This window comes from Indicator indicator, chromosome 7, assembly GCF_027791375.1.
Source record: "Indicator indicator isolate 239-I01 chromosome 7, UM_Iind_1.1, whole genome shotgun sequence".
NCBI classification, from domain to species: Eukaryota; Metazoa; Chordata; class Aves; order Piciformes; family Indicatoridae; genus Indicator; species Indicator indicator.
Genome location: NC_072016.1, coordinates 10889657 through 11110140, shown reverse-complemented (window position 1 = coordinate 11110140; position 220484 = coordinate 10889657). Strand labels below are relative to the sequence as shown.

The 220484-nt window shown below is 44.2% G+C and overlaps 3 protein-coding genes across 3 annotated transcripts; 2 read left to right on the top strand and 1 right to left on the bottom strand.

Moving 5' to 3' along the window:
* The first annotated feature begins 3051 nt into the window (after positions 1 to 3051).
* On the top strand, positions 3052 to 129842 carry CNNM2 (cyclin and CBS domain divalent metal cation transport mediator 2). Its single transcript, XM_054382304.1, has 8 exons — positions 3052 to 4633; positions 105519 to 105662; positions 112135 to 112272; positions 114314 to 114483; positions 119581 to 119674; positions 122316 to 122381; positions 127266 to 127450; positions 129633 to 129842. The coding sequence occupies exons 1-8, from the start codon at positions 3052 to 3054 to the stop codon at positions 129840 to 129842; spliced, it is 2589 nt and encodes an 862-aa protein (XP_054238279.1).
* Positions 129843 to 143776: 13934 nt separating this feature from the next.
* Positions 143777 to 184153, bottom strand: NT5C2 (5'-nucleotidase, cytosolic II). Its single transcript, XM_054382108.1, has 17 exons — positions 184053 to 184153; positions 172755 to 172828; positions 156473 to 156590; positions 155049 to 155144; positions 153315 to 153406; positions 153086 to 153143; positions 151699 to 151792; positions 150670 to 150723; positions 149076 to 149159; positions 148335 to 148376; positions 147533 to 147640; positions 147117 to 147183; positions 146286 to 146456; positions 145404 to 145455; positions 145094 to 145154; positions 144378 to 144554; positions 143777 to 144142 (listed from the first exon to the last, which is right to left on the bottom strand). Exons 1-17 carry the CDS (start codon positions 184151 to 184153, stop codon positions 143885 to 143887), a joined length of 1707 nt encoding a protein of 568 aa, XP_054238083.1. The 3' UTR covers positions 143777 to 143884.
* Positions 184154 to 209341: 25188 nt separating this feature from the next.
* INA (internexin neuronal intermediate filament protein alpha) lies at positions 209342 to 214632 on the top strand. Its single transcript, XM_054382381.1, has 3 exons — positions 209342 to 210283; positions 213640 to 213764; positions 214359 to 214632. Exons 1-3 carry the CDS (start codon positions 209342 to 209344, stop codon positions 214630 to 214632), a joined length of 1341 nt encoding a protein of 446 aa, XP_054238356.1.
* Positions 214633 to 220484: the final 5852 nt, after the last annotated feature.

The window sequence follows — 220484 nt, the reverse complement described above, 5'->3', positions numbered from 1 at the left end:
CTATCCTGTCCTTTTGGCTTTAGACAAGACTACGAGTCTGACCTATTGGGTGTACAAAACATGGTAAGTTTAGAGCTATACCATGACTGAAAAAGAAGTAATCCTTGGTGTTATCTGGAATCAACAGGATGTGTTGATTATCTGGTTTCAGGTAGGTCTCCCTGGAAGACCAGCCTTGGAGGTGGCTGTGACTCAATAGGTGAGAGGAGCTCTGAAATTGTGTGGAGTAACCTCACTGATGTGACCTTAGGAAGGATCTGCTGAAAATCCAACTAAGATGTAGTTTAATCCCTTCCCACATAGTCTTCTTCTGCAGTTACTTACAAAGACTTTCTCAAAGTCCTCAGACAGCCCATCTCAGCAGGTCTGCAGCAATTAGCTCCTGCTATCAAAGAGAAACTTCCCAGCATGAATGGAAGAGCAGATGAGGTGCGGGGGTCCTACCTGCAAAGCCCTTCATTAAAAAGGCATAATTCCCTGCCAGGGCCTTTCAGCACTTTTCAGCATGCCTGGGGAGAGAGGCTCCTGCAGTGAGGTCCCCCCTCTGGCATGCATACGAAAAAAGGTCAGAGCTAAATACCACTGCATTTGCAAAGCATTCACTTTTTCCAGGTTCTCAGCATTTCTGGGAGGAAGCAACTGAGAGCACTAGACTGGTTTTGAGCACTAGAGTAAGGGTCCTTGCTAGGCTGTTGGTGTGGGGGTGACTTGCCTGGGGGTTTTTAGCCTTCAAACCGTGTAAAAAGGAGGTCCTACAGCCTCATCCCATGTGAGGAACCCCAAAACAACCTGTCCAAGAACTTGGTCAAAGTGTTTTGGTGATTGTAGAGATGGGCCAAATCCCCTTCTCCCTGTGCAAAGCTCTGCAGCATTTGTAGTCTTCCCTCTTCCCTCCCACACAGGTGCTGTGAGGGCAGGAGCTGTAAATCTGATTCACCCTGAAGTGAGAGGGAAGTGATTCCTGAGTCTCTGCTCACTGACTTGAGTAGGGAGTTGCTGTGGCTCAGGGTCATCTGTTGTCTCCTTGGGAAAGCAGACCTGCAGAATTCGTCCTGACTGAGTTGAATGAGCTCTGGGGTCAGGAAAGATTTGCGGCTATAGCCTCCAGAGCTCTGCTTGCCACCATACTGGGTTGTGCTGCATGGTCCTCTATTCTTCCATTTTCCGAGCACTTATACGGCAGGGAAGCTGTTCTGTCTCCTCTAAAGGTTCACCCCAAAACCCAAAGTGCAGTCTCAGCCACCACAAGCCATACTGGATGCTCCCACAGCTGTTAGTATCTGGCTGTCTAGGATGCTACACTATGTCCTGTGCTGTATGTTGCTAATCACATGGTGGAGTGATAGTCATAGAATCATTTAGGTTAGAGAAGACCTTTAAGATCATCCTCAGCATTGTCAAGTCAAGACAATTAAACCACGTCCCTAAGCATTGCATGTAGATGTCTTTTAAGTATCTCCAGAGTACCTAAGTACTTTTAAGTACCACCACTTTCCTGGACAGAGTATTCCAATGCTTGACAATCCTTTTGGTGAGGAATTTTTTCCTAATATCAAACCCAAACCTCTCTTGGCACAACCTGAGGACATTTCCTCTTGTCCTGTCACTTGTGTGGAAGAAGAGGCTGTCCCCTACATTGCTACAGCCTCCTTTCAGGTGCTTGTAGAGATGTCTAGCTGGGATTGTGGCACAGCAGCCGAGGCCTTGGAAGCAGAGTGGCTCTTGGTACTGAATTTAAGCACACACTGAAATTATGTTTTTTTTTTCCTGAATCGGGGCCCATCAGCCCATCATGCATTCATGCACTGTGGATGAGCAGAGAGAAGCAGACAGCCTGAAGAGGTTTTGATGGTCCCTGGTGGGAGCTCCACAGTCCCAGCCCTACTCATGCTAGGGCTTGTCATAGGGTTTTGTCTAATTTTAGGAGGCTGAAGGTGCCCCAGGCAGAAGAGCAGAAGACGGGGGTGAGAGAGAAGAGTGGAGCAGCCCGTTCACATTTAACGTAACGTTTCGTTTCGCTCGCAGGAACGACCTAGCCCGGGAGATGTCGGCGTGCTAGACGGGGAGCTCGGAGGGCGGAGCGACGGATGAATGACTCCCCGCTGTACCGCACCGACGGCGGCTCGCGGCAGAGCCAAGTACGAGTACGACGAGACGGTGCCGGTTTAGCCATCGCCGTCTCCTGCTGCCAGCAGAACCAATGCCAAGGGCGCGACCCCGAGCACACAGGGCAACCCCGAGGAGCCGTTGTGTCCGCTGCCGGGGGAATGGCGCCGAGGGGCGAGGGGATGCTCTCCGCTTGATCGGACTAGGATGGGCAGGACAGCGCAGCGCGGGGCCGCCAGGGGGCGCTGCATGATCGCTTACTTGTGTGGGGGACTTGGGCGAGCGGCGGCGCACCGGGACCGCCAGCGGTCTGGTGAGGTCCCTGGGCAGCGGCAACTGCAGCTGCACTGCAGCGGGCTGAGCGGAAAAGGGGATGAGAGGGGAGCGCGTCTAGTCTCGTCCGTCCCGTCTTGTCCCGACCGCTCCGTCCCGCAGAGCGGGGACTCGCGAGCCGCCCTGCCGAGCGCCGCACGCGCCGGCCCGGCCCGCCGGCCGCACCGCGCCCCCATTGGTTGCGCTCGTCCGAGGCTCCGCCCAGCCGGCCCCAGACCTCGTCGTCATTGGCCGCGGCCTCTCTATCGGCCCCGCCCCCACTCGCCTGGCGTACACACCGGAGTCACGCGCCCCCCGGGCTGGGAAGGTGGTGGTGGGTGGCGGGGCGGGACCAGGGTGCCATTGGCAGAGAGGCGGACGCTGATTGGCAGCCCACGGCCCCGGCCCCGCCCCGAAGGGCGGGCGGGGAGGGGCGGGGAGGGCAGCGGATTGAGGCGGCTCTCGGCTCGGCTCGGCCCGGCAGTCGCCGCCTGTCGGGTACTGCGGGCAGCCGTGCCTGCCGCCTTCCCCGCCGCCGCGCCTGCCGCCACCGCCGCCGCCGGGGGAACCGGGGCACGCCGCAGGCGCCGCGCGGCAATGCGGGGCCGTGGCGGCGCCGAGCCCTGACTAAAGATGGCCGCGCTGCCCGGTGGGAACATGGCGGGGGGCGGCCGGGGGGCGCGGGTGGTGGTGCTGGTGCTGCTGCTGCTCGGCGGCTGCCTGGGCCGGCGACCCCCGGCTGCAGCCGCTGCCGCGCCGCCTGCCGCCGTTGTCGTCCCCCCCTCGGCGGCGGCGGCAGAGGAGACGGTGATCATCGGCCTGCGGCTGGAGGACACGGACGACGTCTCCTTCATGGAAGGGGGCGCGCTGCGGGTGAGCGAGCGGACGCGGGTGAAGCTGCGGGTCTACGGGCAGAACATCAACAACGAGACCTGGTCGCGCATCGCCTTCACGGAGCACGAGCGGCGGCGGGGCGGGCGGGCGGCGGCGGGGGCGGCGGGGCGCGGCGGCGGGGGCGGCGGCGGGGTGACGGGCGGCGGCGGCGCCCCGCAGCGCTGCGGCATCCGCACCTCGGACATCATCATCTTGCCGCACATCGTGCTCAACCGCCGCACCTCGGGCATCATCGAGATCGAGATCAAGCCCCTGCGCAAGACGGAGAAGAGCAAGTCCTACTACCTGTGCACCTCCGTCTCGGCCCCCGCCGCCGCTGCCCTGGGGCCCGGGGCCGCCGGGGGGCTATCGGGCGCCGAGGGGCCAGCCGGGCCCCCGCCCTGGGGCGAGACCACGTGGATCTACCATGATGGTGAAGACACCAAGATGATCGTGGGTGAGGAGAAGAAGTTCCTGCTGCCCTTCTGGCTTCAAGTCATCTTCATCTCGCTCCTCCTCTGCCTCTCGGGCATGTTCAGTGGCCTCAACCTGGGCCTCATGGCCCTGGACCCCATGGAACTGCGCATTGTGCAGAATTGTGGAACGGACAAAGAGAAGAACTATGCCAAGCGCATCGAGCCCGTGCGCCGCCAGGGCAACTACCTGCTCTGCTCCCTCCTGCTAGGCAATGTCCTGGTCAACACCACGCTTACCATTCTTTTGGACGACATTGCCGGCTCTGGGCTGGTGGCCGTGGTGGTCTCCACCATCGGTATCGTCATCTTCGGCGAGATCGTGCCGCAGGCCATTTGCTCTCGGCACGGTCTGGCCGTGGGCGCCAACACCATCTTCCTCACCAAGTTTTTCATGATGATGACCTTCCCGGCCTCCTATCCCGTCAGCAAGCTGCTGGACTGTGTCCTGGGCCAGGAGATCGGCACGGTCTATAACCGTGAGAAGTTGCTGGAGATGCTGCGTGTCACCGACCCTTATAATGATCTAGTCAAGGAGGAGCTCAATATTATCCAAGGAGCCCTGGAACTGCGCACAAAGACTGTGGAGGATGTGATGACTCCCCTCCGAGACTGCTTCATGATCACTGCTGAGGCTATGCTCGACTTCAACACTATGTCTGAGATCATGGAGAGCGGTTATACCCGCATCCCCGTTTTTGAGGGTGACCGCTCCAACATTGTGGACCTGCTCTTTGTTAAGGACCTGGCTTTTGTGGACCCTGATGACTGCACCCCACTTAAGACCATCACTCGCTTCTACAACCATCCGCTGCACTTCGTTTTCAACGACACCAAGCTCGATGCCATGTTGGAGGAATTCAAGAAAGGTGGGCTTGTGGCGGGGGTGGGAGGTGCTGCTTGATGGTTGTCACTTTCTTGAGGCAAGAGAGCCCTGCAGAGAGGGCTCTTGGGTTCCTGCTCATTGAGAAGTTTGGGAAGGTGCATTCAGGACAGCCAGCGGCCAGTGTTTAGGTATCTTTCAGATCTGCTCATTCCCCAGGCCAGAAAGCTGATACGTGGCTGGTATGTGCCCCCGGCCTCTTTTTCCTACTGCACTGGGATGTGTGTGTGGGCATGGTGCCGAGCAAGGTTGTTTTCTTTCTTGCTTTTTCCACTCATCTGTCCGTTATGGTGAGAACCGCTGACGGGAATTCGCGCCTGTTACTTGGCTGTGTCTTCTCCATGCTTTTTCAGCTGGCCTGCCAGTGAGGAGCGGGTGGGCTGCTCGGGTGTCTTTCAGGCTTAGTGCGTACACACGTGCTGAGATAAACAAGGCGTTTTCCCTCCATTCATAGGCTCAGCCGGCTGACCTCAGCTTTCTGGTCATGTTCCAGTTAGTTTGATTGATGCTTTGGTCTTGCAACTCATAAATAGTTTCAGGGTCTTAAAGCATATTCGAAAACACCTGTTGGTGCTGTGCTTTAGGGTTGCAGGTCTTTTTCCCTAGGCTTCCCTCTGCCTCCAGAACCACAGGCTCAGCAAAGATGTGACTTTTTCTGCCTCTCCAAGGTAGTGTACATACTAGTTAGGTCAAAATGGGACTGAAGTTTTCCATCCCTGTCTTAATTGTAGGAGGTGTTGACATGACAAATACTTCTTAAATACATCTTAATTCCTGTTAGAATATTTTGCTTCTTTTTTTTTTTTTTTGTGTTCTTCTTTCAAATCTGTTCCTCTCTGCAAGCCAAACAATAGTGCTATACAGCCTGTGCAGGAGAGTGATTTCAAAAAAATAGTTAAATAGTTAAGTGAAATTTCATGTGGATGTGTGGATTCCTGTGTTGGAAAAGTAAAGGCCGTTGGAGTCCCACAGAGCTGGGTAGCACTAATCAATATACTGCTGAGCAGTTCAGTCCCTCAGAGATAATCTGTCTGAAAGATCTTACATCTTATGGATATAAACTACAGCACAGGAGGCTCCACCTCAACGTAAGGATGAAGTTCTTCACCGTGAGGGTTGCAGAGCACTGGAACAGGCTGTCCAGAGAGGTTGTGGAGTCTCCTTCTCTGGAGACTTTCAAGACCGTCTGGATGCATTCCTGTGCAACCTGCAATAGATTCTGGCAGGGGGGTTGGACTCGATGATCTCCAGAGGTCCCTTCCAGCCCCTAACATCCTGTGATCCTGTGATTTTTACAGCTGCACTGACCTCACAGTTCAGCTAAAGGGGAATATCTGAATTCACCTTTATCAACTGAAAAAGTTACCTTGAAGAACTTTGTAAATTGGTGAATGGGCTTTCTAGGTAATAAAATGAAATTGGCAATTAAATTTCAGGTGCTGTTTTGTCCACATGCTGAGCTTTGACAGTTTGATGTTTGATCTTTATTCCTGCTTAATTCAGTTTTGAGGATCTGGAGAGTTACTCTGCTGGTGTCCTCATCTTTATTTCATCTTCATGGATAGAAGGTGAACATCCATTTGTGACATAGCCCAGTCACTGGTGGCGTTCCCCAGGGCTCAGCACTGGGGCCAGTTCTCCTTAATATAGTTATCAGTGCTCTGGGTGCAGGCGTTGAATGCACCCTTGGTAAGTTTCAGATGACACTTATGATGGGAGGGTGTGTTGATATGCTTGAGATTAGTAATGCTCTACAGAAGGACCTGGACAGGCTGAATCAAGGGGCTGGGGTGAGCTGTATGAGATTCAATGAGGCCAGGTGCTGGGTCCTGCATCTGGATTGCAACAACTCCAGCCCCAGGCAATGCTAGAGGCTTGGGGTAGAGCGGATGGAAAGCTGCCCAGCAGAGAAAGGCCTGGGAGTGTTGATTGACAGCTGGCTGAACATTAACCAGCAGTGTGCCCAAGTGGTCTAGAAAGCCAACAGCATCCTGGCTTGTATCAGGAATAATGTGACAGGCAGGACCAGGGAAGTGGTCCTACCTTCTGGTGAGGGGTCTGGAGCACAAACCCTATGAGGAGCAGCTGATGGAGCTGGGGGTGTTTAGCCTGGAGAAGAGGAGGCTCAGGGGTGACCTCATTGCTGTCTACAACTTCCTGAAGGGAGGCTGTAGCCAGGTGGGGGTTGGTCTCTTCTCCCAGGCACCCAGTGACAGAACGAGAGCACACAGTTTCAAGCTGCACCAGGGGAGGTTTAGGCTGGATGTCAGGAAGAAATTCTTCACAGAAAGAGAGATTGGCCATTGGAATGGGCTGCCCAGGGAGGTGGTGGTGGAGTCACTGTCCCTGGAAGTGTTTAAAAGAAGACTGGATGAGGAACTTAGTGATTGTCCCCCTGTACTCATCACTGGTGAGATCAGTCTTGAATACTGGGTTCAGTTTTGGGGCCTTCACTACAAGAAGGGCACTGAGATGCTGGAGTGGGCCCAGAGAAGGGCGGCAAAGCTGGTGAAGTGTCTGAAGAACAGGCCTTCTGAGGAGCAGCTGAGGGAACTGGGATTGTTTAGTTTGGAGAAAAGGAGGCTGAGGAGAGACCTTACTCTCTACAACTTCCCGAAAAGAAGGTTGTTGAGGTTGTTCTCTTCTCCCTAGTAACAACTGATAGAATGAGATACCAGAAGAACCTTCTTGACCAAAAGGGTTCTCAAATACTGTAACAGGCTTTTCAGGGAGGTGGTTGAATCCTCTTGCCTGCAGATGTTTAGAGGTGGCATAGATGTCACAACTGTTGTCTGATTAAGATGGGTTTTGCTGCATGTGTAGGCATAGGGCAGTTCTTCACTCTCCTGCAGCTGTGCTTATTTGGACTCCAGATAGCACGATGGGGTTTTTAACCTGTAGGGATATGTGGGTTTTGTATAGTTTTGCTTGTAGCAATGTGTCTGAAAAAATTAATATTAAGTTGGTCCCTATTTTCTTTGTCTGAAAGAGATAAAACACACTCCTGTGTCTTAACATAGGAGCGCTTTAATAGCTGGGAGAATTAGATGTAGATTTTAATCCTGCAAGTGTGACTAAGCCAAATATGCCTCCTTACAGTTCCTGAAACTTGTGCTTAAAATAGAGTTCTTAAAAGTCCTCCTGGGTGGCTTAGAAGGTGCAGACCACAGATTGCTTTCCCTTGCCTGCACTAGGAAATGTCCCAGTAGAAGAAGTTTAGGATAACTTCCTAACACATATGTTCCCTCCTGACATTGCTGTGTCCTGGAAGAGTCTCTGTAATTATAATTAATTGAGAGTTAATTATTGATCATGCTTCAATGTTTACTCCAGAACATTGGTTGGTTTGTATTGACAAGCCCTGGTACTACAGGCCTCATCCTAACGGCTTTCTCTTCACAAGTGTAGATATGGTGGAAATAAATGGCTTCCTTTGTGTCCTTTGAAATGAATGTAAATAACTGATAGCTTGCTTGATCTGGCATGACGTGGCGTCTTTTGCCAGAGTTCCTCAAACTTTCTTCTTCAGAGCAACCTTGCCAAATTCCCATGAGAATGTACAAATTAAGGGTGAGAATCAGATTGCATGTTACTCTCTGCTAGACTGTTGAAAATAAATAAGCTCACAGTTTTTAATCATTCATTTCCCACCACATTAACCTTCTGCTGCAGTAAACTTGTCTCCTGTGTGCTTTTTTTTTTTTTTTTTTTTTTTTTCCCACCCAGGTCCCTTCTACCATTACTTGATGCAACAGGCAGCTTGTGTGACAGTGCTGTCAGTAGAATACTTTGACTGGTTTAAAGAGAGGTTTGGGTATTGTGGTTTGGTGTTTTTTGTTTTTTTGTCTTGGAAATAATTTTGTTAATTAGCTGGGCAGGTGGGGTTTTGAAGCTCACATTATGGGTGGGAGCAAAACATACTTAACCTAAACAGAGAATGAAGATTTGGGAGGAGACAAAAAGCCAAGTGTGGCAGGGTATATGTCCTTATGCTGTTGCAAAAGATGAAACAGATAGATCTACAGTTGTTCTCTTGCTCAGGCTGAACAGCTGGAGAATTTGGTGGTGGGCTTGTTATTAGTGTTTCTTGCCCACAAATGCAAAATAAGTATCTGTTTCACTTCTATGCTGCCAGGCAAGAAACTTAATTTTGAGAGAAAGCTTCTGCACATTCCCACTCCCTTGTTGCTCTAATCTGTTAAAGTATGAATATGCATGATTTCTGAAACAGTCTGCAAAAAGGTTTCTCTTTTAAAAGGCATCGTTTACTTACAAATCAATAAATAAATAGCTTTTGAAAGCGTGTTAAACCTCTACCAACACTGTCAAATCTTTTTGCCCACAAGTTGAGCAAACCCGAGTGTTTAGCTTATTTAATTGGAGCATTCAAATTGAATGCAAGGAAGTGTAAGGTACCCTTTACACTGGCTTAGGAGATGACCTGCCTGGCTTTGCTCAGCACAGAGATCTCACGTGGGAAAAGTCCACTTTCAGCTGATCTGATGCTGCTTGTTGCTGTAAGGGGGAGCAAGACATTACCTGTTCCAGGACAGATTTGTGTCCTGGCTCCTAAGCTACAGCTGGGAGTGAACAAGCAACAAAGTAATTTTTGGAAAGAAGCTAGTGATGTGTCTCCACTGGTCTCATCTCTGTTGTTGGTGAGTGTGTGGGCTTGTTCTGTTGTGCCCCCTGCCCCTTCGGCCCCCACTTGTGACAGCTTTCCGAGGTCTCTGCTCAAACGCTCTCTGGCGCTTGCTCTTGGTGTTTTTCACAGGCAGATCTCTGCGTGTGTGATCCTAAATCCAAAGTGCTCTATTTCTAGCTCCCTGCCTGCCAGAACTACAAGAATTCAGCTTGAAAAGCCTCATGTTGTAATACTAATATTTTAAGATTGGCTCACTTTCTACAGGCCATTGTATGGCTGCTTTCCTGGTGGCCTGAACGGCTTCAGAGGGCAGTGGTTTCTCAACCAGAGTCTTCCTTATCTGGGGATTTTGAGTCATATGTTTTCATCTTATATGTCTCCACTATTATGTTATACTAAAGATCACAGTTAATAACCTGTGACAAAGAAGTCACAGTAACTGTATGCAGCAGTTCTGAGCTTGTTTCTGAATCACATGGCAGCCTTGAGAAAATTCCTAGATTCTTTATTGAAGTTATTATCAACTGGACCCTAAAAGTTGGTTTATTTTAATTTTTTTTTCTTTCTTAAAAATCTTGCCAGATTTAACTTGATCTGCTCTTCAGGCTCTGTTAGTCTTGTGACATTTATTTTTAATAGCATGTGTGTTTGGTGGCTATATTTAGTGTGGACATAGAACCTGGAGGGAAATGTGTGCATTTCTTTTCTAGTTCTTCCCCCTTCGAAGAAAACGAAGCCCCAGTAACCTGAACCATAAACCCCTTTATTTTGAAGGAGAAGAAAAGAATACCTAGAGCTTCTTACTCCTTTCTTAGGTGTGTAGGTCCTGGTTTCTGGAAGCAGGTAGGACTGCAAGTGATTGGTAGCCCAGAGATTCAAAGTTCTGCATTACTGTTGGTTGTCAGAGTTGTTTCTATTTTTGTTGTTGTTGTTACTCGTTTTGCTTTTTTTTTGTTTGTGTTTTTGTGACTAGGTAATTTACCTTTCTGGTAGAGCTCTAACCTAAGCTTGCAGGTTGCTGGTCTCTATCAGTTTTTGTGGGTTCCCATCTTGCTGAATCTAAGTCCAGACCTGCCATAAGTAACTTATTTAATGGATCTGAATGCTCTCTTTCTGGTTTATCTAATAGCTTGTCTGTCTCCTGAGCCCTTTTTCTGTGTAAACCGGTGACTGCAGCATTACCAGAAACTGGAAGAAATTAGCTAAATCCCTTCTGGGATTATGAAAGGCATGTAAAACTCCTTGGCAAACAATACAGTTTTCAAGACTGCTTGGCTAAAAAAAGGTGCCTGATCCTTTTGGAGGAATGAATATAAAGGGAAAGGTGTGGAGGAGGTCCAGCGTGGAGAATCTTTTGTGTAAAGAGACTAGAGGAGCAGCAGATGGAAGGGAGGGAGTTTGCCACCAAGATACAGAAGACTTAGCATGATATGCCTGCAGATTTATTCTCTGAACAAAAACTGCATGTAGGAATGGGGGGGTTGCCTTATGACAAACTATTTCTTGGCTGTCTGACAGTGTAGCACCCGCAGGTACTGCGCTGCCAAGACCTTTGCTGGCTTTGCATTGCTCCTGGAGGGATGTGTGCTTGTTCCACTGGAGAGGAGCGGATGTGGGTTACTGCAGGCAGCCCTCTTACTGGTATGCTGTGGGGCAGGCATCACGGGGAATGCATTAGAGGAAGCTCCAGTTCTTCCTGGGCTACCTACTGTGAAGCTTTTTTAGGGATCAGAAGTAGAGATGCTGCTGGAAAGCAACACTGCTTCTTCACCCTGGCCTTAGTGAGGAGCGCAGCTGGAGGCTCTGTTCTGCTACTGAGAGTAGAAAGAAATGTGGTTCAGGTGGCTGGCAGGGAGAGGAGTAGGAGAATTAAATGGCTTGAGCAGCAGTGGTTTGAATCTGATGCTCTTGTTGGGTGTGTTTCTTTGATTGCTAGCAACACTTGTCATTCAACAGAGACATCAAGTTGCCTTTTCTTCCTCCCATCAGGTTGCTAAGTTAGCAAATGCTTTCCTGCACTGAAGCTGACAGGGGTGAATTCCACCACAAGTGAACCATGCTCCTCTCTGCTTTCTCTGTGTCTATAAAGGTTATCTGTAACGGCCAGAGATGTAAACTTCAGGTCGGTCTGTGCAGCCAGCAGCCTTTCATGGCCAGTTTTGGAGTATAAATAGAGAGAAATAGCACAATGTTAACTTCTCAGCAAATTCAGTAGTGCAGGAAAAAGATCAGGTAGTTTAACCATGGGAGTTTAGCCATTGCAGTATTCTTCCATGGCTGAAGGGTTTTTTTTGAGCTTCAGTATTTCTCTGTCAACATGAAGTTCTGGTAAGCAGAACACTTTCACAGTGAACTTCAGTTGACTCTAAGGGTGTAAGAACAATGACAGTGAATCATCTGCAGTACTGTGTGTCTGACAATGGCTGAGTGCTTGGAGAAAGTATTAGAAGAGAGTAAATTTATTTTGTTCCCCACGGAAGCTTACTGATCTCATCAGGCTGCGATTCAGGAATTTCTGGAACTAAAGATACTGTCTTTATTAAATAGCCCTAGGTGCTTATTTCTTTCTCAGTGTCTGATCAACACTGAACCTTTGTCTGCTCTTGCACATAGACAAACAGCAGTCATGGGGTATCTCCTGTCAATAGCTTTGTAGTGCTAGTGGTAGAAAGAGATGGATTTAAAGGTTGTGTTTCTGACTTCTGTATGAAGCCATCCAAAAGTAGGTGCTGTTTTGGCAGGCTCTGACATCACTCTAGGTGGTAACTGTGGAAATGCAGGGGTTAGCCACTTCATGCTTCACATGAGCCCCCAGTCCCTTCCCTTCTTTACTGAAGGAATCATCATAGTGAGTGGGGTTAGTGGGGGGCTGTTGGCTAGGTCACTTAGCTTGGAGCATGAATGCTATTAAACTCTAGAAGATATCTGTCTTGTGTTTAATGCTCACTTGGAGGGCAGACATTCTAGTGCACAGGAATTAAGTCCTGGAGAAATTGGACTCTTGCTACTTCATTTATTCTTAACACTTTGCAATGTATGCTTAATATTAAGAGTTACAGGTTGGTTTTACAGATCTTTACCATCAAGTAGGCCTAGAATGAAAGGAGTGGCCAGGCAGTGGGTTGGATTAGTTTATATTTCATCCTGCCTTGCTTATTCCATAAATACTTAACAAGAGCTCACTTTTTCATTAACTTATGTGGCTCTACAGGGCTGTGGTGCAATTTTCAATCTAGGTAGACCAATTGCATTTGTAGTATTTGAGTCCCTCCCAACAGAGCGCTCTAGTACTCTGAACCATACCCTGATGAGCATGACCTGGCACCCTTGTTAATTTGACAAGGTCCTGAAATACAGCCTATCAGCTACAAATAGTAGTGTAAATACTTCGTGCTAATGAGCTGCAGTCAACAGCACATGGCTAAGAGTCCCAGGTCAGGCAGCTGATCCAGTTTGGCTCCTGCAGAGGCCACTGACTCACTTCAGAACTATCTAGTGATAGGGTTTTGTTTCACTTTCCAACAGTATATAATTAGAGGAAAAAAGATGCATAAATCTATCAGTAATCTTCATGTGGATTCCCCATTTTCCCTTGGCCTAGAAATTGGCATGGCCCAGTAGTTGCTGGGAGTAGAAGCTAGGCTGGGAATAAGTCAGTACTAAGTGTGATGGTATACAAAGCATCTGTGCAAAGGGTATGAAAAGTAAAGCTAGTTAAGGAACTATAAGGGGAGGAGATGACCTAGTCACTTCAGTGTAGGTCTTCTTACAGAGAGGTAGGTGTGGGGAAGAGAAAGCGATGTCCTGGTATTTGAGAAGCCCATTGGTGCTCTAAATGGCTTTTTGAACAAGATGGAGTAATGAAATTCTGATTCTTCAAACCATGTTGTTATTGACTAAGACACAGAAACTACAAAGTCTATTAAAAGAGCTCCCATAGCTTCTTTGAAGACAAAAAAATTGCTGTGATTTCAGGCTGTGAAACCTTACTGTGTCTTTCACAAAGTAGACCTGGAGGAACTAGGTCCTTATTTGATACTGCAACTTGAAAGACAAAATTGTACTATTGAAGGGTAGATAGCAGAGAGATCCATCATGCTTGAAGAGAAAATGGATGTTATTTTGGCTTGCCACTGGAGTTGCACGTACTGGATGTGCTTAACACAGCAGCCAGCTCAGCTTATCTTTCCATTCCTGGTCCACAGTTACAAAGAAGCTTTAATTCTTTACAAACTTGTCTCCATTAACTCTTTCACCATAAGGGTGGTGAGACATTGGAACAGGTTGCCCAGGGAGGTGGTGGAAGACCCATCCCTGGATGTTTTTAAGGCCAGGCTGGATGTGGATCTGGGCAGCCTGGTCTAGTAGAAGGTGTCCCTGCCTGTGGCAAGGGGGTTGGAACTAGATGGTCCTTGAGATCCCTTCTAACCCTTACAATTCTGTGATTCTGTAACTCTTTCTTTTTTTGCTCTTTTCCCTGTTATGGCTCCATCTGTAGTAGCTTTCTGCCCTGAAGAGTCATGGTTAGGGGCCCTTGTGTTTTGTGTGAACCTTCTAGAATTTTGGTAGTTAGCTAGCTTTCACTAAGAGATGACTTGGGATTTGCCACATGTCTGTGTTGTCTTTGGCATGTCATATGTCCTGTCTGTCTTTGCGTTTTAGTACACAACCTGTAAATCCAAGAGATACTTCTCTGTTGGGGTTGGCTGGCATGTTGGAAATTAGGATTCTTGCATGGGTGTTTGTAGTTATTTTTGTGACATAAAAACATGAGCCAGTATTGTGCTTTGCCTGCTGGTGATGAGGACTAGTGAAAGAATGCTAGAAAAGCAACTCATCTTGTAACTAATTTGTCTTAGAATACCCCAGGCCTCGATTGAACAGAAAAGTCAAAGCTGAGAAAGCTGCTGTGAATGAGACTTCTTGTCTCTTTGTATTGAAGCATTTGCTTGCAAATTATTTGGTATAATAATTTCAGTGTTTAAATATGAAGCAACAGCCATTCTCATTATGGATCTGTGCTTTGAAGGGCAGGAGTAGGTGTGATGCTTGTCAGTCTGGGAACTGAAACCTGATGATTATTGAGGCCTCAAGAGTTACAAGTTAACGCGATTCTGCTGCAGTTACTAATTAACCAAGCAACCAAGAGCTTTGCTCCAGCCAAAGGAGCTGGGGCCAGAAGATGAGCACATAGGTTTAGTACAAAAGACCTGTATGGTTCTGCTTTCTGTAATGCTTTCCACTGGGGTTGCACCATCCTTTTGCTGGCAGTCCTAAAAGGATCTGGTCTTCAAATGAGAGCAATGTTTTAACGTTGCTCTCTGGAGGGTGAACCACACCATCAAGACCGGGCTCCTGCTTGCTTGAGGTTCTCTCCCACAGCAAACATGAATAAAAGTTATTGGTTTTTTATAGTGAGGTTTTTTTATGGTGGTATAATCTCATATAGTGATATAACAGAGCCACCCATGACTGTTGATCTTTGTGGAGGTGAACAAGGCTTTATTTTCCTCACTTGTCCATGGGTAATGAGGGGAGCAAAGTGCTGACTCTGCTGTAGTTGGATGCACTGCTGACAGCAAACAATTTAAAGAAGGATCTTGCCATTTCTAGTTTTCTTCCAGTACTCCACCTCCTCCTTTCAGAAGATTGTCCTGCCTGCCCTTTGTACTGGGGGGTTCAAAGTGCAGCCCTTGGCCAAAAGGACCCTTTTCCAGGCAACAGTCATGTAATGACAGGAATGATCAGTTGCCCACTTGTGAATTGCGTGTCAGCAATTTCTAGACAGAAAAGGAAGATCTGCCAGTGTGAACTTGCTCTCGATGAAGATTTACAATCTGGCACTGAAAGTAGGTGTGGCTGTGGGTTTTAGGCAAGCTACAAGCTTAGTTCTTCCTATCAAGCCTAGTACATCTTTCCATTGGAAGCAAGTACAGCTCTTACAGTTACAATTCCCATACACAGCAAACGCAGACAGGGGCTTTCAGTTGCTATTACAGGGTATCATATCAGTCAGAGTCTTCAGCTGAACTTTGCACTAGTTAAGAGAAGTCTAGATTGTGAATTAGAATTATTCAGCAGCTCTAACTTGAACTCCAAGGGACATCACAAAGTTTTTGCTGTGAGGTGGATGAATTACTGTGATATGTTTTGCTATGTGACTTTTTGTGTTTTTTCCCTGCTGCTGTGTAGCTGAGGTTTGTGTACAGATAAAGCTTTTTGACTTTCAGCTTTTATTTTAGTGCCTTGTTGCAGTATGTGGGGAGGGTGGGGATGAAGCATTTCTTAAGATACCAGTTATATGGAGACTTGCTTTTCCTTCAGCAAAGGAGTAAGTGGTGTCTCATCAGAGGCTGGCCAGTGGTCCTGTCAGTAACTCACTGCATGGACTAAATGGTTGTAGTAGTGTGGGACTTGTGCTGCTGTTCAGATGTGATCTGATCTTTTTTGCATGCTGGTTCCCTGCCGTCATGGAGAATAACATCTATGTTTTATCACTATTCTGGTTTGCCTGGAGCCTTTTGGGGTGGTTAGGCTTGAAAATATTGGTAACTTGCAGATAAATTCAGAATTTCCCACTAGTCACTGGCAGTATTTTTTTTCCATCTCTTAGTGTTGAAGAATTGCTTGTGCTGTTGAATTTCTCCCAGAGAAATCAAAATCCCTGTCAAAATAATGGTCTGTTTCTTTCAATGAAAGTCCTGTACAGTGTACTTGAGATTTAATATCAGCTACCAGAAGTTTGAATACTCACTTGCAAGATAAATAAGCGACTTTCTTGTGTCACATGTTAGATGAAAGCCTTCTTCCTTTGCTGTTATACTAGTGTGTGTTTGTGTTTCCCTGTGACCCTTGCAGACATGACACCACTCTTAAAGCTTTATTCCTTTTACATATGCTGGAGTCTGCACCTCTTTCATGGTTAGGACTGACAGTTCTGTAGTTCTTTCTGTTTGGTCGATGAAAGCCCAGGGGGGATTATGATCACTAATGTGGAATTCTTTTGCCTGCAGTTTACTGTTCTAATCCAGCTTGTGTTGTGTTTTCTGAAGGCTCCCAAGGAGAACCTGGAAATGGGGAAGCTGCACAGTTCACTTTGTAGGCAGTCTCTGTGGGGGGTGAAGCTTCCCAACGTGGGAATCCCCTGAGGTTAGAGCTTGAGGAAGGCAGCTGGGGCAGTGCAGAAACTTAATTACCTACATAATGGATGCAGTCTCCAAGAACTACAGCAATCTGTTGCTTGATGCCAATCTAAGGGCTGAACCTGTGAGTGCAGTTGTAGTGTGTGCAGCCAGTGTGCAAGCAAATACAGCAGCTTTCATTTTCCTGCCTTCTCCATTGCCTCTAGGTTTAGGGATTGAGGATAAAGGAAGGTTTTCCTGTACTGTGTGATGCACCACAGATGGGAATCCCAGGCTCTCCTTCTTTCTGCAGGGGCACACCTGCTGAGCATAGGACCTACCAGGAGAGCTCTGATATCAATGGCTCTATTTTGCTAATGTTTCCAGAACAGCTGTTTTGAATTTCCCAGGTTTTTATGTAGTCTTTGAACAGCCTTATTTTTTTTTTTTTTTTTTTTTTTTTAATGAGAGAGAGACCAGGAAAGGGTTTTGGGTGGAGGGAAGACACACATAAATTTGCATGTCGAGGGCATTTTCATTTCTGATTCCTGGCTTGAAAAGTGGTTTTAAACTTGTTGCTTGCCTGCTGCTTGAACATGGTCCAGTGGTAAGAGGCTTTAATACATTTCTTCTTTGCAAATCATCAACCTCACATCTTCCAGTAAAGGAAAGAATTTGGGAGTATAGCTTCCAAGAGTAATAGACCTTTCAGCTTCATGCAATGCACAGGGTCCAACCAGAAAGTTCCAAGGAAAATATTCGGAAAGGGGGAAGTTTTCTGGCTGCATCTCTGATAGTTTTTCATTTAAACTGTTGGGCTTTGCAGAGAGATCAGTATGCTGGGTCGTTGTTTTTTGTTTTTTTTTTTTTTCTTTTTTTCAGATAGGCATGCAGCCATACTGGAAGTAGTAACTATGCTGGAATACCTTAATCCAAGCATGGGATAGAGAAATTAACAAAATGTTATTTCCCAAGTTTGTGTGGATGATCTTCTGTAGTTTGCCATTTTTCATGCTATCCAGTTATCTCTAAGTGAACACACACTGGAAGTATTCAAAGCTGCATCCAGGTACCCTGCTTTCTACTTGCATCTACCTCATGATCATTAGTAATGAATTGAGTACCATGAAGTGCATGAAAGGCTTAAAGGAGGATGCTGAGCAAAGAAGAGGAAACTTTTCAACATGACCATTCTTTTGGAAGGGAATGAATTGGTTTAAACTCAAGATGTCCTTTCAACAAATGAGGTTATTTTAACCATTCTTCCCAATGTAGCTTTGAGAAGGAATGTGTGAACTGTGATTAAACATGTACTCCCACAGCCAGAGCCAACATACAGTTTCTGGGAGCAAGAACTCTTGCTGTGGTAGTGTTTGTGAACAATTATAACAAAAGGATTTCTCATCTCTGTGTTTTCTGTGGCTTTGAGGATGATTTGAACATAAAAAACCTGAAGAAGTGACTGGCCACAAAAGTCCATGCAGATAGGAGTAGATTATTCTTTTTAACCTCATAAAACTGAGTTTAAAGCATACAGGAGATTTAATTTCCCTATTCTTCATTTGTTTCCTCCAAACTGGAAAAATGACCCAAGGGAAATCAAGAGCATAACTTCTTCAAGTGAATTCAGAGTTGGATAAGGATATAGTGGAGGATTTGATCTTTTGAATTTCGTAGTGCTGTCTAAAGTTTTGTATAGATGGTGGTGTGGCCTTCTTGTGCTTCTTCACTCTAGAATGAGGACAAAATTTCCCCCTTTCCTTTGTACCAACTGAATGGTTTTGTGGAAGTCAGCATTTTTCAGTCTTTCTCCTGAATTCAAGGTATATAGCAGGAGTTTGGTGTAGTCTTCATCTAATAGCTTCCTTGCATGATGATTGCAGCTTTTAGACTGACAGTCCCTCCAATGACTCCTTTTGTTTTTCATGCCCTGAGGTCCTTGGCCATCAATGTCATTATTTACAATTTTCACTCTCCTTTCTACAGATGAATGTGTAGTTCTCCTGGCACAGTTTGTTGGCAGAAAGTGAGGAAAATTGGGGAGAGACTAGAAGACAGTAGCAACAGATGAGATGAGGCCATCCACTAGACAAATGTGTGGAGACATAGAATTACAGAATGGTAAGATTTGGAAGGGGCCTCTGGAGATAATCTAGTCTAACCCCCTGGCTGAAGCAGATTTGCCTGGAGCAGGTTATACAGGATCGTGTCCAGGCTGGTTTTGATTTTCACCAGAGGAGAAACTTTACAACCACTCTGGGCAGCCTATTCCAGTGCTCTGCCACCCTCATAGGAAAGAAGCTTTTTCTTAGACTTAGGTGGAACTTCCTGTGTTCCAGTTTGTGCCTGTTGCCCCGTGTCCTGTTGCTGGTAACCACTGAAAAGAGACTGGCCCCATCTTCTTGACACCTGCACTTTAGTTACTCATAAACATTGATAACATCCCCTCTCAGTCTTCTCTTTTCCAGGCTAAACAGCCCCAGGTCTCTCAGTCTTTCCTTGTAAGAGACATGCTTCAGTCCCCTAGTCATCTTGCTGCTCTTTGGGGGACTGTCTCCAGTAGTTCCCTGTCTTTCTTGAACCGAAGGGCCCAGCGCTGGACGCAATACTCCAGCTACAGCCTCACTAGGGTAGAGGGAGAGGAGAACCTCCCTTTACCTACTGACCTTGCTCTTCTTAGTGCACCTCAAGTTATCATTGGTCTTCTTGGCCACAAGAGCACATTGATAGCTTATAGTTAGCTTGTCCACCAAGACTCATAAGTCCTTCCCTGCTGAGCTTCTTTCCAATGGGTCATCCCCTAACCTGTGCTGGTGCTACGGTTATTCCTCCCCAGCTGCAGGACTCTACACTTGCCCTTGTTGAGCTTCATGACATTTCTCTTGCCCAGCTCTCCAGTCTGTCCAGGTCTTGCTGAAAGGCAGCACAGCCTGCTGGTGTGTCAGCCACTCCTCCTGGTTTTGTAACACAGCAAACTTTCCGAGGGTATACTCTGTTCCTTCTTCCAGGCCATTGATGAATGTGTTCCCCAGGCCTCAGTACTGTCTTGTTTAATACTGCTAGCTACAGACCTCCCATTGGACTCTGCACTGCTGATCACGACTCTGAGCTTCTCAATCCACTTGACTGTCCTACTCATCTAACTCACTTCCTAACCTTACCTCTGAGGAAGTTGTGGGATATGGTGTCAAAAGCCTTGCTGAAATTTGAGGTAGACAACATCCACTGCTCTCCCCTCATCTACCCAGTCAGTGAGGCCATCACAGAAGGCTATGAGATTGGTCACACAAGATTTCCCCTTGATGAATCCATGCTGACCACTCCAAATAATCTTCCTTTCCTCCACATGCTTAAGAGATGATCTCTTGAATGACCTGTTCCATTGCCTTTCCAGGGATGGAAGTGCAGATGACCACTCTGTAGTTTCCTGGGTCCTTTTTGCATTCTTTGAGTGACATTGGCCTTCCTCCAGTCCTCAAGCACCTCTCCTCTTCTCTGTGACCTTTCAAAGATGATGGAGAGTGGCTTATCAGTAACATCCGACAGCTCCCTCAGCACTCCTGGGTACATCCCCTTGGGCCCCATGTTAAGGTGAATGCCCCAATAGTTAATGCTTTGTTCAGTTTAGTTTTATGGGTACTAAAATTGCTGCTGTAAAGGTCATTGTCAGGTGCTTTCCAACTTCTTTTCTGACACAGGGGTATTTAATCTGTTGGGTTGGTTTGTTGTTTTTTTTTTTTTTATTACCGTGCCAGAGGTGCCATTTATCCTATGCTGCATGACTTCTGTTTTCAGATAGTTTTAAAGTAATGCCCAGTTTAGAATTGATGATGAAGTGAATATTTTTCTGTTTTGCTGGGCTGAAAACATAGTAGGTAAGTCTTTGAAGGAGATGCCTGTTATTGCATCAGTTCCCAGTCTTGAGGGATATGCAAGTAGCTCTCCTTTTTCCCTGTAGGTGATCAAGGTCTGATTAAAAACCTCATGAAGGGAAGCCAAGAAGTTTCAAGCTCTATTCCTGGTGCAGCTGGAAAGTTGTTCTTCCACTACGGACAGGATGGTTACACTCGAGGCCAACACAACAGTGTTCCTCATTGCATCCATTTGAAGGAGTCTTAAGCAGGCTGGGTAAAAGGGATGCAGTGACATAGATCCAAGCCTGTTCTTACTGCTGGTGAAACTTGGGATGGAAAGGATGGCTAGGTTTGGGTTTTCCCCTTACTCTGTGTGTGATATTGTGATATGGGGAAATATCAGCCCAACAACCTGCTATCCATCAACAGTGAAGTGTGTGCAGGATCTGTCCTTTTGGTGGTCCAGCCTTGCTCTTGGGTGGTGCAGCTATGCCACTCTGTCCTGCTTTTTCTGAACGTTTGGCAGAGACTGAGAACCACTGCTCTGATGGTTGTATTGGCCCATGTACACATCAGGGTCTAGGCTGGACTTGCCTCCATGACACAGAGCTGAATGAGCCTGTGTGCTGTTGATACCATTATCACTATGTCTCTATGCTTCCATTAGTGACTGATGTCTGATTGAAGTGTCTGTTACTGCAGAAGCTCGGTGTTTGGAATCATAGTCAAGGGCACCATTGTGTTGTGCTAGCATTAAGAATTTTGCCATGGTTATGATCATCCTGGTTCTTTATTGTTTTCCTTGACATAGGAAGTAGGAACAGGATGGAGGAGCTGAGAATTTTGTTGCTTGTCCCTTTCAGAAATCGAATGAGTCTGGAACAGTTGCAGACATGATTCGTTTCCTCATCTCACCTTGCCTGGAGGTTAGGATTGTGCAGGCAAGGGGTGGACAGCAGTGGTTCATCCTTCTTTCCTTAACTGACTAAAAGAAAAGGTGAATGAATGGTGTCCTCCACTAAATTATGTATCTGGAAATCTCATTGGAAAAGCTGCTGTCAGAAGATATACAGAAATGGATTTCTAGCTTCAGAGAAAAATACTTTAATTGTTAAACCCTTTGAACAGGCACACAGACAGAGTGATGGTAGGACTAGGTTGGGCAGCCTTTGAAGGCTGCAAAAGGAAGAGATGGGAGTGTCAGCAACCTTTGAGTTGTTAACCTTTTGAAGTGGCATGGGGCAGATGTCTCATTACCCTTGCCCCAATGCATGCACATTTTTACCCGTGACATACCAAGCAAATTGCTTTCTGCCTCAGAGATGGTGAACAGTTGTTAAACCTGTTTGGCTTCAAGGCAGTCATTCTGGGGATTCTCCTTTATCTGCACTCCTGAGGGTCAGGAGGTCTGCAGAAGCCACCCTTCTCTTCCCATCTCTGCAAGACCAGTCCTTGAGGTAAAAGCTCCTGGGCTGGGTGAGGGGTTTTAGTAAATGCTTACAAAAATAGCAGTAGATCATCCCTCCAGGGCCAGGTAAGGGACTGAACAAGATAGTGACTCCTTGCAGTAGGGAGAGTGCTTGAGTACAACGTCTGAAGACCTCATTAGAGAAATGGAATTTCAAGCTAGACTTGTAGTTTGATACAAAATCTGATACTAAATTCCTGAAGACAATTGCCATGTGATTTTTATTTTCTTTACCAGAATAAGCCGTTTTTAACGTAAGTGACTGACTGCATTTGTGTCTGTCAAGTGCTGACTTAAGCATGAAGAAAGTTTATCTGCATCTTGTACACATAGGTGCATCTTGGCAGCAATCGTGTTTCTTGGCATATAGCATGTCTGGAGCAGGTGACCATAATACCAAACAAAGCTATGAGCATTTATTGTTATATTTTTCCCTTCTGTCTATCACAGTATATCAGAGGTTGGAAGGGACCTCAAGAGATCATCAGGTCCAACCCCCCTGCCAGAGCAGGATCACTTAGGGTAGTCTGCAGAGGAACGCATCCAGGTGGGTTTTGAAAGTCTCCAGAGAAGGAGACTCCACAACCCCCCTGGGCAGCCTGTTCCAGTGCTCTGTCACCCTCACTATAAAGAAGTTCATCCTCATGTTGAGGTGAAATCTTCTATGTTCAAGTTTGAACCCATTGTTCCTTGTCTTATCACTGTGTACCACTGAAAAGAGCCTGGCCCCCTCCACTTGACACCCACCCCTCAGATACTTATACACATTGATGAGATCCCCTGTTGCAGACTCCTATGTGATTGCAGACAAGCCTGGGTTTGGGGATGGTCAAGAAGGATCCAGAACCTCTGGAAAGACAGGGACAGTGAGAGAACTGCAGCTGTTCAGTGCGTAGGAGAAGACTAAAGCATAAAATACAGAAAATTAAAACTATCATAGAAAGATAGGGGGGAAAAAAAAAGTCAGATGAGTAAAGCCTACTGATAAGAATAATCTCTGAAGTATCTGACCTGCTGCTGTTCTTGTCACAGCTGAAGTGCCCCTATCTTGGTATTTATACTTGCCTGTGTTTTTGGTGTCTCAGTGATCCATTCAGTGTTACTTAAACAGGTGCCACTTTGACACAGGCAAATGATCTTTCTCCTTGCTGTTCTACTGAAGGATATGACTCATTGCTGAAGTGATGGTTCATTTAGCAGAGCACGTTGCCTAAAAGTATGGAAATTGTCAGGGTTTCCAGTGATAACTGTTTCCTTTGGTTATTTTTGTTGTGTTATGGACACATCAGGGAAACTTTTGACTGTAGACACTGATCTCCTAGGAGTTGACTTGTGGTGAGAAGTTTGTGGGCCTTGTAACACAGGTAGCTGCTTGGTAGTAGGAGATGAGCTATATTTGAACCTATAGAAGATTATTGATGCCCTTTTAATCTGTCAGCTCATTCTTCACTCCTGTTTTCTGTTTGGATGCTGTAGTTTTGAGATGTTTTTGGAAAGGGTACTGGGAAAACTCGCAAACATTTTTCAAACAAAAGATGGTTTGTCTTCATGGCTGGGAGGGTTCACTTGGACACTTGTTCTGAATTTTTTTTTTGTTTATGTTTGGAAAACTGAAGTTCTTAGAAGTTAGATGGCCTTGGCTTTCTTTGTTCTTTCTTCTGTCTCAGACATCTGTATCAGCTCTCTCACCGAGCTCTTTATCTTATTTGGCTTTTCTGTGGATGCCTGGAGGCCTTGGCTCACATTCTCAAGAGTGTCCACTGGTTCAAGAAGCCATCGCTGCTATCAAATTACCTTGACAGCTGTTGTCCCATTTCATATTTGCCATCCCCTCCCCCTGACTTCCTTGTGATTTTTGGCAGAAGCTGTGACTATTGAGCAATAAAACTTGGATCTGAGAATCCTGTTGCTGGTGGGAAAATGAGATGAGAGCATACTAGTTAATGCCTTGCAACTTGACTTCTTGCTGGTGTATAATCAGTAGCATCTTTATTTAAAAACAAAGCCTACCACTAGTAACTCTGTGGACTGAGTGAATAGTTCATTTATTGTTCATCTGGAGTTGTGTGTTGGGTACCAGTCTCTATTCCAAGATATATGTGACCAGACAAGCTCTTGACTTGGAGCTCTTGACAAATGCTTTTGCATAAGGACCGCAGAACAGCAAGGATGCTTGTGTGGAAAGTAATCTGTAAGGGTATGACTGACTTTATTAGTTTCATTGATCATCCTGCCTCTGCATAACCTGGAATAGAGTTCCTGTAGTACTATTTAGTAGACATTAAAGATGACCCTGTAGGAAGCAATTGGTCTTGCTTGTATTTGAATCAACAAAATGTAGAGATGGCATTTGGAGACTCTTCTGTTGTGTGTGTTTGGGGATTTTGCTGCCATTCTTTAAATGCAAACATAAACCACTTCTGGCAATTGACAGAAATGCTGATGATCCTGGGACCAACTGTAGGAGAGCTGCCATCTCTGTAAGCCTCTCCTTTTAAGATGTTTTCTGTTTTCTTTGTCAGTTGTTTGGAAAGTTGGCTGATGCATGGCATGCTTTAATCTCTACTGATCATTCTTCTTGTCCCTGTTGAAACATGTCAGCAACTAAATTTTGTATAACACGCTGGAAAAATTAGGAAGGAAAGACGCATCAGATCTTAATTGGGAAGATGACTGTCAGAAAACAATTAGTGTATCCAGAACACTCAGTTCTGAGGAACATATATAGGAAAAGCATATTAAAAATTGTTTTGCTAGCAGTGTGCATGATTTATGAGCTGATAACATCAGTGTGAGATGTAAAGCTTGTAAAAGTCTGGATCAGACCAACCTTAATCCATGTCTTCCAGTTCCTAAATTACTGTGCCAAAGGGGGAAGACTAGACTCCTACTGAAACACGTGCTGCAATGGTTTTGTACGTGACTGCAGAGAAGGTTATTTTAAGTGGCTGGGGAATAGTTCTGGTGTGTGGAGTGAGATCATTACTTGAGTCAGTAGCTGTAAATTTGAGGGCTGGCACCTTGGGGCTCCATCCTGGTAGAAGTTGGTGGAGCATCACACATTATGTAGTCTCAAGTGCTGTGGAATCTTTCTGGGTCGTGCTGTAGAAAAAGGCAGGGATGTAGGGTGGCCAGCTGTGAAGCGAAGGAGGGAAAACTCAGAAGATATCCTCTGCCTTTGGAAAATTGCAATTGCATCAGAACTGCCCCCTGGAAAAGAAATAGAAGTAAAATGGAGAATGGATTACATGTAGGTGAAAAATGCATGAAGTGTCCCTCTCCCAGCTGTAACAGTTGAGTTCCAGGGAGCAATGCATGGGTGTTCTCTTGGCATGTGAGGAAATAACTTTTAACTTTCCTTTCCCTCCTGAAGGAAAACAAATAACACTCATAAGGCCTCAGTTTGGTGTACGACTTGGTGAAAGCATTTGTGTTTCATGAAAGAAATGGCAGTTTGTCCTCCCTGCCCCACATCCCTTGCTGTCTGTCCTATCATTTAACATGGGTTTAATCAAGGTGCTCCTCGGTCCGGTCTCTCCATGAAGAGTGCAGAAAGCGCTGGAAGGCTTCAGCTTCCTGCGATCCCTGGCACGTCTTCCGTTACGCAGCTACGGTTATTGTAGCAGTAGGGGACTTGTTAGTTTTCCAGCTGCAGTTCCCAGTGAATGTGTCCGCTCTGCACTCCTGCATGCTCCGTGTTAAAGTGGTTCTATAGCTTTCAGGCATCTTGCATTTCAAATACGGGTGGAGAAACAAGTGCTGGCCTCTAAGGCAGGGGTTTCAAAGCTTGCTGATAGCAAAGGCCGTGTTGACAACTCGGCAAGCACTTTGTGGGCATGAATGTGTTAGATCTTTAGGATAGGAGCTGACTTGCTGCAGGCGGTGGGAAAGGATGTTTTGCATTGTTTAAATGTATCATCAGGTGTGTTGTGTCCTTTCTCTGCACCCTGTCTGCTGAAATGTCTCCTCTTGCGCTAGGCTTGGCTCACTTTGCCTGTCAGAGAGAGAAGGAGTTAACTTGCTGTTACAGTCCACTCCAGTTTGTGTCTTGCTGTCCAGTCTCTTCTGCTTGGGCTTGCTCTCAGGACTCTGCTGCAGCAGCTTTTGTTGTGGCTGCAGAGGGTGGAAGGGAGCTTTTGGGGGTTTTTGTTCAGCAGGTTACTGAGTGGGAGGAAGCATCTCAGCTGGGAGTCCTTCAGAGCCCTCTCCTGGGTGTGGGAAGGGTTCTGCAAAGTCAGGAAAGCAGCCGGTTCTGGCAGGGCAGAGCTTGTCTATCCTGGTCAAGGTCTCAGAGGTCTTACCAGGTTACTTGCTTGTTGACTGTTTGAAATACCAGCATGTGTCGCTTCCGCTCTGCTCTTGCACTTTCCAGCTTTGCTGAACTGCTGCTCTGCTTTCTTGTATTTGGTGCCTTAGCTTCACTGGTTTGCTGTGGTGTTTCAGCATCTTTGGATGGTAGATGAACATCTTACCACTAGTTAAGGAACTACATTTACATCTGTAAGATTTATTTTAATTTCCTATGAGAGGCAAATGAAGTGCAGAGGTCAGTGGTACAACACAGTGCAAAAGAGTAAATGCAATACACAGAGATGGACCAGACCTGTTTCTAACATCAGCCCAGTTGCAACCAGTGTAGCTATGGCAGTGTGGAGAGCACCCAGCCTAGAAGTTTGGGTGCTTGTTTGGCTCATGGATAGAGCTTGCTTCTTGCATTGAACTCTGGGTGCACCACTGTCTTGATGGCTTGCTGGAAGGAGCAAAGCTGGCATAGATGTTTCAACTTTTAAGTGCAGTCACAGGTTTTGATCTGCCCTTGAAGAATACTTTAAGAGCTACATTGTTTTGCATAAAAGACTAAACAAGAAATCTGTAGCAGTGTGGAGGAGAATCCAGTTCTCCTAACTCCTTGTCATGTGCTTTCACCACAAAGACCCTGTTTCTTCTTTTACTTAACTGGAGAATTCCATTAGATCAAAAGCTAGTTAAGGAAAATAGAGCCCCATGTGGTCCTGTGTGGTTACTTAGACAAGTGCTATTTTTAGGAATCACAATTGAGATTCCCTGGCTCTTGCTGCTCTTAAAATCCATGGAAGCAAAGTTAAAACTTCTACCTTCATCTCAGCCACATGTAGGCCACTTGACTCTAGCTATCTTAAATTATTATTTATATTTTAAAATTTTGTTTACTTTTGTGGTTTCTGTTTTATTTTGTTTTGTTTTTTTCCCCTCTTTCACTTGTGCCTTCTCCAGCTCATTCCCTGCCTTGCAGGGATTTTTGTCTTTACAAGTGAGTATTAATCAGTTCCTTGGGTGTGGGAGATTTGGAATATGGCAGTTCTGTACTTCTGAGGATTGTTATCAGAATTGTTAATGAGGTCTTGCTCTCCAGTCCTAAGGATCTTCTCAACTGCTTCTCCTTACTTTATCTTCTGTGAGCCTGGTTTCGTTGATCTGTATAAGATACCCCTTGCCTGCTTCTCCCTCTACAAAGGGGAAGAAGACCCAGTTTGCAAAATGTTTGCAGCTCTTTCTCCTTGATGCTGAAGAAAACTTCTTGCTTATGAAGTTTTGTTTACAGACTTCTTGACCTGCCATGTAAGAGCATTGTGGGACTGGGGCAGGAGAAATGGCAGAAGTGAAGCAGTTTGGTCTCATTAAAATATAAGAATTTAGTTCCTTTTCTGGAAAAGTTGCCTGATGGTGACCAAATTGTAGTCCAATTCATGTCCTGGATTGCAACTTGTAGAGTTTTTGTTGGTTATCTTTTGTGAGTATTTTTCCTCAATCTGAGCAGAAAAGCAGCAAAGGATTAAGGTGAAGGGCATGGCAGGTAAAGAGAAACCTTTGGGAGTGTGGCTTCAGGGAAAGCCTGATAAATGTTTTTAAACTGGCTGAAAAGGTTGAGAACTGCAAGTGGTACTTTGGTTCATGGTACTATACTGCTGCATCCTTGGTAGCATGGATGTGATAATGTCAATAGACAAGGCTCAGGCATTTTTAACAGGTATATAAGGATCTGTTGGCTAAATGATTACTCTTCCATATATGAGTGTAGTCATCTCTTCTCTCCCCACTCACAGCTACTATAGCTGTGACAATGAGTCACTTCCATAGGGCAAGAAGATTGTTAGGTCACAATGAGAAGTCTTCACAAGTGGAGAAATTTTCTTGTGGCTGTTGAGGATTGTACTTGTGACCTTCTTCCATACCCAGAGCTGTCAGTCTGTCCCAGGTTGTTGGCTTCCTACTGTTTCACTTTGTGTCCTGTAGTGCTTATTGCACTGTTGGGATTTTGTTTGGAGCACTTATGTCTATAAAACTCTTCTACTTAAACTCAGCTTTCTGCTGGGTATTTGTTCATGCCCACTCCCCCCAGAAAAACCAAAACAAGGATAAAAGGATGTGGTTACTGTTCCTCAGGCCTAGAATAGTGTTCTGTCTGGACACTTTGGAGATTTTATGGATTTGCCTCACAGAATGGAAGCCCAAGTAAATAATCCCAAATACTTTGAAAAATGTGGAGTAGATAACACTCAGATTACCTACTCATGTACTGGAAGATTAGAAGCAGCATCAGTATGGGAATTGCTGCAATGATCAACTGTGCAAAGTTATAGGACTGGGAGCCAGGAATTTTCATCATAAAATATTGATTGCTTTCCTTGTGGAAAAGGAAATTGAGGTAATGTCTTGTTACTGCGGAGTCTCTTGCTGCAGTAACTGAAGGACAGGCCACTGCCAAACCACAGAATGGAATTACAGGGATGTAATGTCCCATGGTGACAGCCATGGAACTGACTGGTGAGATGTGACATCAAGTAAACTGAGCAAGCATAAAGTTTCTTGCTTGTATCCTTGTAACTGGAGAATAAAATGTACCTTGTGATGTTTTCAGTCTGTCAAACAAAACAGTTCTGTAAATGGGCTGCCTCACCCACCCACCCATTTTCTGGGTGTCACTGCCTTGAGTGACTTTGCTAGCTGGCCTGCAAATCAGCTTTTTTTTCTGTGTTGTTGTGTTAGCCTTGGCTGAGGTTTTCACCTTGAAGTCCTACTTGGGTGTAAGATGGTCTAGATATCACCCACAGGGGGATCTTATTTTTAAGGCAGACGCTTTGCAAGTGACAAGTTAGAACTGCATTTTCAAAGCAGTTAAATCCCAATGGTATTTTTAACTGGTTTCTTCTGGGAGAAGTGTTTGTTTTTTTTTTTTTTTTTTGAGTAAACAGCTGTGAAGTATTGTCATGTTATGTTTCATACAATTTAAAGCAGAATGCAAAAGGTGACTGAATACAGATGCCCAAGAGCAGTGGTGTTCATTCAGTGTCCTATTTGACTTCAACTGAAATGGGTGGAGAAGGTTAGTCCCCAGAGTTACTTTTAGATGGCTAAAAGCATGGTTATTCTTGCACTGCTGTGGTCCCATGTTTCCCCTCTAAGGGAAGGGAGTGTCTGATGCTTCTGAAAGTTGCAGTGAGGGTGAGAAGGCAAGCAAAAGAAAGGCACTGCAAGAAGCTACCAAAAAAGGAAGTTCAGCCGCAGGGTGTTAGCTCTTGCATAGCCACCTATGGAGTAAAGCACCTGCAGCTTTTATTCCTTAATAAAGGAAATAGTGAAGATTAGACAGAGAAGACTGTTCAGAATTACAAAATTGGGGAAAAAAAAGAAGATCACCTGCTTTATTTCCTCTCTTAGCCAAGCTGTGCAGCCGGAGAAGCTGACTCATGCCAACCTGTGTTACAGGCTGCTTTGGGTAGAGCAGCTGGAAAACTGTGTCACTTCAGCCCAAGAGAGCTGTAGGAACAGAAGTGTGGTAATATACTAAAATTACATCAAAGGCTCTAGGAGACTTTAATGAGATCAGTCCCATATTTATTTTCATGGTTAAGAGCAGAAATAACTGAATAATGTCATGGAAATATTCTGGAATGAGAAGATGTAACAGCCAAGGCTGTTTCTGAGCTGGGGAAAGGCTTTGTTAACTTCAGAAGGGCTGCTTCAGTTTAGGGTATTGAGAACTTGCAGGTGAGAGGGTTTAGGCAGAACAAAGACCTTCTGAAGGTCCAAAATATGAAAGGTGAGCATGAGAACACTCCTTGACTTAGTTCTCTGTGTCAGCAGCAGGACCAAGTCAGCACTGCTTTGGGCTGTACCTTCTCTTTATTCTTATGACTCCCTAATAGTCTGGACGTTTACTTAATAGGTTGGAGCTGTTTCTTCAGGTGGTTGGGCCCCAGATCCCTCTGCTAGGCTGCTGAAGCAGTGGTTTGCCCCAGATTACCTTAGGTGTACTCTGCTGATCCCCAGGGCAGTTCTTGGCCTAGGTTTTTCTTTGCAGACATCGAGAGTACTGCAGTGGAGTACAATTGCCAGTTGTTTCAAGGCTTAACATTTTCAAGGGTGCTCCATATTGCAGGGGAATTGATGTTTTCTTTGCAGCCCCAGGAGGGTGTTGGGGACCAGCACTAGCTCAACATCCTCTTCTGCCTTCCAGCTATAGGCAAAGCTTTGGGCTTCTTCATACACACATGCCTGTGGCATGTTCAGGGTGCTGTAGGAGGTCTGACACTGAGCTGAGGGTGTACAGTTGTATGTGCCTGTATCAGTAAACAGTTCTTATGGGTGTGTTTGGGAGGGTTTCTGCATATTTGCTTGCATTTCTGTGTTCTAGTGGGGCCATTTGTGCCATTGTAGTGCTGCATGCATTGTGTCTTTGTGCAAGCAGGTGCCTAAATATTTCCCTCAGGCTTTGCTGAAAGAGACATATTTTTTGAAAAAGGCATGCATTTAATTTATTCACTATACTTAAAATGAAGGGAAATATCACTCTGTTCATCAGAGGTTTGTTGGAAGCAGGGATACTGTGAGTATGTGTGTGGGGCGGTGATAGAGAAGAATGTATCTGGTGAGGCACTGGGAGTGCTGCAAAGGTTAAGCTACTTTGTGACTTATGGAGCTTATCTTTACATGGCATTTCAGCAGCAGCAAAGACTTTTAAGTTACTGGAGCTTGAGCCCTGCTCCTGTAGTTTTAGGGAAATGATTCAGCTCCTGTTGGACTGCATAGTGTGTATGTCCCAGAGGGGGCAAGGGAAGGCCACAGACTGAATTGTCAATGAATGCATCTGGCAATGTGTTTGCTTCTCCCAAATCAGTGTTGAGACAGTAGTGGCTACCAAAGATGTAGATATTTGGCTGGAACAGTGTATTCTCTTCCCATTTGGAAGCAAGGTAAGGGATATGAGAAATAGAAACCTTTCAGAGTAGGAACTAGTTCTTCTTTCCAGGTGACTAAGCCAGGAAGGCTTCAGCAAGATAAATTCTTAAGAAGAATTTTTAAGGTCATATTTGGAGGAAAAAAAAAACAAACCACTTTAGTACTTTCTCTAGCATCATACTATTGCTATTCCTACTGGGTTTTAGATTCCACAGTACAGGAAAAACTAAGTCTTTTACTCATGTGCTAAGCAGTAGCTAACAACATTCTGAGAAAATTTTACTTGATTTTTCTGCCTCAATCTCAAATGCTTTCCCTCTTGCCATCAGCCACATAGCATCTGCCATACTAACTTTGTGTTTTCTTCAGAGTCAATTATATCGGGAAACTGGGGAGAGTGAAAAGTCCTTTTTTAACTGAAGACAGAAGTTGCACTTAAACCATCCATAAGCACCTCGGTTTTTAGATGCCAGGAAAACCATGTATTTTAATGTAGGAGGACAGAGATCAGCACCACCTCTCAGCAAGTTAAACAGCCAAAGAGAATGCAAGAAACTTATATTTAGCCTTGCTTAATTGAAAGGAGAAAGTCTAATTTTTTTTTTTCCTCCCCCCCCTCCATTTGGAACAAATTTTACCTTGGATAGATGAATTCTAAAAGCCATACAATGGACTCCTGTTTCTCTTGAAACAGGTTTATGTGAAAATGGTAATTAGGCACTGGAATGGACTGCCCAGGGAGGTGGTGGAGTTACCATCTCTGGAGGTGCTTAAGGAAAGATTGGACGTGGCACTTAGTGACATGGTCTAGTTGATGTGGTGGTGTTAGGTCATAGGCTGGACTTGATGATCTCAGAGGTCTATTCCAGCCTCAATAATTCTGTGATTCTTTCAACAAGCAAATAGATTGGAAAATTAGGTTAACTAGGTATTGAAATTCCATGACTGAAGTGGGTAAATGGTGAGGAATCCTTTAAGAACATAAAGTATCTATAAAAGTCTTCACTTCTCCCATAATTGATTAACTTCTGCTAAAACTACCTAGACTTACATAAAACCTGGAATCACCATGAAAGGTTTTTGACTTGTGAACATCTTGCAGTGTGTGGGGACAAGACCTTTCAGTGCCTCTAGAGTCTGCATTTCAATTCTGTCTCTTAACTGCTCTGTGGTCCTGGGCTCCCAGTCATCCTGACACCAATTTTTTTGCAGGGTTTGGCTTCCCTGCAAGGAATCCTGGGGTTGTGAAAGATGAGGGCACAGGCCAGGCTCTTACTGTGGCCAGAGCATGCATATTCTGAGAGCTGGGCTCTGGGAGGGGTGGGTTGGGGATGTCCTTGCCTTGTAGCATACCCTTGATTCTCTGCATCTTCTGTAAACTTAGGAGAGAAAATTTGTAACTTAAGGTATGGAGACCTTTAGGGTCTTAGTGGCCTTTTCATGGAATTTGCATATTAAGAAATTTTGAGACAATTCCCTGATCTCTTACTCATGTAAGAAGTGAAACCTGATTTTGCTCTTGGTATGGTTTAAAATGGCTCATGTTGTACTCTGAATTATACTCTGCCAGGTTTTACTGAGCTACATCTCTGGATTGCCTAGTGGAGGGCACATGATTCCTGTCTACTGCCTGTGGTAAAGCACTGAGGTTGGTGTGAAAAGAGTAAACGGACACTCTGCCAGAGAAGGAGTAAAGATGGGGAGGGAGGAAGCTCTCTGAAATGTTACTTGGCTCCAAATATGCAGAACCTTTAGGTACCTGGTTCCTATGGACTTTGAAGGGAGCAGTGCACTGTAAGGTGAGTTTACTACTAAGAATTTTTGTTTTTAATGGACCCATGTTAGCCCTCCCTCTGAGGACTGGATTTTCCTTACTTTGTCGTATTCAAATGTGAGCACTCATAAACACCATAGTCCGACCCTGAAACATTTCTTTAAGCTCAGGGAGGAGGTGCTTTTTGTTTTCCAAAATGCTTTCATTGCCTTTTATAGTGCCCTTCTGTGACTTGAACTGAACAGTTAAACATATGACTGCCAAAGACTGAGTCTCTAGGCTCCTAAAGTAGAGCATGAAGGTTTTCTTCCTGCTGAAAATGCAGTGTTACACTTTGATAGAGGATAACAAAATATGACTGCCTGAGATGAGCAGTTGCTTCATCATGCATGACAGAACAAATCAATTTTCCTCCCATTGCTTTTCCTCTTGGGAGATAATATGCCAAAATTGTCAGTACACTGTACTATGAAGGTTCAGGATTAGATAAATTGTGCACTGAGGTTAGTAGAGTGGGTTGTTTTTCTTTCTTTTTTTTTCCCTCCCCCCTTCACTAATGACTTGAATAATTTTGTTTTTGAAAGTCCTAGCTTACTGAAAATACGTTGAGTTTAATTGCTTCACTAAAAGATTTCTTATGTGGTTTTGTTTGCTTGTTTTTCCTCTTGTCATCCCAGACTACTTTTTTTTTTTTTTTTTAATTAGGCAAGCAAATAAGAAATGTGGCTGTCTTAACAGGTTTCAGGTGCTTGTTGAGAAAGTTTGGCTAAGATACATTTGTTTTCACAGTCTCACAGTATATCAGAGGTTGGAAGAAACCTCAAGAGATCATCAGGTCCAACCCCCCTGCCAGAGCAGGATCACTTAGGGTAGTCTGCACAGGAATGCATCCAGGTGGGTTTTGAAAGTCTCCAGAGAAGGAGACTCCACAACCCCCCTGGGCAGCCTGTTCCAGTGCTCTGTCACCCTCACTGTAAAGAAGCTTCTCCTCATGTTGAGGTGAAATCTTCTGTGTTCAAGTTTGAACCCATTGTTCCTTGTCTTATCACTGTGTACCACTGAAAAGAGCCTGGCCCCCTCCACTTGACACCCACCCCTCAGATATTCATACACATTGATCAGATCCCCTCTCAGTCTTCTCCAGACTAAACAGCCCCAGGGCTCTCAGTCTCTCTTCATAGGGGAGATGCTCAAGTCCCCTAAACATCCTTGTGGCTCTCCGTTGGATTCTCTCCAGCAGGTCTCTGTCTCTTTTGAACTGGGCAGCCCAAAACTGGACACAGGATTCCAGGTGTGGTCTCAGCAGGGCAGAGTAGAGAGGTAGAAGAACTTCCCTAGACCTGCTGGACACACCTTTCTTGGTACATCCCAGGATCCCATTGGCTCTCTTGGCCACAAGAGCACATTGTTGTTCCATGGAGAACTTGCTGCCCACCAGCACTTCAAGGTCTTTGTGGAGGGCAGCCTCTAACCTGTTGTAGTGCCTGTTGTTATTTCTCCCCAGATATAGGACCTTGCACTTGTCCTTACTAAACTTCATGAGGTTTGCCTGCACCCAGCTCTCCAGCCTGTCCAGGTCACGTTTTGTTCATAGAGAATCTCTTCTGGATAGCACAAGTCTTGTTTTCTGACATTAAGAGTAAAGAATTGTGCTGTTAGATGAATTATTATAACTGTTGGTGTTAACTGGCAAACATCATCCCTCAAGGAGAGGGAAATTGCACACAAGACATTGGACGTAATGTACTGCATCCAAGTCTGGAGCCCTGAGTATAGGAAGGACATGGACCTGATGGAGTGGGTCCAGAGGAGTGCCACAAAAATCATCAGGGGGTTGGAGCACCCCTGCTGTGACAGGCTGAGGGAGCTGGGCTTGTTCAACCTGGAAAAGAGGAGGTTCTGGGGAGACCTAAGAGCAGCCTTCCAGTATCTGAAGGGGATCTGCAAAAAGGATGGAGAGAAACTGTTTACAAAGGCCTGCAGTGATAGGACAAGGGCCAATGGCTTCAAACTAGAGAAGAGCAGATTTAGGTTGGACGTTAGGAACAGGTTCTGTACTATGAGGGTGGTGGAACACTGCAACAGGTTGCCTGGGGAGGTGGTTGGGGTCCCATCCCTGGAGATATTCGAAGTGGGGTTCGACAGGGCTCTGGATAGCCTGATCTAGTTGAGGATGCCCCTGCTTACTGCAGAGGGGGTTGGACTAGATGACCTTCAGAGGTCCCTTCCAACCCAGACTGTTCTATGATTCCATGATTCTAATCTGTCCAATTTTGTGTTGTAGAAAGAGTAGTGCAATCTAACAAGAGTCACTGTGAATTTTAAATGGAGGTAATACGAATATAGAAGCAATTGGTGCATATTTAAGGAACCAGGAAATGTTCTGAGCATTGTGAATGTGTAGGTCTGTGAAGATGAGAATTTTGCAAGTGATGATTTTTGGTTGTTTGTGGTAGTCCAAAATAACAGTCAAGGTATGAGATTTTCAGGAAATGCTTAGTACTTGAAAGACTGGCTCACTGTGAGAGTAAGTCTCAACAACTAGGAGAGCATCTGAAAAATACAGCACTAAAAGAGACTTTTTTGAAATCTGAGAAACTACCTTGGCCAGTGATACAGCTGCTCACCTGTGTTAGATGTTATGTTTTTTCTCATTTCCTTCCCAAAATAGCCCTACTACTGATTTTTAAAAAGGATAAAATGCAAAATCCTCCTCAGAAACTTGCAGTTAAGCTACTGGATTAGGTTAGGGGATGCTGCTGATTCTCTGATGAAACTCAGTTTCAGAGGAGGCTTCGAGATTCTGTGCTGGCTTCAGCCAACTGGATTTCAGGACTAGAATCTGGTGTTTTATAATGATGCTGTATATTTCGATCTGATCAGACTACCTGGAGAGGTGCAAAGAGAACTATGCAGGAGCCAGAATTCAAACTCTCTTAAAATCCATCTCATAAAGTCTGCCTTATTTGTCTTAAGACGGTAGACTTGCTAAATGCATTAAGTGACAGCATCTCAGCTGACAGTCACACAACTTTCTAACTAGACTGAGGGAAGGGGGCAGGCATCACCTGTTTTTTTGGTTTGGTTGTTGGTTTTTGTGTGTGTGGGGTTTGTTTGTTTGGTGTTTTTTTTTGTACATCGGGTTCTATACAGACTTTTTTTCATGTGAAAATGTGGAATAGATGCCTAATCATGAGAGGGAAAGATAATGCATTATTGATCTACTATTATACATCAGCTATTTAGCGATTTCTTCGTGGTCAAAAGAGCAACAGCCAGTGAGGCAGCAAAGTACAAGCTCTGCTACCTTCACTCAACTGAAAGTGGAGACATCAGTCAAGTGACTTGGCTGAACACAAAGCCTGTTTAAAAGGGCTTCCACTTTCCTAGGTTATTGCCACATGGCAGTTTTTGAGGCATCTGAAGCCAGCACAACTGCTGAATTGGGCTGTGGACTCATTAGCCCCTGAACAGAAGACAAGTGTGTGTGTATATTTATCTGTGTTAGGCTGATGGTGTTTCTGACCTGCTTTGGTGATTCTTGGTTCTTCTAATCAAGTTGGAAGGCCCCTGGGGAAAAGAGATCCTGATGTGACTCCCAGTATTCTGTCTGTTCAGTTAGCTTGTCAAAGTTTTTTGTTTTTTCTTTTTAATGTTGCCTTCACCAGAGGGGGACCAACACAGCATGAAGAGAAAAGCTGCTCTCCATCTGTCTTATCTGTAGTTATCAATTAGAAACTGATGAAAGAAACAACTTTGTTTCAAGGCTTATTTGTTCTTCTTCATTGTTTAGTCATCCTGAGTACAGAAACACTGCTGCTCTATACCCAAGTAGAGTTCACACAGTGATGGAAGATTTATACAAATTATTTAGATGCTATGCTTCTGGTTGCTTGTGAGCAGAGGCCCTGGCAGGGATTTTGAAATTTCACATTTTTGATGTATTTGCATGCTTACAAATGGCTGGTGCAGTAGCTGTGTGCTTAGAGCCTTGGGTTTTCTAAGTGACTTCTACAATTTATGATTGATGTTTCCTAAAGCAAAATAGTTTTGAATCCTGATAGTGGGGAAGAGATTAATACATACTGCAGTTGGTTTGGTTTGTGTCTTATTGAGGTACGTTGATAAGACTTCTACTAAGCCTTTTTGGAGCATAAGGAAGGGATTGAGTATCTGTCCTTCTCTACTGGTATGCCTTTTCTGAGTAGCCAGTCTTTGTGTTGAAAGTATACCTTGTGTGTCTCCACAGATCAGTCACAGTGGAGGTAACTTCATCACGTGCTCTCTAATGATAGTGATGCATCTGACCTTTTCTATGTGACCTTGTCACATAGGAGGGCAAGGTAGACAGTCTGTCTGGAGGATAAAGCAAACAGGCTTGGTAGTCAAACATGGCATAATGTTTCTCTGTGGTGCACTTCCTTTCAGCCCTGACTTCTCTCTTGCCATCTGTCTTCCATGCTTGCACTCTAGATTTAATTGATGGAAAGAATTGGCAGTGGAATGAGGCAGAAGTGAGGAATTACCTTTTGCTTCCCCATTGTTGCCACTGAGTTTGCTCCCGTCCTGTGGTCTCTCTGGTCTGCAGAGGCCACTTTCTGTTTCTTCAGGTATTCACCAGAGTGAAGCCTCTGGACCTGTGAGGCTAACTAAAAGGAAATGTGGGTTTTTTACTGTTGAGTGTCAGAATTCTTCTGGAGAAGTTTCATTGGGAGATATCAGAGGATATCCTATGAGGATGCAGACACAATCTACTTTGATAAGCCATTATCTAAAATAGACAAAACCTGTCGTCCTGGGGAACCTGCCTGTTTTTACAGGCTAAAGAATGGTGTAGCTGTTGAAAATGTGAGTTTTAGAGATAAGTAGCTAGACTAGATCCTTGCTTGGGTTATATAGTGGTTGTGTTTCAGTTACTTCACAGAGATAACTGTCAGTCTAGTGGTTCTTGCAGTTCTGCTGCCTAAAGTACTTTATAGCAATTTCTGACTTTAAATTCTATGAAAAATATAAAAATAAAGACAGGAATTAACTGGCTTCTTTAAACTGAAGATAGCTTCCCAACAGCAAAGCCATTACTCTGAGCAGTCATGATCTTGCTGCTGCTTCTTGACCAGGCTAGAATCAAACATTCATCATGTTTTGTTGTATCATGCCACCTGCACAACGCTCAGCAGCTCTCCATACACCCTTGCACAGTGCCTGCTTCAGCAGGCTCGTGTGACCTCCATCTGTCAGGTGATGCATAGATTGTCAAATGGGAGAAGTGTTTAAATGTGTTCAGATCTCTTTTGGGAGAGCTGGATGTCCACTTGTGCAAAGCTCCATGCAGCTGCCTGGAAGTGGCAAGGCAGCGTTTGTGACTTGCTGTGACTTACCAGATCACAGATGTCACAGTTTTGAGAAGGTCAATGAAATACGTAAAGAAGGTTTATGCATGCCCAGTTCTTTTCTGTGAGATGCTGTTGTAGATTGTAATGCTGAATTGAACACATTTAACCTAGACAATCTAATCCACTACCTTTCACAATTCTACCAATTCCTGTCAAAATTGAAGTGTAATCAGTCCAGTTTGGAAATTCATACTAGAAGAGTTTGAGTCAGATGGGAGTTCCTTGAGATGTCTAAAAGTGTTTCTGCTTATTTTTTCTCTTTTTTCTTTTTTTTAGCAATATTAAGAGGTTCCTGGAATAAGATTCTCATGTAATTCACCTCTTTATAAAATTAGATAAGAAGGGAGCACAGAAACTGGCACAATATCTCTACTTTTGTTATTTAGCTGTGCTGATACTTTGGAAAGCATGCACTGGACTTTTTTTGTTTACTTTTGGTGCCCATTCAAGGCTGTCAGTGTCCAGCGTGGTACTTGGTGTTCACAGACTTCCATGTCTGTTCCCTGCTGGTTTGAGTGCAGACAGTCCTTGGGGGAGGATCACAGCCTGAAGAAGGACTTGCTGGTTCAGGCAGTAATCCAACTCATTTGTTATCCTTCAAGATACTTTGATAAAGATGCTTTGCTGGGTAAGAAAATTTTTCTGAGTAGGCACATATCCAGGAAGCACCTAGTGCAATAATGCAAAGGATGCTGTGCAGTGGTAAACAGTTGTGGAGGTCAGGAAGGTCCTTCAGGTGCACATGTTCACCACTCTGAGCCTGCAGATTCAGCAGCTGCAGTGAGTTCAGGGTGGTTACTATAATATGGCAGAAAAATTAAGCACAAAACCCAAGAAACAAACTTTTCTTGGGCTAGTGTAGAAGACCAATGTGAATGAAGACTTTTTACACTCCTTTGCTTTAGTCTGTGTTGTTATTTTATCTATGTGGTCTCAGCAGTGCAGAGGGCTATCACGGATTACAGAAACTGTACACCAACGGTTCCTTCCTGTGTCAGTAAGAAGGAACTAAATTCTTCAAGTTTGCTGGGCCAAGTAGCAACACTGAGGTGAGCGTCCTCCTCTTGTTTCAATTGGGTAGTACTGTAAGTTTAGCTGACCTTTCAAGGTGGATGGGAGATGTCATTTCATGTATTTTATGTTTGAGAACCCTGTGGGAACTGGGGCTTGTTACAGCAGAGAAAGACTAGTGGAAAGCTTCATTTGATGATGTTGATGTCATTTAGAGCACACAGTCCACTGCTTGGCAGGAAGCATGTGCCTGACCTTTCACAAAGCTATGGTCTTCATGCTGGTGGTCATTAATTCCATTCCTTTTAAGGCAGTAGCGAGATTATCTTGATGTCTGAACCTTCCTTGGCTCCTGCCAGATAGCACTGACCTGGGTGTAGTCTGGAGCCTGTTGGTCTAAACGTAACCATCTGGCAGCCCATGGTGATCCAGTGTCCGTTCTTATATTGTTTGTTCTTGTCAGCTGTCTCTAGTTGTCAGGTCATGTTGACACACCTTTCCTCTTCACTGTGGATTGATCTAAGCAACTCTGGCCTTGTGTGGCCGCATTCTTCAGTTTGGTTATCACCACAGGGCTAGTCTTGAGTAACTCCTGTGCTCTGAGACTGTCCAATGCCTTTGCTGTACTGTTGCACTTGAAATAGGTGAATAAACTACCTCTCATGGAATGACTCTCTGCTTAGCAAGTGTGCTCTAAAGTGAGTTCCTCCTAAGCTCTGTCAAAAGTTCCTTCTGTGTTAGATGTGTTCTCCCAGACAACCAGCACCAGAACAAGAGGACACAGTCTCAAGCTGCGCCAGGGGAAGTTTAGGCTCGAGGTGAGGAGGAAGTTCTTCACGGAGAGAGTTGTTAAACGTTGGAATGGGCTGCCCAGGGAGGTGGTGGAGTCACCATCCCTGGAGGTGTTCAAGAGGGGATTGGACATGGCACTTGGTGACATGGTTTAGTAGTCATGAGGTCTTGGGTGACAGGTTGGACTTTGATGATCCTTGAGGTCTTTTCCAACCTTATTGATTCTGTGATTCTTCTGTGGTTTACCTGCCTAGCTGGCCATCTAGGTACTGCTCAGCAGAAATTACCCCATAAAGTGTACTTCTCCTGTCCTTTATTGGAATGAGTGTTATTTGGAAACAGATCAAGCAAGCTGTGCATGAGGAGAAGATGTAAGTTCTTTTAAAGTCTGTTGTCAGGGATAACCATTTTATCTTTTCCTACAAGCCACTGGCATTCAACTGTCCCTTTCCTAGCAGTGGTCCTTGCACATGGTGCCATGTCTGCCCAGCCTGTGGGTCTGATTAAAATAGTAGAAGGTCAAACCTCAAAGTTTTGGTTGGCAGAGGTGACAAAACATCAAGACAGGCCTGTTCTGTTTAAACTGTATGCAGCAGTCCATTGAAATGGCTGTAGTACTGCAGCATCTTTTGCCACAAGGGGAATAGCCTTCTGGTTTTTTTTTTTTTTTTCCTATTTGCAAGATTGTCTCTTGGTATTTGGATTTTTTCCAGAGCTTCAGGTTATTGTGTTCTGTGTATAATTATGTGATAACAATACCAGTTGACACTGTTTCCTTAAACACCGACCTCTGCAGGGTCTAGGTGAGGCGGAAAGTGCATTTTGCATGCTTGCATCCTGTACAGTGCAAGTAGTTTCTGATGTGACTTTTAACAACTGAGTGGCACATTGAAGGTCTAGAGTGCAGCTTGCCTCTTTCACAGCAATCGATGCATGTGAGAAGTGTTTAGAAATTACTTTGAACTGAGTGAAAAGCTGCTGATGTGAGTAAAGCCACTTGCCCTTCTGTGATGGCAAGTACTTGGAATTCTGTTTGTTTGTGGTAGCCATTCTCTGGCTGGTGGTTGGTAGAAATTCTCTGGTAGCTATAAAATGGTGTAACCTTGTAGGCCCCTTGGTTTGAGTTAGGAAGAGTCACACCTCTTAAATTGTTACTGTGCTAGAAAGCAAGCCACTTGGCAAACTGCTTTGTGAGTGCTGACCCTATTGACCCGTCTGTCCTTACTTTGTAAGTTCAAAGCTGATAACATAGATGCTGATTGAGTTCCACAGAGATGACTCAGAAATGATGTGTATAAATCATCAGATAAAACTGATATATAGTGGCTATAAATAAAGACGAATATATTCCACTTAAAACAGAGGCATTCAGAATTTTAATCCAATTGCTTGCCTTGGAGCTTTGCCAATGTCCTAGGTAAGCCCAATTACAAATGTTAATAAATATGGCAGGTGAAAATTCACCTTTAATCCTGGGTGGTACAGGACAGAACGTTGAAAGGGAGTGGAGAGAGGGAGACAAGCTGCAGGAGCTTGGGGATTAATTGGAAGACATCAGTTTATTGGGGAGGTGGAAAATTACTGTGAGAATATACAAATTCTGTGCTGTAAACTGCATGCATTGATGAAGGCATCTACTAATTTTGGGGCAGGGTAGGAGGGCACCATCATATACTCAGGATTTTTCATGGAATTGCATGTGTGAATAATCAGCCCATCCATGAAAATGATGGGGCTTAATCCTGCCCTCAGACCTGCACAGCCAGTCGGACCTCCCATAGCCATAATGGTGTTCTTACTCAGTTCTTCTTCATTGCCTTCAACTAAAGCTTTCTGAAGTATTTGTCTGCTCTGGATTTTGTAGTCAACTCCCTTTTCATCCTAAAACTAATGCAAAGAAGTAACTTACTTCACACACCCCCCCCCCCTTCCCCCCGGGGGAATAACTACAGCATGCAATTTGTCTTAATTTTTGGTGGGTGTTGTTCAAAACCAGGCCTCTGCCAAAGCAGTGTCCAAACTTTTTTTTTCTTGCCAGATACACTGAGCCTTTAAATAGCTCATCAATGTACTAACCATTCCCATTATAAAATATGCTGACTAGTGAAGCTAAGATGAGGAGAAAAAAACAAATGCTAGCTGGAATCGAATGTACTTAAGAGTAATGAAAGATTTTTTTGTTGATTTGTCTTACCTGCATTGTGTAATACAAGACCAGGATCAAATCCATAGCAGCATCACCAATTTGTCAGACTATTGATCGTCTGCTTCTCATGATATCCTGCAAGCAGAACAAGAAGTGACTGGAAGATCATTAAAAAGCAAAGCTGTCTTAATTGAAGTGGTGACTTCTGCATAGTATATATGATGTTAGGGAATAAGTTCATGTAATAATTTAACACTAGAGTTCATAATGAAAAAAGTCTGGCAGTCAACTGTGCAGTTTAAGGATGCATCTCCTTAATTTACAGCTTGACTATTGATAAGGGATAAGCAGGGAAAACTGACCTGCTTTAATTATTTATTCCTTCTCTTTATCTTATAAGATTTCTTTGTGGCTTCACTCTGGCCCTGTTGCACAGTAAAACACTGCCTGTAAAGCTGTGTTGAGTGGGAAGGTGGGGGAGGGTGAAATGTTGTATACTTCACTCTCTTCATAATGTTCTCCAAATGATTTAATGGCTTGTTTCCAGCAGCTCTTCTAAATTGCTCTGGTGCTTCACTAGGAAGGTCAGTATTGAGGAAGAGATAAGTGCTGAAGAATGTATTAAGACTTGCATCTATTTTCAGCATGCTGGAATAAGGGAAGCTTCTCTCAGTTTTCTGTTCTTTCAAAGTGCTTGGAGGGAGTTATGTCAGTCATGCACATGTGGTCCTGTTTAGGACTGGCTGGGGTCAGGATCATGGTCACATTCAGTTAGGGCAACTTGCAAATTAACCCTGTTTTGATATCCCAAATGAAAAATAAATTTTAAAAAAGGGCATATTTCGTGCCTTTCTGGACAGAAGTACAGCAAATCTCATCTTTTCCAACAGGGATGAAAATCTGCTATGACAGAAGCATGTCCTATAGCAAAGTAGTTGTATTTCTAGCAGCTAGGAGACTGACTCTTTCAGCCTTCCTTGCTTAGGAGCTTGGAGGTGATCTGAATTTTTGTGTGACTTGAAGGCAAAATCAATACTCATTTTAAGATTGTGCACAAGAAAAAGGAGCTGATGAATCTTCACCCTGATGCTTCTGGACTAGTTTCACTTCCAGCACATGGGTTCTAAATGCAAGTGGTGTGGGCACTGTATCAAAATGCTCAGTTGCCTTCTGCTGCGGACATCCTCGATGGCTGAGAAGGTATTGCCAATTTTATGCTTATGGAATTCTCATGACTTTTCAATAATGAGCAACAAGCTTGTGTGGATAGATACTTAAATGTTAAGCCTTACTCAGAAGGGAATATAGCAATGCTGTGTTTTCAGCAAGAGGTTCCACCTGCTCTTTTCCCTCCATTCCCAGAAATTTCTCCTCTGGCAGAGAATTAGATCTGGTCCCAGTCACAACCTGTTGTACTACGCCTTTTAGTCATACCTGACTGCTGTGTCCATATTCTGAAACATCTGAAAAAGTTCATCTTCCTGAATCCGTGGTTAAAAGAAAACAAATAGAAAGGAAGTCCTAACATTTCACTTGACAGGATTAACTTTTGAAGTGTCAGAAATGGTTATTCTTCTGAAGAGGGGAGTCTGTCAGTCACTCAACCTACGCTGCGCTGAAGAACCCTTTTTAAACAGAAGTAGCTCCATGAATATTCACTACTAGCAGCTGGCCTGTTGTCCCTGTTGTATGTCCAAACATAGCAGTTTGGTCTTGTGAATTGTTTAAATTTTGCAGAGTTACAGCCGATGTAATTTCCTGGCTCCTTTTCTTTACCCACCAAACACTCAGCAGCGGCACTGAAGCACAGATCTGACCCCCTAGGAGCACTATTACCTTCCAGTTTGGCAATGGTTGTACATGGGGCAGCAGGGAAGTAATGGTGACCTCTGAGATTTGATGCTAATAGGCCATTGTTCTGACCTTGTAATTCCAAATTTCAGAACAAATACCTCTAGTCAGCCTCATCATTAATTGACACAATTGCTGTTGGTATGATCTGGTATAATAACCATCTCATGACGGGTGGGAACTTCTCTGCTAACATAACTGCTAATTGGTGACTCAGTTAAGCAGAGCACTATTGCCTGGATGTGTGCTCAGTGAAGTGTGTGCTGATAGGTGATACTGACAGCCCTTGATGGTTTGATACTATGCTATGCCTATATACATGTGTGCTCCCATTTCCCTTCTCTTGGTACCAAAATTGCCTAACAGTCCAAGTAGGAGATGATCCTGATGCTGTTATATTTTCCCTTTTTAGAGTGACTGTCCAATAACACAAAGGCAGCAGATATTACCCTCTGCAAACATTGCTTTGTACCTTATCTGCACTGATCCTTAGAAACCAAATTATGTTCCACTTATGTATGCTGAGTTTCCAGCAAGTCATAGCACAGAGCTGATTAGTGTATTAGTCCCAATCACAGCCTGAGAGGAGTAGACTTCCCTAGGGAAGTACAGACAGCAGCTAAACCTGTGCCACATACCTGGCAAATGCAGTTTCTAACTTTGTCAGATCCCTTAAGGAGAAGTCTCAGGTAATTAAACAAAGTTCTAGCTGGTTACTGATTTAAGAGCCCAGTTCATACTTTTTAAAAAACATAAAAGGCCCTTTGAGCAAGGTTTTATTGCAGGAAACTATCTTTACTATTTGTGCTGTGAGAAACTTCAGATGTGTTAGAGAATCGAAGGAAAATAATGTCTGGAGGTCTTTGTTACGCTTTTGGTGCTACCAGGAAGGACTTTCTGCCACTGGTAAATGGACTTTAACAGTCCTTTAAAGCAAAAAAACCAATTAAAAGAAATCTGTAGCTCTCAAACCAGTTTGTTAGTTCTGCCATGAGGAAAGGCTGAGAGAACTGGGTTTGTTAGCATTGAGAGAGAAGCCTGAGGGAGACCTTATTACCATCTACTGGTACGTAAAGGGTGTCTACCAGGACAGTGGAGACTCCCTTTTTACAAAGAGTCACATGGAAAAGACAGGAGCTAATGGGTACAGGATACTCCTGGGATGATTCCAATTGAAATCCAGAAGAACATTTTTCACAATGAGAGCAGTTAGACATTGGAATAATCACTCGAGAGAAGTAGTGGATTCCCCTGTATTGGTCAGTTTTGAGACTTGGCTTGACAGGGTGCTGAGCCTTCATATTTCATAGAATCATAGAATGGTTTGGGTTGGAAGGGACTTCCAAGGGTATAGAATAGAATAGAATCAAGAAGGTTGGAAGAGACCTCAAGGATCATCGAGTCCAACCTGTCACCCTACACCTCATGCCTATCTAAACCATGGCACCAAGTGCCACGTCCAATCCCCTCTTGAACACCTCCAGGGATGGTGATTCCACCACCTCCCTGGGCAGCACATTCCAATGGCCAACCACTCTCTGTGAAGAACTTTCTCCTCACCTCCAGCCTAAACCTCCCCTGGCGCAGCTTGAGACTGTGTCCTCTTGTTCTGGTGCTGGTTGCCTGGGAGAAGAGACCAAACCCCTCCTGGCTACAACCTCCCTTCAGGTAGCTGTAGACAGCAATGAGGTCTCCCCTGAGCCTCCTCTTCTCCAGGCTAAACAGTCCCAGCTCCCTCAGCCTCTCCTCATAGGGCTTGTGCTCAAGGCCTCTCACCAGCCTCGTTGCCCTTCTCTGGACATGCTCCAGCAATTCAGCATCTTTCCTAAACTGAGGGGCCCAGAACTGGACACAGTACTCAAGGTGTGGCCTAACCAGTGCTGTGTACAGGGGTACAATGACCTCCCTGCTCCTGCTGGCCAAACTATGCCTGATGCAGGCCAGGATGCCATTGGCTCTCTTGGCCACCTGGGCACACTGCTGGCTCATGTTCAGGCAGCTGTCAACCAGTACCCCCAGGTCCCTTTCCACCTGGCTGCTCTCCAGCCACTCTGACCCCAGCCTGTAGCTCTGCATGGGGTTGTTATGGCCGAAGTGCAGCACCCGGCACTTGGACTTGTTGAATGCCATCATGTTGGACTCATGGGTCATCTAGTCCAACCCCCCCTCACTGAGCAGGAACATCCTCCACTAGATCAGACTGCTCAGAGTCATGTCCAGCCTGATCCTGAATATCTCCAGGGAGGGGGCCTCAACTACCTCTCCAAGCAACCTGTTCCAGTGTTCTGCCACCCTCACAGTAAAGAACATCTCCCTAACATCCAACCTAAATATACCGTGTTCTCATTTCAAACTACTCCAGGCCTTCGTAAACAGTCCCTCTGCAGCCTTCCTCTAGGCCCCCTTCATATACTGGAAGGCCACTATTGGGTCTCCCTGCAGCCTTCTCTTCTCCAGGCTGAACAACCCCAGCTTCCTCAGCCTTTTGGCACAGGAGGGGTGTTCCAGGCACCTGATCATTTTTGTGGCCTTCCTCTGGACCTGCTCCATCAGGTCCACATCATTGCAGCGCTACAGGCTGCAGGGGTCAGAGTGGCTGGAGAGCAGCCAGGCAGGAAGGGACCTGGGGGTACTGATTGACGGCAGCTGAACATGAGCCAGCAGTGTGCCCAGGTGGCCAAGAAGGCCAATGGCATCCTGGCCTGCATCAAGAATAGTGTGGCCAGCAGGAGCAGGGAAGTCTTTGTGCCCCTGTACACAGCACTGGTTAGACGACACCTGTGTCCAGTTCTGGGCCCCTCAATTTCAGAAGGACATTGAGATACTTAAACATGTCTGGAGAAGGGCAACAAGGCTGGTGAGAGGCCTCAAACACAAGCCCTACAAGGAGAGGCTGAAGGAGTTGGGATTGTTTAGCCTGGAGAAGAGGAGGCTCAGGGGTGACCTCACTGCTGTCTACAACTACCTGAAGGGAGGTTGTAGCCAGGAGGGGGTTGGTCTCTTCTCCCAGGCAGAGAGAAAACTACCCTATCACCTAGAAAGGCTGGACAGATGATCCTTGGGGTCCCTTCCAACCTGACATTTTCTGATTCTGTGATACTTTCTGGAAAAAGCAACGTTAAGATCAAGTATATATTCTGCAGAGCACATTGTGGTGTATCCTGTGTGGTGCATCATGGAGAGGGAAGCCTTCTGCACACTGGCAGTGCTTGCTCAGCTTGCTGCTGTTGTGAGTGACTGCAAGGGATGACTGCACTGAAGCTCCCCAGTGTCCTGGTGAGAAACCTAGATGTGGGTTTTCTACTCCTTTGCAGGGTTGTAGGGTTTTTGTTTGTTTTGGTTTTGTTGACTTTTATTTTGGGGTGGTGGTGGTAGTGGTGAGTGGTTTTTTTGTTTGTTTTTTCCCCTGCTTGGGCTCTTCTGTTGTGTTGGGGAGTGAGGGGGTTTATTTTCATGGGGAAAGGAAAGGCGAAGAGGCAGAACTATAGAAGGTTTATCAAAGTACCCAGAGTGTTTAAGCTTTGCTCACCATTGCACTATTTGCTGTGCCTGATTGCATTCCCACAGCTTAACTGAGACTGTAGAGCTTTTATTAGTAATTAGCTCGTTGTGGCTTTAGGGCTTTCAGACACGAGTAGTTGTTTTCATTGGGGGTATTAATTATGAATCACAAACTTGTAAACAGCTATAGCCAAGAATGTGCATGTTTGCAGACATGACTGTTTTGCTGTTCAGCCCTGTGTTAGCCCTGCACTGCCCTCATTGTTGTTGCAGAGAAGTGTATGGAAAACATGTTTTTAACCTCCTAGATGCTATTGAGTTTCCTGCATAGCAGTCTGGAAAACTGTGGGGGGGAAATGGCTTGTTCATTTGATTTCTAAGTAATCTGGTTTAAATATGATGGCTTGACTGGATTGAAGCAAGGACTTTGAGAGCCCACTTTTCAAAAGGCCCTGCTTTTAAGATCTTGTTATAAATACACTTTCAAATTATTTAACTTGAATCTTTAGAGGCAGGAAGAGTGTGTTTACACAGGACAGACTTACCAGCTCAGTGTCACTGGTACTGGCTTTGTTTCCAGTGTTATTTTCCTGATTTTCTGCAAGAAACAGTGCCTGATGAGATCAAATTAAATTATCTTCCTTATTGAAGTTGACAGCAAATCTTCCTTTGAATTCACTGTAACTTAGTTTTTCCTTTTTAGTATGGGACGAACTTGCTCACTGCTCAAAGAAACAGGATTTGTATACCAAAGGTCTGGAAGGCTCCCAACCTCCTCTTGTGGCTGTTGAGATCAAGCAAGATAGAGTGGATATCGGGGACTCAGGTTAGAGAGCTAGTAGAGATGATAGGATATCTGGATTTCTGCTGTGGAAATGGGCTCTGACCATATGGTATGAAATTGGTCTTGTTCACTGGATTCATCAGTGAAAAGGAGAGACACAAAACCAACCAAACAACCCAAACCAGGATACCTGCTTTTTGTAATTCTCTAGTCATGAATTGTGAGAAAGCAAGAGCTATTTTAATGAATGTATAATGTCTGACAGAGCTGCTCTTTGGGGAAGAATAATACTACTACTAGCTAGCTGTCCATTTGTCATGAGAAAAGCTGTTACCATCTTCTCTTAGATCCTAAGAAACACTGTTTGTGCTAGGCTTAGGTTTTGAGGGACACAAGGAGACTAATTGGTAGTGCTGAGCTTGGGCTTTTTCTCCAACAGGTCCCCTCCTCCCTTCCATTTACTCTTCCTTTGATTTCTACTAAGAACTCTCTCAGTACCTCTCTAACCATGAAAAAACCACCCCCAACCTTGACAAACTAATTTTGTAGAGGTAATAAAAAGTGAATCATAAGTTGGCTTTTGAGCAGTAATTTTCTTTGGGTAAATTCTTGAGGCACTTTCATTATTGCCAATTTCCTTTCCTTAAATGTGTTTTTTAGTGGGATATAGAAGGAAACTCGAATGGTGTATGTTAGATAATTTGATTTTTATTGCAAGATCTGTCTGCTTTTGATTTATGTAAAAGGATAGGGGAAGATGTTTTTTTCCGATCTCCCCTTCCAAGTTAAGAAACAGATGGTCTGACCTGTGTAAGGTTTTAAGTGTTGGAATTGGCATCAGTATCTTCTTGAGGATTATTTTTAAAAAAACAAAACCCAGGAAACATATTGTCTTTACTCAGTATGAAGGTTGGGCTGTACAAAAATAGCAGGCTCACAATGTGTGACTGAGATGATTCCCCTGACCTAAATAAGGAAAGCAATTACCTGATGTTTGGAAGGTGGCTTTGCTTCTAGCATTTCCTCCTGCCGTAAGGCAGTACTTGTACCTATCTTCCCTCCCCCCTGCCCATGAGCACATGCATCTCAACAGGGTTGCAGCTTCAAATATGTCATAATCTAAGCACATCTAAATCCTGACTATTACTTGAATGGCATCTTGCAAGGTGGTTGCTTGAAATGGGTCTGGTTCGATAGTTATGCATCCACTAGGAAGGAAACTGATGGAGAGCTGCTGATAGTGGAAAGCATCTGCCACATCTAATCCAGGTATAGACAGCCAACCATGATTTTAAATTAAACCTAGATTTGTTCCCCTTTAAAGTTAGTGTTTCCTGAAAATGAAGGTAAGCTTATTGCTATTCTTGGTCACAGGCAGTTAGATTAATAGTTCTTCACAAATGTGATGGAGCCCAAGCCCAGGAAAGAATAGGTGTTTATTGTTATTGTATTGATTTCAGAGAGTGATAATGTTGATGAGGAATAAATGATCAAAACTGAAATTTATTAAACACCTGCCATGTTTCACTGGTGGTGTCTTTTCAGATTCTGGTTTGGATCTCAGAATCAAATTAAGTCTTCTCAGTACAGCATAGCTAAGGAGTACTTCTGTTGTAAAACTTGTGCATGACTACTGTGGTTAGTCCCATGAAAAGAGATCGTGAACCAGTGTACTTTAATTAAAAATGAAGATGTCAGCCCTGCTAAGCAAATCCTGGTAGAGTATCTTTGGAACGATCCTTATTTGCATTTGTCATGATGATTCTTGGTGGTCTTTATGGGATGTGGTCATTGCTTTTACGGAATGAAATTATTGTAAGTCTTGCTCCTAATTTTTGCCAAATTTTTTAAACCATATTTAGCTACTGGCATCTATATGGAGATGCTTGTCCTGTGTTGGCTAGTGTCTGGTCTACGACACACATTTCTGACCCTGCATTTGCTTTTACCACTTGTGTACACTACAGAAAGGAATAGGAGGAATTTTGTGGGCTGGGTTATTGGTTTGTGGCCAAACATCACCTCAGCCACTGAACTGAGCTGCTGAGGGCTGGAGGATTTTCTTTGGGAAGGCTACTGAGTGCTTACTGTGTGCTCTTGTTCCATGGGTATCTGCTGTTGGCCGTGGGGATAGAAGAGATTTTTGGGTTGGGTGATCTTTGATCTCACCTCTTAGAGCTAACTTTGCAGAGAAACCTCTCAGTTTTGGTTAAGCTGAAGCCATAGGCATGACTGTGCTCTGCTACTGAGGTTTAAAAGCGATGTTGTGTGCTTGTTAAATAAGGCTGTGATGGTAGTGGAGGTGGAGAAGAGAGGTGATTTGCTTGCTATTGCTGCCTTTCCAGAGTAGAATGCATGAATTAGATAAGAACCCACCACTGGAGCACTGATAGCTGCTTCCTGCCCTTTCTGATGTATCTTTAACCTACTGTAATTAGCATGCTGTTTGACTAAAGGTTGTTGTGTCACTTCTTGTATCCTGCTCCGTGCATGCCACCTGTGCAACTTGCCTGTAACTGCTTCACTTGTTGGCATTTCCTTAAACAAGAAAGCCCCTGGAAAAGTGTTCCTTTTGTTCCTCCCTGCTTTAGAAAAAGAGTATCTGGCACATCTCTAACTGAAGCCAAACAGTTGTTGAACAGGATGAAAGTTTTTTTGATCTTGTTTATGTTACAGTATTTGCTACCCTGAGCTGTTAATGCTGAGAGCAACGCTGGCTTTTGTTTCCACATGGCAGGCCTACACAGGCAGCTAGTGTAGTGGATAAATAGCAGGCAAATTGCAACAGAGCTTGACCCTTCAGCAGAAGTGGAGCTGGCTGCTTGTGTGTTCTGGGAGGTAAGAGTTTCCATATAGGCAGTTACGACAGAGGAGTTAATGAGCTGTGAATGTGCACCTACCCTGCCTGTAGTTCGTTGCTTGTGTCACCACAACTCTGTCTGCATAGCATGCTTCATAACTTTCTCAACTCTCTGATCTTCAGGTTCACATCCATGCCAGTATGCCACTTACCTGGCTTCTGTGTGAGCATACTTGATTGCAAGAAAAACAAATGTTTGGTGGGACTTAAAGCCAATCTAAATTTCTGGTTTATATATGAGAAGTCTCTCTTAGCACCTGTTTTGTCAAACAAGCAAAACCTTTTTCCCTGGACTTCAGTTGTGTAGGTTTAATTTTGTTTTGTTCACCCTCACCTTAGGATAAGTCTTACTGAAGCTGAAAATAACTCTCCTACAGACACTTAATGCAGATGTTTATCTACTACTCCAGTTCAGACCTGGTGGTGAAAAGTGAAATTGTTGTTCCTGCCGGTTCATTTGATTCTCGTTGCTAACTGTAGAGAGACATCCACAATCACAATATATTAACATCTAGAACTGCAGGGGTGTATGCGGTGTTCATCCATAATGATGTCTGGTTGCATGTGTGGAGACTTCCAAATTATTGTCAGATCTGTGTGGTATTTTGAAAGCCAACTTGTCCAGCTTTACAGACTGAGTTCTTATGTGTTGTTTTGCTGGGGGATTTGTGTCTTTGAGGGTGTGGGGATTTTTTTTTTGCAAGCAGATTATTTGTGAGAAGATGCTTGTGGAGCTATGGAATAGCTTTCCCAGTGGAGCTAGTATGTTCTAATGAATCTCATTCATGGGGCATTCTTTAATCTCATCAGGCATAGCTAGCAGGCCTGGCTTGGCAAAATAAACTATTCTGCCAATATTTTGAAGTCACTACTTTTTTTTCCCCCTCTTAACTGACTCTGTTAGACTTTCTGCAGTCTGATCATGTGTTTAGCCAGGCAGCAGTACAAATCTGAACAGGTAGAAGAGGAGGACCCAGAGTCATCTAGGTTCAGAAAAGGTACAAAGTGTTGAAACCAAGAATGCTTAGGGAAAGTTGAAGGGTTTAAAAGGGTGTCCTCTGCTTACAAGAGGATAAGAACTTTTTTGTGTGTCTTGAATTAAGCATGTGACATTAACTTTCAATGAAAATAAGATGAAATTGAGAGGTCTTTCATTTTATAGTTGATGTAAGCTTTTCCTTGAGTCTCTTGGAGGTGGGCCAAGGACAAAGCATGAAATTCTTCAGCAGGGCAGGCTCAACTATTTCTGCTGTTTTGATGGAGAAATGGTTCTCATGCGCAAGCGCAAGGCTTCTGCTGCAGAAATTCAAAAAGCTTCCATGTTGGCAAAGAGTAAAGAGTTGCTAACTAGCCAGAAAACTTTAATTCTCCTGCTAGCTTAACTGTAGATATGCCTTCAAGCAAGGTACATGTTAAACTTCATCTAGGAGTAGGTGTTTGGGAAAATTAAGGAGATAAAGCAAGTATGAAGAATGTCCTAAAATACAGAAACTGAGTCCCTTCCTGCCCTTCCCCTCCAGACCTTCAATTCAACTCTAAATCAGCATTTAGATTATAGTACATTATTATAGAACTACTAATTAGGTTTTCCTGCTGAATATACACCACTGTGACTAAGTACTTTAATGGCAGCTACTGCTGACTCACCTCTGCAACAGAGAAAAGATCCCCTCCACAAGTGTTCATTTTCTTTTTGGAGGGCATCACGACGACTGTTCAGATTTCACTGGGGAGCTACAGTGCTACAATAGCTTCTACTCAATTTCCATAGGAGCTACTTTCTAATGCTAATTTCATGCTTGATAAATACAGTCCCTTGTTGCCTAGGCAACAAGTTACAGCACAAATGTTCATTACTGCACTACTGGTTAATGAGTCTCTAGTCTTCTGAAAAAAATTGCAGCCAGAATTAAGTGGGTTTATTCACTTTAGCCTTAGGTCACTCCCAACCTAAGAGACTGATCTTAGGTTCCAGCTGGAAGTGATACCAGAGTGCAGTAGTGATAGAAGTAACCAGAAGAGCTTGCAGAAGCCTTTGGTACAGCACTGCCACAGTAAATGTGCACATCTATCTTGATTGTCCATTTAAAGGTCTGCTGGTTTTTTGAAGATTCCTTTATCATGAACAGCAAAACACTAAAAAGTTTGCAACCGAGATCTCTAGAAATACACTTGTCAGCATTCATAATCTTCATTAGCATTGTCTAGCTTGGCCAAGTGAGCCTGACAGTCTTTGAACAATTTCAGAGTAAAATTTTTTTGTGTTCTGACAGAGCTTTGCATCCTGTCATTCCCAGATTTACTGGAAAACAAAGGAGGGCACATCTGCTTTGATGCCTTGAGGCAACAGTAATATTTTCCGATATAAGTGTGTCAAGAGAACCTCTTGCTAGCAGCTAGTTTTGCACCAGGTTATCAGTTTAGGTCTCATTTGTTCAACTTTATTCAGTTCACGTGTAATTAAGGCAAGAATTCTTGGTGCTCAGTTGGATGAGAGGGTTCTCTGCTTGTTGACCTTTCCTTTGGTGACTCAGCATGGAGAACTCAACACTTCCCTGCTGAGCAGAGACCACTGTTAACTTTTATTCCATTATTATTTTTCATTTAAAAGCTAATTTACTCTTTTGCCTTCAATCCTTGTCATACACATTATTCCAGCTGTTAAGTAATGTGAAAGTTTCTCTTTGGCAGCATGCATATGTCATCTTGCCTTGGGAAATCAAAAGGGAAGATTACATAACAGCTGACAGTAAATTTGGCTCCAGAATGTCATTAAACTAATGAACGCTTGAGTTTTCTTTCCCAGACACAATACTCTTGAGTTCAAAACTAAAAACTTATGTGAAACCTAGAGTGCATGTAGGTGACATGCAGAACTTCAGCAGCTTTCTAATCCTACCCTGTTAAACAGAACATGCTCCTTGGTTTAAAAACAGGAGATGCAACCCAGAAATGCAGAAGTCAGTTGTGTCCCTAAGTGTGTTTAGAATGACTTGATTTCTTAATTTTGTCTGCCTCTAAAGTTGCTGTTACAGTTGCCTAAATTTGATGTGGGTTGGTATTCACCCTCTGAAGGAATCCCAGACTGCCAGTTTGGATGCAGAAAAGCATTGTCAGTGTTCGTTTGTAAAAAGGGATGGGGTTATTTATTTATTTGTCTATCTATCTATTTATTTATTTATTTTTTAAAACCCTCACTTCTGTTTTGTTGTTGTTGAAGGCTAAAGAAATCTAGGACTCATAGTCACTTCTTTATTACATGCTTTAAAACCCTCGAAAAGGCCTTAAAATGAAATTTGTTTGTTGGTGTGTGTTTTAAATGAAACACAGAGCTTTGGCCTGGAATTGTTAAATTCACCTTTTTGTCATTGCAGCTCCTTAAAGGGCTTCTCTGAGATGCAAGAAAGAGATCACTTTCATTTAGTTTAAAAGCATAGGTTTGTGTGGAGAAGCACTTTACCACATCTCAGAACTCCCTCTGCCTTTGATACTGTAAGAATACATTTAGTTGCACAGGGTGCTGGATTTGTACTGTGACTATGATAGCATAGCTGAGTTAGGTGTTTGTGTTACTGTGCAGCTGCTGTAATATCAATACAAGGCAGAAAACGTCTTTGTACCAAAAAAAAAAGTCTTGCAGTATCAACTCTCCACGTTTGAAAACTGCAGTGGGCAGGGATTTGGGCTTTTGTTGTGTGTGGGTTTTAATTTGTTTTGTTTAACCAGCCTGTGGACCTGGTGCTTAGGGACATGGCTTTGTGTTGACCCTTCAGTGCTGGGTCAAAGGTTGGAATGGATGATCTTTGAGGTCTCTTCCAGCTGCACGTTTTCTGTGATTCTGTGTGCATTAAAAAATAAAATAAAAAAATCTTCTTTAGAGAGACCTTTATTGGAATAATGAGGAAACATTTCCAAATTAGAGGATAGAGTAGGATGCATGGATGTGGACTGCTGTTCAGGAGACTGTTTACTATAATGCATTTGATATTATTCCTCCTTAAAAAAGAAACATGTACAACTCATAAGTTTAGTTGTAATTTTTATTGCCATCAGTTATGAGAAACTTCGAGACGTTTTGTAGGAGACCTTTTCCCTTTTTAAATATATTGTGATTCTGGTGCTTAAGATGAGCCTGTTCTAAAGCAAGCTGTATGTATGATGTGAATAACGATGACACTACGCAAGTACTCCATTGAACTACCCATTTGAGTAGTCTTTAATGTAGGTGATTTGGATCTTCATGTCTGTGCATTTTAACAACCCTCAAATGAACAGAGGAACTTTGAAATGAGGCCCTTGTTACTTAGCTCACACTTTTCTTGCACAGCGGGGAAATAGGTTTTGCAAAACTAATCAGGATCCCAGGGCAGGTGAGATGCTTAAAACTCTGTTACATGCTTATATGCACTGGCACTAATGTGGCCTGCATATGAAGGACAGATGATGGAAAGCACTGAATTAAAAGGTGGCATCAAGGATAGCTGGATTTGTTAAAAATAAATGGACATTTTAATGTATTGGTTAGCATAATAAGCCTGGTGTAAGAGGAGCCAATGTATCTGAGTCATAACCATTCTAAGCAGTGTTTTCCTTTTTCAATTAGAGAGTAATTTTCTTTAGAGCATATCCCATTCCTTCTCTGAAAGCTGTGGCAAACTCTTCAGGGTTTCTGTGGCAGCACCTGCTTGTTGATCTGATGGTACCTTCAAATTTGAATTCAGTCTCTCAGCAGAATTTGTCCCCATTCCTGTTTCTCCATCAAGAAACTGTTGTTTTGTGCAGGATCAGGGCAAGTAACTAATGTTCTCTCAAAATCTATTCAGAATCTGCTTAAAATTAAGAGCAAAATAAGCAGCACATGCTCTTTTTGGATAACTCAGTGCTTGTGCTGCAAGTAGTACAGGCTAAGTGGGTCTACCTGGGATCTGGAATTATGAATAAGAAAGATATGGTTCTGTTTACTCAATATTTAAACCTGTAGAAAGATTTCATGTGCTAGTTTTGCTTGCTTTGTATGCATAGCCTGCTCTGCTCTGCATTCAGAGGCAAAAAAGTGTATCAACACTCATATAAAATACTTCAGCCTGGACATAGTGTTCAAGGTGCTGACCAAGTGTACAAAATGTTTTGTTAAATGTTCAGGCCCACTGCCTCAGGGATAACTATTCTGAGTGCTCTAAAGCCAGATGGTAAACTGTGATGAGGTAGGGGTGAAGGGTCAGCTGGCTAAGCACTGGCATGAAGAAGGCTAAAGGAGCAGAACTCCTCCCTGGCACCCACTTCACAAAGATATCACCTTTTTCTAGATTGCAGGTAGGTTCTGGGGGCTATCAGTAAGAGGTAAGACACACCGTTCTGTTGGTGTTTTCTCTTGACCTTTGCTGCAAGGAGTGTGCTGAACTAGGTGGACCTCTTTTGGTTTGACCTTGTGTGTCTGTTCTGTTGGAGAGCTCCTGGTGGAGTGTTGGGATTCAGGTCACATTTCCCTAAAAGATCAAAACTGTGAGATGGTCTTGTCAGAGCCACACTTGGTCTGTTCTTGCCCTTCACAAGTAACTTAAAGATACAAACCTCAGAGTAAGCTATTAACTTATTTCTGGGTTAGCTTTCTGTAAATTCGGTGTCCTGAGCCAGAAGGAGGCCTTTAAAATAACCAGAAGGGACAATTTATGAACAAATAAATCAGTGCTTTAGTGTCAATGGTGTCTAGGGAAGGCCAACACCATACTGGTGCTTTGTGCAATAGCCCACAGCCCTTCTGTCAATGTGTGCATTAGCCTTTGGATAGACTTACTGAAATGATGTAAATAGCTTCTGAACCACTACCAGTCTCTCTCCAAATTCCCAACAGTGTTATGTTAACTTCTCCCCCTTGTTCTTTCCCTCTTCCTTTCCCTCTTCCTTTCCCTCTTCCTTTCCCTCTTCCTTTCCCTCTTCCTTTCCCTCTTCCTTTCCCTCTTCCTTTCCCTCTTCCTTTCCCTCTTCCTTTCCCTCTTCCTTTCCCTCTTCCTTTCCCTCTTCCTTTCCCTCTTCCTTTCCCTCTTCCTTTCCCTCTTCCTTTCCCTCCCTCCTTCCCTCCTTCCCTCCCTCCCTCCTTCCTTCCCTCCCTCCCTCCTTCCTTCCCTCCCTCCTTCCTTCCCTCCCTCCCTCCTTTCTTCCTTCCCTCCCTCCTTCCTTCCTTCCCTCCCTCCTTCCTTCCTTCCCTCCCTCCTTCCTTCCCTCCCTCCCTCCTTCCTTCCCTCCCTCCCTCCTTCCTTCCCTCCCTCCCTCCTTCCCTCCCTCCCTCCTTCCTTCCCTCCCTCCTTCTAAAAAAAAAATCCCCACTCTACTCCAGCCAGATGTCTTGCACAGCTGCTGCTGTCTGTTCACTTCTTAGTGTGCCTTGCTGGTGGGAGTCTCAAGACACTGAGTTAGCGTTTCTGTTGTCACAAGAGGAAGCTGCCACAACTTCTGACACAGAAGCTGAGCTGTGTGCTGTGTCTCAGGGAACAGGTTACTGCTCTTCACAATGTGGGAGCAGCTTGATATGACATGTCTCATGCTGGGTACAGGTATTGATGCCAGATTCCTAACTGTATTCTGTGGTCATGGATATCTCCTACTTCTCTCTCTCCTTGCCTACCATGGAAAATAGAAGCTGCCTTCCATCTTCCCTCACACTCATCACTGGTGAGGTCACTCCTTGAGTACTGTATTCAGTTTTGGGACCCTGACTACAAAAAGACATTGAAGCCCTGGAGTGGTTCCAGAGAAGGGTAACAAAGCTGGTGAAGAGTTTGGAGAACTGAGGGAACTGAGGCTTAGTCTGGAGAAAAAGAGGTGGAGGGAAGATCTTCTCCCTCCCTGCAATTACATGAAAAGAGGTTGTAGCAAGGTGGGTGTTGGTCTCTTTTCCCTAGAAACAAATGATAGGATGAGAGGAAATGGCTTCAAGTTGCACCAGGGAAGATTTAGATTGGATATTAGAAGAAACCTTTTAATTGAAAGGGCTCTCAAACACTGAAACAGGCTCCCCAGGGAGGTGGTTGGATCACCTTCCCTGAAGATGTTTAAAAGAGGCATAGATGTGCTGCTAAGGGACATAGTTTAATGCTGGGCTTGGTAGAGTTAGATAATGGTCAGACTCAATGATCTTAAAGGTCTTTCCCTCTGTTATTTGAAGCTTCTTAATTAAGTGCAGCTAGCAGAAAATGTGATGATTTGTGGAGAGGAAGCTTTGCTGTTACTGCAATCAGAATGGCTGTACCCTGCTTCAGGAGCAATTGGTCTGCATCTGATGGGCTCAGAGCACAAAGAGTTCAGTCTTGCTGATGAGTGAGATAAAACCCTCTGCTGGCATTAAACTGTTCCCATGCTTGGTCCTTGTGAACTTTGGATGGCTCTAATTGTGTAAGCTCTAGGAGACCCATGTGCTCTTCAACAGTGACAGTGTTCCTTAAAAACAATTGGTTTTAAGATGGGAGTCTGCCTTTATCTTCTGTCAGCAGGCGAGATTCTATTATATACTGTCCCTAGTTAAAGAGCAGAGAATCCTCCAATGATTCAAAGGGTTTCCCCCTTTTAAGCAGCACTGTGCTGTGTCTTACCTGCCTGTTTCTAGGAAGGACGCCCGTTGTGACACATTTCTAATGCCTGCCTGATAAAAGAACATGTGTGCATCACTTTCATGTGAGGACACCAGAGTACTTCTCAAGTCTGGTTAGATATGACTGTGATTAACTCTGCACTGAACTTGGAGTAGCTGTCTGGGTTTTTTTCCCAGCCTCATTGGAAAGGATTTTCAAAACCAGAATGAAATGTCTAGCAGTAGTTAGGGAGGGGAGGATAGCAGTAGCCTGGGAGTTGCAGTGAATTTGTAGTTCCCACCCACCCACTCCTAAAGCACAAGAGCTTTTCTGTGCTCCTGGGACCAGCTCCTCCCTCACCTTTGGCATTGCTACCCATGGCATCGTATCAAATCTGGGTGGCTTGATGAAGCTGGATTCAGTCAAAGATGTGTCTTAATATATTATTTGTGTTGCTGTGTTGCTCACAAGTCCTGATGTGTGGAATGACCGTCCTCTGAGTCAGATCAGGTTGACTTTTCCATGAATCCAGGCAGTTTATTCTTTTTAACTCATTTATTTTTGTCACTCACTGTATCCTGTGCCAAGAAGACATTCTCCTCCATGGCTTCAGTGCATGTGGCTACTTGCCTCCTTGAGAGTTTTGACCTTGCTATCAGTACATATTCCTTATTTCTGCTGGGAAAGAGCATGAGCAGTGCTTTCTTTTTGCTACTTTTTCCATGTCACTGGCTTTAGTAGCCTTGCAGAAGCCAGCATGGATTTGGATATGCTTATTCATTCAAACTGTTTATCCTGATGGTACAGTGCAAGCATATTATCAGTGAGAAACTGCAGCAGTAAAACTGTGGCCCATCAGCTGACTACAGGAGTCAGCTACTTCTGTCAGGTTCTAGTTCCCTATTCTTACCTGGTTGGTTGAATCATTTTCTCATGTTGTTCCCACTGTATTAGGCTGTAGTGTGAAGAATGTTTGGCAGTGCAGGACAGAAAAAGGAAGAGAATCCAGAAGAAGGAGGCCTGAAGCTGCAGAGGAAGCTTTAAATGGCAGACTGCACCCTGAAGTGACCATGTCAGATGAGTGTCATGTCAGTACATTTCTCCTTTTGAGGCAGGCAGTAAAAGGCTTAAATAGCACCCATGAAGATTCAGGCTACACGTTAGGAAAAAGTAATGAGTGATGGAATGGGTTAATTATGAAAATTAACTGGAAGGTGAGGACACTCAAAGGATGAAATTAGAGAGAAGATGGAAATGGTATCATGTTTGTCAGATTAGGTTGTTTCCCTTTGCCATTGTAGACCTCAGGTAAAGAAAGATAATAAAGGGATGGGTTTTTTTCATAATAAGCTGGTTCCATCTATTTGCCACTGAGGCATATTTCCCCCCTGTGAGGAATCCCCCCTGAAAAATGCATCTCTCTGTGTTCAGAGATACAACAACTAAAATTGATTAACACCTTAATAAACTCAGAAAGTAGGAAGGTTGTTACATAGTTCAGAGGGTGAGAGCTCTGATGATCTGGTTAGATCAGTTTTTATGCTTTGCATCTCAGATCTTTCTGTAACCATAATTACAGCATTTTCTATTTTTAAAACACACACACAAAAATAGGACTACTTTTAGAAAAGCATTTAGGAAAGCAGGATTTGGAGGTAATCTAAAGTGACAGAGCTATCTTGGTTCAAGATGAGTTCAGCCTGCAGCTTGGATAGTGCCTGCAGCTTGGGTAGTGCCTGCAGCCTTTTTACACTCTGTACTGGACAACTAGATTCCCTTGTTAATTGTGCTGTTATCACTGAATTTAGGAAAAAAATACTATTTTAGAAATCATTCTAGGCTGTGCTTTAAACACATGTCTAAATGTGAGCAGTGTCAGTATCTTAGGTAAACAGTACACATTTCTTTACTGTTTCAGTCTGCCTGTAGTTATATGACCACCCTGGCTGGTCTGGCCAAACTAATCCTCATCTCCCTAACTTACTAAATTAACATTTCTTTTCTGAAAAGAAGTTAAGTACCTTCTCCCCTTTTACTCATGTCCTTCCCCTTACTTTTTTCCTTGCCTTTTAACATCAGGGTTAGTTAATGCTGTGCTTGAATTAAAAAAAAAAAAAATCCATGTTTTCTTTTCATTGTCTTCCTGGAGGACTTCATTACTTGTCCTAAAACATGTAGACCCATGGACTTAAAAACACAGTTGAATGGAGTCTGACACAAACTTTAACAAGGTTTAGCTAAGTCTTATTTGACAGCAGATGGGATATTTTTATACCAGCAGTTACAGAGAGCTGAATTGACTTTTCCTTGGGCTAATCTTAAACCCCCAAAATACAGAAGAGCCCAGTGCAGAGATTTTCATGATTGCCTTGGGCCTGAAGCTAGTACATCCAATCTACTTGTGTTAATCTGCTGCTGCACTTAGGCTAATGAGCTGCAGGGTCTTGCAGATCTGTCCTTGGTTGAGTTGTCTCTGTGCTGTAGCCTGCTTTCTGCTTTAGATGTGCTCTTTACAAGTGCCTGATGGATGCTTCCACTCTGCATATGAGGTCTGTGACTGGGAGTACAGTGTTGTAGGGCTTGACTGTTGGCTGGAGACAGATGGTGCTGATTTCTCCTTATCTATTTCCTCCAGGATTTTGTGACAAATGTAATAATTTATGGGTTTATTTTAGTCTCCAGGGCACCCTCCTTTACTTGCCATCTCGAAGAGCTGTGAATAAATTGTCTGTGGTTACCAGATGTATTTGTAATCTCCTGCTCTCCCTGGTGCCATCCTACATTTTTCAGGGTGGTAGTTGTTAGCTTTGAAATCAAAGCAAGCTTTCACTGACCACCTCTGCTGTGCTTTGTGTTTTTTACTCAGGGCAATCTAAACGATGTCTTCTCTTTCTATCTGGAAATACCATTCTGGTGAAAGTTGACACTGTTTTATCTAGGTTTTGTGAAGAAACAGTAGTCTCTCCCTGTCCATTCTGAATGTCTGTATACGTTTTCTTCTTCTTAAATTATACTGTGCTCTTTGTGCTTTTATTTCTCACCTTCTCTAGCACTGTCCCTGAATGACATGGGTGATGCCAAGATACTTTGACCTCTGTTGAACAACCTTTGTCTTCTCCATGGATTTTCAATGTGCTCTTTGTAGTAATTCTACTGTTGGGGTGTTATTTCATCCTCTGGCAGCTACTGCAGCATTAAGTATGTAAACTTTTGGTATCAGAGGAACATGGACTCTGGAAGCAGAACAGAGAGGTCTCAGATGTGTGTAAGGGAAAGATGATGCTTGGCCTTTGCACAGGCCAGGTTATGTTTCAAGTGAAAACTTGCCTGGGACCAGGTAAATTCTTTTATCTCTTGAGCTATTCCTGAGGCAGCCTTGGACCACAGCACCTTTCCAGGTGCACGCTGTTGTTCTCAGCTCCCCTGATTTGATGTGTGTACTTGTTGGGTTCAATACCTGGCATCTGAGAGCCATACTGGAGGGACTTCTGAAGTCAAGAGACAAAGGCACCTTTGCCATATTTATTACAGTAGCATGGGTTTTTACCCCAGAATAAGGTGTCCTGCTGTAAAAGTACAGCATGCAGGGTAGTGACCTCCCTTGGCTCCCCAGGGTCAGTGGTCTGTGGAGAAGGCAGTAGTATTTGAGGCCACAGCTGTGAGGAGGCTTTTTGGAGCAATGGTTAGGACAATTGGGGATGGTATGGGGCTGTAAAAATTGGTCACAGGAGAAGAGAGAGCAGACAATCAAAGATGAGGCTGCTATGTTCAGTTAAAATGGGAGCAAAACTGTGAATCTGCCTGAATTACTGCTGCCTTCTGCCTCCCTGTTCAGCTGCCTGCCATCTGAGCTTAGCTGCAATCTCTCAGCTGTGTGGAGGGAAGGCCTGCAGGGAGCTCTCACGAGGTCTCACTTGTCCCATTCGGAGTCTGACTGTAGCTGGAGCGAGATGCGTAGCAAGCCTCCTTCCCTCCCACTTATCAGTGCAGGAATGTCTGTGGATATGGCCTGTCTGGGTGAATGTGCAGCATAAGGGACACCTTTTTAGTGCCAGCAAGCATCTCTGCACTCTCTCTATATATAATCCAAACTACTCTCTGAACTTGAGGTGGCATCTATCCTGGCCTCCCTGTGCCTCAGATCATGCATGCATGATGTTACAGTGAGAATACCAGGCTTGAAAGATGTCTGGAGCAGACTGGCTTTAGTGACTAGCTTTGCAAAAAAATACAGATTGGACTATGACCAAACTCCTCATTCTGGTCATTCCTTTTCCAGGAGAAATAGGTTAGAAGTAGGCTGAGATGAATGTGTGCCTTGTCCAGTTCCTCCCCTCCTCTGCAGAGAGGAACTTTGTTTGAGGGGGAGGACATGGGATTGCTGGAGGTTTTTTACTGTATGGGAAGAGGATCTGACTTCACTGCTAGGTCATCACGAAGGGAAAAAACGTATCTCTAGCAAATGTAGTGGCTCTCTGGAAGGAATTTGGATTTGCTTTGCTGTCTGAAACCATGCTGGATTTGTGACTCTGCCTAGTACGCACAGGATAAGTAATGAACTGGAGCAGAAACCTGCCTGAGAGAGCTGCAGCAATGCTTCTTGAATTTTACTGTTAGTATCAGACTCCTTGCAGCAGCCTTTTCCTTCTGGGAGCCTCATTCCTGTCTCTGTTCTGCCTAACTCCTCCTACACCTTCTATTTTGGCTTGCATTTTCTGTCCTCTAACCTTTCCCTTTAATATACTCATGCTTGGTGTTTTCCAGTTGGATGTTGCCTTGTTTCTGTCTTGTTTACTTGCTCCATTCTGCATCTTGCTGGTCTCTGTGCTTTTGTGCTGTGCAGTACTCGTAAGTGTGGCAGCAAAACACATGCTCTGAAGCTGTAACTCTAATGGTTGGAAAGCTGAGACCTCATATACTTCAGTATAGTGATCAAGAAAGTGTTCACCACTGACACTTTCTGCAGGTTTGCTGCCCGTTGTGTTTCTCCTAATACTTTTGCTGTTTTGTCCTCCCCTCACTACCTTTTCTTTCCCCTCATTATATAGGAATTAGAATGTTTTGGGGATGAGGGCTTTATCTTCTATTTTCTGGCCAGTAATTAGCACAATGTGCAGGTCTGGCAAATCTCTTGGATTGAGCACAATGCTCTAATTTGGTCTACCTCGTGTTCTTCTAATGTAACAAGTAGTTGGGCATTTCTCCAATGTTCTTGATTACTGACAACACCCTTCATCCCCTCTCTGCCCAGTGATCCAGTGAGTGAGCAAGGTTGTGTGATGCTGCAGGGAAAATGTCCTGGGAAGCTGCACATTCATCTTCCCCACTGCCTTGGTGACACTGTAGTTAACCATCATATATATGCTGACCGAACTAGTGGCCAAAAAACTTCTTTCCCTTGCTTCTGTGTTCATTCATCTGAAAGTTGTGGCTGCAAAACGTAGCCCCTGCTTTGGGAGAGAGCTGAAAGAGAAGTAAAAACAGTGTAAGAGGGGTAGAAAGAAATCCCTGCCCTTCTTGTTACCTTAAGCTTTGTGGCTATCTGGCCTGGACCCACGAGCCACTGCATGCAGATATTCCAAATCTCCCTAATTCCTTCTGGAGGGGAGCAGAAGAGGAGATGGCTTCTTTCCATGGTGTGCCACCATGTCCCATGTGGCTTGCCTGCCTGCTACTGTCCTGTGGGAAGGGAGCCTGGTCTATGAGTGGCATTAGAAATGAAAATAAGAGTTTGGAGTGGGTTTGTTTATTTTTGTGTTGGTTTTGTTTGGGTTTTTGTGTGTGTGTGTGTGTGGTTTTGTTTGCTTGTTTTGTGTTTGTTTTTGTTGTTATTGTTGGTTTTTGCCAGTTGTCTGTTAGTTTCCACCTAACTGCTTTCTACTATATTGTGGTCATTATCTGAGAAAGCTTGAAATGGACTCCTGACTCTCTCCTCTAAGCATCCTGGCCTGGGGTTAGTTATGTTATTTTGGTGCTGCAGTTTGCAAATTGCAAACCAGGATTTATCCTCACTGTCAAATGTCCTCCGTTTTATCAAATGCCATTAGTTTTTGTCACGCTAAAAGCCAAAGCACCATTCAGTCTGAACAAGATACAGGAGACAAACACCAGAAATGTGTAAGTGTGACCGAGATACAATTTGAAAAGCCTTCTTAATAAATAAATTAATAGTAATTAACAAAATCTCACTCACCATTGACTTAGTGTGTCTGACCAAACACTCCTGATCAGACTGAAAATGCTGTGGATCCTGAGAACTTACTGAGGTCACGAGATGCAGGCTGGCAGCTCTTGTACTCAGGCATGTTGGGTGCCAGATCTGGGCTCTGTCATATAGGGGAGACACTGCACTTTCTGGAGATGCCTGGTGCTGAGATTTTCCATGCAGGGGAAGAGGGGCTGGAAGGATAGGCCAGGCCTTTGTGTTTTCCAGACATTTTACCTTCCAATGACAATTCAGAAGGCATGTCTTGAAAAAGCCTGCAGGACCATCATGGCAACTGTGGAATTCGGAGAGCATCGTGCTTAAGTCTTAATCTGGTGAATATCCAAATGAAGTTGTCATTGTCAACCTCCCTAGAATAAATAATTGATATGAACAGCACCTTATACTTTAAGATTAGCAGTTTCCATTTTTCTGTGGTGTTGAGTAGCTGTCCTGTGACAGTCTCTGAATTCCTACCTCATTAGGCTTGCTGTGTGCAAGAATGTATGTTTTAGTGGTCCGTGCCCTTCTCTGGATGTGGTGGGCTCTGTAATTGTTTCCAGGGCTGGATTTGGCTGGCCTCTAGAGGAGCAGCACAACTGTTACTGGAATAGGAGTGTATGCTGCAGGAGGAGTTGCTGATGCAGAGACTTGAACTTCAGTCCTGCAGTACTCACGCTCTGTGAACCTTGTCCCTAATTATAGCCTGAAAACCATAATGTGAAAAGGCTGCATAATCCAGCCATTTTGTCCTGGTCTGTGCCTCAGACTGAAGTTGAAGCACTGGTACATGGGAAATGTCCAGAAAACAGGAGGCTATCTCTGCAGTTGGTTTGACTCTGTCTTACATGGCTTTGTGGAGATGCTTATACTCAGTGTCTCTGGTTCTTTCCCTGAGCTTTCAGTAACTGTGATATTGGAGGTGCCTTTAACACTTAAGGTAAATCCTTGATTTTAGGGTAAAAACTGGCATATTAATTGCATTTTCTGATACGTCTCAGCAGTAACTGTCAGGGGCTCTGCTCTCCCAGTTGTCAAAGCACAGAGCAGCCACAAAGTGCCTCCCTCCTTCAGCCTCTGTGACTCATGCAAGAGGCAAGAGCTCTTCCAGCTCCTGAATTTCAAACCCTGTTAATGTCCGTGGAAGGACCCTTAGGTCAGTGGTCACCCACTCAATCCACCAGCCAAATGAAAGCTGGTTGCATTAAGGAAAGATGTTGTTGTTGAAAGGTTACCAGCAAAGTGGGTTACTTGGAAATGTGCTTCCTACCTGTTCTGTTAGCAAGTCTGTCTTCTTAGCCTGCTCAGGACAAAAAAGGAGAACAGTGTTCTTAAGCAAATTGGGCAATGTAGAATGTTGGTAGATACAGCTCTCCCTCTGGGGATATTTTTAATTATGATAGATAGGATTTAAATTTTTTTGAATCAGCTTTATTTCTTTGTAAATATTCAGATTTTATTTTCCCACCAGTCTAATTGCAAAAATAATAGCAGCTTTTTTTCAGGGATCATGCTTGATTCTTTGGCTCCAGGTAGTCTGAAGCTCTCTGATCTTTGGAAAATAAGGTGAATTTTTATAATTGGAGAATTAAAGAAAACTCAGTACACGAAATGACCATGGAAAGAAGTCCATAGTCTGATAACTAGTGGCAACTTAGAACAGAAAGCAGGCCTGCAGGAAATAGAGGCTTGCATGGAATCCCAAAAAGATGCTGTTCATAAAGGGGTGGTGGTGACAGGGGTTGTGACATATGTTGGTGTAAAAAGTTTAGTGAAGCAGCAAAGGGGTTGTTCTAAAGGCCAGAGGAACAGCCTGAGGGTGTTCTTGGTAGCTATTTTGGCTCATCACTTTTTGCTGGTTCACTGATTGTGTGACCATTCACTGTTCTCCATTTCAAACAAGCTCTTAGGTTTGTAAAATATTTCTGCATCCCATGCACAGATGCCTTTCTACTGCTTCTTTATCTTTTGGTATTAGTCTTATCCACCTACAGCCCTGCTGTAATACAGAATTATTTTGGATAGCTTGCTGCTCTAATTAGTATATTTTCACCTCTTTCTTCAGCAACTGCAGCAAATTTTCCTGAATACTCCACTGTTTTTCTATTTTTACTCTTATCCTTCAAAGAATCCTCAGATATGGGCAAAAAAAAAAAAATTCCAGAAGGCTAAATATCCATCACCTGTTCCTGACACTTCTGTAATTTTCTTGTATGGATAGCTTCCCCTCCTAATAGCAGTCTGTTCTGATTAGTTTTGACAGGTGTGAGGCAGAAGCTCCCTGTTCTTCTGGGCAGTCTCTTGGTAGGATGAGGCTGTTTGCTAGTGAGCAGCCCAGCCGGGCCACTGAGCTCTGCAGGCAGGAATCAAGGGTGTTCATTTAAAGGTGTTAAAGATCACTTTCCTTTACCAGATCTCTCACACTGCTTCTGACTGTGTCATCTTTCAGGAAGGGGCTAATGCATTTGAGCTGTGAATAGTAAACTCTGGGGATTAATGAATGGGTTTAATCCCAGTGCTCAACCCAATCACCTCTAATCTTATTACAGTGCTCAGCTGATTAAAATGAATGGTGATTCTGATGGGGATACAGCTTTCCCTAACCCATTTGCAGGTCTTCCTGGCCACAGTTTTGTAAGCTGCCCTGTGCTCCTGTGAGGTGCTGAGCAATTCACTTCTTTGCTCTGTACCTTACACAGTTGAACCTTTCAAGACCTTAGTGTGTCAGCATCACTAGTAATAGTACTTAACTGACTGGAACGGTGGTGCTTGGGTTGAATCTTCCTACTCTCCTGTAATAAAATCCTTGCTAATGGGAATATGGGTTTTGTCAGAAATTAATCTCAATATATGGTCTGTGTTGTATATTTAAAATCCTTATAAAGGGAAGGAGAAAGTGAGTGTGTTTTTTCACAAGGAGGAAAAGCTTGCTGGCCTGCCTGGAGTAAATACAAGTAGAAGATTAATACATTTATATAGCAAAAGAAACACTGTCTGTGCTTACTCTCCTTTTATATCTCAAGGTCATTAATAATAGAACTGATCCATTTGGTGCCAGGAGAGGGTCCCAGTGCTGAATAAGATAGTGGAGGTGACATCTTGTTATCGCTAAGTGTGACAATGTTGATACATTAGCCAAGTCAAAATATCCCTTGGATGGTCTATCAGCTTGCAAGCACCTGCATAGACTTTAGACTTTTCTGGTACTTTCCCCACAAGATTGCAAACCCTCTTCAGTGAAATTCTGTACTCAATTGGTATTGGTGCATTGAACAGACAGCAAAGCATGGGCTTGGAGAAGAGGAGGCTTGCCATGGGTGATGATGAATTGGCTGTAAAGTGGGAATAGAGCTAGGATCCCCTGACTCCTGTTCTTCATTCTAATCACTGGACCATCATCCCCTGTTCGTTTTCCATGATTGCACACATGAACCCAGTTTTGAGTCACTTTAATCCTTTACGGCTCATCTGTTTGGGAATTTTAACTATGACTGATATCCACCTCCCACTTCATTTCCAAAAAAGCTCATGGAATTACACATTCCAGTCTTTGAGGCCAGAGCCATGCTTCCTGCAAGCTGTCTGGCTGCTGGGAATGGGACTTTGTGTGCTGCCCAGCCCTCCAGGAGAGCGGGAAACGTTTTTCTCTGGGTCATAGCCTCTCTGGGCTTTGGAAAAGTTCAGTTCTCTCATTTAGTGACCATCCCTGTGGATGTAGGAAAAAAAATAGTAAGAATTTTTCCACACAAGATCCTGAAAATCTCCCCAAGAGTCAGTACTATATCTCAATATTTGGTATTGCTCCATTGCTGTCATATCTGTGGAATACTCTACTACCTTTTGGCCTCACCAAGACTCTTCATTTCAATCTTAAGAGCAGAAGCTAACAGAAAAGATACTAAGCACACTTTCAAGATGGGCAAGGATAAAATGGAACCCAGCCTTCTCTGAGCAGTCAGCCCTGTTTTTTGAAGCCTCTGTGAAAGAGAGACCGAGGGTGTTGAATGCCATCTTCTCACCTCTCAAAGCCAAATGTTTTCGGTGTGTTGCACATCTCTGCTACCTTGTTCACATCACCTTTGCCCATTAGCTCTGTTCACTTTTGGAAGGGGGCTTTAACTTATCTGAATCCAGATGGATGCTAAATCATATCAGTCACTCTCTCCGTGGGCAGCAGTTGTATTCATCTGTGTTTGTGCAGGAGCACACGTGGTGTGTGATCTTGTGTGTACATGAAGGGTTAAAGGCTTCTTTGGTAAGTTAAAAATCAATTTAGTGCAAGAGTTGTTGCCATCTTCCATTTTGTTTAGCCTAAATCACCCAAGCTTTGAGAAGCCAAGTAGGTTTCTTCTGGTTGATAATGAAGAATCAGTTTTCCAGTGGGATAACTAACTGATGCTTTGCTCTATGCAGTGAGAGTACATTTTAGGGGCTTTAAGGCACTGCAACTGAAATTATGACAGGCATGTGTAAAAGTGACCCCTCCCACATAACTAAGATGTGTTTGAGATTGGATTTCTCAATTCCAAGAAGATTTGCAAGGCTTGGAGGAGCATCCTGGACAACTTCACTATATTTTCCTTGTACCTTAAAAGATTGCATTAATCAAAGGATTCGGAGCTTTTAGCCAACTGCTGATTTCTGGGCATTTTGGAGTGGAGATTGCAGTGGTGTTTCACTATTGTTTCTCCCAGAGGCTGATGTAAAATTAACAAAGAGAGTGAGAATGAGGGCAGCATACTTGGGAGAGAAGGAGGGATTATGCAAAAACCTGGCAGATTTTCTAGAGAAGAGGGATCAAACTAAGGAGCTTTACCAACACGCAGCAGTGTCAGGGTTGCTGACCTCTGCCAAGATATATGCCAAATCTGTGGCTAGCTGGCTGCCTGTGGTATTGTTCTGATGGATTTTTCTATATAAAGCACTTTTTAATTAAAGAAAGATTGCATTGCATGCAGAACAGGCTGCATAAATATTATTTAATAAAAACTGAAACTCAGATCCTTCATGTTGTACTTAAGTAGGATTTTTGATTGTGATATTCAGCATATTCAAATAGTGTTGGCTGGCTTAATGAGACCTAGACTCATTAAACAGCCCATGTGTCCTGCTGAAGTTTAAAAGTCATTGACTGAATTTGTGGAGATCACTGGCTGAGTGCTCAGAAACTTTCGATGAGCATAACATCAAGGTGGGTATATAAAGGAATACAGATAGGTTATTTCAATTTCTGAATTTTAACGACCAAATGAACTCAAATTGGGAATTGAAAAAGCAGGGTAAAAAAAAAAAAAAAAGTAATGTAAGTCCATCCATGAATAAAAGAGCAGGAGTGAGATGATGGCATCTCCTAGTTCCAAGAGCTGATTATCATATACTTCAGACAAGTTCACTTCTTTCCCTGCAGACAAAACCTCCTCTTTGATGAAACAGTTTTATAATGCAAGTCATGTCCAGGTGAACTTAAACATTTAAAAACTCTTTATCTGATGTAGTTAAAACACGAGTTATTCAAATAACTTTAAATGCTGTCATCTTTTTGCATGTAAATTCAAGTCTGCTTTCTTTCTAGCTGGGTACAAATTGTATGTATGCTTCGAAGAACCCACACAACCATAAATACAACACCTAATGCCATTTCATAACCCAAGAGGAAATCAGGAGGAGTAAAGAGTGGTTATCTTGTTTTTCCAAACAGATGAGGGAACTGGCATGTTCAAATGGCAGTGTAGTGATAGGAACCAGCCCAGGAGATAGGGACAGGGCTACTCAACCAGGCTGTCCTTGCTGCTAAATGTGAGGCTGCGGCCAAAGGCTCTGCACTAGTTTTAAAGATCAAGGAGATTTTTTTTTTTTTTTAATGCCACCCAGGTTGGAAACAAATACTGTGAATCTCTGGCAGAGAACCTGGTTTTCTACTTGAAAAGTTGCATCTGTGTTTCTTTAGCTTGAGGAAAATAGAGTTTCAGTTCCTGGTGTTCTTAACAGGAATTTTAATTCAAAGTTACATACCTTTATTTCTTGGTCAGAAGTCCAACCTGATTATAGTGGCTGAGGCCTTGAGAACTAGTGAAGTTAGAAACCCCCTGCTTTATAGTCTCTGAATGCAACTTTGAAATTCCAACTTTCAGATAGTATGAATATTGGTCTCAAACTGTAACAAATCACAAAGTGTCTGTTAAGAGAAGGATGTGCTTGAACTGGAGCAGAAGGGGAACGAGATGCTTTGTAGCATGTCTTTGTTTTAAGGTCTGATGTCTTTCTGTCATAACCTGAAGCACTTTAAATGAACCTGAAGAGAACTACTGCTTTTCTAACTGTTTTATCCTACATCTCTTGAGGGGACCTCTCTAGACAACTTCTTCTGTTAACCTGCTTCTATTTGCTGTTGGAAGAGCTCCTGTGGAAGTGTTTGCATGAAAAGAATGGTTTCAAACTGTTGTGTCTGCTTGCTATGTGTTTTGGTGTTCAGCAGCTGGAGGAATGTTGGATAGTGATTGCTGGTCCTAATTGTGTGTGGGGCTTGTTTTGCTCTGTTACTGCATATTTACATTTTGCAAAGAGAGCTTTTTGCTTTTCTGACTGTAGACATCCACATTTGACACTGAGATATAATACTTGGAAGACCCCAAACCTAATACTCTCAGGGATCCCTTCCATCTGTTTCTTCTCCTTTGGGATCTTGGCTTGCAAATTTGGCATGTTTGGGGTTAGAATAATGTGCTATAACCACTCCTGTGGTTATTCCACAGGAGTTGATTTATAAGAAGAACCCTGTTTCTCCTCACTAGGCATTGAACAAATGGTGCTGCTCAGTAGGAGGCTGGTAAAGACTGCAGCTTTGCCCTCATGTGTTGTTCCTGACTTGCCTGTAAGAAACCTGTAAGCTTTCTTTGCTCAGTATTTCCATTCAAAACTGTTTTGTTGACAAAACCAAATGAATTGCCCAGAAGCAAAAGCATAAGTGTTCTTACATTCTTTTCTGTCCTGGTGATATCCAAAGCAACGTGTCTCAAGTCCTTTTCCTATTTTCTGTGAGCTGTCAGACCCATAGTGCTCTCCTTTGTAATGGAGTAGGAATGCTTAGGGGTCAGTCACTTATTCCCAGCTGAGGAGCAGGGAACTTCCAGCTCTGGCAGCATAGCTTCCTTAGCTGCTGTAGCATGGTCCTTTGTAAGCATCATATTAAACCCAGTGAGAGCAAGTAGAAGGTGGGATTTGGGCATGTAACACAGATGTAACAACACTGACAAATTAAGTGCCCATTCCTGTAGTCAGTTGTGCATTTAACTAGCCAGAGGATATTCTGTTAGCAGGAAAAAAAATGTTTGGGGTTTTTTTTTTTTGTTTGCTTGGGGGTTTTTTGTTTGTTTTGGTGGTGTGTTTTTGGTTTTTTTTATTGTAATATTATTGCAAAGCTCTTTTTCACTGTCAGGACTTCTCACCATTCTGACTTAAATTGTTTTATTAATCCCACACTTGGGTGTTTGTCTGTTTGTTTTACTGGAATGGCTACATCAAAAACGTTGTCTGGGTTTGTGAGGAAAGCTTATGTTGTTTCAAATTTATACCTGTGCAGTGAATCAAGATAGGTTTTATGCAAAAACTGTCCCATGCTTGTATCTCATCTTTAGTAAAGGAAAATAAAACCACAAAAGACTGATAAATAAAAGACCTGGGACCACCTTACATGGTTGAAGATGGCATGAAAACCATGCTTATCAAGACTGCTTACTACTGAAAGATTACCTTGTAGCTACTGGATTAATTTCTCACTGATACCCTTGTTTAGGTATTCTGTAAATGCTGCAGAACTCGTAACTCTTATGTAATTTAGTGGTGAAACCCCTTTTTCCCAGAGCACAGAAAATTCTGCATCTCCAAATGCCAGCCATTCTGTTTAAATCTTCTATTTATCTGGAATAAAAAGAGAGGGAAGTGGAAGGCAACAGCCTGTATAGATTCCCAAAAATCTTTAATATTCCCCAGATGTATGAAAACGAGAGATCCCATCAGTGGAATGAAAACATTAGCCAATAAAATCGGATTAAAGTTAATTGAAAACAGGATTGTGTAATTAGGAAATTCCTGTAAAGTTGCATGAACTTGTCATTGTAACATCTTCAGGCTACAAGCATGGTTTGACAGGCCTGCTGGGATGGAATTTGAAGTTGTTAAGCTTCACTGAAACACTTGTTTTTCTGACAGCTCAACGAGTTACACGTATAAAAGGCAGCATATAAAGATAAACGTTCTGGGCCATCTGTACCTGGTCTTGTTCTGCTTGGTGCTGTTTTGTTGCCCACCTGTTACATGAGCCCTGATTGAAACTCCTTCCCCTCTAGGGATGGAACCAGGTGGAGGGCAGTGTTTTTGTATTTCAAGGTGCCCTTGATCCAAAGAGATAAACTATTCAGTGAGAAAAGCCATCTGTGAACTGGACTATTGTCCAGTTTCTCTCTCTAGGTGGAGGTGAAAAGCTATCAAAGGAAAAAGAGAATAGTCAGGAGATGCAAACGTTCTTCAGCAAATTGTGGTGGGTTGAAATTACCCCCCAACTAATTTGGAGAATTACCCCCAAAATAAAATTCCCAGACCCAGCTCAGTTGGAAGCAAATGAAGGTGTATTTACAAGCAAAACTACAATCTAGAAATATGAAATGCAATGAATATGTACAAAATATACAATATTTACATATATTTCCAATTTATAAACAACACAAGAACCCCTCTGGACAAAAGCAGGGGGGCTACCAATAGCTTCTCCATCTTCCTTCCCCCTTCCCCCCCCAGACAAGGGAAAGAGAAAGAGGAGAAAAGCAGAGAGTAGCTTGTTAGTACTTAGCCACAACAAAGAAACACAGCAAAGGTCAGCAACAGCCAAGCAAAAGCACCAGCTAGCATCTGCTAGAGCAGAGAGAGCTGAGAAAATGTTAGTTTATACATTTGTTAGTTATGAGACCAATGTTAATTGTTAGTTATTAGACTTTGTTAGTTATGAGACCAATGGGACTATTTAGACCTTATCATTATCTTCCCTTTACGTCCAGTGGTAATTTACTTACATTCTACCACTTTCTCCTCAGTCTGTGGAAAATTTCCTAGGTGTCAGCCTAAAACTGCCACACAAATCTATTTTCATAAACCTACTGCAGCTGGAATTAGAATGTACTCACCCGTAAATCCTTTTAGCTGACAGAGTGCCATTAATTTATTCCTCCTCTCAATATTATTAAGAGAATTCTTACAGAGAAAAAAAAGCCCAAGGTTAGTAATGATAAATTCTTCATTAAAAAAAAAAAAGGGTAAAGTAACCTCAGTGATGTAAAATTATCTTTCAGAGCCACTCTAGAGGCCCCACTGTTAAAATGAAGATCTTAATGCAGCTTTGGCAGAGCAGACAGCATTCTGTAAGGGTATTTTGAGTAAGAAGATCAATGCTAAATGCATTATTGGACTTTATATGCTGCCTGAATCTTTAAGGCATTCTGGAAGGGGAAAGTGTAATGCAAGGCCAGTTAAAAATATTTCAGGATGTTCTGCCTTGCTGAAATTGTGCTCATTATGTTCCTCAACCTCCCTTTGGTGCTTTATGTTCTAAGGCATGCAGCAGCTCGTGGGAGTTTCTTGTTATGGGGTGCAGAGAAGGTGTTGTGAAAGTTACAACAATATTCCTAGTAAGTTCAAGCAAGTACATTTTGAATGTCCATACAAGGATGGTAGAGAATGCTGCCATCAACTTTCAGCAAAAGAGGTCAGGACTTGAGGCTGCTATGTATAGTCATCATGCAATGCCTGCAGTGAGAATGGACTGGAGAGAAACCAATTATAACCCCACTGAGCTCTGTCTGGTCTCTTTTGGGAAGTAAAGATGCTGTTATCAGTCTGCTTCAGGTAGGTGCTGGTGGGATAACTGACCATGACCCAAGTCTCATGCTTGCACTCTATAGAGATCCTATCACCATCCATTGCAGAAATACCTTTTGATGGCAAGAGTGACACAGGGAGCCTGCTGCAGTAGCCTGCTGTTTCTGTCTGCTTGGTTCTTCTAATATCAATGTCTGTAGGGCTGCACCTGGAACTGAATCAGTGAATGGAACTGAATTTAAAAAATCTTCCCTTCTAATGATTGTTTTTAAGTGTGATTCGTTCCCTGTGTCTCTGCACAGCCCTCTGTACCAGTACAGCCACAGGGGTTGTGAAAGGCAGGAGTCTGTGACAAGGGGCTGAGAGGGTTGAGGAACATCTCCACAACAACCACCTCAGCAGTTCTTGCCAGGAAAGCTGATGTCCAGAGCACTGGTGTCTCACTAAATGATACTGACTCTGTTGACACCTGTTGCTGCACAATCCTTCAGTTTGGAACGTTAAAGCAGAAATCCTTGCTGTCAGAGCTAAAGGTAGAGGGTTGTTGGGTCAGAGATAGGAGCAAATTCAGCTTCAGGAATGATGCAGCCCTGTGGGAGACAACGAAGCTGTCAGTGTGTGTCACACTAGGTCTTCACCACTAAGCCATGTCACTGTTGGACATCTTGGAAGAGCTGGATTGGGGTGTCTGGTGGCATACACATATGTTGTTCCCTGGTCTTGGCTCCTGGGGAAGTGACTATTTCTTTCCCCAGTAGCTCCTTTTCCTTAGGTAACTTTCTCACAGGGGAAACTACAGTTTAAGAATTACCTCAAGGCAGTTGTGAGAGCAACTGTGACATGCTGAGGAAGGTGGAAGAGATGGTAAAAACAGGGCACACAGGAGCAGCAGCAGGTTTGTTGCCCAGTGGTAACTAAATAGGGTAAGGAAGATGCCGTACTGGGGTGTGATTCTGAAAACTGTAAACCCTGCTGGCAGGTAAGAGACTAAGGACTGTACTAGCTAGAGCAAATAGTGTGTGTTAGGGAGGCTTCACAGAGCTTTTCTGAAGAGAAGTTGTGTCTTGCAAACAACAAATCAGTAGTAGTAAGAAGCAGTGGGATGAAAAGGATTCCTTATATGGTTGTGTTACTAGTTAAAGAATCTGAGGTAAAGACACAATGATTGTTTTTCTCAACAAAGAGGGGGAGTTAGTGAAGTTTCCTCTTTCCATGAGCTGAGAATATTACTCTAATCAAGAGCAGGAAAAACCAGGATCTGACAGAGGTGCAGATGGACCTTGTGATAGGGAGTTACAAACTGCCAGGTCACTGAGGAATGATCTAGAGTAACCTGGTGCTATGGGCTCTGAGCTAGCTCTCTCCATGCAGGAATGCAGTGGGGGAGTGGGGGTGAGGGGTAGCAGCATGCTCCAGTGTGTGCCATTCCCATTTCATCTATCCACAGCAGAGCAGTCAGAAACCAAATAAATGTGGGGTCTAAGTGCAGTGATATATAGGAGCTGAGAGAGTTGAAATCTGAAGTTACTGGTAAGGTAGGTGTGGTCTGTGATGAGAGGGAATTGGGGTTGCTACACAGTAGGTACTTAGAGAAATCTTGGAAGCAGCCCGTGTTTAAACCTGGGGTGGTGCTGCTGTTCAGCAAATCCCAGTGCCAACTGCAACTGAAGGTAGAGGGGCATGTATTTGGTGTGGCCAGTTGTATGGGCACTGACAAACACAAAAGGAAAGTGTACCCTTCCTCTTGAATGACCTGATCTGCAGGCTTGGTATCTTCCCAAGAGTTTACTCAAGAAACAAGCGTTCTCCAGTTTTGTATTTAGTTGTTAATTGCATGGAGGTTGTGCTCTGCCCCCTCGGTGCCAAGAGAATGTGCTTTCCATTAAAGTATTTTGAGTAAGGCAGCTCTTGAGAAGCAACTTTCAGGATGTGGTGGGGGAATCTAGAATGCTACCCATCTCCATTGCTCCAGGGATCTGTTGCTCATCTCTGACTCTCAGACAACTGTAGCTATTGATCTTGCCTGCCTCCATTGGATTACCAATGCAGCTGTTGGGATGGAAATGTGATCTCATCAAAAGACATTTAAAAGCTTGCCTTGTTCAGTCCAGCTAAACAAAGAATGAGAATCAATGTATTTGAATTTTGTAATGAAAAAGAAAATTAAATTTCAGAAAAGAGACGATCCGTATAAGGTAAAAGATGGTACTAGAATGAGCTGGTATAAAGTGGCTGTGGATGTTTTTCTACTGGAAGAGAAGTGGGAAGAAGGTTCATTCACCATTACAGCAGTTAGGTCTGGAATTGTGTACCAGTCAGTCACAGGAACAAGATCCCAGCAAGATGGTGCTCAATGATGCCTGTAAAAGGGGTTATAAACCAATTTGTCTTAGCAATTGCCACACGGTAGCCTTTCCAGTCCCACTACTGTGTGAGGAAGTAAGATACAAGTTGTAAATAACTCAGTCTTTAGAGCAATGTTATCACCTTAGAAAATGGGGAGTAGGAAATGAATTCTTTTTACTTAAAGAGTGAGCTGCATACCCAGTTAAAACTTCCAGACAAACACAGCCTCATTAGAGCTGTGCTTGGCTGCTTACTCGTTTGTGACATTTGTGATTAAACGCTTAGGGAGACAAGGCTCAGTTACTATTCCCTGGTGGGCATTTGGTTCAGGCATTACATTTGTGATTGAAAAGGAGCTCTTGAGCAATACTGAGTGTACCTGGATTGGAAAAGGAAGAGCTGGTCACCAGCAATGGATAACAGTAGACTGAAGGAAGATGGTACAGTTCTGTCTCTCCTATCAATGTGGAGCTGGGAAATACTTTCACTTTATTACTATTATACTAGGCAGGAGCAAACTTGCATTTTTAGCTGAGGTTCAGGGGGTGCTACCTACGTGAATAGGCTGTTGCCTGTAATTACCACTTAAACCCCCTCTAAAATGGATGCAAGAGCCTAGTAAAAGGTAGAGGTACAATTACCTGCCCCTTTTGCTATGTTGATCACAATAATAGGTGATAAATACAACTCTGAAGTATTGGATTCTTATTGAATAGTCTGCTTGAGCAGATGAGCATCTGTCCTAATTTTTGACTCTCGATAAAGCTTTGCTCTTATAGAGCTGTGCAGCAGTGGGATTCCTGAGGTAATTCTTTGTTGTCTGATAAAAACATTGCAGTTTTATTTTCACAGGCTGAGTTTACTTGATTTAGTCTGATTTCCGGGAGAAAGGGACTCTGCTGTTCTCATTCCCTTCTCTCATCCTTTGTCGCCAACTTCTGAAACTCTTAGCAATTTTGTAGATAAAAAAATGTTTCAAAAATGTAAAATTCCTACAAGTTCTGTTAAGCTTGAGGTAAGGGGAGCTAAAATCACTCAATCTCATGTTCCCCTGTAGTGAAGATGGCATCCTCAACTTTATCGTGCACCTGTCCCCTTTGTTGTGCTCATCTGGCTGTCAGATCTGTGCCCACATTTTGGAGCCAGCCGTGTGCATGTGCTGTTCCTTGCCCAGCTTTGGAAGGTTTATGAAGAACCTGAAGATATCAATAGGGAATATAGATCACAAAGTACTTGAAGAGAGCAGAGGAAGAATGTGAAATAGAAAATGCCAGAGGCAAGCAGTGAATGAAGGTGGAAACGCCCCTGTTTTTCCATAGAGTTGTGTTTCATTAGGTCTAGTATCTCTGGAATGTCTCATATTATGAGAAGGAAATAGTAGTATCTGTGTAGTACTCTGAAAAATGGCTAAGTTCCTTTTTGGCTAGAAAGATGACCTCAGGTATACATCCTTTCCCTATAAAGAAGACCAATACAATGTTCTGGCATTTTGTTTTGTGTTCGTTTGGTTTGAGTTTCTTTTGTGTTGGTTTTGTTTGCTTGTTTTGGTTTTGTGGGGGTTTGTTTGGTGTTTTTTTAGTTTGGGTTTTTGTTTGGTTGGATTTGTTGAGGTTTTTGTTGGTTTTGTTTGGTTGTTTGGTTTTGGGCTTTGTTTTTTGTTTTCATAGAATGGTTTGACTAGCAAGGGAGCTGCAAAGATCATCTAGTCCAATCACCCTACAATGAATAGGGACATCTTCAACTAGATAGGTTGCTTAAAGCCTTGTCCAGTGTGACCTTGAATGTTTCCAGGGATGGGGCTCTATCTTTCTGGGCAACCTGTTCCAGTGTTTCACCACTCTCACTGTATCTTGTCTGAATTTACCCTCTTTTAATTTTTAAAATCCTTACCCCTTTTTGTTTGAGTGTTGCAGAAGGATTTTTGGGGTGATGGAGAGAGTTTGGTTTGGTGGGTTGTTATGGGGGGTTTTGTTTGGTTGATTTGGTATTGGGCTTTGTTCATTTGTTTTGTTTGGTTTTTTTAATAGAATGGGGAGAGTTGGATCACTGAGATGAAATTTGGGCAAAGTGAAGGTGATGAAACAGAACTGGACAGGGTAGTCAGATGCTGCAAAATGTTCTACTACAATGGCTTTTGGAAATTTATTGTAATGGATTTTAGTATTTAATAACATAAGTGTAGTATTGCTTAATTAAGTGCTGTGGCTATATGGCCACTGGTCTGTGTTGCTAAATAAAGCCTCTTGAAAGTAGTGGGTAGGGTGTGATGTCACTACCAGGATACCTGTGAATGCAAATTAGTTTTATACCACAGTAGGCTGTAATGCCTTCAGATTTTAAAAACTGAGCAGGATTATTTCTGATCAAGAATAATCTCAGAGCTGTGGAGGTAGAGTGGCCATGGCAACCTGATCTAGTTGAGGATGCCCCTGCTTACTGCAGGGGGGGTGGGACTAGATGACCTTTGGAGGTCCCTTCCAACCCAGATCATTCTATGATTCTTATGATTTACTACCTCATTTTACTCCACATACAGGATCAGAAGTTTAACCAGTGCTCATGTTGCAGACACAGTGCTGATAGATGTCATCTTTCCTGGTGATTGAAAGTCCTGATTGCAATTTTTAGGCATTTCTGTTAATCTTCACCACATAATAACATAACTTTCTTCTGTAATTTCAGTAGATAACATTCATATTTTCCACCTCATAATAACCTGTTGCACAGCCTAGAGGGGCACTACTACATTTTATGCAGATGCTGAGAGCAGTACTAATAGTGGGAGTATTTAAGTGCTTGTGGTGCTCTGATAGTCAACAAGGTAGAGGTGCCTGTAAAGTCCCTCTAGTACTTTCTGAAATACATTATCCTTTAAAGTATCAAGTTCAGCACTTAAAAATCCTTGGCTGTAATAATACTGTGTTTGGAAAGTTGCAGAAATTCTGTATGTGCATGCAAGGACAAAGTTTCACCCTTCACTGATGAGAATAGTGAATCAAAAGCAAAAATATTTCAGTAGCTGTGGGATGCTATAAATCTGTGGAGCTGAGAGGCAATGAAATTCAAGAAGCATTTGGTTAAACACACCACAGATTGATTTTGCTGCTAATAATTATAAGCCTCTTTGAGCCAAGTGCTGTTCTCTGTCACACATGCCTTGGGAAATGCCAAACCATTGAATTATTCTTCCTACCAAGAGCATAGGGCAACTTCTACTACTGTGTTTTCTATTCAGCAAGTTTTTACTGGATGTCACAGAGAAAGTTATAGAAAAGGAGGAAAGAGGAATCTGCAGATTTTATGATATTCATCCAATTAACTGACATTGCAGCCCTGATTGTAAATCTTTGGACGTGACACTGGCTCCTTGTGAGATTTCTCAGTTGCCTTCCATAGGAATTGCCAAACAAGGTCATGCCCCAGGTCTGTCCAACCCAGTGTCCCATCTTCAACAGTGGCAGGGACCAATGTGTCAGGGAGATATGGAACAAGGATTTCTATGTATATATTAGAACCCATCTTCCCACTAGATTCCATTCAGGTTTACAGTTGAGAAGATTGAATGTTTAAAGTCTTGTGCTCTGTCACTGTTTGCTACCCCATCACAAAGCCTTCTGGATGAGGATGTGGAAACCTTGCTGGTCACTTAGCTCGTCTTTGGTGGCTCAGCATGAATCTAAGTTGTTTTAAGCTTGTTTTTCCCTGCAGGGTTGTTTTGGATAGTGGTACAGTGCCATCTGTAGGGAAGTAGTTAAAGAAGCACAGGAAGACCTAAACTGGAGTGACTGTGTAGGTATGCAGACCTTAAAGAAGTGTGTTCTGCTCCTTCCCACTCAGCCATTTTATTTAAATCCACACTTGGATTTTAGTGGGAATGAACCACAAGCAGAACTCGTTAGGCTCAGTGTTGCTCATTGACCCAAAGGACATCCTGTACATGAAAGTCCCAACAGCCAAGCACAAAAAGTGATCAGGAGCTGAAGAATTAAGAAACGAGGCTGAAAGTCCTAAGTACTTACAGTTACACTAACAAATTATTTGTGTAGGTGATTTAGTTGACATGCCCATGTAGCAAGGATTTAACTTCTCTGCCTGTGTTCTGGTGTGAATGTAGCAAAAGTATGTAAGCCCTCTGGGAACCCCCAAGGTCTGTGCTTTGCACAGGCAGCCAAAACACAGTTGTGTATTTGATGTCCCCCAAGAGACCACGCAGCACTGGTGGTACTGACTTTAGAGCTGAGCCTGAGCACAGCCCATGCATTGCTTTGATTCACCTTGCAGGTCCATGCTGAGTTGTCATCTGAGGGATGTTTGTATGTATTTGAGAAGAAAATTTCCGCTTGGTGCTGCCAGGACAAATACAGAAGATGCTAAATAAGGAGGAATGTAAACTGAAATAGTCTGCAACCATGGGTTGCATATGGATTTTATCTTTGAAGAATATCCACCATCTAAAGAACTTTCCCTTTCACCTACGCTGTATAGGAATGTAGGAACATTAAGACAGTACTTCCCAGGCAACATGACCAGCATTTTTCATTTGCCCAGATGTCAGCTTTCCTTCTTTTCCAGTTTATTGTCTTTGCATATGAGGTTCTGAAAACACCTGTCAAATATTACCCACATCTGACAGATTCGAAGCTGGCAAGAACTATGCAGCTTTTCAGGCCAGCCCTCTAAACACCTGGTCAGGGCATGTGAAGTGTTGATGTAGAGGCATGCTAGCTTTAAGTCTTGTGCCCTTTAAAGAGTTTTGTTGATTGTGGTGCTCTAAGCTCTGTCCTAAATGCCCTTGTCACTTTTAAGAGTCCTTCACAAGGTCTGGGAAGTGAGTGATTGTTTTGTTTGTAGTCTCTGTATTACTGGGAACTTGTCATCTGGTGTACAGCTTTGTAGCTGTAAAGAAGACTGCAGAGTAACCTCTGTGGTCTACGGTTAGATCCAAAGCATTTCAAGTTGTGTGGTGGCTGATTAAATGCAATTGCTCCAAGCAGTGAAATGACCTTTCTCATGCCAAGGATGGAGTTAAGTACCTGGACAGGTGGTATCTTGACTCCAGGTTTCCTGTCTCTCTAATACTTGAGGTGTTGAAGAAGGCAATCCCTACTCCTTGCTTGACTCCTGCTGTCTGCCTCCCCCTCCCCCTGCACTGAGCTGGCACATTTTGTCTTCATTAAATGGAATGTTTTTGTGCCTTACATTCCTGGAGAATTGGAGGTGACTTCAGACAAGTTCCTCTCAGGGCTCTTAAGGACTTTCCTCTGGCCCCCGTGAGATAATTGAGCATTTGTTTTTTCAGATCTCTGCAGGACCAGCTACTTTTCCCTTACAGCTTTGCTAAGGTCTTTGATAGCAGATGCTTTCAAGGGAGGAGTTTTGCACCTTGTGTAGCTGTATCAACCCTTGCACAGAGTCATGTTCTGAAGGACTAGGTTCATGTAGATGTCGGAAAATTCCTGTGGAAGAAGCAGAAGCAGTTGGGGGAAATCCTCCTCTCCCTAAGAAAAGAGGACTAAACATTAGGTGGGAGCTCTTTGGGTGGCAATGGAGGGCTCTTTGTGTTGATGAAAGTCTGCTTATGCTTTCATTGAGTTTCTTAAGGAGAAAGAGAAGGACTGTCAGCTTCTAGAAATATAAAAAGAACTTTCTAGCTATTTTTGTACTTGAGATTACCCAAAAGTTAGTGCTCTGGCAAGTGTACCTGTAATATTGATAACTCAAATCTGCACCCTAGTGAAGTCTTGGTATTGAGCCATTAGTGTTAGAGAAGCCTTGCTCTAGTGGTTTGTTTTCCATCTTAGTTAAAAAAAACGGGCTTAGAAATACTAATTCAAAACATCAGCAATTCTGTATTTTAATGACATCTCACAAAGGTGAGTGCAAATCCACAGTTAGATATTTGAACATGCAGACTCTGGTTTTTGAAAGCCAGTTTTCATGTTTACATGCAGTCTACATGGAAGGGGCTTTTTCTTCTCCTTTACCAAGTCAGCCCTACAAATTTCCTGTCAATGGGAGGTTTTATAAATTAGTGCTTTTTGGAAGACAGGGTCAGGAAAAAGTTGGCTTAGGTTTGTGATGGAAACACAATGGCATCTCAGCTCTGGAGTGACTGCTGTTACTCCACAGTGAGATTCAAGGAGTGTAGATTCTCCAATGAGTTAGGGAGTGTGGTCTTCTGTGCCTTGTGGCACTGTGTCCCTCACCTGAGTATCAGCACAAAACAGGCTGCAAAGGGAAGGTGTGTAGAGGAAGGCAACAAAGCTGGTGGAAGGCCTGGAGAAGTGACTGAAGGAGCTGGGTCTGTTTAGTTTGAAGAAGAGGAGGCTAAAGAGAGACCTCATTGCTCTCTACAACTACCTGAAGGGATGTTGTGGAGAGGCTGGGGCTGGTCTCTTCTCACAAGTAATTAGTGATGGAACAAGAGGGAATGGCCTCAAACTGCAACAGGGTGGGTTTAGACTGGACATTAGGAAAATTTTTATCACGGATAGAGTAGTCAGACTTTAGAATAGGTTGCCCAGGAGGGCAGTGGTTGAGTCACCAACCTGGGATGTGTTCAAAGGTCATTTGGATGAGGTGCTTGGGGATACGGTTTAGGGGTGAACTTTGTAGAGTAGGGTTATCGGTTGGACTTGATCCCGAGGGTCTTTTCCAACCTGAATGATTCTACGATACATGTGAACTCTGCACGGGATGGAATTCTCTGGAAGGTCACTGACTTCACAGAGCCTGTGTAAGCACTGGGAGCAATGCAGCCTCATGGTCTGAAGTCTCACCACCTAAGCAGACAAGCAAAACAGGTAGCGCGCCGTGACGCAAGCAGTGCAAGACTAAATGGCTGTGAGTGGAACAACTTACCGGCAACATTTTCCATTTGTGGCTCCATGTTGAGGTAATTAGCCCAAATGAGCTCAAACTGCTGGAAAACTGCAAGAGCAATGGAAAATAAAAAGGTCACTGTGTGTTGCAGGGGTTAAACAGCTGGACTTAAAAACCTGCAGCTCTCTGAATTAAAGGAAAATCTGTAGTTGTTCAATAGTTGTAATACCTCTCAAAAGGACTTCTGCTTGCCTCTCCTTATTTCAGTGCTTGAATCAGAATTGTTTATACTACTCTTTAATTTTGCCTTGAGCTTCATGTTTAATGAGAACTCATCAGGGAAGAGTTCAGTCTATCCCATAATTTTGCATGTTAGGTCCTGATTTCAACATCCATGCCAAAAGGAACAAAGAGTACAGTGCCCCTTCTTCAGCACCCCCTTCTCACCAGCCTCATGGCAAATAACTTAATTTTTAACATAATTCAAAATATTTTTAAATAAAGAGAAAGTAGTATGTGTCCTCATGACAAGATGAGATTTCCCATCTATTTTTCTACTGGGAGCTTGCTTCTTTAAAGAACTAGAGTTAGGAGGTTTTGCCTTGAAAATTTGGGTTGGCTCAGTTAGAATAAGATCTGGTATTTAGCACTGGTAAGGTGAACAAAGGGCCTGGCATAGATGAGTATGTCCCAAGGGTGCTTTTCTCTGCTGTGAACTCCATAGAGTATTTCCCATGGAGGAGGCTAAGCCCACAGGTATCAGTCCTTGCTGTTACTTTCTGAAGCTAAGAAGAGGATTAGAGTAAAGAGGCTTTCAGTAACTGAGCATAATTGCACTAGAGCCCTTCATAGTAGAAGCAAAAAAACTGCTGATGAGAAGCTAAGGGGTGATCGGCAGGGAATTTGATTTGGAAAGCAACCTTACATGCACATGTACTCTCGTTTAAAATCTCTGTTACTCTCTAATTCTAAAGGGAATGTGTGAGTGTTTGTGTTTGTTGGTCTCCCATGCTGTCATTCCCATGAAGACTAAAGGCCTTTCTTTTGCTGTCTCAGTTTATCTGGGAGATGGTGTTATTTTTGGAGAAGAGATGCTAGCTGAACGAGCTCCTGGTTTTGTTCATTTGATCTTTCCTTTGTTTAAGCTCTGTCTCTTCTCATTTCTCCTTAATCCAATGTGACTATTTTTATCACCTTACTTATGTTTTTTACCATGAGGAGCTCTACAGTTATTAGCCTGGCTGTTGCTGGCTGTAAAAGTGAAGAAATGACCTGCGAGCCCTCATGATTCTATGAGGAGCCCCCTTCTCCTTCATCTCCCCTCTCTCCTCTTCACTAAGTATTGCTGTTGCTGTTTGAACCTCCTCTGTGCCTTTTTCCCCCCAATATGACAGGCTTCTGAGAAGCAGTTTTGATAATTTCCAGTAAGGAATTATAAGGAGAGAAAATTTTTAAGCAGCCCAAATTCCTCAAAAACAGGGAGGAAAAAATCTGAAGCCATATGTACAATCCTGCTAGAGACAGGTGAGCCACGATAGATTTCTTGCCAGCTCTTCAATGTTCTTAGAACCCCAAATAGCGATTGCTTCTCCCTGAAAACTTAGCTGAAAAAACAAGCCAAAACAAATGTTAGTTTATTGAATTGCATCACCAAGGGGTTCTCTCTCAATAGCTTGAGTTTTCCCTCCAAAGGTCTTGCTCCAAATCACTGGTTCTGGCAGCTGCAGGTACCTGTAAGCAAGAGAGCCCTAATTGTTCCTTCAGTCTGTTAGAGAACAAGGACTTGCATCTTACTGTGTACAACTGAGCAAATGAAAACCACCTCTGCTACAGGTCTGGTGCACCAAGATACTAAAACAATACAGGAAATTATTGGTAATAGTTAACAGCAAGCCTACCACAGATCCATCTTTGGAGAAACAGTAATGCAAAAGTAGTGTCCAATCATGCTATGTATAAAGAGAAATCATTGATCTGAAATATGGCTCTATTTGTGTGTATGTACTTCTCCCCTTTTTTGTTCTTTCTTCCCTCCTTGTACTGCTTTTCTATACCTATTTTAGTGGTGGGCCAAAACAGTGATCTATTTTCCCAGATGATGCAGAACACAAAACTTCTTTTGTTTAGTTTTTTCCAGCACTTGAGAAATGTTGTTTATTGGAGTAGGGAGGAGTATGTTGCTGTGGATCTGTATGTGGGCGGGGAGTAAGACATCTCTGTTCAAGGACAGCAGCGTGGCTATGGTGCAGTGTTTCATATCCCTGCATTCTAAACCTTCCCTGGTTAGAAAGCTGGAAATGAAATGTTGGAACACTTAAAAAAAATCCAAAAGGCATCTTTCTGCATCATTTGGGGTTAAACCATCTTGATAAAAATTACGTGCCTGGGTGGGATTTTCTAGCATTTTCTGTCTTGCCTGGTTTTAGTGTATGTGTGGATAAGAGAGAGGATCTGTTCCTCTTCATTAGTAACCTCAGAAATTTGAGTTGTTTAGTGTGCTAACCTAGTGATGTTTGACAGGACTTGTATTTCATAGAGCAAAAGCTGAAGAGAGGAATTGATAAACTAGGAGGATCTCAGGACTGGCCACCTTGCAATAACACAGTCATAATGTCCTCTCTCTCTTTTTGCCTGAGACCCTAGCATGGACTTTTGCTCCATGTATGAACAATGTCTAAAAGCATGTTGAGCAGAGTCCAAAGCAGGAGTCTCTCACTTGCCTTTCATTTAAGGTCATTGAGTTCCCTTCTGTGTTGTCCTCACCAGAGGACAAACCCTTATGTTTGGGATGATGTTTGCCAAAACCACCAAAGATAATTCCTCCTTCCTGCAAACCCAACACTTTGGAGAGAGAGTTTCTTATCACAGAATCATAGAATTGCTGGGGTTGGAAGGGCCTGTTCAAGGTCATCTGGTGCAACTCTGCCTGCAATGAGCAGAGACATTTTCAACATAGGATGGTTTGGGTTGGAAGGGACCTTTAAAGGTCATCTAGTTCATGTATCTAAACAGCACAGCAAGCACCAAATTTTAGTGCCCAGCGTCCTGGCTGCCAACCAGTGATCTCACACATGGAGGCAGGACAGCTCACTGGACAGTCCCATATTCTCCCAGGCAACCAGCAGCAGAATGAGGGGACTCAGTCTTGAGTTGTGCCAGGGGAGGTATAGGCTGGATATTAGGAGGAAGTTCTTCACACAGAGAGTGATTGCCCATTGGAATGGGCTGCCCAGGGAGGTGGTGGAGTCATCATCCCTGGAGATGTTCAAGAGAAGACTGAATGAGGCACGTAGTGCCATGGTCTAGTTGATTGGATAGGGCTGGGTCTTGGAGGTCTCTTCCAACCTGGGTGATTCTATGATTCTATATGTTGAGGCTTGATCTGCTTTCAACCTGGTACTCTGTGTGCTGGGGTCTTCTCCCATTAGGAGCCACAGGTCACATTCCTCCCCAGCTCTTACTCTAAAGCAGGGGGGTTTGGTTGCCAAACAGTGTTGTGGGGGTTTTGTTTGTTTGGGTTTGTTTTGGTTTGTTTTGTTTTGTTTTTTCAGGCAGGAAGGAATGTTTTCTGGAGGGGACTTACCTGTTCGTGGATTAGGCTATCCTAGAGCTGGCATCCCTACAGCTCCACAAGGACCTGCCCACTACTCCCTACTTTGAAATCCGTTCCCACCTGCAGCTCTTGCTGTGCCTGACCCTGCTGCCAGTTGGCAATTTGATCATTTCCCCCAAGTGCTGAGCACGTAAGCCTAGGAAGGATGCTGATCAGGGCCACTCTTTGAAGGGATATTGTTATGTCTTTGGATGGGAGATGGGAGCCTAACTTCAACAAGACTTTATAGCACATTGTTGATTCTTAAGTTGTCCCAGGACCTCTGAATGACCAACCGTCAATTAACTCTGACCTCTTGTGGTTTCAAATTCTAGATCCAAATGCTGAGGTTTGACTCTCTCCATCTCAACCCCCTGACCGCAGTTCCTATTTTTAAGCAGGAATGGAAGACTCTGATCTTCTGGAATTCATTAGTTTCCCCCACCCCACTGCTGCTCTCCCCAGCTCCTGCCCCGTGTATTGTGGGTGTCATTGTGTTAATGTGCCTGGCTCGTCCTGTTCATCACTGCAGTGGTACATTAGAGCTGCAGCCTGAGATACCTGCACCGCCTTCGACTTGTGCTACAACCTCTCAGTATAGAAGTCATCACCTTTGTTGACTTTTGGAACAACTTCCAAACCCAAACTCCCTGGTCTTGGCGTTTTCTCCTTTCACCATGGCTTGCCCTTCCTCTTCTGTTCATGTCTTTGTTTTTCTTGGGATGATCCAGCGGTGTGGTGGACCTCCAATGGGTCAGGGTAGAACAATAGACATTCCTGCAGCTCCTTGCTCAGCTGTCCAGCTGCCCACACCATGCTTGTTTTCCCATGGCAGCCAGACCACCTGCTGATGTCCAGGCTGGACTCTCCACCAGCCAGCCGCTCGTCAGAAACCCCGGGGGACTTTAGCTCTCCTCACAAAGCGCTAACTTGATTATTAGGCTTTGGATTAAAGTAAAGGCTCTGGGAGCAGAGCACAGATCACAGTGTTAGTCCACTGAGACGTGTGCTTAGCAGCAGGGGTGTGTTTCCTTTGGGTTTCATATTTAGGTTAGAAATGCTTTCTTTTGGGGCCAACTTGTCATTCTCAGACACTGTAGTCAGTCTTACTATCAGCCCACGAAGACTACATCTCTAAAGGAAATGACAGAAATAGATACGCTTGTTTCCAAAACAAAACCCTTTGGTCCAGAGGAAAGATACCTGCCTCTTGGGAAAGAGGGGAAGACTCCCATCTCTCCTACTTGTCTGAGCTCAGGGTCTCTTGTCCTTTGTCTTTGACTTGTTTCCCATCGCTTATCGTTTACTAGAAAAACATTCCAGAATGTGTGCAGTGCTAGACCACCAAAAAAAGATGAGGAAGAGATGGATGCACTGCTGCTTCTCTATTTATAGGAAGAGAGAGATGAACCAAAAATTATATGGGAAAATTCAAATCTTTAAATACTCTGGGAGAGATGGATGGAAAAAGGGCTGCTTTCATTGTTCACGAGGTTCAGGAGACTTTCTCACGAACAGCTTAGCACAAACTCCTGAGTAACTTGCTTGTATGGCTGTTTCTGTGCACAAACTCTCTTGTTTCTGGAGTATCTTATTTGCTTGAGCAGATAACTGCTACAGGAGCTGTACCTTTTTGTCTTAGTGTGCTCTTGCCTCCCTTCTTAGTACTTCCTGTGCTCATCCTCTAGTGTTATTCCATACTCACACATGAATATTAGCACTTCTGATCATTTCGCTTACATTCATGCTATACTTTCTACCTTGGGCTTGCACATTTTCCTTCCAGTCACCTTTTTGTACTCCCTTAAACAATTGAAGATATTCCCTATCTCCTTTGAGAATAGTAGACAGCTCTGAGATGTCTTGCTTTCCTGTCAGGTCAGTGAAATCTCTTTCTCAAGATACTTGTCTTGCTGTGCTTTCCTGTGCCATTTTTTAATCTGTTTCTAGAAGCATCACGTTCTTCTCAGGCCTTATCCACTAATCAAGTTTCACTAGCCTTAGTGTTTGCAAAATACATCTTCTCATAACTCTGACAAAGAAATTGCTGTAATATTTGCTTACAGATCAGTGGTTGTTCTTGATTAAAGATTTGGACGTTGTGCTCTCTGCTGTCATCTGAGAGATTGGCTCTGACCAATCATAAAGGGAGAAGGAACTGTTTTTGGTGTTTCATAGCAAGGCATTAAAGCAAGAGGTGTGAGGGTAGAGTGATGCTGCCTCAAATGCAGGGAGGAATTTAAGGCACTCTGCTGAGGGTGGGAGCAACTGAGATGTAGGGTGGACAAGAGTTGTGGTTTTGTTCTTGTACCCTTTTAAGTGTCTCACCCTTGCACATCCAGAACATTGTCAGCCTCTGCCACAAGCTCTTCTGCATTGCTCCTTTAACCCATAAAAGATTTCCTGGCATTATCTGTAAAGTGCTCCCCTCAGACCACCTCTGTGGTGACACCTGCAGGAAATGGCCATTTCACCAGACCAACGTGCTCATGCTTATATCTACTGAAAGGAAACATCTGATGGAACACATCAGTGCTTAAGACAGTCATGTTGTCCCTGCTGTCATCTTCCTGGTTCTTCCATCTCCTCCTCCCTTTCCCCCAGTGAGGCTGGGTCCCCTAACCTCTCTCATCCCTGCATTGCCGTGGCTTTCACCATGGGCTACTGTAGAAGAGCAGGCAAATTATGGGGTAGGAAGTCTAATGACATGGTGGTTTGAGCTCTGATTCAAGAACTACCAGTGGAAATAACATGAATTGCATTTGCAGTTGCCAGAGTTCCTCCCTTTGCCTCTCTTCCCCATATTTTATTTCTGTTGATAAGTCTCTAAATGCTGCCTTTAGAAAAACCACTGTCTCCAACCACTACTTTCAGCTTTAGCTTTCTGTAGAAATACACCCATGTGGGATACAATGCTAAGGGTCCCTTCAAGGGTTGCATCTGCATCTGCATCTGCTTGCATCTGCTTCCTGCCTGGAAGAGCCCAGGACACTGATGATACGCAGCTTTATGTCCTTCCTAGTCTGGGGGCTTCTCTGCTTTTGAATTCTGTCATTTGACCTTTTCACTTGGTGGTGGTTGGTCTCTATATTTGTCATGCAAGTTCTTGCTAATGTCACTAGGAAGAATATCTTTATTTTGCAGCAACCTGTAGCAATTAGATTTCAGGCTTGTAATTCTTGATTATTATGTATGGTAAGGAAGGTTGCTTAATAGTTGGATGAAAAGCTTCCAGAAAACAATAAGGTCTGGTGATTGATTTATTTTTAACTTGTGTCCAAGGACTATTTCTGACGTTTCAATAAAAGGCATCTTAAAAATAATCAGCCTCTCATCAGTAGGGAGCTCAGCTGTACAGAATTCTGCATTCCCACTGAGCATTTTTAGCAGTCCATAAATTGAAAAAGTTGAAGACTATTGTTGCAGTCACTTTGGCAAATGATTTCCTTTGAGTTGTTACACTGCATAAATATTGTGCTGTCCTGCCAAGAGCTGTTGTTCTGCCAGACATGTCATCATCTCAGTAAATAATAGATCTGAGCTCCTGATCATTTGTGCTCATAAAAGAACTTGGTGTTCCTGTGAAGTGGGATAGATTTGGAGTTCTTGGTCCCAAGATCTAGGACTAGGCGTTTTCTGTGGTACCATGCTGATCTAGTCTGGTTCTAGATCAGACAGTGGTACCCTTCCCTCATGCCCCTGCAGCTGAACCTCTTGTGTAATGGTTAATTTTCGGCCAGCAAGAAAGTGATGATGTTGTGAAGTGGGACAAAAATCTATACATTTTTGTAAGGAAACTTTGAAATTTTGCTGCTTCAGTTGCACAGTTGAATTTGTTCGTTCTTGAGACCATTGCTTCTCTGTCTATTTGATGCAACAGGAATTACAGGGCAGAGGAAAAGACAGAGCTTTCTGATTAGAAGGGAATCCAGTTGCCATGGAAGTGTGCAGGTGAGATGCCTCTAGCCTTTAAAGACTCAAAGGAGGCAAATTCTGAGAGTAATTAATCTTCATTTCTGGAAAACCATCTGCTGCTCCTGCTACAACTCACACCTATTGCATGAAACCACTGAGCTCTGTGGACAGTGCCTACTCCAACCTTTTTCCATGCACACCCTTCCCTTGGTTGCTTTGTCTGACTCCAGAGGGTTGTAACTCTGAGAGGTAGGGCTGGACATGCCGTTATTTCAGTAGCTTTACTGTTATTTTGGAAAAAAAATTGAGCTAGTTATTGTTCACATCATCCAAGGGTTCTTATTGATGGCAATTGTTGTGGAACTGCTACAAAAGTAGCAACTGATTGCTGATTGCAGGCCTTGATTGCTGAAAACTCTCCTTTGCTGAAAACCAGGATTCTGTGTTCCTCAAGCAGGGGTGTTTGGCTGGATGTTCAAACAGGCTCCTGTGACAGTTTTAAGTATTACAGTCTTGAGTGCTCTGGATGGAGACTTATTGTTAAGAACAGTGCTTGAATAGAATCATGGAATTGTTAGGGTTGGAAGGGACCTCAAGGATCATGTAGTTCCAACCCCCCTGCCATGGGCAGGGACGCCTCACACTAGATCAGGTTGCCCAGAGCCACATCCAGCCTGGCCTTAAAAACCTCCAGGGATGAGGCTTCTACCACCTCCCTGGGCAACCTGTTCCAGTGTCTCACCACCCTCATGGGTGGTGGGAATAGATGGGATTGAGAGTTGTTCATTTAAAAGGGTGTTAGTCTTCATCCATTTTACTAATTCCCCTGGGGGCATGGAAAAAGTATTTAAATCTTAGTTGTTAAACCCCTGCCCTGCCCCACAGCCCTCCTATTTTCTGCTTGGTTTGTTTCCCTCAGCTTAAACACTGAAACAAATCAGTAAATTTTACATCTGCTTTTTGTTTAAATACAAGAATTGTGGTGCTTGGACACCAAACCACGGAGGATTAATTAGAGAGTAAAATTCAAGGCCCTCAGACTTGTGCACATAAGTCCTAAGGAGAGCTTTTATCAAAAGTTGTTTGTTTGGATTTTTTTTATATAGGAGTGGCATTATAGTGGGGAGCACTCTCTCAAGGGAGCAGTTGTAGTCATTTGAAATGTTTCCTCTAACCAAGCTTTAAATGCCCAGGACCTTAGTGAAGCTAATCCCCAGGAGACAGGCTTCAAGCCCCAACAAGACCTCTTTGCACCTCTCTTGTCATTCTTCACAGAGATTTTGCTGGAATGGAGGTGGGAGGGGGTAGGAAAGATGTCACTTCAGTGAGCTTCTTGGACTCATCTCCCAGTTTGTTTTTGTTATGTGTTTCTCGTGTCAGAGGAGTTCTCAAGAGAATTCAGCATTTCATACAGATACTATCATAAATCAAAAAGGGGTTTGGTTTGTTGGGGGTTTTTTTTGTCTACTTTTTTTTTTCTTTTAGTCATGTGTGACTTCAGTTCCACGAACTAATATTAGTTGTACAGTGAGGAGACATCTATATATAAACACAGAGTTTTGTATGTTTCCAAATATACTCATGTTTCTATATATAAGCAAAATGCTTTCATAGGAATATTTAGAAATATTTGTCACATTTTGTCGTCTATTTTATGGTGGGAAAGTGTAATCGGAAAAAATGCGTTTAGATCTTGTGGGACAGTAAGGTAAAATAGCTACTTGTGTGAACTGGGTCTTTTTTTAGAAGCAGGCTCTACAGAAATAGCCAAGTGATAGCCCCACTGTGAACTCAAAATGTATTTCCTTTTTGCCAGGGTTTGCTGCTCTGTTTGTCTAACCCTTGTAAGGACAGCCACGCAGCCTGCGTAGCTGGGACCTTCGCATGTATTAACCTGGTGTGCATGAGGATGCAGATCAGACACGGTCCACCTTACTTAGACTAAGTGTGTATTTGAGCTCTAGTTGGAAATGTATGATTCAAGTAAATAAGTTGTACACAGTGTAAAGTAGAGGTCTGTATAATCACTTTTGTTCATATCTTTCTAGCAAATCCGGGGTGGGGTGTTTCTCTTTACTTTTGTCCTGAAGAAATGCCAACCACCTTCCTTCAAGTGGAAAATGATAGCAATATTTTGAAGTTTGTCTCCTGTGGTGTGAGGGCCTGACATAGGGTCTGCACTGTAACTGCTGTAGGAGAGGTTACCTGGGGAGGATTTGGGGGTTTGATTTTGTTGGATGGGGGGGGGGAGTGTGTGTTGTATTTTTTTTTTTTTTGATTGGTTGGTTTGGGTGTTTTTTGTTGTTTATTTGTTTTGGGAGTTTTGTTTGTTTGGCTGTTTGTGGTTTTTTTGTTTGGGTTGATTTTTAAAATTTTATTTATTTTTTTCAGTTGGTTTGGGTTTTGTCATTTAGATGATTATTTTTTTCCTTACCTGTCTTAGTCCAACATAGCTTTGAAAGTCACTGAGTTAGAAAAGTCAGAAATACCAGTTGTATGAAACTGTGGTGTATAAGAGAGAATATTTTTCCAATTGCTCCCTCTTAGGCAGAGAGAACTCTCAGCCCTGACCTGTTCTGGGAAGAGCATGCATTTGTGGAGGATTCTTTCTTGAATAGGCAGAAGATTTAAAAAGAAACCCAAGAAAATTGTGGGCCCCAAGACAGGGTCTGGATGAAAGGTGTAGTTGTTTGGTTGTTAAAGTAGGAGATGAACAGAGGAAAGTAAAGGGTATTGCAGTGGGAAAAGACACAAAGTTAGACTCATCTGTTTAAAAAAAAACAACAAACAAACAAAAAAACCAAACCACCACAACCACCACCTCCCCCCTTACGTATCTATGTATGGCTGTGAATCTTTAGCTTTTCTAAACTCTCTCATGCCCCAGTCCTTGGATATTCTCCTATGAGCCACGTGCAGCGGCACACATCCGTTCTGCTATTGTTAATGTAGTAGATAAATACTGCTGTTTATACTACAGATTCAAGAACAAGTCCTCAGAGCCTAGTAGACTGGTTTTCTGGTTGGGGTTCATGTTGATGTTTTTGTATGGGCATACCCAGAATGTCTGGATTTACAAGCAGTCATGGAAAATAACAGTGAAGTGTGTGTGTGTGTGTGTATGTATGTTGCGTGACCTAGTTGCCCATGTCTTTTTTAGCAGAAGTTTGAGCTATTTACTTTAGTGTTTATTGGGATGTGGTAGAGTTCAGCCTAATCCTAGCTAAAAATAAATCAAATGCAAGGCAGAAGTCACGACAATAGGACACCATTGCTGTAAGGCCATTTCCACAGTGCGAGGATTTTGGGGACGGCAAGATGCTGATTTTGTACAGTGTGTGAGCGTTCTTAGCATGAGCACAGTTTTGTGGTCAAAGCTGTATGGATTGCTGGAGTTTTAATGCACCCTCTGTACTCCCAACTGAAGCTAATCTGACCTGTGCCAGTGGGTTCAACCATGGTAGTTGAGATTGTTTCCATAGCTAGTGAAGTTGTGCCCCTTAACTTTCATCAATGTTGCAGGAGGAGCTGGGCACATCAGGTCAATGGATTGTAGCTGTGTGTAGCAGATTCTTCGAAGGACCCTAGTGAGCTCTTGCTGTCCTGAGATACCTTGATGCAATGCTATTGCATGGTGTTAGTAGGAAAGTAGGCTAGAAAAGCCTAGGCTTAGGTAAAATCATAGAGGTGCTCTGATGTTTGCAAACAAGGTGAACGGTCTTAAAGAAACTATAGAGACCTGTCCCTTGCCAGAGGAGCTTGAATGAAAAAGCGTTTCTGCTTAGATCAAAACCCCTGTTTCTTAAGAGAAGCTACACCACAAAGCTTGTTCTAGGGTAAAATTGTAAAAATAAAAGAAGTCCCAGAAGTCAGTGATATTAAAGCTAAGTACTTAGGTCATTTGGAAGCCAAATATATTTTGATTCATTTTGGAGTGGGCTAAAATAATGATAGTGACTTCACAGAATACCGAAGAAGACAGTGTTGGCTCTACTGCACCTTCCCTGAGCTAACAGGCAGATGATGAAAGAAACACAGTCCTGGCAGAATTCCTGTTATGTCACTAAACTATCACATCTCTTCACTTTAGGATAAATATTTGACAAGCAGAATGTGAATAATATTTTAATGTTACGTGTGACTCGTGTATCATCCCCTGTCATCCACACCCAGCAACTGAAAAGTTGTTGATCTGTCCTGATTTATGTGCCATCTTTGGAATAATTTTGGCATGAATTTTAAAATAAAACAATGAGCAGCCATTCCACTAATTATTTTTATTTTCATCTTGCTTCCTCAAATACCACAATTAATGTGTCTGTCATTGGGTAAGGAAATAAATCAAGGAGTTGCTTAAAAGAACAGTATAAAGTAGACCTATGGGAGGTCTTTACTCACTGTAGACTGGTCTCAGTTCAAAACTGATTTTCTTCGCAATTTGAATAGATCCTCTTGAACCGTAGTCGTCTGGAGTAAAAGAACTCATCACTGCAGCAAAACCAGTGGTGGCAAGTTCACAAAGTCTCCTGCTTTAAACTCCTTTTACCCTCTTCATTTTATATTCAGTGTCTTGTTGCTCAAGGGCAAGACTACCTCTTTGCCTTATCTACAGTTCTCTCCAGTGGCTGTTGCTGAAGGAGAGCAAGGCTTTGTTGTCTTATCTGAGAGGCTTTTATCCTCCTTCAAGAGCTCTGAGAAAGCTCAGCCTACCAGAGGGCTAGGCAGGGTAACTCAAAACTAATTAGATGGTTGTTCACAAAGTTGCTTTATAGAGTCAGTAATTAAAAATATTCATAGTGTAATTGCCACAGAGATCATATTAAGTCCTGATTTCTAAAATTTGACCCAGTAATACCATTTTGAAGAAAATTAATCTTGCCTTTTGTAGATGGAATGATAAAGTTGTATTACAAGTTCACTTGAAAATCTTATCTATGTGAGGAATTGAAAACTAGGAGCAAAGCCAGTTGTTCAGCGTTGATTCTCAAATAATACTGAGAACACATTCAAATATACCATCAGTGTTGTCACTCTTTCAAACAAAGTGGGTTACAGTTAGCTTTCCTTTTCCTGGATATGCTGAGTCAGCACTTGAAGCACGACAGAGACTTTAAAAATAACACATCATCGTGGTAAAATCTGCTTAAATCCTTAGCATAATGCAAAATCATGTGGTTTTTTTTCCCCCACTCTATACATTATTACTACTTTGTATTACTGTGTACAGAATAATTTTGTATTTATCTATGTGATGAACAAATATGCACAGATCTAATACAAATGCATTTTAGTAATACTGTCTATACAGTGTTACTATTTTGCAAAACACCTGCAGTTTGTAGCTAGTTAGGGACGAGTGATGCTTGGTTCAGAAATCACAGATGCTCTTCTGTCTGTTTGCTGTTGTAGCAAGGCAGTTGCAGCATATCTTTGGGTGATTGCCCCCCTCCATCCATAAAGGTTGATCTGTATGTGCATGAATCCAGGTTTTAATTCTGCTCTATGCCATTAGCACCAAAGCAATGTGAGGATGCTGCTGATGGCTTCAGGAGGTCGCTCTGGTTGAGATTCTCTGGTGGCTGGCTTTCAGTATCCCTCTTGACGTTCTGCTATGTTTAGATCTGCCATACCTTTAAAAGAATTGCTTTCCAGCCAGAGGATATTCCCTGCTTCCCACTGAATTTGCTGAGAATGTGACACGCAGTTCTGTGACAGCCCTTCTTGCATCATTACACCTCGGAGGGACCTGACTCAAACAAAAAGCCTGTGGGAGAAGGTTTTGTTTCTTGTGCCTTCAAATTTGAGTGGCATCCTTCTTTTTCTGCTGAAGCAATTGGAAGTTGGTCTGTAATGGCAGTCACCCTAGTATGGTGTGTGACTCGGTGTGCCCTGCATTGTGTTTGGGAGAACCAAACGCGCAGCGTCAGAGCGCGAGTGCTCACGTGGCCCCGACCCTGCGCTCGTGCGAAGTCAAGGTCACTGCTGCTGCCTGTGTTTACAGATGTCTTTATCCTGCAGCTTCCCTCGCTCTGGAAGTGCTTCTGGGGCTGTGGAAATCCTGCTGGGTGAAGGATCTCACCAATTTGGAAAGTTACCGGGGTACCTTTTTGTTAAGCTTCCCTTGGCCCAACCACAAGACGAATTAGAAAGCCTTGTGCTCGCACTGACAAATCTGATGGTGCCATCATCGACCAGCCAGAGTTTTGAGCTGCTGGAACTGCAAACTGCATGTGATATAAATAGCCTGAAGTAAAACAGGTCATTAAAATAGAATATTAATGATCTAAGATGTTTGTAACGCAAGAACATTTTAAAATTCATGTCCTAAATAGTGACCTAAAAGTAAATCACAGGAGCTGATCGTGGTAATAAAATTTTCAAAAATAATAATAAAAAAAAAGATAATATACCCAGCCTTCAGTTCCTTTCATGACCCATAGTTCCAAGATGCTGCTCTTCTTTTTCAGCTCATATGCTTTGCTCTCAGCACAGTTTAGGTCCTTATGTAAGCACGCTGGCCTCAGCTAACCTCCTCCCAATGTCCAAACATGTTTCTGTCGTGCCTTCTAGTACTTTACCTTTGTCGGATTTAAAATCTCGTAGTGTAGATGCCAAAATCTAGAAGATCACCAAATTAAACTCGGTTTGTTCTAAGAATTGAGGGAGGCAGGATTAGAGGGAGGATTAGAGCAGTAGAATTTTTGGCTGCAGTGATACAGAATAAGGTTGTTGTTTCTGTGGTGTCATGCTTTGGTTACCTGTGTGATTTTATTTCATCGTTGTTTGATGTTGGCTTCTATTTTTGTTGCTCATAAATGTCTCTTGATGATCTTGTTTTTATTTAGTGGATTAACTGTTGGTTAAACTGTTGGAGAGGTGGAGTGAGGGAGGAGTCTAACAAGGTGATAATTTTTTTCCCTGTGCTCTTATGAAGGGATCAAGGAATGGTCCCACGTAGGAGAGGGGAGAGGGAGAAAGGGTGGGATGGGCACAAATCATAGCAACAATGCAGAAGTACAGAAGACTGAACAGGCCATGGCAGATGTGGGTTGTTGCTATGGAATCCCAGGTTGAAGTAAAAATCTTTCAGGAGATCTGCTTAGATTTAGAAGCAGGCCAGGATCCAGACCCCACCGATGCCAGAATCTGGGACACTCCTCCATCTGTTCAGTGCTGGACTGAGGTTTGGGGAAGACTTGGAGCTTTTGAGTTCAGCAGACCCAAGGTTTTGCACTCCCTCTGCTGGCTGCATTTTTACTGGCTGATGCCCGTTCTTCATCCCTGAAGGAATGCTGAAATCACTGGTGACAATCTTGAACAAACAGGGAAGCAGTAAAATTAGCATAGCTCCTTTTTAGGGTCCTTGAACACTAAATAAATAAATAAAAATCCTTGTTAACCATGCTTTGGAGGTGCAAGTCAATAAGGAGACGCAATCCTTACGATTCTTTCCAAAAGGTCATTATTTGCCTTGGGAAGCAGAAGCACAGAAGAAATCACATCAGCATAAGTCACACTTCAGTATCTTTTGAATCTGGTGTGGAAGACTTGAACCATGACCAAGAATGACTTCAGTATTCTGTTTGTTCATCTTAAATTTTATCTGAATTTTTTTGTTCTGCGTTAGCCCACATAGTGATAGGTTTCTCTCCAGACTCAATATTTTCTTTTCTCATTGTTGCCACCTCTTCCATCAGCTTTAGTTAGCTGTGCTTCCTGAAGTGCTTCCTTGATTTGTTTTTTAAACTTCCAGCCTGTTTCTCACCTCAAGCCACCAGTGACCTGATATCACAACTTTGTACTCAGGTTAGAGCCTCAGAAGCACATCAAAGAATTTTACATTTTTCATCTCTTCCTCTCCTATTTTGCATGTAGCAGATACTTCTCTAGGGCATTAGCTTCCAGTGTTGGGAAGTTTGTGTTTGTCCATTTATCAGGTTGATATCACATGTTCTAGATATCACATATTCTAGATATCAAATATTCTAGCCAACACTGAGAGCAGCTCTGCTGGTGCTGTGCATTTTATATGCCTGTGGACCCTGGATATTGTCAGTCTCAGCCATATCCAACCCATATTCCCTACCAGATAAGAATTGTGTGACTGGGAAGCGTTGGCACACTGTCCATGAAGGGAATCATTACTACTATTCAAGGAGTTTTTGAAACTTTTGCTCTGCTTGCTACTTGCTACCACTGCTTGCTGTTTGCCTACATCTGTTAACAGTTCTCCCTAAATGTTCTCACTTCTCCTGGTTCTTCCCTAAGGTTTCCACTTTCGTAACAGAGCTCTGAGTTGAAATGACCTTTTTCCTTACTCAAGTTATTTCTGGTTCCCAGCTAATTTCTTTTACTGATGGTTCTGATCTGAGTTAGTTGACAGATTCAGTTCAATTGCATGTAAAGCTGCAGCAGGTAGAAGCTTTCTAGAGCCATGCTCTCACTTGTAGAAAGAGCAGGAAAGTAAATTAAGTCTGACCTTATGCTTCTCACCAAGATCTGACTAGAACAAACTGAAGGGTATGCAGCAGCTGTGTTGGAGCACCTGCACCAACTGATAGGCTGCTGGAGATGGAAAATGTTAGCTGATCACTTCTCTTCCATCTGCCACAGGGCAGTAGAGAATTATTGAGCCCTTACTAGGAGCTTTGTCCTGTTGGTGTTTCAAAGTTGCAGTAAATGAGCTTCTGCTATTTCCCTTGGGAAAGTATTGCTTACAAATACAATTCATTGTCAGGAAGTCATTCTGGAACTCTCCCTAATTTTTCTTTTTTTTTTCGGTGTCCTCCCACTAAAATGGGCTTTAACACAAAGAATCTATTTAAAGTGCTACTTTTTTATTTTCCTTTGAATGCTGATGTGGTTTCTAGTTAATGTTTGTATGAGGCTGCAGGCTGCCTGGTTTAAAGGCAAAGAATCACTGTATCCCCTGTGCTTGTGCTGATACTTTCACTCCTTTCCTTGAGGGTCTGAATGAGTTTCATGTGACTGTATCAAATTAATGTTAGTTATTGGGTTGCTTTCCCCAAAATATATTAAGAAATGGTGTGTTTTGCTGCTGGAAAGAGCAGGATCTAAAAAGCCTAGTCTAAATCTAGACTACGTTTGTGCAGAAGTTTTGAATTTCTCTTCATTCTGTAAACAGTGTTGTGTTGTGAACCCAAAGGCAGCATACACCAGGTAGTGGGGTGGGGGTCAGGGGTGAAAGTAGGGATTTGATTTCCCCATATAATCAAAAATAATCAAAAGTGCAAAAGCAAACAGCATGAATGCAAATTTCTGCTAATAGAGGGCCTTGAACTGTGCTGCAGAAAAGAAATTGAGGAAAACATTTGTTACATTGGTATAATTGCTTGTAGGCCATTGCTATTCTAGAGGGAGTTGGTTTTAATGGCTGGTTTGCATAATGTGCTGCTGAACCCTGTGCCTCTCACTCCGACACACCAAATCTTTTACCTTTGGAGAAATCAGTCAAAACCAAAACAGAGTAAGCTGGGAGATTTTTCAGAAGCACAGATCCTTAGTTAGCAAATTCAAGGGCAGCTAAGCACCTCCTGTTTTTTTGTTTGTTTGTTTGTTTTTTCTCCATGTCATTGTAGGGATATTAAATAGGTTACAGCTTAATGTTCCCTTGCCTTGACCTGCCAGCTGCATGTATACTAATGTAGTCAGTATGCAGCTAGCTTTCATTGCTGCAAGGACACACAGCTGACTCACCTAGCTTGTCCGCCAGGACTGTGCAGTTCTTTTCTGCAGATGCAGCCAGTCAGTCCCCAATACCAGTGCAGAGGGATTATTTCATGCCAGGTTCATGACTTTGCATTTACATTTACTGAATTTCATAGTGTTCCCCATCAGCCCGTTTCTTCTGCTTGTGTGTCTGTGGCACATGAGAATGGGGTGAATGCAGCTCTATTCATACTGCACAACTCTTCATGTAAACAAGATTCTTTCTACAGACCAGAGCAGACGTTGACCTTGGTCAGGTGTTTTCATCTCTAGTTTGAACTGTGTGACAATATTCCTGAGGTCCTTGCTCTAAACATATAAATGGCAGAGATTCAATATGTCAGGCATTTCTGGTAGTGCTGTTCTGTGAGCTCAGTCAAGCGTATGGACTTCCAGGAGCTCATTCTAGGTTTATTGAATCATGCAGATTTCACTAAGCATCTTCACGTTTCTTAATTAGATGAATAAATTAATTGGAAGTTGCAGTACAGAGCAAAATCCAAGCTGAGTGGCAGGATTTTGAGCAATAGGATGAGACTGGATTTTCTTTTAACAAAACTTCTTGGTCCTTTAGTTGCCCATGAACATAACTGAGAGATTAACATTTGTCACAGTTTGTGTCTCAACCTATGTACACTTATTAGCTCTTTAGGCTCTTGCTGATTTTTACTGACCATTGCTGTAGATGAAGGAAGCTGAGGCCAAAAGCAAATGCTGCCTGCAGCAACAGAGGAGTTGTGGGTCAGAGCACTGCCCATAGTTCTCTCCTGGTGATGCTTATTACACATCATTCAGGTAATTTCTGCCTTTACCATCAGATCTGGCAGTGCTGCAGAGCTGCCTGGTTGCTAAATCTCCTTGTATCAATGCTTGAAACAAGTGATTAAAGAAAGATTAATGTCAAAGATGTAGTGTGGTTAAGAGACCATGGCCAGAAAATCAGTGAAGTATAGAAATTATGTATTCCCATGCGTGCTTGCTCTCTGTTTAATTTTTCTGCTCTCAAATCCCTAGGAACAATATAGACAGTCCAGGTTTCCTTCCCTGGGTGTTGACTTTGTTCAGCTCCTTGCTGTTTACGCACTGTATATCCTTAGGAGTGGAAAATACAGTTGAAAGCTCTTTCTCAGTTGAATAAAACGATATAACAAATATCAGTGGGCCAATAAAGTCTTTGAGTAAAGTTGTAGCCAATTTCTATTTAAAACACTCAGAGGAGTCATTATTTTACTCACAGACCACTTTTAAAGTTGGGCACATGTTGCGTTGTGCTCTTTTACGGCATCTAAAACAGTCTTTGCACTCCTCTGGCTTTTCCTTTAGCCTTTTCTGCCTTGATTACTTCCATGCACGGAGGGTATTTTGCAGTCATCTGTGCAGCAGTCAGAGGGCAGCCATCCAGTATGGGAATGCATCTTTGTGACACCTCCATCATCAGTCCTGATGCTTGCTCCTCCGCTGTCTGATGATTTCTGGCAAATAATTGTATGGATCATGACAAGAAATGTAATTTTTGGATCTGATCTGGATCATCAAGTGAGTGCATAAGCATTAGAGAGAGTGCAAAGGGAGGAGAAATCTTTGGGTGCAAAAAAGCAGTCTTTTAGAGGCAGCCTGATTAGATTGGCTTAAATTCATCTGACCCCAGCAAAGTAATAGGTTCTTGAAAGTCAGGAATAGTAAATCTTGATAGTCAGGATGATAGAAAGCTTAGTGTCAGCCTGCATTTGGATAATTTGTCTATTATGAACATGAAAACTCTCTGCAACCTTTAGTTTTATAATGAAGGTAGAGCTGAACATCAGTGCTACCCACCAAAAACTCCAATGACATTTGAAACTATGGCAAGTTTCAATAGTCTCTGTATTTTGGATGTTAAATAGAAAAACTAAACCAAGAGGTTATGGCAGAGCCATGAAAAAGATGTTTCTAAGCTGATTTTTGATTGTAAAAAGTGCATAGTATCCAAAATTGATCTATAACTAATTCCTTTTCAGCTCACTTTGCATAATAGACTAGTAGCTGGTACAGATTTTGGTCACTTGTCACACATTAGATATTGTTGGTCAGATCAGACAGCTGTGGCATAACATATTTCAGTGATCCTAAATTCTTGCTGAAGACCACATCAATGCAAAGGGGCATGCAACTCGTTTTGTGGTTGGGAGCGGTGCACAACTGCTCATGGTATTACAGCCCCTCAGGTTCTTCCCCCATCCCTCTTCCATGACTTACTGCTTGTAGATGTGTCAAGGACTCCGCTGTCAGACTGTCCTTTACAAAATGTAAAATTTTATCACCTAGTTCATCTTTATCACAGGCAGTACTGAAGTGGAGAAGGCAATTCTGATCAAGGCTGAAAGACCGAGTTGATAGCATTGTTTGCTTGTTTGTTTGTTTGTTGATTTTACCCACTCGTGCAGATCTGAGCACGCTTACCATTTACTAATGTGTAAGAACAGGTGACCCTTGGGAATTTGTATCTGAATGAGTAAGGTATCCCCATGAGTAAGAAATTAAACAGGGGATTCTGTGATGTGCAAATGGTCTGTGATAGAAATGGTTCTTGAAGGACTCATGCCTTTTGATTTGAAAGCAAATATTCTAACACCTGAGCAGGCACAAGGAAATAAATGATAATATTTGAGTTGCCATTGTGTCATGGTTCTCCTTGAACATAATTGTATTGAAAGTATATAATTGGAGTAATATGTTACAGGGAGAAAGCAATGACAATAGTACTTTAATCTTTCATGTTTTCATTAAGTCACTTTTTTTTTTTTCCCTGAAATGCTGTTCATTGAGCAATAAAAAGAGCTGGAAGCCTTGCAAGGAATGCAAAGAAATAAAACCTGGCACAGAGAAGGGCTTTCAGTGCAATATGAATGCTGATCCTTTAAAATCACAAATCATCCTTCTATTAATTCACTGTAGAATAAGGTCTCCTCAAGATAAGTCTCAGCAGTACTGTGGAGCTGGTATTTAAAGTATGTCCATCTGCATCTAAACGAGTAGCTCCAAGACAATCAGATTATGCAGTAGTTACTTTGGTGAGAATATCGCCTAAGTGGAATGGAAACTTCATTTTGAGTCTAATATTAGACCCTGCTTTGGAAAATTCCTTTTAAATGATCACAAGCTGGGAATAGCAAAAGAATTTAACTTTCGACAGACAGCATTCACCAAGAATTTGTTTTTTACTGCTTATGTTGGGTCCCTGGGAAAGCAGATGTGAAAAACTTACCAAAGTGAATTGGCTTGACCTGATGCAATGTTTATATCAGTAGTTGATAAGTTTTCCTCCCTTGTCTTAATTTGTTCAGGATATTTTCATTCTTTAAGCATGAGTAAGTCTGGGTTGGAATAATTGGAATGCTTGTTAGTCTAATAATCTGAATGCTAAAGCATGCAGACATTATTGCCTATAAAGGGGTCTAAGTCAAGCTGAACTATTTTGGTTTATCTTCCACGGATGGGAACAAGTATTGTTTCTGAGACCAGTGAAGAAGAATGTGAGACAGTGTTGCTTACCTCCTGAGAGTTCAGAAAGCATCTTGATATCTGCCCTGTTTACACTTCAAAATGCTACATGTATTTGGTGAACTCTTTGAATGCACTTTTTACACAGCTTTATAAAGGACCGGCTGGGAAAACCAGGGATATTAAAGCAGATTCAAAGGTTGGTGACTATATTACCATTATTCCTGTGGCAGAAAAGCCTTCAGGAATTGTAGAACACACTGTGAATGATGCACAACTCAGGGATCTTTAGAGTCACTAGTACATCTCATCTTAGCTTTTCTTTTTGTTGATCAGATAATGTCACTTTGTTTTAATTAATTAATTAATTTCCTAAATGATGCCTAAACTCCAACCCCCACTCCCTCCCCCTATGGAGCATATCTGAACAAATTAGTTTTTGAGGGGAGGGAGTAGAAAAAGAAAAACCCAAGGATTGAACTGGCTTCTTCTCCCCACTCTACCTTGTCCACTTGCTTCTGTGATTTGGGCATTGTTGCAGTTGTTTTCAAGCTTAAGGAGAACATCTGTGGAAGCTTGCTGTAAAGGAGGGCTCCAGCCACATGTGAGACAAGAAGTGGAACAACCATTGACAGGGTAATGTAGTGAATTCAGTGCCAGAGTGACGGTTTCACTGGGAAAGACATTAGAGAGGGATCTCCTTAGCCCTTCTGCTTTAGTGCATTAGGTGGATTTGTGTGGCCCGTCAATGTATTTGTCAGGAATCAGAATATGATTTTAGGCATCTATTAAACTTTAATTTTTTTATTAAGAAGTCTGACACCAACCTTTTTGTCTTTTTATTTATACCTGTGTGTCTATAATTCTGCTGTAATTTCTGATCTTTCAGGAGTTTCTAAAGTGTCTAAATTGCTGGTCTGTCTCCTTGCAGGCAAATCTCACCTGGCTATAGTACAAAGAGTAAACAATGAAGGTGAAGGGGATCCTTTTTATGAAGTCCTGGGAATTGTGACTTTAGAAGATGTGATTGAAGAAATCATCAAGTCTGAAATTCTGGATGAAACAGATCTATACAGTGAGTAAAAGTATTTGCACTTTGTGTACAGATAAGAGAGAAGTCTCCATGCAGTAGCAGTTACATTTAATAGCTGTGTTTTAAGAGATGGTAAATTGCTGATCTTAAAATATCAGTGGTGAAATGACCTGCAGATCCCTCACATGGTCAAAGTAATTTTAGGTTTTGCATCATGGGCACCTCACTCCTTTATGCTGTACTAATTCAGAAACAGGACAGGTTTGTGTGTTTGACCCTCCCAGCAAGAAGGTTTACATCTGCAGCAGTCTGGTCTGCCCTCTGCTAGCTGTTCTCCACCACAGTGGCCTTAATAAATCTTTTTGTTAAAATGTTCATGACCTCCCACATTTTCCTCTAACCCCTTTCAGCCTCAAGGGCCTGTAGTTCATCTACTGCCTACCTTAGCAAGAAGGCAGGTAAACATTGTGCCTCAAGAAAGGATAATGTAGTCTCCTTATAGAGTCACTCTGTCACTCATTCAGAAAAGCTGAGAATAGAAGTTATCTTCAAGGCTGAAAATCAGCATGTTCTAAATGACTCCTCTCTTTATCACTCAGTAAGACTCCTTCCTTGCTGCTAACATGTTGTGGAACATGATGCTGCAGGTCATCTATTACCTTGGACTTGAGATATCTGGACTCCTTTCTTTTCCAGTTTAGAATTTGTCTGGTCTTTGGCCAGATATCCTAAAGTATCTTTGCATCTCTTCCCATCTACATAGTCTGGCCTGTGCATACAATACTTCCTGCCTGTCATTCTTCATCTGTCTTCCTCTGTGCTTTGATCACTTGCTGGCAGATGCTTTTACTATGTGTTCGGGTGTAGCACAAGGATATCTCCAGGTTCTATTGTAGCACATATAAGAGTGTTAAATATCTTTAACACTGTTAGCCTGTTCTGTCTTTTTCTTTCCTCATGAAAGGGATCTGAACATTTCTACAGCATCTTTAACAGTGCAAGAGTCTTCTATCCTTCCTCCAAACCAAAAGCCAAACGAGCACCCTGCTTGTACTTTTCCTTATAGATTGTTATTGCCTGAACTGCCTTCTGTAGCTATTCAGTATTTTGCCAGTATTCATGTGCCCAAAGGTTCATGTAAATCACACTGTGTTTTACAATGTGCTGAACACTCTGATTGCTATGCAAATCACAGAAATCCAGTTCCTATCAATTTCTTTTCATGCCCTCACAAATGGGTTGTTGGGCTAATCAGTTACAACATAATGATGAAGTCAGACTTTCTTCTGTGCTCCAAAAAGATCCTGCCTTTGTCTCATCATCTTTGAGATATTTCCATGCTTCTACAAATGAAAAGACATTGCCTATGCTTTTCAGTGTTGCATTTTCCCCTTGTTTGTTAAAAGAAACATAGATCATGTAGTGTTATTCTTCAGGATAAAAAGAGCTTTGACCATTAATAGCATGTTAGAGGGGAATTAAATGAGAATTTAATTTTACTATCAGAAGACTTCCTAGATTAACAAAATAGAGCTGGTGAACATGAGTTCATTTGAAACCTTCCTTCCTGGGAAAGATTTACTGTGGAAAATTCCTGGTTCAGAACTGGAGGGAAACTTAACTTCTTAGGCTTCCTGGAGAATGCAAAGAGTTTGGAGGGTGACTCCTTCTATAGACCGTGAAGATGGACTTCTAGTTTCTTTGCAAGGTTCTTGACTTCATTCCACTCTTCAGATTGAAGGAAACTGTAGCAGTAAAGACTAGAGCAGAAATCCAGAGAAGATATGAGGATCACAGAAAATGTGATAGGTTTTGGATTTGTCCTGTAATCAGAATTGGTGTAGTGATGGGAAGGTAGCTTATTGTCCACTGATGTGTTGCTATCAGTGTGTCAGTGCTAGTAACCCCATCTAGTAATAAATGATCATTTTCTGATGATCTTCAATATAAGGCCAAGCTGGCTTGCTCAGCTCAGAATGGGTCAACTTGTTGAAACCTTTAGATTAATTTACTTCATACTAGATGTTTATTTGAAAGTAAATCTTATGAAAAATTCTGCAAGCATTGTTACACCTTTGTTCTGAAGTTTTAAAAATGTTTGGTTTAGATGGAAACTTGAAATTTGGTGAAATGGCTGACCTTGGTGTTGGAGCTGTGCCTTTCTGGTCTTTCCACAAAAATACATTTTCCCTGTGTTAGGGTAGAAGGAATTGTGTATTTACAGCTTTAGCTGAAAGCTGCTCTCACTGCTGAAGCTCTGCAGCTGAATTTCTTCAAGTGTTGCGTGCCCAAGAAACGTGTGCTGTTTCTTTAGATTGTTACATCCTGCTGTATCTTATGGCTAGCAGAGATATTGGGAGCAAGGAGAGGAAGATGGGAGCAAGAAAATTATTAAATATGTCTGACCTTTCAATCTCTGGATATGAGTACTTCTGAGCATGAAACTTTGTATTGGGGATTCTGATGGGGTGGAGAGAAGAGTTTTCTGATATGACACAGGGAAGTTCTGACTACATCTCAGCCAGCATCACTATGAAGAGCTGTCAGTGTGTTTGGCTCTTACTATTGGAAAGCTGGAGCATTTTTTTCATGGTTGATGCACTACAGGAATCTGTCCTCCACTCCCATGGCATAGCTCTATCTTCTGTGTTGACCACAGAGTCTGCTTGAGGAACATGAATTTCACCATTCTGACCTGGGTTTGACTAGTGGCCTATCTTATTTAACTCTTTGTAATTGAAAGCAAGTTTAGTCACCCCTGAAATGCAACTGGAATGCTGCTGGTTTTTGCTCTTACAGATTCTGAGGGGGTTTGCCCCATGTAGAATCTGGGATTTTTCTGCAAATGAAGTACCTTAAGACACCCTTGTGTTCTGCATGTTGCAGACAAACAGTCTGGTTGTAAGCATCAGCCTGCACTACATTTTCATGTCCTCGCCCACATGCACCTCAGCAGCCTTTCTCATCCAATAGGACCCCAGGCCAGCCCCTGCTGGGGGCCATGCAGCACCAGGCCATGGGGCACATTCGTTACAGGGCCTGCACTGCTGCAGCTGCAAGAGCTTTCCCCCAGCATGGGGGTATAGGCTGTCTAGTGCTTCACTTGGGGGATGAGGGAGAGGGGGATGTGGAGTGTGTGCTGACTGGCACTCTGGTATCCACCTCTGCCTTGATCTGAGCATCCTGGTACTGAGTATGGACACAGGGTTAGTGAGTCTAGTCTTCTGAGAATTGTATATGCTTTCCCTGGAATATCTGATAGATGCACATCTCAAGTTGTTGCATATCTCTGTCCTTGTACAATTCTTGTGTACCAGACAGAGCCATACTTCTGTTTGAGAAAATATATTTGTCTTTATTCTTGTCTGGAGCTCACTGCAAATGTCTATTCTGTCCTAAAGACAAAAGGACAAAGAAAGAGCACAGGAAAAGAAAAAGGACCTTCCCAGAACTTTGGGGGCATTTGCAATGCTCATCAGCCTGCCTCCCTGCCTGCCCAACTGAACAGGTGATCTGAGGTTTGAACTCCTTGTTATGTAGCTGTCTCAAGTCCAAGCTGACTCCATCAGGGAAATTCATGCAATTATTTGTGGAGTTCTACATCAGGCCTGGAACCGCAGTAGTATTACAAGAGACTTGTAATACTTACTTGTATTTGGTCTCCTCTTCTTGAGTTCCCTTCCTTACCACAGGAGTTAATGATCAGCCTTGCTGCCTTTGATTTGAAGGAAAAGTCTAAATATTCCCAGAACCTACTGAAAATGGTTATGATATTTGTTGATATCTCACCAAAAGTTATACCAAGGGTATCCCTCATGTGTCGTATTGTTCATGTCACAGAACCAAACAGCATCACAGCACTCTGTAAGCAGAGATGGCTTCAGCATGCCAAGATAACTCCAAGTGCCCAGGTCTCCATCTCACTCACTGTAGAAAGGACAGATGGAAGAAGTATCTGGTCCAGATTCAGTTACTTCTGTCACCATCCAAAGCTAAAGAGTTGTTTGGATAGTGAGAACAGTTGAGACCATCTCTTTACAAACATAAGCCAAGATAATGGCTTTAAGCCATATGGCCCTGCTCTCACTGTGTCACATTTTGCTTGGGGGAAGGTTTCTGGACAAGCTGCCAAGAAACAGGAGGAGGAGTTGAAATCACCCATCATTTGATTAAGAGCCTGGGTCTCTTACCTTGATGACAGATGCAGATGGAAAGATTTAAGACATCCTCCTATGGTATTATGCTGGGTCTGTTTTCAAGTACCAGAAGTGCAGTGTGAAACCTGTTGTGGTGTAGCTCATTCACAGGAGAAACAGAGATGCTTTACTGTCCCACTGAAGAGACATTTCCTTGTCCTAGGGACAAAAGCTCTATTTGTGGTGGTTTTTACCTCCTTGAAGAGGCCAATAACAGAGCTCCTTGTGAGAAAGCATGTCAGCCACAGCATTGTAAAAAATAGCATCCTCTGAGCTTTCAGAAAAAGCAATCTCTGTTCTTACCTCTTTAAACAGGTAGAACCTAGGAATAGCTTCTGGGGGACTTTTCTCCTATTCACTCTATGTTGCTTTGGTATCCATCTTTCCTTTAACTGCATGTACAGATAAGGTCTGTCTCAGACTATATACCTAAAGCAGGGACTGTTTGCAGTCTGTAACCCTTGGGTGCTTTCTGTTCCTGCTTTTGGAAGAGAAACTGCAGCCCCTGATGTAGTCCAGGCCCTGGGTAAAGTGCTACAAAGGTAAGAGGTTTCTGGTTTCAAAGACAAAAAAGGACATAGGTCTTAATTGTTCATCTCCATGTTTTGAGGAACAAATATCTCAAATTTTCTGGTCTGCACTGCTCACAGAATGAGCTTTAGATGTCTACAGTAGATACTCTGTCAATATGATGTTACTGTGGAGTCTGTGATAGTCCTGTAATGGAGGCTTGTCCATGGGAAGTTGAAGACCCATAAGTATTCATATATAAAAAGCTAGGTGTCTTGGGAAGATTTTTTTTTTTTTTAGAAACCTCTTAGTTCCTGGTATTGTGTACTTCCAAGCCCCAAGCACAACCACTCTGAGCCTTATGTAGTCTGTAGCTTGTATGTGGGCACCTACAGGACTCCAGATCTCAGTGGCTTCTTTGCTGTGGTGCATCACTGTTATCACTTTTGCATTCATAACCTAAAACCTAGCACCAGCTACTGAGGAGTATGCATGAGATTTCACAGAGTTAGCTTCACCTGCACCTCTTTGTGTGCTTGCCTGAATTCTCTGCAGTGAATCAGTGTGCCAGAACTGCCTCTGGTCTCTCAAGAGTCCAGTCATTTTAGAGCAAAGACTCTGACAGACAAGCAGCGATAGTGGTTTCAGTATCTTTCCCCACTAAGGCCCTAGAACCTAAGCTGTGCCTCAAGTCTGAGGGGCTCACAGTAATTGCTTCAAGACTTGGGTTTCCTGCAATACACAGTGTAGCTCAGAGCTGTCTGACAGCACTCTGCTGCTTGTGTTCACTGCCACTTTCCACACTGTGCTAGCAGAGAAGAGCAAGAGACCTCTTCTCCGTGGAACTGACATATACTGCCTATAGCTCCCCACTTACCTGATTTCCTAGATACTTTTGGAGATTAGCTCAGTGAGTGGGCCATAATGGCTGGGTTCTTTGAGCCTTTGCAACTCCATCTTTTGTGGTGTCTTTCACAAATGAGGATTCCCCATCACAGAGCCTGTTTCTAAGACATATGAGCTAAGAGGCAAGTATTTAACTGAATAAATGACAGGAATTTGGGATCACTAGCAGGTGAATTCCTGTGTCTGAACTCTTGAAGCTGCTCTGTACTTCATCCTGACTTCAGTGCCTGTAAAGCAGCCAGAGATTCCCACCTCCAGGCTGTGCAGCTTGCCAGCCTTTGTTGATGTTTGGACAGGACAAAAGGAACTGCATATGCTACACTTTGGGAGGTACTTGGACCAAAGACATGTGGATTTTGCCAAAGCTGTCAGCGAAGCCATGCCACAGCCTAAGAGATATATCATTGGATAGTTGGTTGCTGGGAATTTTCCAGGGAATGTGTATGAAAAAAATAAAGTAGCTCTGAAAGATACTCTTGCAGAGCAACACCTTTTGATTATTAGTAATACTGAGCAGGACTTCTCCCCCCCACCTAGAAATGTGTACGCACCATATGTATTATGCAGACCTGCTCTGCAATGAGATGTTTGCAGGTGGAGACTTTCTCCCCGTTGAAGTGGCAGAAGGAGATCTCTTCCAAGGTGGTTGATTCTAAGCGACAAAGACTGTGGCTGCAGGCCAGGGACTCACAGGGAGATGAACCTGCAGCACAGCTCACTAGTTGTTTCTCATTTGGGCTACATGCTGCTGAGCAGGGCTTGGCATGAGCTGCAGAGGGGTCTGTCTGCACGCTGTGCTCTGGGTGGCCATCCTGGCTGACTCCATCCAGCGCAGTTCACGTTGGAGCCTGTTCTAACAGAAATCACTTCCTTCCTTTCTTTCCCCATCCTCCCTTCCCCAGCTGATAACAAGACGAAAAAGAAAGTAGCTCATCGGGACAGGAAGCAGGACTTCTCTGCCTTCAAGCAGACAGACAGCGAGATGAAGGTTAAAATATCACCGCAGCTCCTCCTGGCAATGCACCGGTTCCTGGCAACAGGCAAGTGCTTCTGGGTTATCTTTCTTTGCCGTTGTGCCGGAGCCTCAGGGGCAGTTTGTCAGCAAAGGAGGGTGGGAGAGTGCAGACGGGAAGGGAGGCTGGATTGTGGGGTGACAAATAATGCCACTGTTGTGTTTTTCTTTTTAAATTCTCTCCTCTCCTGTGTTCAGTGTCGGCATGAACTCTCTGAGACATTTACCAGGGGTGGACCAGTAACTTTAGATTGGTCTGAAAGGTAAGGACGAATGCCAAGTGCCGCACTGCATGTCTAGAGTCCATCAGATTAACGACTAGCAAGTGCAGCCCATTAGGAAGAGCTCAGGGAACAAACCAAAGAGGACTGGATACCACTGGGCCAGCTGACTGTAATTGCACTCTGGTGCCTTCTCCAGAAAAAGATGCTGGACTTTTTACAGGAAGGTCTAAACCTGTTCCATCAGACTTTGTGACTCCAAGTGAAAAAGTCTTCTGACACCTTTACGCAGACTGCACAGGTGATTGTGAACTGTACTTTTAAAAAATGGATTTCTGGCTGGCTTGTGTGACCTCCGTTGATGACTTCAGGTTTCAGAGGACAGTTGTCACCATCTCAGAACACCTTGATATTTTAGCCCTTGGGTGGGCAGTCTGGCAATGAGAGGCCAGGGCCTTGAATGGTTCCTTTCAGCTGGTGTTGCCTTTCGTCGTAAAGTTGGTCCCTTCACCTCAGAGAGGAGCAGACCTGTTAAGAGGAGAGCTTGTGGAAAACAAACCTCCCTGTTGCCTGTGCTCTCTGACATCCAAAGACTTCTGACATGCAGGCCTTTCAGATGGGAGTCTTTCACTGCGGTGTTCAACATGTATCTGTGGGTTGAAAATTGTAAAGTTGTTTTGTCTCAAGTCTGCCAGCTCCGATTGGAAATTAGTACTTCCCTTCCCTTAAGGTGCAGTAACTGCCTGCCCAGTCCAACTTCATGCTTTTATTTTGCCTCTGTCTTGAAAGAAACGTGTGTGTGATCTGTTACCCCATCTCAGCTGAGGGGCAGGAATTCCTTAAAAGGCTTGGATTCCTACAGCTCACATGCATGTGAGCATGTCCTTGATGAAAGGAAGCAGTTCAAGAGGAAGATGTGGATTTAACAGCAAGCAAGGCATTGTCCTTGTAGTGGTGCAAGACCTGATGGAGTTGCCTAAACACCTGCTCAACAGACATAGTCTTACAGTGCTGCTTCTTGGATGAAAGGATTGTGTAGCTTAAATCCCGCTCTGTCTGTGAAGCCACTGCTAAATAAGATGAAAGCTACAGTTTTGGTTTCTCTGTTCTAATTTGAGAGTAGTAGCTCTAGCAGATGAAAGGTACTGGCTCATTAATGGTTCTGTTCCGAAATGAGGTGTTAGGAAAGCTTATCAATTTGCATGTGTGAGTCTTGACATCCCTGGCTTAACTCTCCCATTCAAGGATGAGCTTTTCCTCTTCAAACAGCTCCTGTTGGGAATACTGAAGAGCAAGTGGCTAGGAGTAGCGTTGTGTGTGTCAGGCATTAATCCCATGTGGTTTGAACTGACCTGCACTGCCTCTCATTTTGAGTAACTCTTCCCATATGAACCATGACAGCCCCAACTGTGTCTTTGCTTTATGTAAAGCATCTATCCAGAACAACTTTCTAAGCCCCAAACAGTCATTTTTTGAGGGATACTTCTTTAGAAGGTTTTCTGTGCCCCAGCTGTAAAACTCTTCCATTCACACAACTCTCCAATGATCCTACACAGCTGTGACTCTGAACTCTCAAGCAGGCAAGACTGCCTTTTTGTTTTCCCTTTCAGATGAAGACATGGGTTTTGGCTGTTTGGAAAAATATTTCAGTGATTAAAGTTGGGGCATTCCAGGCCTTTTCCCCCACCTCTTACAAATCTAACAGTCTCAAAAGACTTGAAGCCTACAATTCCATAATGGATCTCTCTGCATCTGTGTGTCTTTTATAGTCAAATGTCTATTAACGAGTACTGCTAGCTTCTGTCCAGGCATATGATGTGTAATACCAAGTTCTATCTTGTGTTATAGAAGTAGAAGCATTTGGTCCATCCCAGATGTCAGAGAAGATCCTTCTCAGGCTGCTAAAACATCCCAATGTCATCCAGGAGCTGAAGTATGACGAGAAGAACAAGAAAGCCCCAGAACACTACCTCTACCAGCGAAACAAGCCTGTCGACTACTTTGTTCTCATTTTACAGGTCAGACACATGATTACGTGCAAAATCCTTCATCTCCTGACATATCCCTCTTTATACCTCTTCCAGTTGTTGAAGTTTGCCTTCTTTCAAACATGGGAATGGAGCTATGGCTCCTGGGAACTGCTCCTTCCTCCTTTATGGCCTGGCCCACTTAGAAGAACTTGATCAGCTTCTTTTAGCTTCAGTTACACAGCTATGAAGAGTAGGCAGCACTTCCCACTTCAAGTCATCTGTTGAAAAATGCTTATGCTCCTGTTCAATATCTTTATTGATGATCTGGATGAGGGGATTAAGTCTACCATTAGTAAGTTTGCAGATGACACCAAGTTGGTAGCAAGTGTTGATCTGTTAGAGGGTAGGAGGGCTCTGCAGAGGGACCTTGACAGGCTGGACAGATGGGCGGTGTCCAATGTGATGGCATTCATCAAATCCAAGTGCCAGATGCTGTACTTTGGCTGCAACAACCCCATGCAGTGCTATAGGCTGGGGTCAGAGTGGCTGGAGAGGGACCTGGGGGTACTGGTGACAGCCACCTGAACATGAGCCAGCAGTGTGCCCAGGTGGCCAAGAGGCCAATGGCATCCTGGCCTGCATCAAGAATAGTGTGGCCAGCAGGAGCAGGGAAGTCATTGTGCCCTTGTACTCAGCTCTGGTTAGGCCACACCTTGAGTGCTGTGTCCAGTTCTGGGCTCCTCAATTTAAGGAGGACATTGAGATACTTGAATGTGTCCAGAGGAGGGCAGCGAGGCTGGGGAGAGGCCTTGAGCACAAGCACTGTGAGGAGAGGCTGAGGGAGCTGGGACTGTTTAGCCTGGAGAAGAGGAGGCTCAGGGGAGACCTCATTACTCTCTACAGCTACCTGAGGGGAGGTTGTAGCCAGGAGGGGGTTGGTCTCTTCTCCCAGGCAACCAGCACCAGAACAAGAGAACACAGTCTTAAAGCTGTGCCAGGGGAAGTTTAGGCTGGAGGTGAGGAGAAAGTTCTTCACAGAAAGAATGATCTGCCATTGGAATGTGCTGCCCAGGGAGGTGGTGGAGTAACTGTCTCTGGAGGTGTTCAAAAAAGGATTGGACGTGGTACTTGGTGCCATGGTTTAGTTAGTCATGAGGTGCTGGGTGATAGGTTGGACTTGATGATCTCTGAGGGCTATTCCAACCTTGCTGATTCTATGATTCTATGCTGAAGGTATCACTAGGATAGGCAATGCAAAAGAATCCCTGCATGTAGCTGGCATTGCTTGGAAAATAGGGATGCAAGAAATGTCATGTCATAGGAGTGTGACGAGAGTGCTTTCTCTAATGTGTTTTTTCCTTTTGCAAAAGGAGGCATTGAGGGGTTTGATAGTTGAGAGAAGTGGCTTTCTTTTGGTGCAGTTTTGAAGTCTGTACCTTTGGAGTTGTGAGAAGCACAGGTTTCAGTAGGGCACTGCACTATCCACTGAGTGGGACACCTCCTGCCACAGCCTCTGCCATTCTTGGGCACCCTGCCATCCAAACACTCTATGCCAAGATTGCTGTGTTTGGGTGTTTGTGAGATTGGAGCCCTAAGTGGTGTGGAAGGACTGATTTCTGCTTGTTCTGTGCAGGATTGCTTCCAGTACTGATTACCTCCTAGGTTTTGTTACTTGACAGGGACATTGAATGGCTAGGTAAAGCTTTACACAGAAACCTAGCTTCTGTCTAGCACTGTCCTTTAAGAGAGGTGTTGCTGGGAAGTTGCTTAATTTTCCATCCTGCATGACCCAAATCAGTTTGGATTACAAAACCACAAGCATTGTAGATAATAAAGTTGTTACACAGGGCTTGAAATCTTCCTTACAATGGCCTTAAAAAAACCCAAAACAAAACAAAAAGCCACAGCAAGGGAGATTTGAACACTGCCAGTGATAAACAATGCAGAAAACACTGTAATGTAATATTACAGATTCAACATAATTCTCTTTAAAAAAAAAAAATGTTTTTTTTTCCCAAGGATTTGAGGAGCCACTGGTAGCTCTTTAACTGCTCTTTATGTGCTGAATTTTTGCAATCTGAAATATTCCAGAGGCAAGATAATACTCCTGAATGAGGTAATGCTGCAGAGATGAGAATGGAGGACATGGGCGATGAAAAAGGACAGGCAGTTCTTTCCTAGCTATTCTGCAATCAATAAATATTTAGCACACACAATGTGCTAGCTCTATAATGCATTTGGAAAACTGAGTCTTGCAGTAGGTACTTAATATAAAAATGGTAACAAAGTTGCTTCTGCGAGGATCAGGAGGGATAAATACTTTTCTTTTGTACTTAAATGGGCTTAGACTTATCTCTCATGTTGAGAGATCAAGAATACCTTCATGTTAAACTCAGCTCTAGTTGAAAAGTCACCTGTTTGCAACAGCTTTCCTCTCAACTAATGAGAAGTTCTACTGTAGGAGGTTGAGATTGTTTTTTATTATTCTTTTTCCTGCTCATTGTTTGTTTTTTTTTTAAATTCCTTCTAAAAGGTGGAAAAGCAGAAACCACACATGCAGACATTTAAACAGAACACACATAATAGCATGCCTGTGGAATTCTTAACAGCTTTTCAGCTACTGTGACTGTGCCAAGCATGCCTGGTCTTCATATGGCTACCACTGGGAAGCTTGGAAGTGCTGCTGTTGTGTGCCAATAGAGTAATGGTCTTGGAACTGAAAGTCAGCCACTACTACTAATTACTAATTTGTATTTAGCTACTATCAATGCAGACAATCAGTACAGACTGGGGGATAAGGTGTTAGAAAGCAGCCCTGAGGAAAAGGGCTTGAGGATACTGATGGACAAGAAGTTGGACATGAGCTTGCAGCCCAGAAGGCCAATCACATCCTGGGCTGCATCAAAAGATGCGTTGCCAGCAGAGCCAGAGAGGTGGTTCTGCCACTTTACTCTGCTCTGGTGAGACCTCACCTGGAGTACTGTGTGCAGGTCTGGAGCCCTCAATATAGGAAGGACATGGACCTGATGGAGGGGGTCCAGAGGGCCACAAAAATGATCAGGGGGTTGGAGCACCTCTGCTATGAGGACAGGTTGAGGGAGCTGGAGTCGTTCAGCCTGGAGAAGAGGAGGCTCCGGGGACACCTGATAGCAGCCTTACAGTACCTGAGAGGTCCTACAGGAAGGATGGGGAGAGGCTGTTTACAAGGACCTGTGGTGACAGGACGAGGTGCAATGGCTTCAAACTAGAGAAGGGCAGATTTAGATTGGGTATCAGGAAGAAGTTCTTCACTATGAGGGTGGTGGAACACTGGAACAGGTTGCCCAGGGAGGTGGTTGAGGCTTCTTCCCTGGAAATATTCAAGGTGAGGCTCAACGAGGCCCTGAGCAACCTGGTCTGGTTGGGGACGTCCCTGCTGACTGCAGGGAGGTCAGACTGGATGACCTTTGGGAGGTCCCTTCTGGCCTGGACCATTCTATGATTCTATGAACTCCAGACTGACTGTATATGAAGATCAAAGCCTGGTCAGGAATGTATTTTTGAGCCCTGGTCTTGGCTGGTGAATAACTACCAGCAGTAAGTAGGTTGAATCGTAGAATCAGTCAGGGTTGGAAGGGACCACAAGGATCATCCAGTTCCAACCCCCCTGCCTTGGGCAGGGACACCTGACACTTGATCAGGCTGCCCAGAGCCTCATCCAGCCTGGCCTTAAACACCTCCAGGGACGGGGCCTCAGCCACCTCCCTTGAGAGCTCTGTTTATAACCAGTCTTTGCCTGGGTGACAAGACTGTACCTTTTGGAAGGCTTGTAATAAAAAAATAAGCTACTTATATGGGTTGTGGAGTGAAATTGGTTTTAAAAGGAATTATATGAAGTCATTGCTTGTGATAGCAGGAAAGTGGATTTGTGAGCTAGGCATTCTCTTCCTGCTAGGTGAATGTTGTGGATTTTTCTCACCTGGGACAGTCTATTTAGTATCAGGGCTCATGCAGACTGAGTTAATTTTCATGTTTCCCTGCCCTATTACAGTACTGTAAAGTTAAAGGCATGATCACTGATTTTAAGTTATTCTTAATGAAATAAACACTTGGAAATAAAATCTGCCTTTTGGATTCATTTAACCTGAACGTGTCAGCTGGTGTTCAGTCTACTTAATACACATGGGACAGGCAATCTGTCTGCCCTTTCCAGGCTAACCAGAGGGCAAGGGAAGTATATTTGCCTGAAAATCCCAACCTTTGTGCAGTTCAGATTAAAAGCTGCATGAGATTTCTTTTGTCTACAGTGGTGTGCTGCAACTCCCAGTGCAGTCCCAGTAAGGATGGGTAACATGTAAACCAGGCCAATTAATTTTGGCTATTTGTATATGAAAGTAGCTCAGGTGCTTACAGCTGTGTGAGGTGGTTTCTGTTCTAGAGCCCGTTGTAGGGCATGATGTTAAACATTTGGTTCAGCCCACATCAGAAATGGGTTCACTTGAGTGGTGGTGTGGTTTTGTACAGCGTGGGAAGCACTGAAGGCCCTTCTAGGCAAAACCCTGTGGAGGAGTAGAACCTTAAGTTCAGGGTGCTGGAATAGGTAAAACTGCTAGAAACCAAGAAAACCAAAGTAGCCTCAAGACTGCTCCTTCAGGATTAAGGGCTTTGTTTCTGTGGAAATCTCACTGGTGAAGGCAGACGGCCTCCTCCCATGCTGGCCTCCCATCTGCCTTTCTATGTTTGTGTTAGAAGGGGCTCTGTGTGAATGTGGGCTGTGACCCAACATGTCTAGATGTCTCAAGACCACAGATGACTGTGCTACACATGAGCTTCTCGTGATACTGGGGGAGTACTTTTTTCACTCTGCATTGAGGGAAATAAACCTGACAGCACTTGAAGCATGGCAGTAACAGCACCCTGTGGTATGCTGTGGTGACCCTGCTCTTTTGCAGGGACTTATGTTGGCCATAGGGCACCAAAGACCAGGACAGCTCAGGGTACAAGAGCATGTTGCCCTCCAGGGTCTGTCCTGGTTCAAGCACCATTACATAGTGGAGGGACCGTGACACTGCTCAGGAATGTCAGGCAAAAATAGCTTTCAGGGCTCAAGTCTGGTCTTGTGTCTATTGTCCCTTTTAATTGCAGCTCTCTCCTTTTCCTTAACAGGGGAAGGTGGAAGTGGAGGCTGGGAAAGAGGGGATGAAGTTTGAAGCTGGTGCTTTTTCGTACTATGGGGTGATGGCCCTCACAGCATCACCAGGTATGTCCTCTTACCTTCTGGTTTGGGAATGTGCTCCTGCACAAGCCTGCCTGTCCTGTGAGCAGAGCGGGAGGAGGCTGTGCAGGGCATCCCCACCACCACATTGATGGGTCTGATGTAAAGGATACCTCCTTGCCAGTGAAACCACCTGCCTGGCACAGCGTCCCTGGGAGGAGCACGGGCTGGTAGTGAATCTGACTCTCGAACCCAGGGCCTGTTCGTCTCCCAGAGGATGCGAGTGTTGGCCTTAACGAGTGATGCGTTGGGTGCTGGAGAAGAGCTTTGTCGTTCTGCTCAGGGCAGGGTAACAGGGATGGAATTGAGGGGAATAAATAATCAGTGGTAGAGGGACATCTAGTGCTGGAAAGTGCAACTGCAGTTCGGAGCTGCTCGGTTTCACCAGGCTGAGTTCTAAAGCCCTCTTGAGGGAAAGGAGGAGAGCGGTGTGAGAAAAGGAATTGCTCCTGTCAGCTTGTGTGGAAATGTAACCATGACATCGGCAGCGGGGGAGAGCTGAGTGTCTGAGGGCAAGGTGCAAGCCAGTTCCCACCGAGGTGGGAGCCAGTTCCCAGCACACAAGCAGTTACCACACAAGCCACAACCTCACAGGCACAGGTTTGGGGGTTGTCTTATAATCCAACAAGAGCAGGCTCCAGTGCTGTATTTCAGCATTTGGTGATGTATCACTAGTAACTAGTGATAAGATGAGAGGAAATGGGTTTGAGTTGTGCTAGGGGAGGTTTAGATTGAACATAAGAAAAAAATTTTCATTACTGAGAGAGTGATGAGGCACTGGAACAGGCTACCCAGGGAGGTGGCAGAGTCACCATGCCTGGATGTGTTCAAGAGGCATGTAGATGTGGCACTTCAGGGTACAGTTTAGTGGTCACAGTAGCTGGTTTACAGTTGGACTTGGTAATCTTAAAGGTCTTTCCCAACCTTAATGATAATGTGATTCTATTCTGGTGCCAGAAAAGTCATTGCTGAGATCTTGACCTCAGTTGGGAATCCACAGCCCTGTTGGGGAGAGCTGGGGTGCTGCTGTTGGCTGCCTGCTGACCCAAAGCCACTCTCTTAGCTTCAGGGAGAGATGTTTCTTACTGTGAAATCAGGTCCTCCTGTCACAGCAGGATTTATATTTCACTTGAGAGCTGACTTGTTTTATTTGTGTGTATCTACATGTATGTACAGTGGTGAACAGTGTTTAAATGAACATGGTTTTGTAAGTTATCAATACAGCCTTCTGCAACTCTGCACGAAACAGCAGTTCTCTTGGATGTGTGAGCTCACTTTTACATGCAGGACTAACTCTTCCTTAATTGTGTGCACTTTGATCAGTCTATCTTATACCTTTTGAGGCTTGACAGATTTGACAATGTGCAGAGCACTGGGTGGATTTTATCTGAGTGATAGCAGCAGTGTCCGTGAGGAATTGTGACATATGTGTGAACCCTCAGCTTTGCAGCTCAGCTTTTGCACTATAGTCATGGTCACTTCCCCTACCAGACCTATGCTTGGAAATCACTTGTGGCACCTCTGTTTTGCCACCATTGTTCAGTTTGAATGTTTCCACATGTTGTTTTTCCTTGTGTTGCTAACCCTTCCCAGAACCATGCCAGTTGCCCCAAGTCCTATGAGGTCGAATTAACTCCTCTTGTGTGACCTAGATTTTGTCATGTCAACCTATTTTAAAGTAACCTCAGCCAACCTTAGGTTTATTAACCTCCAGCTGGCTGGGTTTTATCAGTAGCAGACCCCTCATTTTGCTGGCATTACATCCAAGTTTTAGAGAATTTGTTTTATGATGTCTTGCAGCATCCTGAAATTTCTCTTAGAGTGAGCTAATAAAATCCTGTTGCTTGGTGTAGACAGGAAGACTCAGTGAGAGAAAACTTCTACTCCTCTATGTCCTGATTAGATTTCATGTGCCTCGTCTTACCACCTGGAATGTGAAATCAATAACAGGAGAGTAAAGCATATTAAAAAAAAAACAACCAAACAAAATAAGACCCCAAAATGCAAAGTTAAAACCAAACCAAACAATCAACTAAAACCCAACAAAAGAGTGAAGGTTTTTTTCTTTAACTGTAGCTGGGGAGGGGTTTGAAAGTAATATGGTGCCCATCCTGACAGGGATGAGCTTGGAGAATCACAACCTCACTTGACATTTTATTGAAAACTTAAAGTATTTTTGTATTTTTTTAAACTAATTTTCCCCCCTATTTTTGCCTGACTCCCATAAGGAACAACACCTGTGAAAGCTTTGTGACTTGTTTTAACTCTTTGCCTTCCAGGCTGGAGTGGGCACCATTGCTCCTTTTGGACTATTTTAAAACTTGAGTGTACCTGTGTACCTTGATGGGCTGTGCTTTGCTGCATAACCATTTGAATTAGCAAGTGAAAATTGTTCAGTTCACTTCACTGTGATTCCTTAGGCTTGTTTTTTGCTTTAGTCCTAAACTTGTTTAATTGTCTTTTGTTTTGTTTTGTTTTGTTTTGTTTTGTTTTAACCCTTTACCTTTCCACAGTTGATTTGCACTTTTGGTTTAAGTTCTTCAGTGTGTGAACTGGCTTCTTCCCCTGTGTGGATAGCAGCCACCTTTCTGGTCGTGATCTCATCCTTTTTCTCTCCCTCTTCTAGTTCCCTTGTCCCTGTCTCGTACCTTTGTTGTCAGCAGAACAGAGTTGTTAGCAGCAGGTTCTCCAGGTAAATCCGCATGCTTCTATTTTCACCATTCTTGTGACTGCCCTGATGCCATAAAAAGTCAGCTGCAGTCTGTATTTATCTGACCCCTTTGCTCGTTAGGGAGAAGTCCAGCACACAGTTATGCCTCGCAGGTAGGTATCCTGAACATTCATTTATGGTAACTGGACAGAGTCACCAAAATGGGAAGTACTAAACTGAGGAAAACTTATTTGGTAATGTGTGCTCGTTCTTGTTTCTCATATGTATGCTGGTGGAAAAAAAGGAGGGGAGGTTTTTAAAAGGAAGTTATTCTCTCCCAAGCTGAGGCTTAAAAAATTTCTGAAGAAAATACATCTGCCAGAGGAGAACGTCTGCTGCTAAACTGCCATACAAGGAAGACTTCTTTAATAGAAGGAATTCTTATATTCTCCTACGGGTCCATTCTATGTCTTGCATACAGTCTGACCATTTCAGTACCTCAAAAGCTTTGAGCTTTCTCTCAGTGAGGGTCATGCTGTTGACAAGCACAGTGATTCACTGGGTGGACAGATTTGTAACAGAATGTACGTGAAGGTTGTGGGACCTCTTGTAGGGTTTTCTGGTCCCCATTTTGTTTAAGACCTTTCCTTGCTGAGTAACCAATTCAACTGACACAGAGATCCCTTTGGAAAGAGAGACCAAGGAGGGAACAAGTTGAGCGAGAGAGCTCCGAGATGTGGTTGAGCAGTTGGAACTTGGGAACAGTCAAGAAATGAGATTTTCAGACTCTGTGTGCACAAAGTACCTGAAAAAAAAAAAAAAACAACAATCAAACAAACTCATCAAGAAGATCTGCAGGAAGAGCAGAGTCCTAAAATAATTTGGGCCACCATGAACATATTTCTTCCTTTTGAAGTTTTCTTTATCAAATTAAGTGTCTAGACCTAAAAGCAAAGTAGATAATGATGCACATATTGAACTGAAATATATCCTAACATGAATAGCTACCATTTCATAAGCTTCCACAATCTGCTTCCCATGTTTTCCCCCTATTCCTTTTTCACTTTTGAAAAATGCATTTCACCATCAATCCTTAAATTGGTCCAATGCACATTCCAAACAAAACTACAGGTTGTTGCCCTACAGAGAACTGGTTTCCTGCTGCTAAACTTTAAAGAAGGGGGAGAAATTTAATCTCTCTTTAATTAAAGTACCTAATGGCTTTCTTTTGAGCTTGATGGCTTTATCTTTTTCAGATTGGTTCTTTAGTGTTGCCAGGTCTTCTTTTTTTTTTCTTTTTCTTCTTTTTCCCCCCCCTTTTCTTCCTCCCCCTGCTTCTTTTCCCTTTTTTCTTTTTTCCCATTTTCCCCCCCTTATCCCTTTTCTCCCTTTTCTCTTTTCTCCCTTTTCTCTTTTCTCCCTTTTCTGTTTTCTCCCTTTTCTCTTTTCTCCCTTTTTCTTTTCTCCCTTTTTCTTTTCTCCCTTTTTCTTTTCTCCCTTTTTCTTTTCTCCCATTTCCCCCCCCTTTTCCCTTTTCTCCCTTTTCCCTTTTCTCCCTTTTCCCTTTTCTCCCTTTTCCCTTTTCTCCCTTTTCCCTTTTCTCCCTTTTCTCTTTTCTCCCTTTTCCCTTTTCTCCCTTTTTTCTCCCCTTTTCTCCCCTTTTCTCCCCTTTTCTCCCCTTTTCTTCCCTTTTCTTCCCTTTTCTCCCCTTTTCTCCCCTTTTCTCCCCTTTTCTTCCCTTTTCTCCCCTTTTCTCCCCTTTTCTCCCCTTTTCTCCCCTTTTCTTTTCTCCCCTTTTCTTTTCTCCCCTTTTCTTTTCTCCCTTTTTCTTTTCTCCCCTTTTCTTTTCTCCCCTTTTCTTTTCTCCCCTTTTCTTTTCTCCCCTTTTCCCTTTTCTCCCCTTTTCTTTTCTCCCCTTTTCTTTTCTCCCCATTTTACCCCCTTTTCCCTTTTCTCCCTTTTCCCTTTTCTCCCTTTTCCCTTTTCTCCCTTTTCCCTTTTCTCCCTTTTCCCTTTTCTCCCTTTTCTCTTTTCTCCCTTTTCCCTTTTCTCCCTTTTTCTTTCTCCCCTTTTCCTTTCCCCCCTTTTCCTTTCCCCCCTTTTCCTTTCCCCCCTTTTCCTTTCCCCCCTTTTCCTTTTCTCCCTTTTCCTTTTCTCCCTTTTCCTTTTCTCCCCCTTCTTTTCCCTTTTTCTTTTTCCCCATTTTTCTTTTTTTCCCTTTTCCTTTTTTCCTCCTTTTTCTCTTCCCCCCTTTCTTTTCTTTTATCTCCTTTTCGTCTTTTTAAAAAAAAAAACTTTGCCTTGCTGCAAGTCAGTGTACACTTTGTACATACAAGTTGTTTCCAATATAAATGCCAAGCATATTTTCATAGTTTTTTTCCTCCAACTAAAAAAAAAATAAAACATTGGTAATGGAAAATAATAATGAGAAGAATCTCCTTTGAAAGAAAGAGATCACTATGGTCGCTGTGACAATGTGGTAACAGTTTTGATGAAACTCGGATCTTCTCCTGGATCTCTCTAAAAAGGATTGTGTTGTTTAACTCCAAATCCACTTGTGTTGATGTTTGTCTTGTGGTTTGCTCTTTATCCTCTGTATAGGAAGGTGAGGAATGTGGGAAAACCTTTGTAGAAAGGATCTGTCCAGATCCAGGCTAGCAGGACACTGTTCTGCAAACACAGGCCTGTCCGGTATTTTTCTGTCATTTGCTTTTTCTATATTCTGCCTCCTTCGTTAACTTTTCTTCTTCCTCCCTGACTTGTACATGGTCCATAAGTGATGTCCTTTTTCTCAGATTTTTAGTAATCATACTTTTTTGTTCTGTCCTTTGATTTCACCCGTTTGTTGTTTGTTTGTTTGTTTTGCCTATTTTTTTTTAATATTCTTCGTCATGTTAATCTCTGTCCTTCTTTGGGCTTTATTATTATTATTTCACCATAAGACCCCTGGTGAAAAGAAAGGGCAGATGCAAGTCACACTGGTGTAAGGCTGTTCCAGATGAATACTTTTATATTCAGCACCAGTGGTGCTGTTTCTTGTCACACACAGTCATATTTTGTGCTGCGCAGGTAGGAAAGACAGGGGCAAACTCACTCAGCCTTTACAGCTGTTGTTCTGCAGTAGGAATTACAGCATCAAGCTCTGTCTGCAGATAGAGGTTTGGCTCCTGGCAGCAGTTTTTGAAGCCTGCTGTGACTTTCAAGATGGCAAGTCAGTGTGGAGGAGACCTTGCAGGACTCAAAATTGCTTCCCCTTAAGCCTGTATTTGGTGTTGCCATAGGGACCTGCACTAATTCCATAGAGCAGAAATGGCAGAAAAATTGCCAGGTTGTCAGAACCTGTATTTTTCTGTCCCCTTTTCTAAAATTGAGGGAAAGACATCAAAAAGATTTAAGAGGGAAACAAACAACAGGGAAATTTTACTGTGCATCTAGAAGCATCTTAAAGCATTAGGTTTAAGAAGGGCTAACTGCAGAGATGTAGAGCAGGCTCTGCTATTTGGGCAAGGAGAGGTTATTTACAGTGATTAAGTAGCAGAGGTAGGGTTGAATTTTAGGGAGGTTTTTGAAAGGAGGTTTGGTTATTATTAAAAAAAAAAGTTTATGTATAGAAAAAACATTCCAAGAAGAATTTGAAAAGGTTGCAAGCATGTTGCTGCTGATCTGCTCAAAGAGGTTTTTGTATCTTAATATGAAATGAAAACGATCTTTTGGCTGAGAGTGGGTGTCATGTAGTGAGTGGCATAGCTTACATCAAATTTCAGTTTGGGCAGGCTGGATGAAGTTTAATTGCACTAAGATCCAGAAATTCACCAGTTCTTTGCTCGTTAGATACTGTATGTGCACCCAGTGAGAAGCCCATCTGCAGAAGGGCTTGGGATCACTCTGAGGATGCATTTCTATATCTCCTGTCTTTTGGATCACTGTGTGAGTGGAAGCTAGGGATGCAACATGTCTGTGGCTTCCTGAAAGCAGGTTTACCTGAGATGAACTTTGGCTTATCACACTTGCAGGGCACAGCTGCAAGATTTTCAAGGAATTCCTGAAGTGCTTAAAGGCACTGACTGTTTTCCCTCTTTCAATGGGTGGTATGTGCTACATGGAGCTGTGAGGGTGACAGAACCCTGGAACAGGCTGCCCAGAGAGGTTGTGGAGTCTCCTTCTCTGGAGACATTCAAAGCCTGCCTGGACGCTTTTCTGTGTGACCTACTGGAGGTGATCCTGCTCTGGCAGGGGGCTTGGACTGGATGATCTTCCAACCCCTAATGTGCTGTGAATCTGTGATTTCTGTGACCTTGCTTTCCTTCACTGAGCTATTGCTCCTTTGAGCACTGGGAGGTACTAGAGGAAATGAAGTAACCATCATGTGGAGTGCACTCTCATCCTCTCAAGACTCTATCACTCTTATGATTTGGACAATGTCTGCTCTAGCTTGGGAAACAAAGCATATATAGGTATTAGGTGGAATAAAAGTGGGCAAGGCTTAGCTGGGACTGACTGTGGATGAAAGGTTTGCTATGAAGTTGTGATTATAAACTATCAAGAAAAAGCCCCATAAATTTGTTAAGCGTGGTCTGACTCTCAGGAGCTCCTGTAAGGGAGCCTTGGGAAGTTACTTTGCTCTGGTGATTATCACTCATCAGCTGAAGCACTGTGACCAGCTGTGCACAGGGCATGTCCATTGCAGCATAAGCAAACCCGGGTTTGTTTAAGGCATCTCAGTAACGATGGCTACTACCTCGGCACTCAAAATGTGCTGGTTTTCAGGGTAATTTGGTTGCTCAGCTACCTGTCTACTTACGAGTGGGTTAAGTGTTTTCAGTGCTTTTGCACTACTTTGCGATTTTTTTATCTCCTTTTGAAACTGGTGGCTTTGAATGTTTTCTACTTGATTTAAGACCTGTCTCACTCTTGGCCATTCCTCAGCTGAAAACAAGTCTCCACCTCGTCCCTGCGGCTTGAATCACTCAGACTCTTTAAACCGAAGTGATCGCATCGATGCTGTGACACCGACGTTAGGGAGCAGCAACAACCAGCTGAATGCATCGTTCCTGCAGGTGTACGTTCCAGACTACTCAGTGAAAGCACTCACAGACATTCAGTTTGTCAAGGTAGGAAAAAAAAGCTGAAAAGGCCCTGCTGGAAAGCTGGGCTTGACTGATAGGATGGAGAGCCTGGGAAAGGGAGGTCCCTCTAGATTGCTCTGTGAGTAAATGGGATTATAAAAGCAGCTGCTTAAAAAATAGCTATAAATTGTTTCTTCCCAATATCGGCTGTCCATTGATTTGTCTCCACCATTCCTCTCATTTAGGCTCATAAGTAGATTGGTCACATAAGTTTCTGGATTTCAGGTACCTCGAGGAAAGATTGTAGAAAATAACCTCTCTCTGCTTTTTATCATGAAAGACGTACCCTTGTGCAGCCTTTGGAACCGTGCAAAAGGGAGACCCTTCATTATCAGACAGTGTCCTTTTCTAAAGGATGAGACATTTCCTGTTGGTTGAAGTTTTTATTCACTTTTGATTTTGATTTTAGTTTGGGGTTCATGATCTGACTTGTCATCCTTCTTCTGCTTGGAGAAGTCTTGAACATTTCTCTTTATCTTAACTTTATGTGTTAGGCTCATGTCTCATACTACCAGTGAGTTGCTGCATGAATACAGCTTTATTCCCCAGCATGGTTGCATCCCACATTGAAATGTGTATGAGTCCTGTGGGATAGGAAATAACAGCTGGGCTGAGGAACGGCCAATGCTGCCAGCCCAGCTGGAAGTCCAGGGAAGCTGACGTCCCGTGGCCAGAAGTCGACCTTGATGCTTTTCTTAAATTAAGTGCACCTTGACTGTTTATTTGGTTGTGCCTCAAGTGATTTGTGAACTCAACTTCTGCCAAAGTTAATTCAATATTAAGCATGTGGTATGGAGTAGGGATACCGAAGTGCTGAATTGATTATTCTGTAGCCAAATTTCAAAAGCAGAGTGCAGTCTTGCACTCAAAACTTGACAGATGCAAGTGTACTGGGTTGATGGCTCCAGCCTTCCGGCTTTAGACCAGTAGATATCACTGGGCAGGTGATTCTCACTACAGGTTTCAATGGCTGATCTGTTGCACAGAGCAGCTGCTCGTCTTATGCTGGTTTATGCGGAGTCCTTCCAGCTCTCACTGTGTCTCACTAATGAATTCTAAGCTGCCTGGTGTCTCTGCAGTCAGACTTACACGCTTCTTTTTGCATCGCTCTGCTTTACACATAGGACAGAGTACTCAACATTCGTGTTTTCACTGTGCTGTGTGGACATTTATTCAATTGATACCTTGTAAACCAGGGTTGTAACCTGCTCATGCATGTTTGAATCTTGCCTTTTGGGAGTTGTGACCTGGTCTATCTGGCTTTCTTCATTTCCAGTTACCTCTCTTGCATTGGTACTGAAATTTATGGTTTTCTAAAAGTCTGACTTCTTCTAAAAGTTTAACCTCTACTACCTTCCTGCCTGCTGAGATAACCCACTGCTGTTGTAGCACATGGGGCTGCCAGTGCACGTGCATCCTGCTGCCTGTCCTGGCTGAAGCTGACTCAGCAAGTTTATGAGCTTGTTGCTTGTGGCTCCAGGAGGAATTTTTCCCTCTACCACCATATGCAGATTTATGGGGCTATAGGCTTCCTCACCTCTGGAGCACCGTGGGCAGTAACACTCTGTGCTCTAGGCCAGCTTCTGTCATGACTGCTCTGCTGAGTGTAGCCATCTCTTGCAGACACCAGTGGGAGACTTCATGGGTTGCTAATTTGGACTCATCTCTGTGGAGAACCCACTCTGTTCTAGAGTCAGAAGTCCTTACGTGTCAGAATAAGGCTGTAGCTCTTGCTGTGTTTGCTGGCCTAGACAAGAGCAGTAATGCTTGCACGCTCTGGCTCTACAGGGACTCTCAGAACCTCACCAGCAGCTCGATGAAGTTGGGACAGACTTCACTGAACTCTGGTTTTGGCTTGAAAAATGTGCATGGTTAGAAAGAAATGGAGATCTGATTTAAAAACCTCTGCATAGGAATAAATCCCTGCCTTTGAACAGCATGGTGATTGCACAGCGTTGTGCTTCCATCCTGTCCGGAAGTGTCACCATGTTGTGGTGTTGAGTTGGGATGCTCTAGGCTTGCAAGCTGCAGGGGTGTTTTGCAGAAGCAGGTAAACAGGGGCCGAGTTGTGATCGTCTGGAAAGGGAGGGCATTGCCTTTTCTCAATGCGTCCCATGGGAAGCTCAAAAGTGTCTGTTCTTGTTCCTTCCTTCTGTCCTTGGAGCAGATCTCAAGACAGCAGTACCAAAATGCCCTGATGGCATCCCGGATGGACAAAACACCTCAGTCCTCGGACAGTGAAAACACTAAAATCGAACTGACTCTTACGGAGCTGCATGACGGTTTGCCTGACGAGACAGCGAACTTGCTGAACGAACAGAACTGTGTGACTCACAACAAGCCCAACCACAGTATGCACAGTGAAGGAGCCATCTAGGAGCTGACTCCCCACAACCCACTCATCCCACCTCCTCAGCAGGACCAGCCCTCGCTCCTTCCTGCCTCCTCCCCGAGTGTGAACACCGTTAGTACGTGCTTGCAACACTGTGCTGCATCCAGTGTTCTGAGACCAAAGACTTTTGCGTCCGTTCTGGGAGCAGAAGAGGAAGAAACAGGAAGAAAGGAGCAAAGAGCAAGAGAGACTTAAAGCCCCAAGTGTACTTTGGGAATGGTGAGCCGCCCTTGAGAACAATGAAAGTACTTCTTGCAAAGTAGAATCATGTTTATTTTTTATCTGTATTTTTGATCCTTGTTGGGTTTTTTCCTCCTCAAACACATATGGAGAAGTTTGAAGGCTCCTCCAGTTATTTTTTCAAGAGAGATCATGTTTTTAAGAAGTATTTTGCAGAGTTTTAAATTGTTTCTGTCCCTCCTGAACCTCAAATGGGCTCTGTCATGGTTTTGTGAATTAGCTCTGGTGTCCTTAGGTCTCTTTTCACCCCTTACTTGTCATTTTTCTTGCCCTGTTGAAGAAGTTAGTAACTGGTACTTGTATGTTATTTGTGTCCTAAGAATGTGTGAGCTTCAATGAACCTGGAGGGCCAAGGGATGAGTATTGCTGCATTCTTCCAGTTGTTTCAGGGAAGGAATGATTACTTTGCTATTTAATGATCTCTCAATTTTCAGAAGGTTTCTTTGTACAATAGACAAAAGCATTGTTACGCTTACAGTTTTGTAACTGTAATAACCTTGCATATGTTGAAGGTAGGTGGGGGAAAGGAGTTAATTAGCAAAACTGCAGTCTTGTGAAATGAAACCGAGGGTTAATTTTCCACAGTGAAGTAACTGGGAGATTTTTGATGGATGTTCCTGACAATTGCATGGTAATGTAGCGTGCACACCCCCAAATTACAAACCTTTAAACCCTCCTGTGCTATAGTGGTCTGCACACCGTTACCTTGGCCAGAGCAGATGTTCAGACTTTGATGAATAACGGAGAACATCAGTTCCCATCTCCCTTTCCATCACTAGTATTAACATAAAAAGTGCTGCTACAGTTATGCCCAAAGTACATCCTCCAAGTGACAGTGAACCTTTGCCAGTGCAAGGATGGGCTCTGCTCAGGAGTCAGCACCATCCTTTTCTCTCCAAGAACTGATAAAACTTTCCAGACGCGAGTGTGTTGCACTTCAGGGATTCGGTGAGGTTCTTTTCCAGGCTGTTTGTAGCCACATTCCTTCCTTGGAGCAGATTTAGTGCGTTTCCTTCTCTCTTGCCCCTTTTAACAGGCATTTTAGGGATTACCATGGTAGTAGAGCAGAGTTTCCCACCCAGGTGCTGCTACTGCAGGGCACCCTGAGTCAGGCAGCAGAAACCAATTCCTCCACTCCAAAAAACGGAATGCAGACTGGATGCAAGCAAGAGGCAAACTGTGGCAGTTGCGCATCACACATTCCCACTTTTACAGATGGAGTTTAGGTCCTCAAATGTAAAAAAAAAAAAGTTCCAATTTCCCCCTCATCCTCTCCCCTTCCATTGCTGTCTCAAACTAAATGTGAACACTTCCCTCGGTATCTGAGGTGATTAATAAATCAGGCATTGTGGTTTGTCTGTTTTGAGACCCTTCTGTGGCCCCTGGCTATGTAGCATTTCCTTCCCTTTCTTTACACTTGGATAGTCTCATCTGACCCTCAGATAAGACCCAAGCTCCAAATGCAACTGCCAGAGCTCTCTGTGTCTGCATGCCTGCCCTGTCTCTCCTGCTTACGGGCTGGGAAAGGCACTTGCCACAAGCTCCTGTGGTCCATCTTTGCAAAAGGTAGCTGGAAAGGTGCAATATTTTGCTGCAGGATCTCCCCACAGGAAACTGGAGTGCGTGCTGTCAGAGTCAATTTGGTCTGCTTGTGTCTCTCCTCCTCTTCTGGCTTCAGAAAGCAGCCTTAGTTTGGCTGCGCTTCCCAATGGGAAAGATGTACTTCTCCCTTGGAGCCATCCCTGAGGATGAAGTCCCCACAAGGAGACACAGAAACTGCACAACATCTAAACCTTGTGCACCCAGTGAGGAGGAAGTGGGGGCCCCCAAACCCTTACTCTGTCGTTTAGCTTTTAATTAACTTTTTCTGGGTCCCATCTAAGAGTGTTTCCTTAGCCTCCATCCTCGCTCTGGTACGCACCAGCCTGCCACCGCCAAGCGGACGTGGCCTGGCGTCAGCATGGCCTGACATAAGCCCTGCTCACTCCCAGAGAGCTGCCAATACTGCACCTTTCTCCTGAAGCAAACCATTGAGCTGTTGCGGCCTTTGGCTTTGGCTAGGGACTCACCTCTCCGGTTTTTACCTAGAGTTGCTGAATGTTAAAGTTTGTTGAAAGTGTTTGACTCGGTGGTGAACTCGAGATGCAGTATCTTGGTCTGTCAAACCTGCCAAAGGAGGGAAGGCTCAAGTCAAGGCAGCTCTCTTTCTCTGGGATGAGGTTGCTTACTGGATCTGACTTCTGCTTCTTATGGCAGGTTGTGGTTTTGTTTCAGTGTCTGTTTCCCTTAAAAAAAAAAAGAGAAAAGAGAAAAGAAGGAAAAAAAAGAAGAAATAAAAAAAGGAAAAAAAAAGCCAGTTTTTCCAACCAAAGCCATGTGATCCCAAAGCAAATACCTCCTGCTTCTGCCCGTGCTGCACTGTTCCAAAATTTGCAGGCAATTTTTTTTTGCGTGACTGTTTTTCATCATTTGTACAGATCCAATAATGGAAAGTGAAATTATTTCCATAAAAATAGTTGATTATAGATATGTTCCATATGGAAAATATGTACCTGACCCAAAGGGGTTAGGAGCTGCTACTACTAATTAGCTTGGAGAACAAAGCATGATCCTCTCCCTAGAGAGGAAGAAATCCAGTCTCCCTGTTCTCAGGGTATTTACAGTTTTACTGTTTAACAAATGCAAAGGGGTTCCCAGCCCTCGTGGTGGGAACCACCACAAGCAGAGAAGCCCAGCATCCAGCTCAGGATCACTTCTGAGCCTCCAGTTGGCATTTGCTTGGCTTTCCCGACCGCAATGGAGATGCCATGGCATCTGAGTCTGTGCCCTTGCAGAGGGTGTCCTGCCAGAGCAGGTCTGCTTCCTCTGCCTCACTGGCCGCCTGCCTGCGTTCAGGTGGGCTCAGGTGCCAGAGGCCCGGCTGCAGTGCCGTAAGGATGCGTGGCAGGGCTGCCAGTCATCACTGCAGGGCAGGGCACCAGCTTGTGGCTTTGGGAATCATTGGACTTGACCTCAGACCTTGGCAAGGCTTTGACTTGTAGAAAGGATACTGCATCTTCCTATGTCAACTCCTACTGCCGCCTTTGTTCCCCTCGCCCGCCTGCCTCTGTGTGCAGGCGGAGGGGTGGACAACGGTCTGTTGGCCTGGGGAGGCTGGGAGAGCATCCAGCCATGGTTTCTACTGTCAATACAATTTTGCACAAGAGTTCTTTGAAGTGAGGTTTTCAACACTAATATCTTAAATGCACAACTGTGAATTATAACTTTTACACTCCTGTTGGTTGAATTTCCTTTAAATGAAGTGAACCTGAATCTGTTGTAACTATGATTTTTTTTTTTTTTTAATTCTGTGTATTGCCAAATCTTTGTAAAGATTGAAGGAATGTTCTTGCTTTCCAATGAGAATCTTTCTCCAAATAAGACTGGCTCTGGTGACGTGGAGATCATAAGAAGCATGCTAGTTCTGAGAGGAGAGGGACTCAGGGTGGGCTTAGCAGACCAATCTCGGCCTCTCTGCAGAACCCAGGCTCAGACCCTCCAGAGTTTACAAAGTGCTTGTTGTTTTATTCCCAAGCTTGCTCACTCCCTGAAATCCCTGTGCAGCTGAAAGCCACTGCCCTGGAGTTGCTCAGGATGGGATACCCCATGGAGGGACAAGGTATGCTGGCCAGAGAGCAGAGTCCCTGAGGTTGGGGTGTCAGGATGAGGTGCAGCAGATCAAGCTCCACAGGGCAGGTCCTTCCACCGCTCTCCACTTCTGCTCTGCCTGCAGTCATATATGTTCCCTCTCATGCTCTTTTTGCTCATATGTACACTCCAGCTCCAAAATGAGCATGGAATGAGATGATGCCAAGATCATCCAGGGGCAGCTGGAGCTGGCTGCACAGGGCTTGCAGTTCTTGGGCCCTGTTGGAAGAGGGGTCAGCCACTCATTTACAACTATTCTGTTCCTCCTCTCTTATCCTGGACTTACTCCCCTTTTCCTCACCACAGGGTGGTGTTTTGTTTGTTTGTTTGGAGTGTTTTTTTCTTCTTTTATTTAAGTGCCTTTTTGTGCAGATGGAGCTGGCAAGAGTAGGAGCCTCAGGATATGGCTCTTTGTACTCACCTCAAACCTGGAGAAAGCTCAGGGGAAGCAGGGCAAGTTGCCCAGGATGGCCCGTAAACATCACCTGTTGCTGCTTCTCAGCCTTCAGGGACCTGCTTAGATGAGGATGAGAAGATTTTGGTACTGGTGGTGGTAAGCTCTGGCTCAAGTCAGCTCAAAGCAAACCAAAGAGGTAGCTGTGTGTGAGGGGGGCTGCTTGGGCAGCAGTGGTGCTTGATGTGATCTCTGCAGAGCTCAGCTGAGGGGCAGGGGGGGTGTGGACAGCAAAGAGCAGCACTGTCTCTTCACAAGCATCCTGTGTAAGTATCCTACATGATGGAGAATACAGCCTAGTTCTCCAGGGCCCCATGGGACACAGACCTTCTGTGTGCTGGAATACACTATCCATAGAAATCACTCCCACATGAAGGATGTACCATATTTGATATGCTATCCAATACACACGTCTGTGGTTTTAAAACTAGTACCTGTGTACCAGTTGTCAAGTTATCCAGTGTCTGGATTATCAGTAGAAAATGGGCTGGGGGGTGGGGAAGGATGATGCACAGTATCTCTTGTTTGTGATACTAACTTGAGGCTTCATCCCAAGGGGTCCAACCAGCACTGAGGGGTTCCTGTGTTCGTGCTGTGCATGGCCCCCTGTCAAGCTGGCACAAAGCAGAAAGGCTCAGTGTGATATGGCTTTGGGTCTGCTGCCCACCCTGCTGCCTGCCTCGCTGCCTGGCTCTGCAGTGGGGCTCTAACTGGTCCTTGATACTGAGGGTTGGTTTGGCCCAACAGTGAAATGCTGTTTAACTAATGTGTTCGAATGCAAGACACAGAGGAGAAAGCAACCTTCGTCTTGACTAGCAGGGAGGAAAGCTCTACACTGCAAGCTGGGCTGGGAAGCTGCCCACATCTTTGCTCTGTGGTTATACCTGGTCCAACAGTTGCAGGCCTCTTGGTGCGATGTCTGTGGTGATACTGGGCCTGGCTTCCATGCGTTGGCAGCACAGGGAACTCGGAGGCATCCACAGCTTCCCACAGAGCCCCCCAGAAAATCCCACTTGATGTCTTGTTCTTATCCTGGAATCTCCTGGCTTCATGCTGGGTTAGGTTCCTCCATGGTTAGTTTCATGGTTGTGTCCTTGAGGCTGTGTCCAGGTGAGAGGATGCTGTTGCTACAGGTCTCAGGTGATACAGTTGAGCTTTTTGGTCTGGTTGTGCAGATTTATGTTCTGTAGAAGCTGGATGCTGAATCTGGGGAGGACAGAACGTTCCTTAGGAGAAAGCCCAGTTTATCCCAGCACCTTTCCTTCCCTGAGTACAGGAATGGGAAGGGGCTGCCAAAAAGCCACCTCCAGGCTGTGGTATGGTACAGTTAGTGGTGTTTCACAGACTGGTAGCGTTGAACGTTCTCAGAGTGACATCTTGTTCTTCTTGTCCTGAGGTCAGGCTGTACAGCAGTTCTGCACCTCAGAAATATGGTACTCAAAGCTGCTTATCTTCTGTCTCCAGCTGAAAAATAACTTTCTGCTCTCTCCTGAGGTTTCTCCTTTGGGCCCTGTTTTCCTCTGAGCTAGGCTCATCACTGGGATCCTGCAGAGAACAGTGCTTGACTGCTCTCACCCCTCCAGCACAGATTCTGGCTAACAAAGTGCTTGATGTTTAACCCTTGCCCCAGCACGAGAGGTATGGCTGTTCCAGACAGAAGCTGCCTGTCATAGAGCTGGACTTGAGGTTTGTCAGCTGAGAGCAAAACAAGCACCTGAAGCATGCAAGGGCTGCAGCTGGCTCCGATGCTCCGGAGGTGGATTTGGTGTCTCTGTTGTCTTCCAGAAAGCAGTGTGGCAGTTGCTTGATAGCAGGATTTGCTGGGGAGGAGGGACCTGTCCCAGCATTTAGTCTGTGAGCTGTTTGGAGACTGCAGAGCTATATAAAAGGAGGTGTTTTGTTATTCTCAAGGAATTACTTCCAAATTCAAGTAAGAAACTTGTAGGTTTCAGCTGAGTAGCCTTAGTTGGAAGTGCCAATATTGAATGCATGCCTTCTGGATTTGCCTGGATATCAGTGTGGGAGGGTGGAGGGGGCTCCTGGCCAGCTCCTCTGCTCACACAAGTGACAGGCTGCCTGCGCCTAGTACAGCTCTAGCATCATGCCTCCTTTAAAGTCTCAGGTCCCAGAAGACAGGGCTGGGCTGTTTGGCCAGCAGGTTTTTAGCCAAGTTGTGTGCCCTGTCCTTCTGCAACATGCTGGCTTGGATTCAGCAACGTGGCTTTCTGTGGCTGCTGCTCTCACATCAGCCATAGCTGCTCTGCTCTTCTCGCCATGGGTTGGTTGAGCACTCAGGAGGGTGAGAGAAGGAGGTGCAGCAGTCAGGAACGGATGGTACTGCAGCTGTCCTGTCTTCATTCCTCACACTAGGGGTAGGAAATACTGCTCAAGGGACTCTGCCTTCTTTGCAGACCATGTGGAATTTGGAAAGTGGAAACCTACCAGGACACCAGCACCAGTGCTTCTGTCCCATTTGATCTGTGTTCTCCTGAGCACAAGGGTGGTTATGAGTAGTTCAGAGTTGGGCCCTGCTGAGGGACCTCAGAGCTTTTGGTGTATACTTTCTCCAGCACACACAGCTGCAGAGCCAACCTCAGTACCTGAATCGTGGGGCAGGTGCCTGGATGCCAAACACATGGAATCTGAAAAACCAAATACTTGAGAAGTGTTCCTGGAAGCCACGAGCACCTGGTGCTCAGCGGCTGGAGATCTCACACACCAAACCTTTCTCCTGTGGTCGTGTCCTTCCTGGCTGCCCTGAGCCTCCCTCCTGGCCACTGCTGGCTTGGGCTCAGTCCTTCCTTGCTCAGATGTGTGACAGCTCTCCCTCTGTGGTGCGTTTTCATGGCTATCTGAACCCACTCAGCCACTCCAGCCAGCTCTCCCCTGTGTCTTACTCACCATCATACATGGTCTTTGCAAATTGTATCATATTGTACATGCCTTGGGATTTCCAGAGTTGTAGTATTCTGACTACAGTATTTCCATCTGTGTACATAAACCTGAATAAGCACAAGTGAGCTCCTGAATGAAGTGTATAAGTTTCATATATTGATTGTCATATGAATGAATTTTATAATTATTCCAATTTTGTTGTAGATTTCCAATCTCTCCTATTTATTTTGTACCAGATTTGTTTGTATATTTTGTGATTTTGTTTAAAAGCATTTGTTTATTTCTATTCTTTTTAGATAAATGATGATTTTTTTCTTCTTCCTTTTTTTTTTTCTGTTGAACATTCCAGTTTATGCATTTTTCCCTCCTCCATGCTCCCTCTTTATTTCCAAGGGATGGATTTTGGCATGTGGGTGGTGGGACTGATGTCAGTGATCCCAGACCCAAATCTTTGCTATTAGCACATCAGCAATCTATAATCTCTGCTTCAGCTGTCAAGAGCCATGGAGGGGCCTGATCTTGTTTCCCTTGGAGCCAAGTCTTGCTCTTTGCTTTGGTGGTCCTGTAAGTCCTTGAGCTGGGGAGGGCTGTGCCTATGATTTTGCTGACCAAGAGCTGGGAAGGTGGTGGCAACGGCAAGCAGCTGACTTTCTCTTTCTGAAGTTCCCTCAGGGGTGAGGGACTTTTTTCTTCCACTAATAAAAACCTTTTATTTACAACTTGCTCTCTCTATATCACGTTTGTTTGCCCAGAAGTGCAGATGCCATCTATCTGTCCAGCTGTAGCACACAGGTGGTGTGTGACTGGGGCCAACAGTAGCCCTGTTGGATGGGCATCACTGGTGGAGTGAATTTGCCCATCCATCCCAGGATCACAGGCTGTTAGCGGTTGGAAAGGACCTCTGGAGACTGAGTCCACCCTCCTGCCAGAGCAGGACCATAGAATCTGGCATGAGTCACACAGGAATGCACCCAGCTGAGTATTGAAAGTCTCCAGAGGAGGAGACTCCTCAACCTCTCTGGGGAGCCTGTTCCAGTGCTCTGTGATCCATCTGCATTAGGTGCTGCTGCCTGGTCTCCTGGTGCTCTGGCTTTGGCGGCAGAGCTGTGGAGAGCCAGCAGTGACAGAGACATATTTCTCAGCAGGAGAGTGAGCTTGTGCTTAGTCCCCTGCCCAGCATCAGTTCAAGCTCCACACTGGCAGAGGAATGGCCAGCCCTTTCCTGTGTGCCACATATCACTGGGCTTGCTTACTTTCTCAGCTCTTGAGCTGCTACACCCTGGAGTTGGGCAGTGTCTGCTCAAGATTTGGGCAGTGTCTGCTCAAGATTTGTGTAGGGTTTTGCTTGCACCTAGTGCAGCCTCTGTTCCTGTTCCTCTGCTGCAGAATGACCCCATCCACCTGGATGCTGCTCCCCAACATTGCATCGGGGCAGTGAGGAAAATGGCAGGTCCTGTGAAGATTTCTACTCTCTGCTTGTGCCTGTCCTGGCAGTGGTGGAGGATGGTGGGATGCAGCAAGCAGGATGTAAGTAGAATTAATATGAGGGCAGACTTTGGGGCTGGTTCTAGCAATGAAGAGCAGTGGAAAGGAGGAGCAGGGCAAGCAAGCCCAGAGCTCCTGGATGACTGGTTGCAAGGTGTTGGGTCCTTGCAGGGAGATGGGATGGATGTTGCCTGCCTGGGTGCAGGCCACACTGTGGCAGCAGGGTGGGAGCAGTGCTTGAAATAAAGGTCTGTCTTCCCCCTAGGTTCCAGCAGCACCCAGGCTGTGTGGCTGGGCCCTGCACTGCTGCAGCAGCAGGGAGGGACAACCCCTCACCCCCACCCCCCTCCACCACCCCAGCAGTAAAAGCCATTTCTTGCATACCATGTGAGTCGTGTTCAAAGTCACCTTTTGTACCCCCAGGCTGCTAAGTCCTGGTCATTTGCCCTACCATGCTGCTGCTGTGCAAGTGCCTGGTCAGCCCTGTGCTCTGGCTGCACGCTCCACAGCCCAGCGTGCCCCAGGGCCATCCTGCTGGAGCTGAGCTCCCTTTGCTGCAGGGCCAGGGCGAGCTGGTGGTGCTGCACCTACAAGATTGCCTTGTCAATGCACATTGCAGGTGGCTAGGGCTTCTGCTGCCCATGCTGCAGTAGCTGCTGCTCAGGGACTGGCAGAGGACTTTGCATTCTCCGTCAGGGTTAGGCATACCCTGGTGCTGGGGTGGTTCAGCTGCAGTGGGCTTGCTCACTGCTGCGAAAGGAAATGGCATAAAGGAAGAGGAGCTGGGTTTAGCTCTAGTTACTTTCAACTGCTCAGAAGTACTTGCTGGCAGCACTCACCACAATCCCCCGCAGGATTGTGGCTGAGGGCAGAGTGAACTTTGGGTTTCCAGGAGGACTAGGGAAAAAATCTCCATCCTTTATTGGATGCAGAGGGAAATGTAGTGACTAAGAATGAGGAGAAGGCTAAGGTCCTCAATGCCTACTTTGCCTCCGTCTTTAGCACTGGAACCAGCAGTTTCCTGGACACCCAGCCTCATGTATCCTATAGGAGTCAGAAGGGGAATCAGAATGAGTATTTTGTGCAGTTTTGGGCACCTCAATACAAGAGAGATGTGGAGGTGCTGGAGGAAGTGCAGAGGAGGGCAATGAAGCTGGAGAAGGGCCTGAAAAATAAGTCTTATGAAGAGCAACTGAGGGAGCTGGGGCTGGTTAGTTTGGAAAAGAAGAGGCTGAGGGGAGACCTCATTGCTCTCTACAACTACCTGAAAGGACATTGTGGAGAGGCTGGAGCTGGTCTCTTCTCACAGGTAGTAATAGAACAAGAGGACACAGTCTCAAGCTGCAACTGGGTAGGTTTAGACTGGACATTAGGAAAATAAGTATTCACAGCAAAAGTGATCAGGCATTGGAATGGGCTGCCCAGGAAGATGTGTTTAAAGGTTGCTTGGATGTGGTGCTTCGGGATATGGTTTAGGGGTGAACCTTATAGAGTAGTGTTCTTAGTTGGACTTGGTGATCCTGAGGGTCTTTTCCAACCTGAATGTCTCTGTGATTCTGAATTTGATCAGTGCAGCCACTGTGGGCCATTGAGGGTGGGTGTGTGGTGGTGGAGAAAGTGGGACAAACCAGAAATCCATCCAGCAAGAGTTCAGGCACAGGAGGGAGGCCTGTCTGTGGTGATTGTCTTGCTCTCACCAGGCTTCTGCCACAGGAGAGATCATTGCTGGTGGGCAATGGTGCCTGTCCTTTGGGACAGGGAGGATCAGGCTGCCAGGAAAGCAGCAGGAGCCTTGCAGGAGGTGTGGCTTATGCTGGCTTTTCGTGGGTGCTCTGCAGAGCTGGTTGGAGACACAGATACTGCCAGGCCACCTAGAAGCAGCACCTGGTGCAGGCGAGAGATACAAAGGGATGCCTGCCAGAAGTATGGGCTAGAAAATGTCTGTGACCATGGCCCTTGTGCCAGTCTGGGCAGCAGGATTCACTCTTGCTCAGTAATTTCTTACTGCAGCACTATCATGGAACCTGTGCAGGACGGGCAGAGTGGCACAAGGTCAGGCAGTGAGCGTTGCCTGTGTGTCTGTCAGGCTCTGCCTGCCACTTTCCCACCATCAAGTGAGGGTCAAATACTTTCCACTGCTCCAGCCTTGAAGAGTCTTCTCCCCATTGCAGTCAGAAATAGCCCTGGGCTGGGAGTGAGCTATTTGTGGTGACCTGTTGGGAAGAAGGAATGCACAGAGCTCCCCCAGATCTCCCTTCCCGCAGCCACATGCCCTCCCCAGCTGCTGAGCTAAAGCTTAAAAAATTCAAGTGGCTATACTTGGAGAAATGAGGTTTAAACATAGCAAAGCCCAACATGGCCTTCAGTGAAAGAGCTCAAGAACAGCTCCCTCAAAGCCCTGCTGCAGTCAGCCTTGCTGTAGGGACACAATAGCTGCTTTTCACCCCCAAAATCAAGGGAGCAGGGCCCCAAATACTGAGGTTGGGGCTTTTAGCAATTCCTAACGTGTCAGCTGCTGATCCATCACCACCATCTGCAGCCATTTACTATTGATTTTCTATTTGGCACTTTGGGCCCTGGGTACTGAGTCTCCTTCTGTGGTGGAGGCCCCATCTGGTTTATAGGGGAGGGCTGAGCACAGCAATGTGCTGTCCCCATCTGGGGCACAGGTGTGGCAGTTCAGGCTGGGTGCCTCCTGTCACTGCCACACCAGCCACACCTCCGGTGTCCCGAGTGTCTGACCCAGGAAGGTGGACACAGGAATCGGCGTATTGCTACCCAGAAATCCTGCACCCTATCAATCCCTCTGCAAAGTCCTTCCCTTCCTCTTTCTTCCCTCTCTGCCCCCGTGGGAGATGCTCTCTATCAGGTAGCAGTGGGGGAGTATCTCAAGGCCTCTTAGGCCTGTCTAGGCCTAATGCCAGGAGAAGGCAGGGGGTGGAGGGGGCAGTCTCAGACCTGGCCAGCCTAAGACCAGCCTAGCAGAGGGGGGAAGAAAGAGCCCTGGGGGTTTGGGTATACCCTCAGGTGGGGAGAAGGGAAGAGCTGGGAGGTCTTTGGGTGTTGTGTAAGGGACTGTGTACACTTTGGGATACCTTTGCCACTATGCTTGTAGTTTTACCAATTGCTTTTCCATTTAAACTTTCCATCACTCTTCAATCTGTTTGAGTGTCATTCTCTTGTCCCTCTCAGGGCAAGAGAGGATCTGTCTGGCCTCAAACCAGCACAACAGGGTACATGCAGCCTTTGGCTAGGCGAGCTGGTGCCATCACTGTGGCAGCTCTGGCCTTTCCCAGGTATTTTCCTCTGTTAAACCAGGTTTGCAGCTCCTGGTGAGCATGCCACTGCCACAGTGTGTCATGAAGAGTGGGGGAAGTGCCTGTGGGAAACAACCCTGGAAAGGCAAAATGTTGAAGGTAGTGGCAGGATTGTGGTATCGTCTTTCCTGCTGTGGAAACCCCCTCCTCCTCAGTCTCTTGAGTCTAGGCCAAAATGTTTCTGTTTCCTCCCTGCCTCCCAGCTTCAATGGGGATAACAAAAGCCTTGTGCCCCACTCCCCCCTCTTTGCTTTCTGCCCACCTCCTCCCCAAGCCTGTGAAGTCAGATCCACAGCAACTGCTTGGCAATGCTTCACAAAAGCCATTCCTGGAGATGCTTTCCCTCTTCCTCAGCCATCTGTGCTGCTGGGATCCCCCCATGCCCCAAGACCACCCCTGGCTTTCCCTGCACCTTGGCACAGCCCTCATCATCTAAGCAACATGCCACAAAGCATCAGACATTTCTTAGAAACATCATCATTTATTGACTTGAACAACTGCCACTACAGCAGCAGTGTTTCCTGCTCCGATGTTGGTGGTGTGTTTTTGTTTTTTATTTTCTCCTAAGGTACTTTTAAAATGGAAAAAACAAACAAACAAAAGATTAAATGAGTTTATGGTACTGAAACAACAGGTGAATTCATTACAAGAGGGCCCTTGTTGTAATCCCTTCACAGCGAACAGGCTGGAGTAAGGGAGGCTGCACCCATGACAGGGAGGAAAAATACTGCAGGGCACTGCTGCCCAGCCCTGTGCCAGTCCCACACCTTCCCCGCCCTGGCTTTCAGGCACAAGGATTGCTTGCCTGTTCCTGTGAGGCACCCCTGGTTCCTGAATGGCAGCTTACAGCGTCACCTTCCTTGGCTGGGGAGCCAGCCTTGCTCATCATAACTTGCAGTGAAACTCTGCTGCTGCATGCCAGGCCAAAGACCAGGGCAGCTGCCAGCCAGACTGGAACTGGCTGGCTCCCACTGTAGGGCTGTTTAATAGTTTAGGGCAGACACGTGTGGCCTGCAGCACCCTGAACTAACAGGGCCTTTCGTTCCAGATGGCAGCTGGGATGCTTCAACTTCTTAAAGCTGAGCAGACAGAAAGGTCAGCAACAGGCAGAAGGAAAACAAACCAACTAACGTAATGCTAAAGCAGTAGCTTTAAGCTCCTGGGTTAATATTTACTGCTGAAACTACAGAAGTTGAGAACACAGTGTGCGGCTCAGCTGCCTGAGAACTGCGCTGGAAATCATGCATCACATGCTGATGATGAAAGAGCTCTGAAACACTGGGAGAGGAAACAAGAGTCTACAAGCCAAAATGTGTACAGCTGCAGATATGCAAGAGCTGCAATCCCACCACCACCTGTGATGGCTGGAGGAATCAAACCACTCACACAGGGAAACTCACGCCAAGCAGAGGGTAACTGAGTGCTGGAAGTCACAGCAAAACCCTTTCTAACACAGGGAGGGGAGAGTTTGTAACCCAGAAGGCAGAGAGTTCAGGGCAGCAACCCAAGGGACAGGCTTTGGATCATTTCATCTCCTGCAGGGCTTAGCACATCCCTTCCTCCTCCACAGAGAATGTAACAAATGGCAAAAACCGTTCACAGGACACCATACAGATGCAACTTAAATGACACACATTATGGAAAAGGGAGAAACATGCAGCATCCCTACATGTAATGGGGAGCGGCATGACAGCACAGGCGGGCAGTCCAACCTGAATGCACCACCCAGGCACAATCCATCAGCTCTTTGAACCGTCTGCAAAACTGAAAACAAGGGACTTGTCCTAATTAGTGTTAATTTGTTAAAAGTCTCCAGACACTTTCAAAATGTGCCTTTGCAAGAATCACACCCCCCCAATCCATCACCCCAAGGGCCCTAAGAAAGGAATCCGCTCCTGATCGCTGCTAGGGTCATGGTTTGTCTTCAGGAACACTTTTCTTTTTCTTCCTTATTCCTCTTCCTCTTCCTCCTCTTCTTCCTCCTCTTCCTCTTCCTCATCATCATCTTCATCGTGGCAGTGTGTGATTTCCTGAGGTGCCTGGGGGAAGAGGTTGGGCGGTTTGATCTCGCTGATGGAGCGGGTCAGTTGGTGCCGCTTGTAGTCGGAATCTTTAAAATCCACGGAGGTGCGGTTGCGTGTGGCCATCGGCGACTCCTTCTCGTTGATGTCGACGTGGGTGTGCTCTACCGTGGACTCATGTGGCATCTAAACATGGAAGAGAGAGAGAAGATGGCAAGGGGTATCCCAGTCCCAGGGTATCTCCCTGAGACAGACGGGGAGCAAACCCTAGAACATGTGACCCTTTAGCCCACAGGTCATCAAACACCACCCACCCCTCCAAGGTACTGTTGCTGGTGCTTGTAGCTCATGGAAGTGTTATTAAGCACAAGTGCAGGCACCTTTGGGCCTCCTGCCCCCCTCCCCGGGGTCTGCAACTCACCAGTACGTGGGCGGCTCTGAAGAGGTAGCTGAAGGGGTAGTAGAGGAGGTTGATGAAGGAGGCTGCATAGAGATCAGCATAGCGCATCACCTGGCTCGCAAAGAGGGTCTGCCGAGAGCCGCTGCGGAAGAGGCTCCCCATCATCCCGTAGCACATGTCCATGTCATGGGTCACTTTCTACAAGAAAAGGGCAGGTCAGATCCTGGGCCAGGCAGGTAGCAGCGTGGAGCCACAGCACCACTGAAGCAGAGCGCACTGAGCTGGGGGCTACACGAGTCCTGCAAGGATCCCTAGCAAGCCTTTCTGTGCTCGTACCTCATGGCATCAGAGCACAGCCAAGTCCCAGCTAACCCAGGGGAATGCAGCAGGGGACTCAGGGCCAGCACCTGCCACAGGATGGCACACCTGGAATGGCTGAACCAGAAACAGCAGCCCAAGTCTGTGTGTGCCAGTGTCCCATTCTGCAGCAGCAAGCACTGTCGGTCAGCGCTGCTGTGTGCATGAGGAAGGAGACCCTGTTCCAGACCAGGCTGCCCTTCAGGAGTGCCAGTGACACCACTGAGCTGAGAAGCATCTCTCTTTGCATCCGCAAAGACAAAGCAGCTTTGCCAAGCCTGCCATGCCTGTGCAAAGCATTTCAGGGCTGAGCAGTGGGCTGGGGTTGTCAAGCCCTCTTAGGCTCCAAAAGGACAAAAAGAGATTTTTATGGTTGGTACCTTAATGCGTCTCTGGATGGAGCTGATGTCAGGGCGTTCATTGCTGCTACTGTCCAGATGCCTAGTTACAGGCGAGAAGGTAAATACACCGTGTGAAAAGCCTTTCAGAATCAGATGCTGTGGGATGGGGGCTCAGGGGAGGGAGGCTGGTCTGGAGGGGAAGGGTGGTCTCATAGGTGGAGCCCAGGCCTGAGTCAAAGCTCTATCAGCAGTGCTGCCAACCCCACCCCAACGTTTCATCAGAGCTGCTCATTAGCTGTCGCTAGGCTGGGAGAGGCAACAGGAAAGTTGTCACTGTTTGAACACTCACTTGTATAGCTCAGCCAAGAAAATGTCCAGACTCTGCAGCTCTTCAAAAAGGGCTGGAAAATCCAGAAAAGAAAGGGGGGGAGGGGGGTGGAAATGTAAGTTTAAACTGTTGAAAAAAAAAGAAGGCTGAAAGCAAACCCAGCATCCTGCCCACTCCCCTTACATGGTAGTGGAGGGGCACAGCATCAAGGAGCACGGCTGTCACAGCCACTGTGCAGGCAGAAGGTTCAGCCATGCTCTGTGCCACTAGCAGAGCTTTGGGCTTGGTATCTGGTTGCACCTTTTGTTTCTGATGCTGAACCTTTGCAGGTCTCACCAAAACCTTCCAACCAGCTACAGGACATCCTGCATAACCCCCAGACCTATATACACAGCAAAGGGCAAACCTGGGATAAAAGCAGTACTGCTGAAGGGTGGGAAAACACAAACACGCAGCACTCTGGCAGTAAAGCAGCAGGGGAAGCGGGAAGGAGCAGAATGAAGCAGCTGGTGAGCAGGGACTCCCTGCAGATGGGAAGGCAGTCATGGCTCAGGCATTACAGGGAGAATAAACCAAGTGTCTTGTCAGAGGCTTTTTAACCAGAGAAGCCATGGCTCCATGCAGGCAGAGGAAGAGGAGTTTTTGGGGCAGTGTTATGGATGAGGAACAACTCAACCCCACCCAGCTAGAGCTTCTAGCCCAGATACATCATCACTTGGCTGATCACACATAAGTGGCCCCAACTCCTGCCAGCAACACTCAGACCCAGGGTAAAAGAGCTGAAAGAAGAAGCAGCAAGCCAGGGTAATCTTTCCCTTGCACCCCTGTGCCCTGGAGATGTCAGAGGTGCAGCACTAGGTGAGCAAGAACCAAGCCTGGCCTGAGGTTTGCCTGGCTGCTGACCGCTTTTGTCTGTCCAGACGTGCAGCTCCTGTGCCAGCTCAGGGATCACCAGAAAGGTCCTCCAGCCCTGGCGCTTCTTGGATTTGAGGATGTCTCCAAAGATATGGTCTCCAATGTACAAGATATCCTTCCCTTTGGCTCCCAGCAGGTCACAGACTGTGTCTGAAGAGCCTGAGAGAAGAACAGTATGCCTCAGAACAGGGAGCCAAAAGGAAACATGTTGCTGACTTCATAGTGTAAGGGAAAATGCACATCCCGAAAACCTCCACTCCTAAATGTAGCACCCTTGCTTGGCCATGACAGCATGGGGCACTGCCTACCCACTTGAGCGTCCACCCAGGGACAGCTTTGCTCAAGCACACCCCCACATGAATGGCAGCAACAAAGGGGCCTCCTACCCCATGTGAGAGTAATGGAGCTCTGGGTATCACTAACTGCCCTGTATATCCAGCTGCTGCCCTTTCCTGGCTCAGGAGACCCTCCAAGGGTGGTCACATTGGTGGCAGCACGATGAGTACAGCTGGGAATGCTGCACAGGGCCTGCTGCAGCTCCCCCTCCACCACAAGCCCTTCATTAACATTTCCCAAACCCTCCCTGGCAAGGAAGAAAAGGACATTTGAGGAAGAAAGGGTCTGTTTCTTCCCTGTCTTGGGCATCAACAATGATGGAGAACTTCTGGTGCAGTGTGTGGAGGGCACAGTACAACGTGCTTTGGGAAATACAACCTTGCCTAGAGTCTGGCAAAGAATCCTTCTCACTGCTGGGAGTGGCTTAACGCCACGGGGCCACATCAGAGCCACTCCATAGCATAAGAAGGGTTCCTGCCTCACCTCCTGAGTACACGATGCCATGCTGCAGTGGGCCAGTGTAGGTACCAATCTTCAGCTTCCCAGTCACCTGAGGAAGGAGACATTTTGTTAGTACAGAACAGCTGATGGTATGGATCTTTTCTGTCCTGCTGATACTTCAGCCTTTGCCTCTCACTTCCAGGCAGCCCAGAGGTGGCTTTCCACATTCTTTTCCCGTTGCCACTGGTGGTACATCAGGGAAGCCAGTAAAGCCTCAAGGTCTCCTGTGCCCCAGGTGATGATGGGGTTGCTGAGGAATCACTAAGAGGAGAAGCAAGCTCATTGTCTCTAGGGCAGGTCCTGTGTAAACGGGGTGCTGCCTGTTGCCACTAAGAAAGGCCACAGAGGAGGTGCACAGGCCCTTCCAGCCAGAGAGGTACCCCCCATGTGCCACTCACCGTGTCCACCTGCCGCAACACAGTGCCTTCCCCAAAGAAGAGAGGTTTTCGTGCATCCACCAGGATCAGGTCGAAGTAGGACTGCCATGGCCGATGGGCACTCCCAGGCTGCAAAGGCAAAGCAAACTCCAGCATGAGGCACAACATGAACAGCCAGAGGCAGTTTAGCTGGAGCATCACTGTCCATAGCCACAACCTTGGGACACTGCTGATCCCTCAAAGTCCCCTAGCTCGTGCCTCTTGTGGTACGATGATGGGTGGCCAGTGCCATCTCCTAAAGCACTCCCACTGGGAGATCAAGAAAGCAGTGCGAATTCAGCTCACAAGCCTCTTTACAAAGGTTGCAGGACTGACTTTTGACCTCAGAAAACTGGAAAAAGTATGATTAAAACTTCTGGAGTTACCATCATCAAGGCAAAATCACCCATAAACGTTTCTGCTATTTTACAAATTTACAAATCTTTCCTTTCTATCAAGGCTTTTTTAAAGGGCACCTAAAACATTGTGCAAGATTGCTAAGAAACTTGGCTGCAGAATGTCACAGTTAAAATGTATTATCACTAAAATAATGTTATCATTAGCACAGATTATTGTTTGAGACCAGATGATGCCTCTTTTCTCTTTGTTATGTTGTATTTGCTTTGATCCCATTCAAACAGGACACAAGACAGCAAGTGTATTTTAACCAGATTAAAGCAACTAATCCCATGCAGCCAGTGAAACAGGATTAAAATGCTTTCCAGCTACACAGATAATTAGACACATCAGTTGCTATTGGAACTGCAGACTAGAGCTCACATACCTTTGGTCCATGTGGAAAGTCAAACAAGTAAGTCATAATTTTCTGAAAGACAGAAAGGAAGCATTGAAACATGTCTTCACGTGTACATTTGTTTAGTTTATAAGAGCATACTTTTCTGTTTTCAGTATTTACAGAGAAGTCAGCATAAGGTTTGGAGACAAAAAGTGACAGGAATCAAACCATAATTTTTGTCATTGAAGAACACATTTGCCTCAGAAATCTGCACACTGCTTCAGGTATATCTTGCAAAGCTTTAAAATGGCATATAAATCTCTGGATTAGCAGTGTTGCAACATCCTGACATTTACCCAGACTTGAAGCAACCACATTCATTCCTACAGCACACCAAATAGCCCTTTCTGGCTCTTAGACCTCTCCAGAGCCATGGCTTTGGTGGCCTATCTGTGCTGAGACTTACCTCACTTGAAAAAGAAGTTCTGCATTTTAAATGATGCTGAAATATAAAATGAGTATAACTTTCTCTTTTGGCCTTTCAGCTGCTGGAGAGCTGAGTGGGGCACAGAGTGATTTAAGTCAGGCCCACGCTAGACAAGTAGCAGAACCAGGACTATAAAAGATGGCTCAAGACCTAATGTGAATCCACTACTAAAACATCCTACACCTAGCTTAGAAAACATCCAATTCTCCACCAGAAGATGTCCTACCAAAACCCATACAAATGAATGGCTAGCTTTTGCTTATCCCATTATTTACCAACACAGCAATTCAAGCAGCACTTACATCTGTGTATTTATAGTCACTGTTTGTGACGAGAAACACCTTCCCAACTTCATTCATGCGGCTGAGCAGCAGTGGCAGCTTCCCCTGAAAGCCAAGGGACACACAAGTCACACACAAAAGTTACAGAGGTTCATCATCGGTGAAACACTCTCAACTGTGATCCCACCAGGCAAAACAAGGCAAAGCAAACCAGCAAGCAAACAAACTCACATGTTTTGCACTGGTCAGAGCCAGAAATGCTGACAGTCCTTCCATGCAACACTCCTCCAGAGCACAGCCCAGGGAAGGAAGGCAAGGCAGAAGGGCTCAGCAAGACTGCGGTGCCTTTGCCAACCATGGTGCCAGGCACCCATTGCTACTCTCACCGATCTGCACCGTGCCAGGCACACTGGAGCAGCTCCTTTAGCTCCAAGTCCACTCCCAAAATAGGCCCAGAGGCAGGTGAAATCCGAGCTCACATGAGCTGCAAGTTGGAGCACATTGCAATTCCAACCTCAAATTAGGGAGAATTTATTCCTGGGGTTATTTTTATTGAATCATAAATCTCAGTCCATTGCCAGAGTAGACGATTACCTCACAGAATTGGTTTGCCTAAGTATTTTGCATGTAACTAGAAACAAGGTTAACTGCCACAAAGCTCATCTAAACCAAAGAATAATTATCTTGTAAGTGGTCCAGAGGGACCTTGCACATTGCAGGGAGGGCAAAAGTAAGGGAGTCACTGTAGCTTGCTCAATTAGATGTGGTGAACACACATTTTGGGGCTATCAAGAGACTGCATATGGATGAGTCTTTCAGGATCTTTCCCTCAGTCGCTCCTGGTTAAATTAATGTTAGGAGCTGGAAGGGACCTTGAAAGATCATCCACTACAACCCCCCTGCCAGAGCAGCATCACCTATACCAGATCACAGAGGAATGCATCCAGGCAAGTTTTGAATATCTGCAGAGAGGGAGACTCCAGGACCCCCTTGGCAGCCTGTTCCAGTGTTCCATCACCCTCACAGTGAAAAAAAATTTCCTCCTGTTTTCATGGAACTTCCTATGCCTCAACTTCCACCCACTGCCTCTTGTCCTGTCATTGGGCATCACTGAGCAGAGCCTGGCTCCATCCTCTTGGCACTCATAAACATTCATGAGATCACCCCTCAATCTCCTCCAGGCTAAAGAGCTCTAGCTCCCTCAGTCTCTCCTCGTAAGGAAGATGTTCCACTCCCTCAATCATTTTGTGCATGTGGCATTTTTGTTGGATGGCTAAGGAACAGTTCTGTCTAAAAACATGCTCTTTAAAAAGAAGTCTGCTTGGACAGAGAAAAAGTGGCCAGGCAACATAGCTGCTTTCACCACCAAGAGAAAGACCACAAGTCTTGCCAGTGTATTCACCTGTGTCCCATGATAATGTTTCCTCCACCTCCTATATCACTGGCTCAGAATAAAGGCTGCCTCTCTGAACTTTCTACTTTGTCTTTGGTTATTACAATGGAAATCACAGTGCTATCTGTTCTGTGCCTTAGTAGAACAAACCAGCACATCTATTTCTTGCCTGCTTGCTCAGTACACTGTCACGTAGCACAAGTGACGTAACCTCACACTTACATCTTTCACCACGTATTTTTCCAGGTTCTCAAGGGTCTTTTCCTTGAGCGATCCCTGAAATAGAAACAACAGAACCCAGTGAGGTAATGGAAACTTATGATGTAAGAGACATCAAAGTAATGCCAACTTTCACACTTTAAAATGCTGTGAAAGTACAAACCAGGGCGAATCTGAACCAGTGACTCTAGAGATGAGAGGCTTTGAGTAGCAGGGACCATCACAAACTCTGTGATCCATCGATTCCCTCACCATGGTAAATAATCCACTTCAACAGCATTTTAACCCTTTCAGAAGGGAATACAATAGAAACAAACAAAAAAATAGATTTGCCATACCAAACAAGACAGTCAATGACCTGTCTCCAACACTGACCATAATGCTTTACTCAAAGGCCAACTCCAACATGTATCACACAACACTGCATAAGGAAAGAAAATAGATTCCTGGCTACTGCATGGCTAAAAGGACCACCAACAAATACAACCATGAGCAGATTTCTCATTAGGGCTCTCCATCCCACCCCAACAGACCTCTTGAACGAGGAAAACCAAGAAAATCAGGTGTTTAACTAGATGTTAATGCTCACAAAATTATATTCTCAATTTGCACACAAGTGTGTGAAAAAGATGAACTGCCTCTCCTCTCTAAATAGAGAAGAGTTGATGTATTTCTCTGCTAAATTCAGGTACTTTTCAGACAACATAACATAGTACCAATGCAAAACATTTACAGTAAAATGCTGGTTTAATAGTTAGGACAACTTATAAATTATAGTCTGTAAGTGCAAATATTCTCATGGCATCATGCTCTAAACCCTCTGAATTGGAATCTAGCCACAATAGAAAGGAACAAAATAGATACTAGGAGGGCAGTCAAGATCTTGACTGACATACAACTGCAATTTATTATTTGCTCACTAGGAGGCAAAGAAGGGCTCTTGCCCAAGTGGAATACACCTCTTAAGAGTTGCAAACTAGTCCCTCCAGCTCAGCTACAAATACAGGCACCCCAAGGAGTTCTTGCAATCACCTTATAATGAACCCAATCAACAGCATCTCTGACATCCTGGAACATGCTCCTGAAGGACATGAAGAGGTCTCCATCTTTAAACCCTGTTTCACAGCTGTGAAGTAAAAGAAGAGATTGCAGCAGCCAATTGCAGCAGGTAAGAAACATGCCAAGGACAGAGACAGTTCCAAACGTTGTTTGTAGCTTGTGTTTTATCTTACCATAATGGTTCCTTATATAGTACTTTCCTGCAGCTCAGACTTCAAAGAAGGCTACAATCAGACTTTAACAGGCTCTGTGTGTTACCCAAGGATGTTTGTTTAAAATTGCAGGATGTGATTTCCTAGCAGCAGGCCTGTACCTGCATAGCAGCACTACAGCTTTCCATGACTGTAACTCTTATTTCTCCCCCACAGTATTACAAGAAGGAAAAAAAAATCCTGGGACTCTGCAGCTGGCAGCATTTTACAGAAGATGAATGGTACTGAGAAAGCAAGCGGAATATTGCTCTTTGAAAGAAGGGGGTGCCATGGAAATCAACTACATGTAGTACTGCTGAGAGGAGGAACTACTTCTGTGTTGAACTATTAGACTTAACATGAGAAACTTCCTATACAAGCTACTGGGGAGGTATCTTTGAGACACCTGTGAGAGTTTACCTCAGAAGAAATCAGGGAGAATTAAACAGAGCTCTATTTATTACAACAGCAATCATCACACCTGTCCTGGGAAAGGATACCTCACCTGATGGATTGTCAGCATACACAGTTCCTCTGCTCCCAAGTAGAACCCCATTTAAACCTTTGCCTGCCGTTCATACAATATGCAAAGATGACCTATCACATGAGTCAGCAGCACAGCAGCAATCACATTTGCCAATTTAAACCACAGCTTGGTTTTATGCTTATACCTATTTGAAAGCTAAGTAAATACTCATGCTGCACAAACAGCCTTTTAAACTGCACCGTGCCTGAGCATTTCGCCTTTAAATGAACAAGATCCTCAATTATGACACAAGGGACTTGTGGTAACTGGCTGAGGAAATTCAGCCTTTTCCAGTTACCAGTTCAGACACGGCTGTAAGGCACATGTGTTCAAAAAGAGCTGTCTGGTGCCTCTAATAACCCTCTAATAAGTGTGCGGTCTTAGAAGCTGGCCCCAATACCAGTGCCAGTCAGCATGGTGACACTTCTCTCTGAAGGAAACCCTCGTAACTAGTCTCTGCTGTACACACAGATCATCTTGTCACCACCACATTTCTTAACATTAAGAGACCTGAACTTTCTTTCAACAAAACCACTTGTAGGACCTTCACTGATAAAAAGCACAGCTCCATCTGTGCTGTATTGCTCTATATAATAACAATCCTGTTGTAGCATCAGCACCTTGAACCAGAGGGAATACGCACCTAGTGTACCGGTCACAGTTAGTAAAGAAATCCACTAGGCAAGCCAACAGGTAGGTCTCTGCAAAGAAACAAAGCAAGATTTCAAAACAGGGGTAGTGTAATACAGCCAGCTAACTTTAGGCCTTGTGCCCACAAGAAGAAAATTGATGCAAAAAATCCCCCCCAATAAACAGGTTAAGCAGCAAAGCTTTACTGGCTGTGGGCCTATGTGGGTTCCTATTAGACTCACCTGGCAGATTGAACAACGTGTTCAGGATGTAAAACCTGTCTGTGTCATCCCTCTGGATAAATTTATTCGGATATTGATCCCGTGTTTCAGGCCTGAGAACAGAGAAGGTGGAAAAGAATGATACCACAACAATACTGAGGATGAAACAGGCTGCCCTGCAGAACGCAGTTGCAGTGGGGTTCATTAACCAGAGCCTGCTGTGCTTTAACCAACACCCAGCATTCTCCCATGCACTAGAGGGGCAAAAGCAAAACTGCATCCTCTGGCATTCCCTTCACTGCACCAGCTCTATAGAGCTGAACACAAAGCCCTCGTTGCTGAATCAGCAAACTGAGCAGGGACCATTAGGGAAACAGTAATTGGGAGTCCACAACTCGACCTTAAGCCCCATGCTGCTGGTTATGAGGATGCCTTAAACCATCTCTGCTTTCATTGTTTGCTTATCTTAAACTTTCCCCCACTTTCCATGTATTGCTTTACACTCCCCCCAAGCAGCTTTCAGCAGGGCAGTGCAAGGCTGTGCTGCGGGAGGCTTGCCTGGGGCCCTCTGCAATTAATCAGCAGGGTGGCAATGATTGAAGTCATTTAATTATTTTGGTTTTCTTCATTTCTGGAGCTTTTGAAGATCACCTCTGACTCAGAGAGGAACTTGAGTGCATATATAAGGGCTTTTTCTGAATTTTTGCTTCCTGACGCAAGGACTTAAGAGGCCTGCAACGACAAGACTTGTCACCTTGGGGGCCCTGAGGTGGCCTTCCATCCATCCACCCTTGGAGCAGGGATATGAGCGGATTTGCTAGGACAAATCAGGCATGTAGCACTGCGGTCCTCTTTCTACAGCAACTTCTCTGGAGCAAGAGAAATGCAAGCAGCCAGGGAAGGCTGTAGGAAACAGCCTGCAATGCCTCGCTTCTGACACCCTCAAACATCAGAAACAGCAAGGGGCAGAGCAAGCTCACAAGGAGAGACTGAGGGAGCTGGGTCTCTTTAGTTGGGAGAAGAGGAGACTGAGGGGTGACCTCATGAATGTTTACAAATATGTAAAGGGTGAGTGCCAAGAGGATGGAGCCAGGCTCTGCTCAGTGATGCCCAATGACAGGGCAAGGGGCAATGGGTGGAAGTTGAGGCATAGGAAGTTCCATGGAAACAGGAGGAAAATTTTTTTCACTGTGAGGGTGATGGAACACTGGAACAGGCTGCCCAGGGGTAGTGTGGAGTTTCCCTCTCTGGAGATGTTCAAGACCCCCCTGGATGCATTCCTCTGTGGTCTGGTATAGGTGATCCTGCTCTGGCAGAGGGGCTGGATGATCTTTCAAGGTCCCTTCCAGCCTCTAACATTCTGTGATTCTGTGAAGCTTGCTATTCCCCAAGCCAGCTCAGGCTTGAACTTTCTTAGCAACAGCTGTGGGGTTAACAGTGTCATAGGCCACAGATCCTCTCTACTCCCAGCAGCCCTCACACTATAGCTTTGTCTTAACTGACATGCTGCTGATGCTAAACTGTACAGCCCATGGATTATCCCATCAACCCCTCCCCACAGCATACTTTCTCCTGTTTCCAGCACACTGCTATAAACACACAGTGCTGTTGCTGTATCTGGACACTCAGTGCATCCCTGGTCCATCCTGGAGCTGCAAGAACACCGATGCAGCACCTGCTGTTAGTGGAGTCCCCACAACTCCTCATAAAAGGAGGAGGATCAGTGACACGAAAGAGCCAAGAGTCAGCACTCACCCTCTGAGGAAATTAAAGCCATGTGCACACACTAGGAGGTTCCCATAGGCATCGACTTTCAATAGGTTTCCATAGTGGGTATCAAACACCAGGCCTCTGTTAAGAAAGGGATTTAAGACATGAAGAAGTGAACATACTAAGCACTGACCATTTTAACAGCAGTTCTAAGTCAGCTCTAGAACAGTTGTCTCACTTGGCATGGGGCATCAAAACAGAGTTGCTGTTATGCAGATGGGGTCTCTTCTGTCTCTTTCAACTGGCTGCAGGTGAGCAACAAGACCCTGCACTGCCAGGTGAAAGATACAGCTGATCTGCTCTCCATGGACTTGAAAATGGAACCACCTAATCTGGTAGAGGCTTAGCTATGCACGTACCAGGGAAGATGGGGGCCTATTCCACAGAGTCATGAATGTGACACTTGTGTTTGTGGTTCCCTGACAGCCCTGCTTGGCTGCAAGGAAGAGTGAACTGTGATAAAAGAATTTCTCCCCTCTTTCTTTGCTCTGTCACAGAGCCAAATGGGGGATGTAACTGTTGCACAAAATGCTTTGGACACTGCCGGTTCCAACTCCAGCAATCTCTGCCTGACTTATCTAATAGCTTGCATCTAGAGAACATAACCTTCCCACAGAAACATCCCTTCTGTCCCCTCCCTGGGATGAAGGCAGGTTTGTGAAGGGCTGCTGTCTTGTTAGGGGCATGGCATACACAGCATCCATCTCAGTGTAAAACTTGCTCAGAGGAGGGAAGGAAGGAGGCTTCCAGACTGAAAAGTGAAACAAAGAACCCAATGATCCTGTGGTGTGGTCTTTTGTAAAGAAGTTCCAAGGAGTCAAAAAAGCAAAATCCAGCAAAGGCACAAGTGGAAACAACTTAAAGCTAGATCAAAAGCAATACCCTTTTTTACCTCTGCTACCAAAACCCAAAGCATCTTTAGTAACTTTGCACCATTAACTTTTGCTTTCAGCAGTTGTTTCATCTAGACAAGTCAACTGTTTAGGCCCCACTTTTACTGTTGTTTAGTGTCATCTTAATTTTAAGGGTGTCCTATGCACCAGGACACTATTAAAATAAAGAAAAATTCTCTGAGACATTCCAGTGGTCTGATGGACAGTAAAGGCTCCTCCTCCTCTTGACTTAACTCCCAATCCAATTGTGATTGCTGTCTTTGCTTTGAAAGGTTATTTTGGACATGTTTTCAGCAGGCCTCTTTTCTTGCACACTCCCTCTTTGCTAGCATGGATTCATGTGTGCAAAGGCCCTCAAATACTGGGGCAGTCTGCTCCCTTCCCCATTATCTGCTGTCAACCACAAGCTTCAGAGGCACAACTCTGAAAACCTGGTCTCGTGTGTTGCCTATGAACTTTACAGAACAAATATTCAAGGGTTCAAGCAGGCTAGGTTGGTGTCTGTTAGTCATTTACCTGGTAGGGAATGCAGGATCATACACAAAATTGAGCAGCTCATGAGGGTATCCAATGGAAACTAATCTTTCTACGGTCAGGTCAAATCCAAGAGATTCGTATTCAGGGGACTTATACACTGTACCAAGATGAGATTTCAGTTAGAAAATTTGAAAACAGCTAGGGGGTTAAACAAGAAGGCAGTTAAAAGTAATATACCCGTTTGCCCTCCTCCCTCCTCCACATCACACGTTCCCTTCTTCGCTTCTGCCCTTCACTGCCTCAGGTCCCCCAGCCCGGAGACACGGTGGAATTAGCTCATGCTCCAGGACTGCAGCTGAGTGAAGCCACAGTTCAGGTTTCAGCAGCAGAGTGCACCAGATGAAATATCCATCAGTCTATCACAGCTCTCTGTATCAGGAAAAATGTATTTCCAACTGCAGCTCCTCTCCCTGCAGTCCCGTTAGGCACACACATGACTGCCCCACTGTTCCACCTGCTCAGATCAGGTTTTGATTTGCTGTGCTTTCACAAAACTGATAAAGAAACCAGTAAATTTTGGGAACACGTTGCATTCATGGTCAGAAAGCCTGAAATTCATTGCTGCTGTGCTACTGTTACTGCCCTGGATACAATCCCACAGCTTAACTATTGTCTCCAGCTTTCTTCTCAGAGGAATTTATGTTTGTTGCAGGCTAAGTCAGCTTGAAGGTAGAGCTGACAAGTTAACATATGATTTGCTTGTTAATAACAGCATATGGTACTGTAAAAATCTGGTAGCTACTACCATTGTGCATCAAAATGCTACTCTTTTAAGCAACCTTACTGTTCTCACACGTCAGAGGAGCTGCTCATCTGTGACACACGCCTTAGCTCAATGCAAAAGAAATGGACCTGTTCAACCAAGTTCCTTCCTACCACCAGGCCTGTCTTCTTCCTGCAAACAGCCCTCCCATGTATTGGAAATGTTGCTGCTTAATCAGATTATTAAATTAATATTTAAAAGGAAATTGCTGTGCTTCTAGGTCAGACAGAAATCACTGTGTTGCTCTGGAGGTGCCCTTACAGATGCTGCATGTTGCGGTCTTAAGATGCAACAAGGTCAAATGACCTTGACTGCCATAATGGTCACCATGGGTTCAGTGGGCTCAACTGTCTCAAACACTTGGATATTTTGAATTTAGCTCAGTAAAGTACAAAAATGTGCATGTTACACAGTAAGCTTGTTAGAAGACAAAGAGCTTTACTGAGAGAGCTGCAGCGCATTTGTGGGCCTCACAATAGATATTAAATACACATTGTCTATACTACCCAGGTAATCACTGATATATATATATATATATATAATGGGGAATACAGAAGCTCAATCTGAGAGGGGAAAATGAAAAAAAATACTACAAAATACTAAAAAGGCAAGGACTATAGAAGAAATGAGACTGTCAAAAGACTCAGATCATAGTAACTGTGACTAAGGGCTCCTGTATCTTTTAATAATCTAAAAGCACCAGAATCTGGAGTTCATTTTCCCTGTTAAGCTAACGCCATTCAAAATGTAATAAAAATTGTAAAGTTCTTAAACAGATAACTAAAACCCAATAAAACAGTTACAAAATATTCAAGCATTATTTTAGCAATGGCAAACGTCAACAACATGATACAACATTCAGTGCACGCAGTCTTTTCTGTCCCTTAGGAAGGAAAGGGTTGATAGAGCTATAGATAGCAATAAGCAATCAAAAACTACAGCTGATGAAGAAAGCAGTGACTGACAAGGCAATTCTGGGGAGTGAGCTAGAGTTGGAGGGAGCAAAAGATAGTTAGATGATGAACAACATTGTGAGAGTGACACCAGAGTATCATGTGGAAAAAGGAATTCCTGAATCAGGACAGTAAAGGCAGTTCCCAGGGAAAATGTCAATAAATACACCTGCACATACCCTCAGAAGGTGATAGCACTGCAAAGCTCCCTGTTAAGTGAAGCAGCCTCCAGTTCCCCACTCTGTCTACGAAGCAGCTGCACTCCTCCTCATTAGCTTCCTGGACTATTGGACTGTGTTATCCATTTATCCACAAAACATCACTACTAAACAAAACATTTCTCCAGGAAAACCTTGCTCTTCTTGAACTCACCAACCACAGTGACACTGCCCAGACACAAAGAATCTCAAGAAGCATCATGGAATCTCCTCTTGACAAGCAGCAGTGGTTCACCAACAGCTCCAGCAGAACCTTTCCAGCCAAACTGTAGTGCTTGGTGTTAAAAAACCTGTGCATCTTGGTACCTCCACCAGAGAATGGCTGTGGTGGGTGGGACGTGTGGCCTGCTGCTCACAAAATGCCCTCACTCGACTTCTTCCTTTCTGTATTTACCTCTCTGTCTTATATTTAACACTACAGGCCTCCCTCCTTTTAGCTCTCTGAGTCTAAGGAAACAAGCTGAAGCACCAGCAGGAAAAAGGCTGAGGAACAAAGATTATCATTAGCCTTCATCAGCCCAAGTCTCTGATGACGCAGTACTGCAACAGGATAAACCTGAATGTTCTCTTTGGGGGAGCAGTTATTCCCCTCGCCTCTCAAGTCCTAGATTCTGCTTCCTTGACATCCCTTTTGAATAAAACCAAACAACTAGTTCATTCATTCCTCAGGTCCTTCCCTAATTCTCTGACACTCCACAACATCTTGAAAATGAAAGCCTTCTCCTTGATGCATGAACTAAACAAAGACACAGGAAAGTGAACTCCTGGAAACAGGAGAGATACAATAAACATTCTTCAGTAACCACCATAGTCTTCAAGATACTTTCCTTTAATTAGCCACACAGCTGGGAACAGACTGAGAACTCAGGGAGCCCACCTGGACAGCACCCTACCCCACAGCACACGCTGCATCAACCAGCACAAGCCACAACCCACTGACACTTCTCATAAGCTGTGAGGATGTCTGTTCCAGTACAGGAGCTTCAGGACAAACAAACAATCCACCTCCTTCAGATCAAGCATGAACATGGTAACACTGCTGCAAGTACAGCAGCACACTCAGGGAAGATGCCCCTGTGAGATGCATTACTAGATGTAAAAACATATTTCAATATTGCATGCAGGGCTGGTCACACTTTCTCATATCTTGTTTACTTCAGGAATCCATGGGGAAAAGGAGTAGACAAGACAGATCACATTTGTTGTTTGCAGCAGCTGTGCAATGAAAAAGTTTGAAATTTTCCTGGAACATCGCTCTCCTTCAGACCTGGTTGCTGGGCTCACAACTGGAGATAATGTGTGCCATGGCAATGTAATGAATTCAGCTGTTTGCCATGCAATGTCTCCCATGCTCAGCTCTTTCACCTAGAGGAGGGCCCACTCTTCAAGCATCCCCAGCTCTGTGGCAGGTGAAGAGGCAGAGTCACAAATCCATTTTCAGAGCATCCTTGCCCAACGCAAGCATTATGACAGCAAAACCAAAGCACGTGCTACTTTTTCTGATTTTTTTTTCTTCTGTTTCTTCCTATTTGATGGCCATGGCTCTGCCACCATGCCAAGCCCCCAGCTTCAGAGGACCACATTATTTCAATAGTCTGTGTTCCAACACAGGCAAACGCTTCAGTGCCGCAGGGTAACTGACACTCAGCACTCGGGGATTATGTAGCTGGGGTGGAAAGAAAACAACCCAAGGTTTAAAAAAAACAGAAGCCAATTTCTCCTGAATACCATCACTTGGCTTAATGTTACAGTACTGAAAGGAAAAAGCAGTACCCTAGGAGTGCTCTGCAATGAATGCAGGTGTCCCTGACACAGGGTGAGCTAGGAGGGAAGTCAGTCTGGAATGAGTAAGGGTTGTGCAGTAAGGTATGCAATTCTCATGCATTTGTGTGGTTGTTTTTACCTTTGCTGCCAAGACACATACAGTAACAGTTTTATAGCCTTCCTGAAAAGGAAAAAAGAAAAAAAAAAAGGGGGGGGAAAAAAAAAGGAAAAAAAAAATAATAATAATAACACCTCTACAGAGGCTCCAGCTTATGCAAAATGCTGCTGCCAGGATTTTAACTCACATGAGGCAGATGCAGATTCAGAGTGTCACTCCAGTCTTGACGGAGTTACACTGGACTCCCCTGTTAAAGAAAAAAATCAGACTGATTTTAAAACTGCAACAGCTCTGTGCCATGTGGGACTGTATCTGCTGGAGCTCTGTCCTCTGGTAAGCTCAGAAGCCAGCCTGGCAGCTATTCCAAACACACTTAAAATTGATTTATAGAGGAGGCACAGTCGGCAATCGTGCATCCTGCAGGCAAAATTCTGTCCTCATATCCACGAAGCAGTCTTAGATCATCAGATAAGTGATAATTATGAGGAAGAGGCTTTACAAGCACAATGCCCACGTGACACAAACCCTTCAAGCTTCTCTCAGATGCAAAGCACTGGTTCAAGAAAGGGCCTCGTGCTCTTTTTGGGGCTTTGCCATTATTGTCCATTCCTCAGTGAGTGACAGATTGCTCCTTTCAGGGCACTCAGTTTCTTTCACAGCACAAAGTGCCTGTACATGTCAGCACAGGAGACTCAAAAGAGTGAGTCAGGAGCTACTGCAGGAATCTGAGAAGAGAATTTTGCCCTATATCTGAAGGTGCTCCCAGCAAGAGCCTCACACAGCGAGTCAGTCTGATGTAGCAGCTCTAAATTCAATTGTATACTTTAGTATGCTTATGCTTGGGCTTTTATGTGCAAAGCACTGCAGGATAAACCAGTACCAAACCTGAACACAGTACTGCACTGTATTGCAGTGCACTGGTTTACAAGCACACACAGTAGGAAGACGAGACTGATTCTGCAACTTTCAGGTACACACAGAGTAATCAGGAATAACTTTGAGATCCGATTTGCACTGAATATAAAGCTGAATGAGTTGGGATGATGTTGCAAAAAGGACCCACAGAAGTATGCAGACCTCCTGGATGGCTTCTTGGGAAATAAGGGTTTAAAACCTGCTTTGTTTCAAAATCAATAGCTGGGGAAGGCTGTAGTGCATGTGAAGGCTCTGTTTAAGCTGTGGGGAGAAAGCCCCACAAGGGCTGCCCATTTCTTTCCTTTCTCCTTCTCCTAGACCCACCAAGTTTTCAAATTCAGGCAGGGCAGCTTCTCATTGAAGATATGACATGGTTTCTTCCAGACTTTGTCAATGCTTCTTACAAGCTTGTAGTCACGGATGACAGGACAGAGGCAGGAGCTAAAGTCACAATAACCACCCCTCTTTGTGCTGCTTCAGCCACGTCAGTTTTGTGAGATGTATTTGCTGTCACGAACTGCACACCTGCAAGCCTGTCCTGCCTAGACGTTTTATTTCTCACCACCACAGATTTCCTGCTGGTAAAAACCCTGAATTGAGAACAGTGACAATATGCTGATTTCTCACACCACCAAGGCAGCTTTGAGGAAGAAGCTCCTCATTGCCATCCTGCCTTCCCTGCCAGCTGAAAGTTAAGAGCAGCCCAGGGAAAGGTGCTTGCAGTGCCCCCAGAAAAAACCCTGTATTGGCAGGGGACTTTGTGGGAGCAGCTGCTTTCTGCAGCTGATGCATCACCTACTCTGATCCTTTGGGCACATACAGGCTCAAGCCCTTCACCATGAAGGTGCTGAGAACTCTGTCCATGCTGTAGGCTTCACCATCCTTGGCCCTGGTCACTGAGAGTCTCTTGAGAATTGAAACACCTTAGTCTATCCGCATCGTTTTGGTTGGCAGATGAAACTGACTGGCTTTTGATTTTCAGGTGTTCAGATAAGATCAGCATTTCTCATAGAGGTGACAACCTCCTCCAAAGGGCTGCAAAAGGCTTTCACAAACGCTCAGTCTTCAGAAATTTTACCTGCTATCTGGGGTCTCCAGAGGTTACACAAAGACAGATAAGCCAAAAGGTGGACAGATAATGCAAGGGGTTAACCTTTTCTCTGAAGCACAGGAAATGCAGCCCAATTACTTTGTGCTAAGTCTTGAAGAAATGAAAGTAACATAACTAGAAACAGATTATTTCAGTTGCTGCTTATTCCCCAGTGAGCAAGGCATGCAAATCAGGCAGTCAGGGGCATACAGAGCCAGGTGGGGAACTAGTATTTCGATTTATACATGTCTCAGGCACAACATGCATAGTTAAGCTTGTGCAAACACATTCCTGATATTACACAAACCTGACTTAAAGAGCAGGATCAAAGTGCTGCCCATTTTAGGTTGCTCCATATTCTGAATGGCACCACAAATAAATAATGCCAGTATCTTTTTGAAATACATTGAGATTATTGCTGTGCTGACAAAAAGTGCTAAGTTAAAGCCTCGAGGACCCCTTTTACAACCCCACCCCCTGTAAAAGTACAAGTATCAATGTAGCCTGCCTCAACAATGTCTATCAAAAAGATACTAAACTAGGGCTTCAAAGAAGGATAGATCTATCCCCAGAGCTCTCCATTTTGTCAACATCTCCTATGTAGGGTAGCCTCAGAGATGGGAATTTAGTGCCAGCTACAGGGAGGGTGTCTGTGAAAGTCACACCTCCACAACCAACCAGACCAGACTATTTCACGTAGACACCAAACACTCATACCTTGGCACTTGTGCTCGCCTGACCTGCAACATCAGCTGAGAATCCATAGGGAAAGAGTGAATGACAGTCCTGGAGGTGTTTGGGACACTAAACTTAATTAAAAAATAAACCCCACTGAAGCAACAATACCAATTAAACACACAAGTTAAGCGTTGGGCAGCCAATTCATGTAGTGCCAGAGTTTGCGCAAAGTTTGTCTCAGCTGTAAGGCCAGAGGTCTGAGGAACTCCAGATGTAACCAGAATAGCAAAGAATGCTATCTCTACCTCACCTTAATATACTGATCTTCCTTTCAGGGTATCTATTACCTTCATAACTCGTTACAGAGCAATGCCAGTTTTCATATATAATTAGAAGAGGATTTATGCTTTAGAATACTAATTACTTGTGTGCTATGGGGTCTTTTCTAACCAGGGGAAGTGTTGTCAGGCACTTGGGTGCACTGTTATTGAAATGTAACAAAAGGGAAGCAGTACCATTTCAAGGTATGCTGCTCTCAATATTAAAACAATTCATTACTTAGACAGGAAGAAATCTGAAATGTCGTGTTTAAACTTCACATCTGGGTGTTAGCTTTCCTTTGGTTTTGACAGAGGAGTCAGCCTGCTCAGCCCTGACAGGAGCCCAGACTCGTTCCTGGCTTGCACAGCCTGGCAGGGTGCTGTCATTTTGGTACTGGAAAGAAGGCAGAGGATTTTCTTTTCCATGAGAACTGGAAACCCTGCAGAGCTACCTGTACTGCGGGAGTCTTCGTACAGATACGCTCAGCCGGCTTGGCAATCGCAGGAACGTGGGTAAGCACAAACCTCCAGCTCTACTTGCCTTGCATTTCTCTTTCAAAAGACCCACCAAATGTTACCTCAACTTCTGCACAGCCACTGCGGACATTTCACGGCACAGCACCCTGCCAGAAAACAGACACTGCTGTTTAAAGCCCTCATTGCACACAACACTGGTTCCAGTTCACCTCTGCCCACACAAACGTGCCTGCTGTGTGCCTCCCTGCATGCAGAGCGACGGAGTCATGCATGTTTGTGCTGTGCTGACCTGTAAGCTCAGTGCCTGTAAACAAACTGACAAAGTAGTAAATGTGCCTAATTGTAACTGCAAGAAATCCCAAACAAAACCCATGGGACAACTCATGTTTTCAGTTAGGAACGTGGTGAATCACTGACTTGCCATTTGTTTACAGACTCAGCTGAACTGTGACCATAAAGGGTTTGTCTATGGTCAAAACAAGTTGAAAAAGAGCCAGGAACAGACCCCAATCCTATTGACTTTTTTGATTTTAACCACTAGACCATAAATAAAAATGCACTGTATTATGCAAAGCAGAATTGTAGTGTTTCAGCCTATATTTAAATAGAGTTTTGCTCCTACCAGACAAACAAAATGGGTAGCAGCAGTATGTTTTGTTTCTTTGAACTGACACAGTTTTTCAATCTGAAATGAGAAGCAACTGCTGACATAATGATTATAATTTTCATTTATCCAAAGGAACCTTCTGAAGCACAGAAGCATTCTGTGCAGTAAGACAAAGTTAAGCTTTAAGCACACTTAATATTTCATGTACCTTTTCTTTCTGACTAGAAATTATGTATTTGTAGTAATCAGCAAACAAGACCTTGATAAAACCTCCAGGTGCTTCCCAGGAGACTTTCGTATGCTTAACACACAAGCTGCTCTGCTGTGCAACACCAGCCAGCTCTTGCACTAAGACTCTTGCAGACACAGACATTTTTGCCAGTAAATATCATAACAGGAAGCAGGGTAAGAGTCACTAATCACCAAAGGGTTGAATCGTTTGGATATGAGCTTCAGTGGTTCGCCAGCATCTCTTCTGTCAGTGCCAAATACAGAGTTCTGGGCAGAAACCAGCACACACCTACAGAGAAGCACAAAGGCTCTGCAGTCCTCAGCTGCAGCAGTGCCCATAAAGCAGCTATGCACCCACTCTGCAGCCTAAGAGCAATGGAAAATTCCTTACTTCTAACGTTCCTGCAAACATCCTCAAGAGCACAGAACAGCTTTCAGCTCTAAAACCTCTAACCTGGAACCGTATCAGCTCCTATTCTCCCACTCTGCATGCTAAAAGGATCTGCAAAGACAGGATTTGTTGTTGCTTCAAGGACTGACACAGTATTGTGTGTTCAGCTTGGCTCTGAATTGCTGGCTCTACAGTCCAGGCTGTTTATAGTGCTACATTTCTACTTGTTTTAAAAACAAAAGTGTTGTCAAATATCATCAGCTTTAACTCTTCCCAAAGCAAGCTTATTAGTGCTCTCACTGGTAAAATTCAGATATTTTTAGCTTCTTGCTGCTGCATTTTGTTTGCCTTCAACATAACAAAGATTTGGGCTGTTTGGAAATGCCTCAGAGGCTGGCAAAACAGAGCTTAGTGTTGGAGAGGCTTCTTGTGCTGAAAAAAATGCATGGCTTGAGGTAACAACAACACTGAGGTCACATTTTGCATGTTGAGAGAAGAAATTCAGACAGACTCTGAAGGAAACTTCAGTTTGTTTTAATAGTTGGCACAGCATTCCTTTATACTCAAATAATATTTTAAAGATGACTACACAGTCACCTGTTCTTTTATATTCTTATGGTTTCCCTGACACAAGAGAATCTTTTTTTTCTTTCTTTCTTTTTCTGTGCTTAACAATTCTTCACAATTTACCTCTCAGATACAGCCCACTGGGAGTCATAACCCCATATTGGAAATATCCCTGTATTTTATGGAAACAAACTACTGTGCCAAAATAGAGGCTTAGTTCCTCAATGAAGATTTCCAAACAGGGAAGAAGTAGTTGCCTGGGCTTCTGGTTCACACAAAATGTGCTAGCATCTAGAAATAAAAATAAAATTATTTAAAGGCATGGGAGCTATTTATACACTATCTAAGGCATTATTTAGGTATGTATCAGTGTCCAAATAGATGGAGTTTCTTATTTCTCTCCATATTCACTTAAGAGAGTGAGGCTCAAAAGTTAACATTTGTTTGACAGTGTGTACCTGGGCTTATATGTAGCACAGTTGCCCATGCTGACTACAAGCCACAAATGAGTTTTTCTGTAGTGTGCTAAAATACAGCATTCACAAAGCAATAGCAGATGTGGTCTCAGAGTTAAAAGCCTCTTGTACTCTCAGCTTTGGTTCCTCCTGCAGGGTAAGCTGTTCCTGTCATTGCAATGGTATTTGCAACTTCATAGTACTTCTGTTAGGGTATTAAGATTACTTGATAAGGAGGTCTATCAGAGTGAAAAATACTTTCATATTTCCATTCATGCGGCAACAACAAGAATTGACTATTGATATACTAAGAGCCTACTGACCCAGCTTGGTATTATTTTTGTGTTTTTAAGGGCAAGAAAACAGAAGAGAGCAGCCTTTGAAACTTTACTTACGCTGTGAAGATTTATTCTTTCAGCAGCTCCTGGCTAACGCTCTGATTTTTCAAGAATCCACAGACAGCAGATTAGCAGTTTGTCAGTCAGTGATTTACTGGGACAGAGCAAGCAACACATGCTTCCTCCACTCCTCATTCCCACAGCTCCAGACCTTGGTTTGTTCAGTGCACAGCTTTAAATGGTCAAATGTGGAAGAGCAGCAACACAATCACCACTTGAGCACTGCACTGGCATTCAAGAAAACCTCCAGCTCAAAACATACTAGGAACAACTGAGTGTTTCCACTGCCTTTAGTTTTAAAACACTAACAGCTAAACCAGCCTCTGAAATCTGCAAAATCTGCACTTGTTAAACTGGAAAAATGCAAATGTGAAAATGCAGACAGCAGATGTGCAACAGTGAAGACATCTCTCATTTTTTGCTAGGGTACTTCGAAGGCTATTGTTGTCACACCCACCAACTCCTTTCTTTATCCATCAGCCTGTTTCTGTATGACACAAAGAATTGTGCTCTCCAGACAACTGGAAAAGAAGGAAAACTGTTTAGTGTTTCCCCAAAAGATCCCCAAAACCTGTAGTCCTCACATCATGCTGAAACTAAAGACAAGCCTTTAACCTAAGCAGGAGAGCCTCATCAGAATAGTTGTACTAGAGTCCAGTACCAATAAACAGACAGTAACTATCTGAACAGAAGAACAAATATTTCTTTGTAGTTGCTTACATTGCAAGCTCAGGAGCTTTTTTTAAGTATTCAGTTAAATCTTTCATGTATAAAACTCTCATGTTTATGCTCTGTTTTTCATCTGTGCAATCCAGAAATACCTTATACAAGACACATTCATTAGTCCCATTTCTCCACTGTGGAAAGTGGAACACAGCAAACTAACACACCTCAGCTACAGTTACCACCTTTTCTCCCAGATCACACACACCAACCAGCCAGTCTTCACCTTCTGGTTGACTGGACCTTTTCCAGAGTCAACAGGTAAAGAAAAACATTTCAAAAATAAAATGTAGATGTGGAAAATCTCCTTCCCTTCCAAACAGCAAGGATGGCTTAGACACAAATGCCTACTTGAGGAAGGGGCAAAACCGGTTTATGCATATTGTACTTGGGAGTAAATTGGAAAAGACTAAAGCTGTCCTTCCTACATCTTTTTCCCTGTGATAAGGAGGGAAATGGTACAGTGGCAGTATAAGCAATTTTGCAACAAAATCTTAGCAGTGCACCAAATCTTGGCATTAAGTTGGCAGTTTCTAGGATACAAGCTATACTCCAATCAGATTATGTTGTATTAATCATATTTGCACACAATAAAGCCAGTACTTTTCAAGCCTCATTTCCCCTTCTTTTTTATTGAAACGGTTTCCAGCAGCCAACAATAATTTTATTATTGATTTCTGGAGAATGTGGAAGAAGCAGTGATTTAAGTACAGGAAAAGCACTCCAAACAAAGACATCCTGCCTATTGATACCACATCTTATTTACCTCGGAGAGAGAAGATAAAGCTTTCAACAGGGCCATAACTTTAGCAGAAGGAGAGTAGTCACAGAGGAATCTTTTCAAGCACAACTGAATTTGTAATTTTTACTCATTCCCTTTCTATCTGCCAGTGGCCCAGTATGAAATTACAGCCAGAGAACCCCACTGCTTTAGCCCTGCTCCTGTCAAGGGACCTCACTGTGCAACCTGTCCCATTTAAGATCTAGTAACGCCATAGGGCTCCTGCCTTACTCGGATCTAAACCTAATTACAAGGGTAGCACACACTGAGAAGGAAGCAGCCACAGAAAATGCTGTGTGAAGCCAAGCTCTCTGCTGCATTTCCAACAGGCCTTACCAACTCCTAGTATCAGATGAGTGTTGCAGTGAAGACTCTGTGCTACCATATCTTTTCTTATCTTTCTTCCTGCAGTTTGCAGTAAACACAAAACTGAGAAGGCTGTGAATCTTTCGGATTGTATGCCACATCTTCCATGACCAAAGCATGGGCAGTTTCGACAGTACCAGTAAAACAGAAAGGCAGACCAGAATTGTTACTGACTACTGGTTTTCTAGCCAGTCAGGATGAATAAACAGAGATGAATCATTTGGATAATAAAAGAAACTACTATTTAGCGAACAAAAATGCACTACAAAATGACCCTCAAACCTCTTGAAGTTAAGAATTTTAAAAGGAATTTAAAAAACCAATCAAAACCCAATTTCCTTTCTGCCCTGACAGTAAATGCAGCCTTGCATGGGTGTTTGCAGACCCTGCTTTAATGTTGTTACTTTCCAAGGAGCCAAGGGACCCTGAGGAATCGCCATGGGCCTCACTCCCCGGCTGACAGGCAGCAAGGTCAGCGGCAGGGAACGAAGGGCAGCTGGGGTGACGGCTGTGTAACATCACAGAAACTTGTCTTAACCTCCACTAACAGCGAGGGCTGAAATAGCTGATGACTCTTGCTTGCATCAAGCCCTTCAAGATTTTAAGCAGCAACTATTTTTGCACAGAAACCACAGTCAAACCTTGCTGTTCTTCCCGCTCTTTCGCCTTTCCTCCCAGTAACACCTAACTTAAAAGAAACATTCTTCAATGTACTAAATGTGATTCACTAACACAAGCAAACCAAACTAAAGAGGAAGGGAACAGTCAGATTAATATACAACACGGATTTCTGAGCCTCTAATATTGGTGTATCCAGAACATAAACCTAGGGAGACTGGGAGTTTCCATACATGAAGGAGATCTTATTCACCCCATGAGGATTCAACAGCAATCCTTAACAGAAAAACAAGCAATCTAAAACCTGTGAGAGTTACTTTTATTTTTATTTTATTTTATTTTATTTTGAGCTCCCCGCAGTCAAATTATTTCTAGCTGTAATTACAGTGGCTACAAAATCAGCAATTTAATGCCCATAATTTCTCAGAAGGCTAAAACCTTCAGGCTCTTTCATTCAAGACTTTGCCCAATCCACCCCTTAACAGTATTTCTCAACCCTATGCAAGGAAAGATGCAAACACAATGAGAGAACATAGAAGTTATTAAGAAGAACCTACAATTTAGCCTAATTTTGACTTGAAAGCAAGCAAAATCACTGTGGCAATGCTATATGAGACAGTCTTGATTTTTTTTTAATTCCAAGAGGTCCTTTGATTTAATAAGGCTAAGAAATATTGCCCTATAAAACAACACGTGAAATCATATTTTATGTGTAATGTAACACGATGAAACTCAAACTGCTGCCAGTTAGCAAGCTGACATTCTCAGTTATGCTAGCAGCAGCTCTCATCACTGCAGCATGTTTAGTAGCTGTTACAACATACTTCAAAATGCAACTGCCACGTCCCTACCAAAATTAAGACTATTCTAAACAGGAAAAAAAAAAGTGTTATTGTAAGTAGGTTTGTGTCCTTAAACTCACAAAGTAAAACAACAAAACTGTCCTAAACTTCTGAAGTTCAATGTTAGGTGACTCTGACTTCTCTGGTACTTGACAATTTCCTAAGCAAGACTTCTGGTACTATCAGTGGTCACTACTTTGGCAAAACAAAAGAGAGGAGTGTCAGTGTGATGATTTTTTTTTCACTGACACCACAGCCTCCTCTTCACCAGATAGGTAACTCAAGGTGCTCCAAAACAATCCTTCTTCTTCTGAAATGTCAAAGTCCATGACTGCCAGTTATGGGATGAATGCCATCACTTTATTTCTGATGTGGAAGGCTATGACAGAGAATGGGGAAAGCAAGGGACGTATAGTTTTTGGCAGGGTCAAAGGCTCTGACTGCCTTCAGTCACTGCATATAAAGACTGTGTTTGGGATATTTTTAAACAACTTAATAGAAAAGTGGCTTGGCTAGATCTGAAAGTACAAATGCAGAAAACGGTTTGAAGAGCTGATGGCACTGGAGATGCTTCTGTTCTTCCTTGGTCTATTTACATGGCTTGAACGGTGTCCAAAAGGCTTCTGCTCAGCATTCACCATCTGGCATGCAGATACCATTTCCAGATGTAAATTACAGATAAACTAGTTTTTTTTTTTTCTTTTTTTTTTTAAATCTAGAATGCAGCAAGTCCATGTGAAAGAGCATACAAGGGATAACACAAGGTGCTTGGGTAGAAAACATGACAAGGTCTAATGAATGCACTACAAACATACTAACATAATACTGCACTTGGCCCACTTCTTAAATAATTTCAAATTCATTAATTATAATTATAATCATGTTCTTACTCTTCCCTCTTTAAATCTTCTGCAATGCATATGTATTTTTTTTCTTGTGTGCAGCAGTTATATACAACACACAGGGAGAAGAAAGGATAACTCTAAGACATAAGAAGACAAACAGGTACTTTTGTATGTTAATTTCCCAGGCAAGTGAAAAAAAGGGAAATAGCACTTATCAGGCATAATGCTTTTCACCTGCAAAAGGCTTTACAACCTAATTACATTCTCACAACTCCCTGTAAAATGATCTGCAACTATTATCTCTGTTGTACCGATGAAAAAGTCATAGGACTGCAGCTTATCCCAGTGTGGTCCAGATTTCCAGTTTTGTACTTGGACCACATTCCATTTCTCTTTCTGCACCATACTCTATCACTCAATTGCCCTGAATCCACCAACTTTGCCTGCTTAACTGTAGCATTGTGATATTTCAGCTTTGGAAAGTCCAGATTTCCATGTCCATGGGTACTGTTCCAGGACACCTGAGAGAGTCACATTTTCTCTTCTCATCAAACTAAGCCTCATTTTGTGGATAACAACACATTTGCTCTGTGTTTACAGGAATATGCAACACTTAAGTAAAATGAACAGTCAGAGAAGTGAAGACAGTGCTGAAGCTCTCCTTCTGTCAGGATGAAAGTTAGCAACACACTTCATGATCCAGGCCAGTCCCACTGGGATCACCCCAGTCCTTGGGAAAGGCTGCCAGTTTGCCAAAAGCACAGAAGTACTTTTTTCCATTACAGAAGTGAAACCTTGCTTGTTGTTTGGGGTTTTTTTTGCCAAGCATTTGTTGTCAAACAACTGTTTTGTGTTCCTTAAAGGCACTGCTACAAGGCTGCCACAGCCAGGACTGAAAGCACACGCCTGTAGTCAGACACAGCAGGACTTAAAAAGTGGCAGGAACTTTAAACAGATGTATAAATAAGGTGCTGAACAACCAAACCTTTTATAGAACTACTGCCTCATGGACAACTGCTTAAAAGAACAAAGGCAAGTGATCTAAATATAAACTGCAATTACCTGCCACAGTCTCCAAAACTGCTCCTTGCAGCATTGTGTTGAACCACAAGCACACAGAAACCTTCCTGCCCTTTGCTTAACCACAGACCCTGGCTCTGTGACTCTCACACTGTCCCTATCCACATTACTCATCTCACATTCCTCCTCAGTAGATGGAGTAACTAGATGACCACAGCTGACATACTGCATTAACCTATTATTAGGTGACCCTGACACTCTACCTCACATTTTCTCAGTTTGTATTCACAACCACTCTAAACCGAAATATCAAGGGTGATAGGAACATTTTATCCACAACCTTGGAAGTGGCAATGAAAAAGAAGGCAGAATTGTATGTGACATCCTCAGTTGCAGCCTGTCTAATACTCAGACCCAGGAAAGTAGAGTGGGTTTTTTATCTTCCTTTTTTAAAACACCTAACTTCATGCAAGTCTGATTATGAAGAAAATGGTAACCTTACCCCCTTTCATCAAAAGCCTCAGAGAACTTGCCTGTCAAGTATCTGGAAGATGGAGAATTCACTCAATAGTATGAAACTCAATAGTCTTGTGCAACCTCCTAAAGCCTACCTGCCACGAAGGATGGGCAATGTGGCAATGCTTCCTAAATTAACTTCTTCAGCTGACAGAAGACACTCTCCCCCTGCACTGCCTCTTCTCAGAATGAGTCACTGATGTGGTCAACCAAGGAATGGGAAAGAGGAAAATGTACTAAAAAACTGACCCTCCCAGGACAACATGCTGGATAAAGGTGTAGCTCACCATATGCACCAAGGATAAACGAAATCACTTCATTACTCAAAGCCAAGCTTGCACTGAGGGCAATATCAAAATGTAATGAAATCCAAAGAAGCAAGTCATCTTATTAAGCTTTGGTTTCCTTGACACCCATAATCACTTGCAAGTTACAAATTGAAGAGAAACATCTAAAATGAAAGTGCAATGAATAGTAAATGGCATATTTGCTGAGAGAAGCAGCACGTGCTAAATGGAGTAGTCCAACCAGGAACTGGGTTTTGTTCAACGAGACGCAATATTCCAAACTAAGTCAAAGACAAATAAAATCAAGCAGATACTCACCAGCAAGTGTGTAATCCATATCAAAACCAAAGCACTTTATCTTTTCCATGGCTAAACTTCTGTTTACAAAGACCCTGTAAAGAGAGAAGAAATCGAGCCTTAGGTACAAGCATTTTAAAAAGAATCATGGTTTAGAATAAACATTCTGCCAGCTGTCAGATGTCTCTGTCTCTCTTAGGTCAAAATTAGAAAATATACCTGAAAATGGAGGCATGTTTAATTTTTTGCTGTGAGTTCTCCTGAAGCAAAGCCATGACTTTGCAGGGTTATTCTAATTATTGGTGTGCTGTCTAAAGACATACACGCATGCATGCACACACACGGCTTTGCATGTGACCTGCAAAAATTCCTAAGAATAGAAGTGCAAAAACTCCTGAAGCAGAATTCAGAGCCCAAGTGAGAGGAAACTGGGAGCAGAAGATGGGAAGTAACACAATTTGCTTGATTGAAACAAATTATTACAAAGTGATAACAAGGAAAGGGAAAAAAGTAACATGTCTGTGAATAAACTTGCAACATTTAAGCCCTCTTTGGAACTGTATCTGGAAATTCAAAACAAATCTAAACAGATATATTTCTACATTGACACCCACAGCATTAAAAACATTTAATGAATGTCTGAAAAACAGCAACTGAGACAAATTTTAATCCACAAGCATATGCTATTTCTATTGAGAAAATCTTTTTATTTAGAACTCCTCTGCAACTCCTCAACAAAACTGCTGTTTTTTAAATTCCACTCTTACTCTTAATGATTGCTGCAATGGCAATCTAAGCTGAACATTTTCAGGCCCTTTCTGATGACATTTTAATACACCATATTCAATTTTGTTCATGTAAATAGCACGGTAAAGAAATAGGTCAGAGAATACAACGAAAGCTTTTCTTGCTTCCTGTTCCAACTACTACAGTAACTAAGCTGCTTATGTTTCCTCAGAACTTCAAACCATATAGCAGATCTGTAATTCAGCAGGACTTCTCTCCACTGTCTGTTTTATCTGAACTTTAACAACAAGAGTCAGAACTTGGCTGAGGGATGGAAGCTGAGCTTCTCAACACTCATCTCAGACTGAAATCCCACATACTGCTCGAGCTGTGATGCCAATGCAAAATTCTCCTGTATGAGAAATGTCCCAGAGCCTTCATCTATACTCAGATTTCAGTATGTGAAAAATTTCCAAATATTTAATACATGCATTGCCCTCAGCAGAGTAATTATCCTCTTAAAAACTGAACTCGGCAGCGGTGCTGTGCAGGAGCAGCACAGGGACTGCAGCACAGCAACGGAGACAGCAAGTGCAAAACCAAGCACCCGCACGTTTGAAAAGCTGAAAGAAACCACTGGGAGATTCTCCTCCACACACGTTCTGGGCAGGTGGCTGGCAGAATGTGCTCATTTGACTGCCTGTGTCAATCTGCCACCGCTCAAATTGTAACAGCAAACTGCTAACATCAAACCATCAGACTTCTATGCAAGTGGTCTTACCTCATCTCTCACCGATGTGTTCCTAGTTTAGTTCGCAGCAGCCTGATTCATCTACTTGCCTGAATCACATTACACAATCCCTTTAACGCTTCCCTAGTGCCACTGCAGTTTTGCTTGGATCTGATTTGACTTCAGAAGATCACTATGCCTGAACCAAGCCTTAAAGTACTGTATATCTTCTTGGACAGTGTTGAGGAGAACACATCTGTGGCTAATTTAACCAGTCACTGGATATCGTTGTTGTTCCACACAAATCCACTTGGAATACAGTTTCTCTGGCAATAGTATACTTTCCCCCTAACCTTGCACACTCTCTCTGGGAGTCACAGTTTCCTGGCAAAGTGCCTGCCTTTGACAATAGGGCTTGTCACTAAGGGGCCTCAGAGGGTATAGATGATGGTCTTTTCTGATAGATTTATGTATTACCTAAACAAGACAAAGTGATGGGGAAAAAAAAAACAAACAACAAACAAACTGGAAACTGATACAGAAATGCCTTTTGGAAATATGAGATGGGATTGTAAATCACTGTATTTCATTCCTCACTGTATTTCACTCCTGAAATAGCTGACTTTTGAGTAGGTGGAGTAAATATTAGATTCTGCAGTTTGAATCCATGTTTGTCTTTTAACATGGAGATAGCTGTGATTTACAAGAGGCCAACGTGAAATGCTGCTACTAAACAGTCTCATACTTTGTATAATGAAGATGATTATGTTCTGCTGCTGGTGGTGCCAAGAAACATTATTTATTAGCTAACTGAAGCACAAAATTTCTGACCTTATGTTCGTGCAATTTCTTTCTGAAGTGGAGCATTTAGGAAGGAATAACACACCTCTGGGAGAACCTAGCAACACTTTCTGTCCAACCTGCACAGTCCAATTTTGTCCTTGCTTTTAAGCTTAGTCCTCAGAGCACAGTTTTACATTCTTCTTAACACAACAGGAATAGGAAGGGAAATCTAAAGAACTGCAACATTTGGGAACAGTTTCTCACATGAGGAAAAAAAAATAAGCAGGAAGACAGAGCTGAATGCGCTTATAAAAAGGGTAATATGACAGTGTCTGTGAGAAACAAAAACAAGGGAGCTGTGACCCAAGAGATGCCTTCCACAGTCCAGCCTGCCTAAGCTTAGATGGTGATGACACCAAATTGATCAAAACCCATGAAGAGATCTCTAAGCCTCTGACATTTTTTCATACTGGCTTTCAGAGTATATACAAACTGAACCCCAAGGCGGAAAAAAAAAAACCCAAACTTGTACACATTAATACTGGTAAAGTTTACTAAAGGTGATGACATGAACAACATCTACTAGCATATTTTGGTTCAAAATAAATTTTATGGCTAAAATATGAAAATAACTGCACCAGCCCCCTCCTACTAACAAGCTGGTGAAGATCTCTTTCCATCAACCTGTGAACACTGCCTATGACCTAGAAACTGTACATGGCAGGGTCTAATCATGCCCCAACAGTGCACAGGACCTGACAGATTTCAAGGAATCCTACTGACTTAAGTGGTAATTACTTCACCCACCAGTGCTGGGGTGAAACAGAGCAAATACAAAAAAAAAAGCTGAAGAAGGCTATTACACAACATGTTCAGGACAGGAAATGAGAACACTTTAATCAGTCTAAGCTTAAATATGCCTTGGCAGATTAAATGGCAGACTCAACTGTGGCCAAAAAAAAAAAAAATAAAAAACTGAACCAATTTAACTTCTCCTGTGTCTTGTGAAGGCCCAGCCAGATATTGGGTTATTGCACTCGGGACCTCAACTTTAAATCCTGATAAAAGATGTCCCCTGTTTACAGTGCCCCTCTAGACACAAGGGGCTAGGTAGAAATGCTTACAAATATTTACTCTGAGCAGCTAAAATCAGGGGGGTTACTGACAGCAGTAAATATTTGCAGCATGCTAGAAACCAAAGATAAAAATTGAAAATAAATTACCATGACACTTTCTGGGAACAGCCAGGAGCTTCTCACAAGATTCAGAACAGACTTAGCCTGTTTCAAAGCTGCACTTAGATCCTAATCAAAAGTATGCCCAGCCTGATTTCAAGAATAGCAGTCAAATGTGTCTGTTGGCTACAAAAATGTGGCATCTCCACAACAGACATGGTATATAGAAATGACAAAAGTTGATTTTAATGACCAAGGCAAAACTAACACTAAGACTTTAAGAAGTCCAACCACCTGAGAGAAAAAAATCCTCTGGTCTCAAAAGGAAAGGATGAAATGAAAAGTTTATTACAATTCATCCAGATAAACAAAATTCAAAAAAGCTTCCAGATTACAAACAGCTGAGATAAAGTCAGAGGAAAATTAAAATAACCCAATTTTTAGGCAAGTAAATTTTATTCTAGAATAATTTTTCCACTTGTCAGAATCAGAAGAAATCGCATCTTCCTGATTTTGTATTTTTCCCATTCAGAATACAATACTTTTTAACTAGGAGCACTGGATTTAAAAAAACTAAGCTGAATAAAAATGCAAGAGCAGTAGGCAATAAGACAAATCAAACTGCAGGCACAGCATGAGAACATGCTCTCTGTTCCCTGTAGGACAGGCAGAGATGCATACTACCTAAACCAAACTCTCCAGCTCCACACTTGTCTGCAACCAGAGCATCTCCTTAAACAGGACATTGCCTATCTCTTGCCTTCATCTTTGCTTCCTGATGAGAAAAACAAGCTTTATATTTCTGTTTTGAGGAACACCCCTGTGAACACTCTGCAGTTTTGCACTCCCTGTGCAGTGTAGCTGGAATGGTCCAAGATGTTGGTGCTTGTGGAGAAGCTGGCTGAGGGACCATATCCAGCCCCAGCAGCTTCCTGAGCCGGCATATGACACAGCTGGGAGTGGGGAAGCAGCAGCTTGGCCTTGAAATGGCTTTGCCAGGCACAGGTCCATACCTTTTGAAAAGTGGACTTGAAGAGCTGTTTATAGGAAAGCATGAAGCACATTTCTTCCCTAATGAACTCTGCCTCAAAGATTAAACCTTGCAGCTTGGCCACAGCAGAAGGCTCTCAATGGTGACAGTATTTACTTTCTTTTTGAGCTCCACGAATTGTGCTGGATAAGAGAAAAATGTGTGGTACTGCAAGGAAGAAGGAACTGCTGAGCATGCACAAAGTCAGTCACAGAGCCCTGATATCCTCATCACTGCAGTTTACAGTCCTTTATATTTTTACAAGAGAACTGATCTTGGTTTTGTTACTGTTCTTGTCAATCAGTTCCGAGGCAGGAACCTAAATCCCAACTCTTCTCAAGTAACACAGGAGAGGAGCAAATGCAGAGGGAGAGAAATGCTTCTGTTTGAGTTGTGCAAAATCTCAAGAGCATTCTGTGCCCTGAATGAAATCTGCATGTAAAATATTCTTGTAATATGCCTGACAAAACAAACAAAACACACAGAATTATACAACTAGGGAGGAAATTGGCACATGGCTCACAACTCCTCATAGCGAGAAGATGAAAATGAACAACATGAGGTGAGGTTTGTGCAACAGCACTTTTATAATGATTTTCCAAATGCATCTGAAAATACCTTGAAGCAAGAGGCATTTTTTGTCAGGAGAGTATGTTTAATTGGAAATCAAATAAATACGAAGAAATCTGCAACACTGCTGAGTAGAACAACAAATACAGTGGGAGCTGGCTGAGCATGACCTACACATGTTTAAAAAAGACTGGTGGATAGCTGGGCCCAAGCCAGCCACAAAACAGAGACTAGCTAACCAGAAGGCTCAGATTCTTGCTTCCTTAAAATTTAGGCACTTTGGTTAATCTTCACTTTATGGGCAACTTCCATAATAACAAGCTAGAAGAGTTAAAAAGAAATAAGAAGGAACTAAATGGATGAGCTTTGAATAGCCTCCCATGTCCAAGTTCCTCATGGCACTTTAAAATAGGCTAATAAAGAAAAAAAAACTCCCCCTTATGACAACTGGCTGTTCTCAGTATTACTAGCTAGCCCCCAGATGTTGTGTGCTTGTGGAAGATGTCTCACTATATGACATTATAGTTCTGGCTAGAGATAACTTCCACCAACAGCAGTGGACTCCAATGAATCCCTCACTGACCTTACTGATCTGGCACAAGTCATGTGAGCAGCCGTAAGAAGATACTAACACAGATCAAACTGTCTTGTCTTTGGGTGCTGGATGCTTTTGTATCTGTCTTAGAGGAGAGAATAAACTGCTTTAAACTACTAAAACAAATGTAGTCATTCTTTTGCCTGTTTAAGCAAGTAATGACCATTCCATAATTTACTATTTATCACATTACTTTGGTCTTTTCTTTTTACAGTGTTAAATTTTCAGAGTTCCATTTTATTCTGACAGGTCAGGATGTTTGTAATCACATTGACAGACGTTGTTTGGGCTCAAGATTACTTTAGACCAATGAAACAGTATTGAATAAGAAAGACAGAAGGGCATCAAAATTTCACGGCCCCTTCTAGTAACATTTCCAACATAGTGCCTTGCAATTTCACAAGACTAACTACCCTTGCACAATTACAGTGACATAAAACTGGAAAATCAGGTTATGACTGGAACTTAAAAGTTTGATGAAGCTGTATCCAGAAATACAACTATGAGCGCTTCCCTCTGAAATTAAGCAGGAATCAGATGGAAGGAGATAGCCTTGGCCACTTCTGTTTCCATTGTTTGGGTTTTCTTCCCAGGCAACAGCAAAGTGCCAAGAAGTTCACATATGGATTCCATCCCAAAATAACACTTGTCTGCACTGTGAAACCATTAAGGCTAGGGATCATGGGACATTTTCAGTGTAATTTCTTTATTATTAATTTGGCAAGTGTTCTGCTTTCTCATAAGCTCACTCATTCTGCTGCCTTAACACTCCCTCTCCCTTCTCTAATGTCTGAAGTACTAAAGCAAAATAATTGGAGAGCCACATGCTGCCCTCCACTACACACACACCACCACCACCACAGGAGTCCAAAGATGAGGACAGACCACAAGCAGCAGTGCCTACAGAGCTACCTCATTTACAGTTTCCTGAAAGTACCACACATCACCTATCTGAAAATGGATGATGAAAAGAGCATTTTCATACGGCAAAAGATTTCTGTCTTATTTGCCACCTCAATGAACTAAGCATTTTTAAGAGACTTTATATATTGCTACCCAAACAGATGAACAGTTTCAAGCCTCACAGCCTAGTTTATATAACATTTCCACCTACTTGCAATCATGAGATGATCTGGTATCAATAAAGTGAAGAAACAAGATCAGCAGTGAGTAGCCTTGAGTTTGCAAGTTCAAACAAACTGAAATACATCCTTAACTCTAAAGATCGAAACAACCAATTGGTAATCCTTTTCTTTGTCACTGTTGATGTATACACTGTTTTTTTAAATCCAAGATGCCAGTGTATATTAACAGCTTACATCACCTAACTCCTGTTACCACCATAAGATGTTCTAAAAGCAAACTGAAGCACAAAACAACGAAGCAATTTATTCAGTATTTTATGAGCAGTCAGCAGAAGAATTAAGATTAGGAATCACACCACATCCCTTGTGCTAGTCGGTAAACAACAGAGCAAGAAACCCAAACTAAAACAACAGAAACCCCACGTTCAGGATGAGCAATCTCAAATTACTATGATGCAAAATAGCAAAACATCCCAAAGTCTGTTTAACAAAAGTGCCATCTCAGCCTTGCTGCCCTGTTAAACCAAATCCACAGAAGAAAAGCAAATGCAAATACCTGTTTCCTGGATCTTGGTAACTGTCAGTAACAAGAGTGGATGGAACACCAACTTTTTCCATTATTTGCTTTAACTAGATGTGGTTGCTATTTAAACCCTAAAGAGCTATGTGAGATAATCCAGAGGGTGCCTAGAAGTGAACACTCCAAGTTAAAAAATAGACACTAGGGCAATTTGGTGGCTCAGAGTCAACCTAGTTCTTGCCTAATTACAATCACATTAAATGACAGTACTCCTCCAGAACAAATGACCTCGTGATTATCCTCTACCCGGAAAAGTCAACAAGTAGTGCATGAGGGAGGTGGCCTCATAACCACACACACTGAGGAAAAGCCACCTAACAGCTACACATCCATTTTATTTCTGAATTGAAATGTATGGTGCCAATAGCACAGTGATGCAGTATCCTCTTACCAGTGACCTCTGCTAGAGAATGAATAACATCTAGCTTGTATATTAATTTGTCTTTAGACCTCACCTCCAACAGGCGCCAGCAATGTTGTGTAATGCGGTTTAGAGCTGATAGTAATGCTAGCTAACTGAAAGTCTTAGTTAAAGTCATCAGAAACACCCTAAATAAATAACCCCACCACTTCTCCCCTGCAGATTTTTCTGCTTCTTGATGTTGCTTTTATGGCCCTTGAACTCTACAGCACAGCGCAGGTGTTTATATTCACAAGCTTTGCATACTTCAGCAATAACCTCAATCCTCTAATTTCTTAAGCAGCCATACAAACTGATCCAAACATCAAGCAGAAGTTTTGGGAGGAAAACAGCTATAAATATTTGATTTTGAGCATTCTTGCCCACGGCATTCAGACATGATTATGATACAGTCATCACACATTGAGTCAGTATGCATTACACCAGTTAAACCAGTCTCGGCTGGGATTTCTGCCAACAATATTATACACTGAACATCCACCCATCAAGAATGATACAATAAGAAGTGCAACACCTGCAAAGACACATTTCTAGTATAAATGACCACAGTAGAATACTATTATTACAGTGGCATATTGAGATATCTTTTTAATAAAGATTTCTTTCACATTTTCATGCCCAAGAGAACATTACAATTCAAGCATATTACATCTGAGATAGTCCATGAGAACCAGAAAGTCAAATCAAGTTGTCTTAAGTGTCTCCATTGCTATTTAAGTAAGCATGAAGTAAACAAACAGTGAAACAAGTTTTTAAAATTTCACACTTCAGAAAACCAAGCATAACTGGCAGCATTTAGACAATCACAATAAATGACTTTGAGCCCAGCTGGGCTTCCAACATTGGTATCAAGCTAGTCCCAGTTATTCTCGTCTCTAAATGGGGCCCAGCTGCCAAGCTCTTTCATCCTTCCAGACTGAGCCCATAAATTCACTGGAACAAGCTTTAAGGTAAATAAATCTAATAGTTTTAAATTCAATGTTCTCTTTTTTTTCCCCTGTTTCTAAGTCACTTCAGATTCATGTTTCAATGTTGTTTTTTTTTTCTTTAGCTGCTGGAGTAAGAAGAAAAAGAGACAGGAAAAAAGAGACAGATTGAAAGACAACAAAAAAAAAAAAGGAGGAAGAAAAAGCAAGAGAAATAAAAAAATGTTGACAATGAATGCCTTGTATTCTGTACTTCTTTTATTCATAAAATTGACAATGCTTCAGCAATCTCCAAAAGCCAGAGCATTACTTTCTGAAACAAATTTACACCCCATAACTGATGTGACCACCACAAATCTGAGCAATTAGTAAACCACTTAAAAATATCAGATAAAAAAACAAGAGGAAATAACTTCAATGCTACTCTATCATGGTAAGTCTGCACTTATCTTTTAAGTAGCATTACATTGTTAACATGAAGATCACAAAAAATACCAGAAATAGAAATCTGACAACACCGCCTCTGGAATGAGGTTGTTTCAGATTCTTACAATACTGGATTATCAAAATAACTCCCATGAAACTGGTACACCAAAGCCATTAATAGCACAGATTTATACTACAGTCTTGGCATCAGGTTCTCTCATTCTCTCCTGTTACCGCCCTCTCCCTCATTCTTCCGCTCTTTAAAAGAAGATAGTAACTTCAAAACAAAAATGTGCCTTCCCTTAATGTATTGCCAATGTTGTGCTTTCCATGGAAAGCTGAAGTGCTTAGCAACATTTCTGCTCAATATATTTTGGGGAAGACATTTCTAGATGCTAAAAAGGGGTACATAAACTGCATCACAGACTAATTTTGGACCACTAGGTCCTAGTGACAAACCTTCCTTTATGAGTTCACTCTCATCTTCCATAAGGAAATTCTTTCTCAAAGTAAATATTTCTTATATGATTTAAGGGTAAATATGATGAAGACTTCAGTGTGTGAGGTTTAAGGACAAGTACTGCTTCCTTTGGATCTTGTAGAACACTTAGCAGGCTTGTTAGCACCTAACCATAACAAATGCAGAGGAAATATTTAGAAAAAAAATATACCTTATTCTGACTTAATATCCATCAGGCTAAATCAGGAGTAGCACAACTGAAGTCATAGATAAAACTATGACACAAAGTTAAATCTGTCAATGACTTCAGTAATGTGAAGATTTTTTGCCAAGGAATAATATAAAATCTTTCTCTTTTTACATGCTATATATAGTTACATTCATTAGATGCTTCCCTATCGGACAAACCAGCTGACACAGAGAGACTCCAATAATGCCACCACTTAAGATGTGTGCCCAGATATGTTCAATGGAAATTGGAAAGCTTCAGAAAGGCCTCACAGGATCCATTACTTAGCCTTAGACACTGCAACTTGCACAACCTGGCCTATTACATGATACTAAGGTGTTTTTCTCTAACTAGATTCTATTTGGAGAATCAAAAGATATCTAACACTTCCAAAACACTTCCTCAGAAACACCACTGTATATGAATCACAAATGCAATGGCATTTAAGCATGAGGTTGGGAAATCTGACTTCTTTTTCTGCTTCTACATTAGCCATACACCTCCCTAACATGTGCTGAATATACTCTGATCATTACACTGCATGGCTTCTCAAATTAAACAAGCTGAACATTCAAGATACACCTCCCACAAACAGAATACTGACAATTACTCGATGCTGTTGTTTTTAACTCTGTAATGACCCAGACATCTGATAAGGATACAGATTGCATCCATCTTTTATACTCTACGCCTGGAAGCTTAGGAGCCGTGGGCTAAATTCTTGGCTCAAACAAACCTCCAAAGTGATCTTGTGAAAACAATCTGGTATCTGTACTTTGATTTCCCAAACTATAAAACAAGAGTGATAACATTTGGTTTATTCTGTACTCTAACTTGTTTATTTAGATTGTAATTGTTTTACAGCACAGATGGGTTTAGGCATACCTGCAACAGAAAATCAGGCTGAGATCTTACCCAGTGCTTCTGCATGCTCCTAGGGTGCACACTATTAGTCATACCAGATACAATTCTCAAACACTGAATTTCTGATCCCATTTGATTTCCCCCTTATTTGTTTGTGCCTTCACTGCCTAAGGCTAGGCTGTCTAAGTGTGCATTGTAATCATTACTGTAACACTTTTTCCCCTGAGCATTTCTTGACTTTACAGCTTCTATCCCCAAATCTTTCAAGTACATTATGAAAGCATACCCTCACTCACTGTAGTACACGTGCCTCAACTTTACTGTTTTCAAATTCCCACATGCCAACACTGTGTTAGATCATCTAAGACCCCTTCACAGGATCACAGGATGTTATGGGTTGGAAGGGACCTCTGAAGATCATCAAGTCCAACCCCCCTGCCAGAGCAGGACCATAGAATCTAGCACAGGTCACACAGGAACAGATGGGTCCTGAAAGTCTCCAGAGAAGGAGACTCCACAAGCCCTCTGGGGAACTTTCTATTAACACTTCTGCAAGAAAGTGAAAACAACTTTTCTCTTTTATCAAAAAGAAAAACAAACAAAACCAACCAACGAAATAAATAAAACAAACCCAAAACAGCCAAGAAAATGGGGTTTATGCTTAGTGTATTTCCCTCTGTCTTAGCACCTTGTTTTTGTGGTTAACACGAACGACTTACCGGTGATAGGCTTCCCGACGGTATTTTTTCAGAGCGTGCCCATCCATGTTTGCAGGGAGATCTGCTGCATTCTGAAGTCGGTCACTCCATGAGGTTGTCATCCTCAAATGCTTATTTATTTCTGAAAGAGGCAGAAGAGAAAAGCTTGCTTAAGCTCAAGGTTTGTTTCACCAGAAAGTTGTCTGTTTCCTGGTAAGAAGAGATGCAATGCCACTCAGGAAGTCTTGCAAAGTACCAAGCGGAATGATCTGAGTTTGCAGGTCAAGAAAGGTGCCTTTCTCTGAAGTGTTTGCTGAGATAAGGTGTTAAAACAGAGAGCTGGAAAGGCTTCTCCACGTGGCTGAAACTGTCAAGATATTCCTGTCCACTGTGGTGAAAATGCATTTAGAAACAGAGACCTTGTTTTTGTTGCTGAAAAAGGGTATTTTTGATCCTGGAGTTACTAATATGTGTTTGCTACAGGTGTTGGCAAACCTAGCCTTTATACATGAGATAAATTAGGCAGGGCATACCTTACAAACCCCACTGGGACTGACCTTGCCACTTTTACTGCACAGTAAAAATAAAAGAGCCTTGTCCCAGGCCATTTGATCTCTAAGCAAAGATAAAGCTTCAAGCTGATGCTAAATTTGCAGAAACAATTGGAAGGAAAGTAGAAAGATGATCTTTTGTCCTCTACAGGTCAGTCACATTGAGACAGAATGAGAACACACTGCAAACCTGTAACACTAGCAAAGAAATATTCACAAGCACATCTTCACAAATGTATGCACCCTTTCACAAGTACTGGTTGTCAAAATCAAGCTATTGGACAGTCCTTCTTATCAGAAAGGCCCTGCAGTGAGGAGCCGGGGTATCCTTCCCAATTGTGCTATTAGCACACTTGGGCAACCCTGCTTGCCCCCTCCTCCAGCTAGGTGCATGTCCTGCTGCATGCATGGCAAAGGGTAGGATGATGAAGCAGCCTCATGCTGGGCCAGTGCAGTTCACCAGTCCAAGTCAAAGCTAACCGATTGAGATAAAATGAAACGAGGTAGTTGGCCACTGGTCAGCAGGCTGAACCCAGCTCAACCTGCCACAACGCTATCATTAGAGCTGGTAAGAAGAGGGTGGGAGACACTTCCCACAGTTTTACCAAATTAGGTATAACGTGAAACCACGTTCTGTAACCCACACAACTGCTGGACCACAGGGCTTGGCTTCTTTGCTCTTCCTTAAAAGAAACAAAACCACCCACAAGCTACATGGGTAATGAGACAGCAATCATTTCTAGACACCTTTTAAATATGACTGCTCTCATTTTACAGGAAGGGAAACTAGATGATTTCAGCAAAGCAGAGAGCAGAGCAAACAGTGCTTTCAGCAGTCACACATGTGCTTACTCTCCTAGAGGAAATCTGTTTAATGTCTTACTTTTAAATTTGATTAAAGAGCAACAGTTGCAATTGTCACAGTATTTGTTAGTCTATTTACCTACTAGTTGTTGGTCATAAAAATCAGACAGCAAAGGGCTTGTCTGTAAAAAATATGTTCCTCCCTCCTCCAGCATTCTCTGCTTGCCTCCCAGTTACTATAACCAAGATTTACTAATGCATCTTCTGCCACATCCTAAAGGTCACCAAATTTAGGCCCTGGCAGGCAGCCCAGGGGACCGCATGCCAGAGCTGAGAGCTCTCCCCTCCGAATTCCCTGCAACACACCCAGGAGAGGAGGTCACAGCGGGGAGAGGGTGGCGAGCCATTCCAGCCAGCCACAACTTCCACAACAGGGCATGCAGGGAAAAGCAGCTTCTAAAATAGCCCAGACCCCAGCTACCAAGGGCTTGTAAGTAATTACTAGCTATTTAAGCCATGCCCAGAGGCAGATGGAAGGCAGCACAGAGCACAGCCCTTAAGCATCAACCTGTTCCACTTCAAAGGCCTGCAGCAACTCTTCCTTACAAGCAGCAGGAGCTGCAGCAGTCCTTGGGAGAGGAGCCAGTGCCTGTGCAAGAGTGACGACTCCAGGTCACCAGCAAAGAGACATGCAGCAAAGTGAGGGATCCGGTATGACCCCAGGACTGCAAACCTCAGAAAAGGTTTGTGTACCCATAGCATGGAAAAGCATCTACCCCATGGATGGTCCAGATTATCTCTATCTTGGTCTTACCTAAAGCTGTTTTAAAGCTACTAAACCTACAGATTCAGATCCTAAAGACATACACAATTAAGGCTTCTAAAAGGCACATTGCAGCTTTGAGAAGAACTGTTGCATGGATGGTTTTATGATGCTTAGACAGCTCTAGGTTTAGATCTTCCAGATGAAAGCCAGATCCAAGCTTCCTGCCATTTAGAAGGGTTACACTATTTTGCTTACCTTGTCAGACACATAGCAAGATTCAAAGAGTTACAGCCAAAGCCAGAGACTTTCTATTCTGCCAATCTCTTCTCACTTCATCTGCTTCCTGTCACCATTACACCACATCAGAGATGCTGATACAGGTATTAGGACAGGACTGCTTCCAGTGGCCATTCATGCCAGACATCTAATCATTCACCAATAGTATCCTACAAAATATCCCAGAATTCAGCTGGCAGAAGAACTTTAGCAGGCTACTTTTAATACCATTCTTTCTAAAACTAGAATTGGTGAAACAGTTTGAGCTCCTGTGTGACGAAACCCTCCTCTACAGTAGAAGAAACCAGATAGCATTATTTTGTCTGTGCTGGGATTCAAAAAACTAAAAGACTTGAGGAAACCACAAAAATTTGAGTTTCCATAATTAAGTAAGAAAGGCCTGAATTATTTTCATGATCCAGCTGTATTTTTCTGTAGCTGTGATGAACAGAGTTCACAGAGAGGACAAGGCTTGTAGACAGAGGCAATATCTTTTATTAGACCAACAGGTACGGCTAGACAAGTTCTTAGGCACAAAAGCCTGTCTAAGTTTTCAAACAAAAACTGTGAGTTGCTCTAATAAAAGATATTACTTCTACTTTCAGGCTTTGCCCTGATGTATTTATTAAAATCTTTCTCTTAATGTTCACAAAGTATCAAATAAAACCATCTTACGCTGAAGTTTTGTAGTACATGAACTCAAAGGCACTCTACAGCTTAGCAGGCTCCACTGCCACTGTGGCAACGGCTTACTGCTCTGAAATTAAAAAGTAACAACTCGACAAAAGATGTTGAGATGGATGTTCCCAGCCCAAAAGTCTTACACAAAAAAAATCTGATAGCCTTCAATAAAATTGTTCCTGTGTTTCAAAGGCGTAAAAATCAGCCTACCTGCTTGGGCAAAGGATGTGGAATCTGATCCCTGAATACAAATTCCTTCTTCCAAATAGAGAGAGACAAGTGAGAGGACTGAATCACTCCATATAGTTGTAAGCTACTGGAATAAACATCTAAGAGAGCAGGCAGCCAGCCAGGCAAGATTCTCAACCCCGAGCAACTGAAATATGATGCATCTTTCCTTAGTTATGAATCTATTTTTTGAAATCAATAATCTGTAAATAGCTTTGCATTAAAATAGAAATCTTTACGTAGATAGAACATGTCAGAACACCTCCCCACAATTTATTGCAAACATGCCTCTTGGTAGTGCAGTCTTTAATTAAGCATCTGATAGTACATATGATACAGGGCTCATTTTGAAGAAATACTTAAAATCTCAGCTTCAAAGCTTTGATTCAGCACTATTATCCAACACATATGCTTTCATCCAAGAGAACACAAGACTTTTAGCACATATTTTGAAATAAGCCCATTTGCTTCTTTTGTCAGATTTTGGCTGCTTTCATTTATTATCCATAGTGTTTTGGGTTTTTTTTTTCAAGTACATGTCAAGGAAGATTCCCCTTCAAGTTTTACTACTATTTTTCTCATCTCTTTAGGTCAACAAATAGTTAGAAATTTCTGCACCTGATGATGTGTTCAGGGTAAGTGCACTGCCTGTGTTTTTTTTTCCCGAGCTCAACATTTTGTTTAACACTTTGATGATGCAATGCCAAATCAGGGGCACAAACACTAAAATGCAGAGATGAACCAAACAGCAGTGACAATTCTTTTCCCAGGATATTCTCTGAAAGCTTACACAGCAGAGAAAAAACATCACTAACCAATCCCAAGGCTGTAGCATACTCATCAGCCAGGCACTACCTCTGCCTCTTCAAGAATCATTAAGACCTTGTCAGTACTACCCACAGATGTAGGTGCACAGAAGAAAGTGAACAGAGAGAAAAATTATCACGTCTAACACCAGCTACTTCAAAGTTTTATATCTACTTGGAGGCTGTGGGTGTACAGACAAGTCTCTTGGTCAAGTCTCTTGCCAAGCCTAGAGCAGTTCCCGGCTCCCCACTGCAGTGCAAGGGGAGCCTCAAGGGGCTTTTTGTAGGGAAGGAAGGAATGAACCATGTTAAAATCCTGAGAAAGTGCAAAAGCAAAGAAAGCAGGATTGGGGTTGGCTTCTTCAAGACTCATATCAAATTTGTGGTCCAGGTCATGACATGGCCTCACAAATAGAGCTTGGGAGGGGAAAAGCAGTTTTCTTCAGCTAAGAGCATGGTTACGAAAAGTGAGTGACTTACCTCCTACCAGCATCCCTCTCCCTCCACTGAGGGCAGAAGCAGCTTGCACTTAGTTTAGGCTAGACACTTGGGACAGCTAGCATCAGAGTCAGCACCACATCCTCTGGAGCATCTGGCATCCTGGGCTGGACTGTGAAAAGTGGCCAGGACTATGCCATCCCCCTCAACAGCATGTCCTACTGCCACTATGTGGTCAGGGACTGGGCAGGCTTCTGGCCTCACCCAGGAGGGCAGTTCTTACACCTGTGACCTCAAAGTACTTCCAAACATGTCATATAGACACTACATTTAGGGGCAGCAAAAGGTGCTGTCCCCATTTTGCTAGCTAAGGATAGCAGGGCACAGAGGAGGTAGTAACAGAGAGGAAGGGGAAATCAAATGCAGAAGTCCTTATTCTTCAGTCCCTGTGCTAAAAACCAGTCTGAGCTCCCACTGCTGTACTGCTGTCAGGATGAATCAAGAGACACACTGCATCTTCCTTGCACACTATGCTTTAATGATAATTCAAATTTCAGTACTTGGCATCAACTGGCAGTCACCGAGAGGTCAGCTGTATTTAATACAATTTCGTGCTTAACACTGCCAGCTTCATAAACATAAGCAAGCCTTGATATATGTGCCCTGCTTGAAATTGCACAGTAGGATTAATGCTTCAAATCCCTATGCATTCCTAAACATGCCTGACTTCTGCTCCCCACTGAGGCTAAAACCTGTGTTGACCTCTGGCTCTCCCATGTTGCAACCACATTCCCAGCCTATTTACTAGCTTGCCATGCAACTATTTCAGTCTCCCAACACTGCCACTAAGGCACCGTGCTTGATCTCACCTGCCATGCCCACAGTGAAGCTTTCCATGAAGTCAATGATTCAGTTCAGCATATAAACACTAATAGTGAGTCCCCTTGCCCTAACGTGCTGGCCCACTCATGGCTACCTCCATGGAACAGTCCTTTCTGTGCAGGCTCCCACCTCAGCCAAGCAGTGGCTCAACTCAGCTGGGGACTAGCTGAGCAGCCAGAGGCCCCACTAGTAATGTCCATAAAGGAAGAGCCCTCAAACACTCCATGAACCCCAACTTTGCGAGTCACAAACTCACTGAAGGGATGTGACAGACAAATGTTAGAAGGCAAAGTGATGTGAAATTTCTAGAACTAAAAATGCCAAGTAATGAGAAAAAAATAACTGTTAAGTGGCATTTCTGAAAGGCAGGGGAACTACCATTCATATGAGCTAAATAGCAGAATCTCTACTCATGCTCTGCTTGGGAAGAACAATGCAGAGAAAATAAGTGGGGGAATCCTCAGTCCATATTTTAATGTTCCTGTTAACTCAGAACTACAGGTCCCAGATGTACAGAAGTCACTATGATCCCAGAATCCTGGAGTGCCACAAAAACATGCTGGAAAACAGGACAAACTTCTACTTGAGATCCTACCAGCAGAACATGAAAAAGAAAAAAAAAGTATTGTGAAAAAACAAATTGCAAAATTTGGTGGAGGTCCCACTCTTGGAGAGCTGAGTACAATAAAAAGGAGACTTTTTAGAAAGAAATGCTTGGAAGAGAGCAGGACACTACTGAACAGAGATGAAGAACAAGGCAGAAGGGGCAGAATTCTTCAGGAAATATCTCTACTTTGCATTTATTAAAAAAAAAAAAAAAAAAGTTAGTTAATTCCATTCAACTTGCTACCAAGAATGTTAAGCAGTACAGAGATGAACACATTTAACCAGCCAGTATGATTAAATCTCCCCAGGAACCCTAAAATAATTAGTCACATATATTTTAGGCTACCTCAGCTTTACCTGATGGTAATCGTAGGAAATGCACTTCAAATGACAACACTGGATTCAGCTAAAGAAGAATCAGAAGACAAAAACATAATCAGTCTTGGTCAAGGTATCAGTTACACTAGGTATCTAGATCTCTAGAATTCTTGAAGACTGAGAACTACCTGCATGACAAAAGCCCCAAAGCAGTAGGTTTCTGACTTGCTCCAAGCCGCAGGGGATAGCATGGATGCCAAACAACCCTTTGATTTCATTCTGAATTACAGCCTTATACTCTACCTCTATTAGTTCTAATAGTTACTTCCCTCTTCCCCCACAACCCAGGAATGTGAATGCAAACCACTCTGCATTTCACTGCCAACACTTCTGCTTAAAAGCCAATGGCAAACTGCTTCCAAAAGTTGTTTTCAATCAGTGATGCTTTTGGAAAATTAGTATGTCCATGACTTGAGATCTCTGGTAACACTGGAAAGCCCAGAGTTTCCAAATAGAAGCAGTGAGGCTTGTAAATGAAAACTAAACCAGAAAGCTGACTTTTTTTTTTTTTTTTCTCCTTCCTGTGCCCAAAGCTAAGTTATTTACAGAACTTCCACTTCTGGGTGGCTGCACCTCTGACAGCAATGCTTAAGGTTTGTGATGGCAGGAAGGACAAAATACACTTTTCCTATTAGAACATTAACTACTTCCACATGACACTTCAAAGTGTATTCAGCTTGTGATAATTAATACTTGAGGTTAGCTTTAAGCAGGATAATTCTGTATGCCCATTACAGAGCATTAAATAGGCAGAGATGTGCTCTTAAGAACCTGTTAAGGTTAACCATAGACACATGTATTGAGCTTGCAGAGATCACTTGTATTGAGCTTACAGAGATCAGAAAGACCCACTGGATTACATGACACTGATAGCACTCTCCTTGCTCCAGGGACTGCACTAGGTGGGAACCTCCAGTCTTGCAACCTGCAATGCTGGTTTTGAGTCCTGCAGGAAAAGGGGTAGCTCTTGGGCACCACCACAGTGCTTGTGTCAATGAAGCTGCTTTTACCAAGAGGGTACCTTTAGTGAAATTGGTAAAATATTCTCAGTCATCCATTTACCTGACTATTTCCTGCAGAATCACTATTTCAGTTAAGTTGTTTCTAACATAATGCTTCTTAAACAGTTTGTTAGAGGCAGTTCTCCACTGCTAGAAAAAAAAAGGAGGACGACCATAGTTAAAGAATGTGAGACTGGATCCAGAAAAGCAAGAGCTATATCATAGAGAAGAATCAGCAAACATGAGCTCTCAAAGAAATGCTGCACCTGCATGTCAACTATGATTCTTGAATGTACAAGACTACCAAATAAGACTCCATGTCCCTATCTGTCATTGCTACAAACACTGCTGGAAAACTGTCAGTGAGTTGTCCCTATCCAGGAATGATACTGATTATATTGAGGAAGGAATAAAGCTGTGAGAGTAAGGCTGGAGTGGAAGGTTGCCATTTTACCAAGAACTTCTCTGCAGATGAATTGATAATAGTCTACAAGCATTTATACAGAGGAAAGCAGCATGACTGTGGAGAGCTCTCAGTACAGCACTGACAGAACAAGAGCCTAGAAATGAAATAAATTCACACAAAAAATATTAATAGAGAGGATAGTTAATTATGAAGCAACTTTTAAAAAATCTGAAGTAGATTTTCCATTATCAGGAGGTTCTAAATGGGGTGTTGTTTAAATCAGCCTGTTTTCAGAGTCAAGAATTAATGCAAGAAATGATAATGAGGTACACAGCAGGTCAAACTGAGTATCATGACTCAGGTGACTCTTCCTCACCTTGTAAATTGATTGACTTTTCCTCACCTTATCAATTAATGTATCAGTGAAGATGAGGCTGAGGCACAAGCAATTTTGGAAAGAAACCTCCAGAGAGAAGTATCAGATGGAGAGAAGGTGAATGGGCAAACAAAGGCTCTTCCGGGCCAACACTAGCATGAACTGTAAACCCTAACAGCCCTGGGAAACTTACTTCCTTGGGAAAAGCTCTTCAGCAGCCTGTAGCAACCTCTGCTGCAGAGGTTCCCAAACTGCTGTCCAGCTGAACATCTGCCAACAGCAAGCATGGACCTGGCTAAAAAGATGTTCTCACTGCTTTTTGTTTCCATCTGTTAAGTTCCAGTAAGAAACATGTAAGATAATTGAAATATTTTACTCGCACTGGTCTTCCCGTAACTAATTGCTCTGGCTGCACAAGGTCTTGAAAGATTAGAGGTGAATTTGATCCTTTTTTCTCTGATACATCCACCCTAAAGAAAATACTTAAGAATTTCCATGTATTTGCTTTAGCTGAAAACTGGGAGGTAAGCTTTGATGCAAATGCCCACCACAACAGGAATTCACTGTTTGACTGACATCTGCAAATGCTAACATCATTGCTGAAAAGATGAAACATGACAGCATGCTAGCCGAGCTGCAGGTTAACATAAGCAGCACGAAAGACGGAAACGTCAGCATGGAAGTCAATACACTGAATTCTGCAAGTCAGCAAGGAAAGTCAAGATTAACTTTTCTATTCCAACTCTGTTGTTTTACATCAGAAGGACCTGAAGCATCTTTAGCAACAAAAATAAACTTGTTGTCAAGAACTGACAAATATAAACTCTGGCAACTCAGAAGCCAGAGCACTGCTCCACCTCCTCAAAAGAGACCGATGGTTTCTTCCATCCCCTTCAGCCTGTTACCTCTAAGTAACACTCTTGGTGTTCAAACTTGTGCAAGGATCTATTACCAACTCAGAACAGCTGAATGCTTCTGTGTGAGTTAAGAGTTCCCAAACAGGGAGAACAAGACAAGACGTGCCATCCCCAGAGAACTGGAAAGCCATCCTTCCACACGCCAACTTCAAAACAAGGAACAACTGCCACTCTAACCTGCTATTAGGGATTATACAACAGTCGTTCTTTTGGCAGCAGATCATGGTGTTCCAAAACAATGACTCTCTTCATTAATTCCACTGTGTTTCAGGAAGCACATACAGACTTAACGGCCTTTCCAGAGGCGCAGCAGCAACCGACAAAGTATTTGAGACGCACGACTCCAATCAGTAGTACAGCCGTTCTGAAAGCCTGCAACTGGGTCAGCTTGGATAACACAAAGAGCCAAAAGTCCTCTTTATCTTCTAAACACTGAAGGTGAGGGAGGACACTTTAATTGGCTTTCCTTACTGACTGTGCTTACTGGTAAAATATCTTGTCTCTGAAGATCCCTGCTTCATTAATATTTTATGGAAAAAGCAGAGATACTGAAAGCTTATTCTGGCTTTTTTCTAACCTTTGAAAGTTAAAGGGAGAATAAAGTTTTATTTTCTTTTTAGGGACACTCAAACACTCTTCCATGCTGGATGGGCCCTCTCTACATGTTTATGGGCTACATAAGCAGATGTGACAGCAGAATCAGCAGCTAAACCATCTCCACAGGCTGGAAACATGAGTTTGCATCTGCTTCCAGTCTTGGCTGAAAGGAGTCCCTGCTCAGCCCAGGTGTGGAGAGCCAGCTGGCTAGTCAGCATGAGTCCCAGGGCTCTGGACACAACACCTGCCAAGGGACGTGCTGCTGAGTAAAGAAGTTGGCATACTTGAACTAGGGGACACTGGCTCCTCCTTCATGAAGAAAGTTACTGAAAATAAACACTGAGATCAACAGATGAGGATGATGTGGTAATTCTGAGAGCTGCTCTGTCAAAACCAGTGAGAATTACCCCCCACCAAGAGTCCTCCAGCACCATTTCCTTCACCTCCCACCTTCTTTAAGGAAAAAGCTTACCAAATGCTCCTCTAATAACTTGGTCTCTCTTCCTTTTGAGATCTTACCCAGCAATAACAGGCAGATCTTTGACAAATGAACCCATCTCTCCAAAAGAAGATAAGCTGAGGGCCAGGGAAATAAGCCAGGAAGGAGAGAAAGCCTTAACATCCAGCAAGGCCACAGATCTCATATGCACAACTTGTCCATTTCTCAACTTGATGTTTCCCCACAAAACACAAACAAGATAAAATAGTGATACTCCTTAGCTATAAAGGAAGAATATGTGAAGATACAGAAATTATTTAGTAAAGAAGATCTTGATTCTCAGTTACCCTAACACATAGGGCTCCAGATGCACACCATCCTGCTACAGATTTCACAGGCTTCCTACTTTTGTCCTTAATAACGGCTACCCAGCTCTCTTCCAAGAAGCCTCCCCTGAGGCTGATCTAGCCCCTCCAGTGGGAATGGCAAGTGTCTCCTGCATCCAGGCTGAGCTCATCAAGCTCCTGGAGCTGGCTCTCACACTTTCCTTAAATGCTCACAAACTCCAGAAGTACAATTCCCTCCTCCTCGATGTCTCTCCTATATCAGTAACCACAGGTACCTCACATCTGAGCCACACAGAAATCCTTTCTCCCCATACGAGAGGTTGGATGTGCACTCATCACTCATCATGGAGATGGGAAAGGTGCAAACCTTTCCTGCACTGTGTTCTTAGCAGGCAGTCCCACACAAGAGCTCCATGCCCTTCTGTGAGAAGCAAGCTACACAGACCTACCAAGTGAGCAAGCACAAAGATTAAAAAACAGGGCACGTGAAAGCTGTAGGTGTGCTGAAGTGCTCTTACATTCCTTTTCTGACCTGTTTTTTTAATCAGAGACAAACACAGTAATTATAGTTTGCCTGATTACAAATGAAATTACAGATCTGTCCTTAGGGCACAATAGTGTCCCCACCTAGATGTTATCAGCCCCTGAATCTCATTTAATTTTGACAGATGAGAAGCACTGCAGCACCAGCACAGGAAACTCTACAAGTAAATTCATATTACAAACACTATCTCTGCAGTATTCCTGTGCTTTTCCAAAAGACTGCTAATTCATACAGCATTTCTTAGGCAACCTATGTAACTTCATGCATCAGTAAAATAACTAAATGTCTGTGATGACTCTGGCTTTTGCTGAGTCTCTGGCTTCTCTTTGATAACCTAACTGCCTCAGCTTTATCAAGTCATACCAAAGACCTGCATTATATCATTTCCCAACTGTATCAACTGCTTTTCTTCTGAAACTTTTTACTACCTTCATCCAAGCAAAACACATCCCATCAAGTTAATTTGGGAAAAACAAAGTCATCTTTCCCTTCAGCACACTGCTTTCAAATATGTTAGATCGATCCTGCTGACATAGGAGACGGGTCCCCAGCAAGAGATGAGAAGGACACACATAGTGCTGTCTCTCTACATATCTCAGCATAGGCAGACAGAATACAGATGGAGTGACAGACCTACTCCATCAGCTGAAACCTGAAAGAAACCTGTCAGCCTGAAGGGTGAGAGAACATTAACAAACAACTAAGAAGGCATCGTTAGCAGATCCCTGTTATTCCATAATCATAGAGCCAAGAGGTCCCAATGCTGAACCTTCCCTCTGCCCAGGACTTCTCTGGAGTCTCATTAGTGTAGACCCGAAGATACATTCAACAGTGTGGTCTTCTGCTGCAGATGAGCAAACAGCTTGAATCCCCTGGGTTCTAAGACACCATTATAAACATTTGTCCCAAGTAGAGTAGTACAAAAGCACCGATTCACCGAGGACTTCTTTTTCAGCATGTTACCTGACCTGCTGCAGCTGCTAAAGAAAAAGCCAATCATGCACCCAGCCAGCACAAAGCCTCCTGTTCAGCCACAGAAATACCTCCTTCTAATTGCTTTCAAAACAGCAATTGAAAAAAATCCCAGCCTGGCTCTAAGTGTCACAACATGGGAAGACAGCTCTACACGTCTCCTAACCTTTCAACATTTGTTCTTGACCTCACCAGCACACATCGATTCATGAGGACACAAAGTGCTCTTTATTACTGTCTTTATTAATATCTACTCACTACACCCCTGTGAAGTAAAACATGTAGATGAGTAAAACATTGTTAGTTTTTCATCATCTGTTCCCTCCTGATTGCTCAAGTTTAGCAAGCAGAGTTTTTTGTCCTTGGCTCATAACACTGCCAGTGCGATATTCCAAGAGAAGTTGAAATACATGTAAAACAAGAGGTTAAGAACCTACCTAATCTATTAGCATGTGAACAAAAAAAACCAAAAAACAGGAAAGGTTAGATTTCAAATGTGTTTTCAACAGACGCTTAGAAAGGCTACAGTGTTATTTCTCTGGATCAGAAGTGAAAAAGTCTCCCAATTATTGAAGGTTACAGATGGATATTTCATCTCAGATCACAACAAGTAGAGCTCTTTCCAATTGGTATAAAATTTGCTCATAAAGTATCACACACATCTGCTGATGACTCCAGCAATGACATTTTTCAACATACTCTCTATCAAGCCATTCCACTTCAACACCACTGTCAAGAGGGTAATATAAACACCAAAACATGTGCAAGTCACCAAGTGGTTAATGGTACAGGCAAGCTAATGCCTTCTAGAAGCTAAATTCCTATTCTTAACTCAAAAGGACTTAGGACATCATCTGGCATGGTAGTCACAGCTTAGCAGCAACAATTCTGGGTAGAGCAAGCAGTCTGATGAATAAAGATGGGGTTTGTGTCTACTTACTTGAACCACTTACAGCTTTAGGTAGCAAATGCTTATTTTTACCATTTTTCCCTAACACAGCTCTACCCAGACTTGTCAGCTGCAGCTCTGCTTTGGATTACAGGTAGAAAAGTCTACTGACCACTTTTCCCTTCAGAAATGCACTTCCCTTTAGGCAATGTTGTATTTTCCCTTTATTAACAAAGGAAAGTTGTGGAAATGGAGCATCCCAAAACACCAAAAGACTCAAAATAGGCACTGTCTTGCTGGCCTGCTCTTAAACATCACCGATGCACTGACTGATGCTTGCAACATGAAGCGGAAAATGAAATCTGACTCCTGCCTCAGTTTCCAGACAGCAGAACTAACAGATGATTTACCAGTCTGGCTTGCTTCTGTGTCGAATTCCTCTTTCCAGCTTCACTCAGCCACTTGTATTCAATGATGGGAAAGCTACAGGAACTGAACTGGAAGAGCAGTTTCCTGGGTCAGCCTCAAGCTAACTGGTGCTGAGAGCACCTGCAGTTTATGATCAGCTGATCAGTTTAAAATTCAGGCACTGAACTCATCCTGACCTGAAAGCACACACAGAGAATAACACTGTAAGACTAGAACTGAGCAATGAAAAAGAAACTATGCAGCTACTGTGGGTATCTGTTCTTAAAAGGCTTCAGTGAATACTGCATAGGGTATCAGAAAGGACATGATTTAACCAGGACACTTGGGACCAAATCTTGCAGCTATTTCCTGTGACTTCAAAGGCCACATATGTCTTTGCACAGGCTTGAAGTAGAATTGCTTTGTAATATCCAAAAAGGTGACTTGAGAAGATCAGAAAGAAACATTTGAAATACCTCTACCAACATGGTCAGCTCTTCCTTTGAAAGAAGGGCTTGAAGGGGATATGTGAGATGGACAAAGTAAAAGATTACTTATTTTTAATTGCAACTAGTTCTATTTATTGACGTCCAAAATTACCTAAGCAGCCTGAAGTTTACCAGCACTTACACTTAGATGTTATTACTGGTAATTGCTGTGTTATGATTACAGAGCACTAGTATAAATCTCACTCAGCACTTCTTTGAGTTTCCAAAGGCCAAACATTCACATGCTCTTCTCTGACCCTATGTTCCTACTTAGTCACCATGTATGCCTATGTGCAACTCGTCACCAACTGAATCAACCCAAACACCAGCTGAATTCAGCTGATCTAGAGATTTTGATATGCTTTATGCTAAACCATTGGTCTTCAATCTTTCAAATTTACCTTCCTTTCTAGGTTACTCTGGAAGCCTGGTTATATAGCACAGCCAGATGTATTATATTTAATGCAAATACCAACAGAAGCACAGTCCCAGCAGTAATTCCCACCCACAGCTACCATTCTCCAAAGGAGATAAGGAATACTGATTTCAGCAGCAAACACTTCCTGAACAGCTAAACACTCCCTCCTGAGCCCAGCATGCACAGCTGGGATGCAGATATTGCTACCCCAGCAGTGCAGGCAGCAGCTCACACAAGAGAGGGACAACCCACCCAGAAGCTCCCATAATTCAGATCTGGCCACCACAACAGCCAAACCTGGACCATCTTGTTGGAAAGCGTTCTGTGGAAGTGTACCTTCTCAGATGGTTCATCAAGAATTTGCTTCCTGTAAATCTAGCGAGAATGTATCCTAAGTGTTTCATGCATTATGCCAATGTTAACAGAGAGAGCTACAAGGCCTGGGTCAAAGCCAGCTAATCCAAAGGCCTGTTCTTAAGTAAACAGTGGAAAACCACTGTACTTCAGAGCCTCCTGCAGAAACCCATACAGGAAATCTCTGTTTTACCCTTTCCTCTGAACCAATTGTGCCAAGCAAGGTTAAATGATAATCTCGTAGTAAGGATATATGCAAACTAGCAAGTCTTTGTTTAAAAATATCTGGAAGGCAGCTGGGAGCTGTGAATACACTCTAACTAAATTAAGCTCAGTTTGGGCTGCATAATGACTTCAAGGAACCCTTGTTTTTAAATAAATCACTTGCGGTGCAAAGAGTCATAATGGCAGTTTTGGAGACTGTAACTGTCATATTATTTGAAGGATGGGTACAACACAAGCAGTGCCGGAGTACATTGTTCCCACACATGTATTTCTACTAACTTCCTTCACGTTGGAGCCACCTTCAAATATGAAGAATCACATCTCCTTGGACCTCCCCTTCTTCCACCCACCTACCCACAGATGCTGTAATTTCAAAAAAGAAACTAACAGGTTGCTCAGCAGCATTTCTATAGGTATCTCATTACCGTGACTTGCTCTCCACATTTAATGGGCTCACATCTTTGCAGCATTTAAAGCAACATTAGCTGGTACAATGCACAGGGTAAAAACCCAGTTGTTTTCTTGCTTATCTATTGGGAGAAGGTAGCATGCAGATAACGACAGTGGAGTTTCCAGCCTCTCCAGTTTAGTCAGAACTTTCTCTCTAATGAAGCTACCAAAAAAGGGCTGCTGTGCTGGTAAATCCTGCAGCAGGTATTTATGCCCAGAGGATGATAAGCTAAAGTCTGCCCCAAGGAAGAAGTTTAGTCTCTGCCTTTCTGTACTAGACTTGAAAAAGTGACAGTACTGAGAGGGCTGTCACACAGCTGTTCACTACTCCTACATTTGGGGGCCCAACTGTCCAGAAAGGAAGAGCAAATCTGTGTGCACGTGCACCTTATAGTAAGGTGCACACACTGCTACACATTCAGGTAGTAGTAAAATTTGACATAGACTGTTGCAGGATTTTTTAGGCTGAATTATTCAAGCTCCCTTCTTCATCTCATGCTGTCATACCAAATATATATATATATATATATATATAGTCATATCAAATATATATATATTATTTCTCTTACTGTGGCTTCATACAGGCAGATCTCCCAAGCACCTTTTTAGCTCTGCAAACTCATTCATGAGACTGAAGGACTAACCTTATGTAGGTAGGTTCAGATTACCAATTGCATAGAGTGGCTACCTCAAATAGCTACGCAATTATTTCCAGATGTTGCTTAAGGTCTATTTACTGTACATTAAGTTCTATTTATTGTACGTGCTGGATTCTGTCTGTGGTTGTGTTAAGAAAGCAGACACATGTTATACATGCTCTCTATGCAGAGTACACAGTCCAAGGTTTTAGGAAACATTCCAGCTAAGGAGTCATAATGATTAAAACAAAATGCAGCTCATCGTAACCATGACACATAATAACAATTTCTCTAGTAGTACAAAATAGACATCTTATAGTAAGAAATATTTCTACGAATGTGCACTTTAGAGATGCTCAAAGAATAAGATATGCTTCAGCACAGAACACCCAATTTTTGAAGACTCCGATCATTGCCATTTCAAGTATCATTTCAAATGGTATTTGTGCTGCTGATACTATGAATAAGATGTTAAAAAAATAGATGCAGTACACATAGTTAGTGAAGAATTCCCATGTGCTGACTTGGTAACATATCTCATCCCAAAGAGCAAGACAAAGCATCCACTCCCAGGCACATTCTGTTCGGTTTTCTGCCCCATTATTCTCACTGCTAAAAAAGCACAGCTGTTTTATATCAGGACACCCAGCATTCATGAGCCACCCGAGGCAAGGACACAGCGTAGAGCAGGCACTGTGAACTCAGCCCAAGGTACATCACTGTACCTTAGCTGTCCTCTGATGACGTGTAGCGCCGTCCTCAGTTTCCCTTAGGGCAGAGCCAAAGTGCCTTGCTCTCTGTGGGCTTGCACTGGGTGGCATACTAGTATTTCTTATCTTGAGGTGATTAGTTACAGAGGTGTTCTTTCAAGGCAGCGAAGACAAGGCACAGCTCTGCCAAACAGCAAGCCAGTTCCTATGACAACTTTCCACCACAGCCTCGATGGAGCCCGTTAATCTATCCTTCTCTAGACCAAGCAGCTTCTCTTGTGGTAATGTTACTTTGGGTCATCACAGACCTCTGTAAGTTTTTTCAACAGTGGCTAAGCAACGGCAGACTGCAAGGTACTGAGCCACCCTGATCCTATGACAAACCCTAATTTCAAATTCCTATGAAAGAATGGGTTCGCTGAGTGTGACTGCATGACCCCACTTGTGTTTCTTGCCCAAGACTTGCAGGGCAAAGCTGAAGTCAGCCCTTCTTCCTGCACCTCCTTGTGAGTCAGTATCTAGATTCTCTGTAGGATTCAAAGGTTGCAGATCAGCTCCATTTGTCCTGGAGCACCGCAAGCCTGCTCTGGGGCCATCCCCAGATAACAGCTCACACTGCAAGCCAACCACTCATCTATTAGTTTTTAACAAAAGCATTATTTTATGAAGCTGAACTGCAAACAGCAGGTATGATGTGAGCAAATAAACCTATCTGCTTTTTTCAATAAGCATCAGTTAAGCATCGTATTTGAATAGCTTGCTTCCCTTTTACTTTAGGCATAAAAATAATATGCTTGCACATTTTTAAAGGAAATAAAACACTCCTTTCAGTGTTTCCCCAAAGAATACTATACTGCAGTGTTTACCAGTAAACACCACACTAAGGTGTCTGTTTTTTCAAAAACAAACATTCCTCTGGAAGTTGTTAAAAAAAAAGCCTAGGATAAATATTCCTAGTGATTTTAGGAAGGGTCTAATAAATTTCAGTTCAAACGTGACAAGGAGTAACAATTCAAGGGGGGTTTATAATAATAATGATTAATATTTAAAATGGCCTACAAACTGGAAATTTGCCTGGGGAAATTTCAGCCTGCACCTGATCTTTGCTATATATACTAGAAACAGCATATATCACTAACGCTGCCAATGCACATATACTAACAGGCTGTTAATTTCAAACCTCAGCTGAAAACATTTCTCCCATTCTTACAATTTTTCTCCCCATTTATCTCTGCAATTGTACTTAATTCAATGGAGCATTTTCAATGCAATTCGGTGGTGCATTTTGCCATACAATTTGTCTGAATGACGCTATACAGAGTAAAGGTTGCATTGTACTATATAATGAAACTACGTCTATGCTTGAACAAACTCCAACTGCTGTTAATCAAACCAGCAAGCTCCTGAATGATCTTTTGGACTCTGGACTAATGGCAATAGATGATTTTAAATAGCGGTTCTACTCTAAAATATGTTTAGGTCGACATGGGCTGACAAAGACTGTGACAGACTTCCAGAGCTAAGCTGATGGGTTCACAAGTAAAACATCAGGGTTTTTCCTCACTGAGAGAACTACAAATTCAGCACATGAGCCAAAGATAGATTAAAACGTAGTTTTGAGTTTTGTTTCTGGTTTTCAATAAAACCATGTAACACCTGAAAGGTCCTGAAAATCTTCACATTTTTGATTCATTCACTAGTGACAAACAGATATATGGATCAATATATTTGAGTCAGCAACAAGATGTTACTCTAAACCGAGACGGGATCATTTGGATAGGTAAGAGGGAGGCATTTCTAAGTGACTGCTTAGAAAGCATTTTGCAATCTTTGACACGCAAATGGTAAAACTTCCACAGCCAAAAAAAAAAAAAAAAAAAAAAAGTCATCTTTTAAAACATAAGTGAACATGAGAGGAATGTTCTCAAGACCACGTCAGAGAGGATCTTTAGTATCCAGCTTGGCAGGCTTTAGTAACACTAGCAAGGGAATAAACTTGTGGGTTTCATCATCTCAGCAGTTCCAGGAATTTTTTAAAACTGCCTATGCTACAAGAAACAGAACTGCCCTATTAAGTCATCTAGTCTATCAGAAACCAGTGTAGGTTTGTTTCCGCCATGCATTTTCCAACATTATTTCTGGAACAGAAGGAGGTATTAAAAAAAACAACATGTAAAACGTGAGCAAAGTACGTTTGAGAGTGTTTTGGGGATTTGGCTTGGTTGGTTGGTTGGTTTTCTGGGAGTTTTGCTTGTTTTTTCGGTTTGGGTTTGGGGTTTTTTTTGTCTGTGGCAGGTTGCGTTCTTTAAAAAATTTGTTTATTATTTGGTGTCTCGCTCCTGTCTTTAGGTTGTCAGCTCAAGTCTGATACAGTAGGATTGCCAAAAGCAACTCAAACGAAACAGACCAGTGACAATGAACCCTCGTCCTATACCAAAGCTGCCGAGGAAGCGTTCTGCCCAGTGCTGGAATCAGACTTGCTATCCTCAGCGAAGAGGATCGCTTCTATCCACCTCCACAGCCAAGGTGGTAGCTACCCCGGGGGTTATGCAGCGAGCTGTAAAGTTCCGCCGGGACCCCTCCGATCCACGTGGGACAGGAAGGCGGAAATGACCAGAACGGGTTAGGGGCCCCAGAAACACCTTCCCGAGGGCTCCTACTCCTCACGCTACCCCTCGGATGGCACCGAGAATGGAGCTTCCCCCGCGCCGGGGCGGCAGCAAAGAACCACCCTGCCTCAGGAAGGGGACAGCTCCGGGGTGGCAGCAAACAGCCACTCTGCCCCAGGAAGGGGGCAGCTCCGGGGTGGCAGCAAACAGCCACTCTACCCCAGGAAGGGGGCAGCTCCAAGAAGCCAGCGGCTGGGAGGAGGCAGCTCGTGGCCCTGCGTGGGAGCGCGCTAAGGAGGGGAAGGGCTCGGGGATTCACCCTGTCGGGGACTGCACCCTGGGGGCGCTTTGCTTGGGACAAGATGGGGAGGCAACAGGGACTGCCGGGGCATAGTGGCCCAGAAGGGGTAGGAGTCAGCCGAGCCCCGAGAGAAGCAGCGGGCGCTGCCTCTGAAGGGATCCCCCTCATCGGCAGAAAGGGAAGTGCCGCCGGCGGGCACTCGGGCTCCACTCACCGCCCCTCCCCTCCTTTCTTCGGCCACAACGGACAGATCCCCCTCTTCCCGGGACACGCGCCTGAGGGGAGGGGGCAGAGGGCGCTTCCCCCCCACCCAACGGTCCCCACCAATGGTCCCCGCCACGCGCCCGGCTCGCGCACGCGCGCACTGCCCCCGCGCGCCCGGGCCGCTCTCACCTCCTGCCGCGCTCGGAAGAACTACCCCGCACGACTGCCGCAGCGCCCAGGCGGCTGCACTACGCAGGCGCGACCCGCGCCCCGCCCCTCCCGCCGGCAGGGACCGGGGAGAGTGTCTCAGGTCGGCCCTCAGCCGCAGAGCGGCGGTGACAGGGAACGGCAGCAATGTGCCAGCCCGCGGAACAGCCGTACAGACAGCACCCCCGCCCCAAGGGCCACCCCAAGTCCTCTCCGGCCAGCGCACCAGTAGCCCCGCACCTTCCCTTAGCCCTGCATTCCCGGCCTGCCTTAGATCCCGCAGTTCTGTCAGCTGGTCTCAGTGTTGCTGCGTGCCGGAAGGCTAAAAGAGACGGAGCTTTTATTGAAATAACGCAATTAATTACTGATTTTGGGGAAGGTGTGTCTACAGCGCAGGATCATACGAGAGGGGCTGGGGTGCCACCCATCTGCTTCGAGAAGGGTGGTGAGAAGGTTCCAGGAGCACCTGCAGGTGGCACTGTGGGTCGTGGCCGCGTCTTGGGGGACAGTGGCCACAGTGACATAAGGAATGGAGTTCTGCCTGCCCACCCAGAACAAAGGTCCACAGCCATCAGCGAGCATGGGCCTGTATCTCTTACACCTGTGGGCATGGTGGTCCAGACTGAAAGGCTCAGGGAATGACTGTGCAGAGCAAAAAATATTCATTAGTTCATTCCCTGATGTACCAGACTGGGCCAGCATCACCTGCACCTGCGTCCAGTCTCCCTCCCCATGCCTCAGGGGTAGCTGGAGCCAGGGATGACTTTCTCCTCCTCCAGTAGTGGCTTTCCAGCCCTTCTGCTGCTGTGCTTCTTTTATCTCCCTAAGCATGCTCACTCAGCTTGCCCTATCTCCCTCTGTTCTGCACTCTCAGCTTTCTCTATCAGTCTCTGTTCTGTTCTGACTAATAAGGTACTGCCACCACTCTCCACAGCATGAGGACACACCACTGGGCAGGATTTTGCTGACTTGGGCACACTTGGCCCATCATGGCTCCCCACACTCTGCAGGCCTTGCTCCATGGCCTTGCCAAGGGGAACAACCCAATGGCACCAGCCTTCAGCACATGCTGTAAGTTCTGGCTTAAGCAGAGCCCAGTTTCAGTGCTGACCCTATGGCAAGGTGATGTTACCTACCTGGGAAGCTCAGCCTGTACCTCCCAGTGCCCTGGGGCATCTCACAACACATGCACTGGACACTTGGAGATGAATCCACCTCAATTTGGGAGCTCATTTCCATACATCCTCATGACAAGGCTTATCCTGGAGTGTCTAAATGTCTTTCCAATCCATATGCCCAGGAGATGCACTGAAGCCAACAAAATGAGTAAAAGCAAGAAGGGAAATTAAAGAGATGAAAATCCTTCAGCCAAGGAAAGACACTGAGGTCTGCAAAGTCCTACACAAGGAAGTGAGCGGGAAGGAACTGCATCCCAGCTCTTCCACTGTGTCACACAAGCCAGGGGAATTAAATTGGCTGGGAGTGACTCTGAAACACAAAGAAAGATGAAGGATTTTTCATATGCATGTTATCAAACTGGATTAAAGAGCATGGTGGTATCCAGGACACAAACTTGCACTGACTAGGTAAGGACTAACAAACACAGGGATGTGACTGCTGCCCAAGAAGCTCCAGAGCTGCAGACAGCCAGAATCAAAGGAGTTATACCAGCAAAGCATAATTCTGCCACTGTCAGAAACAAATTCCTGAGTTAGAGCAGCCGAGTACAGCCATTTCCCTGTTTTTATTAGTGTTTCTGTGTGTGTGCAATTCAGTGAATATGTTCCTCTTTAATTATGTGCTTGTTACTCATACACATTTTCTCCCTGGTTTTGCTGCCCTTACCCACAAAGCTCTTCTGCAAAGTGGTCAGATCTGCCTTTGTTATGTGAGATCTGGCAGCAGGCTTCCAGGAGATTCTTGGATCTGCCTTTTCCTACCACCAGGAAGCATTTCCCTTTCATATGGCTGCTGCACCAAAATCAGGTGACAAAACACCTACCCAGAGCATTATTTTAAAGGGCTCTGCTAGAAACTGGCTGGAAGGTGTGTGTCCTGTTGCTGTGAGTGTATAGCTCAGAGGTAGATTGCAGCTCGGGAGATAAACTGTTTAATGAGCTCCATCAGCAGGCAGCTGCTGTGCAGAGAGGATCACAGAGTTTTAAGGAGTTCTCTTGCTGTCTCACAAGCAGTACTTGATTTATGAAACAACTGGGAGGTATGGAATGATCCTGGGCAATTTAATCCCTAATGCAACCTTACAGATTTCAGTAGTGCACAGTTCTTAGCTATGGGACTGTTTCTTTTTCTGTCTGCCTTATGAAGTTCCTTCTAATTAAGTATTTACATGTCCCAACAGAGATCCATGTGTTACATAGACATCAAGGTATCCTGAGGCTGAACATAACCCAGACACTGCTCTGGTTTCAGTTTGTGCCCACTTCCATTTTGCCACCTCATTTCAGGTCTGGTACACCAGTCTCAGTTCCAGTCTTCAGAATAGAGTAGATTTTTTTTTTTCCAGGGACTTCCTTCCAGTTTGAAGTGACATGGCTTCTTCTGCAGGACATGGTCACACTGCAGCTCTCCCTCTCACTGGGAGGGCTGTACAGGTCAGCTGCCTAAGGGGCTCACAAGGGAACTGCATTTGAGTGCCAACCACCTGTGATGGAGGTCCTGCTGCAGACGCATGGAACACAGGAGCACCCTCATAACTGACAGCTCATGCTGAGGTAAATCCCAAGATCTCAGCCACCCTTTGCTGGTGTAAGAAGCTTCTCTGTAAGAAGCACCCTTCCAGTGTGCTAGAGCCACATCCTGTTCTGTGGGATAACAGCACTTATTATCATTTCTTGACTTCAACTTCTTGTTCTCATTCAGCTACAAGGTCCCATCAGTCTCACACTGTCACCTGGCTCAGGTCCTGCTTCTTTCATGAAGTTTTCTTCCCTCAATGTAGAAAGACTTCAGAACACCTCAATCCTTTGGGAGGCAAAGGAATTCAATCCCAGGGTCTTTATCCATGAATATCAGCAGTCCTTGCAGAGACCCTGGTATTTCTTCTGCTGGAGGAAATGGTGACACTCTTAACTCTGCATTTAGATGGTATGTGTACAGCAGTGCTAAAATAGCACAAAGTGAGGAGGCCAGGACAAGCTGCACTCCACTTTTCCAAGAAAAAAGAGAACCACAGAAGCTGCTATCATTGGTAATAAGCATCAGTGCAAAGACATCAAAACAATGCCACACACATAACTAAGCAGAGCTGGACACTTCTCAGTTATCTGATCAACTATTCCTAGTAGCAGAAACCTGACTTATGATATCGTAAAGCAAAGCAACAGATGTTGAGGAAGTGAAAAACCTGGAAAACAAACAAACAAACACACAAACCAAACCCAACAAACCAAAGCCAACCCAAACCAAACAAACCAAACAGAAACAAATGAAACAGCAGAAGAAGATTTCTGTATCAGTAGTATGAGCCAGGCAGCTCCAAGGTCAGGATGGCTATCAGGCTGCAGTGAGACTGTCTTCCTGGCCTGCCCTGTCACCAAAACATTAAACTGCTTGGATGATACAAGTGTGGAACTCTTGACATCACTGACCTACAATGGGCTTCAGGGAAACTGAGTCATTTCAGGAAAACTACCTGTGAGCAGATCTGAGTCCTGGAAAAAACAAGGCAGAAGCCAAGTTTCTCACCTGTGTGTGTGCACAGCTCCTGTCACTGACACTTCTCATTCCTCCTTTCCTCTGTGGGACAGATTTATGGGACTAAGGGGGGGGTATATACATTTTTGTGTGTTTATTCTATCACCAATCCCTGACCAGCCTGCTGCAGTAGTAGGGCAGTGCTCTGCCTTGGGCTGGGCTCACCTTTCTCCCAAGCAAAAAGGATGTTTTCCCCATGGGGTTTCTGCCACAGACAACGCCCTTCTAAGCATGGCTGCATGACATCTCCTTTGATAGTTATGGCTCTCTCCAATGCTAGCCCTGTCTTGATGCACTGCACATCTGCTGGACCTCCCTCATGCTGTCCCCTGGGCACCTGTGAGAAGAAATGGGGACAAGTGGAGTAGAGAAAGTAGGCATCAATGCAGATCTCAGTGGCACAGAGATGTACAGCAGGAGACAGAATCCATTTGCATGTTTTGCCACGTTCCTCACACCTGGATCAAAATTACTTTAAACTGTTTCTCCATCTCACAGCTACTTTTTGTGCTGTTGCTCCCAGAGATCAGACACTTCTCGCTGGTCTCTTGGCAGGTCCTACCTTGGGGTGCTGTGTTTCCAGGCAGGGCACTTGGCCTGGAGGGCATTGTTCCCCTTCCTGTCAGCTCTGCAACTCTGCATATTCTCAGCAAACCTCTGCCAGGGGGAAGGCCCAGTCTGCTTGAGTGGACAGGAGAGAAACTGAAGCAGTTCTTTCAGTTCCTGGCAAACAACCTGGAGACAAAATTCTCCCTCATCTCTTCCTTGTGGCATGAATGGACAGTGATGAGTCTCTGTCCTGGGCACCCTCTCCTTCAGGTATGTTTCCACCTCTGCATCACCCCTGCATCCCAATCTGCTCAGGGCCTCATCCTGCAGGCACTCCACACTCCTGTAGGCACCACAATCCCCATCAGAGGAAAGGGGACAGAACCAAGCTCTGCGGATGACTTAACCCCCGGGCACAAGCACACTGTGCAAGTTTTCATGACTATGAACAGCTGGGAATACTCCTGCAGGGGAGATGTGTATGTGTGAGTGTGTCTGCACGTCTGTCTGCCTCTTTGTATTTCTGTGTGTCTGCGTGCCTCTCTCTCCACCTGCCCATTTCTGCCTGCTCCCTTCTGTGGTTCTGCTTCTTCTTGCCTTTGCATCTGTGTGTGTCTGTGTGTCTCTGCCGGTCTGCTCGTCCCTGTCTTTGCCTGCCTCTGAGAGTGTGTATGTGTGGATCTAACTGTAAATGTATTTGTCACTTTTTGTGTGCCTGTGCGTCCGTTTATCTGTTTGTCTGTGTGACCTTACCCATCTGCTCGCCTACGTTTGTGTGCTCTTTCTGTGTCCGTCCATCCCTACCCACGTAGATCCCTCTGTCCTTCCCCGTGGCCCGCCCGCCGACACAGCTATTCAGCACCCAGAACCTCCGGACAGCTCCTGCCGCCTCCTGCTGCGGCAGCCCCGGGGACGCTCCGAGGACCGCACCGCTCGGCATCCCGTACCGATCCGCAGTCTGCACTGCTCCGCACTTCGCACCGCTCCGCAAACTGCATCCCGCACCTCACCGCGCACCGACCCGCGCCCCCTCCCCACCGGAACGTCCCGCCCCACGCCACTCTCCGCTCCGCGCCCCGCCCCGCCGTACATAAGCGCTGTCGCCGCCGCCGGCGGTCCTGAGCCGCCGCCATGAGCTATAGCACGGAGTCGGCGGCGCTGGCCGCCTCCTATCGCCACCTATACGCGGAGGGCCCGCGGCGCTCCGAGGGGTCGGTGGGCCTGCGGGCGCGCCCGGGCGCGGAGCTGGGGCTGGGGTGGGAGCGCAGCGCCGAGCCACAGCGAGCACGGGCCAGCGAGAAGGAGCAGCTGCAGGGCCTGAACGAGCGCTTCGCCGGCTACATCGACCGGGTGCGGGCGCTGGAGGAGCGGAATCGGGCGCTGGCGACAGAGCTGTCGGCGCTGCGGCAGCGGTCGGCGGAGCCGCGCCGGCTGGGCCAGCTGCTGGGCGGGGAGCTGCGCGCCCTGCGCGCCCGGCTTGAGGAGGCGCACGGGGAGCGGGCGCAGGCTGCCTTGGAGCGGGCGCGCCTGGCCGAGGAGACGCAGCGGCTGCGGGCGCGCTGCGAGGAGGAGGCGCGGGGCCGCGTCGAGGCGGAGCAGGCGCTGCGCTCCCGGCAGCAAGCGGCCGAGGCGGCTGCCCGGGCACGCGCCGACCTGGAGCGGCGGGCGGCGGCTCTGCGGGAGGAGCTGGCGGCGATGCGCAGTGCTCACGCCGAGCAGCTAGCCCAGCTGGGCGCCGAGCTCCGCGCCGCTGCGCCCCCGGCGCCGGCAGCCGCCGGGCGGCCCGATTTGGCGGCGGCGCTGCGGGAGCTGAGGGCCCAGTACGAGAATCTGGCGGCCCGCAACCTGCAGGCGGCCGAAGACTGGTACCGCGCCCGCTGCGCCCGTCTCCACGAGCGGGCGACCCGCAGCCAGGAGGCCGTCCGCGCCAGTCGCCGGGAGGCCGGCGAGTGCCGCCGCCAGCTCCAGGCCCGTTTAGCGGAGATGGAGAGTCTACGCGGTGCCCATCAGTCTCTGGAGAGACAGTTGCAGGAGCTGGAGGAGAGGCACAACGCCGAGGCCGCCAGCCTGCAGGTGAGCCAGGCGGCGTCGGGAACCGTCACTGTCCCCTCCGCGCGCAGGTCCCGCAGCACCGAGCAGCGCCGGACAGCTCCGCCCCGGCTGTCGGTACCGTGGGGCACCGAGCATCCTCCTCTCGGGTAACGTGCCCGAGTTCTCGGCACCGCCATCCCAACAGCCTCCCTGTGTAGCACCAGGCAGTTTCATCCCGTGCAAATCCCTGAGCGCTGTGCGGCACTGAGGACCTCCGAGCCAGCAGGGCCCCTCCCCTCTCCTGTGCAGCGCTGAGCATTTGCACTGCATGCAAAAGCCTGCAGTGCATCTCCATCCTATGCAACAGCTCCTCCCGCAGCTCTGTGCAGTGCCGGACATCCCGACATATGCAGCCCCCCCGCCCCGTGCAGTGCCCAGCGCCCACACTACTCCTGCTTCACTGGTCTGCATGCAACACCCCTCTCCCGCCATCAGCCCTATACAGCACCAACCCCTTTGCTTGTGCAATGTCCACCCAAGTAGGGGAAAGAAGGTGCCCCTGCAGCCTTCCTCTCATCCTGGCATAGGGCCTCTCTGCCCTGCACAGCGGATCCTGCATCACCAGGGCGTTGCCTACTGCCTTCAGCCTTTATCCAGAGGCAGAACCTCAGAAGGCAGGTTTCGGGAGAACAGGCAGGGCCAGGACGTTCCTTCCAACAACCTCTTTTCACAAGACATAGTATTGCCCCATCTCCATCCTGTCCCTCAAGGGTCAGCTCCAAAATGCCCACACATTCCCTGTTTTTGTGGGTAATTCCTCAAAGCTGTCTGCTTGGCCTTGGGGCCTAGTTCTTGACACCTGCAGAAACTGGAGCTTGGCAAATATTAAGGTTGAATTTGCAGCCAGATCCCAGCATCTCTCATATCCTTGGAAAGACTCACCTGGGGCAGACACTGAGCACTCCATATCTCTTATTCCATTACTGCAGTATTACCTAATTTTCTTGCTACAGGAAACATTCATGATTTATAATAAAATAAATCCTGAGATTGTGCTTTTACATAGCTATTAAATGATCTGTGGTTTATAGATTGAGCTGTTTCCTTGTAAATACTGAAAAAAACCCACAACCAAAAAAGGCTTACATTATACCTGAAGCATGTTGTTATTTCACACCCAAATAATGCCTTGTCATTTTCAAGGCCAAGTGTTGCCAGGCTCTCTAGAATTCATGACTGCAGCTCCAAACTGCTTGCAATCTTCTTGAGTCTTTAAGGTTGTTTTCAACAAATATTGTGGAAATGGGCAGTATACAGTATTTTCAGGACTAAGGGAAGGGATTACACACAGTAATCTTCTTAAACAGTCTTGATGCCATGTAAAAAGAGGGATTCTGGGGACAACCTATCAATTGGGAGGAAAAAATAATACATCTGGATTAAACAGCACCATAAATGAAATTGCTTTAGTGACAGCACAGCAGCATTTTCCAACATAACCCTCAGGATCTGCTTTAGGTGTGGCAATGTGTAGCTAAATAATTTCCCTGGTTGTAACCAGTGGAAAAGTCTGGAAGTCCATCATAAAAGAGAACATTCTTATTGTTCAAGCTTTTAAAATGTTCCTATAGACAGCTACAGCAGGGGTGTGTCTTTGTATTAGATTATCCAGTCTGAACTGGTATGTGAGAGCTTTCCATTAGGGGCAGGTTTGCAGTGCTGTGGGGAGGGGGTTTTGTTCAGCCAGCTTGTAGAGCCAGGGAGTGGAAGAAAGATACAGATGGAGCAAAATGGATCACTCATTTTTAAAGAGCACTTTGCTCATGTAGACTGCAGGCAGAGGGAAAGGGACTGAAGGCACTGAGAGGCAGAGCAGCAAGAGTAAGACTGTCCCAGGGGTAGAGTCACCCCAGGTCCTTCCCTCCTGTCATGGCTTAGTGCAGCAGCAGTCTGGCTACATTGGAGCAGAGACTTTAATCTGTACCTCAGTGGCATCCATGCATTCCTGAAGCTTTTCACTTGGTGCCCCAGTGGTCTCCTTGAACACTTTCCTATTGCCCAGTCCTGCAAGGTAGGATGCATCCAGCTTACTTGACTGCGAGATGCCCCATGCCGCATTCAGGATGAGCTGGCACTGCTTTTCTGAGGGTCTCTGCTCTGGGCTTGCTGTGCCAGGATCAATGCAACTTGCTCCTTTGGCAGCTCCTGATCTCATGGCTGTCTCTGCACTGTGCACAATGAACGTCATGCAGGACTTAAGGAGGGGACAGGATGGGCATGATGTGGCAGGATAAAGCTCCTTCACTGGAACAGAGGAGCTGGAAGCAATCTTGAAGGCTCTGCTGCAGAAAGGGGTGCAGGAAAGCAGACATTGGTAATGGCCATTTCAGGCTTTGCAGGCAGGGCTGTGCTGTCACTTAAGTGAAACTGCTTACTCATTCCTGCTCCAAATCACACTTGGGTGGCACAGCAGGGTGTCTGGACATGGGAAGTCATCCGATTGGGAAGATCCCTGTAGGAGTGCATTCCACTGATTTCAGGCTGCTGCACAGATGCCTGAAGGTGGGAAAAAACCAGGCTGCTTGTTTTCTGAAGAAAAAAAAATGGAAGAAAAAAAAGATTAGTTCTCTTTGTTAGCAGGAGATATGGCCTTGGACATCTCAGGCAGAACTGGGTGTAGCAGCCATGGCAGGGCAAAGCTGATGGGAAGGATGCTAGGACATCCAAGTGAGCACCCTGGCTCTTGCAGGGCAGGTCTCAAACTCTGTAATCCCCTAAATCCCTGCCTTCAGAATCCCTCAACCTGAGACATTTTCTGGGGAAATTGTCATCTTTCCTGAAGCCAGCTCTTCCCTTCTGCCCTGGCAGCACCACCTCTCCTCCCACAACCTGGATGTATGTCTGAACCTTTCTTAAGCCCCCGAGACACAGACTGCAGCCCTTCTCCAGGCTCCAGCCATGGGCTGCCGCAATGCTGGGTGCTCTCACTTGCTCCATTGAGCCACCTCCCCAGCTTTGACAGTTTAAGCCCAAAACTTCCCATACCTGCCAAGCAGCCCTTCCTGTCCCTCTGTAGCAGCTTATCTTATTCCCTGCAGGACTGAGAGCTCCATCATCATTCACTACTTGCTCCCCTTCCCCCTCACAGGACCTGCCACAGATGGGTAATGGTATAAATCCATCAGTGCTGCCTCCCCTCACTGCACACACTCGCAAGCCTTGCTTGCTCCTTCATCCCTGACAGCATGAAATTTCATGGTCCCAGGTTCCCAGTAAGATGTACCATCATGGACCAGCTGCACATGACAGCTTCCCTGTCTAAACAATAAAGAGAGCAGAAAACCCACGGGAGAGGTCCCTCCTCCTAAACAATTCCCTGAGCACACTTGCCTTTGCAGGACACAATTGGGCAGCTGGAGGATGACCTGCGGAACACCAAAAATGAGATGGCTCGGCATCTGAGGGAGTACCAAGACCTGCTTAATGTCAAGATGGCCCTTGATATTGAGATAGCTGCCTACAGGTAAGGCTACTCTGACCCTGCTCTGTCTGGCCACCTCCCAAGCCCAATCCACTGGGCTGGGGGTATTTTCAAGAGCCCAGAAAAAAATCTGGGTACACACTCAAGGAGCAACACCATTGTGTTACTCATCTCCTCTGCCTTGATCTGCCATGATCTGCCATGCTCTCCTGCTCGGGGAGTGACCATGGCTCCATGACATGCCTCAATCTAGCAGCCATGAACCATGTCCCCCAGCTGTCCCTCAACAGTGGTTTTTAACGGGGACAGTTGGGGTTGGAGACTTGGCTCTCCAGCACAGTCAAAGTAGATGCTAAAGGCAGAGTCCTTCTGGTTTGCGGTTTCATTTTCCTGGTGTTTCTGGAGGGAAGAGAGGGAGCTGATCTTATGTACTCTGTATTGCAAGTGCTCCCAAAATGATGTGATTTTGCATCATCTTCATGGTGTGGTGTGACCTGAGCCAATGTCCACCACAGGCTGATGTGACAGCCTGGAGTGCTCAAACTTGCTTGCAGGTCACAGCACCCCCTTAGACTTTGAAGATGTTTCACATGAGATGTCTTCAGACTAACCTCTTCTCTTGTGATGTGTCTACAGGAAGCTGCTGGAGGGAGAGGAGACCCTCTTCAACATGGGAAGCACCAGCCTTTTGGAGCCCAATCCTATCTCCAACCCCACTTACTCCTTCCAGCCAAGAGGTTTTAGTTCCTCTGCTCTGTCCTTCATGGAGGAAAAGCAAGGAGAGGTTATTAAAGTGACCTCTAAAATATCACACAGCAGGGCTGAGATGATTGAGGGGACCGTAACTTCTGCCAAGAAAAGAGGGAGATTAAACATGCATGATGGAATCATTGCAAATGCAAAAATGTAACTGTCAGGACCCTGCCCATTTTGGATCTGATGAGGAACAGTCTCCACTTGGCCTTTAAATCACCCCTTCAGGCACAAAGATATGCTGGGCTTGCAGGAGGCTCTCCCTTAGAAACATGTAACTCCCTAGGGACAATGACTTGGGGCCAGCTTCCTCATGGGTCCCACCATGTGGAGGCTGAGCTTGGCACATTGCTCCCTTTAAATGGGACAGAAGCATGGACAGGTAGCTTGATGCATGTTGGTCATTGTTATGGTGGCACAGTGGACTTGTAGCACCCACCATCCCTCCCCTCCCTCCTCCAGCAACAGGTGAGGAGCTGGCTGGGACTGCTGCTCAGCTGACTCCCTGGGGGACATGGGAGAGTAAGAAAAACATGTTCACTTTGACTAGTTTCAAGGACATAGACCTTCATCTACTATCAAAATCCATGTTTATCCAAACTCTACCCCACTCCTCAAGCTGTAGCTGCCCACCTTTAATTGCAGAAGCACAGAAATAGCCATACTGGACTGTTACCACACCTGGTGTCTGGTCTGTGAGCCACTTACGTTTTAAACTATAAGGAATGTTTCTTTTCTCTTTGTCCTAACAGCTCTCTGGTTTTTGGCAGTGATAATCTGGGCAGGCATGCAGGGTTTGCTAGCAGCACATGCAGAGCAGGGAACTGGTGCATCAGAGGTGAAGACATCACCATGCCATAGGGCACAGCACCTCATCTGGTGTTGCTGGCTCCAAAATGACAGGGTCTGCAGGGCCATTTGTTTGGCTGCACAGTAGTCAAACGAAAACTCAATGCTCACATTAGCATCATGCCCCAGCTGGTGCTGGGAAGCTGCAGGACTCCAAACACCAGCTCGCAAAGCATTCTTGTCTCCACTCTAAGTGTTCCAACGTGTGCCAAATTTGATATAGCATTTACAACTATAGGTTTCCTTCAATGCCTTAAAACTGCCACTGATTGCTTTTGCAAGAGCCAGAGACTCTGTGTGCGTGTTGTAGTGTGTCAATGCCCTGGCAAGGTTATCATCAGAGACCTTACTGCCCTCACAGTGGTGCCAGAGTAGTTCCTGGAACCAGCAAATTGTTTGCTCACTCTCTTTCCTCTTCTATTGTAAGGCACAAATTAACGAATAAAAAGAAAAAAAATAGTTATGTGTATCAAAATGAGCTGTTTTTTTTTTCCTTCTTTGCTTGGAAACACATTTCAGTGTCTGTCCTGCAGGTGGTTTGGTCCCCAGCAGTCTCTGCAGTCTCCCACAAGGAGCTTGGTGTGGGGTGTGCGGCTGCTGAAGTGTGCTCCTGGGCTGCAAGGCAAGGCTGGTCCCACTGATGGCAGCAGGGCATGGCTGGGTTCCACTCATAAGTGCCTGTCATAGTGGCCTTGGGTCATAGAAGAGTTCATCACTGGGTAGCCAATGGAACAAGGTCTTCCATGGCCAAGTGTACCCTCATTTGCCTGGAAAATGGACTCTGTGGCTTTGATTTGCATCACACCCCTGATAGGTGAGTCCCAAAATACCTGCCATTTCTTTTCCACCTTGCCCGCATGCTCAGGGGTTAAAAATGGCCTTTGTTTACCTTCACAAGTGAAGATAAAGCAATTTACACAACAGCAGATGGAAGAAGTGAGGGTGCACCCCATCCACCTCCCAAGTAACCCTAGTGGCTAAAGATGCCCAGAGAGCTGGCATGACTGGTGCTGGCATATATTCAGAAATGCTCATACTTGCCAGAGATGTGCCTGTAGACGAGCACATGGTGGGCAGGAGGACATGGAATAGCACACGGCAGGCTGCTGGCTGTGTGGCCTCACTGACAGCAGTCTGCCCCACACCCCCAGGGACACGGAGTGACAGTCACAGGCCTCTCTGCTAGTGCTGCAGGCCAAGAGCAACACAGACACTTCCCTTGACCCTGCCACACTGGTAACCCTGGGGGCGATGCCCTGGCAAGGACACCGACTGTGAGGTGACACAGGGGCAGAGGAGGCAGTCCTGTGGGTGGGTGAAGCTAGGGGCACCTTTTGGAAGCAGGGGAGGGGCTCAGGGCATGGCTAAGGTAGCACATCCCACTGGCAGCCTCCAGCAAAACAGCACAGATAATTGGGAGCACCCAGGCAGAGCCTAGGGGACTGGAACCTGCAGAGTTAAATCCAAGGCACTGGAACAAAGAGCCAGAGCAAGCAACCTCCAAATATCTCCTGGCTCAGCTGTCAGTTTGGAAATGCAAACACACACCATTCCTCCCAAACCACAGGGGAAATAAAAGGCAGATGTGACTCTGTAGCTAACATAATAGATTCTGAACCTCAAATACCCTCCAGCGCTGTTTTCTTTCCATCTCTTGAGTATAAGCAGCCTGACCTGTCCTTTATTCCCAGCACAAGCCTCTATCAAGATTCTTGCTTGCTCAGCTGGTTGGATGATAGCAACAAAGCTGGGAATGTTACTTTGGTGATACCCATGTGTATGGGCTGCAGCTGTGGAGGTGAGCAAAAGAATCAGGGGGAAGAAAAGGCACTGCTTTAGAAAACAGCTGCTTTGCAATGCTCAGCTCCAGAAATTTCCTCCATTTCTGTAGCTCTGCAGCATTTTGTTGCTGTCTCATGGTGTTAAGCCCCAGAAGGGGTAGAGGGGAAGCAAGCAGGGAAGGGACCTGGGCAATTAGGATACACCAGAAAGGACCAGGTTGGATTTTACATCACCTAATGATTTTGATAGTACCTCTGCTGGACCATGGCCCTGTAATTTTACAGACTCTGAGATGTCAAGCTTCAAATACCCTCACAGCAGCAAGTCATTGACCAACCCAACAAATGCTCTCCCAGGACTAAGGGTGAGCTGCCCCCAGCTTTGCAGCAGCCTCCCATCTACCCATGCCCAGCCTCTGGAGGCAATGCCAGTGCTGTCACACCTTGGCAGACCACTGCTGCTTTGACACAAACACATTGTTGTTACACTAAATCAAACCCCAGTGAAGATGGTGATACAGCTCCAGCAATGATTTTGCAGCTGCAAAGCAGCCAATCAATATTGCATTTCACCTCATATGAGTTTACCATTTATCTCCCAAAAATCAAACCTGACCCATTCAGTGATTAAACCTGTACCTATGGCAACTTTCTGAAACCTCAGCAAATGTAAATATCTGATGACTCATTCAGCAAGGGTCTCTTAAAAGATGACATGAGTAAAATTCAGCTTATGATCACCTTCCTGCTTGCCTGAATGTCCTGGTACTTCAAAATATGCTTGTTCTGCTGTGATAGGTAATTGCTGAGATAATGTTGCAAACGATTTATTCCCAGCATTTTACTTCTTTTTTTTTCCTACTATTTTTTCCCTGTAACCATAGCTAGTTCAGTCTTGAAGTACCTAAACATTCTGGCTGGCAGCTGGTGCACTCTACTGAGCATGCAGCATGTTAGAAGATTCACAGGGACAACATGACTCTGTTCCCTTAAAAGAAAGAATACAACTCTTATGCCTCTGTTAACAGGATTGCTCTCTACTGGAGCGAATGCCTTCCCTCATCCTCCATGAGGTTAGTGCACACTGAAGAAAAGCAGAAATAAGAGTCACCAGTCTTGAATGATTTTTCAATGAAAGTCATTGGTTGGGTGGAACTTGAGGCATAGGAAGTTCCAAGCAAACATGAGGAAAAATTTTGTCACTGTAATGGTGGCAGAACACTGGAACAGGCTGCCCAGGGGGGTTGTTGGAGTCTTCTTCTCTGGAGATATTCAAAACCCACCTGGATGTGTTCCTGTGTGATCTGGTATAGGTGATCCTGCTCTGGCAGTAGGGATGATCTTTCAACATCCCTTCCAGGCCTTATCATTCTGTGATTTCACATCTATGGAAAAAAAAAAAAACATTAAGTGTTCTCCTGGCTCATGTGTGCCACAATCTGGTGGCAGTGCAGGGCAAGGCTGGGTGCAGTATTGGTATTTTGGAACACAAAGTGAGAGTTACACATTGCCATTGCAATGTCCCTCCATTTAGAGGGCTCAGCTGCACCTTTCACTTGATTCTTGAATCACATCTTATTTCACAAAATCTGTATTAAACACGAAGAAAACAGGCAGAACATAACCACAACATGACTCAATGCTCATGACCTGATGGTAGCTTGATTTTGCATTTCTAGGAACTCTTGACACTTGGGCTCAGTCTCCTTTTGCCGGGAATGAGCAGATTTGTAAAGCAACTCAGAGTTATGCTGCAATACAACAAGTATTTAGTTAGGATCTGTGTTAGCTGTGACACTGCTAAATAGGTGACCAGAAAATAAACCCCGAATCATTTCAAATAAAGAAACAACAGTGTCTGTAAAATAATAGACAAATCCAAGCACACCTTCCCTCACTTCTTAAATTCGAGGATGGCTCTCCCATGAGGGCAAAGATGCCACCCCACAGACAGTACGTTGTAACAGAAGATCTTCTATCATCAGGACCAAAAGTGACTGGAGGAAAGCCAAGGTTAAAAGGAGACCAACAGAAATAAAACAACAGCAGGAGAGCTGAAAGAAAGGTGGCACATCTTAAAGCAAGAAGACTGATTATGCGCAGGAAACTGCACGGCCCACACATCAGCCTTGGCAACAGACAAAGGTCACCCCTGGTGCATGCTGATGTGCCCCAGGGGGTACTGCAGGCAGGGGAGCAGATAAACCATCACTGCCTTCAGGGTATGCTTTGAGCCAGAAGCCTTAGCTCTCTTCTTTAAGGTGAAATAAAGCAGGAGCTTCAGCCAGGAAAACTAGGATATGTTCTCTGAAGGCAGGTGAGGAAGAAATAAAGAGAAGTGGACAAATGGGAAATAAGAGGTCAGTAAGCATTCATACCAAAAACATCATGGGCAACAAATCTTCAATCCTCCTTCATTAGGTCACTGAAAGAATGAAGTCTTGCCTATCTGCATCTCAGCTGGCATGTGATTTACCCTACAGACAATCTCTCTAAAAACATTCAGATGCCCCTTGTGATTTTTTTTTCCTAAAATATCAGAAACTGACACTTACATCAGAGCCAGTGGCAGCACTGCTGTCCCAAGCCTATGCAAGTCAGCAGCATCCTAAAGTGACATTAATTTGAATAAACTATCAGCTCCTATACAGCTGCTAAGATTTGCCAATAGGCCCTGCTGTAGATGTGAAGTTCAAACCTGAATTAGGGGAGAATCTGCAGTGTGAAACATGAATATACTAGCTTTTTTGTAAGCATAGAGCTATACATAGAAAATAAAATAATAAATGATAATGAAACAGGAAGTGGCAGTATGAAGAATATGAGCAAGAAGCCTTGCATCCAGCCAGGACAATCAGAGCAGCAAAGATCTGTCTCACAGGGCACTTGGTAACATTAGCCATAAACTTGAACGAAAATAATCTAAAGGTGAAAAATATATGGAAAAAAATATGTATGCATTGACAAAAGAAAAAAAGGAGTCCTGTAGTTATATGGAATCATTTCCCCTGTATCTGTGTTGAAAAATTATCTTGACAACTTTGAGCTATTTCTCATTGAAATCTTCATTAAAAGGAGAGTCCCAGAAATCCCATGTTGCTCCAGCTAACAATATGGCAGTGAGCTCCAGCAGAGACCGTGGTATTAAACTATCCTTCACTTATTCAACCTTCTAATTGAAAACTCATTCTAATAACCCCAGAGAACATACAGCAATTTCAGAATCAACTGCTATAATTTTGAGGCTGACATTGGGAGTATGGCACAAAAATACGACAGCTGAATTTCAAATTGGCTAAAATAAAGTTTATTTTACTGTTACAATATATACTCTCTTCTGAATACGACTCACAAAGTGTTTACAAAATAATCTCATTTT

What these genes read in the sequence shown, in the direction of transcription:
- CNNM2 (XM_054382304.1), top strand. Translation starts at nt 3,052, where the DNA reads ATGGCCGCGCTGCCCGGTGGGAACATGGCGGGGGGCGGCCGGGGGGCG. An exon ending in ACTTTGTTCTCATTTTACAG is followed by an intron (nt 114,484 to 119,580) that starts GTCAGACACATG and finishes TTTCCTTAACAG; the next exon opens with GGGAAGGTGGAAGTGGAGGC. An exon ending in GGCCCTCACAGCATCACCAG is followed by an intron (nt 119,675 to 122,315) that starts GTATGTCCTCTT and finishes TCCCTCTTCTAG; the next exon opens with TTCCCTTGTCCCTGTCTCGT.
- NT5C2 (XM_054382108.1), bottom strand. Translation starts at nt 184,153, where the DNA reads ATGACAACCTCATGGAGTGACCGACTTCAGAATGCAGCAGATCTCCCT. An exon ending in TGTTGCGGCAGGTGGACACG is followed by an intron (nt 147,184 to 147,532) that starts GTGAGTGGCACA and finishes CTCCTTCCTCAG; the next exon opens with GTGACTGGGAAGCTGAAGAT. An exon ending in TGGCATCGTGTACTCAGGAG is followed by an intron (nt 146,457 to 147,116) that starts GTGAGGCAGGAA and finishes TTCTTCTCTCAG; the next exon opens with GCTCTTCAGACACAGTCTGT.
- INA (XM_054382381.1), top strand. Translation starts at nt 209,342, where the DNA reads ATGAGCTATAGCACGGAGTCGGCGGCGCTGGCCGCCTCCTATCGCCAC. An exon ending in CCGAGGCCGCCAGCCTGCAG is followed by an intron (nt 210,284 to 213,639) that starts GTGAGCCAGGCG and finishes TTGCCTTTGCAG; the next exon opens with GACACAATTGGGCAGCTGGA. An exon ending in ATTGAGATAGCTGCCTACAG is followed by an intron (nt 213,765 to 214,358) that starts GTAAGGCTACTC and finishes ATGTGTCTACAG; the next exon opens with GAAGCTGCTGGAGGGAGAGG.